Source organism: Osmia lignaria, chromosome 7 (genome assembly GCF_051020975.1).
Source record: "Osmia lignaria lignaria isolate PbOS001 chromosome 7, iyOsmLign1, whole genome shotgun sequence".
In the NCBI taxonomy this organism is placed as follows: domain Eukaryota; kingdom Metazoa; phylum Arthropoda; class Insecta; order Hymenoptera; family Megachilidae; genus Osmia; species Osmia lignaria.
In genome coordinates this window covers 11,343,521-11,605,277 of record NC_135038.1, presented here as the reverse complement: position 1 = coordinate 11,605,277, position 261,757 = coordinate 11,343,521, and the positions used below count along the sequence as shown (strand labels likewise).

The following is a 261,757-nucleotide window of genomic DNA, read 5'->3' as shown; positions in this document are numbered from 1 at the left end:
TAAATTGTAAGCAATTTCAAACATTTCTTTATGAAAATTACAATTTTTTTTACAGGATGGGTCGCGTTCAAACGCGATCAAGTCACAACTCAATGGATATGTAATTTATTCATTTATTCTGTCGACAAATCTCCTTCAATCCGCACGTAGGCTGCGGATGGATTGTCTCTCGGCTCTCTTCCTCTATCTTTTATCCAATATTCTTCTTCTCCTCGGTACGCGTTCATAAACGCAGACTCGTTATTTTCGCCAGAGATATATGTATGCACACCCAATGCATCGAGCGTTGTTTGCGATAAGAATTTTATTGTCGGTAATCATACGATGCGCATCGTTGCGTAATTATCGTTGAAAAGGTGGTCGCACAACATTGTTCAAAGGAAAACTAAAGACTTGCTGTAGAAGCCGATCGAAGCCGATCGAAACCGATCGAAACCGATCGAAGGAAAATTCGTCGTCGTCGAAAAGACACCGCGTAGGAAACCAGTTTTCAACTGAATATTGTTGGATAAACATGTACCGGTTTATACCGTGCAACTACCTCCCTATACACCATAAACACTGTTATTAATGTAACGCCGTCACACTCGACAACTAATTATAAAATAAACGCTCGATGCTTATATCTATCTAGCGATGCTTATAACCCACAGTTATCGAACTTTTCACCTCTTCATTTTCCTTCGTACAATTTATCTAACTTGTATATACTTAATTACCCCCCATTGATTCCATCAAAGAAGAAAAAAAGATTCTTCGTTCTTCGAGTATTCTATCGGAACGAGGTCATGTCAAACAAGGTTTTTGCAGCTTGGACTTTGCTCGACTCGGCCTTAACTCACTCAAGTAATCGGAATAGTTATTAATTATCCACAGAGAAAGAGAGAGAGAGGAAGAGTATGGTGTAATTAGCGTGTTGTACATACATATGTATATCAGTTTATCGAAATAATTTTAATTTTTCGTTTCTTGTCGAAAGAAAGAATAGAATGACAAATGACGACTTTTTTTCAGGTTCAGTTGATCGTGAAAACACAGGAGGTGTTGCTCGTTGAAATGAATTTGCTGACGATTTACTTTCCGTGCATGCACGCTTCAAGTATTTGCCTCACGCACCCTTCGAACGAGCGAAAGGAAGGAGGAGGGACAGAGCGAGCAAGGGGAAAGACCAAATAGTTCTGTGAATATTGCATCCTCCGTCAATCGTCGGCTGCATGTCAATGAACTAGCGTCGAACGGCAAACGGCAAACGGCGAACAGTGAATAGCGAAGGAAGAGAAATTGACGGTTTGGAATTGGTGTAGGTGCACGCATCGTGAGAAATCGAATTTCTCCAACATCTCAATTCTTTATTTCTTTACATTCTCTACATTTTATACATTTTATACATTTCTTTAGGTAACAACACGTTACTTAAATCTACCTACTTATATACATTCTACATTTATCTACGGGACAAACGAGACGCGTTGTCTTGCTAATAGAAAATCAAACTGCCTACAGTGACGATCATTGCAGCAAACATAGATTAGCCTTTATTAATTTTAACTGCGTTCTGTTGTTTGTCGCGTCGCGGTCGATCTTTTTCGTGTTTGCCGGCTTGTCATTATGGAAAAGTTCGCCGTAGAAGGACAATAGGAGTAGAATGAGTGCCTCGAAAAATCACACGTTACAGGCTTTCCTCGAAGTCACGGTTAATGAAAACCGTTTCGCTTCGAAAGGTCAACGTGTCGCGACTAGCCAACCTACTACTATTTGTAAAAAGCGCCAATAGCATTACTTATCCATTGACTATTAAAGCTAATTTCTCTCGAGGTACGTATCTAACGCGTAGAAGCTAGAAAAAGTAGAAATAATATTGAACTTTTGCTATGTCACTTGCATTGTCACTTTTGCTATGCCACTTAAAAAAACTTGTTTCATTCGAGATAATCTGAGATTCTATGTTAAGGAATAGAGGCGGGGGGGGCCAATAATATTATAATGGTTTATCGTATGCACGTTTACGTTTGATTGACTATACAATTTATGTTTCGTCTGTTGTAGGTAAACGTTGGACTCCCTGATTTCATTGAAGCGTTGATAACTGATTGAAAGATGAACCGAGACTGCCTTTCAAACTTTCTAACTTTCTCAAGTAACTATAAAGAAATCCTATAAAGAAACTTTACAAGAATTTGCTATTTGGATGCAACCTGCATCCTCCATACTCCATTCTCTTTCGATATATCCGGTCCAACAGAAGTGCTTGGATCAAGTTGATGTTTCATGATTTAAACGATTGCTAGATAGAAGCTTACCGACAGCGTACAAGCAAGGTTGCAAGGTTGCAGGGGTGGCGCCTACGGCAAGGTCCGGAACGAACGAACGAACGAACAGTGGAGGGTTGTGGAGGGTTGACGCGGTGGGGTGTTGGAACGAGAAACGCTTCTCGTGAAAGTGTCGAGGTGGATTGGCGCTATCATCATATGGAGGCAAACGGGGCGCCGTGTTAGGCATTCCAGCCTGCACGGACGCCTTGGTGCGCAACCCCAAGGAGTTGCGAAATTTATCAATTTTCGGTGAGTTTACAGCATGTTTCAAACACGAGTTGAAAGTGCACGCGTTCTCGAGACAATAAATGGGTCAACCCAATCCAACTATGTACCACCTAACATCTACTCGTTTCTTTTTCGAATCATTCGATTGGCCTACTTTCCTTGACTACGATATCGAAAGTGTACCGTTCGGAATCCCTTGCTCCTCGCTGTGCTATCGTCTCCATCGTCGCCATCCTCGTCGCCATCCTCGTCGCCATCCTCGTCGCGGTTTTTTCCATCAAAGCTTTCTTCCAATAGCAAAAGTATGAGATCCTCGGTGAAGACGAAAACGCGTCTATTAACATTCAAGGTGAAAGTGTTTGTTATTCTCGTTTCAGTTTACTAGTAATAATAGCTTACTAAAACATAACATCTCTGCATCTGGATCGGAACACGATGCGTTGTTAAAAGCGAGAGAGCTTAACGGATGGCCGCGGTACAATCGCGGACACTTGTACGCGACCCTGAATTCAATTATCGATTCACCGAGGAAAATACTCGACGGTGCATTTCCGACGTGCATCGTCACGAGTGTACTTCACCTAGGTCATCATTCCGATTTTTCTTTTTCTTTTTCTTTTACTTTTTCTCTTTTTCGTTATACATGTATACATACATACATACATACATACATATATTCGCCTGTGAATGCAAACACGTTACTCGAATGCTACTATAATTTCACTGATATTTGCATAAATCCTTACGCCTTCGAAAAACTCAATTCTTATTCGATCCAACTATTTAGTACATACCTACATATTTAGTAATTATTGTCAGTAATTCATAGGGGTGTGCAAACGTAATAACGTGTATTCATATTTCCTCATTATAGATCGGCAAGTGTTGATTATATGTAATAAAAATGGCGGCGAGCAAACCACCGGAAATGAATTACACGTGTGAAATTTGTGGCCTGGAGGGTTTCAACGACGAAGAGATGAGGTCTCATATGGTTTTCTATCATCTACAAGGGGCTGCTAATTGTCCGTTTTGCGATTTAGGAGAAATTTCGCCGACGGAAATGTTGGCTCACGTTAATAGTGCTCACCTTGATTACTTAACACCAAGGTATGTACATTCATTCAAATTATATATTCATTTTTATTTCTTTTTTTTTTCTTATATTATTTACAAGTTTATGTTTCGTAAGTGCAGCGCGAGCTATTTAGGTATTTAAATAATTCCGTTTACTTGGAAAATGGCGGTAAAGGCAAATCTTAGATGTCGCTGACATGTAGCGTGTAAAATTTCTGATTCTTGATTCTTCTTCAAGAAATCGTTATTAGTATTTTTCTTTGATAATGCACCTGTGTAGATTGATCAAATTCCGTTAAATGTGTAAAAATTAAAAGTGTATTAGGCGACTATTTCTTTCTTTCTTTCTTTCTTTGTTTCTTTCCTCCCTTACATACATACATACATACATACATACATACATACATACATACGTGCATACATACGTCTCGTGTTTGACAACAACGTTCTCAGTTTAAGTTACGTTTTATCTATAGCTTATGTTGTATCGATGTCACGTGTTCTTTTTCTTTTTTTTTACTCTTTGAATTAAATAACAAGTAAATTTTAAGCTTGAAAGGAACGTGCACAGTTTTGTAGTACTTTGATTGTTGTAGAATTTTAGAATTAGTTAAAATCAGTTATGTACTATATAAGATATGATAAACAGCCGAAAACGAAATGCTAGCTGTGAATTAAATCTTGACAATGAAAAGTATTAAACATATAGTTTTCAATTATTACCTTATAGAAAATAGGTCTCTTGTACATTCAGAGATTATACTATACAATATATAACATAATAACCTTTGTTCCTATCAATTATTGCAGTACTCCAGAGAATGATATGATGGCATTCATCGACGATGATTCCCTGGTGGATGATCGTAGACACGAAGAATGCCGTGGTCCTTGTCCTTCTCCAACCATGTCTCCGAGCCCGCCTCTTCTTCAGAATGGTTGGAGCAGTTCGCTTAATTCACGTATTAAACAGCAGCCAGAAATACCAAAGTCTGAACCACAGATTCCTAGTTCTAATGTGAATAACAACAACAATAACAATAACATTGGGAATGTTAATAATGGTAAGAGGAATTTGAATTGTTTGATAACTGTGTCGGCACACGGATGAAGAAAATTTCTGTTCCAGTGATAGAAGGCGCAGCTGGTCATGGTTCTCCGTTGCGTTCAGGCCTAAATCTGCAACTGCGTTCCCATGCTTCGCCAAAACTTCCGGTTCAAGAGTGCCCCATGTGCCCGTACAGTTCCGATAGTCCGCTGAGGCTAGAGGAGCATATTAATAGGCAACATTTTGATCTCACGTCGCCGTCCTTCCCACCTGAATCACCACCGTCTCGCGATAGCGTCTTTAACTGCCCTCTGTGCATCACATCTTTTCCAAATTCTTCTGATCTAGAATTACACGTCAACATAGAGCACAAAGATATTTTAAGGTATTATTGGGTTTACAACAGTGTATATCAAGAAATTAGTAAGGCCAATTAATTATATATATCGTCTTTTTTAGTCCTGCAAATGGTGCAGCTTCGCAGGCTGCTCAAGCAACTAATGGCGGCGATACTCCTGCATGTCCAGTTTGTTTCAGCACTTCGTTTAAAAACAATGACGATCTAACAGCACACATTGAAGAACATTTTAGTAAAAAGTGTACTCCATCTCCGATAACTCCAGACTTATCAACCGATAGGATGCTGGCAAAAGACATGGAAAGACTGGAGAAGGAACTTCGAAAGTTACGCGAGCAGCGCGAATTTGAAATGTTAAGGGCGCAATATGGGATGGACAATCAGGGCAATTTTCGAGAACAAAGTGTTACTAATATGCAGCGGGCTGTGTATTCTGGTGAAATGACAATTGCCGATTATTACGAAAGGCAAAGCGAACTCAGAGTAGCCGAAAGTAGCGGTATCGACGACAGCAGTTCTTGTACACGAGGTAATGATTCTTCTCTTTCGAAGAACATTCTCTACACCATTCTATTATAATATCGCGATTCTTACTCGTTAGATTCTTTTTCTTTTCGTTTCTGTTCTTCTCTTTTCTTTTCTTTTCTTTTCTCTTCTCTTCTCTTCTCCTTTTCTCTTCTCTTCTGTTCTTTTACTTTATTTTATTTTATTTTATTTTATTTTATTTTATTTTACTTTCTTTTCTTTTTTATAGGACTAGTGCCCAAGATACGAGCTGTTAGTCAAGCGTGTAGTAATGTATTGAGCACCTGGATGTGTTCTACCGTAGACCATTATGCCACTACCTACGGAGACAAAGGCTGGGGATGTGGTTATAGAAATTTGCAAATGTTAATTTCTTCGCTTTTACAACATACAGGGTATAACGAATTAGTTTATAAAGCGTGGAATTCTGGTTTGAGCGGTAGCAGTTCTGCTAAGCATCCGCTTCGAAGTTCGATACCATCGATCTCTAGACTTCAAAAAATGATCGAGTGGGCTTGGGCTCAAGGTTTCGATACTCAAGGAGCGGAACAGTTGGGAGGAAAGCTAGTGAATACTAGAAAATGGATTGGTCCGACAGAAGTAGTTATATTATTATCTAGTCTGAGAATTAAGTACGTTTTGCAATTTCCATCTTTTTTTTCTTATTACTGGAATCGTATTATACATATATCTATATATGTATATGTTTCTATCCTTTTATAGGTGTCAGTTGGTAGATTTTTATAGACCAACCAACTCCGACGGCGGACATCCTGAGATGTTTAACTGGGTTTTACAATACTTCCAACGGTGCGATGATTTCAAGCCCCCTCTTTATTTGCAACATCAAGGTAAATTCTTGCTAGAAAACGATTACTTCGAGATTCTTCAATTCTCTCGGTAATTACAGGTCATAGTAGAACAATAATAGGAGTAGAACAATTAAGAGATGGTTCAATAACTATGTTAGTACTCGATCCAAGCCATAGTCCAGCACAAATGGCACAATTTAACAGCACCAGTAGTGCACTCGGTGCGATGCGTTTAGTACGAAAATCGATTGCAGCAATGAAAGCAAGACAGTATCAAGTTGTTGCTGTTACCGGTATCATGGAGACTGATCTCGAGTATCACGTGAGCAACTTTTTTCCCACTTCTCTTCTTTCCCCCCTGCTCGTTTAGTTTATTCGCTTTTTATTTATAATCAGAAATAAAATATTTTTCATTTCAGGAAAGCAAAGTATTATGTTTGATTCGCGTACCTCAAGATAGGTGAGATTTGCTGACCCGAACAAGAGTGAAATCTTTTGGAAAGACGATAGACTGCCTCAAACCAATTTTTTCTGGCATCCTTAAAGTTACATGATCGCAGTGTTATAGGTTTTATCATTAGGAGATTTGCTCCACCATAGTAGTTGCAAAATAATATTATTTAACAATATATTCTTGCATTTTTTAGCCATTATAAATGGATTGGCTCCTCGAATGATATAGATACGTGTAAGTTTGTGTCGCGATTAAGAGATTCGAAGCTGAAATTGATTAAATCGCGAGAAAACAGGAAACAGAAAACAAATGTCTATATACATATATCGCGCGTAATGATTCCCATTTTAATCGATAATCGGTTCTGAAAATATTCTATTACATATGATGTGTGCTCGGGAAAGAAAGTTACAGTTAGAAACTATATAAATGATTTAAAAAAGAAAAAAAATCAATTTGATCGTCGTTTCCTGTTCACAATATTCTGCTCAATTTTCGTCGCACCGAACAGGCTGTGCTAATTTTTAGTCGACCAATCGTCCTATGCCGGTCGGTTGCATCAACGAAAAAGCCATGGCAGAGCTTGAAAAACGAGACTCTTTCGTAGCTGTGATGCTGTTATCGATTTAACGCTAATCAATCGTCTGATTACAAATATTTTTGAAGACACTCCATATGATCGAAATATTAAAAGAAAGGCATTGCCCGCGCTTATCTTCTTTCACCTGTACTTAACATTTCTAATAAACATTCTTGTCAAAATATTGTCAATTTTCAGTCAATAAAAAATACCATTAGAATTAATACATCGTAATACGTACCAGAATAAAATTTTATCTACCGTATTTTTCTTATTATCATTGCTTTTATATCGCTTTGGGGTGTCTACAAGAATAACAAACATATTTCCATATATTCTATATACATTTACCTGTATACTATACACATATTTGCACACTCTTCGTTATATTACACTTTACTCACTCATACATCAAGTACAACTACTTTTCATACTAATTATAAATATTCTATTTGATTGTTTCATTATTTTAAGGCTATCCATACTTAAACTTGTAAGTTGAATTCAATGCTGTGACTGAAAGAAAGCAAAACAAAACACTACAGTCCATTATATCTTGTTACATTATACGCTTAAGAAGAAGAAGAAGGAAGAAGAAGAAGAAGAAGAAGAAGAAGAAAAAAGAAGAAGTTAAGTGATTTACAAAATTATTATTATTACTATATCATTACAATCATCATTTATATCGAAATCATTATTATCACAGTTCTCACTCATCATCGTCATTATTATTATTATTGTTGTTGTTGTTGTTGCTGTTGTTATCGCAACACTTACTGTATCTGATAAATGATATTCACACATACACACACCTATTACTTACAGTTGACAAATATTGAAAATCATTAGAGAATTTAATGTTCATTACAATGAAAAAACATTATCGTTTTATGGCTTTAAAAATTTATCAAATGTACTAATCGAATGAAAATTCGTCTTTCTGCTCGGTAGGACCAGATGCAATAATAATGACTGACACCAAAGATACGATTATCATTTATATTGAATTGTAACAGAAAAATTAAGAATATGTTCAACATTTTGGAGTGTGGAGGCAAATTAAGCCATGGAATTGTTATGCAAGTGTAAAAAGAATTTCACATTAACCACATGTCGAACTAAAATATATGCTTTGTTAGAATTCCCAATTTACGTCTGATTGTTTTGTGTCATTTAGAACGAATATTCTTATTTATTGCATATACATATATTCCATGTTCCTTAACAGTAAAATACTTTTATCCTTTTGATATTCAAATCTATACATATTATGTAAAAAAAGGGAAAGCGCTAAAATAAATAACACATTTGATACAAATAAAACTATCTTGTTTGTAAAATAGAGAAATATTGAATGGATCTAGTGGAACTAGTTGGTAAACACAGTAAGAATATCATTGTAAATCATTACAGCCTTTATTGTTTTCTAAATTAATAATAGTTTACATTTATAGGTTGAAACCCATTGACTTCATACAGGCTTTATGCGCTTCTATTAAATTCCCACAGTGTTCCTCGCCTTTGGTGATAATGCTGAAATCATAGTAGCTTTACTAAAGAAATGAAAGATGAGGTTATGCATCCACGTACACAAAAGACAAATAATCAGATCTTGTACAACTTTGTCATAGAATTTGTTTACATGTAACGATTAAATCTCGCATAGCGGATTCTTAAAAGCAGCTTAAGAAAGAATGTTATTTATTTAATATTCAATTATTTGCGTACCAATCGTCCCTCGCTTTTTTCGTCTCAGGACATGCACAACAAGGTTTAAGAGGTTTATTAGGTTTTTCAGATTCCTTCGATTCTGCACTTACTAAAGTTGATTTAGCATTTATCATACCCATTGTGTTACTTTATTATATGCAAAACTAGATCCTATAATTCGTCTTGTCTAAATCTTCCACGAGTGCGTAATTTTATTAGTAAAGGTTGCATCGTCTTCAGCGCCTCTTCAAAATTGATTGATCGAGGCAGGTCTCAATTTTTCTATAGAAAGTCTATAGGTCGCACATTTCAGCTAAGGTTATCCTGACACCTACATGAATCTAGCTGGAAGGAATAATAAAATATAATCATTTTTAATATTTCTTAGTGTATTTCGTTCGTAAATCGTTTGTGATTAATTGTAGGTCTATGTTTAACGTTTGTGACAAATTAGTTCTTTTGTAATTAGCAATTTCATTTCAATCATGATGTGAGCCGAATCTTTTTAGTAATTATTTAAAATAAACAGATTTTGTGATAACTGATAACTGTTATTGATTGGAAATCGTTTGTGATTTATAAATATATCATATTCATTGTTTGCAAGTGAATAATTTCTTAATATTTTGTCGATGCGTAGAAAGTCACCGGGGTCCCTGACACCCCAGATGATATTTTATTCGGCCCCTAAAGAGAGTCACCGGGGTCCCTGACACCCCAAGATGTTATTTTGTTCGGTCCTTAAAAAGAGCCACCGGGGTCCCTGATACCCCAGATGATATTTTGTCGGTGCGCAGAGAGAGTCACTGGGGTCCTTGGCACCCCAAGATCATATTTTGTTCGGCCCCTAAAAAGTGTCACCGGGGTCCCTGACACCCCAAGATCATATTTTGTTTGGCCCCTAAAAAGAGCCACCGGGGTCCCTGACACCCCAGATGATATATTTGTCGGCGCGCAAAGAGTAACCGGGGTCCTTGACACCCCAAGATCATATTTCGTTCGGCCCCTAAAAAGAGTCACCGGGGTCCCTGATACCCCAGATGATATTTTGTCGGTGCGCAGAGAGAGTCACTGGGGTCCTTGACACCCCAATATCATATTTTGTTCGGCCTCTAAAAAGTGTCACCGGGGTCCCTGACACCCCAGATGATATTTTGTCGGTACGCAGAGAAAGTCACCGGGGTCCTTGACACCCCAGATGATATATTTGTCGGCGCGCAAAGAGTAACCGGGGTCCTTGACACCCCAAGATCATATTTCGTTCGGCCCCTAAAAAGAGTCACCGGGGTCCCTGATACCCCAGATGATATTTTGTCGGTGCGCAGAGAGAGTCACTGGGGTCCTTGACACCCCAATATCATATTTTGTTCGGCCTCTAAAAAGTGTCACCGGGGTCCCTGACACCCCAGATGATATTTTGTCGGTACGCAGAGAAAGTCACCGGGGTCCTTGACACCCCAATATCATATTTTGTTTGGCCCCTAAAAAGAGCCACCGGGGTCCCTGACACCCCAGATGATATATTTGTCGGCGCGCAAAGAGTAACCGGGGTCCTTGACACCCCAAGATCATATTTCGTTCGGCCCCTAAAAAGAGTCACCGGGGTCCCTGATACCCCAGATGATATTTTGTCGGTGCGCAGAGAGAGTCACTGGGGTCCTTGACACCCCAATATCATATTTTGTTCGGCCCCTAAAAAGTGTCAACGGGGTCCCTGACACCCCGATGATAAATTTGTCGGCGCGCAGAGTCGCCGGGGTCTTTGACACCCCAAGATTACATCTTGTCGGAGATGGTGTCATGGCATCTGAAGCGTACAGACGTGACATTGATGTTGTGTAAAGAAAAAAGTGTAATAATTAAAAGAAAATCGTGTGACGGGAAAGCAATATGGGAGGAGAGTTCGGCAGTCTTGTACTAAATAAATTTTTAAATAATAAACAGACGAACGAGAAAAACTGAATAATATATTTTTTTAACTTCCTTACAATACCTATCTTGTTTTTAAAACTTTAGTTACATATTTGTAATGAGCTATTTTATTCTATTTTATATAATGCTTTTCTTCTCTTTCACATCCACCTATTTGTAGTTAATCGGCGTGAAGTCGAAGAGCGTGATATTCGAAAATTGTCTAATCCTCAAAAATAGGCTTTTATCATTATATTATTTACGTATTTTATTGTTAACGGTAATACTTAAAGAATAGAGTAACAATAATAAAATAGCATTTGATATGTACACAATTAATAATCTTATTATTATTATTATTATTATTATTATAACAGACATTAACTTTGCATAATCTCCAGAATTATGTTATATTTACATACGTAATGTCTGTAGAATGTATGACTGAAATCCTTCGTGTCAGTTATATTTCTCATTTGACTAAATAGAACGTAGAACGGAAGAACAATTAAAGCGAAGTAAAGGATAAGTTTGATGCAAAGGCTTCAGATATTAAAGATATATCTGTCTATTTATAGGAATTATCTCTACGCTATTTTAGTTAATATTTTATTCTTCATTTCGGTATTTTTTTTTTTCATGTGGTATTGTGATTCGCGTCAACAAAAGGACAGACGCGATGATCTTAAGTTACACTGTATCTGCATAAAAATATATTATTAATTTCTTTTAATTGAATCCTACGGTAATAGAAACAATCAGCTATAACCTTTAGGCATCTGTGGATTAAATGAATTTACCTAGCCATAACAACCCTGACGGCGTTTTATCTATAAAAGATAAAATTCACAAAGTATGATTACCATTTTAAAGGTGGTATTTCCAGTTGAGTTGATTAAATATTGACAGAAAGGCACAATAATTGGTTCCTCCTAATTATGAATGTATAAATAGATTATATTGAAAGAGTATAGTAACATGCTTGGTTTTTTTTCATTATACTTTATACGACGAATTGTCAGAAAATATTTCTACTAAAATAGTTTATTTTTCTGATGTGTTTCTATTCCGATAAAATAATTAAAGTTTTCATAAAAGAAGACGAAAGGTATTCAAGTTAAAGTATTAATACCATTCGTTTCCTTGTATATCCATCTTTAACAATAAACGATCTCTGTATGAAAGAAAACTTAAGGTACTATCAATGAATATTTAGTAGGCATACGATAAATATAAGATTAGCATAATCGTAATAGTAATTGACTAATTTTGGTTTCATATAAATGTATATGTATAATTCCTAATTTGCCTATTCATTCTGTGGAGTTTTACGCTCGCTAGCAAACATACGATATCAAACAATCGATTGTTCCTTCTATTCCGGTAATAAAAAAAAGAAAAGAGAAACAAGTATACGATTCAATTCCTTAGAGGATCCAAGCTTTCCAAAGAAAAATCATCGGTGTCGATAGAAAGACCTCTGCTAAAACCATCCTGAAATTGAATGGTACGGTACGAGTAATTAATAATCGTTTTAGACATGGTATATAAAGAAATTTATCTTACTCCCATGCTACATATATGTACCTTCATTTCCAACAGCTTTTTATCTAAAAGACCGATAGCATTTTCTAACTCTTGCTGACTGGGATTCGAAATCGCCGTCGTTGCTCCAAATTCACCCATTTCAAATGGATCATTGAATTCAGCTTTTGTATTGATCGGTGGCGCAGGATTGAAGGGAACACTGCCAAATAAATCCTCCTTTAGCCCATTTTGACGCCTAGAATCCTTTGCTTTAGGCGGTGGAGCCACTGAATAAAACGATATAAGGAACTAAGTAGACGAAAGGTAAGTAGCTATTTGTTGCCAATTAACTTACATAACGGAGGAGGACTCGTACTGCCATTACTTTGAGAGAAGAAGTTGGAATTAGAGGAAAGTTGGCCATTTAGAATAGCATTGTGATTAGTTTGATGATTCGCAATCCCATTAACTGCACTTTCGTATGCTCTAGGATTAAAATCTTCTTCGAATTCGTCCATCAAAAGTCCTTCTAACTTGGTACCAACTGATGGCATGGGAGTAGGTTCATTTCTGTTTCAAAAAAGGAAGATCTAGTGACGTTATTTTGAAGAAAGCTAACAATCGAGTCTCTTATGGAAATGTTACGATATCTACAATAATCTACAATATAGTGTATAGTAATGAAGATTAGGTTACCCCATAAAATTATCGTCGAATGATTTTTCGAAGCTTCTTGGAGGAACTGGAGGTGGTTGAGATCCATTGGTGGTATTATTTCCATTACTGTCGCTATTCGTTCCGGGAGAAGACTTATTGGTCGATCCATTTACCTGCGTTATCTCGTTCGAAGCTCCTGCGACGTGCAATATATCCGGAAGATTGTGTTGCGACAAGTAAGCTGATACATCAGCCTTTAAAAGAAGATGATTTTCATGAAATCTTATTGTTAGTTACGTTGAAAGAAATGTTACGTTTGTCAAACTGACCGATCCTTTGATAGCAGCTATATCTTGTAGTCGTTGACGATACACATTGTTCTCGTGTTCTAATCGCTTGATCTTTTGTTGTAGTATCATACAACGTCTTTGAGTTTCCAAATCTTTGCCGGATGTTTCGAGAAATCGCCTATAAGCTAAATCGAACGCTTGACCGATCGTCAACGTGATCTCTTCGGCTAATTTGTCGCTAACGAACACGAAACACGTGTGTCTTTCAGCGTCTTCTTCTTTCGCGATGAAGCTGAAGAACTTCTTCTCGCCCTTGTCATCGGCGCAGTAAGATATTCTGTGCAGAGGATACTGATGCATAATCCGCTAAAAATTTGAGTTATAATTTAGTTTGAAAGGTCCGACACAGTTTTCAGAACATTTATTTAATATAGAATATAGAATATAGAATAATTATAGTTATAGTTGTAAAGTTACAGTACTTTTGGCGATGTCTTCGTCTTTGGCTCTTGAATCGCCACTCCATCGATGCTTATGGTGAGCTCTACCTTCGGCGTTTTCGTACCTTCGCTTTTTCTTAGTTGCTGATTGAATTTTAACTTGCAAATTGCTTCTTTCACAACTTCAATACCTTTCGGTTGATCCACTTCTGTGCTACCCAAGTACTGAAACACATTAATCGCATATTGTAATTGGAAGAATTTATTTTCTAAATAAAGAAGCGAAAGAAATCCTGATTCCAAGGATAAATTTGTTTTTCTCTTGAAATTTCTCTTTCAAATCTCTCTTGAAATACGTTGTTTGCAAGAATTATCATAAAGCATTGCTCTATAAGAATGATTTGCAAAAAAGCGACAATACGTGCTCTGACATCGAGATCAATGATCAAGGCTATACCTATTTATTATACGTGAACACTTTACAGTCTTATTATACTGAACAATGTACAGTGTACAGGGATAGCAGCAATGACTGATAAAGTATCATATGCATATTTGAATATTTCTTGCGAGAATATGTACTAAATATGTTATCATCTGAAATTACTTGACAGCATTAATTTTGCTCCGAACAAATCAACAGATCCAAGTTTACACGTCTACGTATTCTATTTTCAATGCTGTATTTCCTTAAAATATCACACTATGAAGTTGTTGATGCGTCGAGAAACATGGTGATCTTGACCTTTTCGAGAGATATTGATATTTCAAGAAATAATAATTATTATCAACTGGACAAAGTCGTGAGCGAAAATCGTTTGTTTTTATTTACCATATTTTTTCGTATTCAGTCTTTCGTATTCAGCCAGCGCATTTTGCAATAAGAATATGACCTTGCTTCGTCGTTACACTCGTTTTTGATTACTTTAGAAGCGATAAAGGCATTCTTTTAAAACTTTTATTTCTTTTAATTTGTATTATCAGATGTCGAAATTCCGTGTCGAAATGAAGTTTCAACAAGAGCAACGATTTATACCTTGACTAAGTAGGCGATGTGACCTTTTTGGAGCGCATCCGGTGGATGTATCCAACTTCTATTCGTTCCTGTAAAAAGAGAAGAAAAATATCGTATATCGTAGATCGTAGATCGTATACGAGTAGATAGAACGATGCAGATAGAATAGAAAGAGCCCTACCATTCTTGCTCGTTTGGTTTTTACTGTTTGCCGAGTTTTGCGCCCATTTCAGCAACGTTGAGTTTCTCATATTGTCGGTCTGCGACTGTCACCACCAACTTACCGATACCTAGAAAGAAGAAAAATAATCACAATCACGATCAGATTTGAAAGAAAAAGTTGTCTGAACGTCGAAATTCCTAGGGAATATTAATAATAATAATCCTTAGAAAGCTGGAAGAAAACTTATTAGACGCTTGAACGCGCGCGGAAAAAAAAAGAAAATCATTGGTTTTATTCGCGAAAAGGTTTACGCAATCACGGATGTAATGACTTTTCACTGTTCGCGGATCGTGAGAAATGCCTCACGATGCATTTTTATTCTTTAGTTTGTCTCGATTACACAACCGAGCGAACGTTGATGGATAAAATAATTGCAAACAATATACTGTTGTATATTATATCCGGAGAAGAGAGAGTATATCTATTGTCCGTTCAGAGAAACGCTTCCTGTCGATTAGAATAGCTTGTAATATGTATTACCAAGCTACTTATTTCTTGAAAAGTTGCAAGTTTTTCAGCTAAACGATTTTTCATCGACCCCCGTGATTTCATAGCGAACATGCGAATTGGCTATCGGCAGCTAATTGTAAGTACAACCGGCTAAACTGCAGACGATTGTTCGAGCGTTCGAGCAGTCAGCCTTGGACACGAAGGCTAAATCCTTTCGCGTTTCATCATCTCACACATGACACTATTCTCGACCACGGTATATTCAATTAGACTGGTGCGTGCATTGACGCGTTGCAGAAAAACACAAGTTAGTATTACGATTATCGCGCAACTCTGAACCTAACGATATTCCATATTCTACTCGAAATAATAAATTAGCAAAAGAGTCGAATACAACACGTTAGTGTAGAGTAAGTAGGTATATACATATGTATAATAGTTTCGAAACGAGTCGAGCAGATAGAGGGTAACCAATTGTAAGAAAGAAGGTGAATTCCTCCTTCTGCCGTGTGTTAAATGAAAAATGAGCGCAATCACGATCTCGCTTTTGTGCGCAGACCGTGCCGGTTCACGCCGCGGCCCGGTGCGGTGTGTGTATCCCTGTACGTTCTATTTGAGAAGCGTTTAAGCGTTGAAAGCTGCAGGTTCGGATTTAATGCACGACTTCCTATTCCTCCCACGTAACCACAAAGAGGTCGAAGCAACTGTCCTCTGTGTGTACGAACCCACGAACCCACGAACTATCGTACCACCTAATTTATACCCAACCATTTTCTTCCTTGCCGCGATCTTACTACTATATACGCACTTGAGATTTCAACGAGTTAGAAATTACGATAAAATTGGTACGCGACCAGTTCACCGGCAGGATGCATACAGCTGCATACAGTTGCAACACCTGTTGCATCCGAATCTACAGGGTGTTCTACTCGATAGGAGGAGAATGTCATCGTTCTTTCACTTATTAACAATGCTGTTTACACGAATATGTATATGTATATGTACGTATGAAAGAAATAACTCGTAAACAAATCTTTCTATAAAACGATGTATACTTGCGATTGATTTTTCCTGCCACACTTCGTCAAAGGGTAAAACCTCTTCGTTTTAACACCAGTTTCTTCAATTCCTACTCGATTGCGATATTGCAAATGTTTACGGAAACGATAAGAAGAGCACGAGGACAAGTTATAAATAGATACTAGCGAGAGAAGAAGGTACATTCTTAATGTTAAACAAGTGTGATGCATTTGATTTCTCCAGAATCTGTGAAATCGTCTACCAAGTGGTTGTGTACCTATCCAACTTTTCCTGCATTCCACACGAATAATACGTCGCGTCGCGTCGCATCGCGTCGCATCGCATCGCATCGAGAAACGTATGCTAATAATACCGCAGTTTCGCGACGCGAAAGTCAACCCGTTCCGCGTGCAGTTGTTAAGTATCGCGTTGCAAGTATCCAGTTTAACGATGGACACAGAATACACCTTTTCTAAGCCATTCTCTGCAACAGACACCCATCCGAGTCTAGCCTTCGTACTTGATAGAAATATCAAGCAACTTTAAACTCGTTCGAGGCTGACTCCTGTCTCCTTAGTCTCATCATGCTTTCTCATTGTTATTCTAGTTATTAGAACGAAAACGTTCCTTCTAAGACGCATACGGTGCGTCGTGAATTTTTTAACGGTGACAAACCATTAAAATGTATAATTACCAACAAGTTACCGTCATCAATAATGAATAATGAATAATGAATAATGAATAATGAATAATGAATAACGAATAACGTGTAACGTGTAAACGTAGCTAAAGTCGTAAGCGTAACTGCGCGCACCTCCTACCCTCAGGATAATGTCAACAACTTTCGCCACCAATTTTGTACGCGTTGCGAATAAATTCTTATCCGTGGACGGAAGTACGGTCAACTTTCGTCACCGGGCATCAATCGCGTGTACTCGGTTTTCTCTGTTGAACCCGTTAACTGACGACGATGAGCAAACTCCTCGTTCTATTGAAAGACACAACGAACTGAAAGCTATTTTTTCTCTTTCATTCGCAACAATATCAAACGTATTTAATAATAATAAAAACGATACATACACGCACACACATATTATATATATCGGAGTAGATATATGTAGATTAACTATTAACATTTAGCACGAGACGCGTAATTGCTCAATTAAATGACCGTTAGAACGTGCTCGTATAATGATCGAGAAAAAAGAAGTGTATCGAGAGAGCAGAAGAGGCTGCGCTTCGCCGTAGAAATGCTTCCACGGAATTTTCTAATTGCCCGAGACGAGACGAGACGAGACGAGACGAAACGAGACACTGGCACCGTTTTACGCCTGGTCCATTAAACGAATGGCAGAACGCAGTTTTTCTACCGACTAACCCTAACTATGAGTATGCTAATTGCAGCTTGCATAACACGTTCAAGGTGAGACGCCCCCACTGACACGCAGACCGTGTTTTACCATCCTATGACTACCACCATGCGTTCAATCAATCAATCAATTAGTTGCCGTTGTTAATTCAATCTCTACCATGCCCTGATCACCGACTCGGATTCAACTTTGCTCTACCCTCCATACTATCCATCATCCACTAGTAGTCATTGCGAAAGAATCTCCTAACTTTAAATCACCTTTCTGTCCTTAATTAAACTCAACCCTTCAAGATATGTAGCATAAGCCAGCTTTATGTAACACTTTCAGTTAACGTGTACCAACGAGGATTCGGACATGCTCGAAAAGAATTTTGCCACGCGAATCATTCCCAGCTAGAACATCTATTTAGAATTTAGAGGAAAATATCAATGAATTCTCATCGATAAGAAGAGTTCAGAAAAGAAGACGTTACCTAGAAGAGTATCTATCTATCTATCTATCTATCTACAGTCGAGGCGTTCTCAAGTCAAAATGCAAGTGTCAAGCTGATTGTGTCAGTTAAAACTACTACCTTGAAGCCAATTTGTAACATCGATAAAAAATCTATACGAATTTGCTACGGTGCAACGTCCTCTATTCTCTTGTTCTTGTTGCGCGTGTGATTCTGCTCTCTCATTACGGTAATTGCTACCCAAGTATTGTGTAACACCACATTCCTACATTTCTAACAAAATCATAAAAAAATAGATAATTATTCTGAATTCTGATCAGAGTCCAATACATTCTATGCAGGCATGTACGCTACTCTAGATTTTCTAGATGAACCTTGTCAGCAGCGGATGCGTTAAAGTCAGCAAAAGAAAAAGAAAAAGAAAATAAATTTCAGGCGCCAGTCGGACTGCTTATCATTTGATTAATTCCACGAATATTGCATCGCGTTCTTTCGAATCTTCACCTTTGACATCAGCTTTCGTATCGGACCTTTTGACATCGATGATTGTCTCTATACGGGCCTGCAAAGATCATCGGAATGTTTTTCTTGAAAAATACTCTTATCGACAATCGAAGCAATCAATGCTCTCTGGGTTACAAGTTTTCTTCGAAGCAAAGCGACGCGACGGTGTCCTGTCAGATATGCACGCGAAGAATACACGAGTGTTTTTCAATTTCCATGTAAGAAAGCAAACGGCAGCAGACCAGGCCAGGCCGATAGAAAGTAGAACGTTTAAGTAGAGGCAAAGATTTCACTTGCAAACAACGTAACGTAATTTTACTCGTAAACCTTTCAAACGTTCCTGGGGGGTTGGTCAATGAAAAGTGAAACTATAAACGAGATTCATTTTTTCCTTTTCTGTGTTTCTGAAAAATCACTGTTTCTTTCGATATCAATGCGCGATAGTCCTCGCATTCAGCTGGCATCAGCTCGCAAGGATATACATATACATTCTAGTTATGAACCAGCCACGCACAGCCACTACCGACACACGACTTTCGAATCGGTACAATGGAAACGCTCCTCTCACGATTGCACCGACCAACAAAGGCCAACTGCAATTGCAATTTCATAGGTAAAAACGAGTGAAAACGATGATTAAGAAAGGAGATACGATGGATACTATTTTAAAACGTCTCGGCTATCTTTACAACAAAGGCAGATTATTGTTGAAAATAATCGATGGAAGTAAGTAAGTTTAATAAAAACTTACCAAGCGTTCCGTTATATCCAACAGAGTCAACTTCAACGACACATACCCACAATCGAGCGATTCTCGAGCAAGCGGAACGGTAAGAAACGGTAATAATTAATAATAAATGAAACTGGCGAAAGAATGAAGAAGAAAAAAAGCTAGCTAGAAGATGATAAATTTAAAGAACGCGAGCCGCTCGACGGCTCATGGTGAACTGATCGGCGCGCACGTTGATTAACCGAACGAAACCGAACTCGAGCGATCTCGACCGACCTCGACCGACTCGACTGGCGGAACCAGTCGTGGGAGTCGAATCGGTCGGTGCTGCTAGATTATTCGGTAGAACGAGAAGACTTGATAAAGGTGATGGTACCAGCCACGGTCGAGACCATGCTCCTCATCAAACTACTTACTTACTTACTTACTTACTTACTTACTTTCCTTCGACTTTGCAACTGATTGCCACTAAACTAATTGTTTCCTATCCATCTTCTTTCATTCCTTTTTTCATCGAACCAGACGATGCTCCTCTACCTCTATCCTTTATCCTTTATCCTCGTCCAATTTCGTTCAGCTTAGATTCCCATGCATTCCTTCATACGACACTCACTCTGAAATATTAATACGAATCGTCAGTACTGTCAAAATTAATGTCACCTAGGTCACATTTATGTTATTATTCTACCTGACAGTTTCAAATTTCTGACGAATCTTGTGAAATCTCGTCAATGTTTCGTCTGCATATGACGCGTTAAAGAAAAATGCTTGACGTTAATTTCGAAAAGAAAACACGAGATAAAAGCAAGAATGCGATTAGTGATCGCAGATGATTCGAATCAGAATGAGAAGGGATAGGAGGATGGCGGTACCAGCCACGACCGAGACCAATGCCGTCTATCCTCTTCTCTCGTAGATCGTTGAGCGGTAACGACAGTATACAAGATCCATTTATGTATAGTATATCTTTTCAATCGGTGTCATTTTTTCCATAATCGATCACGATCGCGTGAAAATTTCATTTACCCTACGATCAAAATATGTATCGATACGTTTTATTCGGTATACTTTCCATTTCCATTTCCATTTCCATTTCCATTTCCATTTCCATTTCCACAGCATAAACACAAAGATTATCTACTTCCGAGATTTTGTGAAACTCAGAGAAATTTAGGACGAACCTTTGCAACAGGATGTACGCGCTATATTCGTGACACGCGTTACGCGACCTCGTCTTTCCTTCTTTGTGGATAAAAGTACAAGAACCTGGAACGCAATCGTCTATGCGTGAGAAAATAACGCGTTGAATTACAAAATCGTCGAGCGTATGAAAGTAGCGTCGAAGAGTTTGGCGCAACAGAATCGTGGACTTGTACAATCTCATGGATCACACAATAAGAAATAACTGATTGTTAATTTCCTCTGACCAGCTTCTTGTGCGTTCCATGCCTTCCGTAAGAAATAAACTAGTTGTACTCTGAAAGCATCAAACAGGGTACAAGTTAAAGAAAACAACCTGTGATCAATCTTACAAAATCTGTCTAAATAATTGCTTATTCGTTATAATTCACAGTAACGTCATTGTCACAGAACGTCAGAAGCAATCGTCAGATAAATAAAATACCATTAAAAGAAGATGCGTGTCCATATAACATATATCTGTTTAAAAACGAATCGTTGCGTTCTGTTCTGTGCCGTTTTTTCTTTTTTTTGTCGAACGCGTGTTGGACGAACGTCATTGAGGAACTGAATAATACGAATGTGAACGTGAAAGACACAAGTGGGCAGGTTTTAAGTATGATTCAACATCAGCAACTGAGAACCGGTTTTTTTCGCATACGGTTGCTCATTCATTATACGATCGAATGTAGCAAAGGGTTGACTGCACAATTTTTCTTTTGATCATCTTCCTTTAAGTACTTATCGTTGACAAAGCCCGTTTCTCTCTATGTACTCTCTACTCTCTACTCTATTTCTGCTATTTGGTGCGTGTATAGATGATCTTTTTGGAACTTTCTCGAGTTCCGGTTTCACTTACCGGCCACTTCGGACAATACATAGAGTAGATTGCTAGGGAACTCGTCTTGGACGGTGGATATGAGCGAAAGCAGGGAAAGTGTATCTCGATTCGCTATGCTTGACACACATATCACTGGCAATGCATAAACGATGCTTGCTTATCTATCACTGATATGGAATTGAAAAATGCGTTTGACTTTCTCGCATCGAATATTGCTTCGGTGAGAAATCGAGCGAAAAGTTTGTAAGAAGAAAAGACTTTAACAATTTTGTTCTTTCACAGAAAATGTTTGACATACATATCGATAACGATGCATAAACGATACCTACTTATTACTAGCATGAAACTCGAGAGTTTCGCTTTCTGACATCGCCAACGCTAATTTCATCAGAGAACAATCAAGAATTTTATAAAAGAAGGTAGTTGCAACCTTGTTTATTTCTTTTTTTAGAAAGGAACTTGGATCGTTCTACTTTCAACATCAAGAACAAATTGTTAATCATTTTTCCTCTTTCTACATATTTTCATATTTTGAATCGAATAAAAAGAAATCATTGAACAATGTACGCCCACCTGATAAACGTTGAATAGAAGACAATTATTGTACGTATTTCCAGGGTTTAGCACATACATAGGAAACACGAGCTTTCTGATAGTCACAGACGAAGATTACGCTTATCTGCACACCAGCAACATTCACACAAAGGCATTTATTCCTCCGTCAACTTCCATCCGTTTCGAATTGCATTTTCATTTTTCAAAAGCAGCTGCAATCGTGAAATTACAATGAACCACGCGATTCGATTGGTATACTCCATCTAGAAAAAAGTTATTGAAAAACAATAGTCGATGAATTATAATGAAAGAAAGAAAGAAAGAAAGAAAGAACGTAATGATTTTGACTGGAAACAGTCGAGTACCCATACACACTCGTAAATACATACACATCACCTGCTGCCTATTATTTAAATGCTCGCCTCGAGATTTTAGCTCTGCAATTTTCCATTAATTATCGCGGAAGAGAGACGAATGGAATTGATAGATTCATGACAAAAGACATACGACGTACGATTTCCGCGTCGACGATACGTAAACGAAGGTTATCATCGAGAGGATTCTCTGTTCGTGCACGAACACATATCTGTAAGTACATTTAACGTAATCACAGTGGAAACATTTTTCACGAAAACACTGATCAAATTAATTATGAATTTAACTTAAAATCCATTGCAAAGGAATCGTAAAGAGCAACGGGACGACGCGACACCCTGATTCTGGGTACTATAGGTATAGAGTACAACACGTTGTTCCTTCAAATCACCTTTTTCCTTTGCGTACTCTCTATTTACGAATTAATTATATGTTTCTTGCCGGTATACCATGCACGTAATCAGCTGGTTCCTCCGAGCGTGCTCTTGACCGCCCAAACGGCGCCAACCACCGTTCCGTCGCGTCCGCGTTTTTCGTTCGCCAACACCAAAGTAACATCACGGTGGCAACGGGTCAACGTTTCGTATACCGGATTATCTGTTCATGGTACAGGGTAACGTTACCAGTCAATTCAACACTTTCTCTTGCATCATTTTCAATGTAAGTACAAGCGTAGAATTTCGAATCGCTTCGATAGACTTGTTTGAGAAGAGAAACATTCTTCAAACTGTTGAAAAGTTTAAGAAACTTCAATGGGAAAAAAACTATACATACTCGGATTTAAAATTTAAATGAAGAATAAAAGAATAGCCTGACGTTGTAAAATTTCAAGGATCATCTTTTCTTGGAAACGGAGACGAGAGGTATCGAAATGTTGTGTGTTTTTTTTCTTGCCTGTTCTTTCCTAAATATCAGCGTATCCTATTCCTCGCCAATCTTACTGAAAGAAAAATAAATTGTTCCAATGAATCGACAGGTAAGTATGCTTTTTCAATTAGGAACTAAAACAGTCATAAAACGACAATAGTCGCTATCACGAATTCCTTACGTAAGTGTAAGCTAACGTTAATTACACCTTTTCAGATAGCTATTATTCATCAAGAATTATTCGATGCAATAATTTCGATTAAATTTACTTCTCTGATAACGCGTCTTAAACAAGAAAACTATCTGACTGATCGTGAAAGGGCAGCAGCCAAACATCGGGGGGTGACTCTTTAAAAGTCTGAAGAAAAAGATTGTCAGTCGAACGGATCTCATCGTTGAAACATCTGAGCGTGCCATATGATTGCTATTACACGTTTCTACGAGTCACGTAATAGACGAGCTTGCGAACGTTACATCAACGGTTTTATAAATTCCATGTGTTCACCTAAGAAATGATGTTAATGTTCAATACCGTTCACAAGTATCGAAACAGTTGCTATCATGGAAACGACAATACATAAATGTTATTACATATGTGTATATTGGAGAAAAATCAATTTCCTTTCTACAGAGTTATGTAGGCGTAATTATAAAAAAATTTGATAGGACCATGTTAAAAAGAAAATTTTACGAGAAAAATTATGTAAAAAGAAAGCGGGGAAACGAGCTGAAGAGCGGCGGCAATTCGAACGAGTCGTGGTCCGAGAGTGGGCGTTTGTGCGATATCAAAAGTTATCTGCACCCGCCGACGCGACGTGCCTGAATTTATTAAACGAAAAGTACGGTAAACGATCTCTCTCTCTCTCTCTCTCTCTTTCTCTGGATACAGGCAATGACTTACCACTTGATCGAATCAGTTACGATGAAAAGGGAGCTCTGAACGTATCGCATCGTGTGTTTGTCGTAACAACGGACTACATTTTCGCAGAATGAATACGAAATCAGTTAACTGTGATTCGGCTATGATACATAGTCGAACACGATACAACAGGCTTCCTGACGTTTATGTTTCATGGGACACCGTTCCTCTCGCGTCCTTGACTTGATTCGTTAAACCAACATACGAATTTTCATTTATCCGTTGAGATCCTCTCGAATGTTTACAATTCTGAACAATCCACTAAATTGTTCTTCACTGTAATTAGTTCTCATTTTAAAGTTAGGATAATAAAAATATTTCAATTTATAAACAACGAGGAACGCGGAGAAAATCCAAGTATGTAGGTGGTTAAGAAGCGCGAATCGAACGAATTTAAAATCTTAAATACATACATACATACATACATATAGCGAGTCACGTGAAAAACAGAAAGCGCGAAGAGGAGAATGTTTTCACTGAAAATATGCAGAATCTGTGTTAGCCTTTCTGTTGGTTGGAACGTTGGTTGCAGAATTTGCACAGTGTTGTCTAGATCACGGGCAGACCTTTACGTTTCCTTATTCTCTTCTACTACAATTCTCGTCTGTCCGTTGCCTTTCGCTGTTCCGCTGATCGTTATTCGCAGCGTTGCATAAAAATACCGAAATAGAAAGTGCTCTATCGTTCGATGAAAAAGTTCTCTTTTATCTTTTTGTTTCTCTTTCTTATTGTTGTGTTGTTGTTGTTGTTGTTGTTGTCGTTAAATAAGTACCGGTGCGACACAATGAGGCAATGGAAAAAAAATGTCCGATTCCTTTTGCGTTGAGAGATCGTCGAGTAATTTGATGTTTTCACTCACCGACACGATGAATTATTGTAGGATTCGGTGCGACTGACGTTTCTAACCCGTCGTCCGTCCGCTTTCCCTCAAAGTAATCCACCTGTTCCGACAGCACAGAACTCACCAATGCGAATGAGAAAAAATCTGTTTGAGAGTTCAGGCGGGCCTGAAGAGTAGACAGAGCCCCCTCTATCTGCAAAATAGACAGCTCGTCGCCGTCGCCATATCCGATCCATTGGTCGCCATATTTATGGCCGTATGGCGGTATATTTTGTATGGATAACTTACAAGCCGGTTAGACGAGATCACTGTATGTATGTAACAAATCTAAAAATAAAATACACGTAAATCTGCATCCTGTTTTAAAATGCAATGCAGATGCTGATCCCTGAGTATCAATTATTTCTATCTATACCTTTACCTTTGACACTTTGACAAGATGAGATATTTCAAATTCTGGTCTCTTTTATCTCTCCATCCATCTCATCGAGTAATGGATAATTGAACCTAAGAATGTTCAAAGAATATCGTAATTAGTTTCATTTGTCCTGATTATATGAGGAAGACTTTACAAGTGCCCTTGACCGTTTTAACGTGGACGGCGTCGGCACTGTGAGTCGTGAGTTGCTTTAACATTCAATATGGCCACCTGATATGTAGCAGACGATACAGGTGGTATGAAAAATTGTAAATAAAATTTATTTCTAGCTTTAATTATGAGTGGACGTGTGCAGAAAGAAAGTGCCGATGATTCTGATCGTATTGACGATGCAGTGGACCCTAGAGTGCAGGTAAATCGATGTGTTCTTTCAGGAATAATTTATAGGCATTCAGAAGTCAACTACTTACGATATTGACATTTCCACGTTGCTTTCAATCAAGCACCTGATCGCATTGCAATCTTCGTTGAAATGTGAAAAATAGTCGTCCGGTTTCTTGGACTTGTTATACATGTCGCAAACGTTTAACGTCTTTATGGATAATTCTTCTGTTTTCTCAGGTTGCGTTCAATGTACTACACATTTTACTTTGCTTTCCTTTATCCGTCTATTCGGTGGACGAACGGTCGTATATAATTCGATACGAATTCGATGGACTGCAAACTGCAAATAAATAAATGCTATTTAATAAAAGTCTGTTGCATCGAACAATTTTTCTTTCTTTTCAAACAATTCTACTTAATGTTTTTTAATAAATATCTATTACCAATTGTTTCGTTATTATCATTTCAGATTGAACTTGAAAGATTAAATACCGCTACCGATGACATCAATAAACTTGAAGTTGATTTGGATGTAAGTATAATCAACTTTGTTACGCTTTCTATTTGTTGCACAAATAATTTTTGATCGGGACCAATCGAAATTAAAATAAATATCTCTCCCTCGTCGAAAGAACCAAATTAGTAGCAAGTTTTGAAACTGGTTGCGATTACATTTCATTGAGGTGATTGCTATAAAGCGTTGGAGTAAATGGATAATGGCTTCAAACATCGTCTTGTAGTCATTTATAATATCATCTAAAGAAACGTTTCGTGACTTGAAACTTGGTGTCTATCCAATTTAGTAAAGCAAATTAAGATGTATGGAAACGCAATTTGTAAATAACGGATGGATATTGTTTTCAGGAAGCGAGAGCAACGTTCAGAGAACTACTCTGTGAATCTACCTTAAAAATTGATACTTTAGCTAAAAAACTTGGTTCTTGTATTGAAAAATCCAGACCGTATTACGATGCCAGGTTTAAAGCAAAAGAAGTAAGATACCTGTTAATCCTGTACAGTTTAGATTGCATTTCGTGAGAATGAATTCAACATAGTTTTCATTTCTTTGTTTCCAAGGCTTTACACGAAACACAGAAAGCTGCAGTCAGATTTGAAAGAGCCAATAGCCAGCATGCAGCAGCTAAAGAAATGGTTTACTTGGCTGAAGAAGGATTAAGGACCGAAGGAAGATGTTTCGATCATGCCTGGCAGGTACTAGAAACAAGAGAAAAAGGAAAAAAAAAGATTAGTTGGATTACATTAACAAATTGTATAGTTTTAATATTCTTTTAGGAAATGTTGAATCATGCAACTGCTAGAGTTAACGAATCGGAACATGAAAGGGCTTTATCGGAAGCCGAACATAGACATACCACTGCTTTATATCACAGAGCGGAACACGAAGTTCAAAGATTACAGCGTGAATTAAAACGTGCAATTGCTAAGTCTAGGTATGTTCTTGATACTTGCTCTGTTATCTTTTTGGCAACTGATATCGACTGATTTTCTAGTTTACTTAACGATGCATGGAATGTATTGCATTTAATTACATATTTAATATATGTACAGATCTCGATGTTAGAGTTTGACATTTTCATTATGATGCATATATTTAACATTTTACTTTTTTACCGTTTATTATGTTTCATTTTTTATGTTAATTTTGTATAGATATTAGAGTATTTATGTCTTTTGGTTATATTCATGTTGGCAGTATGGGTGCACGTCGCAGCTTGCTTCTGATAAACAGTATCGCCTACAGACACAACTTGCTCATGTTGTAAGTAGGATAGACGTTATTTTTTTATTTTTTTACACGACCCTCATTTTGTGCGTGTGCTACGAAAAGATCCCATTTAATAATTTATTCTTTCAACCGACGTGGCACCTCCTTTATACAGCACGAATCACATTTATATTAATAAAATCGTACAGTATTTTATATCCTTTACAAACAAACGTTTCTACATATTTATATACAAGTTGTGCTGCGTTTTTATTATATTTATTATGCTTCTTATTATACACTTTATTATATTATATTTAGATAACGAAGAATTAGATTTAATTACAGCTTCAAGTAATAGTAAGCTTCCTCCTTTTTTTTCTTTCTTTTTTTATATCGATCTATGATAAAGAGTACGTTTAAGTATGTTTCCCAATTAATAAGACGATTCGTTTTATATAGGCCATATTACGAAATGAAAGCACATTTTAATCAAATGTTGGAAGAACAAAAATTAAGAGTAAGCGCGTTAGAAAGATCAGTGGGTGAAGCTAAAATGACCTATGCCGAAGCATTGAGAAATCTCGAAAAAATCAGCGATGAAATTCATAGGGTAATAAAGTGTTTGAAACTTTGGTGAAATCATTCGTTTTAACTTGGAAACGATCTTCTATTCGGAAAGTTTGCTTGCAGACGAGAAAGTACGACGGAGCAGAAGATTTTAGTAAAAATTCAAGAGATGCAGCCGATCAGTCATCTGTACAACCTCGTACAGCAACTCCAACAGACTCGAGTGTTACTGGATCACCTGATAGTACAGACTATACTAGCGACGAATATTTACGGCTTCCTGATAAAATGAGTCCTAGTACACCGTGTCCTGTCCCTACAAGAGTACGAGTGTTTTTCTCCTTATTCCTTCCTATTCTACTATATGTATAATCTAATTGTAACTTTATTTATTTATTTATCTTTATCTAGTTCGACAGAGAACCTTCTTCCGAATATTTGGGCCTAAGCAATTTGAATCTCTCTTCTACGGAACCTCGAAAGTACATAAAGCGCGACCGTCCAAAAAGTATTGCAGCAACTGATACAAAACATATCATAACGTTAAATCAAACGAGTTCTTCGACCTCCCGACTCTCGGATTTGTCGAATATTCTTTCTCCCATAGAAAAGAAAGTGAAAATTCAGGCGCCAATCGATAGAAATAACGGTAATTCTAGCGTACAAAACGGAGAGGAATGGACAGAGATCAGCTTAAATAATTCTCCGGATGAGATGTACTACAATAACGAAGTATATTCCGACGAAGAAGATCAGATTCCTTACAAACCGTTACCGATGGATTTAAGTCCAGAAAGTAACAATCCGCCGGTGAACAGTGAAAATACTCGGTCGTTGAATGATGCGTCTGGTCGGAAAAAATTGATAACGCAAAAATCATTGCCTACCATGTTGAAGGGAAACGAGGTTTCTTTAAGTAGCGAAAAAAAAGCGGAAGTAACAAGGAGTCCATCGATGAAAAGTAAAAATAAAATCGATAGCAGTTTAGCTAATTGGATAACTCGAAGTTCAGCGGGCGGTGAAGCCAGTGGAGGTAGCTCAGGTAAGTACTTACATAGTGTTTAACTGTTTTAAAATCAAGTGTATAATTTTCAACCAACCAACCAAGTAAGTACATCGCTATTATCGTTATTAGCAAACTCGAGTAGAAGACAGTCGCTTGACATGTTATGGAGCGCGGGAACCGGCGAACGAGTCAAAGAATTGTTGAATCATGGGATGATGATGTTGAACATATCTAGCCTTACGGAGCGACGTTTCAACGAACCAAAGACAGTAGAGAGAGACAAAGAAAAGTCTGAAAAGTTTGAGAAAGTTGAAGGAAAAGGGAAAAAAGTTCCTAGCCCTTTGGAAAAAACAATGACCTATTTGAATGCAGACGAAGAAACATCTGATAGCGAAAGTTTAGCGAGGTACCATATATGAATATTTATTATTACCATATATGAATATTTCATTGCTTTATTCTAATTCCATCAATTGTAAAAAAAATTAGCGTGGAAATGTTAACGGAGGATCAGATTTCTTCACTTATGATGGAACCAGATATGAATCAAGTATGTCAAGAAATTCTGGGAACCCCTCTAGTTGAGGTGTGTCCATTGTTACAACAGCTACAGCAACAACAATAGCACTCCTTTGAACGGTATTGAGTGAATGAAATGAAACAAAGATACAACAATAGAAAGTGTTCAAAAACCATGATAAAAGGACGAACTAGTTTAGGTATAGTAATTATTTACGAATTTAATTTAGCTAAATTTAACTCATTAGTTCCTGCACTTTTATTATGCCTACGTGATAGGAAGAAGAGATTTACGTACTTTTGAATTTTTAACTTTAGAAAATCATTGCAACTGGAAACTGAGTTCAGAATGTTTTCATAGTACAGTTTGTACATATAGAAACGTTTGATTTTAACCATTGACGTGCTATTTAATATATCGCGAATATCTTAAAGCCTAACGAGATTTCTTATGCACAAGTGTAGTGCAAAGAAATGTTGAGATTGTTATTGAAACGTTACAAATGTCATTCCGTTAAATTAATTCGACACACGTAAGATTTAGTAGAACGTAGAAGACTTGATCGACAGCAGAAGCAATATGTATGTAGCAAATTTTAGATGAATCAGTTTTTCTTCGTTTCACTGATACATTTACGTTCAAACGTATGTATGGATGGATGTATGCGTGTATAATGAGAAATTGAATTTTTCCATTTATTATTACGAGATTTATCAATGAACAGATCCTTGGTCTTTCTGTGTTAAGAGTACAACTATATAAGCAATTCGTTTTTTATATTGCCAAATGTGCGAGAGCAGCGTCAGTCGAATATTAAATAGAATAGCAGTTATAATGTTGGTAATGGTAATGTCTTATCATCTTCTTCGAACGGCTAAGTAGTATTTCTTTAGATAGGACAAGATGATTCTAAATAGAAGATTGACAAGTGTGCGGCAAGTTCGACAAGTTCAACGACGAGCATGCTGTACCACGTACCAAGCTTTAATACACTTACTAATTGTACTAGCTAATTCATCAGCTAAGCTTAACAAAACATTTTTAGTGAATCTTTCCTAGACTCTGATCATGAGAGAGAGTTATGTAGATTATAATATAGCTATCAATTAAGTAAGTACCTTGTAGTTGTCAGAGTATGTATCTAAATCGTAATTAATATATTTGAATAATTATCATGTATGAACTTGGACAATTGAACCGATTCAAGCAATTATTCTGTAACAGTTGAATAATTATAGCTTGTACAGAATGCTCAAAAGATAAATTGAGACTTAATTCTTATCATTTTAATCACTGTGCAATATGATATAGATGCATACGATACGTATGTTAATAGTTTTAGGTAGAGTTGGATCGTCCAATTACGTTGAGAAAATAGTCCGAGGAAAGATTGCATGCAATATGCCATTTAAAAAGAGTAATATATAAAAATCTGTATATACATATACATATACATATACATATACATATACATATGCAGATATTATTTATTTTTATCGCATAATTTTATGTACACAATATTTATTAATATATTAAATAAGTCGTCAAGAAATTTTTCTATGATCAATTCGCAAATCGACTAAAGAAATGGCCTTTCCATTATAAAAGGAAAACTATACCAAAGATTACGAATAAAAATATTTAATAGCCATTCGAAGAAATTTGTTGTTTTGTTACTTTACAAGACATAAATAGTGCGATAGTAGATAGTTGTTAATTAAAATTAATATCTTCTTTATGAATTGTTACGCTTTGTTTCTTTCTTTGATTTTTTTTTTTTTTTTTTTTTACAAGATTTTATGATAAACTTTGATGTATACGTATGTATACATAGATTATATATACATATAGAATGTTAAAGAATTTGAATCTTTTGATGAAAAACATTTTTTTCAACGATTACTTTTACATTTCCTTAAATTTTTATTCTCAGCTCCATTGTGATATACTAGTCACAGTTATGTAATTTTATATACATATGTATATCAGAGAATTGAAGAAATCGAGTGAAATTAATCAACATCATGTTGTATATTAAAATTTCAAACTATTGCCATAAAAATTGAAAACATAATCATACTGTTACATTTGACGCGAGCCGTTAACGGTCATGCTCCTAAATTGTATTTTACTAAATACAATTTTTTTGGCTAAAGTGTGAGGAAAAACACAGTTACGTATAATGCGAATCGTATAATTATTAACAATGATTGTAAATAATAAAATATTGTATATGTGACTGTAACTATGTATATATTGTCATCTTCATTAAAATATGGTTGCAAAAGTATGCGTATAGTTAATACAAGTGCACCATATTGCTTGCTACCTCTTGCTCTTCCCACCTTCTCTCGTTTATTACTTAACCATCCCTTTTTTCTGTTTTGTTTTTAATAAATTGAACAATTGTAACGTATGATTATGAACGTATATAATATGTATGCATTAATTTCGAAAGCTTAAAATTATGATGTCGCGTCGTATAGAGTATAGAGTGTAAGTTAATAATTTGAAAAGCGTTATAAACGGATGTCAATTAAAGATAGGACGGATTAAACGAATTACAAATAGTCATACGTAAAAATCAATTGGATCGTTAAGTATAATTGATGAACGAATATAAGTAAGTACTTACGAGTATTTGAAACGGCGACGAAGAAAAAAAGGAGGAAAAAGAATTTTGAAATAATTTTAACGAATAAAATGATTGTTTAACGTGTCGTCCGCCTGAACTAAGTGGCGTTGTGGTCGTACAAGAGAAAGAGAAAGAGAGACAGATGATCGAGAAACGAAAATGGCGTCGTATGGAGGATAATTTTCGTTAGTGTTCGTTATTTTTCGTGCGTAATAGAAATAAAACGCAAACGGTGGTTGCTGTTTAATCGTTGGACGCTTGATAAACTGTTGCGTACGAAATCGTGAATATATTGTGGGGTTTGTTTGTAATCGATAGATGTAAATATCTTTGGCGATAGCGGTCGTGAAATAAGCAGGGAAATGTACTGTTTTGCGTATGGGTTTTAAACCGCACGGTTAGTATGTATCGGTTGGCCGATTAATCGTGTATTTAGTGAGAAACGTGAGTGGCATGTCGAAAGACGCGAGTTTGGTTTTCGTGCATCGTGAAAGGTTGACAAGCTATGTGCTTTGACGTGCACGAGTGAAATTTAGTTTCGTTCAGAGACTCCTCGCGAAGGTGTGGAGACGACGTGAGTTTAGCCACCATGGCGGTGAATCCGCGTGATATGGACGGTTTTATGCCGCTCCTGTCAACGATGGACATCAAGAAGAAATTAAATGTTGGTAATTTACTGTTAAATTATTTGGGCGACTCCACCAAGAGTATCGAGTGTCAAGACATTGGACAGTTTATTGATAACATCATACCATGGCTGAGCAACGGGAATCCCAAGGTAACGCTTCTCCAGCTAATTTGTTTTTCAAATTTTATAAATACCTACGTTAAATTTCTCGCGACAATAAAATAGAACCGTGTATAGTTTTCGACTTTCGCGTTCAGCCGGTTTATAAAAGAAAGTGTATCGTATTCTCTCGTACTCTTTCTCTACTTTTAATATGTACATACTAATAATAGTGTATCGTATGATACAGTCTCGTTTTCTTCTCTGTCAAACAGAAGTTGTTGCATTATCAAAAAATCATCGTCGCTTTCACTTACGCATCATGAATAGCTATTGTTTGTTGTGTAAACAAGATGTCATGCGAACAGATGTCTTTTTATTGATCATTTATCAGTAAGTACCTATAAAACAATATAGGAAATCGCGTATAGGAAATATGTGTGTAGGTGTATAGGTAGGTAGGTAGGTAGGTAGGTAAGCAGGTAGGTAGATAGATAGAAAATGTAAATATGTAACAAAACTGTTTAAAGTTGAAAGAATAAACGAAATAAGAGCGGGGTGTGCCGGGTGACAAGAAATCGGATTGCGGTGCGTACCGAGCAGAGGTGCTCATTTATCGTTATTCGTGTATGCGAGAAGCCTAATTGGCAAACAATGTGTATACGTCTGATCAAAATTGCTGTAAGAAGCGAGTATGCTTTTCCGGTTTTTAAAGGGCAACCGGTATCAGCCTTTTAAAGTCGGTCAATGTTACGTCGAGCTGTTTAAACTAAAACTATTCAACGATTAGGAATTACGAATAAGAAATACACGCGATGTTATGGTCCGATTTTCAGGGGAAGCAGGTCAAGCCAAGAGTCAGATAACAATAAGTATTTACACTTTTCTGTGTTTACAACCTATAAGCCGAATTAAAAGTACTAGAAACCGTACACGGGTATAGGCAATAGGAAATTTTATATTTTAAACTATTTCATAAAGTATAAAATAAAGTATAATTTTCGATGAATCTGTTTGTCGTCGTTAGGCGGAGGAGATACGACGAGAAAACTCTGGCACGATTTATACCTCGTGTAAGTATGTACGTATAAGGGAAAAATACTTTCACACCATGTAAGTACGTAACGCGTCCTTTGCTATAGCGTGTCACGCTGTGTACATATGTACATGTATGTCGGATGTAAGATTTGCGGTTGCTTCGAATCGTTTACAGAGGTGAACCGGGCCAATATCGGAAGGAAACTATTACAGAAAGTTTAGCGTTTATCGTGGTAAAACGCTGTATGTATTTTGCAAAATCTCCTAGAGTAATAGAGTCTTAGAAAGTAGATGAAAGAATTGAAATGTTTAAAAATGATTGTCTGCACTAGCTCGAGGTTAGAGAATTATTTCACGTTTGCAAGTTTCTCTCGTAGATCTCTGGTAAAGATGTTTTCTAACGACGAAGCAACGAAAAGAAACAGAGTTGTTTGTTGTCCACCTTGTCAAAAGTTTTATTTGCATTCTGTAAATGGAAATCGGTCAAGAATGACGTCAGGCTGACGTGAACGTCAATTAAAAAATTGACACTAGCCAAATTTCACCGGTCGATAAAGTCTTACGTCAGGTTTCTCGAGCCGTATTTCGTTGAAGACAACGAAAACTTGACCCTTCTGGTTGATGAACGAACAACACTCGATGACCAAGTGCAAGTTCGCGGTTGAAATTCAGTTTCTTCCATAATGCATAATGCATAATGCATAATGCATGAGTTTCGAATCTCTCTTGTACATACCCTCGGTTGGCTATACGACTCGCTGCTTCTACGAATTACCAATTACCAATTACTTGCTTGATCACTCTTATATTTAGAGTTGCTTTTCATAACTTGCTCGTATAGAAGATTTGAATGATTATCTATGTAGTGCCACTTGTTGCTCCGAGTTGGTTATTAGTCGAATAAAAATGTCCACAGCCGGTGAGAAGAGAAGAGTTTTATCAGTGAAAAGTGGGTTAAAGGAAGGATGCCTGCTGATTACAGTTGGTTTTCAATTTTTCTCAAGTTTGGTATTGTCATAGTTTTGGCAAGAAGCCTATGTATGTATGTACCTAGCTGCCACGCGATGAGACTGTCTATTTTGCCAGGACAACCGTATCGATTTTCAGCAAACTTTTCTTACACTGCGACATACCTATATGTTAGGTATACGTAATCCGGTTACTTTTCCTTTCGTAATATCCTGTATCCTGTATGTTTTTCAATGAAATTCATTGACACGACAGATTTATAGATAAAAGTCTAAGGCTGGTTCGAGTCTAGGCCATAGAAACGAGTGTAATAAAATTTCAAGTTAAGGGTTCCTGTTCATCACGCAATTGGATCACAATACGTCTCGTTATGGAAGATCTTAGCAAGATCTGCATCGGTGCATCGTAACGATGTCAAGGACATAGGACAATATAAACTACTCTACCTCGCTACCTCTATCTCACTCTACCTGCCGTTATTTTCTTCTTTTTTCTCTACCTCGAATGTGTTTCCTTTTTTGAATTTAAAGCATGACATCACCCTCGCCTCGCGCTGTTCTCGATGCTTTTTACACGTATCACGCTAGTAAAGTCGTACTTTGTTACTTGCATAACGCTGACGGTATGTAGCTAATCTAGCTGGAGCATTCGACAAGTACTAGACTTTACTTGTTATTTATTCAATCTTACAAGGTCTGTGCACTTGTTGCAACGGGTGTAAAATTTCATTGTACGATATTTGTAAAGACCTCGTGAAAAGATCATAAAAGATAGTAAAAGTACTCGGTAAAATTGAACGCGTTACAATTACCCTCTTTATGACGGTTGTTATTTCATAAATTATTAATAGCTTCCAAGTGACGATTACGCGTCTAACTGGAGCACCGTCGCGTCGCGTATCAGGGAAAATGAAACGCGTCTAAATGATTAAAATTAAAGAGTAATAAAAGTAATCTCATTTACTTAGACGATCCGATCGTCGAAAATAGAATTGAAAACAAATCGAAACTGTAGAGTGTAAAATGTAATTTATGCGATTAGCCCTATGCATATATATATATTTATTTATTTTAAATCGACACTCGATATCGGTTACATAATTGACGCATTGCGGTTTATCTAGGTTTTTTTTATTTTTTTTTATAATTGATATATATTAAATGAACGTTCGTTTAAATGGTTGAACGGTACATACCATGAAAACAATTAAGTGAATCAGAATCGATCGATGCTGACTTTTCGCGGATAAGCTGACCTAAAAACCGCATTCTCCGATTGATAGTTGCGCAAACAGCGTGCAGACAGTGCGTAAAAATAATTGGAGACAAATTATGATAGAGGAAATGTTATCCGTTTCTGTAAAGGCAAAAGCTTTCGTTTCGTTGGCTTATCTTCGATCTCGTATGGATTTATTTACATATGTGTACAGTTCTCTGCGAATGACGGTTCTGCAAGAAGGAGATGGCGAGCCTCCCACGTGGTTTCAACACTTTTAACTTTGGCAAGTAAGGTCAGACAACTCGCCTACGTCCTACTCTCGTCTTATTCGCGATCTGTCAAAGTGTGCGCAGTACTAATACGTTACAATTAGTACACCGTCGTCTATTGTTATCTCTTGTTCACGATCGAATGAGATTAGAAGAGGTCGGCTGGTCAGATTCCGGAGATAAAGTTCAAGGTGCGTTGCAGCTGGCTACCTACTCAACTTTTCATGATCAAACACTTTTCATAATGTTATCGAGAGAGCCTTTAGTTGGTGGTGTAAGAATTTTTTCTGATGGATATTATCGCCAGGAGGTTGTCGATTAGAACGCGTGCTAATTAGTATGTATATGGAAGTTAAGGCAGCTCGGTGCTGAGCAATGATGTCACAGCCAGACGACAGCCCTGAGAGAACGTTTACCCCGTCTGATCGCGTCTCATCGCGTCGCGTCGCGGTTGCATCTAAAATTGGTTTACGCATCTATGTATAGAACTTGTTGGTTAAATGTATTTAAACTGTCGCAGAGTAATGGACGATTTTGCAGCCAGTGACATTGGATTTAACCGTATCGCCAGCCAGGATAATCAACGTTATCGTTCAACAAAGAATAATTCTCATTTCATTTTTTCCCTCGTTATAGATCGCGGACAGCTCGATGAGGTTTACTTCGAGGGGTTGAGCCACGATAAATACACTTGCACTTTCTATATCGATCTGCTCGTTCTGCCGGAGGAACAGTGTTCTTCAGTTCGTTCACCCTCCCCAATCGTACACCTTCGTCTTCAGCCTTTAACATTCCCTAAATACTACAACTTTTAAACGATTAATATATTTATTTCCGTTAAAATGTGAAAGACTGATATACATACACGATAATACCTATAGATTAGAATTTGCTAACCCTTCGCGTAGGAATTTTCATTTCGTTAAAAACATGTAAGCACGAGACCGGAATACGCAAATGTAATTTGCAGAAACTTGGCGATTATGCTTTCATGAAAGCACAGAGAGGGAAAGAGAGGGAAAGAGAGGGAAAGAGAGGGAAAGAGAGGAAAAATTCATTGCGAGTGTGTAGAGAGGGTTGACGAAGCAAAGCATAATTATAGAAGCAAGAGGGAAAGTGCGAGGGGTCTAGGATTTTTTACCTTTCAACCAGGTGCTTGCCGAGTTAATCTTGCTCGGATCGATATGTCGCGTGGCGCGTGGACCCCGTCACTGAAATATAAACATCGTGCAAAAAGTTTCGCGACACCTTTGTTACAAAGAATTTTTATTTTTCAACATCCTGCTCTTCAAGCTCCATATCATTGTTCGATCTTATTCTGTAATTTCTTTGCTAGATTATTGCTTCTTAGGTTCTTCGTTATAGTATTCACAGTGAATTTGCTATTTTCCGTGTATAGCTAATTAACGATTCGATCGCAGCACCAGTAGACGCTACTAAGCGTCTTTCTATGTTCAGCAAATTAGCCGGCAAACCTGGATCTTGTTGATTGGTAGAGGTCGGAGCCGGAGCCGGGGCCGGGGTCGGGGCTAGAACGATTTCAGTGTGAACGAAAGAGGATAATTATTTTCCTATATTGGTATAATGATATACATATATGCTGTAAATCTAAACGATTCTTGCTTCTTGTTACAGGTTGTCCAGAATGGTTTGGAAGTTCTTACGTTCCTTGCGGATCGAATGGGTCACGACTTCAAGCCTTATATTTCCACTGTTATTCAACCAGCAATAGATAGATTAGGTAGGTGGTGTCTTTAACTCTCCTCGTTAAATCGCATTTGTTCGCTTACACACGAGCTTCAGATAAAATAAGCACGAAAGTTCAACTGCTTATTATAAGATGATATCGTGACGCATAGATAAATATACTCGAAACCGGTCTTTCGAGCGTTCCTCGTTTCCCACCGATCTCCTTTCTACGATATTATTAACAAGTATAGCGAAAGATGGTTGCTTCTTTTTCCCAGGTGACAGTAAAGATGCGACACGAGGCAAAGCGCAATTACTATTGCTGAAAATAATGGAGAAAGGATGCATGTCTCCCCAGCAACTTCTCGACAGACTGCGACCGGCTTTCAATCATAAGAATGCCAAATTGCGAGAAGAGGCATTGATTCTTTTAACGACCACGTTGAACGAGTAAGCATCTTGATAAATGAATAATTCGTCTGCAAACGAATGTATCGGAAAGTATCAAGAATACGACGACTGGCAGAAGCTTTCAAAAAATCCTTTTTTTTTTTCTTTTTTTTTTTTTCCCCTAGACATGGAGCCGACGAGATGATGTTGTCGGGTGTAATTCCAAGCATCGTGAAGCTGTTATCGGATCCATCCGAAAAAGTACGAGAAACGGCATTAAACACTTTGGCGGACATCTACAGACACGTTGGAGAAAGATTACGCGTCGATTTGCAGAGAAAGCACAACGTACCGCACGCAAAGTGAGTGAAAAAAGCGAAATCGTTTGTTGGCGAGTAGCTCTCGTTTATAAATTAAACGAGATAATAGCCTTTTTCAAATATGTTCAATGTGAAACGGTTGCGAAGAATAGCAAGGATACACTAATAACGTAGCAACTTTCTGGATAACTTTGTATTTATATGTTACCCTTCTCGCCTTACAGGTTGCTATTACTGATAGAGAAATTCGACCAATTAAAAGCAGCTGGTGATCTGTTGCCCCTGGCAATGTCCTCGGACGGTGAGTATGCGTGGAATTTTCATTCTCAAAGGGGGGTACATACATACATATTCGTTAACGTTCAAGCAAACAATCAAAGAAAAGATACGTAAAAAACAGTGTCACGCGTGTCACTTTTGTTGCGTTATTCAAGCTGCGAGTTGTATCGTGCTGCCATCCCGGAGCCACGAATGCTATCGCATAGCGAATACCTTTGTATTCGAAAAGAGCCAACCATATTTTCTCGTTCGCCTCTCTTTTTCTTTCTCTTTCTCTTGGTCCGGTCCGTTTGCGTTACTGGTAACATACGATGAATATTTAGCAAGTACCGCTTGTTCTCCAACGTGATAAGAATATTTACTCGCGGCAAGCAGCACGATAAAACACCGCCAATTTGAATTTAATTATATCGCGATGACACGTTTTCGGTTCAATTTCTGGCTCTGGCTCACGCTCTCGCTCTCGCTCTGCCTCGTATCAGATCGTAGATTTCTTTTTTCCAAGTAAAGGACTTTCTTTTAAGACCGCTCGTTTCTCCAGATTGATTTCTCTTACGAGTTGGGCTGTAATAATGGCAAGGAAAACACGAACAGTAACAATCGGGACAGGTAATTTACGAGCCCAACGATGGGCTGCTGTGTATGTAATTGGCAAAAGAAACGTTCCCTTTTCGGCCTTTGTGGACCGACCATGTAATATGTTACGCGTTATTAAGTTATAAAATAAAATAAGTTTTAGTAAGAGAAGGCAAATTCTCAGTCGAAGAAAGCCTCAGCCAGAAACGCCAAGTTGTACCTATCGCGCAAGGTGTCATTTCCTAGAGTAAGCAACACATTGAGTTCGCTAATTCGCGTTATCTATTCTCTGATATTACATAATACTACCATACACCGATAGCGACGGTGTACTATGCAATATCGGCGGTGTATTGTTTCAAAAGGCTGTCTCTGTAATTCATACCAGACTAAAGCCGTCCTGCTTCAAACGAACGGCCTTGTAACGTTGTAATACTACTGGCTAGGGTATTCAAATTTCGATTGCAAATATTACGTGTCGCTAGCAACCTAATACAATCGAATACTTAACGTATTACTTCCAAATCTAAAAGGAAAAAGAAAAAAGAAAAAATAGATGCAACTCTATCGGTATCTCTAAAAGAGTATCTCTAGCGGTGTCTCTAGGCGATGTTGATAGAACAAATCCAAGTAAACTGAGATTCCCAATGACTCATTCCTTTCTATAATCTTCCATTATCCGTACATTTTTTATTTCTAATCACGAAATTTTTAGCTATCGAGGGTGAAAATGAAAAATATGCTTTATCAAGTTTTATCGATGTTGGATTTATTGAATTTAGTGGATTCACCAGGAAAAAAAGTGTTGCCTATCTTGAAGTAAAAGTATCTGTGTATTTGCAACGATACTTAATGTCCTAGTATGCGAAAAATCCGGTAGTTGATGAAAAATGAAATACGGCTCGATGGCCGCAACCTTTTCTATTCCGCGTATCAAATTAGCAAGCGACGAGACGTCCACGTTAAAGACAAGAATATATTTCTTCTCTGGCTGTTCGTGATCACGATTAGGTCATACATGGGCTTGGCAGAAGAATTACGGTTCTTCGCTTGAATTCAGATATATTAATAGAACGCCAAATTACCACGAAGAATCCTTTTGTTCGTTGCACTTAAACAACAGAAAACGTTACTTTTTACCAAATTTATTCGCTAACAGTATACAACACGTTGGTAATAAATTTCATCAGAGAACTCGTACCATGCTTGAGGTTGTATTTAAATGGAAATATCTGTTGTGTTTTTTTTTCTCTCCGGCAAGTTAGCGCTGCGAGTTTCTTTGTACCGTGTGCTATGTGACACAGGAAAGGTTAAGCGAAACACTGCTCAGGAAAAATTTGCATAAGTCTCTTTCTCTTTCTCTTTCTCTCTATTTCCCTGTGACCTAGCATAGAGATTGTGTTAGAGGTTCACGTTGAATCGCAATTATACCAGCCAGAACGGCGATTTCTCTGCCGTTCAACCTTGTTGCGCACACTATACTAGGACAATAGCAATAAATTTCTTTGCATCTACGATGGAATAGGTATACTAGATCTTATCTTCTGGATCGATGAACGACCCCGCTACCTCCGAATGAGATAGATATTTCTTCAACATTGCTGTACCGCGACAAAAGATTATTATTCACTGTATCATTTGCTTGCTCGATCGAAATTAGCACCCAACTCGCCTGCCTTCTTACCCTGAGGACATAGAGACGCGTGTATAGAGGTGCAAGAGAAGTGAAAGGTAGGGTGGTAACGCAGATTTATCTTCACCGTCAACTGCCACGGCGTGTGTGCACGATCAGATATTAAACCGTGGAATAGTTCACGGATGTCCTTTTTACATATTCAGCCATCGCGCGTCGCGGTGCTTCTACTCCCGCTGACATTCTATCTTCCAAACGATATATGTACCTATACTTATATTGCCGTTGAAAGGGTAAGAAAATTGAAAGTAGATTCATCGATCAGAAGAAAGTCCATCCGTATGAATGTAAACGATCTCTCGTTTAATGTAGATCGTTCAATGGGAAAATCGACAAATTACCATAATGGAGTAATAATTCTTCTGTTGACCCGTGACATCAGTTATTGAAGCGATAAAACCGTGTACTGCTGGCGCTGGTGATAATGAGTACACAACTGTGTTAGAGGTTGCATTATACTACATATGTACGTTTTGTTGTGTAACACAAAGAGGATAGCATCGTCGTTATCATCGTGTTCAGTTTCACTAATGCGTGCTTGATTCGTAATCGGTGTGTAATACTTAACCCTTTCAACTGTTCAAGTTGCAAGCTCCCTCTTTTCCTTAATCGTTTCTTTTCTGAAATCAGTTTTCTTCGATTTCTTCCGGAAAATCGGAAGCGACCAAGTATCTCGTTGATCTTTAAGAACAATAAATAACGTTACTTTCACCGATCAACGACACTCGCTGCGTACGATATCTAAAGAAATCACCGTGACTGCATCTCGTTTTCTATCCATAATTTATACCGCGCTCGATCCGTACTGAATTTCTAAGAAGCTCTCCTCCGAGCTTCGTTCCGTTGATAAATTATGAAATTTTTTTTCTTTCTTATTGTTAGAAATATACATATACGTGTATATCATTGCTGTGGCCTGTGTTTAAAACGATATCAATCAATGTTAAAAGCTTGTCCTTTCCAAACGCAAAAAATGAATGCGTGTCGCGTATTCATGGTCCAGTTTTATTTCTTTATCGAAAACATCATCGTTATCTTGTCTGAAAAGGTCTTGACGTGTTACGGTTAAACATTGTAATTACAACGATTCACTTTGCTTCTCATCTTGCGGTTGATATCCAATTTAATTTATATTCTGATCGCGTTAATTACGTTTCATCTGCATCTTTCTCCTTGCAACAGGTGGCGATGACGATTAATCTAGCTTTTATGCAGAAATCTCGTTGTTTATTTACTTTTCTGATATCTGTGCCACAGGTGTGCCTTGTTCTTCTCTTTTCGACGCTGTCCACCCGCGTGGAAATGAGAAACGAAACGTTATTTTTATTTAGTGTAATAGGATTTTAATTTCGGTGAGAAATGTAAATAATTCTGTTTAGTTTGATCTGAATTGCCTAATATTTGACACGTAATCGAGATGCGTATTTTTTTGATGCGCGTGTGGGGGGTCCTGGTCACAACGAGGGGCACAGATCAGATCAGATAGGGGAAGGTGTCCGTCCCCCTCTTTCCCCCTATCTGACTTAACTCGGGAGTCACGCGGTAAGCAGCAGCGCTTACCGGGAGTTCGTAAACGAGTCGCCATTTAGCAACGTGAGAGACGCGTGTCTCTTTTAAGCCAGACGTTTCAATCGTACATTTGAACGTATCCAGAATCGTGACGCGTTGCTCGGTGATCTTGATCGTATTTCTTTTTTTTTTTCTCCCTCTTTTTCTGTGTCACGGGCCGAACACGATCGAGAGTGACGCGTTCTAAACGATACGTGTTGCTACTGCCGTTCACGGACAATGAGCAAGGACGATCGTTTCAGTTTCTCGCGACACGTTTGTTTACCTGATCAGCAGAGACAGAGAAACGCCGTGGTTGCATCGAAATATAACCAAGTTACGACGGTATCTCGCCTCCATGTATCCGCTTCGATGATTAGTTTGCTTCTAGAAGCTTTCTATCGTGTTAGTTGTGTCGTTCGAATGTCTGACGAACAACGACGCAAACTTTTCTGCGCCGGTTATCGCAAGTGTTGTTTTTGCAGTAACAGTTTCGATACCGAACGTTAACGATCTTGTGTTACAAGTGGAAAACAAAAGGAATTCCTTTATTCTGTTAGTTGCTTTAACAGACGTAAAGTATTTGAAAAGAAAGAAAGAAAGAAAGAAAGAAAAAAAAGAAGTAGGAAGCTATTATTAACGATTGTCTCGCAAAACGGTCATCGTGACTGACGTTTCTCGGGATCGAGGAAAGAACGCGAGGCGCGATTCGTTCCGGCTTTGAACGCATCCGCGTACATCCGTTGCATCGATTTCTTTTACCCAGTAACAGGGTACACAATTATCGGTAACGGGAAGAAAAGTAATAATTGAATCAAAGCGTTACGGGGAAACGAATACCACACGATTCGGTATTCAGCGTTTCGAGTTTTTAACTCGATGAAAACACGTTGAAACGATGATCGCTTCTTTGAATTATTAATGTACTTTCTCGACACACGCGCAAAGAACGAACAATTTCACTTTCGTTACGAATTCGACTAAGATTTTTCTTTGCCGATCACGTGAAAAGTAGATCTTTCCAGGAGATAAAACGAGGATCCTGAACTTTTAATATAAACGCCATGCTTGTACATATAATAGATGCGTTAATGCCTCAGACTCTGTTTCCTGACGTAATTTTTCTTTTTCTTTTTCTTTTTCATCGTAACTTGTCTGTATACGATATATGTAAGTATATTGGGGGTGAATCTTAACCAGCCGAACGTAAGAAGGATGCAACGCGTGCTATCTGTAACGTGAGAAAATCACTCTCTCGTGTCTCATTGCCGCGCACCGCCCCGTTATTACGGACAATATCACGAATGCAAATCTAGGTTTCTCATCTTAGCACGTTCAACTCCCGTTTCGTTCGTTAGGATTAGATTTATAATGGGAGACGAGTTAACGTGTTTCCTTAATTATCGTTTCCCTCGCTTTTGCAATCTTGCGTAACCGAGGATGATTAAGCGGTGAATGAAAAATCAGTAGTAATAATTATCAGGTACAATTCAAACGTCATTTACGTCTATTAGTATTGCTTAATTGCCGTATCGTCGTACTACTACGTGTTGCTTGTACATCGAACAAGCTCGATTTTCGTTTTTTCGCTTTCCTCTGTTTGGCGGGAAAGAAAAAGTGGATAGAAAAGAGTGAAACAGTTCTCGAGCTGTGTAGGAAAAAAATGAGGGTCGCGTTCGAACGCGTAGATAGAGAAAATTGTTCAGGAAACAGAATATTTCAATTTTCATTTTTTTTTTAATGAAATGCCAATCAGTTTATTCTTAAGGATGCAACAACAATAAAAACTTTCTATGATGTGCTAATGTTCCCTCGGATTGTGTTCGAGTATTGTAGATTGTACTTTATACTTGACAAAAGAACATTCAATAATCGTGTTATTCAGTGATCGTGTTAAAATAACACTTTTTCTTCGCGATGAATGATGCTGGTGTGCTGTTACCTAGCAGTCATCGCTGCTTACATAGAGGATTAAAAAAGTATCCTAGCATCGATCAGAAATTATGGGACTCTAGTAGTCGGTGGATTCTTCAATGGGATAATATTGTTAAGCACCCAGGTGCTAGGGCTAGAGGATGCCGTTGTGACATTCATAAACCGCCGTGGCTATATCCAGATTTAGGTACAGAGAGATTGAGAAAAGGAGAAATAAATTAATTGCAATCGAATGTACTAAATGAATGAATTTGTTATATGCTTGCATTAAACTCATTTTTTTCTCTTTCAGTTGGAAAAGGTACCGATGAACCGGACAGAGCGGTAAGTTTTGGATAAACGTACGCTTAATGTATACCTGTATAGGTACCTCTGAATCTGACTTATGAACGTTTCATCAATTGGATATTTTAGATTAAGTCTGCTCCTGTCAGAAGATCGTCTGCTCCTGCAAAAAGAGGACAATTTGGTCCTGCAAAAACTTCGTCTTCTGCTTTAGGTATGTATGGGTTTGGTATATACGTATACGGCACATGTAATTTTTCTATAAGTTAACAACACCCAAATATGCTATATATACAGGATTTTTTTCTTCATTTTAAGCATGATAGATTGCAATTAATGAAGCAGATGTACTCAGAAAGTTGTAGTTTTATAATGTTTCTAAAAATGTATAGTAAAATTATCGCTATATTTCTAAGTATAATAGTATTTTTCAAATTATTTGACAAATATATTTGTTTAGACGCTTGTAGAGAGAACAGAACTAAGATAGATGTTACATAAACGAATCTTAAGATTTTTCAACAATGTTTTCGCTTATTGTTTTTTAATCTATTTAATTACCTTATTTTAGTTAATAAGGTCTTAATAGTTTCATTATAATCAAGTGTTGTTTCATATTTAAAATAAGTGTTTTACTTAGTCCGCATAAGTGTTGCATATTTGGAGATTAACAGTATGGAAGCACATGTTCCTCCTGCAACCAATGCACAGGTGTGAAGCGTGCTAACACGAAACTCTTGCTTTCTCCTTGCTGTTGCTCACCATTTTATATAATATTAATCTTTTTCCAATTTATACCACTAAAATGTCGACAAACTGTCGACGTTTCAGTGAGGAGAATGCTAATTATTCGCTTGCATGACAGCTCAGCCTGGCAATACACCTTCTTCCACGGTTTCAAGGGCAGCAACCGTCAAAAGAAACGTGTCAGTAAAATCGACGCCAGGTATCTAAAACTCCATTGGCATTTACTATCTTTGTATATTATATCATGATGGTCTGTATACAAACGATAATCGATACATATTTTTTTTTCTTCTTCTTCTTCTTCTTTAATTTAGAATACTCTTACGCTTGGATTATTATTTTATTTGTTTTGCTTACTTTCTTTCTACAAAGATATCCATCATGGTATCGATACAAAAGAGAAGGAACTTGAAATTTTTTAAAAATTAATATTTATTCTATACCGATTCAAGACCCTTGCATAATTTTGCTTTCTCTGTGTTTATTTGCACTTAACATAACATCTGTAATCTTATTTCAGTTGCATAGTTGTTCTTGTTGTGCCATCTTCATTTTATATTGTATAATACTGCTAGGTAATTACAAAATGTTTTGCATCAAGAGGTATCGTATAATAAACTTAACGATTTTTATAATCCATTTCCCCGTTAGAGACCTCAAGGTGGTGTTGTTGTTAAAGTTCTGAAAACGATTACAAATGATTGCATAAATATTACAGATGAAGTTGTCCCATGATAAATAGAGTAATCAAAATATGTCTATTAATATTAATACGAGCATGTAACTAATATATTCTAATTAATATATTCAGGTCAAGCTGGTGCCGTCGACGAGGAAACTTTTTATACAGCGTTCGAAGATGTACCAGCGGTAAATTTGTTTTCGGCAAAAGATTTGGAAGAACAAATGAAGGCTATCAAAGATAATGTTGGCGACGACAAGAAGGATTGGAAGCAAAGAACAGAAAACGTATGTGAAACGTTGAAAACATGTTACGCGTGGATCAATTGAAATATTGGCGATACATACATTTAAGAAATTTCAATTATCTTACAGATGAAAAAATTAAGGGCTATCGTTAAAGCAGGTGGCACGAACTATGAGAACTTTTATGAACATTTGAAGAGCATGCAGAGAGCGTTTGAGGTTGCTTGCGCCGATCTGAGATCGCAAGTTGTTAGAGAAGCGTCCATCACCTTAGCGTTTCTTAGTCAAGAGTTAAAAAACAAATTTGCTAGTTTCGGTGAAGCTGTTTTACTCACATTGATGAACCTCATACAAAATAGTGCCAAGGTGAGCGTTTTGATCAATTTGGTGTTTTATTAATACAGGTAAAGAGGAAATGTAATAAGACGGAAAAATTGACATTGATAACGTTTAATGTTCAGGTGGTGGCAACAGCTGGTGCTGTAGCCGTGAGGTTTATACTTCAAAATACACACTGCAGTCGGTTTGTGCCAATTATCACATCGTGTTTAAGTAACAAAAGTAAAGATATACGGCGAGCCTCGTGCGAGTATCTGAATTTAATTTTACAAACTTGGCCTACTCAGATATTGCAAAAGCACGTAACGATATTACAGGACACAATTAAAAAGGGTATCGCGGATTCGGATTCAGAAGCAAGAGCCTTTGCTAGAAAGTACATATTCTTTGCTCCTATGATTTTACACAAAAGTCCTTCGAGCAGAAGGTAGTAATAACACGAAAACTCGTGTTTGAATTATTTTCAGGTCGTATTGGGCATTCAAAGATCATTTTCCAGAACAAGCTGAAGCATTACTCAACAGCCTTGATACTGCGTATAAACGCTCGTTGATGTCTCTTAGCAATAGCGGTAGTATTAGCAGTTTAAATGTAGTCACGAGATCGGCGAGCGTTAGCCCCAGAACATCCAGACCAGTAATGAGTCCCACAGGTATATATCTTATTTTCATGTAATTACGATAAGTGTAATAGATATTTCAGAATATACGTGTATATATATACACCGAACCAACCAGAGTCGGTGTAGATGTATTAGTAAATGCAGAGTAACAGAAAACAGCGCGGTATAAAATACTTTTCACTCTTTTTTCATGCTGCTTTGTGAATCTTCTTTACATTATACGTATGAAGGTAGTACGGAAAATTTGCATCAAACTTCGGGTCAACCACATGGCCCGCTCAGACGTACTCCGTCCTTGCCACGTTCTTATCGTCAGTCTGGTATTCCGGTTCTGCAAAGACCCACTGATAATCATTGTAATTCTTATATTCTTGTTTGATGATTTGCTTTATGAAAAATCATCGCGATTCAAATCGTGCACTAAGTCACTCACGATTCAGTCTATATGCACAATGGTGTGACATCTTTCACCTCTTTATAATAGCTTTTTAAAATTCTCCTCAGATCGTGGAAGCCCAGGTGTTAGATCTACTAGTGCGATAGATTTGCAAGCCGCGCAAAGAGCTAAAGCTAGAATGATGTACGCGAATATGAGCAGACAGAAGGCGTCTCTTCGTGAGTAACAATCAGTAAAATCTTAATCGTCATTCTTTCGTTTCCAACAAAAATGATGGTGTATATGTTATTTCTTCGTTCAGCACGACCAAGTAAATCACCAGATACCACAGCTGTTGCTAGTCCAGAAAGAACCGCAAGAACGAGAACCAGAGTGGCCGGAGTGTCGCAATCTCAGCGTAAGTGGTGAAACTAAAATAATGTGAAAGTTGTTAGGCTTTTTTATTAAATGAAACATTGGCATACTTACTTTAGGAAAGAAGAAAAAAAGAAAAAAAGAATTATTTCATTTTCTTTTCTTTCTATATTATGTACAACAGCTAGCAGTAGATCAGGTTCACCGTCGTCAAGGTTGAGTTATGCAACGTACAATCGCGAAGGAGAATCGTTAATCGCAAGACCTAGACGTTTATCTGGACACGGGATCAGAAGTACCGGTAACAGCCGTGAACCTAGCCCACAGAGATTTGGAATGGAGAGAAGTTTTGCAAGCAAGATACGGTATTTTTTTTTCACATTTACCTTCATTTTTCCTACATTTAGAACTTTTAGTTCTGGATAAAGGACTACTATTGTGACATACAGCGGCAGAGGTTTGCACATGTCGCCAACGGAGAGGCCACAGTCTAGACCAGTTATGGCGCAAAAGATGTTACAACAATCACGCGAAGCAGAATCAGCTTTAGCGGATGCGCTTACATTCGATAGTATCGATAACTATACAAGAACACCAAGAGGCAAAGGTGATCACAGCGATGACAGCGAAACCAGTAGTATATGTTCAGAGCGAAGCATGGACAGCTTTAGACGACCAAACGATGTAAGCAAACGGGATATCGGGAACTTTCAATAACAAACCAGAATAGTAATAGTTTTACGATGATATATGATGTCAGTAGAAGAGTAAAGTAATAAAAAATAATATATTTTTATAACACATTCATGATCCAGTATAATGCTCTTCGGTTTTTCAAACTTTACTAGTTTTCAATTTACATTTAATCTCTAATAAAAAGTACTTAAGGTGTGATCAATTATAAGCATAATCGAGCATAAAATTACGAAATTACAGAAGGACCATTTAGTTACGTGTACGTTAATAAACAAGTATCACTTATATGCATTAGCATTACGTATAGTTTCGTACACTTGCTGTATTGTTACGCTTTTTTTTATATGTTCATTTAATTTAGTAATGCTAATTTTTTTTTTTTTTTTTTTTTTTTTTTTTTAATTTATTTATTTATTTATTTACGTTTAATAAGAATGCCTGCAATAGTAGTAGTATTTATTTAAGGATTTCTATTGCTGTGCTATTTAAACATGCTTCAAAGGTCCATGTTAAACTCGTTGCGTTCATAAAAGTCATATTACATAGTAGTTGCGTGTAAGAATTCCACATCATTATAGATTAAACAAAACACAGAATAATATACTGTTGTCTCGTGAAACCTCGGAGCAGTATGTTTTTTTTCTTTTTTTCTTTTTTTCTTTTTTTCTTTTTTTCGTTCTTTTTTGTTAGATTCATTCATCTGTATTTATAAAACTGCTTCATTCTTTGAATTTGAAAAAGGAATAGATTTAAATGAAAAACTTGAAGAAAACAGAGCTTCGAGCATCTTAAAACAATGTAGATAACGCATGTCTGGTTTTATCTTTTGGTTTTGTTGCGGCGTATTTGTTTGGTTTGGACTAACGCGATGCGCCGTTCTGTTCTCCATATCTGTGTCCATCGTCCATCTACACCCGTTAGTCGTTCTCATGGAGTGGATCTCAACAAAGATTGTACCGTGATCCATGGGATCAATCTATCCCAAAGGTTTGTTAAATTTAATATGATTTTCATGTAACTTTATAAATACTATACTCTTCTGCCAAAGAACGGAATAAGAATGGAATACGATAGAAATTTATTTAAGACCCATGGATGAATATTTCCTTTAGACGTATTTACAAGATATTCTTTGCGTATTTGGTATCGATATTGTTATGAAAAATCACTTTCTACTTTACAGGATATTAAGGAAATAATAGAAAATTGTGCGCATAAGCATTGGGGAGATAGAAAAGAGGGTTTAGTGGGATTGCAACATTTTCTTTCAAACGGAAATACGCTTACAGCTACGGAATTGCGTAAAGTGACGGATATTTTTACAAAAATGTTTATGGATTCCCACACGAAGGTGTTTAGTTTATTTTTGGACACGTTGAACGAATTGGTTGCTACTCATAGCGAAGATCTTGGTGATTGGCTTTACGTGCTGTGCGCAAGACTTTTGAACAAATTAGGTACCGATTTACTCGGATCGATTCAAGCAAAAATTCACAAGACGCTTGATGTTGTCAGGTAGTATAAAAACGAATTACAATGCAGGTATAAATGTTACATCAAACAGTTGTGTAATCTGTTTCTTCTTGTAGAGAATGTTTTTCTGGAGAGCAACTTTTACCTGCTGTTATGAGGTTTCTGACGGATCCTACGCAAACACCAAATTCTCGTGTTAAAATAGCCACGCTTACGTTTATCACGCAGATCGCAGAAACGGCAGAACCATCTGCGCTGAATAATTCAGCAAGTACAGCGCTGGCAAGGTTACTTGATTGGTCTAACGACGTTAAAAGTCAAGATGTCAGAAGGCATGCACAAAATGCTGTCATATCATTGTATAATTTAAATCCTCCGAAAGTGACAATGATACTAGCTGAATTACCAAAGTTTTATCAAGTAAGACTGGATTTAACGATTGATCTCATTAATCTGAAAGTGAATTGATTTTACATTTAAATTATATATCAACTTGGACATTGTAGGAGGCGGCTTTGCCATTGGTACAAAATCATTTAAGAAAGTCATCTGGCTCCAGTAATCCAGCATCGCCTGGTACACCGCCTCCACGAGCACAGAGTTCACCTGCTCGTACGAAAACTAAAGGTGATATTGATAATGCGGACGAGAATTTGGAAGAAGTATACAAGTAAGTTGCCGATATATTTCGAACTCGAAGGAGGCTATAATTTTATCATTCTTAGTCATTTTAATTTTTAAGTACTTCCTACAACAGATCGTTAAGACGTACAACGGCAGAAATTCAGAATTATGGTTTTGAACGTTTAGAAAGAGCGACCACTAGTAAAGATAGCGGTATTAGTAATATGGCCGATGTAGAAGAGAAAATGGAAGGTTTAACGTTGTGTAATTCGGTAATTAAACGGATGATATGATTCTTGTTTTTTCCTACACAATGTTTACACACTATGTTAGAATGCGACGATAATACGTTGTACATTTTACCTTTATCAGGGTCGATCATCTTCGGTATCTTCACCCACCCAAAGAGGACGATCTGTTACAAATATTACAGTAAATGGTTCGAGCGATACGATCGCAGGTGATCTTATACTCCCTCAAGAAAATAATGGTTACAAAACGCATGGTAGGATTAACATAGTATTTAGTATAGTATTGTACAGAGCATCGAGTATGATAGGCTTCCACTGACCGAGAACTCGGCCGAGTTCTTTAGGGGGTTCCCGCTCCAACACTTCCCTGTAAATGTTTACGCGAGAAAATTTCAATTGATATTTATTGTATTACTCATATTTCTTGATTATATATTAAATTTTATATAATATTTAATATTATTAAAAGTAAATTCCTCTTTTCTCTTGTAACGCTAGATTTTTCCTAGGGAAGCCTTACTTTACTCGACGCCTATGTACGTACTATGTAAGTACGTGTATATCGCAGAAAACTGTCTTTCATGCAATGTCATTTAACTTATTCAGTATCGGTTACAGGATCGTCACCTGATTCGATAAAGAGACCAGAAATTTTAGATAATATGATTAAAACATTACAGTCAAAGATGACACAAACCGAAGAAAAAGTAGCAGCTCTGCAAGAGTTTCAATTATACGTTCGAGAAGGAGATGGCTTGTATATCAAACAGAATTTTAAGTAATTATTGCGTTATTTAAATAGTTTAAATACTTATAAGTGAGATACTTATAACATTTTTAATTGCATGTCTTTCTTTTTCTTTTTCTTTTTTTTTTTTTCATTTTTTTTCTTCATAGAAAACTGCTGAAAACATTGTTAGATAGTTTAACGAACGATAGCAAGAAAATGCAAGTAGAAGTACTTCAAACGTTGATCGATATGTTAAAGTGCCCAGAACTTGTAGACAGTTTTTCCGTTTATCCTGAGCTACTCGTTTTAAAAGTAATTAACGCGTACAAATTGGACGATCAAAAGCAGGATTCTTCTTCCGGTAGTAGTAACTCGAGATCTCCAGTAAGTGATGCAAATTAACAAATACATGTTGTTTATATAATCAAGGGATTGTATATTTTCGTGAACACAGGTGCTTTGGATGGCAGAAAAATGTGCTGCAACGATAGCGATGATTCTAAAGCCAGAACAAGTAATTCATTTGGTATCGACTATAATAACCACCGAACCATATCCCTTGAACATGGGAGCGATAAAAATGCTTCACAAAGTTGTAGAACATTGGGGTCGCGATGCTATAGAACCTCATTTGTCAAAAGTGATGCCCGGACTCATTAAGGTAAACGCAAAACACATTTTACAGCTGTTTTCTATGCTTCTACTTCTTACTGTACCACGTGGTATTAATAAATTTCTTTATCAGGCTTATGACGATAATGAAAGTGCAGTACGCAAAAGTGCCGTGTTCTGCATGGTAGCGATACATCTGGCAGTCGGCGAAGAGGTGTTGAAACCTCATCTCAGCTGTTTATATACCAGCAAATTGAAGCTTTTAAATATTTACATACAACGCGCGCAACAGGCAAACAGTCAGCCAGCGAGTCCACGTAGCAATAGCAAAAATTAACTAACATCAAATTCCGCGACACTTCGGATCGCGATACTTAAGAGATTTGCTCGTCTGGGTGCAAGGCATGAGCGAATGCTGGTTAGCTTCCTCAGTAAGTCTAATCCGTGACGATTATTGAGCAGTAAATTATACATACAAGTTAAACGTTTCAATACGAGATAGACTGATCTGTAACTGTGCGTTTATGAGAAGAAGAAGAATGAACTTGAGTCGCTCCTACCGACTCGTTCGATTTCTGAGCCTTCTTCTCATAAACGCAACGTACGATTTCACTACAAGTTGTGTGTGTGTGTGTGTGTGTGTGTGTGTACGTGTACGTGCGAAAGAAAAAGAGAGACATGAATTCGTGACAGTGATGTTGCACAGAAGCAGGTTGTATGTAAAATTACTTATACATTATGTTTTGTTTGACAAAAATTTATGCCTGTTGCAGAATAAGAGTTTCGCACGATTTTTTAGCGCTTATTAATCGAATTGCTTTAGACATAAGACTTTCTTTATTCGGGATACGTATATTTTTTTTATCGATACATTACAGCATGATATTGAGATGCAAGATTGTATTTTGTGGGGGAGGGAGGAGGAAGGTGGAAGGAAAAACTTGTTTCTTCCGTGTATCATAAAGCTCATGAAAACACCAGTATCGTGCTTCTCTTGTCCAGTTTGTGATTTTATATACTTTGAATTTTGTTTGCTACTCGTTAAGATATATATTGTACATATTTAGGTATTTCACTGTATTGTTACGAGTCTCTTAAAGCCGATCATAGATACTTCTCTAGAGGAATGTGATTCCCGATGAACAAATAATTTATTCAATTTGAGTGAAAGTTTGAGAAGACGGTGCGGCATCACTGTCCAGAGAATCATACTTTATAAGCATAATAATTAATTCATGCCGATCCTATATCGGTGTCAAACAGAGAAACATTGTATGAAATACGTTGTACGCTTGTTCGTCGACTCATAAATATTGATGATAGCGTTGCACATGGCGGTGGGTTGCTGCTGTGAACTTTACAGTGAACGCGTGAACAAGAAAGGAAGTTGAAATACAAAAAGTATTCGATGCGAGAACGAGCGGTATGTCTGGTATATCTGCTCTGTAGAACGGTCAGTAAGAACGGTAATAAATTTCACGAAGAAATATTTATCTTTTCGCATTTCAGCATTAACCGAGTGACTGGCGCGAGTATCGCGTATTTGTTTCCAGTGTGTTGTTACACCGTAAACGTGCTTTCACACGAGGACTTTGAAATATCGAAAATGAAACTGTTAATTTATTTGTTGAAAAATCCATGTGCTAGTCAGATTTCCAAGGACGCACAATACAGAATTGTAAGATGCAGACGAAATAGTCGGCACTTTTCAACGAACACAGAAGTTAATTAACTGAACAAAAGTGAAAAAAAGAAAGGGAGGGAGGGAGGGAGAGAGAGAGTATCTGGGAGAGGATGCGAGAGAGTGAATGACGAAAGATTAAATACGACAAAAATAAACAGAAGGTAGAGACTAGAAACGAGATTTACTTGGAACTAATGTTAATATTTAAACTATTCGTCAGGTTGCCAATAATTAAACGAATGCTAAATCAAAGCTAAGGTAACAAGTTTAGTAAATATATTCTGTGCCATTGTCGTTTTTCTTTTACTTATAATAGGGATACAATTATATATAAATACATAGATATCATCCTTCGTCTTTTCTTACTGGTAGATTGAGATAGCAAAATAATTTCAAGAGATGAGATTGAAAATGAATCGTCAAAGTGATACGAAAAGTTTACATCACAGTACCAATTTCTGAAGATGGACATTTTAAATTCCTTGAAATTGAACACGCAAACATCATCTTACCTGACTGGATACAATTATTAAGAAACGTTGGTAACGCGTTATAATTAGTGGCAAAACAGTGCCAAAATAATATTGGACGACTTACGAGGAGAAAAAGCAATTGGATGTGGAAGTTGAAGCGTCGAGGTGTTTCTTTTACTTGGTGCCTTTGGCGTCGTCAGGACGAGATTTGCGCGGAAATCGTCTTTCATCGTCTTGTAAAAAAGGAAAATAAAGGGGAAAGCTATTATTGAAGCGATCCGTAGTCTGCAAGTAGCTAGAGAAGCTCTATTCGCGCCGATGTTGCGTAAAGAAAACATTAAATGTTTTTTTCATTTATTGTTAGGTATTTTCTACCTACGATTAGGTACCCTCTACCTTGTTCGTGTTCATTTTGCTACTTTGTCGTAGAGCACGAGAGAACAAGCGTGTTTCTTCGTGGAACGATACGTGTTATGGTGTGTATCGTCGACATCGATTTTTAGAAACGTGTACGTACCATCTATTTTTTCATAATACGATTAACCACAAGACGAATCGTTTTCACCAATTGCTGTTTCATTACAGGCAGGAATGAGAATAGTTTCGTCGATATTTTACAATATTTCTTTAATGGATTTGTCGCGAGAAAGAAAGAAGGAAAGGTAAATGCATAGAGGTATGCGATATATTACCAGTTTGTGTCCGGTATATGATATTTCAATATTTTATGTTTATCGGTATGATACTATTCGTAATCCATTCGTCGTTGTCTCTTATTTATAAAAACAGTGTAGAGTTTGACCTGGTGTGTGCGGATCGTGTATATATATACACATACATACATAATATTATCGAATAATGTAGAACCTAATGTAATATTAATTACGGATTAGGTAGCTCACCGTCACTGCCTGCAGCGTTTTGGTCGTGCTGAGAAAATAAGAAAGAAAGAATATGCAGACCCTTGGCACTGCTGGGACCCTGCGTGGTGTTGCGACTGTCTCTAAGAAGAATGGAAATGCTTGTTTTGTTAAGTTTTTGAGCATTATCATCGATTAACAGGATTTATATTATTATACTTACTCTAACGCGTGTACGATAATAAAACAACGTAGGTAATGAAATATGTTGCAACCTATTATCGAGACACTTGCCACTTTTGCATTGCGACGCGATACTCCTCAGGCTACGTGATTTTAATCTAATACGTTAAATTGTTTCTTTATCGTTTGTTTGTAATTCGTAAAGGATTATACTGAGAATTTCTACATCAGTGTCCGTGCCACATTGTGTATTAACTTAATAATGTGTTAACGCTTTTTAGAGCTACTGAAAGTCTGTCAACACTTTGATATATTTAGATCTACTAGAAACGTTACATTAAATATTAATTCTGTTTGTAATTTATATAGTCTGGTATTTTGATAATACTTGACTTTTTCTATTAGCTGTTTAGTAAAATTGTCTATAATTGGCCAGAGTGGTAGCGGTCAAAGTGTTGATGAGGTTTTTTATATCAGTATTTATTAAATGAAAAGCTTATTAATCGACTTCTTCTTGTTAACGCTTTGTTCTTTCCTATACTTTGGTACTTTAAATTGAAATCATCTTGAAGTAATCTTGATTTTATTTCAATGTAGCCTCTATAATTTTCAACGAACCCCTTTCCCTTATTCTAGTATTAAAGTTTCAAAGCAGTTGGAAACTTCTGCCAGTAACTGTGGTTGGTCGTCCCACTATAGCGTCCTCTCATTTCGACCAATCACATTCATCGTTGTAAACGCGTGGTGCGCGGAGCGTGGTGCAGTGCATCAGTCCTCTTCGAAGCTTCGTTCGTTTTGCACGTGTCTGCAACAGGTAAGGTTAAATTATCTTTAGATATTAAATTAAATTGGCTTTCGAGTGTGGGAAGTGCAAAAAGGAGAAAGAAAAGTCGAAAGGTAGTGTCTATTTTGAAAATTTTTACTCATGCCGCGAATGCACAATGAGAGTAGTAATAAGACGTGTCGAGGGCGTCCTCTTGTACGGGTAGTTCACAGGTACGCGCAGTTTACCTATTCAAATATTTTGCATAAATTATAAAGCTCGATTATTTGTTAATTATCATTTTATTACTGTTGGTTAAATTTTCTTTACATAAATTTGTATTTCTTATTTGTTACAGATATTTCCTTGATCCTGAAAAGATGCATGTTTGAAACACAAGGTTTTAGGTAAAAATCATTTAGTATAGTTTGTGGTTTCCAAAAATACAATTTTATTAGAAACATTTTATGAAATTTGACAGTAGTACGTGTACGCATACAAGCGTAGGCGTATATTTCTGTATACATACAGATGTATGTTTACGGAATACAAGCAAGTTGTATAGCACGATACAAAGTATATATGTTTTATATAGACTCTACTCTGCTCGCATATTCACGCACACTCATTTTTGTAAAATATCATCAAGCAGTCGACAAAAACGAAAGGCACTTGCCGAACCAATAATCTCGATGCATATACATATAACGTACAATATCTTTTCAACGATCTCGAACGAAACGAAATGTAGTGCATAATATACGTACATACATATATATTCTCTCTTACTAATTGTACATAAGTAATTAATTTTAATCTTAAGCTCATTCCCTTTCGATTGCTATAATAACGATCATCGAGAGATTGGTTATGTTTCTATAAGTTAACGTTTTCCAACGCAACGATTTTACGGACAAGCTGACTTTCGATAAAAATCGAATGTCGGCCGAAAACTTAACGATACAGATGGACGTTTAGTCTGGTCCATTATCTGGTCAATAATCACATCTTATTAGAAGTATTTTTGATTAGTCAGCGGCAAAAGATCCGCGACCTGGTGGCGGTTAATGAACTGGTAAAAAGTATTTTGTGCGTTTGACCGGTAACTTGGCTATGTGTAAATAGTTTATAAAAGTGAGATATGAGAAGACGAATCGCGGTATGAAGTGATATTGCAAACTAAAAGAAAGGTATAGCTATAATTGATTCTTTTTGAACGTAATGAAATGATTGTGTATAAAAGATGGTGATTGCAACGTTTAAGTATCTGTTTTAAGTAGCGAGTCCGTAAATTAAACGAATCGATAGATACATGGCGTTCGAGTAGCATCGGGGTAGCGCCTGCGCTTTAATATCGTTTGTATATTCGTTTGAATCGTATGCTCAGCAAAGAAAACAGAATGAATAATTAACAAAGAAAATAATAATAATTATCCAAATATTCCCTTCAGATTTTTATTGTAAATATTAAAAATCTGAAGGGGCAGTTGGTAGTTGTTGTTGTTGTTGAAAATACATACTATTTGCTCTTTCGTCTCGTGCAATTTTGCTTTGAAAATATTTGTGTTTAAATCACAGTAAAGTTAAGTTGATTTCCAAAAGGAATGCTATGCCTGTTCGAAAACGGCAAATCTTAGAAACAGATACTGTTTCTAAAACGATCTACAACGTTTTGGGAAACACGTTAGCGCGTGGTAAAGAAAGATTTGTGTTCCCGAACGAAGAATCTTTATCGTCTTCCTCTACAGCCATCCGTAATTATTTTTACAGAAGGCGGTATCAGATCAACGTATAATACTGTTTTGTATCTAGTGTGTAGAATCGTTTGCTATAGTTTTTGGTAGAAACTTGCTTCCTTTTCTTTTCTTTTCTTTTCTTTTCTTTTCTTTATCTTCGCAACGTTACGTTAGTAATCGCATATTATGCGTACTATCGATTTTTTTTCTACACGCACACTTTCGCACTCACATTCGCACACGTGCAATTTCGTACGCGCAAATATTTTTCATTCAAGGCTGTTTTCTTTTTTTTTAACTCGAATTAAAAGTAAATTAGTTATGAAATATATAACAATAGGTAAACGGTGGACATCTCATTGTACATTATTCATCGAAATGTATCAAATAGACTTTTGTTGCAATTTTGATAAACTTTTTAAAGAGTAGTGTTGCGTTCATAGATATCTTTGTTGCTCTTCTTCTTTCTAATCGTAAGTGTTTATATTAAATCAGGCTTAATCTAATTTTCTGTTCAACTCCACGGGCACTTATCTATTTTGTTAAGGGCAACAGCCATGTGACGAGAATTCGATTTTAACATGGAAGAATGTTTTTACAAATTTTAACGAAGGAAAGAAAATAGGATTAAGTAGTAAGAAGGTTTGTTCTGCCCGTTACTGTTGCCCCCTTAACTATGTAGGCCTGCCTTACACGAATTCCCCTTATCGATCTCCCTTCTTATTACTTTGACTTTTTAAGAAACACTACACTGATCTTCTGCTCGCGAAAATTCACATATGGGTGAAGTTTGTATAGAAAATGATGGATCACTGTTTCGTAACACTGTTAGTTACGTTACTTACGTTACTTACGATAAACTTTCGATAGACTATCGACAACACTCACGATCAGATATTAAATAACTTTAAGGTATATACCGTTCGTATAAAAGAAATCTTTTCTTCGCGGTTTAATGGATAAGAAGATAGACTTGAACTAAATATATTATCTCGGTGCATCTGTCGTGCATCGAATGGAAGGTACGTAATACGTACAGTTGAATAACATTTTCGGAAGTTAGGAACTGTCTTTGTTCGTCGCGATTCCAGCCGTAGAGAATAGAAAAGAGGTTTTACACTTTCTGTACGATTCTTGGATTTAGTGGCTCCGTGGCGGACGATTTCTCGGTTCGTTGTCGCCGCCTTTGCGCCTGTCGTTTCCGGGTTTTCGATTCGGCTCCAACCGCTAAGAAATGATTCTGGAAGTATTCCTCGATCTCTGAAAGCTTTTTGCCGTGAGTTTCTGGAAGTAACAGCCAGACGAAAACAACAGCTCCTATCGAGACGGAGGCGAAGAACCATTGGACGGCGTACGATCCTAGAATGTACATATAATATACATATATACATAATAAAAAGGAGAAATGTGAGAAAGAAAGAAAGAAAGAAAGAAAGAAAGAAAATGTATTTACGTACCACCGAGGAAGCTTTGTAGACTTCTGTAACTTTGTAGAGCCGAGAACATCAACAAGTTGGCAATGGAGTAACTGATGGAATGAGCGATGCCCCGTATCTCGGTAGGGAACAATTCAGCGGTCATGGTCCAAGGAATGGTTAGCATACCGACCATAGATGTGCAAACGTAAAGCAGCAGACAAACAACTGGAACCTGATGAATAAATAAAGAATTGATATCAGTTTGTTGGAATTGTGATACGAATTGAAATTGCAATGCGCGTACCCAGTATCCGGAGCGATCGCCTGATTTAATTTGATAGGTGAAGTAACCGGAAACGGTCATACAAAGCGCCATACCCAACGAAGAGATTATACAGAGGGCTCTCCTTTTGTATCGTCTCAACAGCCATGTGTTTACCATCGAGCAGAGAAATCGAGTTACACCGACTAGAATCGAGGCTACGTATTCGTCTACACCCGAGCCCACTTCCTGTATCACGATAACAATCATCGGATAGCTTTGAAAAAATGTGATTAAAAATTGAAAATTATTCGTCTTCTTACTTGGAACCAAGTAACGGCGTAGAAGAGGGTTATGTAGATGCCCGAAAATTGTTGAAACGAAAAAAGTAAGAAGAGTATCGTGATAGGTTTCCATCCTGTAGGCTTCAAGAATCCTCTCAATTTTGTGGATACACCACCGTGTTTGCTTTTCCTTTGCTCGCTCAATTTGATCTCGTTCTCTTTCACGATAGTTATGTACTGTGCTTCGGCTGCGGATACTTTCCCCTGCTTAGATTCGCACTTGTACAGCCTGCAAACGATACGTTTCAACGTAGCACGCGGTCTTTGCTTTCCTTTCTCCACGCCACGACATATTTCTTACCAATCCAAGGCTTTCTTCGCTTCCTCCAGTCGTCCTTTTGAAACCAGCCAGACAGGCGACTCAGGAACGAACATTTGCACCAAAACGATCGGCACTACGGCATATACGATACTCAGCCAGGCTACCAGTCTCCAGTGAATGTACGCACCCTTCAAATACGAAAGAACCATGCCAAATGAGGCGAGAGTCGGGCCAAAAGATATCATGGATCCTCTTAGTTCCGGTCTTGCAACTTCGGTGATGTAGACGATCGCTGGCGAGGTAGCTAGTGCTGTTGCTAGACCAGCTAGCAGTCTACCAGTTAAGAGCATAGGGATATTCGTGGAAAGTGCTATAAGAATCCAGCCAGCGATAAAAGGGATAGAACCTAATTGAAGAGTTCTCAATCTTCCTACAGTCTCCATGAGAAAACCACCGAGTACAGCGCCCAGCGGAGGAGAAATTACCACCACGCTAGCTAGAAACATTCAATTTCAAACTTCTCAGCTACGATATGGAATTTATTAGACGTACGAAACTACTTACCGATCCAGGAAGTTTGTTCTTTAGTAGCGTGCAGTTCCGCATCCTCGGCTTCAAGGTGAGGAATCAGAATCGCTGAATACGCCATGGCCAATCCGACTGATATGTGGAATGACGCGACTATGATACACGATGAGATCTGACAATGAAAGATATTCATTTTACAAATTCTTGTATCGAAAATATTCCTCGAACAATATTGTACAAACCTCGGGTAAAGCATTTCTAATTTTCGTAGGTTCCACGAAACCTTTGTTGAGACTTCTACTCGACACGATCGCATCTTTGAAGCATTCTCTTTCATTTTCCTCAATATTCTTCGAAGCCTCGCGTTCAACGCTAAAAAATAAAATTCATTTGTTGTTTTTCGATCGAGCTATCAAGTGGTCAAATAGGCGAGAGAAAGGTGTTTTTACATCTTGACTCATAAATATTTATAAAGACGGACAAACTTGAACATTTCTGTTTCCTTGTCAATTTCAAGGCTAACAGAAAAGGCAACTCGTAGTAACATGTGAGACAATCCATGATAAAGCGTTTTTTCACTCTCTCTCTCTCTCTCTCTGTCTCTCAAAGTATGTAACACATTTGGTATCAGCGCGTCACGTATATATGTGACGTTTCGATTACTTGCCAGAAATTATCGCCACATGTGTGTTAACAATCGTGAGTTTTCGTTTCATAAGCTCTTTTAGTTTGAATAAATAAATTGAATAAAGCACTTATCTACATTTTATGGAGAAAAGGCTATGATAAATGGGTTGACAATAAACAATAATTACACAGAATAAATAAAAATTGTGATTTTGACGCGTTAATCAAGTCTGGCGAAGAGACTTGATTAGAATGATTTTGTCGAAGAGCCGTGTCAAAAGTATAATTTCACGACGATTATCTTTCGTAACGGTGACATCACGCGAATCAGAGCTTATCGAGCACGCGTGATGTTTATGTCTACATCGGTAATTGCGAATAGATTTATAGCAGCTGGCGATTTATTGCAACAACTCGATGTAAGTGAAATCGATCGATGACCAGGCAGCCGGGGGGAACAGTAGGCGACAGACGCGTTTTAATGAGAGATTGTGGGAATTAAAGCAATAATATATACAGTAACATTTCATTTCTACGCAAGGTTAACGACATCTCGTTTAACAAACACACTCGTGTTTGAACATTGTTTCTCTCTGCTGAGCTGTTAAGAGGTTTAATTTCACTTAACGAAGTGGCGAGGAATTAACTGAGTTAATTCGAGGATTTTCTCCTCGATCAATCGTCGATATTGTCTTTTCATCTGACTGATTATACAAACTTTTAATAAGTTACACGTCGAAATCTTAATTGGGGATTTATCTAAGTACTTACTTATTGTTAACATAATGACGAAGAGGTTAAACAACACACAATGTTACCTACTTGTATAGTTAGGCTTTTTTTTTCTTTTTTAATTATAACAGCGAAATTATTTTATTTTCACTATTTTCACTATTTTCGCTATTTCCGTGTTCTCTTCGTTTACCTCTGAAGCGTTATGAAACACTTTTAAAATATGAGCGATTACGTACTGCGTGTATATGCTGGCAGAGTCGTACATGTGCACAGTAAATATAAGATTAATTACGGTGTTTGATCTTACTCTATCAACTATCCTTTAACAAATAACAACCAACTCGTTATGATAATCGACACAATGAATTGAATTCTCGTACAATTGCATGAAACTGCGCGTAGTCACGCGCCTCGTGTCACATGAAAAAAAAAAACTATACCTACTCGTCTAATCGTATTAAACATTTTCTAAGAATAGAAGTACCAATTTAGATGTGTATATAGACGTACGTATATGTATATTTAGCGCTGGCATCTTTGGCCTTAGAATGTTGAGCGGCAAATACGACATTCGATGAGTTTTGGGGAAAACTGCTCTTTGAATTTCACCATTTTCGGCTCTTTATCGAACGTCGAGTGTTTTAAATCTTATTTCAATTTTTATACTTTTCTAAATATCGGATCATATTATCAGTGGTCAATGAGTTTACTTATTAGTAGCGAAAGAGGAGGAAAATTTGAAATCCCTGATCGACTACTAGTGAACGACGTTAGGTTAACCGATAAAGTAAATAGAAACGAAACGACGACACTTGTAAATTGTCTGTATATTTTGCAACACCTGACATCTTCTCTAATCTCTGTTTGTTTACACGTTAGAACAGAGTGTCTGGCGACATTATAGGTAATGAAATCAAGAATTTACCGGTTCTAAGAGGATCAAGAAATTGATGAAATTATTTGTACTTGATACGAATAAGTAGGTTTAAGCTTATCTGACAATCAGACGATGATAAAATAGTTTGCATTTTTCTCCTTTTTTCTACGATACCGTTAGATGTTAATTACAATTAGATACATACGATGTATTTGAATCATTTACACGAAAGTTTGCTTGTTTTGATAAAATTATTTACAGTTAGATAAGTCTAATTTCCCAACGGATAAATCATACGACATTGAAAGTGTTAACAAACGGTTGATCTCATTAACGCGATGCGACGAAAGGAAAAAGAGGAAGAAGAAGTTCGATTGATTAGCGAACCCATAGCAATTTCATCAACGTACAGTTAATCTGTTTGACTTTTAAATATTAACTCGCTCGCTTCGTGTTTACAAGTTTTCTCGATATTACGTCGCTTTCATCAAATTAGCTTTACAGTTGGAACAGGTTACAAAGGTTAATTTTCAAAATTGAACTTGCTATTCGTAAACACAACTACATATATGTAGCTTGGTCGCAATGTCAATTGAATTTCACTTTCTCGTTCGATGTCTCGTTAGTAAGAAACAATTGTATTAATAATGAAGTTAAAATGGAATTACAAGAGCCACTAAAGTGTTAAATAAAGGAAAGATGGTATCGCAATTAAAACGTTGATCCTAGTTTTGCGGTAAAAACAAAACCGGCAGATTATAAATTATACAGGCACGATTTAACTCTAGCAAAACTGGTTCCTCGGAGTCTTCCTGTTATTCTCTCGAACGAGCTTGTACGCTTTACCTTTTTATATGGCCCTCTTTTCACAAGAAAAGAAGAAGAAGGAATAGCACCTTGAAACATCCGAGATCAGCTTTGATCGCTCTATTTATTTCACAGTTAAACTCGTTAATAAAACATGGAATCGTGACGGTCGAAGGACGCTTTCAAAAATTTGCGTACATTAAAAATCGTCACCGCGTGTACGAATATCGAAAACAGATCCCGAGGACGGTCAACGAATTACAATAACTTTTAAGACATGTCGTCACCGTCTGAATTCTCTTCTTTCCTAAACGTATTATGAAATAGAAGAAAACCGATCGTTTTACGTTTACCTCGTTCTGTCGCTTTCAGTCGCATCGTAGCTTTGAGAACCACTTTTCGATAAACAATAGCACAACCGGTCGTGTAGCAATGACGCAAGCACGAACTGTAGCTCTCGATTAAAAAAAGAAACGAGCAGTAAACTAGTTACGCGCGTCAAACTATTACTTTTATCGTCGCGTCGTTCGATTACTATTCGTTTCACCTATCCAACCTTTAACATTGACAATTTCAAATTGACTATTTCATATTTCATATTTTAAATCGTTATTTAACGTCGAGCAAGAAATTTCATATCCTCCGAATGTTATAACAGCTCTTTTTTTTTCCTCTTTTCCAAAGCAGCAAATAACATAAAGCATTTTTACCCTTCGTAGATAGGTCACAATGGGAATCGAAGGCAAGATGGGAAGAAGAGAAAGCTGGATTTATTATATCAACGGGATCCTTCGATGTCCTGTGGAAATCATTCAGGAGCAAGGAAGCAGCAAAAAGCATCGGGACAAAGGGGAAAAACGGTTCGAAAACCTGTTCAGGAGTTTGATGGATGCTACCTATGATAGACGTTTACAGATAAGTTTCATATCTTTTGTTCATTTTTTTTTTCTTTTCACCTATTTTTCTTTTGATAATCTTCTGAATTCGAGTAGCATACACCTGTTATATTCTGAATTGACACTAACCTGAGTGAATATGGATCCATGATGGTTCTTTGTGTTTCTTAATGCAACAGCTACTGTGTGTGTGTGCGCGCGCTTGTGAATATGGTGAATATAGTTTAAGTTGTTTCTCTCCCTTTCTTCGCTTAACGCGTTAATCAATTCTAGACCTCTCCTAGAAAGAACCCTCGTCAACTCAGACTGAAACTGTCGCGCTTCGTCACCATCTTACAGTCTGAAAAATAAGAAAAAAAATTATTTTGTTGCCGCCTAATTGTAGAGTAAATTTGTATATTGCTCGTTGAAAACGAATACGAGAATAATATTTTTTCGAGAGAGAAAGAAACGATGGTGATAGAACACCGCGAGGAAGAGGAGGTTACTTAGCTTGCATAATTCGTCGTACACACACGTAGTAGCTATCTACCACATTCTGTCCCCGGAGTGTGCACACTGATCACGAGCATACGTTTCGAAGGAGACTGTGGAATACCATACTTAATGATATAGTAATTTTGCAATTGAAATAGCGTTCATGGTAGGACACTAACTTTCTATGTCGGACGTAAGACGGATTTTTCTCCTGCGGCTGATAGTTACCTTTCAAATAATTACCTTCGCGTAAATTGCAAACAGTCAAATATGATATTGTTTCGTCATGTACGTATACATATATGTTTTCCATCTTTGCGGGGATAAAATGTCTAACCGACACATTTTAACGAGTCCATTAATTTGAGCAAATATCGTACTAGCGAAAAAGGATTAAGATTTATCTGAAACCGAAGCAGACGGCTCTGTATTTAGAAATTGATGGTACTTTCTTGGTCGTTGTTGTACCCGCTGTCGTTTCGTAGAATCGGCCATTACGTCCGATACGATTATCGATAATGAATCACGATCGATAAGGGCTTTGCACGATAAATTGCGTCAACGATTCACATATTGAACTTAATCACGTGTCTGTCTGTCTCTCTCCTTACAACTAATCGTAAGGAGTATTCGTGATTTCATCAAAAGTTTCTTCAATTGTTTAATAGCGAAACTGTGTTTCGCGTTTCCACAGCTTGACTAATTATCATTGATTAACCACTGATATTTAATGAAAATGAGATATAATAAGCTGTTCAGACTCCTTATTTTTACGAGTGTTCGTTATCGTGCTCGATCTACGGTCGATTTAAAGTATCAAGATTACTGTGTAATAATACTCTCAAGTATATTCTAGGATTCTTCTTCTTCTTCTTTCGAATATTTCGAATATTTCGAATATTTCGAGTGATCGAAAATAGCGAGCAAGTGATATTCAGGCACAAGAAATCAGTTTCGATACGTTCGAATCCGGAAATCGCGATCTTTTGTTGAAATGCAAAACAGCGAAGCATTGTACGTGGTGAGGTTGGTCAGAGGTCGAATAACAAAATCAAGTTTGCGTTAGAGTAAAGTCGACTCTCAAGCAGAGCACAGGTGCGGCTTAGCTAAAATCACGTCATTTACACGATTAAATCATCATTAACATCATCCATTAACAACGAGATATCTGAACGAACAGTGTAACCGTCGCGGTGTCGAACGATGAAAATCGGCTCAATCCGTGATCTATAGGTTCGAGTAAAACTGACCAGTGAACTACACACACGCTGTTAATTCCATACTAATTACTTGAACGAAGCGTAGCACGATTATATCAGGGCCTGACGATGAAACTGACGATAATGCTCGACGACTACATGGCGATATTAGACCCTAATTCTAATTTAGCATGAATAACTCTGCTGTCCCGTAATGTTTACGAGTTAACTTATAATTTGTTATTCTGGACAGAGTGTCGAAATAGGCTCACCAGCGTCGAATATCTATTTCAGAAAGTCTGCGAAACATTCAAGAACGCGAACTTGCTTGAACCTTTTACGCGGATTGTTCTCGAACCGCGGCTCAATCGTTTCAAATCAAATCCAATTCAGCAAATTTGCTCTTATTCTTGTTCTTAAGAAAAGCAAAAATGGAAATTCCTTCTTTCTGCTGATGAAAAATGAAAGAATTTCTTAGTTATTACTTGCTTTTAAATGAATTGAAAGAAAACAAAGCCGGTAATAAATATTTGGTAAATAGAGTGGTGTATAGATTGAGTAAGGGCAAGAAATCCACTCACCTTGACGATTTGAAATTTTCGTTGTTCCACGCGTTGATATACGATGTATGTAGGTCTCTTTGGTTAGGCTTTCGGGGAAAACAGCCGAGAAATTGGATGAAAACGGGCGAGAACACGTACGAAAGTATTTGCTCTTCCTTTTCCTCTGTTCTCGTGACACCACAAGAGCAGCAGGAGCCTCCTCGTTCGTTCGACTACGAACGCCTCGCGACGTGTAATGCGCGATGGCCGGAACGCGACTAAAACCTAACGAGAGAACGCCAGGCCGCTTGCCGCTTCTCGATGTACTCGACGCGACGCGCGACGCCTCTTTTCCCTCCTGGTATGGCGACAACTATACCAATTTATCCCTTTTTCGTCCACCAACGAACTATACTCGCCAAAAACATTTTCATTAACTTCATACATACATACATATATTGCCTATCGCGATAGGTATAGTCTCTGCTCCATTATGTCATAAGATATCAATTTCAAAATGAAAGTTTCATAAAAAATCATTACATTTCATTGTCTTTATTAACGTACTTTGATTGCCAAACGATACTTGGTAAGAATATTTTAATTAGGGGGCTACAATATCCAGGAAATGTAGCTGAATGTAAAACAGAGTAGTTAAGAAGAACGATGACCTTTTTATTTGGACACGACACGATCAATTATCAAGCTCGTGGCTTCGTCGAAACGTACGAGGAAGTGTATTATCGCATTTCTCACATGGAAGAAGAATATTTTCAATACTCTAATTTGATTACGGGTCATATTTCTTTTCAGAGAATTCTTAATTGTTTCTTTATCGAATTGCGAACAAATTCTTTTAGACTAAAAGCTTCGACGAGATATTACGTGGATGGATATCGATTGGCATGAAACGAATGGGCTACTTTCGCTCGATGTATTTTAACCTCCGTATTTTTCTTTAATTCTGTAATATGTGATTGTTTTGTAAATCCATCGTTAGGCTTTCTCTTTGTACTATTATTTTGCTATAATCGTAACAAACATAATGCTGCGTGTAAAAAAATCTTCATTTTGCAGCTTATCAGATAGCATTTTTCTTCTGCCTATACTAAAGATAATTCCATTGCAAAGCTCCACTAAGTTTGTTTCCTAAGCAATAAAGTATGAATCATGCTGACAGTATAACATTTATAACATCAGTTTATGTGTCCATCCTTTATTTCATTTCATGTAGTAGGCGTGTTGTTGTTGTTGTTGTTACTGTTAAAAAAATATTACTTTTCTCGTCTTTTATTTAGGACAGTAAAGATCTTACGATAAACTTAAGAATGTTGTATTTAAGGTAGCTAAAGAGTATAGAGCAAGCAGATGAAAGCAAGAGGATTGTTAAAATCAAGCTCTGTCTCTGTCTTCTTTTTTGTCTAATCAATAGTGTGATGGTTGGTAAGGCTACGACGTTCAGCTCGATTCCAAGTGGGTGTTTCACGACAAACCACCGAAAGAAACGTTGTCTAAAACATATCCTATTTAGAATGATAACGACTAACCCAACATTAGTTGTTTTAATTATACCGCTAAAACTTACTGAATTACATAACTTAAAATTTAGACTGACGAGAATTCTTTCCAAAGTAAATTTGAAAGCTCGCGAAAATTTGGTGAAAAGTCAACGCTGTATTGTTCCTGAATCGTTCGACCGATTTGATAATCGATTTGATTTTGACAAAAATTAATAATACGACAAAGTATGATTTAAGAGATGATAACAAACGTACGAAGCACGTACGAGTTCACGTGGACGGCAGCGTGTATTACGAAAACGGCAATCGGGCTAGAGGCGTGTGAATCACGTGGACAACCGACAGTGGTTCACGGTTACATGGTGCACCATGTAATAAATTTTGCATCAAAGTTTTATCTTTGTAAAACCGCGAGTAGAAAAAGGGACGTAACAAACATAGAGACACAGGGGAGAGAATGGCTCCTCCACGATCTTTAACCCATTTCTTCAGGGTCGTCTCCGAATCGGTAGGTGTATCTATCCTTGCGCTCGTAATCAACCTCTTTATTCTTCATTTCTCTCTCTCTTTTTTTTTTTAAATTTCGTACCTAATCAACCAGAAAATACTTTTGTCTCTGTTGACATAATACCTAGTCTTATGAAAGATAAAAAATGCACAAGGGATTATTACATTGCAAAGTCTGTACCCACGTGCAGATGGTATAAAATAAGACTTTCAATGGAAACGTTAAACGACGTTGCCAACTGGTACTGATAACGAGACATTTATTATTATTATTATTATTATTATTATTATTATTATTATTATTATTATTATTATTATTATTATTATTATTATTATTATTATTATTATTATTATTATTATTATTATTATTATTATTATTATTATTATTATTATATTTTTGACGATCGCAAATCAGTTGATTCATGATGCGTTTCAACTAAACGTAAATGAGAACGTGAACGTGAACCTAAAGTGTACAATGGCGAAAATAGTTTGTAAAATGAACATTTACAATTTACAGCAACTCGATGCGAGTAAGTAGTTAGTTTCAATCGTTACGATCGATATGCTGATTGAATGGTACACAGTATCATATACACAGATTGAATGCTCGAGTATGACCACTGATCGGGATTGTTCGAGGCCTATGATTGTACTTTGCTCTGTACAATGTGTTCGCTAAAAGTTCCTTTATCAATGATATTACGAAATTGTCGTTCGGTGGAATATGATGTTTAATGATAATACTAGATCGGAAATTAAGTTCAAAATTGCCCGAGTTTAATAATATAAATGATAAAAAATCCTTTATTTTTATTAAAGCAGTCGACGTATTAACGAAATTAAAGATAAATAAATCAGACGAAATTTCGTTCTTTCCGTTTGTGAGAGAATTAATTGATACTGTGCGCTTAGTTTTAGTTTTTCTTTTTTCATGAACGCGATCACGAGGATTGACGAGTGTTTGTAATTTAGAATCGTTTCTCGAGTTCAATTACTCACTTGACCCAACATCGTCGACGTTAAACATACGTTTATACAATATTACATAGTTTCGCGAAAGCTCCGTACGAATTTCTTCTGTTCGTTATTTATAAACCGCGATTTCACGAATAAATCTTTCTTCTATTTTTTGCACTGTCTTATAGTATAAAAAGGCTCTTTCAAAATAAATTTGGAACATAGGGCGTATTTTGATGAATAAAAGAATACTCTGATAAATTAGAAATGTTGCTAATGTCGATGGAAATAGAAAGGCTGCAGGCACGTGTATTCGTTCAAATATTAATTAATTTTTTCAAATTTCGCGGTTCAATGAAATCAGCGCCGTCGATAAGTACGTACAGCATCTTATCTACATATGTACAAGCACGTACAAGTTGGTACAAGTGTGGACAGCGCTCAATGCACTTTTCCGTTCAATAAAATTCCCAAATAAAATGGCAGTGTTGAGTAGATTATTGTTTGGAAGTAATAATAAATTGTCACAAACCAATGGATTATTGAGAAAACTGCTGAATAAGAATAGTTCCATATTTGAAAAACAAACAGGTAGAAACAATTGTGCCAGTTTCATGGACAATAGAATTTCCTGAAAATCGACAGTGTTTTGTTACGCAACGTTCGAAAATAACGAATTTAAGTGATCTCTGATATATCCGTTTCGTCTGTTTCATTTTGCCTCGATGAAATGACAGGAAAAAAGTCTTATTTCATTGTCGTTTAATCAAGATTAACAATCATTTGTAATATCTTAAGACTTCGTTTACAAAATAAAGGTTATAATTTGAAGGATAGATGAACGTACTTGGAAAGTAGTGTCAGTATGGGTTTTAGAATAATTCAATGTAATAGCTGTAAGTTAATGTAATTTCTTCCTTCGTAGGAAGTATAAGATGTATGTCAGAACATCGAACAATGCCTATAGTTGCAAGTCGTTGGCAGTGGCATAAAACTAAGGATTGGATTCACTTTTATTTTTTGGTGGGTGCCATACCCGTCGCTCTGATTATTTTCTATGCAAACGTGTTCATAGGCCCGGCGACGTTAGAAGAAATACCGGAAGGTTATACTCCGCAACGATGGGAATATTATAGAGTAAGGATATACTTGGAGAACATTTCAGAACATAAGTTGGATAAAAAGTTAATTCTATGATGACGCATTTTGTTATAGTCACCCATTACAAGATTTCTTGCAAGATACGTATTTCCAAATCCACAGCAAGAATATGAAAAGTATCTTGCTTATTTAGACATTGCAGAGGCAAAAAAGAGGCTTCGATGGCTAGAAATCCAATTTGTAGAGAACATAAGGAATCATCAAGATTATCCAATTTACTCGTATCAGAGATCTATGAAATCTAAATACATAAAAGAGTATAGGAAAATATTGGACGAAGAAAGTGCATCGTAATTCGTTAAAGTATATTACAGTTGACTTGTATACATAGTGCAACCAAATGTTGTAGAAACTAAGTTATACAATTATTAGCTGTTGAATAGAAAGCTGAATAAAAACTGTTCGTATGTAGTTCAGATTCGGTGGAAGTCAACAACTGTCTTTTAGTATGAATTTTTACAATGCCGTTTGTAAGTACTACTTTAATGAGGTGTAGGTAAAAGGAGCACGCCTTTACCGATAATGAGAATCGTACCGATCTTCGAAACCTGTATTACCATCAGCCCACAACTGGTGATCCCAGTTCGAATCAAAGAGGAAGGTTTTATTGACGTAGGAATTTTTCAATAAAATGTTTACTCTTAAAGATTAGATTACTGATTAGAAACTCGGAGTAAACGCGTAATCTTATGCCATTGAGATTAATATCAAACTATTCCGATATATTTTATCACTCCTAATCGAACACAATCGAAGACGGTTAAAAATCAATTTCATTGAAAATTCACATAAAAAAAAAATCTACATAATCCTCGTACAGTTCTATGCAACTGTTATAGAATAATATAATCAGTTTAGTTATTTTTGACAAGCATATAAATATAGAATCGTATGTATGTACGAGGTGGAAAATTTCGTATCGTTCATATCGAGGTGATAAAAAATAGTACAAAGTAAAGGAAGGTGTTTTTTTTCGCGAAACTTTTTGCATGAGATGCTGGAAAGCTGCGTGGAAGATCATTCGATCGGCTGTCACGATCGAACCGTGTATGTACTTACAATTATTCTAGCGGCAAGTTAATGACACAACAGACCGATGTACGTTGGTGGTAACGCAACTACTCATAATGGTCATTGCCAAGGTTGACTCGAGTATCTTGCATAATGCTGTACAACATTTTCCTCGACGAACTTACGGAAGATTTACACGAGTACTTACATGCGATTTCTGCGCTTCCTCTTTATACATATGTATATACGCCTTTTGAATCACTTCCTCACGTAACAATCACTCTTCGATTTTTATTGTTGCTCTCTTTCATTTTTTTTTTCTTTTTTTTTTATCTCTTTTCACCGTGTCGATTACCTGTGTCTCACGTATTCTCGTCATTATGTATTCCTTTCCGCTCCCGACCTACACAATCTAGGCAACTTTGTAAAAAAGAGTTATAACACAACGGTAATCGCTTGCAAACGATCAGTAAGCATTACACTAACGTAAAATTCGTGAGTTATACCATAATAATATTCGAAAAAATTGTAGATAATTAATGATGCGTTAATTGACGATTTTTTTATTCCATCAAATCATTGCAAACAACGAAACGATTACGTATTGACAAGATTTCCTGTATGATGCAACGCGTTGCAATTTGAGGAGATTAAAATACGCAAATCTTTTAACCCTGTCGCTATCAACTACTTACGAAAATACGTACGTCCTCGGAAAGAATATACGTGACAGCGGAGTACTAATGATCTAAATCTAATGGTTAAATGATCCTAATGATTTTGTAAAACAGTATGACCATTCGGGGGAAAGTTTTATTCCATTCCATAGATTTAGAAAGTTTCTACTGACAATATGTTTGGCAGTTTCAATCGCGAGCGCGAAAGTAATCGATCGATGATAATTGATACAGTGGCTGTTAGTGAATGTAAATGAATCGCGATCGATTTCCATCTTAATTTCAGAGCAAAGTTAATCACAACGTAATATTCGTTACATATATTCAGGGCTCGATAGTGACGTAATAATTATGCAATTATAAAGATTGATTCTTATTTTTAATCATCGAGATTGTATTACGATTGACGCGTCGCGTCGTTGGCATTAAAAGCTTCATTGAATATTCGTCGTGGTTATTGTTTCATAAGAAATATAGTATTTCTCTTTTGGGGGAGGGAGAGGCACAAGTTTAATGGAGTTTCTTTATTGTTATATTCAAAAACTGTACTTTTATTGACCGATAGCTTGCAAATTCGAGCCCGTATTCGAGAACCGCGAAAATTATTATATACTATTTAAAATGAATGAAAAAGAAATGAAAAAAAAGCTAAAAAAACTATTACGTGCGATTATGTGGTGTATTGTAACGTTATCATAGTTACTTACGTATCGTATCGTATCGTATCGTATCGTATCGTATCGTTGATGCATCTCTGTGTTGTATAATACCATCAAATGAAATCTAATACCTTGTATGTTTTTCCAGAAATTTCTAGTGTTTTTCCATTATTTTTTTTATTTAATACCCCTTTGCAGCTTCGACACCAAGTCGATGCTTATCTGTTTAATCGTCGCGTTAAAAGTATCGCGTAACATTTCGTTTCGTCACGTGAGAATTAGTGAGGTTTTTTCTTTTTTTTTTTTTAAATTAAAACCTATTTCACGCTTCCTGTTTCATACACGAACCTTAATTTTCAATTCAATTTTGAAGAACAAGAGAAACTTGCTTATTCTCATCATACGATCATCCTTCGCGTACAGGTGAAAAATAAAGAAGCAGAATTTTTGTAATGTAAATATTTTTCATTCTCGAATTTGAAACTTCAATCGTTTATAAAATGCCGGTATTTCAAATCGTCGAGGAGAATTAACTCGCGAATTAAAGTTACATCCTCAGCAGCTCCGTCGCGAATTATCCCTCTTTCCCTTCGTCCCTGAAAACTTGTTGGATAAAAATTTACAGCAGACTGATTATCCGAGTGTTTTGTGTTTTATGCTTTGTGCGCAGAAATGAAAAGGTAATTGCACTACCCAACTGTCTTATTAACGCTTCTCTTGCGGTTTCTACCTGTATTTTCATCATTTTATACAGTTGATTTAACTCCTTTCAAAGTGAAAAGTTCTCCGCTTTGGAGATAAATTAATATCAGTACCAATTACCAATACCAATAATTATTAATAATTGTACATTATCGATGAACGTGTCATCGCATCGGTACGATTCCAGGCGAAAAAATCAAAGACACAGATTACCTAATTATCTCGATTTCACTCAACTTCTTATGGCAATTGCTTAGCAATCTATTGTTTGAATAGTTTCGTATTACATCAGTATTACGTGATATCGTTTACCACGCAAGAATGCCGTCGAACAATTTTCGCCTTCTGGATCTTATTCATTCGAGCCGTTTAATAATTAATTTTCTATTGAATGTTATCGTATACGTACGAGCGACGAATAGGTCATGATCATGGCGTTAAGAAAAAAGAGCGAAGCATAAAAAGATTATCTACCAGAAGATTCGCTAAAGCGGTCATTATGCAACGTGAGTCACAAGTGTTTAACATAATTGAAACGTATCGTATAGTTAGAGAAACGTAACAGGGTTATAAACGTGATTGAAATCGAATTAAATACTCTCTCTAAATGTTGAATTCAATATACATAGGTATTTTGCGTCTTTTATACATAGTAATCGTAATCGGAAACGAAAAGGGTAATTGTAATTTGCATAGAGATAGCGGTTTGTCGAGTCGAACAGGTCCTTGGACTTATTTCCTGGTCCAAGACAAGTCAGACTTTCGTTCATTCACATTGTGCTCGATCAATGGCAAGGTCACTAAGGGGAAGAGGAAAGACAGGTTTCCGAAGAAAAATGATCCTGTTGATAACATAAAATACGTGTATGTATGTATGTATGTATATCCAGTAGTTGAACTAATGAATACTCTCACCTACTAACCTGATGTAAGGTCATCTTTCATTTCCGTCATTTTGGTGAACGGAACTTTACTAGAATTATTAATTACACGATACTCCTTTGCTTGTCAATATCATTTTGATTTATTCGCGATCAAGCTAATTCTAACGTTTGTCGACGGTAATGTTACGTAAAGTATACATAATTGGGAACGATTGGGATACAGCTTGCTGATAACTTGGATTCGAATAGTTCCTCGTTAAAGTAATTTACATTTTTTCGCAAGATTGCTAATTATCAAGAAAAAGAACTGATTATTTTCTACACTACTATGGCGCATGCCGATCGCATACTTGTAGTATGTATTAAAATTCATACGTACATATATCGGAAAGTTCTAGTATCGATTGTCGTGTGTGTGTGTGTGTGTGTGTGAGACAAAAGAACGAGTACCAGCCAAATAACTGAATAATCGTTGTTGGTAAGAAAGGTATGTATGTTGCGCGAGCCATGGAAGAAAGAAAAATCGACAAAAAAGTAACGATTACTCGAGAGAAAGAAAGAAAAAATTGCATGATTAACGATTCAACAATGAACACGATTTATTGCAAGCGCGACGCGGCATGTTAGAAGGGTTAGCATTGACGATACCTTGAAAACATTCGTTGCAAAAATAACGCATACCACAAATAAGTTATCTTTATCTTTGTATCGCACTGTAACAATTTTCAAGAATTTAATCAAAGACTTTGTCACATTTTCATCTTGTTAGTTAAGTTCAATTTGGAAATTAAATGAACTCATACCACAAATAAATGTGATGCAATTTCTCATACTTTTATGAATTCCAAGAATGTTTCATTTCAAACAACTGTCAACGTAATTTGAAAATAAACGCTCGATTAATATCGATGAACAATAAAGAATGAAATTTATAGGAAAAACCAAGAAACAGAAAGAAGAAGATAATTATGACAAAAAGATTCGAAACAAAAGGATGTTAAGATTAGCGTGCACAATTCTGGTGAAGATAAATTAATCTGTAATGGTAAGATTAGATTACTCGAATGAAATCGAATCGAATCGAATCGAATCGAATCGAATCGAAAAGGGTATGCAATATGATAGTAACGATAGTGGATAAGTAATTGGTCTCAGGCTAAATCGAGAACACTTTTTCAATTGACATTGCATCCGTGATGTTAGCTGCGGGCTACGGGCTGTGGTAAACAATTAAACCATTCGATTAGCCAGCATGTCCATCTCCGTTTATCAAATTTGAAACTTTTCTGCTCTTTAAACCCCAGAAATTTTTGATTAATTTTGATTCATAATTGAAGAAATTTTGCTAAGCGCTTAGCTACATCGATCAGTTTCACCTACAAGTTCAGTCGACAGTGTTTTGATATCATATTTACGAATCGACTTGAAAAAAAAGATATGTACATACATGTCTACGTATGGTGCGTGGGTTGGCCGTGAAATAAGAATCGGAATTTTACCGATCCAAAAGAAAAAAAGAAAAATGGGTCTGGCTTGATTCGAGGTTACACAGTTTACAACGATGGGTTCCTATTTTACGATACGGAGATGCATCTCCAGGTTACATACACAGGATTTTTGGGTCAAGCAAAGAACGAAGGCCCTCGTGATCGTATAACACTCAATTCTGATTCAAAGAAATAACGATCAATCTATAAAGAAAAGTCGAGAATCGGTTTTATACTTTATAACAAAATGTAAAAAGAGTAATGAACGTCGGTTTATTATTTTAGGTACTTCTTTACTAATGGAACAATGATTATTATCAACAGATTAGAATACTGTAAGTTTTTCGATCATTTAATTTTCTGAAGATCACCTAACTTTTTTAATCTTGATTTAAAGGCGATCGATTTAATTGAAAGGTATTTCTGAATAAATCTCTCACCTTACGACATCGAGTAAACGTAAAACACAGTTAGGTGGGCTGCAGCTTACCTGTTGTTATTGGTAAAGTTGGCTCTTTACCGTTCAGCGTTTTACAATCACCATGCATGGAGGTCGTATCTTTTGTCGTGAATAGAAGATAATGTAATAGTACCTTTTACCACGTTTGAAAATAGATCGTAACTATGATCGAGGAGCAGTGATTCAGTTTTCGATCGCAGACTCCGACTCGCTCATCGGCAGGATTTCTCTTCGAAAATCTGGTAGATATATTTGTTTTCTTTATAAAATTTATTTCTTCTTTATACGAATCGCGGTGCCTTGAAAAAGCGTTAACCTCGACAAGGTGTGTAGTCATCGAGGTAGCAAGCTCGTCACTGGATGCAAAATGTTTCCTAGATAATTTTAGAAACGGACGTTCTTCTAACGCGATGATTATCTTCCTTAAAAACTTATAACAATATAGATTTCTTAGAAAGATGCGCGTTCGCGATAGGGCTTATTGTTAGTTGCAACTGTAAAAACGTGTCTATTGTATTGTCAGTGGTAACGTTATATTGCAATTACGAATTACGAATTACGAAGAAAAAGCAATGTTTCGTGAAATATTAAAATTTGAATCAGTTTTGTTTAAGGTTGCTTTCTCGAGGCTGGAACGGCAAGAAAGGCTGATTTAATTATTTAGGAAATTTTAGCGATCGATCGGTGATAGTCATAATCGCGAAACGATTCATTGAAGAACGTAATTATAGTTTCTAACGTAAGTATAGATCGGTGAGTACTACAAGTGTCGAGGGAAGTTTGAGGGAAACTGGGAGGCCTCGAAACGACCCTGGAAGGGCACTTTGACTTGCCGAAGCGTCGTCGTCGCGTCGTTTTGAGAGAGGCGCGTTCACGCGACTATAAATGCGAACGCGCGGGCGAAAATCATCTCAGTGTAGAGTGCGAAAAAAGCCAGATCGGAGCTGGTGCGTGTTCGCGAGCAATCGGTGTGACTGGGAAACACGTGTGCGTCTAACAATTTTAATGCGGAAGTACAAACTTCCTGGCGAGGACACGATCGCGTTCGAAATAACTTCACTCTACTTACGACGTTACTTGCGTATCATCGTCGATCCGATCCACGTTACTTCTCCTCCTGGATCGTTCCGCGGTAAAGTCCAGTCGTGGAACATTCTTCCAAGTAGACAGAACCGTGTATGCCTAAAAGTGACAATCGATGATACGAGCTAACTGTGAAAATATTATCTCGTTTCTCTTTTTCCTTTCTTCCTTTGTAATTCTTCGGAAGAAATGGGGCATCGAATACGTGATGAGGACTTTGTAGTTTAAAAAAGAAGAAGAAGAAGAAGAAGAAGAAGGAAATACTTTTGATAGAACTTTCGAAAGTAGAAAGGTAGGTGATATTTTGAAAAGCTAGCTAAAATCAGTTTGAATTCTAGTTTCCGTTTAAAACTTTGTAGTAACATTTTACCGCGAGGCCAAATGCTACGAACTGGTAAAAATAGCAACAGTTTGTAAACATGCTAGTCTCGAAAACAAAACCATTGCAGAGCAATGTATCTCGAATTAGAACAAACGGATCCCGTCTCAATCTATGTACGACTAATAAAATCATTTGTTTATCATTCAAACATTGTTCCGTAGCGACGCGTCTCGTCGCAAACGATGTTACACATATCTGTTACATATATCTGTCATCTGTATTTTAGAATCTCCATATTGTAGATATGGTAGTAAGTAAGTACGTTATCGTATGTCTGACTAGTCGTGGCTGCTTCTACTGTGGCGTCAACGTGTTAACCCTTCCATCGTGGATCGTATATATATGTATAACTGCTGACCGAACTTTCATTAATACTAAACTAAACTTTCCAGGGTAAAATGGTTAATATGAAAAATGATTAAGTTTTTTTAGATATCTCAAAGAAGATGAAAGAGTATATTATAACTAGTAATAATATCAGTCGCGTTACCATTACCATTCGAGCGATATTTAGAAAGAAAACAAAAGATCCACTGTACTCCGAGTGAAAATATATGCTCGGTGTATTTGATGAATAATCAAGAATGATATCATTTATTTAGACAGTGGTTCGATTGTCGTTCAATTATACGGTAAGCAAAAGGATAAAATATTGCAATATTTACGATTGGAAAAAAACAAAAGATGGTTTGTTCTTGAAGTATAACTTATTATCAGAGACACCTTTACCGAGAATCCATATAAAGGATGAGACCGTTCGCTCGCTTTTCATTTGAAATCGTGTAACGTTGCAAATAATTTCGACCGTTTGGTGAATATATCGCGCGAATCTGTGCAACAACCTTACGGCGCTATCCTTCCTCTAGCCTTTTCGAAACGTCAGCGATCTTTGTAATTGTAGTCTCTGCACGATACCGGTCATAAAGAGTGTTTTATGCAAGCGTTCTCTGGTTGTGTCACACTGCTTACGTTTCGTGTCTTATACAGATTATTGTAAAAACACTTGGGATTACTCGAAGAATCGAGTCAAGATCGAAAAAGGTTTCAAAGAGGTAAAACAAGGGGATCTTGTCACGTCGCGTCGCGTCGTGTCGGTGTATTTCATGCGAGCAAGATTGTATGTAGGTAATAATTTAGAGGAACTTGTTAACTTTTATAATTATTTCTCGACGAGAAGGATTAAAAAATGGATTAATCATAAAAAGTTACGTTTGAAATATAAAGATAATTGATACCTTGATTACCATGGGAAGATGCAACTGTTTGCACTTGAATTTTTCTGAGCAACTCGATCGTTAACTTTAATTTACTTCTATTTTATGCAATGTTCATTACGCAACTTAGATTTTCACGAAACGTAAGAAAAATAATAGCTAGAACTGTTATGACTTTTCGAAATATATTTCCTTCCCAACACCATCCATTTAACCTATGCATATTTAGAGGAAAGGAGTAATATAATGTAATATCTAATTAAAAAAAAGGAAAGAGACAAGATATTTGTGAGAGGAAAAAGATTTCTCTCACGCGTTGTGAATCAACCCCGTGACTTAATCGCGAAATTTAATGAAACAAATCTAAATTTGTTAATAGAGAAATTGCGACTCACGTGACTCAGGAGTGTGTTACTTACGTTAAACGGCACCCATTATTCAATTGTTCGAATTCGGCTGAATCATTTTATTTCTATTTATTCCTATTTTCAGTTACAAATACCTGTTAGCGTCGATCGCGCAGGATGATCGCTCAAGTAAACCTATGGTGGAAGCTGCTTTATTCCGGTCAGCAGAAAGGTGTAAGTCAACGTTAATTAATTGTTAATCGTCGAGAATTCTCCACGTGAACGCGTTTTACGTTTTCGTATCAAGTGACGTAAATGATAATACAATTTTCTGTGTTAATACAGCTGTGTATTCGTAACCTTCTGTCATTCTTTCGTCGTAACTCACATATTTGTTCGCATACTTTTGAATTTTATGAAAAATCCTGATATCACGTTCCCTCTATTTTTTATGAAATTCAATAATTATCTGATCTACGTATAGCACTAGACTAGACGAATAAAAAATAATCTATTAATTTGTTATACAAATAAATGATAATCTCGTGTGAACACATGTGTGAAATCATCACAGAAGGCTAAGAAAGACTGTTGTATAATTTGTTTTATCCAATTTCCTTATAATTACATATAGATGTAGGGTAGCGAACGCGTTAATAATCTAATCCCAGTTACTCGAACAAAGTGTAATGGCGGAAAGTTCTTCAACATCGGAAGTAACTCGTTGTCCTTTGAAAATTCTCTTATCGTCTGATATCGATGTGATAAACATTGATTTGTACAATATCGATCGAATCAATTGGAATGTTAGTCTTTAATTAACAGTGGTACGAAACGCGTGAATCGTTAACGATGGATTTTAAAGAAAAAGCGACCGAAAAATCAAACGACTCGATAATGTCGACGATGCAAAAACCACGGAACGCAAATGTTTCAAGAGGCATCCGTTGCAAAAGTGTATGTATGTACGTACGCGTAACAACAATACACATTTGAACGATTGCAATCTGTCCGGTAATTATTGCGATTTCCAGGCTTCTTTTGAAAACGAGGCCAGCGAAGGGAGAGTCGCCAGTCTCGTCCTTCCTTCCGTTCGTTCGTTCGTTCGTTCGTTCGTTCATTCGGTCGCGGTCGGTCAGTTGAACGGGCGATTTTCGAGATTCTTCAAAGACATCGACTTTCCGCACGATCCTGACGCTTTTTAGATCGACGTTTGCTTCGAGCTAACGCGAACCTTCGCTTCGACCTCCAAAGAAAAACTAGTTTCCTCTCCTGTTTGCACATTATGAGATCTTGAACGGTTTTGAAAGAAATTCCATATTTTTATTGCGAATCGAAATTACTACGGTGAAAGATTGGCTTTATCGTTTTATCTTAAAAACAAATGACGTAGATATCTAGCTGAATTCGTCAGCCAAAAAGTATCTCTTACGTTGGTGATTACGTGAACACGAGGCGACGCGACGCGACGCGCGATTTGGCTTTGATTATTTCAGCTCACGTTCGCGGAACTTACCACTGATTTCCGACCACGTACCACGACTGTACGACAGACGTAAATCTTAATTGGTTCATCGAGGAAGCGGGAATTGATATAGTGACTCGAAATCGTGAATATCGAAAACTGGTTCGTTTTGTTCGCAGATATTCGCAGGACTGGCGGCTCATTTCGGACAGATATCCGTGGGACTTGGTCAAGGTTTCAGCGCGATTCTAATACCGAAATTATTGGAGAGCAATTTCGCGGACGAATCGGAAACATCGTGGATCGCGTCTTTGGGAGTGATATCGAATCCCCTGGGATCGGTGATCGCTGGTCTATGCGCCGAATGGTTTGGAAGAAGATCGGCTATCGCGTTGGCCAGCTTACCGCATGCTGCCGGCTGGTTATTGATAGCTCTGTCGAAGAACGTGTCGATGTTATACGTAGGCAGATTCATCGGCGGAATTGGTATGGGCATGGCTAACGGGCTTTACCTTTACGTCAGCGAGGTAAACATATGTATATACCTTTTTATCCGTATATACGTACATATATACCGTTTGCTGCAGGCTGCAGCACCGAATCAACGAGCCTGGCTAGGAAGCTGCGGTCCCGTATTAGTTTCCCTCGGTGTCTTGATGATTTACACGCTAGGAGCGTTCACTACGTGGCAGAGAGCTGCCGCGATCAGCATCGGACCAGCGATTCTCTCGTTGGCGCTAACACGGTAATTATTACTGAAAACAACTTTTACTTTCAACATGGAAAACTTTTTTACTTTCCCCTCTGGTTAGCATGATCCCGGAAAGTCCAGGCTGGTTGGTAGCTCGAGGCCGAAAAGAGGAAGCGAAAGAGTCGCTGTTGTGGTTGCGAGGACCAGGATTGACCACTGACAAGGAGTACGAGGAATTGTGCGAAACCAACAACAAGAGGGAAGAGAAGAAGGAGAGTCTATTGAAAGCTGTTCACATGCCAAGCGTTTGGAAGCCGTTTTTTATTCTACTCGCTTTCTTCGCGTTTCAACAAATCTCCGGCATCTACATAATCCTTTTCTACGCCGTGAACGTCCTCAAGGATATCGGCATCGACTTGAACGAATACTCCGCGAGCGTTGGAGTCGGTGTGATCAGGTTGTTCGCATCGATCGCCGGTGCTGGTCTCGCGAACAGCTTCGGTAGAAAACTCCTGGCCTTCGTTAGCGGCCTAGGAATGACGATCTCTGCTGTAGGCGTTGCTCTGGCCTTCAGGTTAGACCTGTCCCCTTTCTTCGATTGACTTCGATTGAAACTGTATCATCATCAGAGATGATAATACCGTTCGAAACTCTTCTTTTCAGGTTCAAACTGCCATCCATCGTGTCTCTGGCCTGTATAGGAGGGCACGTAGGATCATCGATGATAGGATACCTCACTTTACCCTGGGTGATGACCTCGGAATTATATCCATTGAGATTCAGAGGGCCCCTAGGAGGCATTACCACTAGTATCGTACAACTGATAACGTTCGCCACCATCAAAATGTATCCTGATTTACGCGCGTTGGTCGGCATCGAATGGATAATGTGGATATTTAGCGGAGCTGCTCTCCTAGGAGCTCTATTCGCCTTGACTATTCTGCCTGAAACAAGAGGTCGAAGTCTCGACCAGATAGAGAGCGCATTCTGCAGTAAACCAAAGTCGGATACTTCTTCGGTTCCGGCAATCCTGCCAAGTATCTTCGTGCAACCAAAAAACATTACGTTACAAAAGTTTGTCCCGATCTCCGAAGAAAAGTATCCCAACATGGTAGCAAACGCGTACGCTTACGATAATTTTTCTTTACAATTATCTACTGATGATAAAGTGAAAGCAAAGAATGATGAATTACCTATAAATATTAATGAATCTGACAGGAATCGTGACGTTGCTCGTGTCATCTCTTTGGAACATGTATATTTTTAACGAAACAGGTTAATATACATTTATGTATTGCAAATTTCTATTATCAATTTCTCATCAGCTTTAAATGCTTACCAACTTTTCAATTGAGAGATCAATTGTCTGTTAGAGATAAACATGTTACATTGTGATAATTTAATATCGACAATCCGATATACATATGTAAGTAAGTATTTATCGTGAAATCGATCATTTTCGTTTATTAAACGATCTACCAGTATTACAAACATTCCTACATCCTGTTCAAATGTGTTCTTACGAACAATCAAATATCGTATAAACCTTCTGATCGTGAGAAATGTAAAAACCGATCATTTTTCTTGCTTAATAAGCGTCTATGTCTAGGAGATAGCGTATGCTAATTCATGATCGAGAAGCGACTGTAAATAAATTGCTGCAAATATTGTTTTTGAAAAATTATAAACATTCGCGATTAATCTAAAACTTCAGTTATAAAAAAACGGTAATAATAGGAGAGAATGTTGATAATAACATTTTGTATGCCAGTTAGTCAGACAAATTTATTACTACTATTTATGTATATATGTATTTATAAATATCTTCAATTATTCGTTATTGTTAAATTATACACTGCGTGATATTTGTTTTGTATATACGACATTTCTTTCTGTCAATTGTAAATAATTCCTATTTGATAAAGTTAAATATACGTATACATATACTATTTTTTCAGCAAAACTACTCTGTCTACTGCTCACTATTTTGATCAATATCATTCATTAAGTTAAGTTAAGACGATATTTAACAAAAAATAGATGTTATTATTGTAGATGATATTCGTTCAGAAGGGGGAAGTAAATAATAATAATCGGTGAAAGCACATTGATATAAAATCACTAAGTTCAAATTGAACTGAAAAATACTTCTTTTTAGTAGGAAAACATAACGCAAAAGGAGGTCGTTGGAAGTGGCAGAAATCCAAGAGAGTGCTCGAAATGTATCCAGAGTATCAGGAACACATGAAGTAATAGGAAGTTGCCTTAATTAAACATTTTCGCTAATCATTTATTTTTATTAACAAAATTTAAATAACTTTTCTGTACATTCATTCCTTCGATATTTATCAAACTGCGAAGACATGTTAACTTTTATAAATTCCAATTATAATTCCAATAAATAATTATAATTAATGCTTCAATCGTTTAAACTTTAATATGGATTGAGACTCCATAAGTGGAGCACCGGTGACGCTCTCTGGATACCGATCTGATACCATAATGGGGTATTAAGGACCCCGAAACGCGGGCGACTATCTTTGCATATCAATAATCTAGCATCTGGGGTGCCAGGGACCCCTTAGCACCAGTGACGATCTCTGCATACCGACATATCGTCTTGGGGTGTCAGGAACCCCGATACATCGGTGACCCTGTTTGCATACCGACATTTGGCATCCGGGGTATCAAGGACCCCGAAGCACCATTACACTAGGCTTACCGACACTACGGCACTCGGGGTATCTGAGACCCCGAGGTACCGGTTACGCTGCATATCGATATTACACCACTGGGGTGTCAGGGACCCCGTAGCAACTAGCGAAATATAAGACCTAAAAACGAACAAATCCTGAAACTCACTTGTTCGAGGTAGTGATGGGTATGACCGGATCTAGCGAAATATAAGACCTAAAAACGAACAAATCCTGAAACTCACTTGTTCGAGGTAGTGATGGGTACAACCTGCTTCGATCTTGGGGTGTCAGAGACCCCGTTGCCTTTTTGCCCGCCGACAAAATATCATCTTGGGGTGTCAGGGACCCCGGTGACTCTGTGCGCCGACAAAATATCGTCTGGGGTGTCAGGGACCCCGTGGACATTCTGCGCACCGACAAATTATCAGCTTGGGATGTCAGGGACCCCAGTGACTCTGCCCACCGACCTGTCATCTTGGGGTATCTGAGACCCCTTAGTTTAGAATAATCGAATTGTTTCTTTTTTAAAGTTATATTAATTAGCGAACTAAGAAAGAAAAGAAATAACTCAAGGGTACAAATATACTAATTTTTTATTAAGTCTTTCGCAATTATATCAAATTGACAAAATTAAATATTGAATTACTCGTTTGTTGCAATAATTATTGCATTTTTTGTCACGTCTTAAAAATGCGTTCTTATAACAATTTTCACGTACAATTTTTACAAATATATTGAATTATCTGTCGTGAAAATTATTTTATATAAAGAAGAAGCAATTTGTTTTGCTCGTTGTTGCCAGCTTCTTCTTCTTCTTCTTGTCATTTATTTATTTATATATTCCGGAAACATACTGATATTTCTTATTGCATTTATAGTTGACAAAATTTCACTTCTCTTTAGATTCCACCTCTTCTAATGTTGGTACTTTCTTCATAGTCCAGCCACATTAAATATTGCAAATGATTAACTGGATACATCGATAAGATCTAAATTTATATACCTTTCCGTCATTCAATTGCTTATTCTCGTAAATCTCCGTCATTGTGTAAACTTTCAATCACAATTATTTTTACCTGCGTACTCTCATAGTCCTAGTATATTCAAAATATTTAACTCTCATCATTGCAAGCTGGTCAATATTTAAGTTTTTACTATTTAATGATCTAAACGAAATTCCTAGTGTCAGTAAAACTCCGAATCTGAACTGTGTTGTGAATCACCACTTCTACCATTTAAATATACCTCTGATGTTTGCTGAATTGACAATGACTGTTGTGCAACTTCCCAATTTTGACCTGTGCCAATAATACATTTATTAATAACAATTTTTTTCTAAAAAATAACAATTAATTGCAATATTATATGTATATATATATATATATATATGTACCATGTGCAGCAAGAATAGTGGCTAAACATCGTGCAACAGCTGGATTTGGAGCACAAGCTAATGCAGGAGTAAGTCCCTCCTTATCAACAGCTACAACACTTGCTCCTAATTGCAATAAACGTCGTGTCACCTATAATAAAACTAAATTTCATCAAGTTTTCTGCAATTTACAAAAATCTGCGCTGCTTACCGTTACAAGCCCATTTCTTGCTGCTAAATGTAATGGAGTTCTTTGATGTTCATTGGTCATATTAATAACAGCTATACGTTGTTGTTGTTGTTGTTGTTGTTGTTGATGTTGCTGCTGTTGTTGTTGCGACTGTGAGGTATTTTCACCGTTCAGATTAAGCGAATCAATCCAATTTAGTAGCAGTAAAGCAGCGGCAGAGTGTTGTCTTTCACAAGCCAAGTGTAGCGCTGTGTTCTTGTTACAATCGACAGCACGCACATCAGCTTTCCATTCAAGCAATAATTCTATTATTACGAAATCGTTATTAATACACAAAAAATTAGTAAGTACAATCAAGAAGCTTTTTTCATCAAAATCAAAATTACCAATAGCACTACATTGACCCGTAATAGCAGCGCAGAGAAGAGGCGTTCGACCTGCATAATCCGGAGTCTCGAGTCCAGCTAATTCAGGCCCTACAGAACTTAAAATAAGTCTGGCACATTCTACAGATCCTGAACTAGCTGCAACGTGTAAAGGCAGACGACCACCAGGAACATCTCTTGGAGCAGCAACTGGTTTTCCTCCAAATTTGTTTATTAGCAATTCCAAACAATGCGTCGATCCCTGATATACAGCACAATGAACAGCTGAGAATGGATTACCTACGCATTAGTAGTAAAATAATATGAACATAAATCCGAAGATAAAGATTTAATTAAAATTATAATACTATATTTACCCTCCAACGAATCGATTACATTTTGTTCCAGCAAGTATTCTACACAATTTGAGTTTCCATTATAACAAGCCCAGTGAAGAACAGTACAACCCTGATCGTCTTTTAATGTAGCAGCTGCAGAATCAGCTTTAATAAGAGAAGCTAATGCTTTCACTCTACAAACAAAGTAAATGCAATTGAATAAAAATGTGGCCAAGTTTTTTTAATACGATTAAAAAAAAAAAAGAAAAAAAAGCACAAACCTTCCACAGGCAGCAGCTAAATGTAGCGGTGTTTTACCATTTGTATCTTGCACAGACACTTGTGCACCATGCAATAGTAATAACTCTACCAACTGATGATCACGTTCTTTAATCACTGCTCGAAATAATGGCGTATGCTTATTTATATCTGGCAAATTACAATCAGCCTTATATTTTAAAAGTAACGTGGCACACTCAGGGTTACTGTTTGCCACCGCCAACGTTAAAGGAGTGCGTTGCTTAGCGTCGTAACAATTAAGTACGCTCGAGTCTTCAGCATTTTCCAAAAGAAGTACTAAGCAATTAAAATGACCAGCTGCAGCTGCGCAATGTACTGGAGTACGCTTTGTGATAGAATCCTGCAGATACATGGATAATTATTATAGTCTATACGAGAATCATCTTAAAAATAACAAGTACCTTTTATAGTCGTACCTGAACCAATACGCAAGCTCTATACTTTAATAATAATTGAACGCATTGTTCATGGCCTTTATACGAGGCTAAATCTAATGGGGTTTTACCGGTATCCTCTTTAATATTGGTATTCGAAAATAATGGTAACAATAAGTTTAGTATTTCGCTATGTCCATGATATGCCTACAAACACGCATACACATATAATTACCATAATTGCGACAAGGGAACCTATGAGTGTTGAATTATTTATTATACCGCAAGATGTAAAGGTGTTAGCGCCGGTAAAGGGGGTTCTTGTTTGCCTGTACAACTGGACGACATTGCTAAATTTTCTGGCGGACAAGCGTCTAACAAAGCTTCTAAAGCTGCTTGATTTCCTCCTGCTACTGCATAGTGAATAGCAGTAAAACCACGTTTGTCACGTAAACGTGGATCTGCTCTGTGTTTCAACAAGTACTGTACAACACATCTATTCGTCAAAAATAGAAATTTAAGTTTAGAAATTATACGAATATCTGTATAAGTTGTGTATAATTGTGTATGACCAGAGACTTACTGAGCACCAGAATCTGATGGATTGGACGCTGCAGCTAAATGCAAAGGTGTCGCACCGTCTACATCTTGTGCGTTAGAATCACTTCCAAATCCGACCAAAGTAAAAACACAAAGATAATGACCCTGACTGGCTGCATGATGAAGTGCCAACCTGTTATCATTATCGGTTAATCGAAAATTAGCTCCACTAGATAATAATAAATCTAAACAATCCACAGATCCTTTGAACGCTGCTAAATGTAGCGGTGTTCTACCACCGATATCTCTTGAATCTATACGTCGACTATCGACTTGCAACAATTTCCTACAGACCTGTGAATTTTTATTCAGACATTAATATGTCGAGCTCAAAAGGAAAAAAATATAAATAAATATATATAAATATACACATTTTATTAGTTTATATATGTACACATATAAATGTTTTACCTCGATATGTCCTGCCAAGCAGCTAAGATGCAATGCTGTACGTTGTTCCGAATTACGCGCTGCTGGAGATGCACCATACTCTAACAAAGTAGTCGTTAAACATTCATGGCCAAACCTACGTAACATTTAATACATTTTAATAGATATTAAAAATTACTATCGAACTAGGTGAATGGTTTCAGTTTACCAAGCAGCTACGTGTAAAGCGGTATTTCCATTTTTGTCTTTAGTATCTGGCAGTGCTCCGGCATCCAGTAAACTTTTTGATCGAGTAAATCTACCATGAATTGCTGTCATATGTAAAGGCGTACGTCCATCTTCCGATTGAACGTTTATTCTTAAAGCTGCGCGTAAAAGTATTTCTAAACAGTGAACACCATGAGTACTAGCAGCGGCAACATGTAACGGTGTTTGTCCCCGATAATTTACAGCCTCTGTTACGAAAATCATCTCTCTTCTTATAAAAATCGAGCAAAAATTAATAATTTAAGAAATATTAAAATCATCTCACCAACGTTTGCAGCATTACTCATTAGTTCTTCAACTGCATCAGCATGACCATTCAAACACGCAATGTGCAAAGGAGTATTTCCATAAACATTTTTTGCTTCAATATCTGCTCCAAACTCGATTAATGTATGCATACATTCTACGTTACCAGAAGCTGCAGCCGCATGTAACGGAGTATATAAATCTCGATCCTTAACATAAAGATATATCTATTGTAACAGAAAGAAAATTAATATAAATTCTAAGAATAGTTTTATTACTCCAACATCCACATCTGCTCCTCTTGCTATGAGTGTTTTTAAAATTCCATCGTGTCCCATATATGCTGCAAAATGCAAAGGTCTACGATCTTGCTTATTAGAAGCATTTACCACGCTACCGATTTGAATCAAATATTCTGTTGCTTCCAGATGGCCATTGTAGGCTGCATGATGCAAACTTGTTCTGCCACCTCTGTAAAACTTGGTACTTTAGCAACTATTTCATCGATTATTAATTTACATTTAAATGAATGTTAATGCAAAAAATATGAAGGATAGAAACCTGTCTGCTACATTGATGTCTCTTAAATGTGGAACTATCAATTCTATGCATTGTACAGCATTATTCGCTGCTGCTACGTGTAAAGGAGTTTGTCCACTACGATCCCTGATATTGACATCAGCTTTGTGACGTAATAAAACTTCTACTACATTATGGTTCCCTGAGCAACAAGCTCTGTGTAATGGAGTCAACCATTCTTTGTCTTTCGCATTGACTGCAGCTCCATTTAATAAAAGTGTTTCTGTTATTAATGCATCTCCTCTGTATGCAGCTGCATGTAAAAGAGAACTTTGCTTTCTATCTTTCCAATTGACATCCTCTGTTCTTGACAATGCTCGAACTTCGTCTATATCTCCAAAAAATATAGCTTGTAATAAAGGTGACTGTAAAGAAATTAATGTTTCATTCTAAAAAAAAAAAAGAAAAAAAAACATTGAAATCATTGGTGTTCTATGTCAGGAATCCTTCTACAAAAAAAATTATTATTAAATGATATTGTAACGTTTCATAAAAAAATACTATGAAATTAACACTTTAACGTATTGATACGACGTTAGGTAATACGATACAATATATTTACGTTAACTCAATATTTTCAAAAGTGCTATTATATTACAACACATTAAAGTAAAATACTAACAAAATTCTTACATTACTAATTATAAGAATTAAAGGGAAATCAAATGAGTGACACATGAATCTAACCTCCGGCTTTATGATTTTTGCGATTTAATCAAAAATTATGTAGAGAAATGCATTCAATCGAAGACTTAAAACAACATACCCCACAATGTAATTTCTGCACATTCATGATTGCCCAGGTTTTTAATTTATACAAATGGGGAAGCACTTATAAAAACATAGTTTACAGAACCGTAAAAAACTGACATAGTAGCGTGAGTCATACTTGGTCATACTCCAACATGTATGCAGTACATTGTATATATATACATACATGTATCGTTGAGCGTATTACTTTCTTTTTTGCAGTCTACAATTTATTGCAAGTGCATCGCACAAATAATAGTTCCTTCAGCTAAATAATAACATCGTTTATGTAAAAACGATTACTGTATATTTATTGTATACATATATTACAATATGTACTCCTATTGTGAAATATATGCACGCACTCTTGCCATCGTGCATCCTCTTTTGTTTCTGTCAGTACATGTCAGAAATGATCAGAAGCTTGTAAACAGATGGAAATGACATAAATTACAATCTGAGATTATACGAAATAATATATACTATTTATATATTTTAATTTCACATGTTTCTTGTCATATTGCGCATGGATACAAGACTCTCCTTCTGACAGTATTGCCGCAAGGACGATTTTTTCAAACCGAAATGCAAGTTGTATGCAATGAAATTAGACATCGTGTAAATAAGTACGAAAAAAGGGATAAAAATTTTGAAAACAACACAAAGAAAATTTTTTTAAGCGTAGTACCGTCAAAATTAAAATTTACCTTTGATTCTGACAATTTTAAAGTTCAAGAAAAAATAATCGAAATCACAAACTACTTTTCTAAACCATGTCCGATTCTATTGATACCACTGGAAAGTCAATATTTTCGAATTGCAAATGTCTTTCAGGTGGATAAATGTTCTTATGCTTCTTAAAAATACATATTCATTACCTTTAAGTTTCAAATTGCGCGTAGGTTGAAAAAGTCTCTTTATTGTAGAGACAGTGGCTCAATCCTGGATCCGTTTTAAAAATAAATATTTTATTTATACCTGACGAAAACAGAGATTATAACGACGTATTAAAAATTCGCTATTTCAATAATCAATTAATGGAGATAAAAATTTTCGCCAAAATTGTGACGATATTTTCTTTTCCTAGCACTGTAAGTTTTGGAAATGTACCTCTTGATCAACCGTAAGTTTCTCGTTTAATTGTCTCACATGATTTACCTAGGAAATATAATCATTTTATATGTTATTTAAGGGTTTGTTACAAAATACCGATACATTCTCATTCGAAGAAAGAATTCTCGTTCGTGATTTTGCCATCTAAGGAAAACTCGTGTGTCGACATTTATCCTCGTTGGGGTATACATATTTATTTTCCGTATTTTTCTATTGCTTTCACCTTCTTTTAATTTTATTTCAGGTCGTGTAAAAGCAAATCAAGAACCTCTGATAATCATGATAATTTATAGACCACTTCGATACATAAGTATGCATTTTCAAATTCGAATATTTATATCCGATTTATGTAAAACTCCACATATTATAAATTTTTATGCGTATACTAGACCAGGCCTTTTACGGTGAGAATTCTTGTAGACATAAGTTTAGTTTGTTTGAAAATAAAACAACGATAAATGTCTGACATAATTAAATACGCATGAAATATTTAGCGAATCGATAGAAAATATTAAATCGGAAACGAAACGCAACGAAGAAGGAAAAAAAATTGGCGCGCTAGCTTGCAGAGAAGTAAAAGCAATTTTCCGAAAGAAAGACAAATTGAAACCACACGTAAAAGAATCTACTGCAAAGTATACAGACTTTGGGAAAAATTTATTACAAAAATGCGGTCATTTTCCCTTGTATTCTCTACATGCTATCAACTGTATTTTGAATTCAAAAACTCAAAGATCTTTCGATGAATACGAGTTGAATGGTTGGGCTTCTTGCATAAAAATTTCCGAAATGCATACAAAACCTGAATTTAAATACATTGTTTTACGTCGTTTTTTCATTATATAGGTCCATTAGGTGCACATCTCTTTGAAATTATGGAACAGAAAGCACAGAAACAATATGAATTCTTGATGAAGGTAGAAAGTTGTCGTTACGAAAATGAACACACGAAATTTCATCATAAAACAAAAGTAAATTACGGTACCAATGATACCAATGAAAATGAAATTATTGAAATTAAAATTCAACGAGAACAAGCGTGGGATCAATACAAACAATTAATATCAAATTCGCAAAAAGAATTACTTGAAAGACAAAAAGTAAAAAAATTAAAGCAAAGAATTTTGCGAGTTTCTTACCATGCATAAATTCTTTAGTTACATATTTGTACAGACTGTATATTAGGGCTTTATCAAAACTGTACATACAATTTGATGCATTTAAATAATTTTTGTTACTTTTAGTCTTTAAATTATCTTAAATCTATATTTCAAATATACAAGATAAATCGAAATTTAATGATCAATTATAATTAATTCATCGATTCCCCAATCTTCATAACTGTTATCAGGTAAATAGCGCCTAATTACAATTGGAATTTTTCTCTGTTTAAGTTCTTTCATTGCAATTTGCAATGGATCTGTTTCTCCTTCTAATTCTACCATCACAGGAGCGCACATAGCTATTTGTAATGCCCTAGTTCCTAACACTCTTGCTCTTTCATACCTACAAATATATTATTCATACAAAATACATTTGTTGCTTGTATTCAAGAAAATATCATGTAAAATTCAATGTTTATAGTTACTTACTTTGTCATATACCTTGTTGTAATTCTTTTTGATCTTTGTACTCCACCAGTGGCTTCTCCAGCTGCTATTAACTCTATATTCTCACCGTCTTCTTCTTGAGGTTCCAATTCGATATTATCGTCATCATCAACATCATCAAAATCATCAGCAACCCTTAAATAATATAATTTAATGATTTCGCTAAAGAATATTGACTAAATAAAAAACTAGTAAAGGTTAACACAGAATATGTAATTCGAAATCCAAGATTATTCAAATACCATCCTTACTCGTCTCCGTCGAAATCATCATCTGCCATGTTTTCTCGCTAAATAAATATCACTGATATAACATTAAATTCAAGTATGATTTAGATTTTACAGCGTTCTAAACAATCAATAAACAATGCAACAATAACGCAAAACGCAAGGAATCTACACGAATACACAAGTTAAATCGACTATGGCACTATCTATACAAAAATGGCTGAAACTACTCAACAAGTTACCGATCGCTTTTCCGTAACAGGGGTAACCAGCGCTCCCTATCGGAAACCAGTAGAAACTACTTATCGACTTACCGTAGTTTCCCCTGTTACCGACAATCGATCGGTAACTTGTTGAGTAGTTTCAGCTGTTTTTGTATAGATGGCGCTAGGATCAAATTTCAAAAAATTTATGGCGGTCTTTTTAAAGCACAAGTTTGTCAAACAATTATTTTAATAATTTTTCAGTCTTGTGCTGAATTGAAAAGAAAATAGAATCAAAGGGAGAGAAAATTGGGTCTTGTCAGATGTCAGTCTGTGGTGCGGTAAAAGCGGGACTAGGAGTGTCTCATTTGGGACCCCCTAAATCATAACCCCTTGAAAACAAAGACATGTCCAGTCTTTTGCCTCTGTAGTCACTGATAAGTCATGGTACAGATGGATCTTTGTTTAACTTTTAATTGCAATGGAAAGGTGAATTTTAATGATTGGGAATTAAGTAAAGATGGTTTATTCTCAAGTGGAGAAGTGGAAAATGTTTTATATCCACGAGATGAACGCCTTTTGTCAGATGTGGACATACAACTATTTGAATGCACTGTGTCTGCATCAACAGTTCTGTTAGATTTGAAACATTACATAAAATGCATGGAGTGAGAAATACTTATTTTATCCTATTACATATGGTTATAAAAGACTTTCTCTTAAGTTCTTTAAATATTTGTTCACAGTATGCAGCTGAAAATCCTCTGTAGACATGAGAGTTATAGTCAAGTTTTAAATTCTACGATAGACAATACTGACTTTTATTATATAAGATGTACAGTATCTGAATTTGTTTCATATATTCGAGCATATTTGAATAGGTAAGGTAGTTTTTCTTATTTATAATTATTATTGTTTAAACTGTTCATGTTTTAATAACATAACTTTTTTTTAGCATAAAATGGGACCTTCATTCCTTGCTTGTTATAAACGAGAACATTGAAGAAGAGTTTAATGCATTATTTGATACTATGAAAAGATTCCTTAATCGATTAAGAAGTATCCCAGATGCTACATTTCATTATGCACCCTCTAAGTTGGGTAATCAGGTATGTAAATACATATCTAAAAGGCTTACACTGAAAGGTATAATGTTGCCTATATATTTTTAATATAAATTATATGTTGCAGTGCACACAACCAGAATATCATATGTACCATATGCACATAGAATTACGATGGCTCTTTATTTCATTAATGTATACAAGAAACACATATTGCCAGTATTCAATGGAAAATCAATTAGATGAATTTGAAAACATTCAAAAAATGATTATTAATGATCTAATTTATATTTCATTAAAAGTGTTTGAAACGGTAAAAGACATACTTTATCCAAGAAAGTTATGATTAGACAGATTAAATCTTTTTTGTAACATATTTTAGGTGCCTTTGGTAAATTTACAACAAAAGACTCCATATAATTGTACTTGTATTCGAGAATTATGGCTTATGTTTCAAGTATTTACTGATAACTTATCTGAAAGAATGAAATCAAAGGTACTAGTATTAGAATTTTTTGTATTATTACATATTGAAACAATGTCATAAAATATTTACAAATTTTCCTTTATGTATAGACTTTTTGGGATTATGTAAACGACTGTATGGATGAATTATTAAATAGAAATATATCCGACAGTAAACAAGAATCTAGATACCAATCTTTAGTACCTTGTAAAAATTCTGAATTATTTTGTCTTTGGATAATATACAATCTTTCACTTTTATATGGATACAATAATGATGGTGTATATTTGGGATCGAAATGTTCAAGGGTGATTATACTTTATTTTATACATTCTATTTAATTGTATTAAATTTACATGGACTTTATATTTGTTAAAGATCAAGCCAAATTATGAGCAACTTGAAAAAATTTTGAAAACATACATCTCTAAAGGTGGAAAAGATGGTGAAAGAGATGCAATTGATGAAGAATTACGTATCATGATACCTTTATTAAATACTATTGTTATTAATTGGTGGCAGCCACGGGTATCAATAATTTCTCTTCTGTGGGATTGCTTTCATAAAAGATTAGATGAACCATTTTTATTACAAGCAACTGGTCCTTGGACTTTATCAGTTGAAAAGTATGTAAATAACTTATGTACATCTATGCGATGCAATTTACCACAATTTGTTAAAACAAAGTATTTTAATAGGAAAACAGCTACAGATATCCTTAAACAAGTAAAAGACAGAATTAATAATGTAGAATGTGTCAAAGAGTCAAGTTATGGAATGTTTCTACGTTTACTTGGTGAGTATTCTTTTTTAAGGCAACTTTAATAAAGACGGTAATTTTAAGTATATATTACAGGATCATTTTTACGAATAAATTATAGTAACAGTGACACAAAACATTGGAACCAAATCAAAAGTCGTATCTATTCAAAATTTTCTAAAAGCAAAGTTCAAGAATTTACTATAACTGGTTTATATAATTTCATTTCATTATTTTTAACATTAGCAATAACTGCAGACACTACAAATGTTGTAAGTATTTTACGTAAGTACCTTAAATTGTTTTTCTTTCAAATGTTTATTATTATTATTATAAATATATGACTTTTTGGTTACAGTGTTCGGTAATGCTTGACCTGTTACCAGCGATAAGAGAATACAATAGTGAGAATAGCAAAAAATATATCTTAATTTGGAAAGGAAAGTTGACTGTTCTTCTCTTGTACAGTGATCTTAAGCTCAATCTTACAAGTATAGCTTCTCTCTATATAGATACGGTATAGTACAAATTTTTATTGTAATTAATTTCATTAATCCCACATTTATTTCAGTTCTATTTGTAGGTAAATACTGTATGTTGCCGTAAAGATGATACTTCCCGTTCAATGATGAGTAATTTTGTCGATGTATTCGGTACAGTCTTATCATCGAGTAACATGGAATTAGGAGAACATTTGCTACTAAGTGGATGGATAGATCGGTATTTGTTAGAATGTCCAAATAAAATAGTTGGAACATTAACAAGAAAATTAATTAACGTTTTCGACAAATGTGTTTTTCTCATTAATACTAACTCCTCTAATACAGGTTCATTATTTTTTGATTAGCTAATATTATTTATTTAATTTCCATCTGTTTCTATAATTTAGTTATTTAATAGGTGTAGACGGCGTAGAAAAGATGTTGGTTGCTTTATGGTGTTACGTCGCGTGTAGAGTACGGCAGCTGGTTTTTGATCCCGCTCTTACCAGCGATCACTACAGAGATATCGCAAAACTTGCAGTTGCATTTACTTTAGAAGCACTGAGAAATCCAACAATAGCAAAAAAGCATAAACATTCAGCTATGTCTTTATTTCAACACTTTGCGTCCTCGATAATCGTTAAAGACATTAGGTAAAATAGGAATAATTATCAAGTACAATCATTATGAATATATCACGTTAAATTCATTTTAGAATCACAAGGTATTATCTTATGCTAATACTGGAGAGGAAACAAGCAATTCAAGACCTAAAAAAAGAAATAAAAAATTTCGATACAGTAATTGTTCAAGTCGGTAATTAAAGTTTTTCAATAAAAGGTTTTCAGTAATGAAGTTTTCAGTAATCCTACCCTTGAATTGTAGGCATGGATAAAATGTTCTATTATTGGTCATAATACAAATGGAGATGAAATAAAAATTCTACAGAATTATGTATCACAGTTAAGTGAAATACAACAAATGTTTGAAACATCTAATGATATTCAAGAATTTCAAACGAGTAAAGAATCTGTATTAATATTTATGATGCACGCTATGAAGAAACGAAACATTTTGAAGGTATACATTTAAAAAATTTAAAGGTATAAATCAGTCACAAAGTATTAATTATTTATATATTTCAGACTGAACAAGAACGAATTCAGTATGACATAAAATGGAAACAATATTTTAATCATATAGAAAAATGGATCCTTACACCAGTTACAGAAGAAACAAATGATTCTGAATTAGCTTTGTGGATATACAGATGCATTGGGACTTTAATTCTTTGTACCTCTACTATGCTATATTCTAAAGTAAGTATAAATATATATGTCTGTAAAATATAATTGATAAATAAGTAAATAAGATAAATTAACGTAAGTCTTTTCCGTAGAACCAACCAAACAATATGTTTAAAATATTATTGAATAAGACTATATTATCGGTAGAACAGCCGTTTTTAAAAAATTTGGGAAAAAAGACATTTTCTATGATACTTTTAGGCATAGAAACCCTTAATGTTAAAAGTGATATATCTCTTCAAGTACTAATACGAGATCTTTTCGATCAGTATATGACTCTTTTAATAACTCCAATTACTAATACAAACAATTTTAAAGTATCTGACTCATTACTAAAGTGTTTTAAAGATGCAAAAGCAGATTTTATCCACTTGATATTCGAAATATTGGTGACGAATTTTTTTACAATTACCAGTGACAACTTAATGCATAAGCATTCTTATCTGGTATGTATCATATACACCTTTTTCGAAAGAACATATCATAATCGGACATATTTTTCAATAAATTCTAGGTAATGATCATTCTACAAAATCTACTTAAGGGTGAGAAAAATTATCCATGTCATATAATAGAATACATCATATTGATTTGCTCACCCCCTATTTTCGGATGCTACATGAAAGTTCATGATCATCATCCACATAAACAACAAACTATTGATTTTATAAATAACGTTACTAGGAATTCATATTACAAAGAAAACCGTTCATTGCAGTTGGTATTTTTTTTTTTTTTTTTTGCAATTAATTTTACGTCGATTTTCGAACAGTAATTTATTAAACTAATAAATTTCAGGAATAAGTTAAACAATGTTATATCTAGTGTTGTTAAAAAATCCTTAATATCAAATCAACATAATACTTTTGAATTATTACGTTCAATTTTACCAGCAATGACTGAGATAGTACAATTTTTATCGCCACAAATTGAAAATACTTTAAGTGATTTGGAAAAAAATCGACGTCCAAATGCAGCATCATTTAGGTAAAAATGGTCGTGAAAACTATTTTTGAAATATGTACTTATGTACCTATGATTATTATGTGTTACTACTTTATTTCCAGATACTCATGGAATCAACTTGAAAATATTATGAAAAATATGAAGAAAAATCAATAGTAAGTTTAAAAAATTTATTAATAAATAGTCGGCAGTACCATTATGATACTTTGGTATTATGCTACAGAGTAATTATACATGTACATACATATACATATGTATGTAAATTACATAAACGAATAGCTTATGTTCGTATGTGTAACTGCATATAAGTAATTATATCGTATAAATTATAGTCACTTAAAAAATAACAGATGATTCTCAAACCATAAAACGAAAGAAGAAAGTTATTGTTACATATGGTACAGATATACTGTCATTGTCAACGTATGCAGCATATGTAACTTAAAAAAAAATATATATATATATTTTACAAAATATGTAAAAAAGAATATAATTACTTTTTTTTATTTTCGATGTGAATGCCTTGAACGATGATGTTTTATTGATGTAGTAGTTGTACTACCGGGGGGCGATCGTCATCCACTTAATTCGAGGCGAGATACGGCATTACGCACAGCATTTCGCAAAGACTGTTCGGCATTACCACTTAATAATGATTCGAGTCTTTCCACGTAACTATCAATATTTTGTAACGTTGCACCTTCATTTGTTCCTAGAAATAAACAATCGATATTTATAAACAGTATAAAACACAAATAATGATTGAAGAATAATTTTAAAAATTTAACCTGGGAGTGGTACTGTGGCAAAACAACCAGCTAATTGTGAACGAAGAGAGTCTAAGTGACGTTGTAAAGCCTGATTTGTCGTGCGTTGTTGATTTGTTTCAGATTCTAAACGATTTACCGCCGCATATAGACTATCTACATGTCGCTGAAGAACAGCATTTTGAGCCTCGTAATCTGAGGTGGCTTTTCTCAGTTGTCTTAATTCTGCTTCACATGCTATGAATACAACATGAAACATAAATGAAATTTCTAAATTAGTTTCATGAAAATATGAAAACTATTTTCATTTACCTTTGTTATGATCCAAAAATTCTTCTGTAAAAATAGGTATATCAAAGCCTGTAAAGTCATTGTCTTTATCTTGTTGGATATCCTAATGAAAAAATTAAATATTATTATTATTATTATTATTATTATTATTGTTGTTGTTATTATTATAATGAACAAAAAACTGAAGAAAATGAAAGTATCATACATTCTGCTCAGAGTTCAGATCTGTTCCATTCCTTTCTTGTTTTCTGTTTTCTTGTTGTTTCTCTGAAGATTGTTTTTCACTAAACAAACGATATGCTTCTGTTTGCTTATAATCACTAAACTCACGATTATAACGTTCTTTGTCTTGTTCTGCTGCATCTAAATATTGTTGCTTTTGATCAGCAGGTAAATTACTCCACTCAGAAGCAAGAAGTTTTGTGATTTCAGCAAATGACAATGTTGGATTTTCACTCCTTACTTTTTCTCTTCGATCATTTAAAAACCTGTATTGGATTTTCTTACTTAGTTAATAGTTTTTGTTTATTTTATATCTACTTATTTTGGATACGCAAAGTCATACCTAAAATAACCTGTTAATGGCTGCTTTGGGGCAGTTGCATCTCTAGGTGCTTTTTTCCTCTTTTTAGCTCTATTAGTTGTATTAGTAGCATTACTACCCACAACAGATGTGTTATTCTTTTTAATTCCATTATCGCATACAGAATCTGGTGTCTTATCCTCTCCACTTGCTGGTGATTTGTCTAAGGAATGAATTATTATATTAAACATGTGACCGATTAAATACTGTGTTAATATTAAATTGAAACAAAAATTTATCATACTGGTATGTTCTTCGGTTTCTCCATTGTAAATGGGCTGATCTGGCCCACCATTGCTTTCAGGCACATCATTAATTGGTGCAATTTCACTCATTTCTTATATATAAATCTATTTTGTTGTAATATTTGATATATTTCAAACGAAATACATAACTTAATTCTATTGAGTATAATGATAACTGTACTGCTGTCTAGAAGGTTATATAAAATGTAACATCATTTCACAAGATGTGTAAAATTAATAAATCCCAAAATTTGTACTTACTGCAATTAACACATTTTTAATCAATCGAATATAAGGATTTATTTAATGATATAAAGGTTTCTGAGGTTAAACGACGAGACTGCTTGCAACTCTGTTGTATTTGAGCACAACTAAAACTCTCCAAGTAAATTAGCACCGGTGTTATGCTGTCACGTGTATTTTATAAGCGGAAATCAATCTTTCATGACAAAAGTAATATACCGAAAAAAATACATAATCATAAAACTTGGTTAGCATAAACACTAAAGCCGACTTCTCATCGAAGAAATTTCACGACGCTAATTCAAAAGTTGATGATTTTACCGCTGAATTCTAACCGTAGAGGATCCCAGTCGCGGGAACTGTATTTCTTGTTTGTAATAAATAAGGTAGTTGATATTCTATAACAGGTTTTAAACAAGATTAATAATTGTATTGTTGTCTTCCTTTGTGTTATGACGATACAATTAATTTTATACATCTTCTATCGTGTACTGAAGCTTGAAGTGTAATATGGAAGTAAACGATAGCTCAATGATTCTTCAAAATAATAGCAGGTAAATTATTTCATACAGTTCCTTAACAGAATGTAATTTCATTTATAATGATTAACAATTGAAATAATATATATTACCATTCATTTTTACAGTAGTGTAACAGTAGCAGACTCAGTATGGAAGTTCATTAATAGCCCTGTGATTGCAATCTTTTCTGATTTAAAAAATGCAACAGCCAAGCAAATGCTTTCTTCTCTGTTGGAGTCAATACTTAAGGGATCTGCTACTTTGACTACAGTTTTAGTTCCACCTTTCAATAATGGGATACCGAATGAAACATTACAATGTCAATATGCTGGTAAAAAGAATTGCATAATAAATACAAATATTAATTATATTATTAGTATTTTGTAATGTTAAAGTCAAATTGTGTTGAATTTACAGCATTTGGCACCTGGCTATTTGGGATAATGTTTCATATAATTGGAGATCCTTTAAGTGATAATATTTTAAACAATAGTATAGAAATACAAGCTTGTATGCTTCGTATATTATCTAGACATCACATTACAATGTTTGAAACAATTAGTCTCGAATATATGAATATTCTCCAAGGTATGTAATGGTAATGTACAAGAGTAAGTTTGCAAATGTGACTAATTTTATCAATTTCAGAGATATCAGAATTTTATAAAACAAATTTAGATGAAAATGAAATTGTATTGGACAAGTTTAATGCGGAAAGGAACATTATAGAGAATCTAGATCTACAAGCATTTCCTATTACACTAAAGTGTTCTAATATACCATTGGTTCAGATATCTATATTGAAAGTAATATGTTTGAGTTTAAATTTTATTAACCTGTTTCATGTTATTATAATAAGGATTGTATTAATTTTTTCAGATCATAGAAAGAACAGGAATTTCAGGTTGGAATCAGAAAGTACTATCTCAAACAATATTGCAAGTTATTATGATATCTGTTCCAAATGTGAAATTTGTAGCATTAGATGTCTGCGTAAAATTGATGAAATTTTCGTTATTGGAGAGACAGGTAAGCCTAGTGTAAAGAAACGTTAAGAAATTTATGTTAATTATTAATTTTTTTATTTTAATTTGAAGGAATTTGAAAGCTTGATTCTTTATACTATTGAAGTTATTAAAGGAATTCCTACATGGTTGAACTTGAATGAACTATCAGAAAATCAGTTGAGACAATTTTTATGGACCCTAGTTCAATTTATTCAGTTTTTACCTACATTTGTAAATAGTATAGAAGTTTGTTTTCAAATCATTGATCTAACAGTTTATGAACTAATATGTAAGTTAATTACGTGTAAATATTTTTCGGGTTGTTTCTCTATAATAAAGTATGAATTAAAAATTGATATTTAGGGTTTGCTCCTAAACTCAATGCTGTGGAAGCACTTAAAGAAGCTGCGTGTAATAAAATTCGACTACATTTTATGAAGGAACCAAGAATCTGTACCTTTTCTGAAGTACAGAAACTTGTTTCGTATTTCGACCATTTTCCGGTTTGTAACAGTTTAACAATTTTATGGATCTTCGTATAACGTGTATATACTTTTGTGTGATGATTAGATAGTGTGAAATTGTTGCAGGATTTTATTGACATTTTTGTCCAAACCGTTCTCATTGATGTTAAATACACTGGTAGTAAAAGTAGTTCTGTCAGTGATATTTGTAAATCGTGGAATTTATTGAAGAAAGAATTAATAACTGCAACAGAAATGAGAAAATTTGACAAATCTCTTCATATTTTAAAAGCCTCGCGTATTTTACAGTCTTGGCTGAAAGATCTACAATTGCCTACAAATTTATATACAAACGAATTACAAGACATCTTGAATATACTCCTGCAGAATTTAAATTCGGAACATTGTGAGCAGAAAAAGATTATTTTTGAAAATTTAGCTCATCTTATGGCACATAATGAGTCAAATAAAGACTTAATTGAGAAAATATTAGCATTACCATTTACTCAACATATTGAAATTTCTGAGAATGTAGTGAGTAATCACATGAAAGAAACTGCCAGGTCTCTTGACAATGCTACAATGTTAAAATGTCTTGAAGTTTTGTGTGAATATGGTAATGTAACAGACCGGTTAAAAATATTGAATACCTGTATAATTAACTGCGATACGGAATTATCGATAGGAGCAGTGTTGTAAGTATTCTTTGTTCAAAAATTTATGTATAAGAAATATATATCTATGTATTAATATGTAAACAAATTTTTAGGAATAGTATTTTGCTTTTAAAAAATGGAGAAATAAAATTAGAAGATATTTCAAAATATGTTCTTCAACCTGCATTACATTCAAATGAACAAAAGGTTCACGAAATGCTTGTGATTGTATTAGGTAAAATGAGTTGTTATTTATCTGGACATGCAACTTTTATAAGGTAATTTTTGTAGGTACTTAATTTTTTCTGTAATTAGTGAAATGTTTGATAAAGGGATGTTTCATCAACAGGGATACAAATGTTACAAAATGGACAATACAATGCAAGCGTTGTAACAATTGCTCTGAAAGCAGCTCTGTAAATGCTAATATTTATCATGTCTCAGAAGAACATGATCGTCTGCTTAATCAATGTTTCAGTTTATTGTCTTCAAACTTTGCTTCAGTACGTTTGCGCATTTCTGAAAACATTCTCTGCTTTTCAAATCACATTTCATCATTTAATAACACTGAAGTAGCAAAACTGTGGTTTCCATACATGGAAGATGAAAATTCAGTAATTCGTTTTAATATCGCTGCAACAGTAAAAGGAGTATTGATGAATAAAATAAATACTGTAGATGTATCTACGACATCTGTTGAAGACGATGTACCTGGTTCTTTGGATAAATTTGTTGAATCACTTATTAATACCATAGCAAGTGCGCTTATGAAAGCTTTGCGAAATTCAAATCATGCTTTACACGATACATTACTTGTGACAGCAAAAAATTGTGCATGGTAAGTACCGAAATTTATTGATTTTATTCGAAAACATTTGAATTAAATTCTTTTTTTAATTTTAGTATTCCATTGCATATAATTGAGAGACGAATTTTGAACATATTTTTGATTTCTGTATTATATTCGACCTCGTCTTCGGCAGCAGTAGCATTTGCTACTACCGCATATCACGACATTGCTAAATTTTTAAACGTTTCTCCAAAAGTTTTGTACATTCGATATAAAAGGAATTTTCTTAAGGTACGTACGCGAGTCTCTTGAAAATAAAAAAAACATTTCTATAAATATAATATCCGGTGTTTAATTACAGTTAATAATGCAGTGTGCAGTTTATAATTTTATACAGTATTCCTATAATATGGCTACGTCGATACATCGAGTAGCAAAATGTATCGGTTACGATGGGTCACGTCAATTATTACGTAAAGATGGTCATCATGCAGTCTGTTTTTTGCTTTCCTTTATTGTTAATGTACCGAATGCAAAAGTTCTTTTACACGATATAGCCGAATTAATTAGTATGGATGAGAAACAAATGTTAAAGGAATATTTCCCTGTACGTTGGTAAAATTTTATTTACTTTTATCATTACTACTATTTTATTGCAATTTAAATGTTTTTAATTAGTATATTTGCAGTTATGCATTTTTAAACATGCCGCTTACGACTGCTTCAGAATGTTTGGAATTAGTGTCAAGAATCACGCAAACGAGTTTGTCACTTTTAACGAAAGAATCATTTATGGTAATAATAATGAAACTATAAATTATATTGTTTTGCAGCTAACGTGCAGTTTTAATGCTTATCACAAATGTAATTGTAGGGTATATTTGAAGAACTCATGTTAAATTTTCATGAATCGCCTGAAAAAATAGTTGGACTACTAAAAATTATATCGGATTACGATAACAGCTTGGAAAAAAATTTCATTATACATAAAGGAATTGTGAGTCTGCATTTTGATTTGCTTCGTTGCGTGTATTATTAAAAAAAGGACATTATATTTGTAACATTTATAGGAATCTTATTTGAATCTACGTTTACACGGTATATTAGTAAACTTTGATATGAAACTTGGGCCTAAATCAGATGAACATACACAGCAATCTGCACTTGCTTCATTAGCTGCACTGATGAGATATATGGGTACACAATATTTAACACCTTTAAGGTATAAAATTTTAGCAACACTGAGGACGTCGCTAGGATTTAAAAGACCCGGATTCGGTCCTCTTGTATGTGATGCGTGGAACGCGTTCATTCATAAGTATGTAAATGAAAAATTAAAGTACGTGAAAAATTTCAAATTATATAATTATGCATTTTTGAAAATTGTTTCAGTATAAATGTTAAAGAAATTGGACCATTATTACCAACTATATGCGTATCATTATTATCATTATTAAAAATGTATCCAGAAGCCGTAATTAATATATTTAAGTTTTTAGTTATACAATGCAACGAAGAAAATTCTGATTACGTTGCCGAGTTGTTTTTTGTCGATGATATGGAAGTTCCCGATGAAATTTCAACAATAATTAAAGCACGCATTTTGCAAGTTAGGTATACGAAAAAATATTTTTTGTTTATATGTATGTATATTCTTAATATAGATATGTTTTATCTACTAAGATATACGTAAACTTTAGGCCTGAAGGCTTTGAAGCAAATTTAAAGTTATGGCTTAAACGAATTACTCATGACACAGACGAAGTAAGAGCTAGAGCTTTGACATATTTACAAAAATTTCTAGCCGAACATCGAACTAAATTAAATGAAATGATTTTAAGCGGAACAAATATTCATCCACTGATTGTTGATGTACGTTTATTTCTTTATAATATGTAATTATGTCAATGATATGTAATGATGATAAATACCTTTTTAGTTATTGGATACATTATTAATTGGGTGTCAACATAAAGATGAATCTATTCGTTTATTATACGGTGAATGTTTAGGAGAATTGGGTGCTATTGAACCAAGCTTTCTTCCCCGCAAAATTATTTCGAGAGGTATGTTATTTAATAACTAATTTACTTGTGATTTATTATTTAGTTCTCTCTTTGTTTAAATATTTCAGACGACATTCAATTTATTTCTGATATGAATGAAGAATTTGCCTGTGCTATACTCTTTGAACATGTACGAGCGTTGCAAATGCAGAAAAGTAGTCAAAGCATGGATTGCTTTTCACTTGCTATTCAAGTATGTAATGCACTAACAATAAGTTGCGAGCTTTATTCTGAAAATTTATTTATACTTTTCCAAATATGTATAAAATTGTAGGAAATTTTAAAAACATACGATATTTCACCGAATGGACAAAATAGTCAACTATGGAACAGTCTCCCTGTAACTATGAGGCAAATTATTACTCCTTTCTTAACATCACATTACAAGATAGCAGCCATTAGTGACGATAATATGTTTCCTCATCCTATTTATAGGTAAATATTTGGAAAATACAAAACGTTTAGTTACCGTAATAAAGAAGAATTATGCTAAATTATTTTGCATCTTTTTTTACAGTTCGGAACTCGGTTCTTCCGTAGAAAATTGGGCGTATAATTGGCTTTATAGTATGGTCAGTAACATTCGTGATGAAACACTGAATAACGTATTACAAGCGTGTAAATTGGCGCTTAAACGGGATATAAAAATACTAACATTTTGTTTGCCTCATGTTGTATGTAAGTAATTTTGCTAATAATGTTTTAATAATATGAAAATTCAGTTACAGTAATGATTCGTTTATACGTGTACTACTTATATTTTCCATTAACTAGCATACATAATAACGAATGGCACAGAAGAAGAACACAGAAAAATACGGGAAGAAATATTGACGATAATCGATGTTAGAAAAAAACCAACGCTTGATTCGGAATTGTCGTGTCATCGACCTCTTAGACATGGACACAGTGTGAAAGCAGATAATACAAGAATTTCTGAAGAAACTAGACGAACACGTTGTGCTCAGGTATGTCAATCAGGAAAAATCAGTATTCTTATTAAATGATTAATGTTTTTTATAACTTTTGGATAGATTGTGTTTTCGGTACTAGATCATCTACAAAGATGGCTTTGGGAACAGCGATTAAAGCGTGATCATAAATACGAAGCACTTAAGGGTAATGCTTTCAATTACTAAATACAATTTATAATGAAATGTTTATGAAATTCAATGGTTTTGCGTTCACTTAGGATTTTGCGAGAAACTAAATACATTAGTAGTAGCTGAGGGTTGTTACCAATCTCGGGAATATCATAGAGCATTAATGTACTTAGAACAACATATGGCTTCCTCTAATAAACGGTTGTCAGAAGCATTGGAGGGTGGATTACTTGCTGTAAGTAAATTCTCATATAAAATTAAACTAGATAGCTGAATGGTTACAGTCTTTTCTTTGTAGAAAATATATGCACAATTAGACGAGCCGGATGGTATATCTGGTATATTAGCTACCCAAGATCATACACCTACAGTTCAGCAATTAGTTCTGGCTCATGAAGTTAATGGACAACTTCAGGTACAATAAAATTTGTTTTTAACGTTTAAACATTTATTATTGTTATACACATACATAGTTGATATATTTGTAATATGCGTAGGATGCAGCTACGTGTTATGAAAGATTAGCTCAGAAAAGAGCTTTGAAACATACATATTTGCAAGGCATGATTCAGTGTTATCTTGGTCTCGATCAACCCTTCACCGCGAAACATATTACTGAAGGAGTTTTGAGGAGTAGGTACGTTGTACAACATGGAGATGTTGAAGAACAGTGGTGCCGATTAATACATTAAAGAAAAATTTGTATTTTAGACCAGAGCTGGAACCATTAATGATCGAACATGAACCATTTTGGAGATTGGCTCATTTTACTAGACTCGATGACACTCCCCAAAAAAATATAAAGCATGTACTACTTGAAGATCTTAAGAAGGGTATTAAGCCAGATTTACTATCATTGAAAAAAAACTTAGTATCACTTTTGGAGGATGCTTCACGCCCAGGGGCTTATCAACAAAGTTATTCCTATATTATGAAGTAAGATTAATATTTAAAATGGCTTTAAAGAGTGACAAGAATGTACACATGAAATTTATTAAATTTTATCACAATAATTAGGTTACATATATTAAATGAATTTGACAAAGCAGTTTCTGCCATGTTAACTGACGTAGAACAATTACCAATGATATACGAAGAATGGGAGAAACGTGGTCAACTTGTTAGGGCTTCGCGTGGAGTAGAATTTGTTTTGAGTATGCGCAGAGCTACGTTAGATTTAGCGGTGCAATTACGACAAGAAATTGACAATAATGAAAGTGAGATACTTAAGCATGAAATTGGTAAAACCTGGCTCAAAAGTGCCAAAATTGCCCGGAAGTATGCACTTTTATTAATACATAAATATTAGTTATCTTTTTTCTTTTTACTTTATATCCCAACTATGTTTTTTGTAGAAGTGGATTACACCAACAAGCTTACATGTATATATTATCAGCTAGTGATTCATGTCCATCACAACAACTTTATATCGAACAAGCTCAATTGTATTGGCAGAAAGGTTGTCAAGAAGATGCTTTTACAACATTAAAACGATGTTTTTCTAGTTGTTTCAAACCAGCAACATATTACAAAACTTTACCCACGAGAGAATGCGTTGAAGAGAGGAAACAGTGCGCAAAGGTTTATTTTTAAACAAAATATATATATATACATATAATACCGAAGACTAATATTAATATTCATTTTCTTTTTTTTTTTCAGGCCAAACTTTTGTATGCAAGATACAACGATGAAACAGTTAATGTAGATACTGATGCTAATATTATAAATTATAAAGAAGCTATTGAAGTTTGGAGAGAATGGGAAAAAAGTTTACTCTACTGTGCACAGTATTATGAATCTGTTATAGATAGAATGACCGATGAAGAAAAAGATACAAGAGGACGGTAAATACGTCTAAAAACATATTTACAATGAAAATACTTTAATTAAAAATGTTATATTTCTAGAGACTTACAAGTACATACTATGAATTACTATGGAAAGTCACTTCAGTATGGGTGCAAATACATTCATCAATCTATGCCAAGAATGTTAACTATATGGTTGGATTTCGCTTCTCGTGCAACATCAAGACCTATCTCTTACGCGAACTCAGAACAGGATAAACTTCGAAAAGATGCATTATTAAAAATGACAAAAATTATGGGTAATTATTGAATAGTTGGAATAAAATTAACAAGTTTAAAAACTAAATGATGCATATATATATATTTTTTTTCATGATACAGAGGTATATCAAGAAAGGCTACCAATATTTATGTGGCTAACTGCATTCAGTCAACTCGTATCCAGAATTTGTCATCCCTCCACGGAAGTACAAAATACTCTCTGTACAATATTAGCAAAGTTAATTCATGCCTATCCTCAACACAGTTTATGGATGATGGCATCGGTTATCAATGTAAATTTTTTGATTACTAATCAATCAGCAACAAATTTACATTGGTCCTGATCTGAAATGTTTTTTCAGTCTTCCTACCCTGCACGCCAAAAACGGTGTCAAGAAATTCTCGGTCGCCCTAAACTAAAAACGGTTGAAATGACAAAACTTATCAAAGATTTTCATAAATTGTGGGAACGATTAATCGAGTTATCCAACAAAACAATACCGGATGTAAGTTAAGATATTTCAGTATTCTTGTCAATAAAATATTATACATTCATGATTTTACGGCAGGGTCTTTTAAACACTACCGTAACTCAACTGTCTCGAAATCTTCCACGCTTACTTACGAGTAAGGATTTTAGTTCAATTATGATACCAACAACCAAGTTCAGACAACTTCACTTGCCCTCTAAGGGTGCATCTTTAGAAAATTATAATCCATTTTCTTCGTACGTATAACATTCAAAATACCTGTTATTCGTATACATGAAGAATATAAATAATATTCTCTTTTCAATTTATAGAAAATGGGTTCATATAGTAGGGATAGAGGAGAATGTAGCTGTTATGCCATCGCTTCAAAGACCACGACGTATTACATTAAGAGGATCAGATGGTAAAGAATATCTTTTCATGTGTAAGCCTAAGGATGACCTACGAAGGGATTTTAGATTAATGGAATTTAATGATATTGTAAATAAATATCTTCAAAATGATCCAGAATCACGTCAAAGAAGATTATATATTCGAACATATGTAAGTATAATAAAAAGAAGAAAAATTGGTTTCTTTCAAATATTTATACTTATATTACAGAGTGTTGTACCTTTGAACGAAGAATGTGGATTGGTTGAATGGGTACCAAATTTAGTTGGTTTTAGGCCTATTATAATGAACTTGTATAAAGAAAGACGTATTGCTATTTCAAGTAGAGAACTTAGGAGCATGTTATGCAGTAAGTAGAAACAACATAGTGCCGAATTAAATATTAATTGAATAAGAAATGTTTACTTGTCTATTATATTTTAGCTCTGAAAGATCCGTTAGATAAAAAGAGGAAGGTATTCTTAGAGCAACTTTTACCGCGACATCCCTCAGTACTTGGAGATTGGTTTCGTCTTACATTCCCTGATCCATATGGATGGTAAGTTTCATCATTAATCAACTGTGAATCAAATAAATATTTGTTTTTCAATGAAAACGTATTGTGCGTGTATATAATAAAAATAGGTATGAGGCACGTACCGCTTACATTAGAACCACAGCAGTAATGTCCATGGTGGGATACATTCTCGGTCTTGGAGACCGCCATGGAGAGAATATATTATTCGATTCTAAATGTGGTGACTGCGTGCATGTGGACTTTAATTGTCTATTTAACAGGGTATGTAAAAAGTTACGTGTGTGAAGTTAAGTTAAACTGAAATTATTTAATTCCAATCGTATACATGTACGTAAGTTGAAAATAATAGGTTTCTTGTTATCATAAAACTGAACGCATTTTATTATCAGGGAGAATTGTTTGAATGGCCGGAACGTGTACCTTTTCGTTTAACGCATAATATGGTAGACGCTATGGGACCATTGAAAATTGAAGGACCGTTTAGACATGCTTGCGAAATAACTATGAGGGTTCTTCGACAACAGAGTAGTACATTATTAAGTGTGCTAACACCATTCGTATATGACCCACTTGTAAGCTGGAATAAGAATCAGGCCGGTGAAGGTGGTGAAAAAACAAATGAAAAAGTAAGCTATAATACACGTAATATTACATTAAATAATTAATGCAAGTATAATGTAAAATATAACATTAAAAATTTTAGGCTGTAGAGCATATAAAGAATATAGAACAACGGCTTAAAGGGTTGATTCGATCTCATGGAAAAAAATTAGAAAATATTGCTTTAAATCTTAGTGTTGAAGGACAAACTAATCATCTGATTCTAGAAGCAACAAATGTAGATAATCTTTGTCAAATGTATTTCGGATGGGGCGCATACATATAACGGACGTTGTAATTCATACAATTTATACATAATTTATACATAATACAGTAAACAAGTATAAACTTCAATTAGAGGTCAGTATATACATTTTAAACTTCTGAATTGAAGCTTCTAAGCATCATGAAGTACGAAAATGCAGTACTAAGTATCTGTAAATGATCATGATACAATTATTACTTCTTATAATTTTACATACAATAGTAAATAAGATCGTAATAGTAAAGATATTTGTTATTTTTATAAACAAAAGTATGGTAAACTTTACCGCAGAGAAATTGTCTAAATGCATCACATATAGTTTTCCAGCTGTAATACAACAAGGTTTTTGAGAACGTAATATGATCATGCAGACTTCATCTTTAATACAACGTGGCAATTTGTACCATTGAATGCTGTATACAGCTGTGCTTATATCAGTACTCTACCATCATAAAAATCAATTTACAACAATATATGTATTATATATTCAACAAAAATTGTATACGTTATATTATTTACCTGTCGCATTAAAATATCGCCGGGAAAACAGAAAAGTAATAATTGGAAAAGTGCCACGATTAAGTGAGAGAAGGATGTAATTAATTTAGAATGCTCTGTTAGTGCCTGTAATTAAGAACTTGTATGTACTTTATATTTTCCCGTAAATTAAGAAACAAAATACGTTAAAGTTATACTTACAGTAGAAACCTGAAATCCAACAAAACAAATTATGAGACTGCTAGTGATAGTTTGTAAAAAGAGCATTAGGTGAAAATTCTTTTCCATGTTATCACAAAACCTGAATTTCATTAGAATGAAAAAGAAAATAGTAGTAAAATGTGCACATAAACGTATAAAAATCATTTACCAAAGAATGATTTGATGATGTTGAATCACATGCATCAATTGAATTTTTATGTTATACATATTTGTATCTATGTTTTTCAAATTATTTTCTGAATTGGTTATCTATAAGGTACGAAGTTATTACTTAGATGATAATTCCATTAGTTTTACGGTAAAACTATATACGAATGATATGATACATACACAGTAAATATATGAATCAAGTTCCTTTAATTGTTGTTTAAGTACTGCAAAATGGCCACATGTATGGAGCAAAGCAGATGCTATTAAAGCATCAGTTGCAAGCATAATCAGAGCGCAGATATTTGTTGCTAACACTTGGTGTATATATATAATCTGTAGATACATAAATTGAACATTTCAATTGAATTGTATTTGTAGCAAAAGGAAAGTATATGCAACGTGTATAATACCTGATAGAAAGGAAATTTGACAAAAGCCACAGGGGCTGCTCCAGTAAATGGTAAGTTTTTCATAGTAAAATTATTATTTGAATCTTGATGTTTACTAATGAGTACTTCAATAATAGGTAAACTACTATAAAATAATAGTGTATTGAACATGGAAACAAGATAGCCCTTTGAAATGTATTTAGCATATCTAAAATAACATGTTTTTATTTATATTAAAACGTACTGTTAGTAGCATTACTATTAGTTTGGAGATTAATGATATTATTTACATTGCATATTCTTGTAAATGTATAAAAACATCAACTTTAACTATGTTCCAATAACTTGTTAACATGAAATTAACAAAGTACTCCAAATTTTTTCTGTTGAACACCCAAATTATTGACTTTAGTACAGCAAGTGCTATCGTTAACAAAGATGAACTGTAAACAATGAGAAGTTACTACTTCTATTAAACTTGAATTATTTAATTGTTAATTAATTCAAACCTTATGTCCAAAACAGTATCTAAGTCGTTCCAATTTTTATAAATTGTCACAATTTGTGTCACGATCATAAGTACAATGCAACTAACGCATGTAAGATATCTCGGCATGCTTATCGGATAAAAGCCGACAAATTTTAGAACTGCTTGAATTATAGAAGTATACTTTTTAATATCCATTGTATTTAATTAAACGATTAGTAACATTCAAGTAGACTATGTTTGAAAAACGTGGAGTTTTTCCATACTTGAAACTGTTTCATTTTCACTGAGCAACTACTTCTAAATAAATAGGTACTGTCAGTTTAATATATTTGATCATTAGCATTCATTATTAAAGGCATAATGATATGTTAGCTTTGTGCAATATTTGATGCTTTGATCTTGTGCTATGGCGATTAAAAGTAGTGTATAGCCACATTCGAATCACCAATATCAAAGTTTCCGTTTGAAGTTTGGTTTTCAAGTCGTGCATAATTTGTAAAGCATAATTTCTCTATAGAACATTACAGGCGATGATAAAGAAGAGATGCTTCAAAGAGAAAATAAATAAAAGAACGGTCTTTACACTTGAAATTTATTGGAAAAAAGAGATGAATGTGACAAAGGAACAGTAGTAGTTATAGAAGTTTGACAGACACAGCCTTTTACCGTAAGTTTATATAAAAATCTTAATAAAACTTTTTATACATAATTTCTTATAAAATTTTATTGCATTTATGCGGTGCATTAATAATAAATAAAATTTTCATTTTTTACTGAATACTTTACAAGTCCTTAATTAATGTCTCGTATAAGTAGAAGATACTTATTCGTGTCATAGATCAACATTTAAAACACAGATTAAATCAATATTAAAGAAAAATCCAATTTTTTGCTGTATATAAGAGTTAATTTTTCATAATGTAATGTTTCATAACCATTTACTTAATCAAAGTTATCTAAAAGGTATTTGTACAAGTATTAATAATATTACTATATAAAGACAAGTTAAAATAAATTATCATCTTAATTTAGGGGCATTTTCGTTCTACTTGACTTTTTCCGCTTTCTTCGTATTCTTGACTTGAAATCCACATTTGTTGAAAAGTACCGATAGATGCTAAAATAGATCCACCTATCCAAGCTCCAAAACGCCGTTCAGCACATCCATTAACGCTAATCAATTTCAGTCTCATGCTAGAAGGAATTCTCATAGAAAGATCTCTATTTAAACGTTCTGGAAAGCCCTATAAAACCCAGAGTATGTTGATAAAAATGTTTATATAAAATCTGAACTAATGTACAGATATGATACCTGAATAAACGAATTGCCACCAGTAACAACAACACTTCCATAAAGGGCTGGTCTTACGTCAACATCGCACATACCGACACTAGTGGTAACAATATGTCCTACTCCTAACATAGTATTGCCGACCATACCACCCCGCATTTGTACTATACTAGGATCAAACAGTGCTTCTGGTATGCGAAATCTTTCACTTCCAAAATCCTTACAACATCATTAACAATTATTAAACACAAAACAATTATAGGATAACTATATCACTAGAATCGTTACAATACCTGATGGTATCCAGTAGGAAACTCATATTGAACAGCTGGAATTGTGGAAACGATTTTCTCATCGTATGGAGTTTCTGATACTTGTAACACTGTAGCTTGGAAATCTTGAATAAGTTTCTTCACCATGTAATTGTGCCAGGATTTGGTAACTTCAGGTAACCCTTTCTTTTTTACCCACCTTGGCTTTTCATGATCTTTAACAACTTCTTTACTACCCACCATATAAGAAGGGGACAGATCAATGTCATTATCCTGTTATTATTTGTAAAATATAATTATTCAACTTGTATTTATTATAAGATGATATTTAGAATAATATTTATACCTGTAAATATTGTCTACATTGCATACTTATATAGTCTCCTCCAAGGGGGGATTTGACTATTGCTTGTGTTAACACAAAACCATCTTGCACTGGAACAGCAGAAGTATGCGTTGCCCCGCTATCAACAACAATACCAGTTGCTCTGCCATTTGCAAAAGCAGCAAGAACTGCATTTTTAACCAGAAAGTAAGCTGGTACATTATATTTCTCAAACATTAATTCAGTTAGTTTTTCTCTTTTACTGCGTACATTCCATGGTGATTCAGAAAATAATACAGGATGATATTCTGCATCCGATTGGATTACTTTGGAATAAGTATAATCTAAAACCTATTAAAGCACATGTAATTGTACTTAATGTATGTAATATTTTTAAATTTATAGCTTTAGTCAAAATACTTGATCTTTATGTTACCTTTTCAAAATGATCCCAATCTTCGATCATTCCATCTTTCATGTAACTAACAACTTCCATATTCTTTCTTGGAACATGAAGTATAGTAGTATCAATATAATATTTGGTCCCAGACTGTGTAATATTATTATCTGATTTTTTATCATCAATATCCATAGGTTCTGTTTTTGTTGCTGTACAATTGGCATCTTCTCCTACACCTACAACTGCTGGAATTTCAGCTTTTGGAGTGTCTTCTTGAGCATAACCAACTCTCAAAGAATGATGACCCAAGTCAAATACCAAAGCTCCAATTTCATCTCCCCCATAAAGCATACCACCTGACATTTTGTTGATTTGAAAATATCTATAAGAATAAATATGTTTTGAATGTGAAAGAAATCCTTGCACGATAATATTTAAGCCCGTATTAAAATAGAAACTTAATTTTGAATTCGTACCTTGTAAAAACAATATAAGCATTGAGTTTACATAAACCGGTAAGGTAATGTATTTTGAAAGAAATTAATACATTACATATATATTCCCATTTAAGCTGTACAACTTACCGTAATTTTGTTACAAAAATAATTCAATGAAATGACAAAAAGACATATATTTAACGGCTACATGAACATTTATTTATGTACTTTTTCAATCGTAACAGAAACATAACCTCAACTCGAAATGACGCTTTATGCCGCCACCATAAACATATTAATTTGTAGATAAGCCGGCTTTTTAGAATCTTATAATAAGAACCTTATTAACAAAATTGTATTATTTTTGTATTCCTATTTGATTACTCTTACATGAAAATTACAATAATTCTTATGTATATAAAAAAATATTGTGAGATGATTATAACAACATATTTGAAATTATTATCATATCAAATAATAGTAAACGATGCCTCAATAGCAAAAGAATTATATCTATAATTCGATAAACCTTTTTATTTAGATTTTTCGACGTTCAAAAATAACGCAATAGGTAATTGGTGCTAAAAATTATTTAAACCACTTGTTAATTCAATAGAATTCCGTAGATGGCGCTGCAGGGACCAAGCTACAAAATGGCGACGCAGGTCAGATCGTCGGTAGACTCGAGACAATGCGGAGGTGTGTAGCCGTCTTTTGGCCATGTTCTATCGTTGGTTCCGTGATAGTGTTGTGCTAAAATGAGGTTTGTGGAAGAAAGACTCAATCTGTCGTTTTACGTACGACGGTGAGTCAAAGAAATTGGCATGTGTTCGCTTAACAGAACATTGTATGCTCGTGCAGCAAACGCGTAAAGAAATTACAGTGGCTTTTTGTACGCGTCGGAGTCTGTGACACCCGCTAGCCTAATGGAGCCGCGTACTCTTGCTATCCCGTTGGCTTTGTTGACATTCGTCGTATTAGGTAAGTTTAATATGTTTTTATTCGAAAAATACGTCATTTGTGTTATTTCTATCGGAAACAGTACAATTAGTACAAATTCTCTCTCTCTCTATATATATATATATATATATACTATATATATTTTATTATTAGAAAATGATTTAAATCCCCGCTACTAGTGCAGATGAAAGCAAAAATGTAGCGTGTACAGGATGTCATTGTTACTTATGAACTGATCGTGAATTCTCACCGTGTGACCAAGTATTATAAATGCAAGTGTAATGTAAGTTCTTGCATCTCGTTTAACGTTTTATCGATGAACGTAAAAACGAGAAAATATCATTACGTATCGTTTTACGGCTGCTACTGTTTGCATCTCGCCTCATGGTAGTAGTAGGCAAATATTTACGACACCATTCTGCGATTTTCTGTTTGCTAATCTCTTAGTATTAGAGATTACGTTCCGTAAAACACTTCAAATATGTATCTGGAATTTTTTTATTGTTCCATTAATACAGGATTACAAAATTGTTAAATTTGACAGACAAGAATTTTGACTTTTTTTTCTCTCTAAACAAGATAATGTAATAAAATGAACACCGAAGCCGGTGAATAATATAAAATTTAATATGGTATAATTTGAAAAGATTCACTCGGTTGAGAAGCACTGTATTTCGTTTCGGGTGACTATTATTGATGCAGAGAAGGTTGTCCTATAAGGGGGCGATTGGGGGGTGTATTTCCGATTGCAACGATTTCGACAAAGACGCATCCCTTGGTAGTATTATCACAATAACGAGGGCAGTATAGGTCCCCTGATAAAAGTAACGATGATTCGGCGGAGGTCTAATTGTAAGCCAGAGTTAGAGACTATTGTTCGAACGTCTAATACAGTAGTACATGTGAGAATAAATCTCAATCTTCCATATTACAGATTCATTAAAGAGGTTGCACCGCTAGAAGCATTTGCATTAAACACTTGAGCAAAGTATTTCAACAATGCGGCAAGCCTCTCCTTGCGATTTTATCGCGATAGGAAATACATATGCGAAATGTTCAGCGTTGCTATGTCAATCTATCAATATAGCAACCCACACTAGGGATTAATCGTTATATCATTTTTACATATTTCATTATTTTGTTGTAATCATATCGTATAATACAGTATTAATATCGTTGCTCTTTTTATTAATCTTTTTATTTGCTTTTGATCATTATACATATATGTACGTTGGACTAGTTAGGTATAAAGATTCATTTCCGGTTTATCGTTCTGAAGAAGTATGAAAGGGGTCTTAAAAGGGTGCGTTCCTCAAATAAACCAGTTAGCTTTGTCTGACGATGAGATACGTATCTACCGAGGTGCAGCAAACTTTGGAATAATTATAGATTCGTGTAAACGCTAGACAAGTAGTATTTACTAATTCATTACAAACTTTTGTGTTTTTTCTTTGGAGATTCACTCTAACGCTGGTAGCCGAAATACTAAATACGGAATGATCGTGCAATATACGTACTTTTATTTATAATATGTAAGTACATACGTGCGTTCAAATGTGTTTCGTGCAAAGTGGTACATATTTACAAACGTGTGTACGCTGTGACTGATGTCGTAACAACACCTTAATGGTCAGCGCCCACGCGGTGTATGTGCGTGCATATTCATATACAGGGTGATTTATCTGAGACTACCTTTATTTGCCGTCATTTAACAAAGAAGTTTCGTCTAATTTTCTCAGAATACCACGTTCTTTTTATTTGTCAGAAAGTAATTTCATCCATTTAAATAGTAACTTTGTATCGCGACATCCTCTCATATGTACTTACGTGTTCTTATCCTTTCAAGATAATTGTCTTTCCCTCGGCTTCTATGTACTTTAAACGGAAGTAACAGTCACGCTACAAAGAATAGAAGAAAGAAAAGGAAAAGAAAAGAAGTAGGGAGGAATTAATTAGTTGAAAAAGTTCATTTGTCAATATCAATATTGATCTTAGGATTGATTAGTGGTGCTCTCCGTAACCTAAGCTTTAGGAAACGATTAATCGACAATATCTTTCATCATTGGTATTGGTAGTTTATTAATAATTATAGAACACCGCGTAGATTTGTTATACCGAGGTGTAGTACGTGTACCTTGCCTTCCTTCACGGTCTGTTCGTCACATGTCGAGTACTTTTACCGCGTTTTTCAACATTCTCCCTCCTTCCCTTCCCGACTTCCATGTGCATACGAACTTGCTCTGCAAATTAATCCACGCTGCAAAAAAATTCAACAGATTTATTGTCGCGAGCAAATTTGCGCACAGTGACGATAATAGGATCGTACCTAATTTTTATGGACAATTTAAAAAGGAAAAGGAAAAAGTAGCATTATTTTAAAAACATTTTTGTTGAATCGTAGCTTTCTACGAAAGCGCATCATGATGCGACATGATCGTTGTTGCGTCGATCGTGTAAATCTTATCTACAGGAAATCATCGAATACTTTTAACTTGTCTGAGATAGCGACTTTGACGTCTCTCCACTCTCTCCGAGTCCTGTCCTGATATTTTCCTTCTTTCTTTACCTTGTCTGTCTGATATGCTATTAAATAAGATGTATACATAAACATCTGATCAGGATTCGATAAAAATAAAGGTGCGGTGGTTGTTCCGGCGACAGATTTACCTCGGGTATGGTTCTCTTCTTGATCTATTTCGGTATGCCGTGCGGTAGGTTGTCGCCCGCGTTCATAAATCAAATACTTAGACGGCCGCGGCCGCGGCGAATGGTTTATTTTCCTTTAGAATGCAGCGTCGTGGCGCTATCGGGCGCCAAATTTTGCACCTCTTTCCTTTCCCTTTTTCCTTTTTTTTTTTCGTTCTATTTTTTTTTATATATTCAAATAGAGATCGTGTACGATTTGGCGGTAAAAATTCGAACGATGGCGTAATGTCGAGAAACGTGAACGTCCAGTTTCAACGAGGAATTAAATATCTTTTGCGGTGAGAATTATTTCTGTCGATGGTTGAAGACATATATTCGCTCGTTCGGAGAAGGTGACAGACCACCGTGAGCGTGAAACTGTAACCCAATAACCCTAAGCCCTTAACAGTGTTTCTCATTTTTCTGGAAGCGTCGATTAAATGCTTTTCTTATTGCCGCGACCCTGTATTTTATGTGTATGTATCAATAGTTTCAATAAATAATGAGATTTGTAGTATATTTCTTCCAAAGGATCGTTAGTCGGGGAAACTTATCATAATTATCCGCGTTTAATACGCATCTTTTGTACGAAGAGTCTGAAGAATTTAGCGAGCTCTGCGGTATTTCTTTGGACGAGCGAATCTTTCAAATCTGTTTTTATTATTCTTTATTATTCATCCTGCGAACAAAATATTTGATGATTCGATAGAAATCGCATTGCGTTTCATAATATTGTCTTGTCAAGGTTCTTTTATTTGTATATCCTTACAAAGGATTATTCAGAAAAGATGTTGAATCGTCCTGCATAGCGGTTACGTACCGTCGCGCGTCGTATCGGCCGATCGCAAGGTCTTAAAGAATAAAAGAAAGGAAAGAAAAGAGAATTTAGGCACTCGGCTCGGGTGTCTCGCTAAAGGACTAAAGGGTGCTTCTTGTAGGGTTGCCGACCCTTTATCCCTTCCCTTCTTTTTTTTCAATTACTACAACACCTATCTATCCTCCCTTCTATACATACGTATGAGTAAAAACCATGTAATAGTTAAGCCAAGTTATTTATTAAGATGTTAAGTATCAAATAGTTATTGTATATTTATTCTCGGCAGCTAGTGCAAGTGGATTGTATTTTACTATCGAGCCACAGGATGTGGTGGTTGAACAAGGAGGTCCTGCTAGATTGGATTGTGAAGCAAAAAGTGATTTTGGGAAACCAAGTATACAGTGGCGAACCGATGATGGCCAACCAATTAATTTTATCGGAGACAGTTACCGGTAAAAGTCTTGATATCGAGAAAGTGTGTAGAACACCTGAACTAGCGTTTATGCTTTCTTCTGTTCTTTTAGATCTCAGCTAGCAAATGGATCCTTGTATATAAATAGTGTTTACAGCAGCAACTTGGAATTGACTGGAAGCTATCAATGTTTAGCTTCCATAGATGATGTTGGGGCTATTGTTTCTAGAATAGCTACAATTAAACTTGCAAGTTAGTATTTAATACTGCAAGGTAGTTAGAAACTGAAATTTATACGGAGAATTTTACTTTAAAGGTTTACCAGGATTTGAAAGAGAACCCCAAGATACAATGGTTTATCCAGGACAAATTGCATATTTAAGTTGTACTCTTCCTTCAACTTCCAATTCACTGATGATACATTGGTTAAAAGATGAACATCCTCTGATACTTGATGATAGTAGAATGACAGTTTTACCATCAGGTATAATTTTTCTTCTTTACTTGAACAATGTTGTAAATTTAATTATTTTTCGAAGTATATCGCTAATCTTTGGTACGTTGAATTTAGGTGCATTAGAAATTGATGATGTTAATGTACAAGATATTGGATCGTACAGATGTAATGCCAGTAGCTACGGACAATATAGACTCAGTAATAAAGCGCAATTAGGATTATTAACAAGTGATATTGGTTAGTGTCAATCTTTAAACATATCGATGGGTAGTGAATGTTGTTTTTGCAAAGAAGAAAATCTTTATATATTATTTTATAAACTGTAGATCAAGAAAGTACACCACCAGTTTTCATTGCTAAGCCATTACAACAAGTGGCTATCGAAGGATCAACAGTCACTCTTGAATGTGCTGCTAATGGCTATCCAAAGCCAAGTATACTTTGGCTGAAAGATGGTGTCGCAATTGATTCAGCATCTCGTGATTTTAGGTCTGCAAAACAAATAAGTTTATATTAAAAAGAAAATATAAAATGTTTAAATCTTGTATTTTCATATCTAGATACGGTAGAATTGCTGCATCCAGTCTTATAATTAATAATGTGCAAGAAATTGATGACGGTTCTTATCAATGTCGTGCAGAAAATGAAGTTGAAACATTAGACGCAGCTGCTGATTTAATTGTAAAAGGTACAATTTATTTTTAACATTCTATCTACATTCCATCGTATATGCAATAACTGTGTACCTTTTGTTACTTATTTAGTGCCGCCGCGATTTATAAAAAGACCGGAAGATAAAATAGCTAGTGAGAATCAAGATTTAGAATTTGAATGTGAAATTTATGGTAAACCAGAGCCAAAAATTACGTGGCTTAAGAATGGAGAACGTATTACATTAAATGCATATTGGCAAATTGTTAATGGGTAAGTTTATACATATAACACATCCTATTACAGTAGATCGAAGCGATTAAACAACATGGGATAAGATTTTCCTATTTGATTACTTTCAGTTATAATCTTAGAATTAACGGCCTATTACCTATAGATGCTGGAATTTTTCAATGCATCGGAACAAATTCTGCCGGAAGTGTAAAGGCTGCAGCGCGGTTAACAATTAGTCAGCCTAGTGAGTGTTTGTCTTATAATTGATAATTCCCAACATTCCTGTCTAGTACATAGTAAAAGTCGTTCTTATATTTATTTATTTATTTATTTATTTATCAGTTTGTTAATTTATTATTTAAAACAATTTTCTTCCAAGTTTAATGTATCAGTTGAGAATATTTATTTCTATCAAAAATTTTAATTTAATCTTTATTTTTTCTTTCTCTTTATGTTTCCTCCTTTTTAACCGTGTTGCATGCTAACAAATGTCTTCAGAAAAAGTAACTTCCCATAAAACGACTACTCCAAAAACAGCTCCTAAAAAAAAATTATTATTGCATCGTCAATTGTACAATAAAACGTGGCAGCATCCGAGTACTCTTTTAGGACACACGTTATCCGCGTATACACCAAATCCACCGCTTTCCATCAGTCCCTCCGACGATCCCACAGATCTTCCTGGATTAGTTAAATTTCCCAATTCCCCTTACGATCCGAAATCCCATTTTGTAGATGACACAGAGAGCCTGGAATCAATAGAGGGTAGTGTCCCATCAGCACCAAGGAATTTGAGTCTCGTTATTGTCACTGCCAGATTTGTAACTCTACGGTGGCAAGAACCAGAAAATACAAATGGAGAAATTTTAAGTTATTATATTTACTATAAACAGGAAGGTGTTCAAAGGTGATGATTTATTTTTCGATCAATAACATTTATATACTCCATACTGCTTAGAATTCTGTTGCGTACGATATAATAGTTAAATTATTACAGAGAACGAGTTATTAATACGCAACAAAAACTAGAAGCGGTGATACGAGGATTGCAGCCAAGTATGACGTATCAGTTTCGTGTGGTTGCTTTGAACGAAAGAGGTCCTGGAACGTCTAGCGAAGTATTGCAAGTCACTACACTTACAGAGGTTCGTCTATAATGGAAATAATTTATAATAAATTTATTGAATTCTTCTATGATCTGTTACCGATTTATTACAACAGGCCAACGTTCCCGGACCTCCGCTTAATTTAGAAGGTCATGCTACGAGTAGCGTGAGCATTGAGTTGTCTTGGGAAAAGCCACAAATTGTTAATGGCAGAATTTCTAAATACATCATTACATTTGTAGAGGTATATGATTTCTTTAACACCGAAAAAGACGTTAAAAATTTTATCGTATAATTCAACGTTAAATACTTTAACTATTAAATTTAAAGGGTGACAATGAGGAAATAACACGTGAAACCACTAGTACTGTGCACGAATTGGTAGACCTCGTGCCTTATACAGAATACAATATTAAAGTTCAGGCTGTAAATGAAAATGGTCCAGGTGTATTTAGCAAAGATATAGTAGTACGAACTTACAGTGCACAACCTACTCAGCCACCGCACAATGTTACAGTAGAACCTGTTAGTCCTACAGTATGTACTATCTTTGAAATTTTATACTCTGCTTCAATAAAGATTTACAGTATTTGGAATAATACATATTGCCGTTGTAGAGTATTATAATTAGATGGGAACCGCCATTGGAAGGACAAAATGGAATTATCACGGGTTACAAAATTCGTTATCGTCGACATGATCGAGGTTCACAGCCGGTCACTATAACAACCGAAGGAAATCAACGCTCACGAGTGCTCACAGGACTTGAAAAGCATGTTGTTTATCAAGTTCGTATATGTGCCTTAAATGTGAATGGAACTGGACCTTGGACTGAATGGATACAAATAGAAACATACGAAACCGAGTCGGATGAGAAAAGAGTGCCAAATACGCCCAGCAATTTAAGAAGTTAGTCCCATTTTCAGTTTTTTGGCTATCGCAACCATGAATATACTATCAATGGAAGAAACATTGTTAGTAATGTAAAACATTAAATACATTTTGCATTTGTACGTTATAGCAAAGGTGATGTCAGATTATATACAAGTTTTTTGGAATCCACCAAAGGATCAAAGTATTAAAGTAAAGGGATATAAGCTTGGCTGGGGAAAAGGTGTCCCCGACGTTGAAGTACAACCTCTCGATGGAAAAGAACGTTCTTTTACTATCGATCGGTTAGGTAAACATTCAGATCATATTATTTATTATTACTTGGAATAAATTTTAAATGGATCAAGTATGTAGTCTTCTTCTCCTCTTATTAGAACCGATGACAGAGTATGTGATATCTTTAAGAGCAACGAACGATGCTGGTGATGGTCAACCAGCATATGCAAATGTAAGAACTACCGAACGTTCTGTGTCTGAATCTTCTGTGCCTTTAATACCGCCGGTTGGTCTTAAAGCTGCCGTTCTCTCTGACACTACAGTTGTACTATACTGGACCGATACAACTTTACCGAAAACTCAAGTATGCGAACAACATACGTAACAGTTTTACAAGTAATATAATGCAATTCAATTTTATTAAGTAATAAATAATAATAATAATTTTACAGTTTGTAACGGATAATCGATATTACGTTGTTCGTTATACATCTCATCATCATAGCAGTAATCCTCGCTATAAATATCATAATGCCACTGATCTTAATTGCATGATAAATGATTTAAAACCTAATACACTATACGAGTTCACGGTGAAACTTGTTAAGGTATTTACTATGTTTGGAAAATCGTAATATATGTATGCGTAGGGATATTTAACAGACATATGATACGGTAATTCTCTAGGGGAAACGAGAATCACCGTGGAGTATGGTCGTTTCAAATCAAACTCAAGAAGCTGCACCTAGTTCTCCACCAAGGGATTTGATAATTCAGAGTTTAGAAGACCGTCCAACTTCTGTGTTATTACGGTGGCAACCTCCGAAACAGCCCAATGGACCAATTACAGGTATTTATTTATCAGTATCAAATACTTAATAACAAAAATAGGACGTTTTTAGTAAAAACATTGTATAAATTTAATTTAGGGTATATCATCTTTTATTCGACGGACAACACAAAATGGGATCGCGATTGGTTAATCGAAGGTGTTATCGGTGATAAAACTGAATTTATCGTGAAAGATCTTCTGCCCAGTACGACTTACTATTTTAAGATTCAGGCACGCAATTCCAAAGGATACGGTCCTTTTTCTACAACTGTCCCGTTTAAAACACCTCAGAGTAAATATCTTATTTTCAGAAGTAAAAGTACATGCATGTTATTCAACGACTTGTTGGTTTGTTTAGTATTGCATAAAGTGGTATCTACACTAACTACCATCTATATTTAGTTTCTCGTCTTTTGTATGATATCGGTGTTTTAATTACTGTTTATTTCTTTATTTCTATGCTAGGCAATGGCATGGATGTCTATGATGAATTGCATGATCGAGGTAAGACATTGTTCTCTGTTAGTTTCTTATAGCATGCGTTTTAAAGTAACGAGTAAAGTAATATAAAATGCACATCTTAGATGTATCTGTATAATTCTTTCGTGATAACAGATTTACCTTTCGTCTTGCAGATGGACGTGGACTTTCAAATATATTAATTTATATTGTTGTGGGTTGTTCTATTGTCCTTATTACCGGTGTAGCAGTTGTAGTTGTGGTGATATGCTGTAAACGTAATCCAGATACTCCGGATCGAAAAAAGGGGTATGTATACAATATGCATTTACTTTTCATTATTGATTAAACCGTTTTTTTGATTTTTTTTTTTTTTTTTTTTTTTTTTTAAATGTAAAACTTAAAATAAAAATGTTTAGATACATGAAAGATACGAATCAAAAGACAAACATCAAACCACCAGATTTGTGGATTCATCATGATCAAATGGAACTTAAAGCTCTTGAAAAATCTTCTATAAATGGAGAGGCATCTACTAGTGGCGTGGCTAGTAATACATTACCCAGATCAAGTAATCAGGATTACAACCAAGATGCTGTACATGGAAATTCTAGTTCATTGGATAAACGTACTTACGTGCCAAGTTACATGGGTAAGTTTTTAAGATGAAATATTATATAAAAATGTATAGATATATGTATATCTCGATGTACACGACACAATGTACACAAAAATTTTGTTCGTATAATTTGTTTAATGATTATACAAATGAAGCTAATGTTATTTTTGTCTAACGTGACTAAGAAGTACTTACATACACCGTTTTAATTATTTTACTCGACTCTTTGTTAACATCATCTTAGTTTACTTCTATTTTAGGCGAAAAATTATATTTCGTTTATTATTTCTCCGATTTTCGTATTCGATTTTTGTTCATTTACTCAAAATTAGGTAACACTGATGAGAAGTGCTCGACCCTGAGCAGACAGCATAGTCGAGGAAGCCACAAACCTAAACTCATTACACTTCCTGTTGACAGTGCATCCTTACATCAACGTGAGTAGTAGTAAATTCATCAGTTAAGTGATGTGAGAAGGTCTGATGTCTTTTTTAATTTTTGTTGTAACGATATCGATTGGAATACGGTAACTTAGTGAAATAAAAATTTGTTAAGCTGTGAAACAAAGTACTTGACTTGTTACAGCTATAGCGACAGCTACACCGATTGTGAACACGAGCATGTCGCAGCCAACGATTCACACATCGTGTAGCGATACGCCATCCGTGAGACAGAACTATCCCCGAACAGTGGCACAATATAGTTTAAGTCGAGCGCACATTACGTTAGAACCAACGCCGGAATCGAGTCCAGATTCTTGTAATATTTCAAGTTCTTATGAACCAATGCAAGGCCAAGTAAGTTTTTCATATAGTTATTATGAAAGATTAGTGAGATAAATTGTTATATGTAAATAATTATTTATTCGAAGCCATTGTCATACGGCGCAAGTGGTCAGTCGTACAGTGGAAGTACTCAGTACTCTTCGGGTCATTATAGTAACAGTAATCAACCATCGAGTACCAGTGGTGGGACTGATGGTAGTAGCAGCAGTAAAAGGATGCAAGGTCATCCTTTGAAAAGTTTTAGCGTGCCAGCACCTCCTCCTCAGTCTGCACCCTCGACACCGGCACAGCAGAAACACGGTGGTTAGTTCCATGTTTTATCATGCTCGTAATGATATCAATTACCATCGTTAATACTGTCATTACATTCTTTTTTGTTTCATATAGTTTCTCAAGTAACTGTAAGACCTACAATGTCCGGTAGTCCTTACAAGAAGCCACAAAGTACTACCCAATTAGCAAAGAATCGATTAGCCTCAGTTTCAAACCCGGTGCATACTTCGGAAGAGGTTGAACGGTTAAAGGTAACGAACGCTTTAATTACTCTTACGCTTTGATCATGTTAATCGAAGAATAATGTTCCTGTTCGATCGCAAGGGAGTATAATATTATTTTAATTTTCATCAATTTTTTTATAGCCTTCTTACAGTACGGAAGAACTAAATCAAGAGATGGCTAATTTAGAAGGTCTTATGAAAGACTTGAATGCCATAACAGCATCTGAATTTGAGTGCTAGAAGAGGTTCCTAAACCTTGTGCCATCTCAATTCAATAGACTGCAATGATACATTCTCAATGTTAGTACCTGAGAGATAGGTGTAATGATCACGTTACACGTCGAAGCCCTTGACGAAAACACGTAATTGGAAAACGATATCAATGGCCGATGAACGGTCTGGGGATCGAATTTTTCGAATGATTGAAATGAAAATTATTATACCAGTGTTATTGGACTAGAATGAGTTTTTCCTAGTCAGTTTACTTTTTCCTCCGGTACTAACGTTGCTTTCTTACAGTAAAACGCAAAGTATACTTGCCAATGTATTTTAACACTGCCACATTCTTGTAGCGAACTTGTACTTTGCAAGAAGGTGAGTGGTACGGTTTAAAAGTGTCGACGAAAAAAAGAAATTGAACATTTTATTGCCAACATTTAATGCCTGTATTTTTCTGCATACAATGTGTGCAAATCAGTCGAGACAGGAGATCAGTGATAAGTTTAACTCTTATCGAAATAGAACCATCCGTGCGATTAGAATACGTTAAATTAGTAATCCAATGAATTTATAACAAAGAAAAACGGTTTTAACGTTTTTCAATTCTTATACGTAAATAAGATTGTGAGGTACTTTTACAATTACCGTTTATGTGCTTCGATAGAGGGGAAAAAAAGAAAGAAAAGAAAGAAAAGAAAAAACGACGATCTTGCCTAAAAAAACAATTCGTACTACATCCAAAAACTCACGCGCTCTTTGCCATGATTTTATACACCCAGTAATATCGACTGCCATACTTACGCTTAGGATGGCGAGATCACGTGAGTCCTTTGATCGAACAATTTTATGGTTCATTGCGTAAGATGAACGGTAAAAATATTTCTTCTATTTTTTTATCCGTCGGAATTTTTCGTAACGTTGCATCAATTTTGATACTAGGTTTTTTATATGGTACAGTACTTTCGAATTAGTTAATTTAGTATTAATCGATTAAAGAGCAACATGTTATTAAGGTGTTTCATCGAGAACAAGAACAAGAACAAGAACAAGAACAAGAACAAGAACAAGAACAAGAACAAGAACAGGACGTTTGTGAAGATTTTACTAAATGTTACCTGTGATTTTCTAATTTTTATTTAACTATCTGAGATTTTTACGTACTGTCAAAATCGTAATATTTTCGGACAAGTATGAAACGGCCTTAAAACATTCGTATTAAGTTGCCCTATACATACTCAGTGGCTTCGGCAGCTTATAATGTAAAGAACTTTCGTGTTTCATTTACAGAAGAATTATACGCGTATACTCTTAAAGCAACAACGTAGTATTACGATCTCATTGAAAAATTATTTTAGGATTACTAGCGAACATCGAGTATGATGGGTATTATTGATAGGCTGTATAAAAGTATGAAAAGTAACGGTTTAATTTTCGCGCGATTTCGCGGTAAATCGTGTAATCGATACACGAACGCGATAAAACGAGATGTAACGATAGTAATTTCCGTGTCGATGTGTTTACAATTTCGATAGTTGATTTATCTTAATTAAGCGTTACCTTTCTAACGTCCGTTAATTAAGGTATGTACGTCGGTCTAATTTATAGAATAAATTTAATTCAAGAGCCGTCGTTAGAAATATTTTTTAACAAATATTTATAAATTGTTGTTTGTAAGCTTTGTACGTTATTTCATTTGAAGACGTTAAAAAGAAACAGCTATCAGAAGATACGTACTTGTAAGGTACGTATATAAACGTATTTTACAAGTTTATTTGTATCACTCAATATTATATAAAGCGATTACATTTACAGTGAACGGATTTCAAGTAGAATATTAAGCGACAGACAGTTTTTCACCATATCCGTCGATATACATACACGCATACATACATAGGTATATTTCCTTCCAATGCTAGGAATTTGCTACATAAATTTTGTACACGTTTTATTACGATTGAACGTCTCCGTAGTATTAACATGGAAGAGAGACTCTGAGATGCAGGATAAAGTAACGACTAACGCGACATATTAAACGGGATGAAAAAAAAAAAATGCGATCAGGTAATTACGCATGTAGTATTTCATACTATACCATCTGTTTAAGCACTTTTGTATTTTCCTAATGTTAAATATATTGTACAAAATGTCCTCTACACGTGAAAGGACAATGCACCAAGGTTCCCGTTGTGGCAAAGTTTAATGTGGATATAGTACAAAGCAATATGTGATACTCTTCCTTTGCGACGCGATGCCAGTCGAAGATTTACGGGGGGAAAAAAAAGAACAAATTGTCGACTTGTACAGAGTATTACATATTACTCAAATATTTGCCGTTAGACGGGAAGTATCACACTTATTTTGGAGCAACGTGAAAGCGAACGCCAGTTCTTTTATCGTCGGCTTAGCTCGATTAAGAGTGTAACGAGAATTAGTATTAAGGTATTTGATCACCTACGATTTTAATTCATTCTTCCATATTACATTTTTCTTAAACATGCAAAAAGAAATTCACAAAGTGATTGTGTACTTAATGGTACACAGGAATAATTCTAAATACTTTCGAACGATTTTATATTCACTTTAGAATCGTAAATATTTTATACATTTTTACGAACAATACGACGAAACGGTTTGAGCTATACCGATAAAAAAAAAGAACAGCTTGTATATTATGTAAAATTAGTGTATATATCATATACACTAATATACCCATAAAATTTGTAATTATTGCGCTAATCAGAGGGCGATTAACCCTTTATAATTGAAATGAATGGGCCTACGCTAGAGCCTGTGGAAATATTTTACCACAAAAGTATAGTAGATATATATATATATATATAAAAAATATATATTTATCTATGTAATTATTATTTATTGATCTTTATTGTATGCTGGGAATATTGAGGATAAATGAATATTGGGAGATGCTAGAGGCTGGTTGCTTTTTAATCATTTCCATTCACATTATTGTGATCATTATCGTTATCGTTGTCACTTTTCATGTCATTTCCATTATCGTTCTTTTATCATTCTTCTCTCGAATCAGTGTCTCATTGATTTGTTAGAGTTAATGTCAGAGTTTGACGAGAATCGAAATTGAAAAGAAATTGCTACAGGCCACTGATGTATATAGATAGAATGCCACCACTTTATAAAGTAATTAAGTATTTATATTCATATATATATATATATATATATCCATTATAAAATATAATTATTATATTTGTACAATATATATAAGGCAGCCATCTCCAGTGAAACATTCATAACAAGTGTGTGATAATATTTGTAAAACTTGATATCCAATAAACAATCTTATGTTCTTTACAAATCACTGTTTTAGCTGCGTTCCCGCTGATAGAGGAAAAATGAAGCAACGCTAAGAAGAAGTAAACACAATAAATGCTCATTTCTACGACCAACAACGGTAACAGTGAAAGGCGAAAGGTAAATTTTACGAAATTTTCAAAGTATCCCGCCAATTTTGACGAAGAAATTTCAAACCATCGTATTGTAGTGCCATCTATAACGAATGTGCTGCCATTTGAACGACTTGTGTTAATACGAACCAGCGAGAATAGATAGCGTCATCGGCTATCTTGTGCACGTTTAAAAAAAGCAAAGGACAACAATACGCGATCGAATGCGGTGAAAAAATCGGTGAAATGGTGGTGTTGTGTCGCGAATATATTTAGAACGAGGTAAGCACTTTATTTATTAATTAACGCATCGTTTCATTTGTTGCATGCCAATCGATCAAACGTACTACGTCTAACAAAGATTGAACATTATTTTTCACGATCGCATTCGTACACCTTAGTCGGTGAAAAACATTTTATACATTCCACTAGGTGTCTCCGCTGAATTACACCATCAATTTCTATGCATTTAAGGATGAAAATGTAACAATCTGTCGTTTAATTGCTTGACAATTTTTTCGCGTTCTATTTTCGAGTACAATGTCTTTTGGTGGATCATAACCTCTTTAAATACGCCACGCATAGTATCTGTGAATCGTTTCGCGTGAAGTACATACATCATACGACAGGTACGCACATATGTACATGCGCGTATACACGACAATGTTGTATGTATTTTTTATCATCGGTAGCAACTTACGATTTACCTTTGCAAGTAATTGAAAAAAAAAAGAGAAGAGACTGTAGTGTAGTGAAATTATATCGCATCGACGCGACAGTCGCGCTTTACTCAATTTAATTAACAAAAATTGTATAACTCGATACTCGTTTGACAGAAAAATTGAATATGTTCAAATATAATTTTGAATTAGAGAAAAAATTTAACTAAATCTAAACCATAATTTGCTATCGAGAATACACAATTTGTTTATTAACGTTAGACTTGAATTATTATTTCCATATAGAACTACAGTAATATCGGGTGCAATGTTTAATATTATTTCATACACATTTTAAACTACAACCGATAGTCAGACGCGTTATTACATTAAAATGCACACGTATCAACGATAGCCGCTCATTTTCGCGGGAAGATAAGTAACACGTGGTTCGCTGTGCCTTATCTTTTTCAAGAAAAAAAAGAAAGAAAGAAAGTATTTTATCCATTTGCTCTTACGGAATTCGTGAAGGTTTTTTTTTTCCTTTTAAGAAAAATAAAATGACGAGTATTCTGAATGACATTTAACGCGAATGTTAATTTTAACGCGATTAGGAAAAATATGAAATGGGTTTGAACATAGTCGCGATTAAATGAAGTGATTGAGAATTGATTTTTCTGTTGAGAAGCTAGAGAGGAAAATCCGTTCTCCTGGGGAGCCAAAATTCGACGGTGGCTTAATGCCCCGATCCCCCACCATGATCCGGCCTCTATTGATTGCTCTACCGCACTACTGCCCTACTTTTATGACTTTACTCCACCTCCGTATTCCCCTCAATTTCACTCTATCTCTCTCATACTTAACGTTTTCCTCATAGACACATGGGAATCATAGAGCTAGTTCCGTTCACCTTAAGACAGCTTTTCGGCCACATAGTTGCACCGAAGAACGCGTAGGACGTAGCTGGATTTAGCTGGAATTGAAACTTGTGTATACGTATATTAAAATAGTGGGTCTTTATTTGAAATGACAGTAGGGATTTTAGGTGAATTTCAGTAATACAAGAGAGATTTGTAAATAGCATCTACAGAGTACATGACGTAACGGTAGAAATTCGCGAATCCGGTCATAAATCTACAAAGCTTCCCCTCGTCCATAAATCGACTTATAATATTATGCACTGCCGGTATGCAGCCTATGCAGGATAGTCGTATGTACGTACGTACATACTTACGTACACGTGCGTGTGTCCCGTTCTTATCCTCATGTGTCACATGTGTATGCGGCATTGCGTGCACAGGATCAAGGCTACACGTGGTGCAGGTTTATTTTTGAAAAGCCTCTAACACAGCACTTCCGAAGGAACAAGGTTCTTTTTCCATCGTCTTGCGTGCAGCCTCGGGATATTTATACAATTTTCCATTTTCCATTTTCCACCTTGTCTGAAATTAAAATGATCTCTCATGGTAACGCTCTGATAGATAAATATACGGACGTAATTTCATTATTGGATATCATCTTGTACATTGGTTTCATATCCTATCGTTATAGGATATTGTTACTTACCGTTGCGTTAATTTCGCAGTGACGTAGGTCAACGCGATTTCAGACGCTTTGTCACGTTTCAGTGACGAAGCTTGTGTATCGTGTAGTCCATCCATTGATCCTGGTTAAGTAGTGGCGTCAGAAACTGGTTATACAGAAAAGCGTATGTCGATTCTGTTACGGATCTGTAGGATTTTCTTCTTCAGATTCCATATAAATGAATTATCGATGAATTATCGTTTAGATTAATAGTAGATGATATTCAATTATTCGATACCTACTATCTTGTTCGGGTATTTCGATCCTGTATCGGGTCTTTTTTATGAAAGGCTGTTCGCGTGCAATCAAGAGCTGTAATGTCGATGAAAATCAGTGATTAGTACCAAAGTAGTCCTCGTGTCGCAATGCACGGTGTTTATCTAGCAAGGTCATCGAAAGAGGGTAGAAACGAGATGACTCACGCGGGATTCGTCGAACGATGGTTTCAATAGTGGGCGGTTGGAATCGATCGGTTGGTGGATTGGTAGGAAAGAGGAATTGCCATTGAAGAGGAGTTGGGTCGAGAAGAGCGATTTTCGGTTGGCTGACACGCGAATCGTCGTTTCTCCTTCGCTACCTTCGTCGCGAATAGAAGCCTAACCACCAGTCACGCTAACCCTGCACGAATCGTCCTTCTGATTACACTGACGTCATACACGTGCCTACGAAGAAGGTTCTGTTAACCTTCTTTCGGAGAATTCCCGGCCCCACCAGCATGGAGATTCGATCGAAGGTAGTCGGGTACGAGGTGAAGGTCAAGTTCACCAGTCGGACTCGGCCTATCTCGATGATTCGCCCGTATCGGTGCAACCTTCTTCAACCTTTTCCACTTCTCGTTAACATAATTGAAAACGATGGAGAAATAAAATTATTTCGGTAGATATACATCATGGACCATAAATCTACGTCATAAACGATTAAGGGTGGACCAAAGTGTAGGAGCCCACCCTTAATAAATAAAAGACGGTCATTGTTCACCGACAAAATCTCGATAGTAGATAAAACGACGTGTAGGAGGCTCCTTGAGGTCTGAAGATAAAAAGTGGCCACAGTGGCCCTCGATTTGACAAGGGTGTAGCGTGTTTCAATCTCATAAGAAACGGAATTGCTTCTTCAAGGAGGCAACAAAATCATGTCTTTAACAAGCTATTTGCCTCGTTGCTTTTTTCGCACCCTATGGTATTCTCATCAATATTCTTTAAATAACTGAAATATTTGAGTCGTTGGAAGTTTCGCATCTTTCCATTCGCTACACTTGATTTAAGTCCAAATCAAGTTGTTGTTTGTCTCCTATTTCTTACTAGTTACGGTGATAGAAGTCTTGAGAAACTTGACAAACTTGAGGAACATGCAAGTTTTATCGTTGCTTTGAATCACGTGCAGGGTTACACGTGCATCTATAGCCTTGCAAAAGCCGTTCCAGCTGTATCGTTCCTGATCGTTTCGAGGAACACATTGTTTCCTGGGTATGAATTCTTAGTCATCCTACGGGTAAACAGGGTCACGTTACATCATTAATTTCTCCCCTATAGAAAGTGACGTTTCGTTAGAATTGCTCTTTGTAGCATGATCGTTTTAACGAGGACAAAAATTAAGTTGATTTCTTCGTTTCTTTACTTTTCATCAGAAAGACAAATAATTGTGATCCGAAGCTGTATTCTGGTTTATTACAGAATTTTTCTAATTAGTCTATTCGCCGAAGCTACATACAAAGAGAAAGTAATGTTTGCCCGATTTCCTGGAATCATCTAATTGATCGATGTAATTAATCCCTTGTTTTAGGATTTCATTTTTCTTTTTTTACCAATTGCGTCTGTCAGATCTAACTGTTTTTATACTTTCCATTTGTTTTATACGAGAAATTTATTTTTTATTTCGTTTTGTATAGCTATAGAAGAAAGGGAAAAATGGAAAACAGTCTGATAAGAAGCGGAAATTTGCGGATACTACTTGCACGTTCCTCGGATCACGAGATACAACGACCCTATGCCGCACGTGTCTGCTGAATCTTTTATAGACAGTCGGTGCTGCCTTTGTAAATATCGTAAGAAGATTCTATAGCGTTTCAACTGGTCAATTTCCTGGATGATTAGCTGCCTATAGCTAAAGGTTCGTTCACAGCCGAATAAGTATAAAATTATATATAAAAACATATACGATTCTCTTATTTCCAGTTGCATAGTATAAATAATAATCATTTATTCAACAATTTTGGAGTATACTTGCATGTATGCAAACTTAGCTTGACTACTTTCGATTAGAATCAGATGTATGTATGATACATTGCTGTTCTTTCATGTGAAAGTGCAAATTTCCAGTCAATGTGAAATGCACTATTATGTGTGAATAATGTAATAGCCGGTAGTAGAACGTACACGCTTTCTTCCATCTTCTTCTCTATATAAATGTATCGTGCCAAGGAATTATTACTGTTAGTCGTTCGTGTCAACGATTGATGAGATCATTCTTCTTGCTCGAAGGTCTTCTTCTATTCATTGTAAGGACTCTTACCTTTATATTTACAAATGGTGTTTTCTGCTTCTCCTTTTATTTCTATACACGCTTAGTAATAAAGAATGAATGGTACGCAGATAGTAGGAGGAGGAGAAGGAGGTATTTTACATATAAGGGTAGTAGTTGTTTGACTATTTAGCCAAAGGACTATCTATCTGATTGTCTGTGTTGGTGAAAATCGGTCCACGCGCGACGCGAGGCACGCCGTTAAAACACTCGCGTTATTTTTGGTTCAGAGGCCTACAGAGAGATATAACCTGTCAACTGCTCGAGTTACTTGCCTTCTCTCTTCCTCTTTTACGTTCTTTTCATTGATGCTGGCGTCAGAGACTATCCTGACGTAGACCTGGACCCAGGCCAAAATTGACCATTCCTCGTCGGCTACGTACTTCTTCGTTAAATACAGTTCACGTTGTTGTCGAACGGAATCAACAGGGTGTCTTTGATCATTCTTCCTATAAGAGTAGATAATGTAATAGACAAAAATTGTTGTAATCCATTTTTGCCTTTCAATTTCATTTTCATTTTCATTTTCATTTTCATTTTCATTTTCATTGAATACATTCGGATGTAAAGGTTGGATGTTAAAAGGACACGAAATGCAACTGTCGACAGACCGAGGAACCGGATACGAACGAACAGTATTGATCCGGCATGAGCCGAAACCGCTTCTCTATAACTCCTTTCAATTTCAGAGTATGTATTCTTCCAGCTTGTCCATCCATGAATTGATGTCCTATAACGAGTGGAAGCACGTGTTGCTTCTCTGATTTATTCCTTGTCAGTTAATGTTGGAAAAATAAACAGCAATTCATTTTCTATTATTACCTACCTATCTACCTACTTTTCTTCACTCGAAACGGTTGAAGGTCTTCAACATCGACGACTTTTGCTCTTTCGTTGGTATTCATTCTTTAACCGTATTCAAAAAATTTTCAATATTTTTCCCAATAAAATCAGTTAATCTCGTTTAAAGCGATAAAATACTCGTGTTACTGAATATAACTAGCGTTTGTGGAAAATATCTTGCGACAGAATTAAACGTCACACCGTTAATTGCTTATCGACTATGTATACTGGCCACGAGAAAGGGAGGAAAAAAAGCGTGAAGAGATCGATGGACGTAGGTGCTAAATATGCGTTGAGATATATGTATGTACATATATCTGTCGATAGATAGGTGGGCAGTGCTTGGGCATCGTCGTCGTGAAAATATTTTCATTATAAATAGCGGGTCCGAGCGGTAGGGAAAAAGCACTGCTGGTTTCGCGAGGCTGAATCCTCGAGCGATTCTTTCGTAGCGAGCGCCTGCTGGTCTGCCGTGTTTTGTCGTGGAAAATCTTCGAATCTTCCGATCAGATTACTGTCCGGCATTTTCTTTATTTTCTAACTTCTATTAACTTAATTTAGCTTGTTTTCAGGCATCGCATGATTGTTTTATAATATATAAAAAGTATTAATATTGATCCATCTTTTAATCTTGTAAGGCCGATTAAGTTTTAGGAAAGAACTTGGCCAATTGTTAAGATAAAGAAAAGTTAGATGATAAACGAGCTCGATTTGTCTTGTTCGTGTATTTCTCTGACCTATTTATTGGAATATGGGTCACGGGGTTCAGCAACCCTCCTCACCCGGGGGTCGACCACTATACGAAGTTGACCTGAATAAAATTTATCCCATGATTTCTTCTAACTCTTTGCTACTCACTTTAACGTGAAAGGATTTTTGCAAAATATTCTCGTCGATAATGTGTAGATATTCACGATACGAAATGAAAGTTTAGCTTCCAGTAATGTTGTAATAGGTGATCGACAGTACACAGGAGAATATACAAGGAAAATAATACAGTTTGGAACAGTGCCGACAGAGTCTCTTCATTGGCTTTTTAGCTGGCAAATGGATGGTGTACGGATGGTGAGGTGTACGTAACATCGCGTTAGTCCTGCGGTTACTCACGCTACTTTTCATATACTTCGAGCATCAGACATGTAACAAATTCATACAAATTCATCGTTACACGAGTTTCCGATGTTTATACAAGAAAAATTCAATCCGAAAAGGTAAAACACAGAAAGTTGACGCGGTCCGATCGTTTCCAAGAAGCGTGAAACACCACCGGAAGCTCGAGAATCGATATTTATAGAAGAGAAGCACGCGTCGATCGAAGTTCCGCAGCAGATTGTAATTTAAAATCACGATGAAAAATCTCAGTTGCCAGTTGCTTTGATAAATTTTAACCAAGTCTCGTCCGGTGAATCATCAACTGTTATTATATCGCATAATAGTGTACACGTTTAGGGATAGGCGGTTTCCGGGATGTCTGAAGGATTAATTTCGAAGGAAGGATTGTCTCGTTCCAAGAATATCAGTCTGCGCGTATACCTACTGTGTAGGCTCTATAGAGATTCTTGTTTCAAAGAGACGAAGAAATTTTAATCTTCGCTTTGATAATTCAAATGTTATTTCATCCTTTCATCTTTTGACCGCTAGACTAACCATCTAAAGAACGTGTATATGTAAGTACATGGCGTATAAGGTTAAGCAGAAGACGACTTGTCATTTGATGTAGGAAAAAAAAAAATGGAAAGGGAATGAAAAAGGTGGAGGAGAGATTTGTAGGTAAAACGGGAAGTTCAAAGAGCATCCAGATATCCTTATTCGAATGTTTAACACGCGGAGGGTGGCCGATGCGTCTGTCCAGGGAGAGTAGGTCGTTTCCATGGCGACAAGGGGTGCATCGGACTGGCACGTATCGCTAAACTGAACGTACCCCCCTGACGGCCTCTAACCTCCCCCATATATCCCACCTCCTGCGGAATATCCTACCCGTACTTTAGTTACCTCCTCGTGGCTGGGTCATCCCTCCCGTAGGAATTAGGTTACTTCCTGGAATTGGGTTCTCCCAATCATCTCTCGTGTGTGCGACAAATTTCTCTTACTGATCACTAAATCAGGTCAGTGTGCGTCTATGGGGGGTAAACGGACTCCATTTACACGATTCTAATTTTTAGCCAATCGGTATAAGACACATCGACGGCTGGTTTATTGCTTGACCAAAATGAAAAGGACTAATTAACACATTGCTCGAGGTCGAACGACTTCGCTGGTACGGGTGTGATTAATTCCGTTTCATTGATAATAGCCGACCTACTTTTGTCGACTACCTTTTTTATCGTGTTAAATAACCGACCAACAGTGTTGGTAAATCTTTTCTAGATTGTAGACAGTAATTTTCATCGAGACACGCGTTTTTACAGTTGCGAAAAAGGTGTTTACCAAACCCGATGTCATGATATCGGTAAACTAAACGCACCCTTCGGCCTTTTTTTAGCCTATCCCTGCTGTCCTACCATAGCGTATCCTTTTATCGATGCCCTACATTCTAGATGATTCTAGATGATTCAGGATGCGTCAAGTGTCGCGTGTTTAGAACGATCAAAGTGCTTCAACATCTCGATTATCAAATACAAGTTTAAGAAAAAAGGCCATAGAATCTGTTTGTAAGGTCAGACCGATTGTATCGCACAATTGGGCCGTATCTAAAGGGTTTAACCTTCGTTCTACATAATTCAAAGAAGATATTGAATCTGTGTACTTTCTATTTTCTTTCTCGAGGTTGTCACTTTGGTTAATCGAGCGTCGCCTGATAGGTAGTTCTTTTTTAAAATAAGGACACCCTGTATTATTCCAGGGGACACAGAGGTGCACGACCTAGTTACGCTTGGGCGTGTTATATAGGTCATAGACACCATTCGTAGCCAGTCATACGTATACACGTGTGTCCCGTTCCCTCTTTCCACCTATGTATGTTTCTGAATATGGATAATTTCCACGTAGATATACCGTTTTCCAAATGTAGGCTAGTCAGAGCTCGTTATAGCTCATTATGAATAGCAATTGTAAATAGCAATCGGAGGAATTTACCTATAACGTTGGAATAGTTAATTAAACCGTGATGCTATTCTACAAAGGATTTTTTCGTTTTTTATAAAATATCAACTGTAAATTACAGGTTGGGTGAGCAAAGAGCCGACGGAAAGGGTGCTTTGTCTCGCTTCAGGGGGGTTGAATCGCTTCTGAAAGAATATGCAAACGGTGGTATTATGTATTATAGGAGGAAATTTGCTATCTAGATGGTATCAGTTGGTTTGCGTGTGCATTACTAAGCAATTTGTAACTTTCTGCTTCGCCACGGTCGTGTGTGCGATCGTTGCACACCCTCTTCACCCACCGCTGGATCGATCATTTTCATTGAAATTAACGCGTACGGTAATTATTACTTTGCGTCGTCGTGTCGAAGAAAAAGTTTCTCTTGATTTCACACGAAGGAAGAAACGTTTTTACAACCGAACCGAACAGACGATCTACGATTATCGTTTTGTTGGTATAACAGAATAATTTACTAATTTATACGAAGAACTAAACGTGTACGATCTATGGCTTGTTTGCACGCATTTATTATTTGTCTTCGTCTTCTTTATAGCCTCGCAGATGGTTTCAATTTGCGAGCAAATAGACAGGTGTTACCCGGTATTACTTAATTTGCCACGAATTAAAACTATTCTCTTGATATTCAGCTTCAATCGTTTTATCGTATATGCCATGTACATATATACGTCGTTGAAAATTGATAACTAATGGGAAATATCTATCAGGATATCCCGCAAGTTTTCAAACTGAGAAATTAAATAATCGTATCTTCGGTAAACGATATAACGATGATGTGCCGCGCTATATACGATCATTTTCACTGCGGCAGTTAACGTCTTAACGAAGGCCGCCACAGTAGAAATGTATATGTGTGGTCAGACACGTTTAAATTCTTAACTACATACATACATATTGGGGATACTGGTTAATGGTTCATTTTTACATTCTCTACCATCCCATTGAAAGATAAGCATTAGCACAGCATTCAACTGTTTCAACTGGAACTGTGGTAAGAGAAAGCATGGCACACGAGTCTCTAATTAGAAGTATCGTAGGAACAGTGATTCGTTCGACACCCGGTACACTTGAAACACGCGCACGCGTGCACTTGCTCGACATTCTCTCTTTCTCTCTCTATCCGTTTCATTTTCCAGAAGCATTTTTCCTCCATCTATTCCCTCCTGATCCTTTTATTTCTTCGTTCTTCTCACTCCCGAAAAATCAGCCGCTTCTCCCGTTTTTTTTTTTCCCCCTTTAAGCTTTTCTTCATCCCCTGTTTCGTGTTCTCTGTCGCGTGTCTACCACTCTGTTTCTCTATTTCTCTTTGTCGCTCTTATTACCTAGAACCTCTGTCTCTCGCGCTCTCGATATCGTTCTCCTCGTCGAGTTTGCGATCAGAGAGACCCGTGACGGGTTTCTCTCTCAGTCTCTCGCGAAAAGCGGTTTCGTGGCGACGTACCGTTGTACTCGATAGATCGTGGCTGGTCCAGGTCCTCTCTCCCTCTCTCTATCTCTTTTTCTCTCTTTTCTCCTTTTCTTTTTCTTTTTCTTTTTCTTTTTCTTTTTTTTCTCTGTCCCTTTTCTATTTTTCACGACGATCTCTGATCTCCGATTTTTTCATTTTCATTGAGACACGAGCGAAGACCTGACCTATCTAAATTTTCATCGTTCGGCGCGGCGCAGCGCGGCGCGGCCGGTCCAGTTGATCTCTGGTCTGTTAGTCCGATACGAGTTGCAAAGCCGAGTTACAAGATGATCGTGGTAGGTGCGTGGTTCATGGGAGATGATGAGTCGCGGTAGGAAGAAAACGTGGTGGCTGGTTGGCCGAGATAACGGCGAAGAAGGGATTACGGGACGGCTGAGAAACAGTGTATTGCTATTTTCGAGACGCCGTGGAGCCTGGCCAACGCGTGAGTCCGGTTTACGGTAGGAAAAAGGAAATTAAAATGAAAAAAATCCAGTGAAAATTGTGGATGGGAATGGAAAGAAGGTGGTCGGTGATCCACGAGGATCGAGGATCGAGGATCGAGGATCGAGAGACGCGAATCGTATCTCGTTAGGTGTGTTGTTTACGTAGCCGTGAAAAATATCTTCTTCAAGTGGTAGATTCGATTTAAAGACGAGGTGAAAGTTGATCTTTCTTTCGATCAATCGATCGATCCCCTCTATACATAAGAAACTAACTCTTCTTTTCATTTGCTGAAACGAACTGATTTCATCGTATTTCATCTTGTAAGGATTGCTTTTAGTTTAACGACTCTAATCCATCGAATGCTGACGTCAATCTACCCTTTTATCTGACATTGTTTCCTTTTTCACATGGGCTGCTTATGAATCGAACTACGATTTCAAGTATGATCCTAGTAACTCAGTGTCTCAAATCGAGCGGGAAAATTCATTTACAGTGTGTAATCGTGTTGGTGAGGGCTTTTGTGTTTCTATAACGCGTAACACTGCTTGCATGCACGAAGAATTTGTAAAATCTTTTGCCTCCTTTTCTTCCAATGCTAAAGTAAATGCTGAAATAAACTAAAAACATGATGTTTTTTTCTTGTTCACAAAAGTGACGATCCTCGTGTTATATCTGCTTACAGAGTGTACGATGTTGGAAGGTGGACGTGCAGTGATCTGGCTCCTTGTATCAGCCCTACAAGCTGCACGCCACCCGAAAGATTCACCTACTAACCCAGTTGCACCTGTTTGAACCCACCAGTTGCAGAGTCCTGCACCGTAACCCCATGACGCGTTTAACACATGGCCCGCCTGGAGAGTAAGTCTTATTCACGCTCACGATTTTTTTCTTATTTCCTCCTTTTATTTCGCTTATTCCTTGTCTTTTTTATTAACCAGCGAACAAGCATCGAAGACTTAGCCGACAAATTTTACAAGAGAAACGTTCACATTTTCTCACCCGTTATCCAATGGTTATTGCTAATTACTAGATTTACATGTGTCAGCTGTATGCAATGGAGTAAGGGTAAAAAAGGTATCGACACACCCTAGTTTCTTGTAATTACTTTATTTGAAGGAAAAGTGATCGATTAGTCATGCGAACATTCCGCATACGGCTAGGCATAGAATAACGCGGGCACTAACGCTTTAAATGATTATTAATTAGAGAAAGCAAAAGTCTGAATAAAGATTTACTTGTTGCAGTACCAAGTATAGTGGTGCATAAAGGCAGCAGGTCGCACAGTCGACCTGATAGTCCCACGGTGGTGGTGCGAGGAGGAATGCCATCAGTGTCATCCTCCAGGCAAGGCTTCGTCGTAGGTGAACGCTCGAACGCGTTGCATCGGAATAGTTCAGAGTCGGATATGATAGACGGGAATGTCAGTCCGAATGTCGCCACTTCTCCAACATCGAATTCGATCCAGCATCGTGTATCGCCCTCTTGTCCCCCCGATAAAACGGACACAGAGAACAAAAACTTTCGTAACAGGGTATGTAAATATACATAATGGAGGATCCCCTTTTTAATTATTTCGTCTGAAATCTTCTTTTTCTTCTTCATCATCTTCTTCTTCTTCTTCAGACGAATACGAAAGTGAAGCTGTTGGTTAGGAGCCATGCTATGAGAGAATCGACCTCTCCACCGAGAGAACCGCAGAACGGTTCCTCGTCTCCGCATAGTCCTCAATCGGTGGACGGTGAAAAGAAACTCTCCGCGGGTAACCTGTCATCGTCTAATTCCACTAACGCGAAGCTCAATAACAACGAGTCAATGTTCAACAGTAATCTTTATCCGAATCAATCCCCGAAGCAAATGCGTAACACGGCCACTTCGCCTACTTGTCGAGCTCCATCGCGAAACGGTAATGTTTCCTTCCTCAACATTTATAGCAGAACATTTATATACAACGCTCTTGGTTGTGATCTTCAACGTAAAATTCAATCTTATTTTTGCATTTCGTTCGGGTAGGTCAATCTAGTCCTTCTCAACTTCATTCACCAAAGAATCATACATCTCCAACGAACGGCAATAAGTCGGAGAATCATCGTTCCAAGATGACAGGCTCGAACGTGATCCAAAAATACAATAACTGCGTGAAAAACAATCAAAACGATCGACCAGGCCTGCTACAGACACCCGTATCCCCATCGAAGTCTGGTCAGGCGTTACAGCACTCGCCAAAGAGCACGAACCTGGCCCAAAATGCGCAAAACAATCAACAAAAATCGGAACAACGTAGGCCGAACACGTTGAACATTTGCAACAACCACTGTAACAACGCACAGTGTGGCAATACTCTGTCTGTGAGCAGACCAGGCTCGAGGCATAAATTGAGGCATCAAAATTCTTCCCAGGGTAGTTTCGACAGTGCTTCACCATGCCTATCGCGAGGTTTGCATTTTCTACTTTCCATTTAAATATTTTGAATATTTTTAAACTTTTCAAGAGGATATCCTTATTTTTCGCAGATAGCAGTACGGAATTGTACACGGACAGTACCGGGATAGATCTGGAGCATTTCATCGCGGAAACTATAAATCGTAATCAAAAGGATCGCACGGTGCTGTTGAAAATAGAGAAAGACTTGATAGAATTTGCGAGGGATAAACAGAAAGTCTGTCATAAATTTCCAAACATGTCCTCGTACAATAGAATGTTGGTACATCGCGTGGCCGCTTATTTCGGAATGGAACACAACGTTGATCAGTCAGGTTCCAGTGTCATAGTTACTAGGACAAAGAACATGCGAATTCCGAATACTCGTTTCAAGGAACACATTAGAGACGATTTAATTCTGTCGGAGGAACCTCGTCGAAGTATTTTGAAACGAGATTCCAGTTCGTTCGAAGACAGTTTCAATTTCAAGTCCCCTGACAGGATGTCCGGTGATTATTGCCGACAAAACAAGAGTTTCGAGGAACGAGAGGAGGAATACGAACGCGCTAGACGAAGGATATTCAAGGATAGCAGTGGAGAGAGTGGCGAAGTTACTTCCTGGCCATATTGGTCCTCTTCGGAAAGTTCTGATGCTTCTGCGAGATACCGTTTGTTGCATCCTTCGGACCACACCATCAGGTAAATGTTCTATCACCTTCACTTTTTCCCCACCATAATCAATCAAAAATTGATTATGTGTTTTTATCGATTATATGTAACAGACAAATGAAACTCACGAAAGGAGAATCTTTTGATGGAAGAGAATCTTGTCGAGGTTCTATATTGAGGCCATCGGTTTCCAAGTCGTTCAGTTTTGGTGGTTACACCAGGGGTATGCTTTCTAGAGGGGACAGTGTCACATCTACTCACAGCGCAGGAGCTCGACTTATGAAGCAAGGTTTGCCTTCCTCGTTACATCGCAATCAAATTCTTCGTTTTTTAAATAATTTTTATATTTTTGTAAGGTGAAAAATGAATTTGTTGCAGATTCAGGTGCTAGTATGTGTTCGCGACTGAGTCCTTCGAGTAGCGGTTACAAGTCACAAAGCCAGCGTAGCGACGCAACGATATCGCCTTCTCCTTCGCCATCTCCTGTGGCAAACATGACGTGCAGTCATACCCAAGTATCTAGTCAGGATCTCGCATCGCCAGAGTCTAATAACCAAACGGTAATGTGGGCAGTCACTAATATATCCAGTGTACCGCCTGGTAGCATTATCATAAACCCCCAAACCAATCAGCCATACACGAATCCGGATGGTTCGATTTATCGATTCGATCCGGAGAATCCACCAAAATTTTATACGGCTCCATCCTCGCAAGAGAACAATGGAAACAACGCGTCGCCTGTTAAAAGCGTAGAAACATCCGAGCCATGCAAAGTTACGAATAATATAAAGAATGAAAATAAGAAGAAATCACAATGCAGCAAACATGCTAGTAGCAATACAACTACAGTTACTCGTGTGACAAACTCTGCTACGTCACCGAGTTTGCCATTCACACCGCCGCCACCGCCACCACTACCACCGCAACAACAGCAAAATTTAGGACCATCGCCATTACAACAGCAACATCAGCAGCAACATCAGCAGCAACAACAGCAACAAACTCTAGTCAAATCGTCATCGACGATGCAAACTTGTAATCATAACCAAACAGCTCAACCATATTCGACTTACCCACCTACCTCAGATACATACAACCACGGTGTTTTTCAACCCCATGTGGGTCAGCAGACTGTGATGATGGCTCCTCATCCGAGTCAGGGTCAGGCGAACGTTCCGAATAATGGTCAAGGGGATGTATACAATCAGAATTCAATTTATACGAATTATACAGCAGTACCTGTACAGCAAGGACCAGTATCGCAAACAACAGTAAGATGCTTCTTTTATAGATTAAAAAATACAACTTCAATAAGTCGTATATATTTATTATTCCATTTAGGAAGTAACGGAATTATCGGGATATTTTATGGGTATGAGTATCTATGATCAACGTGTGGCAGGAGAAAATCACTCTACACCACCTCATTCTTATCCACAACCACAGCCATCTGCGAATCAGACAATGCAAAGTATGCAGACTATGCCACAAAATTATTGGCAACCACCACCCAATTCAATGCCAGTACGATTTATTTTATCTCCTTTTAACGTAATTTAACATAACTTGGTGTTATATTAAATCGACACACCCTTGTTTCAGCCGCAACAAACAATGTATTTTGTACCTCCACCTGGTGCAGCACTTACAGTTAGTCAGGGTCCAGCTGATAGGCAACAGTTGCATCAACAGCAAAGATTCACGTCAAATTATTCTTTTAATGCACAAACTATGACTCCTCCGAGCCAATCAAACTGTAAGACGCTTTTTTTTTCTTCATTTTTTTCATTTTTTTATTATCTTTCAATGAAGTCTTTAGACAATATTTGTTTATCAATTATCAAATTATATCATTCGAATTCTAGCTAATTATGTGGGCAGCTATCCAGTACCTTACAATTCGATGCCTACCGTGACACCAACACCAGGCGATTACACGTACCAAGCTCCGGTTCACATGGTCCCCACGTACTACCCACCAGGTCAAGCGACGATTCAGCCACCACCTGTCATGTATAGAGTACCTACTCCACCAAATACTCCAACTTCTAATCAGGCAATTAATACTATTTTATCTAATACTACCATAGAATCTGACAATCAAAGATGTTTTACTAAATTTGCAATTTATTTATAGATGTCTGGAATGCCATTGATGTACGTTAATTCTGGCAGCTATCCACCACCAACAATGGTATCAAATGGAACCTTCGGTCACCAAGTTGGGCATAATGGCACGTCACCGGCGCCTCCTGGAACGTACATAACTCCCGCGCTGGTTCCTAATCTGGTTTTCAGGCAAAATGTTCCTGTAAGACTTGAAACTGTTACGTTTTCGGGTCGGAGTTCATTTTAATATAGTAATAATATTCAACAATGGCCATAGGTTGTTGCCGGTGTTCGAGCTTCGACACCAGGCAATTCTCAGAGAACAAGCAGGTCGCCGACTCCAGCACACGAACTCTTCGGAAGTGGGAGCGGGGACAGAAACGCACAACCCCAACCACGCTACCCACTGCCAATGTATCAGGGTGTTCATATTGTGCAAGGTATGAAACGTACACGGCATACGTTCAAAGAAATAAGTAAGAATTCTTTTTACGGATTTTTTTATATAGATTTCGTTCTTTACAGGGGATATGAGATTGATGCATCCAGGAGTACCAGTTAACCCGCGGTTGCAATATGCACCAATACCATCACCACCAGTTGTTCAGGGCTGTCCACGACCTTACAGACCACCTTCGTACTCGTCGAACGCCTCAGGCGCTGGTACACCCACCTCGTTTGATGGGAGAAATCAGAAGATTCGTAAACAGAGGTGGTTTTACAAACTTTACGAGCAATTCAAAGTTCGATGTTGCATTATTCCATAATATAACTTATTTATTAGGTCCAAAGTAACACAATTACCATCAACCGGCGCGCGGTCCAATCTCTATCAAACACCTTCCATGCCATCGCTTTCGTCTAATGTACCGAAAGATATCAGAGAAGGTAAGAATCGGCATAATGTATCGTTCGATTAGATGTTCGCTCGGTACGTTGCTTGAAAGTTCTGTTACATTTTTACCTTTGTTCCGCTTATGAAGAATGTAATGGTGACACAAATTTTTTACACGTATCTTGTGTCTTCTTAAAAGCGAAACCTGTGGAAGACAATATGATATAAGGTACAGAACTTCAGTATAAAATACTACAAAAGAAAACACGGTATTTACATCGTAACATTAGGTGCTTCTTCACACGCGTTGATTTCGCTTCAATTGATATGTGTTGTTCGTGTGAAAACGTGCCTGGAAAATACTTCCTATTTTTATCATCTGCTTTTATCCGCTTTATTATTGAAAATTCGTAGAAAAGTAAAAAATAGGAAGCATAAGTTTTCAGTGCACTCGTGACTGTAGCACTGTACGCTTACACACTCACGCGCACAGGTTTCTCTAAGTCACTTTTTTTCTACGTTTATTTATTGCAAATGTATCGTGTTACGATGAATATGTTCACTGCACAACGATATAGGTTTCTTTTTTTTTTTTTTCTTCTTTTGTCGCTTGAATTAGCATGACCGTTTCAGTGCCATAAACGATTATAAGAAGAATGGATAAAGTCTAAGTACATTGGTACGATGGCACCTATTTCAACGCGGAACCACAGCATCCTGGCACTTAAATGGTTACATCAGTCTTATGCTTTGTGTCATACAACAATTAAAAATAGTTACAGCAATCGCGAGAAATTTTTAATTCAGATCTGGATACATCTTTTTCTATCATACACATTTACAATTCATCGCGTGGAGTCTACACGGAATTAAGCTTGAAATCAGCTGTTACCAATAGATTCATTTAATGCAATCCTGATTTGCACAACAATAATTCACTGGCATTGTATCGTGAGGAACACGCGAAACGAACCAGCCGTGCTCTCAGAAATAATATTTTACTTACAGGGACCGTGAAGGTGACAATCACCAGTCGAAATCAACTGGTACAGTATTAAGTACCTGGGCCAATATAGGAACGAAGCACCGGCTGAACGTGATGAAAAGACAATTGATTCGTTGCAAGCTGATACACAAGAAATTGGAATGGCAGCTCGTGGTTCATCAGTACACACACGCGCGCACGTGCGCATATTTACACAAAACACACAAAGTACACAATGATCCTTATTATTAATATTAACTATACTTTTAATTAAATATTTAAGAGAAGAGAATATATAAAAAAAAGCACACACTGATAGAGTATAAAATTCACGTGTTACAAAATTGAGAAGAAACGAACAAGAACGAAAACACCTCTATGATAACAAAGAAACGGTTATGCGCGTATCTTTTGATAAGAAAAAAAAACGGGGAGGAAGAATGAAAATATCAATATATGCCACGTTGATTTCGTTCACAGTATTTGGATAGAGAATAGTATGATAAAAAGATACATACAGATTGTTTTACAAAAGGATACATACCGTGAAAAGTGGAAATTCTTCGTAGCGAAGGAAATTGAAAAATTTTTTATCATTTTGACATTTCTGGGACTTCGTATTCAAAGTACAAGCAGTCAGAAATGAAGGCATTTAGCTTTTAATTTTTCAATTTTGTTTAACCATGGAGAATTTATGGGTTTCACAGTGTATTTCATTTTTTAAGGCAGTCTGTATTTATACGTATGGAAAGAGAAGGTTTAATGTGTGCATTGTTTTCGCTGTAGAGCACGCTTAGACACAGTGGGTGCACACCGATCAGAGTTACTTGAACAGAATTTTAACTATTACAATTATTATATATATATATATAATATTATATATATATATATATATTATATCTGGAGATATTTTAATCGCGGTTTTATAGATACTATATGAATGTGAGATTTACTTTTAAGGAAAAAAAGGTACTTTTAAAAGTGAACACAGATAAAAATACACAGGGATTTCTTGTACATACAAGATCCGTGTATAATAATGATAAAAACTAATGTACGCGCATTACAAAAGTACACGACATACTGAGTACGTTTACAGCATAGCTGCAATCCGTTCGGAATATCTGGATTTGACTCAACGTTCCTTTTTAAGGAGTGATCATTGCTCACCGATTCTTCCATATACTGCCACCAAACGGTTGCATTAATCTCTCAAAGGGAGTGACAGTGAAAAAAGAAACGAAAGGAAGAAATAAAAATTGCTGCCAGTTACGATTCATAGCCACACGATCAAATTATTTGCTACCTCAATTTTGTATCAAAAACTTTTTAGTCTGTATCGGCCTTTAATAGAGTAACAATTTTTCAGAAAATTTTTCATTCTCTTCTGTTATTTAGATAAAGGAGTATTGACGTATTCAGGCATGTTCATTGTTAATAAGATTCTTTCTTTTTTGTCCCGTTCAATCATTGATATTCAACGTCGCTTCTGATCTCTGTACGATTACTTTAGTCCAAGTTAATGTAACTCGAACGAACGTGTAAACGTATTCAGTACATGGTCTATCTAACTAGTTCGACACAGTAGTTAAGTAGCGCGAAACCATCACAGCTTTATATCACAAAAAGAGAATCTATCTCTTAAATATTTGAAATTTTGTTCTTTCTTTTTCTTTCTTTTTGTCTATATTAGGGAATTGATGAAAAATGTAATCGAACATAGGACGCATGTTCGTGATATTTTATTTCCAAAGATTAAAGTGAAACGCGAGAGCGTGTACAGTGTTAACTATGATTCGTCTTCCAAGCTTCACAGCACGCTTCTGTATCTCATAAATGTCTCAGCTATGTAAACAGGTATACATTTCATGCCCTTGTTCTGTAAGGAATCAATATGTCTATCAGTTTGACAGCGGTGATGGTAACGCGTGATCGTCGTAATTAATAATGTTTCCGTCTGTGAAAAAAAAAAAAAAAAAAAAAATGAATCTGCGGATCAACGTAGACGATTCTTGCGTCATTATTGTAAATTGTTGCGTTCTGTACTTCGTTAATAATCGTTCAACCCTTTCGTTATGGAATTCATATAATTTAAATGAAAACTTTCAATTTTGTAAACTCGTAAACAGTTTTTGTATTAAAATGTAGGTCATAGCGAAAGGGTTGACGTGAAAGATGTGTTTGTTCAATTTAAGTTCAATGTATGATGAATCGTTTCGTTCAGCGAGGGGTGTATGTTGTTCCGCAGGGGATAAACCAAGTGGAATCCATCCAGAAGCTTCGCTTACGGTGATTGTACTTCAGGACGTAGGTGAAGGGTGTGCCTATCTTTTTATGAGAAGTCAAGCGTCGAAGAACGCGCGCAATCGCTACCTTTTATCTACCCTACGACAACGAGCGAACTAAAAGGAGAGGGCACTATTACTTTCTTCTTAAGTGGAAGCGTGATAAATTAAATTAAAAAGTTGTAGGTTTAAAAATCGCTGGACAAAACATGAAAGAAAGGAAGAGAGAGAAAGAGAGTGTATGTATGTGTGTGTGTGTGTGTGTGTGTGTGCGAGTGTATGTGAGAGAGAGAGAGAGAGAGAGAGCTGAACGGAGATATCCAATGTTTCAATTATAAAGAGATGGGCGCACAACCGTAGTGTTTAACTGTACCTAAAATCGTCGTAGTGATTAATGAAGATAATTGTACCTATAAAAAAAAAAGAAGACAGTTTACGAATCTCTCTAAGACACAATTAAAAAAGAAAATGACACAGAATTATCGGCTATCCGAGAGAGAAACCGTCTGCAAATATTGTTGAGTGTTTCATTATATCATCAAGTTATCAAGAAAGGATAAATAGAAAAGGATTTACAGCGTGATATAAATTTTAAGTACGAACGGTAGTTTGCAGACAGTTACACTTACGTCTAGCAACCGAACGAAAGTCATCATTGCAATTGCACACTCACATTTATTTATTTTTCATTTTGCTCGTCGTACGCTTTTATAAGGTCGTTCGATGGATCTGCTGCGCTCCTAATTCATAATTAACCCTTTCATTGAAAGGGTTACTTATTTTTAATAGTGACTAAATTGCTTATTTGAAAGTTCAACAATAATTATAGTTTCGTTTTGTCTCCGTTTGTTGATACTTTTAATTAATACATGAAAAATGGAAAATTGAAGTATTAGATTTAAAAATTTGTAAAAAGTTGAAAGATGAGTCAACAGATTTATCGAGGGAATCAGAAGGGATTTCGTAACATCGCCTGGACTATTTCTAAAGAAAAAAACGCGAGCGGAGAAAAGAAGAAAGAGAATGTCGAGGAGATTGGCTCGAGGAGTATTGAATTAACGATACGAAAATACGATCGAGAAGAACGGGTGATAAAAGTCCGCAAGACTTCAACGTTCGTTTCCTACTATTTTTGTATGCATAACGTAAAAAGGAGATTGATGGTAGTGAGAATAAACAGTTCAAGTATGAGAGAGAGGGAGAGGATGATCGAAATGGTGAAAATACATAATTGAGGATGAAAATTGAAGTACGCGTGAAAGATTGATGCTTTTCGTTTATTTCCCAGGAGTTGCTATTTCCTGATCACCTTACGTTGATCGCGTCGCTCATGCCTTTTTCAGATCACGTGTTTTTCTTTCTCTTCTTTTTTTCTTGCATTTTCTGTACTCAGTTAGCTCTGATTCTTGATACTAACCCTTTGCTACTTCACGTATGTATACGTTTCAGGCACATATCTGTAATATTTTGATTCGAGTACATTTCTATTTTTCTTACGCTTTGTAATAAAATAATTATTTTTTACAACAAAGATCGCATAACATGAAAAGATCGAAGTGCAAAGGGTTAAAGAAGGAATAGGCATCGGTGCACAGCTGAAATTTTTCTTTTTTTTTTTTTTTTCAAACAAGCATAATTCTAATTAAAATTGTATCGTTCGTCTGTAGAAGTTGATGCTTCGCGAGAAGTGGCGACAATTTTATTTTAATCCTTTGGTTATGGCTAAGTTAGATTTTATGCATCACGTACTATTTTTAAAATTAAATCAACATCACAAGTTAATTTTAATTTTAACAAATATCATTAATATTCGTCGCTTCTTGCATAGCATCTACACAAGTAGCGTTAGTAGATCGGAGATCGGTAACTTAATCATAGTAATCTCGCATTCATTCTTTATTTTTTCTTGAAAACTCTGTGCGGGACGCAGAAAACAAACATCGATTCATTTGTTACCGATCTTCTTAATCGTCTAGCTGGCGTGAACTCGTTGTTTCGTTGACGAAAGTGTATGAAACGCGATGATTATGGTGAATATATTTGAAAGTTCGATCTCGATTGAATTGAACAAGGAGGACGAGTTCTGAGCAAGTTGCATCGCATATTTCCCTTCTTTATAAAATATACTTGATTAATTTATCGTTTCTTTAGTTGGACATATCACATGGGATAGGAACAAACGATGGCTGTGCCTTTATGCTTAAATATTATATGTTAGATGATTTTTTTTGTTTTAATCTTGATCCTTGTTCCTTGTCCTCCGTTAAGAATTTGAATGGTAAATCAACCAAAGGTATCTTATGTTTGTTAGAAAATAAAGGCAAAAGATCGTCAAATGTATTCACTGATTCTTTAGGAGGTGCATACCGGAATGAGATGTTAACTCTTTGAGACTCAAAAGGATTGAATCTTTTATTATTATATTATGTTGATGCAGAAAAATTTGTCATATCTCGTATGCGTATACAGAAGATTTTGTGTATTCGAGAAAAAAATCAATTTTGATTCTCAGAGAGTAGTAAAAAAGGTAATTGAGGAGACGCGTGTGTGCGAGTTGAAAAAGAAGGGAACACCATGGGAAAAATTAAGAAAAAATCGAAGAATTTGTTTATGTATAGATCGCGAAGGTGACCGAGAAGGTGAATTGCAATTAAATAGGAATCGTATGGTAGAAACAAAGAGCTACACTACCAACCCAAAGATGCACAACATCATAGAGAGTCGGACAATTTGATAGAATTCATGTCAGTCTAATTATATTTCTTGTTATATTATATACATATATATATATATATATATATATATACACATACATATATATATATATCATATTTTCCAAAAACGAATTATATATAATTCAATAAAAAAGAAGACACTCTCGTTTGATACTTTGCGAGATCTCTGAATTATTTCCATGATCTAACGTGTATTTTTTTTTGTTCTGAGTATGTACAGAAAAGTGCCGGGGCGAAATTGGGACGATAGTCGTCCCTGAGTTATTGCGTTCCTCGAGCGGCGGCGGTGTGAACTAAAATTTAAAAGTTACGTGCAATGGCGTTCGAGTGGGAACAGGAAATCGAAGTCCATAAAAAATGAGGTAAATAGATTGGTTTGCAGTCTATCGTTTGCTAAAGTTACTGAAAATCATGTATTTTTTTTCATTACATTCGTTGTTTAACATGATACGTAATAATTTGGTATATGACGATGCGAATCGTGTAACTTTGGACAATTCGATCTAAGTCACATGTTTGAAATCGATTTCATATTATTATTAACAATATCCAGGAAAATCGACATCAATGGTATTCACAAAAGTTAAATTTGACCAACAATCAGTTATAAAATTCTGTTTTCGAAATTAATAAGCCACGAAAAGTATTGTGTCCCGAAGTTAGCGTCGCATCGTCTTTGTCCTCTAACGTCGCGTCGTGTCAGTCTTACTCGGTTTCTCGTACGGTTAGCATCGGCCGGTAAACTTGTCTTATAATTTCGGGTTTTCTGTTTTTTAATTAATGCTTGTGTGTTAGTAATGTGTGCAAGGAGTGTATGAGTAAGGAGATGACAAGAGTAACTGATGACATCGAAAAAATCAAAGCAGCTTGCAGAGTTTAACAACCAACAACGCACGCTACAATTTGTGAGTCTATTTACTTTTTCTAATTCCAATATGGCGCTGGCGGTAAAAAGATGAAAGCATCTTTGAATTTCGTGAATCACTTTGAGCTTAAATGGTTATTCTGTAGTACTTACGTAGTTTGTTTTGGGTTATTGAGACGACGTTTTATTTATGGTTACAAGGTTTATTACGTTCTTCGTTATGTACATAAATTCGTTGTAAATCGCTTCGGACAAGGGTCCAGAGAAACATTGCGGGACGTGAAGAAGAATACGCGTATTATTATTTTAAAAAAAAAGTACTATAAGTATAAGCATTTTAGTCTCCAATGTCGCTATGAACCAGTGTCACAAGCACGACGAAATGACAACGCTCGTTGGTTATTTATTCGTCGGGCATTTTTGATCTGACACAAAAATTTTGTGAACTGTTGATCGTTTGAAATTATTGCATGTGATAAGAGACTACCAAAACATCGTGACGCAGAACCATCCTAAATTTGTTTATGAATTACATTTCCGTGAAATTCGTAATATAGATAAAGATAAAGATTTAAAAAGAAATATAGGTATGCGGGACGATGTTTGTAGTAGAGCTAGACTGGTCAACGAACGTTAGTTCACAGAAATTAACTGTTGTCAGGATCAAACATTTCTATAAACCGAAATCAACTTATACAATTCATTTTTTTTTCGTCTTCTAAATTGTTTTATAACAATTAACGTATTACGAGTGTTACGTTTGCCTGTCTATCTTCCTTTTTTTTCCGTTTCCTCTTTATGTGTAAATTTTACGACTGTACCCACCACCATGTTGGACCCAGTTACGCGAATGTCTTGGCAGCGTTTAAGACCCGATATAGAGGAACGACTCTTTGTCGCGCTATACTGTTACTCTTTTTTCCCAAAGAACAAAGAAAGAAAGAAAGATATACAATCGCAGCGATATCGCACGACGAAAAGTCGCTCGTCTGTATCGAGCCTTAGTCTGCCCCGTTTTTGTTCACGATTAAAAACTATAAACTCTCCACGCGGAATATCAGTACTCCCTCGTTTTCCGATTTTTTTTGCAATTTTCTGTTTCGAAGAAAAGCAAAAGTAATCGTAAAAAGAATACCGATATTGGAGCAGCACCTCAATTTAATTAAACTAGTTTACGTTTAAGCGTTATTATGAATTATACGCTCGCTTATTACCACACTCGTGTGAGGATCGCGTTGTCGCAGATACGAAATACCTTCCTAGTTAAGAATGAAATTAAAAATTATTATTGCTTTAAACATCATGTTTCCTTTTTTACAACAACGTAAATTTTATCCTTTGAATAATAGATAAATGATTGCCGATTAAGCATTTACTGTCGCTAAACTCTCGTTCATTTTCCTCGTTTCTGCGGCAACGGGATTTAATCTCACGCGACACGAAGCATTTTTGCCTCGTAGGAAACACGTAGTAACCAATACATCCCGTACAACTCTCTTGTTGCTCGTCAGAAGAATAATTATTCATTAGAACGTACAGGGACGCGTCTCTGACCGATTAACGGAAGTTGATCTTGTATCTGTAACTCGTTTCTGCTTGATTGAATAGTTAGAAGTAAATCCTGTACATGTAATGTATTTTCATTAATGATTCGACGGGAAGTTGTATTTTTTCTAATACTCTAAACCGGTCGAACGTGAATCTTGTCTTTGTTTTATCATTTATTTTAATATTCCTACGAGTTGAAATGAACTTTGTGTATCGGTCAGAGAACGATATGTTTTGAAAGGCGAAAGAACGTAGAAATATGAGAAAAGATAGAGCCAAGGGTTGCTTTATGACGTGCCAACACTTGCGAGGAAATTGAAGAAGAAAAAAAGAGGGCAATGCTTAAAGTTCACTGAGGCGTTTGATTCACTTAAACAGTCCTCTGCTTGCTAGTTGATTTTATACCTTAAACGCTAGACTGAGTTGTTCTGCACGGCTGATTTAAGTTAAATTACCAGGGATGATTGTCTACGGACAACAAGTATCCGTGTAGTTTACCTCTTTTTTTTTTTTTTTTTTAGTGCGGCTGCTAGGTTAGCTAGGACAGCGTATACCGGACTAGTATACAGTATGTATAGAATAATGATAATAATAATAATAATAATAATAATAACCATACGATAACATAATTGTATATATTAAAGTTAATCCTAAGGGATTTCGTGTCGATTCGTTTTTAAAATTGTCGAGTTTTAGACGCTAGGATATCTCTAAACTTGGATAATAGGTCATGACACGTGTTAAAGTGAACAATTTCACGATAGGGCAGTGTTAGAAATTTGTATACGTAGAAATAGAAACACAGATGATTTACCAGATGATTGGCAAGATATGAGAAATATATCTCAACGATATACAAGATGTTTGAAAGAAAAGAGCAGAGTAGATAGTAGATGTTAAATAAAAAAAAATATTGGCACACTTATATTTAAAGATTCATGTATTATAAAAAATATGATTCTTCCTCGAAATCAAATGATTCCGCAAGTAATCAGAGTGTGTCAATATTTTTTGAAGCGAATCGTGTTCGATCACGTGTCAGGACCCAGGGGTTCTGAGCTATTTCCTCGAAAAGACGATACGTAGCATCGGCAGTTGAGCAAAAGGGTAGTAGTATCTCCTCGTTTGTATTTTACCTAAATTATCTATGCCTCTATGTAACGAGGCTGACGTAGAACCGATACGTTTTTTTTTTTTTATTTTTACTTTTCGTTATCACGTGGCGACAGTTTGTCGTTGAAATTTCTCGTTGCAGTGATAATATATAAGCGAACTTATTAACTGCTGTGACTGTAGGCGGTATTGGTGTAGGGTCCACTGTAGATGGACGAACCTGTCGTCGACACGGTTTTGTGCCGTCTTTTAGCAAGTAAAACCAAAATTGCCGCGACCACCGCTAACATGAGGATCAAACCCGCGATTGCGATGCCAATGGCGAAGCTTCTTTGAGATATACAGATGCTGTTTGGATCGTCAATAGTCTAGAAATGCAAATAGGAAGGGTGAGACTGTTTAAAGAAATTCTTTTGAGCGTCGGTAACTCTGTTTCGTAGTCCGTAGTTTAGTTTATGCTAGATAAAAATAAGACTCACCCTTTCTTTGAAGACATCGTCGGTGAACTCTGACTTTGCACCTATATCAGAAGCTTCGTTCACGTAAAGCCCGCTATAAACTTCGATTGTTGCTGGTGTTCCTCCATCTAGACCCTCTACACCTTTTGCCACATTGTTGTTCGTAGTGTCCCTACGTCGTCTGCTTACCGAATTACAAGCTGGTGGCTGCAACAACAGAATATTGATAACTTGTTTTGAAAGTCTTATTCATATGGAGTTGAAACAGTTATGTAACGTTGTTGTCCACTCGTACCGGGGTTTACTTTATTATTTATTGTCGAATAATAATTACCGTGTTGGTGCATCCTCCTCCGTGTTTTATACACAGTCTAACGTTGCACTGATAATACACACTCGCTGTATAAGGGAATTTGTGTGCCTGAAAGTTCACCTTTGCTTCCGTTTTGTCTTCGTTGTACGTGAATTGTCCCATAATCTCTCCGTCGACCGGACAACTAGAGCAATAATTTGGTGTAATATACAGATCAGTCTATCGCTTCAATTTTAAATGCACATTTAAAGAAAAGGTTAGAAGAATCGTAGATAGCTATCAAAATGTTAAGATTAAACCTGAAATTTGACTATTTCGTAGAGTACTTAATAACGAACGAGTCGAGAGGGAAAGTGTGCGTGCAACCTGTTGGTCGGATCAGCTGATTTGCTTATGAAAAGAAGTCAGTGAACCGACCCGTTTTGTACCCTCAATTCAGGCCCCCTGAATTATTCATCGTACGTTCTGATGCGAGAGCAGTTTATTTGTACAGTCGAGTTTACAGAATTGTCTTTTTCTTTTCTCCTTTTTCGGTGCACTTTTCTTTGCATTATTAAAAGTTATTTTCGTGGATGAAATGACGCGGTTTATCGTTTCGTTTATGGATTTAAAAAAAACTTACCCCTCGTCATTGATAAGCCTTTGCTCTCCCCATCCTAGACCATCTCGCACCAGACAATCCGAGATCTTCAAACCGAACATTTCTTGTCTGTCGATGCTGATGACCAAGGTCAAAGGGTCTCCGATCTTCACATTTTCCGCCACTTGATGCCTCGTTGGATCTCCGCTAAAGATCTTCATCGTGCATCCTGGCATGGGTGCTGTTGCCTATCAATACACGTTCAATCTTTACCTACTTGTTATTCGCCTCTGAGAATATTCTTCCAGCTTTTTTAAGCCCAACATCCGGCCTGATGATTCAGCCTTTCAATTTCAAATAAAATTCATCCTTACCTGCAACGGTAGAGACTGCAACATGGCCACGTGGGTCTGATCGTTCGTTACCACTTTGTCTCGAGTCTGGTATCGACATCGCACGTGAAAACCCCTTCCCTGATTGGTCACCAGCTTCAGGTGTGGTTGCACCACTATGGTATTGAAGTATTCGATACCACCGTCGTCCTGCAAACGAAATTTTTCTTTAAATACCTCTTTATTAAGATCTTCGATCTTAAATTACATCATCGAAACATTTCCTCTAATCGTTTAACGCTTGAATTTACTTTCAAACACCTTCTTGTTTCTTTTCTAAGTATGTAGCGTAAACCAAGTTACATTGTGGATTGTAGGAAAGTGGTTCTTATTTGCTTTTTTCTTTCTACACAGGATTACTCTAATCCTTTCGTTGACTGTTTAAACGAGAGAATGTGTTGATGTATTTCGATGCTGGTTGTTGCAATTCTTATTTACGAGCGTTTCGAGCTGGCTACGACGACGATCACGTTTCCCTGGACTTTCAGTCCTTCAAGCAATCCGTCTGTGGCCTTGCACCCTGCTAACAAAAACCGGACCGTTCGCTCCTCGCCTTTTCTGTTCAACAATTCCTTCGTCTCGTTCGTTCGTGCCGCCGAGAGTGCTATAGATATCTCTCTTCAAGACCGTAGAGACCATTTTTCGGTAAATTCATACGTAGAATTTTTATAATTTTGATCGAATTCGCAATGGTGGTACGCCATTTTGACGGTATAAAGTCATATTAACACTTCAGACCAATTAGATAGCTACGTTTGTCTTATCAGTCGCACTCCGCCAATCACAGGGCGCGTTACTTCAGCCCTGGGGTAAATGGGCCAGATGTATCTGATAAAGCCGCTTGCTTTGCGCGGAGGCCAGTCAGTCTACTCTTGGGCTACGAAGGAGCAGGGCTGTTTTTTTTTTTTTCTCGAGATTCGTTTTGCAAACTTTAGAATGAGAGACATTATGAAGACATTAGCGATTGATTAATTTACTATGATATTAATAAGTATCTATAAAACTTCGGAAATGTTGAAAAGAGTTTTTCAATATCCGCGTCAATTTGACGTTTATCCATACAGATAAGTAGCTGTTTCAAATGCAAATAGCTACCGTACTATCGCTTATCGTCTTCTTTATCAACCACTTGCAACGGTAAATATTCAAGAGAGCGTATCAGCGATAGGCAAACGAGAGTTTAATTAAAATTATCGTGAAATAAGGTGTAGTCAGAATTAATTACAGCAAGTATTCATTGAGGAATACGCAGGATTTAATTGAGAATTTACTACAAGAATCTGTCGTGATTCGTTTGAAACGCGGGACAGCTATCCTGGCAAAAAATATCGAAGCTACGCATGCATCAGGAGTTGAACCCCTAAATGGAACTCGTTAAAGGTAACAGAAAATGTAAGATGGAGGTAAAATGATGAAGGCACACCGTGTATATCGAGCAGGCAACGACCTTCGACGAAGCCTGCCGTCCGACCTCAACAAGGATACTCGCAATCTCCAGTGCATCGGCCCGAGAGAGCTTCGTCAGATCGCTGACTTTACGTTTCACACCTATGTACCTAGCAACGAAGCACCGCTTTTATCGTGACGACACACTGTTCTCTCTATACTCTATAGTGTAGAATTTATTCATTTGCTGGGCATCGTGTTGTCACATGATCCTGGCATCGATCTAACTCTAAGCAAAAAACAACAGCTTCCTATCGTTTTTTGGTATTGTATTCCTGCTGCACTCATGCAGACCACCCTGGCGAACGTGATGCATTTTTATGATTTCACCTTCTTCTAAGAAGATTTTTCTGCGGTTTGGTTCGATCATGATTCTTCTCTCGAAGAAATTCTTGGAACGCGGTTTCAGAGGAAGTTGTGTATCTCTTTGTAGTATCCTTTCACGGGACAGCCTGTGTGTGTGTCCCGTATGTTTTATACTTTTCACGTTAGAAAATACTTGTACATCTACGTTCCAGGAAATTTTAACATTCGATCAATGTGGTTTCACTGTTTTATTCCATTTCTACTGAACGATCTTTTCATTTTGAATGTTTCAAACGATGCTTGAACTTTTGATAAATTTATTTTCAAAGTTTCATCGATAAACGAAGCACGTACACCTGAATTGATGTAACTAGAAATTGCGAGAATCATGACCGAAGGTCGATGTCTACGCAATAAACGTGCCTACAACGCAACGGTGTGGTTACAACCACATAGGTATTCATTGCTTGGATGAGGTCATACAGGTCCTCGATTAATCCAATCCACAAGATTATGTAACCCAATTCTCTGTACCATCGATCTTCCCCTCTTTGTCTTCCAATCGTATTAACAATTTCGATATCGTCATTTATTTGGGTGACGTTTACTCGACTGGTAGAAGATAAAAAATTCTCTTGGAATGTTGCTTTCCCACGAAAGGATGAGCAATTAAAAACGAAGGAAAAGAAGTCTGTTGAATAGATTCGACTTTCAGCCTCGCCACAATTCGTTTCAGACACTTGGTATATACATATACATCCTGGAGTTTTCGAGGTCGCCGATATGTGAGAATTCCACCTACACAAACGAGTCCAGCCAACAGCTTCAGGATTCGCGCGTCTTTCACGAACACAGCGTCAAGATTTTATATATGTGAGAGAGTAGACGCATACGTGTGCAGAAGAAGGTAGTAACAGGAGGGCTGCAGAAGAAAAAGAAGACGAAGAAAACGAAGAAGCCGAGAGGATCTTTAAAGTGGACGTTAGGCACTAACTGGCGATGCCTTTGCGCAAACAGCTATGATGGACGTCCCGTATACGAGAATCGATGCTAATATCTAAGATTAGAGATTATTTTGCGCGAATCATGCGTCATCGTTTCATTTATTTCGAAATTTCCAAGCCTACAATGTATCCGATACAAACTTTGGTCAATGACAAATTGAAGAGCAATTATTGTGTTACTCGTGAGAAGTGTCTGTATCCAGTATAAGTAGAACACAGGAAACGAAGGTATCTTCGAAAAAGGAATACATCCATTTTTCTACCATAAAACGCGTTCGTTGCTGGCTTTACCCACGAGAACGCAAGCAAGCTGTTGAAATTCGCAGCTCTATCGAACGAAAACGGGAATTTATTATTGATGTACCGTTGGACCGATCCATACATCTTTCTACACCTATCATAAACTAAAGGCATTGTTCCCGATAACGGTTCAAAAACTCTTGGAAACTATCATTCTGTCCGTATACCGTTCTACCATGGTTGTTTATCGCGCAAAGGGTTCGCTATACCAGCTTTCAAGCGATGACTAGACAACAAGAATGACTAGAGTTGAATTCCATCGATGGATGAGAAGTTATCAAACCGCAATCAAGGCATTCGTGGTATTCCCTTCTTGCCAAGTCGCGTACATCTTATAAAGGAAATTGCCATCATTTCCTTTCCGATCTTTTGTCCACCCACCTCTGCCAATTCACTCGATCTAAAGAAGTGGTTAGAATTTTCGAAAGAACGTCGTTTCATCGATGGAAGGCGATCAAATTGTTCCAGTTGAATTGGAGAATCATCGACCACCCGGTGAGACTCTAAAACTATTTCTCTTTCAAACTATTCTTAGCAACTCGAAGTATTTGATACTTAGAAGATACTTCCTGAAGTGTTATTCTTTGAGGAATCCTGAAACATCCGACCATTAAATTTCGATAAAATCTGGAAATATCCGACCTTCGTTCGCCTCCACATTCTTCGTTCCAGGCTATTCGTATGGATAGTTTTGGAAATTGCTAAAAATCCTGAGCCGCGTAAGAAGAATTTTACTTGTTCAATTTAACGATAGTGCTACCATGATACGAAACATAGCAAACGGTTGTTATTACAATCATCTTGATTTCTTCAAAATGATCCTGGCACGAGAATTTGTTCGCGATCCTGAGGCTAGAATGTGTACATTTTTCAGATCATAGCTAGGGATTTTATGCAAATGAACCATCGGCTTACTCATCGCTTTATTATTGTTATTATTATTTTCACTCGATAAACTCTCAGGCTATTCTCGTAATATTTATTCTCTTCTTCACCTGTAATTAGGATAATTTTAATAATATTCCACGCAATGTTCGTTGAAGCGAGAAATCTCGTACAATTTACGATTGAGAAGGTAAAACTTTTATTTGAAACGCGTACACGATTTACCTAGAGACGTATGCAAATGTAGAACCAGTGAATCTTGTTGAGATTGGCCTTGCCTCTAGGATACTTTGTCTATTTATTACGATATATCTAACAGGCTAGAGCATTTCTTGGGTTCGACGCCCGGTCAGTTCAGGCTGCGACTGTGACTGCAACTGCAGCTGCAACTGCACCACCTCGTACGCCACGCCGTGCACTACGAACTGTAGTCCATGTAAACACGATCTTCCTTGTTCTCCAGCTGACTCAGTTTCCTTCGCTATGTTTCTTGAACGTTCAAACGTTTCCAATTTCATTCGTTCTTCCACCTGGTTGCTCTACCTAATTTAGCATCTTACAACCTTTCGTAGCTATGTTTGCCAAAGGTAACACTGTTCGAAAGTTTTAACCTTCAAGTTAATTTAACTATTAAATTAAGAGAGAAATTTTCATCAGTGCACAAAGGTTAGTTTACGTAGCTATAAATAATGCTGACGCGATCTACGTATTCATTAGAGTCGACTTTACAACTACTAATATCATAATGTGTTTAGTGCTTACGCATCGCTAAACGATGAAACTAGCTATTTATGCCATGTGAAAAAATTCTCTTTTGTCGATATTTTGTCGAGTTGACAATAGTCACTCGTAATCATTTTAATGAGATATTAATTTTATTATCGTATATTTACGATGCACACTTGTTGGAGAAGTTAGGTAACGTTTGCACACAAGACTATTTGTAATGTTGAGTTAGTAAACGTTTCTAAAGGCGTACGCACTTTTTATTTTACATAGTTTGCATAATCCATACGTTTTCTACGCGCTGCACATATGTATGTTTACTTTTTTTGAAATTGAACAAACCGTATTGATATGTATATCTTGTGCTGCAGTTTTCCAAAGTGTGCCAATGAAATTCAATGAGTGTTCGTGGAATGCGTGACAACGAGGAACAATATAACGTATGTGACATCATCGATTACATATAAGCACGTTAGGAACACTGTTTCTGTTTTTTGATATTGCAACTAAAAATGAAATATAATCTGAAATATCGTTCGACTAATTGATCAAAGAAAACATCGAAGGTGTATTCGAAAGTGAATATTCGCGATTTCACATTTTACCAATTGAATGAAATTAGTTTGGAGTCAACGATTCGATGAATTTCTAACTAATTTGTTGCTCAACGTGGCATATGGTTTCCTTTCTAATCGTCACACGGAATTTTACTTACAGTTGACGAGATAAAAAAACAACGTCGTGATTATTTTTTTCTTTTATAAATCGATGGAGGTTGAGTCATTTGGTGAATAAGTGGGCGCAAGGATGTATTCGCGTCTACAAAATGAATTCTAATCGACAAGTGAAAGTCGAAATCCAACTTGTAATAGGTTGAGACAGGCCAAAACAGGTATTTTCGAGTGGGTGGAATTTATTTGAAAAGGTAATCGCGATTCTGACCTCCCTGTTGGCCTTGGGTCTCTTCTCTCTTCAAAGAAATCGAGCTGTTTCATTGCCGACACAAGTCTTTTCCTTGTTCAAATAACTTTTACATATAAAAAAAAAAGATCAAATTATTGTTGCATGAATAAATACTCGTTAATACGATTTCACTTGTTTATTCGAAAAGACCGGAACCGGATCTTTCTAATCATAAATTAAATTTTGCGGAAGAAAAATAATTCGTACGCAAGTTTTCCTCTCACCGCCTTGCACCGGGTGTTTGTTGTCTGGTAGCGGTCGAACTTCTCGTTCGAAACGAAAGTATCGTCCTGTAGAATGCGGAAGTTGATTGTAAACGAAGGGCAAATAGAAAATTGAAGTAGAGGGTAAGAAAACGGGTTAACGACGAAAAGGAAGAAGAAGAAGAAGAAGAAGAAGAAGGAAATGGAGGATGAAGAAGAGAGTGGAAGGCCGAGTTAATGACGCGAGAACGTTGAGAAGTGATTTCAGCGTTGTCGTTGAACTTGAATTCTTCTTTTCTTTCTTCAATGCGTCATTTCCCTTCGTCTGATTTTCTCCTTATCATGTTTCGTATAATTCGTTTCAGGACGATTAGAATCCTTCTCTTTGATAAATCATTCGTTCAGACAGATCTCGTAAATGTTTAACTTCATCGCCTTTGATTTATCAAATTATTTCGATGCTTTTCTTAGTATTTTCTCAACTATGTAAAGTAAGATTCACGAGTCTTTGGTGCACAGAATCGAACATAAATCTTTGCCAGGAAAGGTCCTAGACAAGGGTCGCTAAGGTATAACTTAATCAAAGCATCCTGTATCTGTCCTTTTCCCACAGTTTATTTCTCCTTTCTGTAATCCTTCTAAAGGATTTATAAACGTAGAGTTACACACTCATTTCTTGAATATCTGCTTTTTCCGACCAAATGCGAACTCTGTTTATACTTTGTTTTACAGCAGGATGAGTTTGTAATGAATAATATTACAAGTGTGGTGTTGGTGGTAGGGGAATTATAAATCTCTTCATAGTCGTACTTATTCAGGTTGGAATAATTTTTCAAAGGTATATCCACCTTTCTTCGCCTGATCTGTTTAATTTTTCTCGAAGAAAAATTGATCAGGGTTTGTGAGTTTATCTGGACGATCCTGGCTCGACGAGCTCAGGGTGTTAGGGGTCGTCGATAGTTAGGCGCCAGCATTGTCCAGCGGATCAGAGTGGCGCAGAGCGGTGTCTGGAAGAAGAGAAAGGACAGAGAACACGGTGTTATTCGTGTCGAATAAAGATGGCAAAAGAGGAGACTACGACGAGACCGGTCTGTGGGTGAAGTTGTACAGTGGATCCTTGCCAGTATTGCGAGCGTCCTCGGTCTGAAAAACTGGCCAACAGATATCTATGGTTGCTGCGCCCTCAGTCAGAGGTCAACGAGACTGGAGGACCATGTAGCTTGATCCAATACAATCGCGACTCTTCTCTCAGTTTTTCCAGGGGTTCTCACCAGCGCATCTTCTCAAATCTTATTATTCCAAAAACGTTCCAGTACATAGATAGATATTTCAGAAAGACTCGTGTTACAATAGCGGTAGTGGATACGTTAACAAGCCAAGTATGTAGCAGTTTAACTTTGAAAAGGGTTGAAATTGCGAACAATAGGCCATTTGACGAAGCGTTCCAAGCAACACGCGCTCTGATCCACTGTGCAGACAAGAAATATGCACCTTTTTCTTCTTCTTCTTCTTCTTCTTCTTCTTCTTCTTCGAGCCTAGAAGGCTTGCGATGGCCGCGTATACAACAGAGGTTCTCATCTTCTTCCTTCGAAAGGTTTATTTAACAATGGACAAATTGGTAGTCATCGTGTTTGATCGTTGCCGAAGCTATAAAGATTTCCTCGGTTAGCTGAGTCTTTCTGACGATGAACACAGGAAGTCGTTTATTCTTGACGAGGTATTTTTATCCGGTCGATTATTCGACATAAAATGAATTGATGTTTAGAGGAGAGAGGTGTATCGAGGGAAAATATAACGGGTGACGTAACGGTGTTACCTGTCTATTAGACAGGTAATACAGCGTGGCAGAGAAGCTCTGGCGAGCATTCAAATTGTTGGTGTTGGTTTTTGTTGAAGCGACCGTGTGTTGCCATTACACCACCACCACTTACGATTAGTTGCCTTCGCCATGGTGTTGGCGGACTAGTGACCTTGGAGTGATTGGAATCCACCTTGAAGTGGATTCGCCAGGAAAGTTGATTTTCAATGACTACTGTCATCACAGTTAACAACTTCGATTTCGATTTCGATTTCGATTTCGATGTCACTGCTCCGCGTAGTCTTTAGATCTTGAAGAAGCATTTTTCTGTAGCAACGTTTAGAAATCTTTGCTAGAAATAAGTTATTCTATCGAAATGAAGTTATACAAAAGTGGTTAGCTTGAAGAGGTTCATCCTGAACAGGACAGAAATCATCCTGAGTCATGATATAATACAGTTGGTATATACGTTTGAATGGCGAACGAAGAAGTGGCGAAGAGTTTGAGAGGAAAGGAAAGAGGTGAAAGTCGACCATTAATCATTGCGTAGCAAAGGTACCCAGCAAGTATGGATAATCGCATGATGACCACCTTGGACATCCTCGACTTGTTTCTTTCTCACGGTGATACCACACACGAGGAGATTGTAAAGTATCAGCTGGACCATGATCAACTCGAAAATTGACTGAAAAATATAATCTAGATAGCCCACCTCTAACCTTGGATTGAAATTATTTATTCTCATCAGTCATCGGCCATCGGCCATCGGCCATCGGTTGAAAATCGCGTGTGGTTTTACAAAGGCCGTGGGCTAAACCTATTTTACGATGTAATTGGACCAGAAAGAATCCTAACGTATCCTTCTTTTTATAACCATCGGTTACACCTCTCTACTAAGAAGATATTATCTGTTTCAAGCGTAGCATCCAACGGGTGGTAAGGATAACATTTGCTTTTACACGGAAATCTACGGCGTAACGTTTTCTCAACTGAATAATGTATCAATTTCCAATCGTTCACGGTCTTCAGAATATTCCAAATGTTTTCCTTTTCAGGAAAATGAAAAATTACTCTGTTGATGGAACGTCTGGGAAACATTGTTACCGGGCGAGATAGTTTTCTGATTTAGCAAAAAATGAAATTGTTCTCTTCTTTTGTTGCTTTTTTATAAAGAAGAAAAAACAGATGGAAGTTGGAAATATTTTAAGAACGAGACAAATTGATTATTCGCACCTATATTTTATGCGATCTTTTGTTCCTTTTCTTAACATCTTTTGCTGTCATAAGTTTCGCATTCTTTCTTGGGGAACGCTAAATCATTTCTCGAAAGTATTCACAGTAGACCTATTCTAAATTTATGCTGTATCCATTTAATCGAATGAAAAGTTATGCGAATTTCCATCGATTTTCTTGGAATTTTATACCAGCAAAATGAATTTATTCCGAGTTGTCGCGAGTTCGCGTTACCCTCGATTCAGCCTTTGTTTCCTCTCACTTTTGTTTTTAAACCTGCGGTTTTTATCATCCACTTTGAGAGCGTGAAGCATGTAATTGTACATTGCAGCGCTCGGTGAAATTTCATTCCCCACAATTTCCTTACATCGTGACATGGCGTAAAATTAGTTGGGTATCAACTGTTCCATCGATCGATCCCTCTTTATCCTTACCATCTAATAAGAAATTTCAATGTTTCTTCATGGGTAACAAAGTTCACGTTACAACTTTCATTAGCGGTATTATTATCTCTCGGTTTAACAGCTGTCATGTGTATCTTTGAAGGAAAAAAAAAATAATTCATGACGTCGCGAATTGGTTGCATAACATCTTCGAAAGTTTCCAACTGCCACTGGTTTTGGATGTGCAGGGAAAGTTATCGAAAGATTTCGAAAGACAACTGACCGACTTAAATTGTTTCTCTCGACGATTTTGAGATACACTCTTCATCGACGAATATGAACGAAACGTTTCATTCGACTGGATGATACCGTGTACGAATGTTTACATTTTATCAGAAGTTATTCGAGACTTTTCACCATATGGGGTCTTGTTAAAATGCACGAAGATACCAGGCAGGTATCTAAATATGTAGTAGAAATGCAAAGGTAAATACGCGGAATTGCATGGCAAAGAATCGTCTTGAAGACTTTTACTTTTACGATCAAAGCGTGGGCTCGCCTCGCTGCCCACAAGCTATCTTCCCACTCGCGTGATCGCGATACAATTTACATTCGACGTATTGCCGAAAAAAGAGCATATCCCTTACTTGCCTACGCAGAAAAAAAAAACATCATTTGCCATCCTTGAGTTCAGATCGAATTATGCATGAAAAAACTTTCGAATTGGTCTTTTGCGAAAGTTTAAAAATCTCATTTACATTCATCGCAAGATGATCTTTGATATTTTAGTAACCTGTAAAGTTTCAAACTTTCAAGAATAACTTACGTTCATTTAGAAAACTGCATAATTTCTTTAAATTTAAATTTTTAATTTTATCAAGTTGATGAGATTGTGAAACGTTGATTTCATTGTTGATTTTCTTGCGAAAGGATTTTGTTTTCCATCCTATACGCTAAAAATAGAGTAGAGCAAGGCAAACGAGTTATAATACTACTAGTTGATTTGCGAAATGCAAATGTTGAATCAGCTCTTAGGAGATCCTGGTCACTTTGTTTGAACGTTTCGAGTTAAAAGTGACGAGCTTTTTCTTCTTCGCAAGAAAAGGATGAGCGTATGTACATACTGGTACACAGGTATACGTGTACCTTCGTTGCGTAACGGATTTCTGGACCAGCATTCGAAGAAATCGGTTGTTGGAAAGGATTACGTAAGCAACGAAAACGTTGGCCCAGCTTGACCATGTTAGGTCTCCGTTTTGCCCAATGCCATTTTTGTGTTGCGTCCCGTTATCTTATTGCAACTTATTGCAAATGAAACTTAGCTACAATGGATATCTTAAACTAGATTAGATATCTTACGATCCATGGTAGCTCGCTGGAAGATCAGGCATCGTCCAGGATGTTGAGACTGCCCACAGTTCCTTTAACGCCCACAAGGATCAGAAAGAATCGGTGAAGCCGATCAGGTCAAAGACTTGCCAAGTTTAACCTTGTCTTACCAAGACAGGACGAATTCTTCCCTTCGGCATTTCAAGCCCTTAAATTATGCAGACTCTTGTACACCGATTTAAGTATCGTTATTAGCTGGGAGAATCGATTCTTGTCTTCCTCTTCGATCGAATGTTCCTCGATTGTCTCGTTCCATGCGTTTACCGAATAAAACACCATTCCATCATTGCGATGCATGAATATGATAAAAATTACAATGCATCATAACGTTCTTTAGCCTCGCGTTATGATGTCTCATCCTTCGATATACGAAGAATTAACCTCGTTTCCCATACATTCTTCGACGTCGAAGCTTATTATGAGACATCAAGATAGAAGGTTCCCTGAAGGTTCTTATTTCTTTGCCTTTTGCTAGTAACTTAACTTGACTTAACGTTACTAATCCAAATTAACAAGCATAGGTTTATCGATCGTCGGTTAAAAAATAGTATGAAATTGCGAGCAAACGGATGCATTAACCGTTCAGGTGGAAATCGTGATCCGGCAGTTGATTATCGGCAAATAGAAGGAACCAGCGCAGCGGTCCGTTAAGGACACGAGCACCACACGCGTTTGCATGCAGCTATGTATATCGCTGACATAAGGCGTAGCAACGTTAGGTTGTTGCTGTTGCTGTTGCTGTTGCTGGCATACTACATATCTCTTGTAACGTTTGTAAGAAGAAGGCCGTAAGTCCGGTCACATAACGGTCCAGTTATGGTATGGCGAGGAAGCGATCTCTCGCCTCGACACACGATTCCCTCGTTACACGAACCTGCCCTCCTCCACCATCCTTCGTATTTCCCTTTTGCTTCTTCTTCTTCTTCTTCTTCTTCTTCTTCTTCTTCTTCTTCTTCTTCTTCATCTATCCGCGTGTACTCACGCGTGCATTCACGCCTCCACGGGTTTTTTCAGCTGGTGCACGGTGTACACGTCGAATCGCATGAGCGATCGTGATCGGTGATCGAACTTCATTCTCGAATACCAAGCGTATACTTTACGTCCTTAAGCTAAAGTTGCCATTTAATTTCAAATTCACCTCAAGAATCGTTTAATCCAAATTGAACAGAACAGACGATAAACGTCCTATTATTAACCATCATCAAACTCTATATTAAACAGCAATTCATCGTTGTTAGTCTCGATCGAGGGTCCATTCTAAATCTCGCAACGGTTAATTATCGCCATTAAAGGGCGTTTAAATATTGAGCAATCAAGTGCGAAACTAATAGCCATAGACAAAGCAAGTTGAAACGATCTTTAAGCTACACCTACCACCACCAAAAACGCTTTATCCAGCTAGTAATTTCATCTGATCGATGAAAAGATGAATAATTTCACGATTTCACGAAATAGAAGGATGTTTTTTATTCGACTTACCAGCTCGGTAGGCATGGTGTTACACGACCTGAGGGGCAGGTTGTAAGTTATAGGGGCTGGTTGACTTCTGTATTCTTGTAGACAAGAACTGTTCTTCGATAAACCCCGTGGATAGACCAGACCATGAAACTCCGTGTTACGCTCGGTCGAAATATGGACGACTATCGACTCGCTCGCACACTCGATCTGCACCGTACTCGCTATCGCAACGGTTGCTGGAAATTTCACAAAAAATGAAAAAAGACGTCATTTTATTTTTTTTTTTTTTTAATTTTTTAATTTTATCTTTTAGACCTTGGAAAATATTCGCTTGTTGTATTTGAATGGCATAACGATGATTTTGTGGTCGATCAATTACAAATAGTTGGCACTCTTATTCTCTCTAGGTGTAACCACTTACCGTTCGATTAGGATCGATTCCAATCGATTCTTTCATTCTGCGAGCGTTGTAGCTTAACTTTTAAATGTTTTGTAATTCGGTCCACGTTTCGCTCGGTCAACGAGCCGCTAACTTCGAGTTTAATAACCTCCCTTCGGTTAGTTGGAATCTTTCAACTCGTATTTGGGTTAAGAATAACAGCTGTTGCGTTTTTTGTACGATTATTATGTGACAGATAAATTGGTCAGTGTTTGCTTTGTTACATTTAATCAAATGACTTTCTTAGAAGCAACTGAACGTAACGGATAGTTAACCGTTTCTTTTTTTCTATTGCGAAAAATCTTATTTATATTAGCTGATCTGTAATTAATTAGTTGCACAAGTTGTTTGATGCGCCGCATCGTATACAGTTATTTCTACTGCGTCGGCCAACGCGTTAACTCCCTCGACTTGAATACCTCTCAAGTCAGGTTTCAGCAAATATTTAATCTACTTCATAATGGAGTTCATTGAACTCGCGTAAAGTTAAAACCAAGGAGAAAATAAAAATATGTCAATGTAAGAGAAGAATTCATGAAAATCTCAATGTTTTCGAAGCAAATCATCGACTATTAGAATAAATAGAATTTCATTAGATGGTCGATCCTTAATAGGAAAATCGATTGCCTTATTAGGAATTCACCGACTCCGTTTCTACTGTAACGTGATCCTTTTCTTGCTTACAAATTGCCTATGCCAGATGGACATGAAGCCGTTTCTTGCTTGATGCAAGAGATGCAAGAGATATTGGGAATTGAACGACGTCAAAGGGTCTTCATTGGCCCATGCTACGAAAGACGAGAGGAAAAAGACGCGACTACATCAAGTTCACAACTATCTCATCATTGTCTTCTTATTTTTTTCACGATGATGACTGTCATTTCGCGTTTACTTGTTAGGTTGTCGTTAATTGTTTAAAAAGGCCAGCTTGTTAGGCAGGTATATCTATAAATTAATTGCACGCAACCGTGTAGCTAGAATGAGAGAATACATTTTTAACCATCAATTATCTTAACAATTAACGTCATGGGATTTCGTAATTAAGACACGGTGCTTCGAGGAGACATTGTTAAACGACAATGTAAAGATTTCTTTGCTTCTTTAATAAAAATTTCAAAGTTACATGATAAAAAATACAATTTGTATTAATTTCTGAAAGAACTGGGAATTTCTAATTTTAATTAGAACTTCCTAATTAACGGAACAAGGGGTGTGGTAACGAAGGGAAAAACGATTGAAACAATCGCAGAGACGTTTAAAGTTGACAACCCTTTCCCAGGCGCAATCTATGCTGTTGTTTCTTACTGAATGTTTCCCGCCAGTCAACAGAGCCAATTAGCTGCACGCGAAAATCCAACCAGCCTCTTACAATTTTACCTCGATCGATTCGCATAACTGATCGAAGGAAGTAGGTATCAAAGAAGAACTGAAAGAAAAAACCGCGTAACGCCAAGATCGACCAATCATTCTTTTTTTTTTCACGCTTTTACGCGATTTATATCGGTTTTTTAGCGCTTCCCCGTAACGAATCCAAGATAAAGCAAAGAACACGGAGAGAAGCAAGGATTCACAAGCACGCTTGGAACTTGAACTTTTTCCAAGTATAAATGTTTCCGGTAAAAGGGAAGGAAAACGTTTCTGCTGAACTCTTGGATTGTAATTTGTTCGCGTTTCTGGAAAATAACTGTTCTATTTCTTTTGACCCTTTGTGTTATTAAAATTTTCAATTTTCAATTTTTAATAATGAAAATATTGCGACGAATGCAAATGCAAGTAAGAAAAGAAAGATACGTAGAAATTCTCTTCGTTGAGAGAGAAAGAAGCAGTGGTATGTTAAAGCGGAGACACGTGCGGCAGTGTGCAAGTCACGCCGGAAGTGGAAGGTACTTGACCTTTAAGGTCCGCTTTCCTGAGCGTGTTCTATCCATTCGAGGTGAATCTCTCAGGATGAGCGAACATAGAAACTACTCGTCCGTGTGTCGTGCGTTCAATTTCCCTTTCTTTCTCTTTCTCTTTCTCTTTCTCTTTCTCTTATCTCTCGTTTGGTTTCTCTGGAATCGTCGTTTCCTCTTTGCCTCCTGAGTCACCCAGAGGTCTCATGGGGTGAAACAAAGGCGTGTATCGAAGCGCAATTTGCAAACGACACGCGAGCCTCTCTTACTTTCCGGTTACCAGCATTCTTTTCTTCTTTTTTCTCATTGAAACCCATTGAAACCCGTTGAAAAGGAAAGGCTACGCTCGCTTTTGTTATTTCTTCGTAGAAAATTTTCATTTTAAGAAGGTTCGAAGAACTTTTGAATTGGAGTAAAGGGTAAAAAATCGAAAAGACAAGAGTGGCGAGAGATCACGGAGTTATGCAATAGCATTGCGGCTTTCGTGCGTAAGATTTTAATGCACGATGATGAACACGAGTGGCATAAAATATCGACAGCGTAACCGAACGTCGCCTCGCGTCGCGTCGCATCACTTCCTGTCACTTGGATCAATTCTTTTTGTCGATGAAAAGAAATTCCAAGACGATAGCGGTTGGTAATAATCGTAGATTATATCGAAATTTAGTCGATAAAAAGCCTAAAGACCGAAGCCTTTTCTCGCGTTGTGCAATCTCTAATTCAGCAACGCTGAACGATCAGCACAATTGCCGACTATCTTTCCAGAGGAAACGGGTTAACGAGCCGAAATTCAGTATGGCAGGAATCTGCATAATCGTCGAACCGTCTCGTTGCGGACTTGTACCATTACGAAAGTTCCGTAGTATTTCGAACATCTGCGAGGAATTAAGAAAGGAAGCGCCCAGTAGGCGAGCATTTACATATCGCACATCGTAGCTCGCACCTAGTTCTTCAGAGATGTTGAAAAATTAGGAAGCAAGGAATTCCGTTAGATCCGTGAAAAGCCTTTCCATTGACTTGCTCTATGCATTATGTATAACTGTCATACTGCACGCGACTAACATCCGGATGCATCAATAACGTTACATCAACTCGCATCGATTGACAGACCACTTGGACCATTCGTACCTTTTGTATTGCAAAGTATTTGTATTAGTAAACTCCTATTGTCCTGCGCAATGCTTTTGAAATGGTCTGTATTTTTTTAAACAAAGAAAACGAGTAACTTATGCGTGTCGTTCCAGCTGAAGACATCAGAACCATGGTTTTATAATTCACCTTCGTGGCAATGGATATTGCGCTAAAATCGCAAGGATAGATATACTGTTTGTTTATTATATGTATATTCTGTCAATTTAATTGCTTGTTACTTTCAGTATTATTTATTCCAGTTAGTCTATTTTTGTAGAGTAAAAACGAATGTGCATTCAATTATTTACACTCTGTTGCTTATGAACACGATAAAGAAGATCATTTCATCCTTATTAACTCTCTGCATTCTCCTATACGATCTATGATAAAGAATAATTGCATCTATCAACGATTCATGACTAAAGTAACTATAGTTCATTTCCTTACGATTTATTTCCAAGAATAACAGTTATGATAATATAGAAAATTGAACCGGTAATTGGTTCGAACTCCTTTAAACTAGATTTTACAGTTTTCCGTTAAATAACAGCTGCTCTTTTTTCTCTTCCCTCTTTTATTGTTAGATGCTGCTGGAAAGATAATCGTGGCAATTATTCGTAAGATCGTCGCGTAATATCCTTCGTAGGATGATCGTAACAGCTGGAAAGGCAAGTTGGTGGAATAATCAAGCTCGGTTAATAAATCTGCCGCGATCGTTTTCCGCGCAATTAACCTTGCGAATGCTGTCTCGACGACGTCGCGTCTATTTCTAGCGGCATCTCTTGCTTTTCACAGATTTTTCATTAAACGATCGATTCAGCTTCCAATTAAGCCGGTTGCATTCTTTTTATAGATGTACCGTTCGTGTAGCTTTTACCATTAGTATTCTAGATTATGTAGTATCCAAAAATAAGACAGAGCAAGAGAATGCGATCAAGGTGGGTGTGTAACGAGTGCAGTATAGGTGTCCAGATCAGGATTACGATTCTATAATACTTGCATAAGCTGGACATGTGCCGGCTTCGGAACAAGAAGAACCAGTCTCCCAGGACATTCAGCTGTTTCAACTGTTTCAACTGTCTAAAGACTCCTGTACTTATCTCATACCGCTAACGAGATTTGAAAAACCTGCCACAATCTGGATCATCCGGTGTCTAGATTATTCGTAGAGCTTGATTCTTCCGATAAGATTGTTGAACTTCCAAGAAGTACTGGCGGGAGAATGGCACAGGAAGCAATCACTGAAACGTCTACTAACCACCTGATATTTATCATATAAATTAATCGAATCAATTTACCGGTATTCTCGTGCAATTAACTCGCTACTGAATGAAAAGAAAACAATTTAACGATACGTAAATAAATGATTTCTTATAATTCGTTGAATTCCACAACACTATTTGAAAGTTGATAATATTATCGAGAAGCAACAGAAGACAGCCCTTCAGTCGTGCTGGTCATGAAACAAGAGTAGTTAACCAAAGGGCTCGTTGCACAAAAGAGGATAATAGCGGAAACGATTTCTGCAGAAATTCCAGAGAAATTGGATAACACGTAGACTGGTCGATCCAGGTTCGCTTGTTGCCGATCTTCTTCGTGGAATCACCTCCATGATTCCAACGATCAGCAACCGTCCCACCAACGGAAACACGATTTCCCAGAAACAATTCCGTGTTGGCTGGCATGCTTGAGTAATCGGAGAGCTGCTCTTAAGGGTAAATTGTTAAATCGCTGTGTTATCCTCTACCAATATCGTCGTCGTCGTCGTCACTGAATAATTGACTTTGGACTAGTTAACAGAAAAGTAACTCGTTGCTAATTCAATCTATGGGAAATTTATCGTAGTTATGAACTTGTACAAAATTTACTTCTCGATTATGTTACGAGACTTGGTTCGAAGCGTACACGGCTCTTTACGATCGCAGGAAGAAACGATTCGTTGCACCAAGGTGCGGAATAGTAACGAAGATTACCGTAACTCTACCGTAAGAGGCTTCACCATCATGGTCATCGTGCCTCGAGCAGAACCGAAGCGAACCGTTATGAACCGTCATTATTTTTGCAAGCAACACTTGCCTCGAAAACCTGACTCTTTTACTACTCGTCAAATTCATACGTAATTGATCGGACGACCGATCCACGGAAATAGCTGAATATTTATATAATCCTCGTTCCTGGTTGAACGGTGCCGATGTGCACACCTCAACAGGTATCTGCAAAAGGTGAACCGTTAACATTTGCGGTGATTTTAATCACGATACCAGGTATATCCTCACTGGACACCTGATTGTTTTTGTGGAAGAGCCGGTCAACAGGATCTGAATATTCACTTAGTTCAGAATTATTTGACAAGCGTTCAATGATAATTGGAAGAAAAAAAAAAGGAACAAGATAAGCATCCCTTAATTAAGGATATTGTTGCCACAAGTTGTACGCAACAACTCGTCCAACAACAATGGCCAGCATAGCCAACTATCTGGCAATTGAAGATGAAAAACGTTCGACCCACTTTCGAGTTTTAGCCAACTTGCTGATTATCTGTTCAGGATCCTTTTCTACGGACAAAGACTCCGATTGCTCGCGTGCTTCTTCGCGAAACTGATGCTTATCCTTTTGGAATATCGATGCATCCTACGCGCCTACGTATACGTCCATGGTCAGACCATCGTTATCTTTTCTCTATGAAATCAAAGATTTAAAAAGTGCCCGTTGTTCGCTGATTCTTGCAACCTTGCCTTTGCCGTGCTTCGTTGCGTTCGCGATCGAAACCGTTGCGTCAACTTGTAATACGTATAGAAAATACGTAAAGATGAAAATGTAAGTAGGAAAAGAGGTAACACAATTCGCACATTACTCTTTCATCACCTTTGATCCCTTGCGGGGTTCTTCGCGCGTCAATCCTACTCGATTTCTTGGAAGATGATTGATCTTTTGGTTTTATTAAGATATTAGGAGGAAGAAAAAACACTTGTTTCGAAAATTGGCAGACTCATCGTTAAAAATTCTTCTTCCATTTCAGGGTAATACCCTTTAAGTGTTGGCAGGGTCGAAGGTCAGAGTTAACAAGAAGTTAAATCTTGTCCGCTTTCCTTGAAACGAGATATTCTCGTTTCTTCGCAACAAGCATAGAAGGAAGGTCGCGAGGTGCATCATTCGTCATCCACCTCTTCTTTTCGCACGACCTTCTAATTTCCTCCGGGTAAAAGACACGAGATAGCTCAGCTGCAGTCTACCTTTAACACTTCCCTTCTCTAATTAATGACATCATTACTATTTTTAATCGTCTCGTTGATGCGATTCAGTCATCTTCCGAATGAATCTCAAGGACCTCTCCGCTTTTCGCTTCGATGCTTTTTCGCGCGATGATAAATTCTTTTGTTTTAAGCGAGACTTGCGCGATTATCGAACATGTTTCAAGCCTACTCTATTATATGTATTTAATAGTCACCATTTTTACTCGTTCTTAATCTGTTCGACATGCGTTTCTAAAATGATTTTGCCTTCAGAATACTTGGGTCTCGTGCAAAGAATGTCGAGACGAAGAATACCGTTATCGGGTATTCGAATACGCGACGCAGGATAAGGAACGGTAATACTCGGTCTCCCTGGCCCTGGCCACGGGATATCCCTCTGTTTGCGGTTTTTCTGCTCGCCGAGCTCCGTTGTCTTCTTTGTTCCTCATTGTCAAGGATCTTTCTGACTCGCGTGATGACTGAACCAAGTGTAACAGTGCTTTGACCACTGGACGCGCGATTTTAATAACTTCCGTTGCTCTTCGTGCAAGATTCGAATAACGAGTTTTGCTTGAGATACGTTATACGGTACCGATCATACTCTAGATGCAACAATTGGTTCTGTCAATTTCGAGTCTGAAGTCAAGAGTCACGAGTAATCCGATAGAAAACAATGAATCACTTGTAGGATCGATCGCGTGATCGATCGGCTCGCTCGAAAAGATTCACGCGATCGTTACGATTCACCTTCTACGGAAGCTTGCATCCTTTGCAAACTATGCTAGCCTTCGTGCATTAACGTGTTTTTTCCCGTCAAACTCGACATCACTTATTTGCATGCATCGATTAAACGTGCTGTTGAGATAACGGTAAAATAAAAGTTTATAATTTATGACTCGTCTAGACGAATTCTGTTTGCGAGAAAAGATAAATTATAACGATCAATTTAATTATAAACGAGTGCAATTCAGTGATGAAGATAAGAAGGGAGTAGGATTTGCAAGTTTCACGAATAAAGCAAGTATGGAATAAATTCACGTGTAACGGGAACTCGAAGGAAGGAAGCGTCGTTGACCGCTTAATAATCCTGCAATCGTCATTAGCCAGCATCATTTATAACCCCTTCTTTTTTCCTATTTATGGTCCACTTGACCGTGGCTTGAGCTGGATAATTATGGATTCGCGAAACGTACAGTTACGGGCAACTCTTATTACCCGTATTAAACTAGGAATATACGGATATTTCGTGAACCCAAGAGTAACCTATCGGTGATAAAGGTCATCTAAAAAATAACGGTTTTCTAGCTGTCTATTATCTCATCGAAGCAACAGTTCTAACAAATTCTTCTATTAAAATTCAAACGAACAGGCACAAGCACTGATTGTGAGACAAATTGTTGTAACAATCTTTCAAAATGATTGAGTTATCGGAAGACGAAGAAATAAATAGATAGCTCCTAAGAGATCCCCTATCGAGAAACTGATCCGCAATTTATTCCCTTTAAAGATCAAAACAACCTACCTAATTGAAGTGCTCTATAAAACTTGCTAACATTATCCTAATTGCTGACTTAAATGCGAAATTAACATGGTTCACGGAGTTGAGTGGATGTTCGTGATAAGGTAGAGCAATCGTTTAACTTAATGATGGGGATACTGTTGCTCCAGATGAAATGGTTGTCGAAGGAAAGATAGATGTTGGAAGAGAATATTTCGAAAAATATTCTCACTCTAAAACGACTAAAACGTTGAAGAAGTTTAATATCCCTTCAAGATAATCGATACAGATGCAGCGTTGACGTGAGTTATAAATTACACGTTAAATTAATCGTCATGGATAACTGTTGACTAGAAGAAATTAATTAACTTTTTTATCTTTTAATATCAATGTGTCGTTACAATCACTCGAGTTGGCAATCTCTTGGAGAATCGAAGCGAAACAACTTTCATCCAGGATCATTCAACGAGTCGGAAAAGTGAATCTTGCAATGATTTCATACGAAAGCAAGTGCCATCCGTGTCATTGTTCTGATCTGGTTGGTCGTGATCGTTTGTTTGGCTTCTCAAAGAGAAACCGCGCCTCGAAAGAAAGTTACTTTTTTTTCATTTCTTTGGCCTTTGCATGCGAACGAGTTTCATCTCATCTTGCAAACGACCATCGTTTTACCAACTACATATGTATTACTCTCAGCGTGAAATGTGCATCGTGTGATAAATCAACGTTACGTTTATAGTTATCTTCATCTTGGATATCCAATTTATAAAATTGTAAAGGGTTAAGTAAGAACTTTTTATATCCTTTGAAGGTAGAAATGATCTCACTTTTCAATGAGTTTCTCCATAAAAGTCAAGGTATTCGAGAAATTTTTCAACAAGTTGCTTCTCTCTATCCTCGATGTTCCTCCACGCGGAAACCGCACTCTCGTTTTAGCTATTTTACTCTACCGAAAGTGTTCCGAATGACAAACGAATATTCGTTCATTTTTCAGGTAGAAACACGCCATACCGTCGCGATATCTCGTTAGAGCGAACGTTAAAAAGTAAGAGTCGAGAAGCGGGGACATCGAGTATCAGGATAAAAAGTGGTCGGTCTCATTAAACGTCTGTTCAGAGCAACGTAATCGACGGAAACGTTATATAAATTCATTATTCTGTAACGTTGGATTTTCCCTCGGTTTTTCTCCTCTGTTATTACATTCAGTTTCTTGAATTACTTTTTTCCTAAGAAATTTATACAAACGGGGTAGTTTATATGGTTATAGGAAATTTCATTTTATCGAAAGATATATTTAAATGATGTATAAACCTTTCTTCGAATTCACGTAACATGGATCATGGTGAAATTCCATTCGACGCGACGCGACGGTAGGTAAAAGGTAAAAGATTGAAAGTGTTTGGCTGCCGCCGCCGCCGGTTGTAGGGGACTTTCGATTCGCATCGATGTCGAAGAGACAGAAGAGAAGGAGGATGAAATAGTGTGTTAGTCTCAAGTTTATAATCGTCATCTCGTTTCGTCCTGTTTGCAACTTGTCTTTTATCCTCTTTCTTCTCTTCTCTACGTGTCTTTCTCTGATCGCCATACGAGAATCTAGGTCGCACGGCTGCGTTCACCTTCCAGCAAAGCAATGTCTTTCCAACGAAGGTCGTCGTTCGTCTGCAAAGACTCTCATCTTGACCATTTTTTCCCTTTCTTTCGATTATTCTTTCAATCGCCCAATCAACCCTAACCAACTGTTTTTATTTAAAAATCATTTATGTAGCAAGTCCCATTGTTCTTAACGTCTTAAAGGAGCATTATACTGCAAGTATAATAGCATTAGAACCAATGTTTGTTTGATTTTCTTTAATTATGAATTGAGATGTCTTTCTAATTGATCACCAGTTAATAGTGTGACAATTAGTTCGTAGTGTAAAATTAATTGAACGCGTTTCGATCAATCAACGGACCACTCCCTGGCGGCAGGTTAATTAGTCGCGTTCATAAACCGGTTATTGTTCCTGGAATCATTGTCATCGTGGCGGAGTGTTCATTGTATGCTTTAGAAAGCGCATCCCATGGAAAGCGTCCACTTTTTTTTATCTGATCATCACCGTTTGAGATCTGACAGGAAGCGTTTTCCATGAAAGAGAAAATTCAGTGGGTAAAATCCCTAGTCCGAACTATACCGAGAGAGAGATGGATGTGTTCTCGGTTAATTGACCCCGGCTAATTAGTTATCGCAGGCGTTGACAATTAGAAAGCTATTGTTATACTCACACGTAGACGATTGCTGGGGTATTTGGGCTGCATGTGTGGTGCTATGCCTTGCTATTGTCACCTGCAACAGATAAAAACAGAATGCTACTCGTTAGATTGGCTAGAACGTTCGTCTGTGTGTTCCTAAAGCCATGCTATGTAAAAAAAGAAGAGGAGGAGATTCTTGAACGTCAATATAATTGCTACTATTATACGTTACTATTAGCCAACGATACTGTTCGTGGAAGACACGTCGATTAATTGTAATTTTAATGATAATTCAAGTGGCTGTGTCGTGAATCGTGAGCTACACAATGCCACCTTTTTCTCACCAATTAAATTTGATTAGCTGGATCGAAGGCCTCGTGTGAAAGGGCATAATGTCGATAAATTTCAAGCTCGAAAATAATGAAACGCTATGAAAACGAAAATTAAGGATGGTAATTGCTTCGAGACTTGTTCGAATTGCATAGAATATTTGAGTAGTAGCAGTAGAGAAGTTTGTAAACGTTTGAGAATGTTTAGCGATTGTGGTAAAGGAGGCAAGGGCACGTTCGAGACACCTTTTACTCCCTCGACACACTTTTATTTTCCAATCCATACCGATTTAGGTATCGAGAGAAACGCGTAGAACTCGCACAACGACCGTATTGCAACTTACGTGAACGTATAATTGTTCAAGTTGATTTGTTACACCTTATCTCTGTCATCGTTACGTCTTCTCTCTTTTTCTTACAGTCAGTGTCGTTGAACCGATTTAATTTGACATTATTTTATTTTCATATTTTGCAAAATAAAAGGAAGAATTCGTGTATAAAATGTAACGATCAAGTAGTTGGATGTCGATGAAAAGTGAGAGTCTGCGATACGTTTCTCGCCAAGTCGACGAGAGCCGTAGAGGCACGAAAACGTACGTATTAGAGAAATTGTCTAATAAACACGAACGTTAGCGTTGTTAATACATTCATATGATGGTGTGCGTCGATGAAAGTGGTTTAACGAGTCAGCAGCCATTTCGCATGAATCTATTCGAGTAATATACCTACACAGCACTATTCGCTGGAAGATATGGAAACGTTAACCGCGAAAGGTATAAACTTAGAAAAACGAAACAATACATTTGGTGTCGGTGCACTTCGATGCACTTTGAGTGAAGCGAATGCGAGATAAAATCTTTTATAATGTATTCGTTAGAAAAACATGTAAAAATTGAAGGGAAAAAAGAAGCGTGTCACGGTATAGCGTTTGATCGATTACGCGTAATAGTGGATCTCTATCGGAGCCATATACGGGTAGAATCGCATGCAGAAGCCTCGTTTCGCGACGTCCTCGACGATCATTTTCCATTCTCGTTTGCTGCATTCGATCCAATTACACATAATTGCAAGGATGCGGCGCAAGGTGCAAATCTAGTTTTGAAAAAATCTTAGCTGCAACGAGGATCAGACCGATCGATGAACGTAGAAAACATTATAGAAAATACAAACGATTTTCGTTAAACCGTTGTTTCCGTTTCATAATTTTATCCTCGGTAGTTTTTCTGTTGAACAGACGGAGCATTATGCGAGTTATCAAGTGGATCAATGGGTAATCGGATCGATGTAGTGGCGGATCTAGCGTAGGTTGAGATCTCCTTGAAAAACGCCTCCTAACGCTGGATGGTGTTGCCTGTTGCTATAATGTTGGTTGCATTAGTCACTCACCTCTAAACGATTATTAGATCGCATGTGAGAGTCTACATGACGTCATTCCGTAAACCTAGCGTTAGGTAAAGAAAAATCTTTTCATGTATTAACATAAGATTATAGATTATTATTTTTCTCTTGAAAATCTACTTTGTTTCGTTGGTTAATATAATTTAGGACCGCGTTGTCAGTAAAGTCATTAAGTAGAAAAGTGTATTTACAGTTTGTCAAGGTGGAAAGTAGGGAGTAAGTTAACGTTTAAAAAGGGAACGTTTAGCGAGTTACTTCCGGTATATCGGTTCTCTTACCGAGTTCACAGAGAAATGTCTGTGAAAACGGGCTGCAGAGATCCTGAGCCGATATTTAAAAGAACACCAGGTAAAAGTAGGCGTGGCTGTTCCGAATGGATTGTCTTTCCTTCTCGTCTGCACATACATACAGAATGTTCCTGCAATGTTTGCAGATACGTATGTACACTTGGAAATTTCTATTTACTTAAGGACAACGACTTTTCGATTCTTTTCTTTTTCTATCCTATCTGCTTGAAACTTTCAATATTTTTCGAATTTCTATTTTCTAAATATTTGCAGACTTATTATATTGTAGGTAATATTCTATAAGTCCAGCTGAAAATTTGTATTTTTTGAGTAACGATCTCAGCGAAAAAATCTGCTCGAAACGCTTTCTGCTTTCTGCTTTCTGCTCTTGAACCAGCCAGTCGCTATTAAAGTGGACATTTTTGCGTTCTTTCCTTTCGTATGTTCCTTGAATATTTATTACAGGCTTACAAGCGGTATTTTATTTCCATTATTTAATTCAAGTTCACCGAAAAAGTTTTACACTTAACGCGATCGTTTGAAGAAATTCCATGCCGTCTTCCTAATCAGCGCAAATACCAGGATTTAACGTAATTGATGATTATTAAGTGTTACACAAACTGAAGATTGCAGCCACTTGAATAGGTTAACGACGTCAAATCCAACAATCTTTGTCAAGAGGACACTGTTTAGTCCTGAAACGTGATGTTTACGCCGTGATTATCGTGAGAGAAGAAACCAGTGTCTTCAGAAATTATAATGTCGAGTAACCTTCACTTTAAACAAGCATATATTAAAGAAAAGGAGAGAAAGAGAGATCGTAATGCATCTCGTGCACACGAAAGAAAAACTATCGTTGAGATCAATATGAAATTTTCATAATTTACAGAAGGACGAAGCGATGCGACAACGATTAGACCATTGTAAACAGCTGTGGCAAACCAGTTAACGTTCAGTTAACCTCAAGTTGAAAAATTACACAGCATAGAAAATATTGCAGCTACTCGACACAGTTTTCCTGGCAGACGGTTTTACGGGACGTTGTGCCAACAAAGGATTACATAATTCCTTACATTCCTGTCCAACACACTACGCTCCCTAGTTATGCTTGTTTTTCCTGTGACACGATACAAGGGAAAGTATTTAGAATTTCGTTTTCGTGTATACGTATAAAGATGTCTCTAGGTACCTGTTGTCATTGATAGAAATTGACGCAATTGATATATTTTCTTGTTAGTAGAAAAAAAAAAAAAGAACAAACTATTGAGAGTAGATTTGAACTTACCAATAGAAACGCGAATGCGACCCCCCGCCAGTCCATGGCTAAAATAAAAGAGAAAGTCTTGATTAATAACTGGGTCGAACTCCCATGAGTACGATCGACCGTACAAAACGTGTGTTCGCGTGAAAACACTTGCAACATGGAACACGAAAAAAATCGTTCGATTATCTTGTAGATAATCTCTCCTATCTTTCTTACTTCGATACATCCACTCGATTATTGTTCCTCCAGTTAAACGTTTCTAATCAAATCCTGATCATCAGTCTGAACAACACCGTTCTTAACATTGTTAAATACATAGTTCTTCCATTGATCGATGAGATGAAAAAAGCTATACGAAACGACAGTTGAAGTAACACGACACGATTGAAAGTTTCCATGAGTAGTCACGATCACACAAAAGTAAAAGCTCGATGTTTCGGCATTGCGACGCGATTACGAAGGAAAAAGGAGGTAGAAAAGGTGTTTTCGAACTATTTAACAGAATGTTATCGGACAGCTTGAGAAAGCGACGCGGACGCGGCCGCGGCGCGAGCGAAGGCGATACAACGTTCACTTTTTCGAGCAACAAACAGGAGAAGCCGGGGTGCACGAAACAGAAACGACCTCGAACATTCTTGACCGTAGTCCTTCCACACGGACGCCATTTTCACTGCACCTCGACCTCTTTTCCTTTTTCGTATGTTCACGATGTCGCGAGGACACGAACCGCGGGATTTTACCAGCCGGCTGGTCGATCGACATCCCGCGAGGTTCTGCTTCTGCATTCTCTTCTGCCACCTTTTCTCCCCGTGAACAGGAGAGTCAGGATCGTGCCGTGAACCGATATACACCAGGGCCCTCCAGGGACGTACGATACTACACCTTTCACCTCTCTTTTATACGTATATGTAACTTTCCTGCAAACTAAACTGTTTATCTAAAACTATCTAAATGAGGTCTGATATAACAAAACGTACTATTTTAGAAAAAGGAAAAAGGTAAAAACATTGCGTTACGTTGGAAAGTGCGAGTATGGAGTGGCTAAAGTCTAAAGCGATACCCACGCACGCGTCATAGCATACCGGGCGTTGAAGTCACCGGTAACTTCTGTCGCACAAGACAGATATAGTCATCATACGCGTTCGCGCTCTTACGAAATACCGAGACAGACATAATATTATCCGCGGTAAACTTGGAATAATTGACACCGTCTTATATTGTATAAAAAAAAAAATATTTAATCGCGTGAGCGTGAACGATCCTTGGCGCCTGCATATTTGGTTACCAGTGCCACCTACGAGGATGAACAAGCATCGTGAGCCTTGTACCCGTTTTCGCGTACTTCCGTTGCATAACTCGTCGTTTCATTAAACCAACTAGAAGTCCACGTTATACCCATTCAGCCGCTGCTCGATAGCCCCTCTGTTTTCCGTGCGTGTCTCCGCATGCTCGAGAAAGGAAACGGTTTGTTCCACGCTGCTCGCACAGCTGTCTCAGCCTCTATCGTACAAGCTTTTTGAAACGGCACGGCAACCCGCGGCCACGAAAATTTTTCATAAAACCGCAAGGTGAAAAACTATTCGACGAAACACGCGTGTTCGCTTTCGACGACCTTGAGAATGGAGAAGCATTTAAAAAAGTCAACGAGTCGACGCGTTATCGTTCTGACGACGAGAAATTTTTCATTCCATTGTTATTTTCCGATCGTTTTAACGGTATGTTCGCCAAGAACTCGTTTCAGGCGCCTTCTAGCGCCCTTGAACGTCCGCCAACGTGATCTTCGCTGTCTTTCCTTGCAACTCTAGATATTGCGCCATCTTGCTTGTCAACGCGATTAAAAACTCTAATTCAAAGAGACGTATAATCGATATAACGTTTCTTTTTTTTCATTTTTTACAAATCGAGCAAATGTATCGTTGCTGTTACCCTACGATCATTTTAATAATCCAACAAAGTGTCTCACCTGTTAGGTCACCGATTTGTCACTGAAAGTTAATCCAAACGCCGAAATAATCTTCCTCTGTTTGCAAATGAACAATTTTCTCAACGATGTTCTTACGAAAGAAAACACAGTCAAGAAAATGACGCGATCACTATATTTTTTCTTTTCCTTTTTCTTTTTCTTTTTCTAGATTGGTAAAGTCGAATTAACAGTTCGATTTACCTCGTGGATCCGGCCCGTTCATCATCAACATTTCCGGTAGCACACTAGACTTGTCGAATAGAATCGGAAACGCGTTCTCGACAGCCATAAGGTCCACCTCGCGCACGTCGACATCCCCAAATCTCGGACGATTCTTTCCGAATAAATCTTAATCATTTATTTTTCGAATGAATTCGATCATCCTTGCAAATAATATCTTTGCTTTTTCGACATGAAAAGTATTCAGATAGAAAACTTGATACCAAGGTTGTTTTTCACGATACTTTGTAAGTTTCTTCTTCGAATATGACTTTTGTATTGTGACCAAATTTCTTTATAGCCTCATTGTTGTTTACCATTGATTTTCGGTCCAAGTGTTTGGTCTCTTTTTTTCTCTTTTTCAAAACTGAATTAATCTATACAGAGGACCTCCGATATATCTTTCTCATGGACATTTTTAACGCGTTTCGGTATCATCACTACACCACACATTTAAAAAAAGTAGCAGTCGAGCATGAAAACAGTCGTGAAATAAAGAAACGCGTTGCGATCGACGCGAGGCTCGAGACTGCACTGTTCCTCGTTCCTTTCTTCGCGGCAGCGATACCAGTACCGCGGGACGTTCGACGTGGGACGTGGGACGTGGGACAAATTTTTACCCTTTCCACGACGTCCCACCGGTTCCCCTACTTCACAGTTGGAATTTAACACAAACATGTTTGTCCCACGTGTCCATGTGCGCTTCCTGTTCGGCTCTTCTGTCAATCTGCGTTATCGACTGGACGCTCAAGCTACAGGAGTAGATGGCAGCAACATCGACGAGCCGTGGGGTTTTAGTCAATAAGAATCTGACACTCCCGCAAGTGTCAGTGTGGGGTCTTATGTAACATTTCCCCACGTTCAAATAAAAAATCCTTTACATCTCTGCTTTCCTTACATTCCTGCATCCCTTACATCTCTGCATTCCTTACATCGCTTCATCCCTCACAATCCTACATTATTTTCATGCCTACATTCCTTATATCGCTCCATCCCTTACATCCCAACATTCCTTACATTCCTACAGTCTTTTCATTCCTACATTCCTTACATCGCTCCATCCCTCACATTCCTACTTTATTTTCATCCCTACATTCCTTACATCGCATCATCCCTTACATCCCTACATTCTTTTCATTCCTACATTCCTTATATCGCTTCATCCCTTACATCGCTTCATCCCTTAAATTCTTTCCATTCCTACATTCCTTATATCGCTTCACCCCTCACATTCCTACATTATTTTCATCCCTACATTCCTTACATCGCTTCATCCCTTACATCCCTACATTCTTTTAATCTCTACATTCCTTACATCGCTTCATCCCTTACATCCCTACATTCTTTTCATTCCTACATTCCTTACATCGCTTCATCCCTTACATCCCTACATTCCTTTCATCCCTACACTCCATACATCTCTTCATCGCTTAAACCACTACATTCTTTTCATCCCTATATTCCTTACATCTCTGCATACCTTATAATAAATACATTACAAAAACTGCTTGGAGTAAAGGTAAGTAAAGGTAAGTAAAGGTAAGTTTACTTTTACGCGAAATTTTTGAAAAAATAGCGCCCCCTGGCGGCAAAAATGCGAACTAAAATTTCGATGTCGAATCAGCGCCCTCTGGATTCGGAAAAAGGAACTATATCATGCTCAATTTCTGGCCCTCTGGCGGCCAAAATGTGAACTAAAATTTCGATGTCGAATCAGCGCCCTCTGGTTTCGGAAAAAGGAACTAAATCATGCTACGATTTTGGCCCTCTGGCGGCAAAAATGTGAACTAAAATTTCGACGTCGAATCAGCGCCCTCTGGTGGCAGAAAAAGAAACTAAATTTTGCAAAAATTTAAATTAAAAATTATGTTTCACAAGACTTTACTTACGTGAGGGTGGTCCCATAGAACGTGCGGGGCCGCAGGTGGCCAGGGCTGGGGCCCCGGTCACCATTGCACGCGGTCCGAAGGGTGCTGGCACCGGGTGTGGCCCCCGGTGTCGGCGAGGAAGGGACATTCGGGGAGGGTCGAAGGTTCGACCCTCTCCCGAGAAGGGGCGCCATGGCGCCAGGGGCGGAGGGTCCCGGGGCCCTCCTCTAATGGAGGCCACCGTGGAGGTTTTAGTGGGTAAGAATCCCACACTACCTCCGTCCCCCCCCCAGGGGGGCTGGAGGTGTCTTGTTGAAGATTTCCTCCACGTAAAAAAAAAAAAAAAAAAAAAAACAAATGGTATAAAAGAAGAGAGAGTTGGGCACATACATAGCCCGGTACCATCACCGGTGCATTCTGAGGGGGTGTTTACGACCCCTCATAGCAGTGAAGACAGTGTTTAATTAGGTGTACACGGGGTCCTAGACACCCCAGTAGGCAGTAAAGGTAATTTTAAATTCGATGCACTCGGGGTTCTAGGCACCCCTGTCGAACGGACTTGGGGTTTCTAGAACCCCAATATGCAGTAAAGGTGATCTTTATTTCGGTGTACGTGGGGTCCTAGACACCCCAGTCGAACGCACTAGGGGTTTCTAGAACCCCAAGTGGCAGTAAATGTAATCTTTATTTCGGTGTACGCGGGGTCCTAGGCACCCCAGTCGGTCGCCTTTGGGGTTTCTAGAACCCCAAGTGGCAGTAAATGTAATCTTTATTTCGGTGTACGCGGGGTCCTAGGCACCCCGGTCGATCGCACTTGGGGTTTCTGGAACCCCAAGTGACAGTAAATGTAATCTCTACTTCGGTGTCCGCGGGGTCCTAGACACCCCAGTCGAACGCACTAGGGGTTTCTAGAACCCCAAGTGGCAGTGAATGTTATCTTTAATTCGGTGTACGCGGGGTCCTAGGCACCCCTGTCGAACGCACTTGGGGTTTCTAGAACCCCAATATGCAGTAAAGGTAATCTTTATTTCGGTGTACGCGGGGTCCTAGGCACCCCAGTCGAACGCACTTGTGGTTTCTAGAACCCCAAGTGGCAGTAGATGTGATCTCCAATTCGGTGTACGCGGGGTCCTAGATACCCCGGTCGAACCTGCTTGGGGTTTCTAGAACCCCAAGTGGCAGTAAATATAATCTTTAATTCGGTATACGCGGGGTCCTAGACGCCCCGGTCGATCGCACTTGGGGTTTCTGGAACCCCAAGTGACAGTAAATGTAATCTCTACTTCGGTGTCCGCGGGGTCCTAGACACCCCGGTCGATCGCACTCGGGGTTTCTAAAACCCCAGTAGGCAAGAAATGTAATCTCTAATTCGGTGTACGCGGGGTCCTAGACACCCCGGTCGATCGCAGTTGGGGTTTTTAAAACCCCAGTAGGCAAGAAATGTAATCTCCAATTCGGTGTACGCGGGGTCCTAGACACCCCGGTCGATCGCGGTTGGGGTTTCTAAAACCCCAGTAGGCAAGAATGTAATCTCTAATACGGTGTACGCGGGGTCCTAGACACCCCGGTCGATTGCACTTGGGGTGCCTAGGACCCCTCGTGGGAGTAATATAATCTCGAATTCGGTCACTGTTGCAGCTATTTGAAATGCGCGAAAACTGATAGGCAATTTATCGACCGATGTTCTTAAATTAATGAATTACCTACTTTTCACTGGGTTGATCCCATATTTCAGTAAGGTAAATTATCGGCTAATATTAGGACCTTTTTTATAGATGCCGCTAAGGTCGAAGTTGGGACTACTTTTAGGAAAATAATTGAAATTTAATTGTTTTTAATCATTTTATTATATTCACTGTATAAAGTAGGTCAGTGTATGAAAGATTCAAAGAGGATAAAATTACCACTTTTCTGTTGTAGCACCTCCCCAACTTTGACCAGTTGTAGGCTGTGTGGTTGTGGACCATTCTTCTGAAGTCTGCATTATAAAAATAGAAAAATAAGTTTAAAGTACATTAGAATTTGCATATTAAAAGTCTTATTTTTTAAAACATTATCTTCATACCTGAGCAGCCCAGTCTCCACCAGTTTGGAATGCTGGTGCAGCAGCTGGAGGTGGTATAGCAGTAGCTGCCGCAGTTGGTGTTGCAACATCATCCGCCCAGTTTTCAGTAGTAACAGCACCTGCATCAACTTCATTGACCCAACCAGGTTCTGCTGCAGCTGGAACTTCAACTGGTCCTGTGAATTCTTTAGCTGGTGCTATCTCTTTAGCAGCCTGTTCTTCTTTCTCAGCCTGTAAAATAATTAATGCATCATGTTAGTATTTGAATAATTTACATGGAAATAAAATATACTGTGTAAGCAGATTCAGAAAAGATTAAGCCATATTTAAATTAATTCAACAAGTATTTTTCTGGTTACTAATTTCTCATCATCTATGAAAGACGAACATATATAAATGCGAATTCTAATACATTACAATCAGTACTGACCTCTTCTGGATCTCTGTAGAAGAACAAATCAACTACAACATCCCATTTACTTTCACGGGCGATGGAACCTCTTAGTCTGAGTACTTCTCTTGCCAATAACCACCACATAAGACCCACGCAATGAAGACTTTTCGTATTACAAGGAATAGCGATATCGACGAAACGAAGAGGCGAATCGGTATTGCAGAAGGCAATCACTGGAATGTTCACGTAACTTGCCTCAGTGATTGGTTGATGATCGGTAGATGGATCAGTTACAATCAGCAAACGAGGTTCACGGAAAGCAGACTGTAAATAATCATCGCAATTAGTATAAAGTAACCAAATAATTCATAAATGATTATTTAAGTTTCGAATAAAATCAGAAAAGATTAAGCCAAATAAACCAACATGTGTAAGTTATGGTAAAAAAAGATTCTCATCACGTGTACAAATAATAGTATATAACTGATATTTCTATAGTAACAAAATCAACCTGAATCTGATTGGTGAAAGCACCAGGAGTAAAACGACCAGCGATAGGTGTAGCTCCAGTGTGCTGGGCAAATTTTAAGACAGCCCTCTGACCAGTTTGGCGACAACTGATGACAAAAACTTCGCTCGGATGTTCAATAGCAACAATAGCACGTGCTGCTAATAGCAACTTTTCCCAAGTGTGACGTAAATTGATGATACTGACACCTATAATTAAGTATTATTTGAATTTTCACCTTCAACTTTTCATAAAAGTTATAAGATTTACTGCAGATAAAACTTACCATCATTTTTCTTTTTATAAACATACTGTTCCATTTGAAAGTTCACATTCTCTGCACCCAGGTGGGTAAATGCAGCTAACATCTTAGTAACATCATCCTCTTTGAGGGCTAACACATCTAAACCTCCTGACATCTTAACGTTATGGTTGAATTACGATTAACCTAAACAAAAAGGTTAATATATAATAGCAGATTTTAAATTTAAAAGAAAATCACATAACCTTAATTTATAACCTAAAAGAATTACTCAATTTCTTGATATATTTAACAGATTAAAAGATTATAATAATATATGAAACACAGGCAAGTTTTTATAAACTAACAATTTAAAACATTAGGATAATATTAATACAATTAAATACTTATTAAAACAGTACCACGTGTACTGGCTGCTCTGAAAATCATACTTCTTGCATTTACATATTATTTGGGTTAAATTTTTATATACAATTTCATCCTTAAGTACATTGTATTCTTTAAATAGGAATATTGTTATTATATACAACAATAAACGATATAAATAATGAAAAATATTATACGAACTTACGTTATCAACGCCACTAGGAGATTTCCAATCGGAAAGGAAGTTGTCGGTTCACATCTGTGCCGGCGTAAAGAAAAAGGGGGGAAAGGAATAATATTCATTTTATGGTACAGAGTTTCAATATTCTGTGAAATCTGTAAAAAATAATGATAAATGTCTAAATATTTAATCTATAATGTATGCAATTTTAATTTATAAACAAATATATAGTTTCAATTGAAAGGATATTATAGGAACGGAAACGTATTGAATTTTACCGGGGAATTTTAAATGTTATTAAGATGTACATACATATATATGTAAAATAAATAATTTTATAAATCACGTTTACTGAGGTATTAATCGAAACTTTTTGATGCTTACTGTTTAATTTGACGTATATATATTTTGTTAAAAATATAAAATTTTTTTTCTGAATACTTTGTGAAATATTTGTGTTTATAAAACAGATATTCACACAAATTGATATAAAGAAAAATTATAGATATCATAGTACAATTTGATGATACTTACACGATATTATATATATGATATTTAGGTAATAGAGAAAACGTGATACGAATATCTCAAAAAGAATTTTGTGCCTTAACCTACAATATCTGATTTAGCGAAGTATTGTTACACTGTTTTACAGATCTGTAGTTAACAAGTTGTAACGCATTGTATGCAAGAGTGATCTTTAAAAAAAAAAATATGTTCTAAAATAATGTATCCCGCAAACCATAAGACTATTTTTGTTCTGGACCATACGCCATATTTTGGTATATCTACCGAGGCTCCTCTAGAATTTGATTTTCTAAAAAGCCGCGGCCAAAATTTGATACCTTTGGCCCCTGTTTGTAAATCCTTGTGGACAACCAGTGTTGAAGCTTCTCTAGAATATTGCCGTATAGTGTGGGATCTCTTTCCAACTGGAAAATTGGTACATTATTTTAATGTATCGGTATTAAATAAAATGTATATGACTTTAGTTTAACATCTAATCCTTGTATTATTGAATTACAGATAAGATTTGTGGCAACTGATCGTGCAGCATATGTATTGAACTCATGGAGCCCATCGCAACAAAATTTAAATCATGCAAGTACTTGTTAATATTTTTCTATTAAGAGATCATATTATTAATTTAAACTGTTATTGTTGCAGATAATGAATGGTACAGCTATTTTAGGAGTACCAACAAAGACTCCACAACCTGGAGTAGATTACTCTGTGATACATGGCTTGAGAGTAGCTATTGAAACGCTTAATGAGTGTTCAGAAATTCAACATGAGAAGAGAACATCGTTAAACGAAAATGCCAGTAAACTTGTTAATAGAGGAAGAGTAATATGTATCACTAGTGCACGAGATAATAGCAATATGAAGAACTTGGAAAATATATTTTTGAATGAATTAGCTCAAGAAAATAAAACTGCTTTAGCTTCTGATCAGTTAGTATAATACTAATATTGTTCATTACTATACTTGGTGATGTTTTAACACACTTATGTTTTATGTTTCAGTCTAATACCTGTAGATTATTGTCACCTAGTTATACTGAATATTTTTCCTAACAATATTGAATCACAAGTTACTAGTCAAGGACCAAGAGAGGTATACCGCTAGCTCTAACAATTTCAATAAAAGAAATAATAGTAACATCGCGAAATATTTTGTTTCAGGTTTCACCAATGTTAACAGTAGAAGTGCATTCTATTAAGGCGCCCGCTTTACATTCAAAATTGTCTCATTTAATTCTGGCTCATTATGATTTGGCAAGCACAACGGTAACTGGTATACCAATGAAAGAAGAACAAAATGCTAGTTCCTCTGCGAATTACGACGTCGAAATATTTCATTCGTCAGCCGCACATTCCGCAATTTTAAAAGGTACATAATCTACACAAACTTTAAGAAGTTGAAGTATTTAAATAATTGTAGCTGAGACGGCTATACAAATATTTTTCATTAGGAAATCCACAAGACTCGGCTTTAATTAAAACGTTCAGAAGATTCGAAGAGGGATCAGAGTACGAAACAGTGACTCTAAAATGGTGTACACCACGAGGATGCAGCGCAGCTGAAATGCAAAATTGTACAGCTATGCACAGAATCACTCCAGTAGACGTAAATAGCAGACCGTCGTCTTGTCTGATTAATTTCTTGTTAAATGGAAGATCGGTGATGTTGGAAATGGCCAGAAAGAGCGGTGGTAAAACTATTTCCCATTTACTCGCTGCACACGGTGGAGAAATTTTTATACACACCTTATCTACCGCTAGAAGCGTCTTAGAGGATCCACCCTCTATCAGTGAAGGATGCGGTGGCCGCGTAACTGATTACAGAATAACTGTAAATATGCAATTCCCAGACAATTTTTCTTTATTAGAAATTCATGCAATCATCGATATCTTATCTACTGTAGGATTTTGGAAAACTAATGCGAAATAATGTATTGGTGCCTTTAAAACGAAGTGCAGCTTCTAACGGCGAAGGTCCAGCAGAGAAAATGAGATGCAGATTAGAAAGACATACAAAATATTGGCCAATTACCATTTCTAGTACCCTTATGTTTAATTTGAAACAGGTATGTACATCTCATGCATCGAATTAAATTTAAGTAATCAACTAATCAGAGAATTTTGCATTGAAGTTAATAGATCCGTTACCAGATTTAATGGTAAAGGAAGAGCTCACTGCAGAGGAGGTGGTACAATGCAAGCAAGTAATCTTTAGTTTGCTGCAATTAGAAGCAAAACACGAAGCTCTCCCTCTTCCGAGTATAGGTGGTGGTCGCGGTGGTAAAAGTGGTGTACGCAGAGAAGAACATTATAGACTCTTATGGGGAGAGCTAGAAACGTTTCTTAAGCACCATGCTAATAATTCTGCTGCGCATTCCGAGGTTTTAACTTGCCTCCTCGAAGTACGAAGCAAAGACGACAAAGACAAAGTTGAATTGGACCAGGCGTTGCGCGAATTGGACGGGTAAGTCATTTCTCTAACAAACGACCACTTCCATCAAGAAAAGATATTAATCTTCCATTTATTTCAACGAGGTAGATTTGGCAAAGAAGATGGAACTGCGAGGGCCAGTGTGATAAGAGCAACGACCGATTCACCGATGTCTCCACCCCCAAGTACATCCATGTCTATTGGGAAACAACTTCTCAAGGGAGGTATCTACGCTCCTAAAAGTTTGTTGGACATTTGGTTACAACGCAGCACGCCCAAAGAGAAGAAACCAGATTTCCATGGAAGACTAAACAGCGACGGTCCTAAAGCAAAGTTATATCCCAACTTGAAAGAAACTGGTCGAGAACCCCGTGAAACTATCATAGAAGGCTAACAGCTTCAACTATTACCTATCATTGTTTATCACTCTATGAACATAAGGTATAAATCAGGAACAATTTCTTATAATTCCAATGACAAGTGTCATTTTTTTACTATCAATCAACAATGTATCACGATGCGTTCGTGACAAACAGAAGAATATAATAATTTCTTAAACAGTGTTGATTAACGTCAGAATGAAATTTTCCAATTCCTTTAGATCCAACGTACACGCTACTTGCCTCTGTACACCCTACTCTAAGTATACAATCAGTAAGTTGATCTATGATGAAGAAGAGAAGAGAGCAAGTAAAGATGATGCGCGATAGAAAAGGATGAAGAAGAATGCCACCTGCGGCCGAAGATAGGTATACAAGAGGCAGCGCAAAAGTGTATCAGTGGTACGAAACGAAAGCGATTCACCGCCACCGTCTCTCCATCCCCGCGTCCTTCGTCCCACGGCGTTTTACAGCAGCCACAGACAGACGAAGAGACAGACGGACGAACGGACGGACGGACGGACGGACGAACAGACACGTCTGCCGGGTGTCTGAGCCACCGCGATACGTTGACCTCCATCGTCTCCCTCCACGGCCTGGAATTCCACCGCTAATCGATGAAAGGAAGGAGGAAGGTATGCTGCACATAATATAATGCGAGCACGAGGAGAGGAGGCCGGGGAAAAGAGAGACGGAGACAGAATCGACGGATGAGGAGAAGCATACAGGAGAGGAAAGGAGGAGAGGGGTCCGGAAGGGGATCAGAGAGTACAAGTGCGTGACGTAATAGTTCATTCATCCCGAGACAGACGATATCCCGGTCAATGGTGTACATATGCATACACGTATACGCATTTATTCGATACTACATACGCGTGTACACCTACGTGGAGACGTATATGTGTCACGTGAAGTGCACACGTGCACGCGATGGTTCGTCTCTTGCTTTGCTTTTGCTCCTTCCTCGTCTCGGCCAGTTACAACGTATCGATACTCTCCTCTGGTCCATACTACCGGATAAATCTCTCCTCCTCTCTTTGACAATGACAATGAATTTTTCTTATCGCAACGCCCCACTGCGATTACATACTATTCTTACATAATTGTTACGTTTTTCTTATCGCTGATAACAGGTGTACTATTTAGGAGAATGAAGATAATAATTGGAGTTATCAATGCAATTAATTGTAACAACATGTTTTTTTAAAGAAGTAGTAATTATAAGTAATAAATGCTTTGATCTTTGATAAGGATCAGTGAAACATGTAAATATTTTATCAGACTTTAGAGTTCATTGAAGCTCCAGAGTATATCTTGTTAAATGTATTTTTAACAGACTTTTTATGGGGTATTGAAAATGCTTATATTGTAATTATCGACTAGGAGGAAGCTTTAGAAGGAGTTGAATGCTTTTGTTGGAAAATTCATGCCACGAACGTAGCTGGAAAAGTAAATTAGATAGAATTATTGATCGTAGGCTACAGCTGTGTGCAGGTGGTGGCACGAAGAAGACTCCTCCGTTTATAATTTACCTCGCCTATCTACCCCAAATATCGATCCTGACAAAAGGTCACCGAACGAACGAGTGAAAAGAGAAACACAGTGCAGACCCCGGCTAATAATAACCGCTGATTAAATACAACCAGAGCGTTACAATCTTTCATCGAACTGTGACTTTTCATTGGAATTAATTAACCAAAATGATTCTCTTTGAACCCTTGGGCCTACATATGATTTATTACGTCGGAGCTCCTAAATGAATTTTGAAATTATTTTTCTCACCAAGGATTACGGATGAATCTGTTCTTGTCATTTAGAAAATGGGACAGGATGTTCCAGTGGAAGAGAAACGTTGATAATTCATGGCGTTATCGATTCCTGGTACACATCGTCAAGTCCAGAGTGGATATCGACCTGGTGCTAGAGTAGCGACGTGCTCCGTTTGCTGGCCCTCTATAATTCATCGTCGCCCCGCTTCCTGGTCTTTGTACTTCCCGGATGGACTTGGCGCCTCCTCGCATATCGAGTTTTCTCCTGAAAAACTGTTCGCCGATGTTAGAATTACATATTCTTTCAGGTAGCACGAGTCGTGTTCGGTAGACAGATTTCGATGGTATAGCGAATAGACGGAGAAGTTGGTTCACGAAACGCAGACAATTGGATGTTAGCTCGGGGGATGAGTCGTCAATCTGCTACCCTAAACCTCGTAAAGCCTGCAGCCGCCTGCAATTGTCAGCGGAGAGCAACTGATCGATTTCGAGGGAAACACTGCAGCCTCCGCGTGATTTCATCAACAAACTCGTAATCCTTGCGGACTAGTACGTAGTTTCCTAGTTTAGGCATTGAAGTATAACTAGAATTATTTGTGCAGCAAATTGGACAGGTCCCTTAGAGATTTTGATATTCTGAAATTTTAGAATGGTTTCTATCTAAAAAATTGTCGAGGTAAAAAGAAATTTTTCACCACGCATCAAGAATAATCCTAGTCGAATGGAAGTCGAAGAGGAATAAATTTTTTGTACAGTTGCGACCAGTTAAGGCCAGGTCAGAGAAGACAGGCGCAAGGGAGGGAAAAATAATCTCCCAGCGGGATTTTCGACCCTCGCCGCGTTTCGTATCAGGGATAGGAAGAGAGGCGGCGGTGATCGTTAGCACAGAGGGATCTTTGAAAAACGTGTTTCATGGTGAGACAGAGAAAGAGAGGCAGCTGGTGAGCTAGCGAGCAGTCAGGGAGAGCATTGAAAAGGGGGCGTTGACAAAGGGAGAAGCGTAACCCTCGGGGAGCACAGCGGGAAAGCGAGTCCTGCAGCGCTTTCCTCTTGCCTCAATGGAATACGTTAGGACACGGGTTGAAAAATTGAAACAGCGAAATCTCTTCAACTCTGCGACAGAATTTGAACGAACCTAAAACGTTATCATCAGGTTTATTGCATACAGGGAGTCTAATATATAATTTGATGAAAATAAGATTTACTCATAGAGCAACGGAGAAGATCATCACCCCTATGAAACAATCCTCGTCTCTCCAGCAGCCAGTTCATCGAACCAGCCAGAGAAACAGAGTCTGGTTAAACCAGATCCTCTCATTCTTCCTCTCACTGTGAGAGTAGATATACTTTCTCCTTCCGGGACCTAGTTGCCAAGTCTATGAAAAGTATGAAGAGGAGATGGAACGGTGTGGCAAGGGCAAGAGGAGGAAGCGAAGGGCCAGAGATTGGAGTACGAGAGAATGTGTTGCAAGGAAGTATTGCGGGTAGGGGAAATTGAAAGTAGGATGGAAGAACGTTGGAAGGCGCGGGTGTGATAGGGTGGAGGGTGTCCCTCAAATCGCCCCCGCCATTGGTAAACGTCGTCGTAGCACGTGCTTGCTACGTCACCGCGTGTTTACAGAGAGATACCTATAGCCGTTACTCGTGACCTTGTGTTTTGTATATATCATCCTCCCTCCTGATGCCCGTGGGATGTACCTCCCGTGGCCCCGCGGACTCGGGAATACCCCTATCCAGTATCGTCGTCTCTCCTCGAACTCCCCGTGAGGCAACCAGTTGTTCCGTCTGTGACGTAACAGGGTATCACACGACCTGTCGGTGCTTTGTTGCATCCTGTTCTAACTCTCCATCCGGCGTCTCTCTTCGACCTAGACAACCTTCTTTCCTTCTCTCGCTCCGTTCCTTCACCGGCCGTCTCTCTTCTTCTTCTATCTTCCAGATTCCAGTATCCCCGTCGACCGACCTCGCACACCTTATGCCGTCCTCCGCTCCTCTGGCTGCCCTTCGTGCCGCACACCGCTGATTCACTGTGTAAGTGGATACGCGCACCGCTGTTTTCTCGTCATTTAACCGAGCGAAAGTGAGAAGAGAGGATGCTTTAAATGGGTGAACGTGAACGCGAACGCGAACGCATCGACTCGAAGGTCGTCGTGCCAGAGCTTACCAGTAGGTCACTGGAACGACTCTGATGACCCCAAGTTCCATTCCTTTCGGTTACCGCTGCTCTAAATGGATTTGGGATCGATGCTATTTACTTTTCCTGTTGCATACTTTCAACGCACCACGTGGACCGTTTACTCTGCTAAATGTATTTTTTATGTTTATTCTAGTCCTGGATGTCTCTTCGAAAGGCTAATCTCAATTGGAAGTTGCAAGAGAATACCAGAGTTTCTTTCGGATCAACCGAAGCACTCCTGAGGAAGGAACTCTGAGAAGCTTGAAATGAGTTGTTGCTGGCAATCGACCATACGGCAAGGTTACGTCTGTCCTTAATTTTAGAAGCATCAAAAAGGAACGCTCGTCACGACCAAAATAATAACGTGTATATATGAGGCGTGAATAAGAATCGACTACTTCACTGTGGGAACTGCGACGAAGTTGTAAATTCTGTAACAATGTCACCATTGCGATAACTTTAATTGAACAGTGCAAGTGAAGTCATTCGTATAGAAGCAGCTGAAGAACAAGTACATACAAGGAGAAAGTCGGAGATTACAGGGTACACTTTCACTTTGTTCGACCGGCTTGAGTTTGCTCAGCTGAATCCGAAGATATTCTTTGTTTGAACGTGTAATTGTATTTTAAACGAAATTTCATATCTAAAGTAATTATTCGTTAATTTAGAACCGCGTTGGTGCTTGATAATACATTATTTCTGTTGATTAAATAAGTTTATTTACACTTTGTCGAGTTTCATACTTATTGACCCGATACTTGGAAAAATATAAAAATTGTAATAAGATTTAAAACACTTGACGCTCTTCGTTAAGTATAAATAGTAATAAACCGTTGTAGAGGTGGATTTTTTGCATGGAATATATGAAGTGGCGATTAATGAGCCCAGCGAACCTTGATGCAGGTAAAAAGTGAACAAAAGCTGGGATACAAAGGAGGATCAATCGTTTCCACTTTCCAGCTGGATTGAGGAAAAAAAAACCATCAACAACTTATCCCCCTTTCCTCTCTATAAAAATCCCTTGTCCGTGTTTTCTCTCGTCGTTCCGCGCTTGCATCGTAAAGGTGAACACGTTAGATATAAAAAGACTCGGAGGATTTGATGAATAAAATGAAAAACTAAAAGAGAAATGAATGTTTCACCATGCACGAGAACAGCAAGAACACACCAGAAGATCGTAACGTTTTCAAATAATTTATTTAACCTCGTACTTCGTAATGACATCACCTTACTTTACAATTAATCCAAGAATTACACGTTACTATTCAAAGGAAACGAAAAGTGTCTTCGTAGATCGCAGAAAGCGTTCTTCTATACAAAGTTGAGAGAAAATTGGCCGTCGAGGATTTCAGGATAGACCAAAGGGTATATTCTTGAAAAAAAAAAAAAAAAATGAATCGGTGCAATCGTTGGTGAAGATCGCGAACGTTAACGAATATTGGGATCGTTAAGAGCAGCGATGGGCATAACGAGTGCCCGTTGGGGAACTCAAGGGGACTGGCGTGCACGAGACGTGCAACGATGGAATACGGGATGTCGATGTGGGAAATTTGAGAATTTGGTAATTTAGAAATATAGAAATTACAAATTTTCAAACCGAGTGCACGCCACTTGCCCTCGAGGGCACGATTGGCCATCACTGATCGACTCCTAAGTGTTCATCGAAGGCAAGGCAAACGTGTGATTCTTCTTCATCGATTAACATCTTGTCATCGAGAGAAGAGCATGGCCCATCGTCGTATCGATCGGTTTTTAACACGATTGCTTATTTATATTTATTTTAAATGGCAGTTTTAAACGGTTCACCTTATCAACCCCTGCGAGCCGAAGAAAATTCTTGAAGGATCTCCTCCGAATTTTCGTAGACGATCTTATCCTAGGGCAGATCTGTTAAAAAAATGTTCACGCCGAATTTGATCACCGTCGGGAAATCTGTATTTTCTGAGAAGGAACATAGAGGAAAAAAGGCCACGATTATTGGAAGCAGGACGTTGATGAAACAAAATATTTCATGTTCCTTTTGGTAGAATAAAATCTGAAATTTTCAATACAGGAGAGATAGAGAGTGATACTCCCTTATCGATGAATCAAAGAAAAGTGGCGAAAGAAAATGGCATTGAACAGAACAAGAAGAATTATTGGTGGAATGTCTTGTAATTACGTGCGAGAATAATAATTTATCAGGCGAAAAGAAAGAAAAGAAGAAAAAAAAACAACTCCGCTACATTAAATCCGTTATACGTTTATAAAGACAATAAAAACTATGCTCGCCGTCGTTCGTAATAGTAGTTAATAGCAGCAGTAACGTAATAATAATAATAATAATAATAATAATAATAATCACCCTCGTGTCACTATCAATCTCATCATTGTCGTCGTCGTCGTCGTCGTAATTATTATAATTCATTCGCGTCATAAACTCACGCATATGTATATCAAATATTACTTCAGCAATTACTTAACATTATCCGCTAAATAATCGCAAGAACGTCGGTGAAAAAAAAAAAAAAAATTCTCCATTTCGAACATTTTTCGTCTTCTTGATCTATGGAACTTCACGATTCTCTTCGATCCACGCGTTTGTAATATATATATATATTGTTCCTTGCCAACGAAACGATCGATACGGAATAAATTAGGCGCTAAATAAATAGAACGGGCTTCACTACGATTTTATTAAGGTAGATTCATCCATACTCGCTGCAAACCTCTGCTTTGTTCTCTCCTCTGACAAGACGAACCTCAGACGTCCTCTTCCTCGATCTCGATCAATTTTCGAATTGATTATCGAAATCAGCGAAGATCGTTTCTGAGGTTCCTCTTTGGATTTCTTGCATTCCTTCTCAACAGAGAAATTAATTATTTTGAGTTTTCAAACTCTCTGTTCACAACGGTTCTTTGATACCAGACAGATATCCTATTATTTCTGTCTTTTCTCTTCACTTTTTCGCGTTGCTTAGGATGGTGTTTGTTCCCCCCCTGGCAAAGAGACACTAAAATACACCAGATATTGAAAACAAGCTAGTCCATTTATCTGGTTTCTTTTTAGCGTAACCACTGTCGGTTACCGTATGTATGGTTTATGTGTGAATTAATAATAAGGTCGGTACTATAGCTCAGCCTGGCCACGGTGTTCTAAATTACAAATATATATATATAATTATGTATATTTATAAAATTTGAATGAACGTTCTTGATCAAGCTATAGCGGTTTATTCATCTTCTGTAACTTTCTGGCAACCTTACATACCCTCTTTCACTCTGTCTTCTTATACACACATTCTCTCTTTCTCTCTATCATGATTCAACGTTATACTATCTCGTGTAGTCTTGTTTTTCATGTTTTTAATATATTTTTTCACATTTTTTTTTGTTGCAATTACTCAACGTTCGTTTGCAATCGATTAATCGTGGTTCGTCTCTTCGTTCGCATCTCATCCTCGACAATGATTAATTAATCATCAATAATGCAAAAATACTAGTTAAATCCCTGTACATGAGAATCTCGACGTGATGTGTGTGTGTGTGCGTGTGTGTGTATGTATGTATGTATGTATGTATGTATGTATGTATGTATGCGAGTACCTGTTAGGTGTCTACCGCCATTCGTTTTCACGTTTTCGTTTTTTCATGATGGACTCAAAAAAGCGTTACTTTTATTTGTTTCTAATTTTTTTTTTTTTTCATTTTTTCCATTTTTTTTTCTTTTTACTTACAATGTATTTGGTTTTGCTCCATGCATCACTCTGACATGCAGTTTTTTTTTCTTTTAGGTATATAAATTATGGTAATGATTCGGTATTATAATTATAATAATAATTATTATTATTAATATTAATATTATCATTGTGTTTCGGTGTACCGCCGATATTTTTCTTATATTTTTTTTTTCTTGCTGGTCACAGGATCAGTTACTCGATCTCTCTCTCTCTCTCATACCCAGATTTGTTATAATACATTCTCTCTTTATCACTCCCTCCCTCTCATTCTCGTTTCGCGCACAGTTCGCTTTAAAACGTTAAACATCGTGTATGTGTGTTTCAGTGGCCCTTGAACACGGTGTAGAAATCGCGGATAAAAAGGAATGATCTTTCTCTGGTAAATAAAGACTACGTTTGTTCCTTGGTAGCGTGTAAACCAACGGAAACGGGTCACTGATAAGGCAGTACCAAGATCGTCTCGATCAACGAACGAAAAGCTCCTACGCGAGGAAAGAAATATAGCGCTACATCAGAACAAGAGAGAAAGCTCCAGGACAAGTATAGAAACTCGAGGAGACTAAAATAGTTGGTATCACGACAACGCGTGAGAAACACAACGGGTCGAAGAGAACACGAGAAACCTTGTAATCAAAGGAGAAGAAAAAGAAAACAGTTGGTAATCTTCATTGGTCGAGCTTCGCCTCTTGTTTCTGTGTTCGAGCCCCGAATCAATCTAAAAACCAGCAAGCTGTTTTACGCAATGACTTCCACATCATCGACTACGATATTACGTTATTTCACACTCTCGAGGATGTCTACGGACAAGGACATAGAAAGGCGAGGTGCTGTGACCATGATGAAAGAATCGGTACCCAAGGAGACAAAGAAGAAGAAGAAGAAGAAGAAGAAGAAGAAGAAGAAGTAGAAGAAGCGAGTGTATGAAATATTTTGGATAAATAAATGAATCGAAAGAGAGGGAGCGAAGAAAAATAAATGTAAAACACGATCATGATGATGGTAGCCTGATGGTATATAAGAAGAAAGTCTACTATCCGCGACGCTGATCGGTGACCCTGGCGGTTTTTTAGAAGCGCCTCGCTGCGATCAGCGTTAAATTGGCGGCTGACATTAGGTTGGTGACGTTGTTGCTCGTATTCGTGGCTCCTTGGCTCGCGGTGGGTCACTTCTTACTCTTCTTCGTTGGCGGCTCCTGTACGACGTCCTGAGAGTCTTCTGTGTCCTCGCTGTCCGTTGGTCGTGGCGTGTTGTTGCTGTCGTCGTTCTCGTTCGTTGCGAGGGAATCGTTCGTATCTTCGCTGGCTACGCCCACTGTAATCGGTGTTGCGGGTTTATCCATCGAGTCTTCGGTGAAGGACGTGGTCATGCTGTTCTCGTCGATGGCCGCTGGATCAATACGGCCTGGTTCCTTACCGTTCACTGCCACTTCCTGATTGCTGTCGTCCGACGGTTCCGTCGCTTCGCCGTTGCTGGCTGGCGGATGAGAGTTGCCGTTCTCTGTTGAACCTGGAATGCCGTCTAAGAGTTCTGGTTTTAACTCGGACGCCACATAGTGGGTCCATAGGGCTAACTCCACCCTGTGAGGACTCCATGTTTTGCCATTTGACGCTGAAACGAGACAATCAAACGGGGGATGTTTAAATTTCATCGTTCCAATGTTAAACCCTTTACGATCCAATGTTATAGAGTGAGTCTTGGAGGATTTCTATTCTTGTGACTGAAGTGGATATGTTGGTAATGATTTCTGGAGTCTCGAGTAAAAGGTTTTGGAAGTCGTATTCTTGTGTCTGAGGTGATTGCGTTCGAGTTCTTGAGGAGTTTATGAGAGAAATCAAACTTGAAATATTAACTAATTGTATGTATTTTGTATCTAGGAATTGTTTAGTTGATGCGTGGATCATAAAGCGTTGCGATAACGATGCATCATTATGAATTAATCAATTTTCAAGGAAATAAATCAACGTCGAACGAAGGAGAGCAGACACTCACTTTGTTTGTTCAACCTCTCCACGGTATTTTGAATGTGTTGAACAAAGTTAAGGTACTCCTTGGTGGTGTAATCGATGCCCTCGATTTCCGGTATTGCCATCAGGCATTCATCGGCCATAAACGGTGCATTTTCTGGTGATGCCGCTGCTAACAAGGCCGATGCCATCGTGGTACCTACTCCTTTTAAATTCGACAGGGCTGTGATAGCTTGTTCAAGATTTGGAAGTTTCTTGAACGCCTTTTTCGTTTCTGCCATCACGGCACGCGGTGTGTTCACTTTTACTAAATAAGATAGTTGAGGGTAAAATTTCCCACGCTGTAAATCAGAAGAAACGTCGTACGTTAAGTTAGCAGAATTCTTAATCATCCTTAGGAGTAAAAGGTGGTCATTAGAAAACCATTATCGTATCGTTTACTGGAATCGTGTTGAAAATATTTGATGCGATGTGCAAGATACTTGAAATAAATTAAACTTGTTTCTGTAGTCACTGTGATTGATTTTTTTGCTTCTTGTCTTAATCGCTAATGCCGATTAATCGTTTCACCCTTTCTTCTAATGAATTTAAAATCTATGAAAGATTCTCAGATTCACTGATACCAAATAGAAATGTTAGAAAGAATAGAATGAAGATCATTCTGTGTATACGCAAAGGTTAGAAGTGTACCATCGAAATATAAAACTGATTTGCAGGATAAAATTTGTATAAGATACCAATACTCGTTAACTCAATTCAACGTTATAATCTAACAAAATGTTGAAAATGAACTAAGACGAAGATAAGAGAAAATAAAAAGGAACAAAGACTCACTATTTGCTTCCATTTCATCGTTTGCACCAACTCTTCATGATTGAGATGCGCGTCTTTGCCGCGTGATTTGATTTTTTTCGGAAGCTCATTTTGATACCTGCAAGCAGAAAAGGCGAATCATCAATGAACAGGATAATGGATGTTCAGGATATGCAAGATCACGATCACTCGTGCCAAGTAATTACATAAGCAAAAGGAGAAGAGAATACAGGAATCGAAGATGATTAAAAATGCAGCCGCAAGAAGCGGTTTTCCACCTACAGGACAAGCACGAGGATGGAACACGAGCAAATTAGGTACACCGTTGCGCATTGAATTTCCTCAAGATATTTGCTATCGCTGGTTTAAAATTTTCATTCTTAACGCTAGAATAAATCAACCTTTTGTATGTTTCGCATTAGATTTTCAAAGCCAAGTGGAACTTCCGTTTCTGTATGGTAAATCGTTTCAACTTCTAACCTTCCACCGCGGTATTTCATTTGATTAATTCGACAATCGGTTACGATACTCGTCGATACACACGTTGGTCGAGCGAAAACCGCGCAACCGCGTGCTAGCTAGCTTCCATAAATTTCAATGAATTTAAATAATAACATCGCGCAAGGAATCGCCTTGAAAAAAAGTTGCACGAAGAAATACTACTTCAGGATACCTTCTTAAACAAGAACATATACTTTTTTAACCACCAACCGTGGTAAGTTTAAATTTTTCAAAGAAGAAAATAGAAATTTATTTTTAAAAAATTAAACATTTATGAAATTGAATTAACTCTTCCTTGAATTCGGTTTCGTTTGGCGAAAAAGGTACATCTCGGTTCAGGTAGCGTTTCCTTCTTTTTTTTCTGCTCTCTTTGTTCCTATTATTCGGGTCATCGACATCGGGACAAGTTCTCTGTTCTACGGAGGAAAGGTTGTATCACGCAAGTTGGAGAGAGATAGAACGAGATGCACTCTCGCGTGCTTTTATTGCAGGTACTTTCGAAGGTCGGCCTTCGAGAGATCAGCTGTTTGGCTGAACAGCTAAACTTAGTTACGGACAGTTTGTATTTCATTCATATAATGCGGCACTTGGACACGCGTCTTTCTTTGAATCACCGTTTCCCGGTAAAACGATCTTAAAAGTATGCGCCATAGACTCTATACTACTTAAATCTATAAAAATTCTTCAAAAAAAAAAGAATAAAATGGAATTGACTTTCTTCGATAGGCTTCAGGTGAATACAAAGGCACGTCTGCCACGTGAAATTCGTTTACGTGAACAGAAACCCTAAAAATGTCACGTCGGTCGTTCGATTAGCATTGGCACAACAAAAGCTATTCAAGATTCAAAGAATTATGACAGTTATCAATTAAAACTCCGAGCAAGGAAAATGGCCCTTATTAAAAGAAATTGAAAATTTTTAATTCCGTAGGAATTGTCCGACGAAACGTCGAAGAAACAATCGTTCGAGTGTCGTAACGGTGTAGTTTCTTTTGAACAGTCTCGAAACCTTTTCAGGACAGAGGTTCGTGCAACCATTTTGAGAGGCACTCGCACCACGCAACGCGAACTCCTCGCAAAAACAACCTTGACACAATCGCCGTGCTTTAACGGCGAGGATTGTGCCTAACTAGAACTCTACGCGTCTGACATTTTCCTCTCTGCTTTACCTAACACCACCCCGCCCTTTTCATTTTTTTGCTTTTCTCTTTAACTTTGTAATTCGCAACTTTGTAGACATTTTTACGAAGCTGAATTAAAACCTGGTAAAGTGTCCTTGGCAAGTGGTAACTGTGTTTTGCAATATTGCAAATTTTTCTTCTTCAACCGCCTCCGAAGTTGACCTTCCATAATTTTAAACAGTATTTTTCGGACCATTTTTGGAGCCATATTTCGGACTACTTTAAGGTGAAAATTTTTTTGTCAAAATTCAATTATTCTCACTAAACTGTGAGAGAAGGAAGGGAACAAACGGAACGTAATCATAATGAAAGAAGAATAAACGAACGATGACCGCAAATGACGATAACCGATATATTCGATTGCTAGCCGTTTGACCCAAATGTTTTTCATCGCTTTAACGAACTCGTGATTCAGCGAAAATGTTTCCACGAATTGAAGCTGTGCACCATTTAACTAGGAAAATTATTAGACAGAGCAGAGAGAATTTATATTTCAAAGATCCTTCTCATTTCCTCTGCTCCGATTTCTATCCACTGCATACCGGAAGTCGATGAATCTGGCAAGACGAAAAGGTAAAATTGCATTCGAACAAAGTAGGCTACTTGGTATGTCAAGAAACAGAATAATTGATTGGTAAATCGATCATGGATTTCGATCGAACTTGGAAAGTACTAAAAAGCTTTAACGCGGAATTTAACGAGCCTCGAACCTGCCTTTAATTAATTAAACCAGACGTGACGCCAGTGGAATTGAAGCTCTCGCCTCGTGGAAACCTCGTTGTCGCAGGCATTCTCTCGATTTAATAAAACTCACCTATATAGTTATTTTTTTCCCTAGTTCTAAAATCTGTACGCGGTTCGGCGAACACGTTTATCCGACTCCTCATCTGTTGAATAACTCGAGGAGACAAAAATGGAGTGATTTGTAAAGGTCATGGTATATTTTACCAGACAAAAAAAGTCACTATTGACCCTTTACACTTGAAAGGTGATTTTTAAAATATAGTTGAGGCACAATCCAAATAAAGCACGGTGTTTGATCGATTATCATCGAGGATCAAGGATGCTTTCGCTTTCAATGCCAGCCAACGTGAAATCTGAAATTAGAAGACTCGTTTATGTTGCGCGAAAATCAACCATTAAATTGTCCCTTGTTTTTTATTTCCCAGAAGCTTTCGAGACACTTTTCCTTGGTCGGTCGGTCGGTCGTCTAACGTAGAAAAAGAAATTGCGAAAACAAAAGTGGAGAAAGGTTCGTTAAATCGTGTCCGAAGGAAGCAAGGTAGTTTGTGTGTGACGCCGTGAAAGCGACGCCGGCGAGTCGCCTCTTTCACTGGCATCGTTGCCAGCGCGACGCTCGCCCCGAAATCCGCTTAATATCGACGAAAAAGTCGGTAAACCTTGAAACGGAACCAAACTACCTAGCACTTTTATTAAAAACCTTTGGATTTCTTTTGTAATGATTCTGAAACGCAGCGTACAAAGGGAAGGGTAACAATGGCAGGTAATAGAGGATCGTAACGGCAACGCCGAGACTTCCTCGATGAGGTGGCAGAAAATTCCCACATGAAAAGTATACGGTCGATTGTGGCGGAAAAACAATAAAAAATGTCAGTGATTTTTAAGAGAAAATTAGGTAAAAAGTAATAAATAAATAAACAAATAATAATAAAAAAAAAAAAAAAGCAGCACGTGACGCGAAGGGCTCGTAGCGGGCCTAATGCGGTTAGTTTAGAAACGAAAGGCAGGGATGATTCGAAGTGACCGCCTCTTCGGGAATCGTCGTCGATCACTGCAATAGGAGAGAGTAAATATACTATCTAGAATTGTAACTGGTCCGATGAGGGGGCCAATACGGGTGTATAGAGATACAACATGCGGTATGCTGATGGCAACTGGCGCGCCACGGGTTCATTGTCCCGTGTGTGCCCGTGGTGGAAGCCCCTCGTTGGAAAAGGAGGGCCCCGTGTGTCTGTATCGGGCGTTAATATGTCGACGAAACAGAAGTATGATTAATTTTCGTAAACTTACCAGTTATCCAACTTGATCAGCTCCTCGGGTTTTTTCGTCTTTCGATCGGCTTTGAGTCTGAGGGCCTGCGGATAAAGCTTCAGTACGTGTTCGAACTGACTTGCTGTGCCCTCCGCGAAGAAAGTCGCTGTGTCTTTCACGGAAGCCATTGTGATAACTGAGCTTCGAGAAACGGCCGTTGGGGCGCAGCACGAGCGCCTCGGTTGCACTATACGCGTCCTCGTCTCTCCCCCTCAAGAGTCTCTATCTCTCTCTCCTTTCCCCCCTTTCCTCTATCGTCTTCGTTTAACGATGTCTCTCTCGATTTCTTTCCTTCTCCCTCTCTGGCGAAACCTCCGTTGCACCCCTCTCCGCGCGTGCTTCGGGAGAGGACCGACCACGCGAGAAATCCTATTTTACCCTCTGACTCGTTCGAATTCTCTTGGTTTCACCGGCGGCGGTGATACGCGACACACGCGTGGGACGTGTTTCACGAGGATCGGCGCACACACAGTTTGCTCCGGCGACGAGGGCACCGGAATTCTATCGACGACGATAGCACGCGTGTTAAACCAGACTTCACTATCTCTGTCTCCTTCTTCTCTCGCTGTTTTACGATTTCCTCCAAATATATTCAACACGATTTTTTACGTTTACGTATTAGAACGATTATTACCGGAATGGATTTTCAACTTATAAAGGTGTGATGTTTACGCGGAACGTTATACGGTGCAGAGCTACGAGGTCTCGTGCCTACACTCTTGTAAGGGAAAATCACCGTAGTTACACGCCGAGAACTCGCCTTCGGACCTCGTTCGACTGTCCCGGGTGGGGAGCGCGACTCGACGTCGCCAATAGGGAGCAGCACTGCTCGGCGTGTTTCTCGCTTCTTTCCTTTCCCCTCGATCCCTCCCTCTCTCTTTCTCGTCACGTCCTTCCACCGCTTTCCACCACCCTTATATTATTTGTACCGAAAATTTCAACGGTTGCGTTGCGTGCGGCTACTCACGCACGAGGATCAAAGTTACAGGACGAAAAGGAAACTTTATACCGATACCGATACCGATACCGATACCGATAGTAGAATGATGTGTTTTTGATAAAAGAGGCAACTTTGTGATCCGACTGGTAAAGTCGAGAGACGAAAAGGAGAACGTGCAATCGGAACGCAAAGAACCTCCTTTCTCCTCTCGAGAGTCTCTGTGTTCGAGCAGTCGAGGAGAGCAACGTGTTTTCCTCGGCGCCACACTGATCCTTCCTCCTTTTTCCCTCGCTCTCTCGGAGAGGCTTCGTACGAATGCGTGCGGTTTCCCCGCCGGATGTCCGCCAAGTATAGAGACTGCCTCCCCCCACTTCTTTTAGTCCTCGTACACGCACGTATGCACCGATCTACGAAGGAATACACACACGGTACACGCGTATGTACTTGGATCGTCCGCCGCGAGGGACTATACAGGCGCGTACCGCAGACAGACAGGGTACGTACCCCTTCTCTTCTTTGTCGCTCTATTTACTCACGATCGTCTTTGATCCCGCTGTTTGCCAGGACTCGTCGTCGTACCGACTCCTATATCTTCGTGTCGAGCCGAAATACTTTGCGCTCGAGCATCGACGAAATCCCGTTGACGATCTCATCGACGACGGTGACGATGGTTACACGGCTCGCCTTATCGTAGCCTTTTTTTCCCTCCCGAGAAACGGCCTCGCTTTATACGTCCGCCTCCGTACGAATCACCACGTTCGATGGCTGTATACGCGCGCCTGGCCTGTCTCTGCTGCACGACTCCTCGCTGCTGTCTCTGTCTCTGTCTCTGTGTGCCTCTATTTCGATGCACGCGTCTGAGTGCGCGCGCGCAACTCACGACCGAACCGAGCCAGCGAGCGAGCGAGCGAGCGAAAGAGCGGGTAGAAGGCTCTAAGCCTTCACTCGAAAAACGGGAACACGGAGTTAGTGCGCGCTTAGGCAAAAGCACCGCGTATAGCCAATAGCTCGCTCTCTCTGTAATATGCTGACAGTAGTGAAACAGGCGGCCGACTGAGGGCAGCGCCTTCGCTGCCTTCTGCTTGTCCCCTTTACCTCTCTGTGCCCCTCGGGGACACGACGCTACCACCAATACCGCCGACCCTACTATCGCCCCTCCTCGTAGCGGGGATATTTGCTCCTTCTTTATCTCTCTCCCACTCATCTGCTTTGCCCCTGATCTATCTTTCCTAATACGTAAAACGAACGAACGAAGGCGGTAGATTACATTTTATCGTATTATACCCGATGCCTGAAACGTTTGTCGTTTCGACGACAAACCGTATTATTTCTCGCGCGACCCCTCTTCGTGCGACTCCCACGAACAGCGGACACGCTCGATACCTCCTCGTGAAGGCGCGTACCGTTCGCTCGATCGCGCTGGCTCGTCCGACTGGAAATCGATGCTAAAGCCGGGGTAGAGGCGCGCCAGTGGTGCCGTACCATGGCTGGCACACACCGCGTGTTTCACCTACACAAATACACCTTTCGATCCATTGTATAGGTGTCTGTAGATGTGTAACACCGTTACTCTATACTCCGCAAGGTTAAATCGTGTGGGTAGAAGCGTTTGTGTGCAACGCGCGTCACGGTCTACCAATAGCTGTGTGTACGTCAGAAGTGGTTCGAATACGTACAAAAGGGCATATGTACAAGAGGCGACTCGCAACCCTTATGACGCGAGCATTTTGAAAAAGTTTGCGTGGCTTAAAAAACTCTCGGAACGGATAGCGATTGGATGGTTGCTAAAGTAGAGAGGGAAACGTGTTTTTATTTTACATGCTCGTAGAGGAAGATCGCGAGACGGTTGCCGGAGTCGTTGCGAAACGAACGATTTCACAATTTTGTAAACGCGACGACATGCGCTGTACTTCCGTGCTTACGAGCTTTAATGACGCTCGTTCCGCGAATTACTCTTTTTTCAAATTTTCTTTTTTTTTTTTATAACAGCTTTCCTTTCTCTACTTTCCACCACTACCATCATGAATTAAAATTAAATTTTTTGCAAATTGCATTCCCCTTCTTTGTTCTTGCAATCCGTTAGCTTAGCATTCCTTTGGTTTCTCGCAACTGGCCGTGACACTCGTGCAAAATTGCAAGAAACGGGGAAACTTATGAGCGTTTTCTTTGAAACTTTTGCCACATATCCGTATGTCGCACGAGGTATACGCATGTGCAGGAACGGATATCTATGTAGAATCCTAACATCCGTGTGGTAATGCTGGCGTATAATCATTGGTGAGTCAGTGTTAGTCAACGATACTGGTGTTCGTGCACATTGGTAGTATATCGTGGTGAGATCTCGCTTTGCCGACCAACCCATGAGTACCATGGCGAACGAACGCCTCACTACCAATGTCAGCATCACTACCACCGATGCACTTTATACATATAGCTAGCCAGTCGGCTGTACTCGTGGAAAGTGCCGAGCGAGCGCTTGCGCTTCGGGTAACTTTCCATTGTCGTTGCTTATGCTGAGTAAAAACGAAGAAACTTAACGAGAATCTTTACGAAACTTTCGACTCACGAATTTCTATCTTCACCCCGAAATATCAAAACTTAATAAAGCAAAAAAGTTTGAAACGGTACACGCAACCGACGTCCGTCATTGTGTTTTCAAGTTCGATCCGGGCGTCCAAGCACGAATTGTCTTTTCGCATCCCTTATTTCACGAAACAAAAGAAGAATTAAAAATGCTTTCAAAATGTTCTTGGATTTTCTGTTATTTATGGTATATAGTGTAGAGATAATAGCCGTTAAGGTTTATGGGTAGATTTTGAAAATCGAAGGGTCGCCAGTAAGGGAATTGAAAGTTTCACAATGGCGCAGGTAAACGGATATCCGAGTGGCCGGGGTTTTTATTGAAATAGTTTTGAAACCCTCTGCTCGTAAAATTTTCAGTCAATTTGAAATATTATCTTTTAATCTAGATGGTACGAATTCGGTGTTTACGTGATTTAAAATGTCTACTAGGAGGGGTGGTAATTAATACGCGGGGGAACGCGTATTCGGTGGTGAGAAACGAGCGATTACTGGGACTCAACCCCGTAGGTCCGCAGTAAGTGGTGGGTAATGTTACGGTTGGGAACGGACAGGCGAGGAAGACGAAGAGAAAGGCCGGTTTTCTTCTGAAAGCATTTTAGCAGGCAAGCAAAACCAGGCAAGCAGCCATAAGCCCCGCATCATGGCCGTCGACTCACCGTTATATGCCGAGCATCGGTGAAGCCCTCGTGCCCCTTATACAAAAGAGAGAGGCCCGACCCCCTCTGTCCCTCGGGCGCTTGAAATTCAACCCCGGCACTGTCGACCGCTACAGGGTTGCCAGATCGTCTAGTTGCCAGAATGCGAGGTTGCAACGTGCCGTTATCGATGCTCACCGCACACCCGGACAATCACCTAACCTCAAATTCAGCTGTAGAACCAGTGCAGCTGTTATCAGCGACGCTGAACTCGAATATAGCAGCCCTCTTTAAATTGAATGAACGCTTTTCAAAACCGGCAAAACTATCTTTTCAGCGATCGTTACTCTTTCATTTTCCTTTAATAAGATTTACAAAATTAGTAAATAAAATTGGAGTAATCTTGTTTCCTGATACGGTTGACGAATATGCATTTAAAAGCCACGCTATTGTTTGCAAAATCCCGGATACACGGCACTGCATACATCACCGTACATACGCCCTACAGATTACATGCCTTTCCGTGTTGCTTGTTTCCAAAGAGCTCCCTATACAACCCGCTAATTATTTGTCCTCAGCAACAGGTCACACTCTCTTTCGTGACAACTCTTTACCCGGAAGTTGCTCCGTGGTTCGTAGAATAATAATAACATCACGTACCGTGGTATCCCGGTTTATTTTTCTTTCTTTTTCATTTCACATTGCGATAGAATTATTACCATATGCGAAAGAGAACCCCTTAGGCATTATATCGAGGGGCTGTTAAAATATCGGTAGCTGTATTTTAACGGCTGAAATTTCGAATTTGATCGAACCATCGATTCGAAAGGGAAGGAATGACTGGCGGGTTTGAAATACGCTTCGCATGCCAACTATTGCCGCGTTCTATACCGAACACGTGTTCTTGATGCGGCATAGTATACGACATTGTCGCGATCTGACATGTGGGCCACGGTGGGATAGAATGTGTGTGCGGACGAAGCATAAGGCCAAGCGGCCGGAGGGACGAGCACAGAGCTCTCCGTTTTATCGTGAGCCAATCCGAGAGCTGTGACCTTGAGTAACTCTAGAGAGAGATATATTTAGATGTGAGCGGTTCGAGCTGCTGGTACTGCTGCTACCTAGCTCTCCCTCTAAAGTCCCTCTTTAGAGTTGAGGCTTGCAGAGACAGATATGTATGTATAATAACGAGGGAAGTCTCCTCAAGGTATACTCTGAAAAGAGTAATCGTTTAACATATATTTTTCTATAACCGTAACAGATCATTTTTAAATTTTGTAAATTCGGTATTTACAATTACTTGCAATTATAACGAGTAGCAGTGTTAGTTGATACTTGTAATTGGATGTGTCTCCTCAAGCTGATACTTGATCATAGAATTGCCAAAGTGTTGGTCAATTTTCAAACAGTTTCGAATAATTATATCCAGTTTTTATTTTGTAATATCCTGTGGTGAGCACTAAACGATGAGCTTGAAACCAGTTCTCCTTGGGTGCTTCAAAAGAGTCGAGCTTCAGAGGAGGGTATTCAGGGTTAGTCGCCCCAATTTCCGTGAATCTCTCGAGCGTTACGGGACAATTGGGCATTCCCAAATTACAGTTGCTACTTCCGACAACTATCCCTTCGCAGGTTAATATACGAAACCCTCCCGTTGTATCGGATCTTCTTTCTGTACTAAATTATACGATGTTATCAAATGTACACACCGAGAGGGTTTAAAAATTTAAAAAGTAAGTTTCTCTTTGCGTCAATTACTCGAGGAATGTTCTTTCTTCGCTCATCATGAGACTTCAAAATAAACGTGGCTGGTTCAAAAATTGACGTAACAAGATAAGAATGATATCTTATTTCATCAGCATGCGATATGGCTGGGAAGAGAAGTGGATTTTGAGAACAATGATGTACTGTTATTTAATATCTTCAAACTTCAGTAGATCTTCCGTTGGAGTTCATTATTTGCATAACACACGAACGAGAATTTTTTCCAACTTTTATTCTCCTCTTCTCATTTTTCTCTTCGCTGAAATAGCAACAACTGTAGCAGCAGAGTTAACTTCAGTATTCCATTGAAAAACACACCGTGCACTTGGTTCATCATTTACTCAACATTCATCGTTTCTTCAGGCAATCTTTTCGATTCTAAACAAATCGCACGTTAGTAAAAGCACGTCACAGGTGTCTTTTGATTGCAATTCGATCGGTACAGTCAGATATTGGTAAAATCCGATGCGCGAAGCAACAAGTATCGGTCGATCGATCGGTTCGAATCGATCACAGCCGATTGCCGGCGACAGAACTCGGAATTTCCACCGGATCTGTTTACAGGAGACCAAATAGTTCGATGCAACAGGCTAACTGTGAGATTTCACTCTCTTACAAGAGAGTAGACGGGATCAGGGTGCGGAAGGGAAAGAGGGATGACATTAGAGCGAGAGAAAGATAGATCGTACGGGGGTTAAAAAAAGAAACAGGAGCGAAACGAGAGTGATAGTAGAGAAAAGAGAAGGAGAGAGAGGTGGACTTTCGCTAGCATCAAAGCGAGACGGGAAAGAGGAGAAAGAGAAATAACAGGGATGAGAGAGAAAAGCGACAAGTCTGTGTGGTATTCCTTTCCGTGTGATTGTCATTCATGCATTGTGAATCAGGGACTTTATTTTTAGAAGCGACTGAATGAAAGTGGAGTACCCCGTAGTAGTAGTATAATGTCGATGGTAGGAGGAACGAGAGGTGGAGGAGGAGAAACGAGGAGAGGTGAAGAAGGAGGAGTACGAGAAAGAGAAGTATATGCAAGATAGGTAGAAGGGGTGGTAAAGAGAAAGAAAGACGGATATGGAGTGCCGAAAGAGGGTGAGGGAGGGAACGAGGAAGACGTTCCACCGATCTGCGAGTAAATCGTCCTCACACGTGCTTGCTCCCTACCCGTCACCCTTTTCCCCCCTTTTCACCACCACCAACACCCTCGACCGACGACACAAACTGCGAGCACACGCGAACGCAAAAGGCGCACGCACGTGCTTCGGTTGGACGCGAATGTCGTTTACCTATATCCCTACGAATCGTGATACGGTACACAGGAGTAGACTGAACGAGGAGTAAAATAAGTCCATTACCGAAGACGAGTTCAAAACACTTCCCTCTTCCAATACAGCGTCCTAGACCTACGTTACAAGTGACCCAGTTCCGTCAGTTGGAGGCGTCGAGTCAGCTGATCGCTCCGAAACAAATCTATCTTGTATATGTATACAATAAAGAAGATCCCTCGTGCTTCTGTGTCATTCGCCGCCGGTGACGGTCGGTTTGAATGAAAGATAGCGAAAATCGAGTAGAGAAGGATGTCCGTGACAGATAAAGACAGATAGAAACGAAATAAAGCCACGTGGTGATCGTGGTCTGACAAAAAGCTAGACGAGGATAGGACGAGAGAGAGAGAGAAAGAGATAGGTACAGAGAGACAGGCGCGGGACAGAGTGTCTCGTGTAAGCAACGATCCAATAAATAGTAGGATCATTGACACCGTACCGTCCGCGTGTGTTTCAACGTCGCTTCTTCCTACTACGATGTTTACAGTTTAATTCGAGATACTCTTGAAATGTCACGTGCTCACGTTAGACGTACTACTATTCATGATAAACCGTCGCGTGGTGTGCCTTTTTAGCGAGGAGAGGGAATCACCAGAAGGGGGGCGAGACACGGATGATTTGACAAATTACTCCGTGAAATGAGTCATCGTTGTTGCAAGTACATACTCAAGGTCCAGGAACTATGTTACCGTTATCTGTATTGGATTATGAAACGGTACAACCTTGACCCAGGACAAAGCCTTATCGCAATTATAAAGAAATGAACTACGTACGATTCGCGTCAGAACGTGCAACCTGTTTCTTATTTTAATTACTGCAATCGGCGTGGAATTGGTGCTGTTCGTACCGGAATTGTTCATTCATGGCATAACTAAAATGTCAATTTCAAAGTACTTCTTCTGAGTTTTCGGAGAATTCAAGTATAACTTGAATGATTTTGAAGAATCCTAAAAATGAAATGAATTGCAATCATTTATTTTATAAAAGTTTTTTCACCACTTGAGAAATACGAGCGTAATTAATGGTAAACAGTAAGCGCCACGATAGCGGTATCGAGACCTCAACATTTTCCGTCTTTCAACAAGAAAACATTTCTATTACTACGTATGAAAATGGTAATCCAAGCGGAGTATGAGAAATGTCTAGGTCACCAACTGAAGGACTTGTTTAACGAGATCATAAGAAGCAGCGTTCGATCGGGCCACTGAAATCGAGATGTGCAGAAGATCGAGTTCCATGTCTCGTATTTCGGATTCTGATTTCTCTGCAAGTGAGATCTCTAATAGAATCATATTGGCTATCAGTCTGTATTAGATTATAATATAGACTACAGACTAGTTCATATTTGCTAAGTATACTAGAGCAAGTAATTTACACGAGTATCCTACTACCCTATTTCTGCTCGAATAGTATAAAGTACAGCTTGTTCTAAATTAGCATGCATTTAAACATAGAAGTCGGGCTGTTCGCTAATGATAAGATAACTCTGTTCGTATATCTTAAAATCTTAAACGATAGTCGTCTTCAAAATTCATATTTGCATATTATACTTATTGTTAGTATATATTGAAAACAATCTCTGTAGTGTGTACTTTGGATCAACTTAAAAGCAACTTCTTATACATCATAAAAACTACTAGTTATGATGCTAAAATAAATAATGTTATGTCGTCAGATTGAATAATGTTGTAACCTAAATCGCACTTTACCCTTGAATACATACTCGACAATTACAGTAGCAGTGATTAAATAAATTATTCTATTAAAGCAATAAGATCAAAGGTAGTTTTATGAAAAAAAAAGAGCTCGTTACTCGACACGGGTTAGAAGAGTAGAAACCGAGCGCTACCCGCAGGCGCGCGGCGATGAATTGATTTTTAAAATCGGTTCTCACTCGACATCCGACCGTTTCGAACGAGATATTGCGTCTACGCTAATCACGAGCCGCCAATAACACGCTCGTCAGCGATAAATCGACGTTGTGCAACATAACGCGACGTTCGTTGCATCGTGAAAACAAATCGCTGACGTTTGACACTGAACCTCTTTCGATGGCACACGCGTTAGTTGAAACGTTCTTTGTCCTTCGTTTATCCCGTACGAAATAAAAATTAACCCCTCGAGGAATGCGAAAGAGTCCGCTCGAAACGGGGACAACGGGAACAAAGGAAAAAATAGGAATTTTGCAAGCACGGTTCTTCCGCGATTATTTAAATATTTTTGTTTTGCGGTATTCAATTGTTCCATCGAAAGGCAGTGATTTTAATAGTTTAAATGATTAACTCACCATAGGAGACAGTCTTAATTGTGTGAATCTTAGAGGATGATCTCGGTTACGGTCTTTTCCGGTCTCTTCAGATAATTGTTACGCACCAATTGACGTCATTTTACGCAACGCTGGATGCGAACCACTATCGATTCATGCTCGCAATATACACACAGTATCGTGTTAACTTGTACTCTTGTATTCCCTACAATAGAAAATTATTAAAAATCTGATACTACAGAAACATCTACTTCCCGCCATATTTGATTTACGCAAAGAATCGCATCATATTTTCTTGAGAAACATTACCTGTACTCGATCTTGTCTTTCGTTAAATTTCAACTTTCAATTTATTATAATTGAAATATCCTCCTGAAAATATATAATTTTATGTACTCGAATCGGAATAAAAATAGAAGACCGAATCGAGCGCGTTGTTGACGCATCGATTAATGAATTTAAAAATAGGTTATGTCGGTGACGTAAAAAATATCGTACCACGAGTAATTGTAGCATCGTTGATTAATTATATCTTGGTGTGTAAGATCCATCTTATTATCGGTGAATTCCCAATCAAATGAATTAGGTCATTTCTCTTTGCGTACTAATTGCAAACTTTATCGTATCCGAGTGATCTACGGTTTCGTAGATCGGCCGAATACTACCTTGAATACTACTGCTCTAGTCTCAGTCGGTAATTATGAAAGTCAATTTTGCGGGTTCACTCTTCTCTTATCTACCCGACCTCTCCGAGTAGAAGTCAACTATATTATCTCTCCTTATTGCTGCGTTTCTCTGCAGCATGGAAACCGACCAGAGTCTACATTTCGCGTCGATAATTCAACGGAAAATACGTCTGAAAAATAAAGCGCCTATAATAACGTCAAACACGTGAACATCAAACCTTTAAAAAAAAAAAAAAGAAAGAACTGCAAGTAAGCGTGACTCAGAAAAATACACGTTACTCGTTGAAGAAACAAAAACACCAATCGTTGAAAGAAATATTCACCGTAAAATGTTCGATATAATCCCCTTTGATTAAGTATTTATAACAATAAACGTACAGTTGTATTACTTTATTGAAATTCCGGGTACACGCGTCTCGTAACAAAGAGAAATCCTACTGCGCATGCGCGCCAAATCGAAATGAATTTTTCACAGGAAGTTACTTTGTCTGAACAGTATTGAATCGTATTTACATTTACTTTTAAATTTCTTTAATTGTATGGCTTTGAAATGATTAAAAATATTTGTAAAATAAGTCTGATGAATTTTCATGATCGTAAATGTTCATCGTTTCGTGTGTTGTTTGTTGTCAAGTATCGCAACTACGTGCCAACGGAGCGCACGTTTTAAAGGTACGTACTGTGGATCAGTTAGGATCAGACTATGGATTATAACCTCGCTCTCTCTGCAAGGATGCCATGCTCCGCGGTTTGCGCTAATGAACCAGCAAGCCTTTATGGTGTTTTTATTTTCTTACGTCACCAAATTCATCGGCACGGCCTCGGTTCGCACGTAACGCCAGACCTCTGGCGGTTTGTTCTGGAAACAGGCCAGCTAGGCCGCGCCAAGCTAACGAGTTTTTTTCCGGCGATAAAGGTTAACGCAAAAGTTACCCAGGAAATAACAGGAAAATCGTATCACACTCTACACCGCAGAGAATGACTTTAAATAATGCGAATACCACGCTTACTCATCAAACTTTGTTATTTGTTTTCTTTGAAAATACAATTATGAATAATACTGACACATTTCTTATTCACTGAATATTAATTTAATTAAACCGCAACAGTTTATTATGCATCAGAATAACTTACCTGTATTTCATCGAAGTTAACATAAAATTCTTCGAGGTTCCTCGTATCCTTCTTGCACCTGCCGGATCCGTTCTGGGTCTGCAGGTGCTTAGGAAAGTACAGGACGTGATCACTCACACTCTTGCACTTGCAAAGGCTATTTCTTCTTACGGTTGAACATTATCATCGTATTACTTCTACGAAGCACAGCTGTCTCCTTTTGCTTCGACGTTTCTGAAAACCAGTAATTTTACACCCTCGCTAAACTGTTATCTTTGAAAAATCTACTTTTTAGTATGTCTTTACGATTGACCCTACTTAAATACAAACTGATCATCGCGATTTGTAAAAGATAACCTATATTCAAGTACTATAACCGGAAATGTTGTTTGAAAAAATGTACAGTTTGACTTCATTAAAAGTTACTGGAGGTTTCGTATTTCAAACAGTAATTACATGAACGGATTAAATGTAATTGAATCATTCTAAAAAAAAGAAAAGATAGAACAATCTTTGATAGTATTATTATCAAAAGATGAAAAATTGAAAGTTTAAATTTGAAACATCCCTTACTATGCAAATCCATTTTCAGTGCTGCAATTCGTTGAATGCAATTTTGGTAGCGGACGACCAGCGTCTGAAATCCAAGATAAAAATCTCTGATGCACAAAAGTCCGAACTCCCCTCCAGAGAAACAAAAACACCTGTTACAGAGTTCGTAAACACGAGATGTTCTGTTTATTTTCATGTGGTACCGGGTCATCGTTCACCGTCACGCGTAGAACTCTACCTTACCAGCAACGTCCAGTACCGCGTAGGTGGCAGCACGTCTTGAAGCTGTAATAGCATATTTTCAAATTCGTTTTAAATACCTCTCACATTAATGAAACATTTTTAAATATACTTCTTCATTAAACAATATAAAACACGAATGTTTAAAATATCTACATTTACTTTTCACTTTTATTATAACTGTGTATAATATAATCATGTTCATCTAATAATTATGAAAATGAATAAATACAGGCTTTTAGAGTCTGATATGTTGATAATCAAACGATCATAACTAGTAGAAAATCTAATACAAACTGTTCGTTAGACAATGCAGACTATGAGGTCAGATGATGGTGCGTCAGAGGATGACGTCAGCCATGATCTTGACGCGGATTTACGGTAGCATGTCTATCGGCTGAATTCGACTGTATTTCTCTCCCTATGACGTGTAAGAGCCAGTAAGTATATACACGTGTTTTAAATCGATCAATCAATTTAAAACGTGTACGCTTCGATACCTGTTAATACGCAATCTTATCGAAACTGCGTTCAATTATTATTTTATAGCAATGTACTTATCATTTTCTGAATATATTAGGCATGGAAAATGTAAAATGTGATTAAGTATATTATATTAAAGAGCAGAGATTATAACAGACATAGGTAAAAAAAGAAAAAAAAATTACACGTTCAGAGTTAGCCGACCTTCTCGGCATTCTGGATCCTTGATTTAAAAATGTACCTAAGAGAGGACGAGACCTTTGCTATCAAAATCACGATGAACATACAAATGCCTTATTATGTCTGGTTCGCGCCTATACTTGAACCATCGAATACGCGACTGGATTTCGTAAGACTGTTAATTGCTTTCCGAGAAATATACAAGCAATCGACCTCAGGTAAATTGTTCGATTTGAAGAAGTGTAGATATTTTTAGCCTTTTGCAACCGCATTCCTGTCTGAAACAAAATACAATTTTTATCATTTCATTTATAAGCAGTGATATTGGGGATCTTTATGAATGGATAAAAACGAATTTAATCCATCCATGAAGATTGAAATATTTTTTTATAAATTACTTATTTTTGTATTCATGTATAATATAGAATATAGATGCCCTGTGCATTATCGGTTGCGCCACATAAGACACATACGGTGCGTCGTACGAATAGTGCACGATGAATACCTAGTCTAACAACGCAATTTCGAAAGTTTTTTCTCAAGATAAAAAACGGGATGTAAAACGAAACACGTGCATTACCGATGTCTCTCTCAGTCGCACTCGTGGCAGTCGATCAAGAACGCTGAATCATTGGCAACGTGCACGAGGAGCTCGTAGAAAATTCATCGGGCACCTTGTTCCGGTTCTCGTTGCCGAAGAAGGCTCCTTCAATGAGATGTCGCTGGCCAGAGCGTTCACCTCGCGAACGAGGATGCAAACTGAACCGATACAAATTTAGAACCGCCTTCTTTCTTCGTTTCGTAATCGTTTAAAAGAGACGATGCGTTTCTCCCTGAATAATTCATAGTTTTTTTTTCTAGTTCCTCGCCCCTTCCTAGCGCAGTAGATTCTCGAACTGGTTCACTGCCACAGTAGAAATAACTATTGTTAGATTATGATATAATATGGATATTAATTTTTACCTTATTTCTATCCATTGTATATTGGAAAAAAAAAAAAAAAAACGACAAGAGTCACTGATCTTATGAAATAGAAACCACACCCTCATGATAGTTGTATCAAAGCGTGCCATACAAATTCCTGTTCATTTAAGAATCTAGCATAAGATCTGAAAAAAAGAAATGAAAATCGTATGACGGGCCGGTTGAAATCACGGGACTGAACCTCTGGAGGCCTGAACATCCAGGCTGAAAACCTTGGAGCTCAGGGCCATTGTGGGGTGGGGTCTTTACCTCTACTTCCCTTTCCCTTTGATAGCCACGGGAGCCTTTCATCTCCTGGAACATGTCGGAGAGAAGAACTTCTGTGTGCACGAGAGGCTGTGTCTTCAACAATCTTGAAGGGGGTACGGAGCCACGGTAGCGACGTCGTCTCCAGACAAGAACCGAAATTGCATTTTCACCGAGGGTCGTCCACGCTCAGACACCAAGTAGACTTACCGTTCCTCTCTTCCGCCTGTTTTTCATTTGTTTTCACGTTTCTTCTTAGCGCATCTTCACTTTCTTTACTCTCCTACATTCGTTTGTCTTCTCGCGCATCGTTTCAAAACTACAATGTTACTTGTTTCTTATACAGCATAATTTTCTCCTGTAATAATGTTAAACGGTGATGAAACGGAACTTTGAATTTTAAATTAAATTTCATTAAATTACCACCTACGAGATAAGATGTTAATTAACACCTGACGAGGCTTCCACGCGTACATGCCAATTATTTAATAGTGAAAACAATTAGGGTCTTTGCTTTGAACAACTATGCGATAACAAGGCCATCATTATTCGTGATAACCTTCTGCGCATAGTTGATTTAATTGTTCTCTGTTAATGACCGTCTCGCGTGTGCACAGTGTCAGTCTCGGTACGATTACAAGTATGTAACGGTTATGATAATAAAAAAAGAGCGCCGCTGACGAGGTGTCCGATATCGCGGGAAACCTTAACGATAGTTGAATTTCATTTAAATTCGATTAACCGTATTTTCATGCGTGTCGTTTATACTTATCACGGATTGAAACCCTTTCTGAACGTAACTCTGCACTTTGACCTTTGCGTTTCATTAATCATTGCCGATTGATGTTATAAAAATTAAGAATTTCTAGATCTAACGAGATAAATAATTAACAAAGAACGTTTTACATCTGTTTTAACAACTGCTAATACACTGTTCCAGTTTCATCCCGCATGCTTCAGACGGTATCATCAAAGAGAGAAACAGCTTAATAATCGCGTTTGTTATTGAGAATGAAGAGCAGGGTTAGCTTGATTAAATAGCGTGCGAATGTCTTGGAGACTTTCATTGAACGTAGGCGGAAGCGCGCATCTGTGATGCCCGTAAATCTTGAACAGGAAGCACGTATTCATGAATTCGCCGCTGCCTTTCCATAAAAATTCTGATCACAATGCTACAGTGCTAGTTTCGTCCAACATTCGACTGAATAAACATAAAAAACAACTATAGCGGTTGTTTTTCTTTTCATTTTCGATTACCGCTCCTCTTCCTTTCCGTTCACACTTCTAACGCGGGTTTGAATTGCAAAAAGCTTCGGGAAATGGTATAATGGGACACTTTAAATCTCCATTGCAATGGTTCATTAGCCTGCAAAAGTCAATGCTTCCTATGAAACTTGCCAACTTTATATTGACCTGCTTGGAATGAAATTAAAAGACAATCTAAATTTTCAAAATTATTATTTTCTCAGGAATATTCTAGTTCTAATTATGAATGAAGAATAAACAAAATAAAACAACAAAAATATTTACCTTGAATACTATTTCTAAATTATCAACAGGTGACTGTATTATTGACTAGAATAGTTGAAGTACATCTTTCAAGCCAACAAATTACAAAAACAAAAACTTCATTGATAAGCCATGACATTTAGAAAAAAACCAACAGAAACTTCACTGCTAAGGTCTTTTGTTGCGTTAAATTGCAGTTCGTAGCTACATTTAATTGAAAGCCTGTTTGCAAGATGGTACAATTTGGCCTCGCTTTTATCGTCACACTGGCACAAAGGTAATTCAATTTCCGCGCTAACGCGCCCAACTGCGCATCTTTACTGCGCATCTCTTGGGTTGCTTTCCTAAAAACATCAGCCCCTACAACAGCAACCAAGCAATAACCCAAATAAACAATGTATTCGCATAAAGAGCCTTACATAAGAGGTTGGCGATGTTGTTCACGTGACGAACTGCTCTTAGGCTGGATCTACGAGAATTTTTTTACCTGGTTACGGTCTCCCGATTTCGACCAAAAATGAAAAACCGTCTACCGTACTTGGCCGCTTTTCGCTTACAAAAGCAATTGTTGAATATGAAAAATGAACCTGAAAACGGACCTCTCTGCATCATACTCCTTCGTAATACTTCTTTTTTATGATGTCAATAACGTGTTCTTCATTAATTCGCTTATTTATAAAGAACCATCGATTGGGCTTACAATTGAAACGAATTTTTTTTCTTCGTATTAATCACTTCTACTCTAATAAACAATTGAGTCGATCGAATATCTTCGCGTGTATGTTTTTTCTCTGCTTTTAAAACAAACGCAAACGTTTGTACATACAGGTAACAATAGTTGGACACATTGATCCATTGCTTGAAACGGTTAATTGTAGGTAGAGCAAGAAGAAGATAGATTACTCTCTGTAAATTGAAAGATAATTTTCAATAGATAATAATGCATTATTTAATCTTTTGTATTTGTAAAATCTGATTCATCGAAATTAATAGGATACGGTGAATACGGTAATTGCGCAAAGAATATAGACTGTAGTCAGCACTTACATACAGCGTGTTCAATTTCGATTACTCAATCACAATTCATTCTATACAGCAGGAAATTACGGAAAATGGGAAACACATGGTAGCTCGCTACATCCGTTTGTATCTAATCTTCTGATAGGATTCCTGGTAATTTGTATTATTCCTAAGAAACGTGTTCTGAAGTTTAAACGATCAGTTAAATACATATGTATATAAGTATATGTACATGTCAAATCGATTTATCAAACTATAATTTTGGACGTTTGTTTTCGCGTAAATGATAAAATAAAGATAATAAGATATGCCTGACTTACAAACGATTGAACATCTTAGAAGGATATATATTTGGTGAAAATGTAATAGCTAACGAATGCAAATACCTTTACAAGTAACAACACGGGCATGCATTCTGTCGATCTCATAATGTATAAAATGGTGGTGGAGCAGTCGACGTCGACGCAGCATGTCTGAAAACACGCATGCGCACGCCTGCGCCACGGAAAAGTAGTACGCGCTTGGGCTTTTCGTCTCGTTGAATCGGTATCTCCTTTTCCATGGCATACGAAACTCCGCGACAAACGTGGACAGGTCGTTTAACTCGAATCTCATAACTATTCAAACGGTGTTCGATACGGTGAACATATTTCTATAGTTTGTCGGAAAAGAAATTCAGACATCAGGCTGCGCAGTTACTAGTGCGCATTGTTGGACCGAACACAGTGAGAGGATCCAGTGGGAGAGTCGAGAGTGTAATGTCTGATAAGACGAGCGATGGACAGCCGTGAGAGTGCGTGATCGTATTTTCAGTTTTGACAGTTCAACGGAAAACTGACTGGAAAGTATAGGAATATTTGTGAAAAGTGTTACGATCACGCCTAACATGTATGCTTGAACGTATCAACGAATAAACTTGATGAAAGACTAATTCAGAAAATCACACAAACAGAAAAAAAGCACAAGTGGTTGGTGTGTGTGCGCGCGTTGTATTGTGACCACTACGTGTCTCACGTCGAAAAGATAGAAATCATAACGCAAAATATTGTGTTCGTATAAAAACGGACGAAGGCTTATATTTGCCTGAATTTTTTCAACTGGCAAACAAAGGTGGCTGATTTTGCTGCTGCCTTTGAGGACTAGATACACTACTGCCTCTCTTTTTCCCTCTCTTTCGTTCTTGCTCTCGAGGGACGAGGAAGAAGAATGGAGGCGATAGCAAAGCACGATTTTACGGCGACAGCCGAAGATGAGCTTAGTTTTCGTAGAAGTCAGATCTTAAAGGTTCGTACGTCACTTGTCATCGTCTGAAGAACATTCTTAAACCATGAGAAAATCATTAGTTTCTTCTGTATTCCTGATTTTCATCGATAGAACTTACCAATCCCGAACTTTCTGAGTTGCTTTCATGCAAGCGGATATCGCGTGTCGTTTAAGGATATTTACGACTGTACGCAGCGTTCTACAAACTGATGATTACCACTACTTTAGCCTTTCGGTTTTTTTTAATGTTAAAATAAACTATTAAAATATGAGATCCTTTTCATTATTTGTTTAATTTTCTTCTAGATCTATGGTTTATTTCTCATTATTTAGCTTCCTGCAAAATATATATTTTAATATTTCTTATGTATATTAAGACTGCTTATCCTTACAGATTTTAAATATGGAAGATGACATGAATTGGTATAGAGCCGAATTAGATTCTAGAGAAGGACTCATTCCAAGTAATTACATAGAAATGAAAAATCATGAGTAAGCACCACCATAAGTTGCATTTATGAATTGGTTAAACATACCATGCAGTTGTAACGTTATTGTTTGTTTTTCGTATAGCTGGTACTATGGAAGGATAACCAGAGCAGATGCCGAAAGATTACTAATGAACAAACACGAAGGCGCCTTTCTTATTAGAATTAGTGAAAGTTCTCCTGGTGATTTCTCTTTGTCTGTCAAGTTAGTAAATGAATCCTCAGAGACACAGTTTACGTATAAACGAATTGATTCGATCAGTGTTTAATGATTCTTCCAGATGTTCGGATGGTGTCCAACACTTTAAGGTACTGAGAGACGCTCAGGGCAAATTCTTTCTATGGGTGGTTAAATTTAACAGTCTTAATGAATTAGTAGAATATCATCGTACAGCATCTGTATCTCGCTCGCAAGACGTTAAATTAAGGGATATGGTTCCAGAAGAAGTAATTACGTCTCATACGATCATCACTGAAATCAAATGAATATCAACTGAAAATAATTATGCGGTATTTTGTGTTACAGTGTTTAGTACAAGCACTGTACGATTTCCAACCCCAGGAACCTGGTGAACTGGAATTCAAACGGGGCGATGTAATTACTGTTACTGATCGCACGGATCAACACTGGTGGCACGGTGAAATTGGTAATAGGCGGGGTCTCTTTCCATCTACATATGTTACTCCATATCACTCCTAGGTTAGCAATGCTTTCAATAACATCTTGATTATTAATTTCTCCATTTCAAATGTCTTCCAATCAAATAAGGATTTATTTCAGGCCTCATGTTGCGCGCACAGAGGCCAGAGGCATCGGCCGCTTTATCCCACCACTATCACATACAGGATCAGACTTACTGCAGAATTAATCAACAATATTTTACAAACTCCACCTATTGAATGGGCTACCAGGATGTATTGGTGGTCTAGACGTAGAGTTGTTTAATCGAGCTCGATATATCTTTGATGCTGTTTATTGGTCTCACTGAAAAAGCTTTTCCATGTTCGGTAATTTCACGTAAGCGAGCGTAGAGTTCCTTGATACAGCATACAACAGGGTAGAATGCGTTTGTTTTGTTATCATTGAAACTGTAAAGAGAAATTTTTCAATGGGACTGATATCGGTACCATTCAAAGTTATTAATAGACTCTGTATGTGTACGGTAGACACATCTAACAATCTCATTTCATTTTCGTGAATACTTGAGTAGAACGTAATGATACATTTATAGTATTTACACGGGATGAACGAAACTTGGTGTTTCCTATACCTTGGTAGTCCATTAATGGAGTACATGTACGAAGACGTACATCATCAGCTGTATACATCAATAATGAGAAGTATTGGTTGTATTAAAAACCGATAAATGCTTATTGTTTCGAAAGACAGGTTTATAAGCGGGCTGACATAAACAATTGTATTTTTCAATACAAATTTGCTGTTCGAAGAACGGGGGACCTTGGTGATAAAGAGCCTAGTAAACTACCCATACGCAAGATACAAGAACTTTATATAGATGTAGTATTAAAAACGCGTCGCCTTTTGGCATAAAATGCACACCATTCTGCCTCTATGTTGTGAATATTTTTACAAATATTTGCGGAAGAAAGGATTCTTCCAATGGTTAAGATACATCTGATATCAATACATCAGATATATTTGCTGTGTATTATATAATATAGACTTGTACTTTTCAGACTGTACGTTGAATAACAATTCTGACATCTTTTGAGGTAAATCCTTTTTAAGTATTAGCAAAGGAAGTAAGAAACGTCTTAAGCAAGGTGTTTTCGCGTTCTTGTTTTCGCCAATAATGCTGAAAGATCTTATTTTTACTACTATCAAATATGCTACGACATAAATTTGTTCGTTCGAGATGTGGTGTTTATTTTCCAGAGATTTTTATGATGGAAAAGGAGTTAAATGTAATACAAGTTTTTTACACGAACGTGGTACATACATATTCACATTGAAACTCAAACACAACGAGCGACTGATTTATTCATTGTAATTTAAGAAACATTAACGAATGGAAAAACTTAGAAAATTAGAATAAATATATTGTCTTTTATGTGAAACGTTAATTTCAGTTCACGGTGTTCACGGAGTTTTTATAATGATTTTATTCCCTGTAATGCATTTTTCTGACATGCCAAAAAGCGATACATACGGTATAAGAAATCGGCCATGCGAAATAGACTTGACTTTTGAACGAATGGTATGTATAACGTTTCTGTCTTAAAACGGATTAGTTGAGAAAAATAATCTAAAAATCGTGTATATTTTTAAATACTTCTTTTTATCTGATTATTTCGGTAATTCTCACTTTCTTATTTCCGTGTAAACATTTGAAATACGTAGTTTTATTGTGTAATTATTATTATTATTATTATTATTATTATTATTATACTAATTATTATTCGTTATGTTACATTTTATTGATAACAATATATTATATTAATTATATTTATATGCTTTATTTACTTATGCCCATATCCACAGCTATTTTATTAGAACCAAAAAACTGTTCATATTGAAAGTGAAATATCTTAGCTGTTTTGTCAAATCATTATAGATAAGTATCTATGCATGCACTATATTTAAAATAGATAAACAAAAGAAAGCAAATAATCTAAAACGATAGTTTCTGATATACAAAGACTGCAATAATTACGCGATGACGCGATTGCCAAGAATATGATCTTTTATTTCAATATCATATAAAAACTGTGGTTATGAACATTTAAGATTAAAATGCAATTGTTTCTCCCCTTAGTGCCAGTATTTTTGAGATTATTTACTCTATGTAGTTCCTGATAATGTAAGTATTACGCTAATGAGATTGAAAGGTGAATAATATCATCACGATAGTGTTTGAAACTGCTAGAACACAGATTTATCACTTTTATTCTAGTTTTATGGTTGATGTTATCATAAATATGAATGTGGTATAGTGAAACTTTATCACAACTTATGAGAAATTAGTAGCATAGATTTTTCAAAGTATATACTAAACAAATTTAATTGTTTTATACGTTTTAAAATGGTTTTAGTCTTTAATCATAGTTATACAATTTTATGATTTGTTACTAGCGTGTGTTTATGAATGTATTATTTTTGTTTTCCAAGTACTTAATATTAAATGTTAAAGTAAAATTAATAAAGCAATATACGCATACAATTATTATAAAGAATTTTGTGGAATTATATGTGTACAATTGCTTGAGTGAATTTGGAATTGAGTTGTCTTATGACAATATACCATGATATATCTGGACCAAGAAGTGTATAATAATGAAGTATAATAAAATATATATATTTGAACAAATTTCATTTTGTTGACTCTGATTTTATGGATTGATTGTAAACTGTATAAAACTGTATTGTCTTTTTAAGTTAATGGCAAGCCAATGAAAAGTTATTAACTGCCTCCTGTATAGTTGATATTAAACTATTTATTATGTAATTATTAAACATAATTATGATAGTATAATAAAAGACTATGTAAAAATATGATTGTCTATTCTATTTTTTATAACTGATAAAATAGATTTATCAATTTTGTTTTTATATGATAATTATAAAAATTATGTAGTTTGTAATTTACACTTAACAATCCATTCTTAACCATAAATTCTTTGTTATAAAAGTATTTATTTAACATACAAGTCTATAAGAAATATATCTTCCAGCAGTTTCAGAAGGCCTAATGATTTTTACAACCTGTCCACGTTTTAAACCAAAATAACGTGCCACTGGATCACCAACTTGTATACGCATTAATTGATTTTCTTTTAATTTATACCTGCTAAGCAATTCTTCCTTCTCATCTGGAGTAAGCACTATGTGTTCAGGTACCAATTCGTGTTCTGTGATATTGATAAGTAATTCAGACTCTAGGAACTGTTCTAATATATATTTTGGTGCCATGTCAACCAATGATTGTTTAGCAGATGGTGTCATCCCTTGCTGTACAACAATGATAGCCCTATCATAAAACAAAGTATCGGTCTTATGTCAACAGACTTTCAACATTGAGGTTTGTTTTAATAACAAGATTATTAAGCGATTATGATTCAGAAGCATTACCTATGAATTTTTTCTTCTTGCATACGTTGACAATAAGTTTTAATGGTTTTAATTCCAATCTTTGGTTCATCTGGGAAAAATACAAAAAGCTGATCAGTCGGATCGTCATTGTGCGCTACCAAGACAATAAGATCGCTACGGGCTGGCCTTTTTTCACTCGGTTTATCACCGAACTGTTCTTTAAACTGTTCTAAAGTTTGATCCAATTCATCCTGCGTAACGAGATAACCTCGATCATGACACAATTGCATCACTGTTTTCCTTATTCGCCATAATTTATATGTTTCAGCTTCGTCATCCATTTCTTAAGTATATAACAATCAGCTTTATACAATAATCTTCTAAACTACTATTACACTTTTCTTTATTTTCTGGGTTTTACTACACGTTCCTTCTGTACACAAAATGTGTTGCTTTTGATATACATAACCTCGCTTTGTAAACAGCGTACAAAGTGCGCATGCGTATTCATGTAATTAAATTTCAATTTGAATTACATCACAAGTGGGTATTGTAAGTTTTGTGTAATTCTATGTAAAATATAAGAGCACGCATACGAAAAATTAAATAATATTAACTTTTCATAATTTAATAGAAATTCACAGATGACCACAGTGTGAAACTATGAAACTATGTACGTCATTTTGTATGTTCTTTTTTGAAATTCGAATGGCAGTCGATAATAATTACCGACGCAGTGCATTTGACGGTTGATCTAATCGTAAAACCTAAACGTTTGAAATATCGAACTCCTGGTGTATCTTGGATTAATAATTCATTAATCTGGTCGGAATAGCAGAAAAGAAGTGTCACACAAATTAGCGGATACGTTATTACTAAGCTTGAACTTTGCCAAGGTAATCAAAATTCAGAAAAAATTAAATTCGCACAAATCATTGTCGAACGTTAATTGATGGCGTAACAACGTTGAGAATCAGAATAAAGGTAAATGAGAATGTAAGTACATCTTTATGGTAAATACAGTTGAAAAATTACTGATTTATTTTAACAACCGAAACGGCTTTAGATGTTTCCTAACACTTTGCACACCTGTTTTTGGCCCTCGAACGCGGCACGTGTTTTCTAATTCGACGTCTAATAAAATGGGTCTTTGTTGTCAGGAATCAAGAGCAAGAAAACTGCCTCGACCAGTTCTTCGGGGAAGCCTTGACCGTTCACTCTACCTGTCATCCGGTTAGAAAACGCTTCAATTCGCACTACGTAACGCAGATGGAATCCACGACTCGCAATGCGTGAAGACATCAGTCAGGAACATCGTTGTCCTGTCCCGTTCCAGCAGGAATTATATAGGCGGATGCACGGATGCTGGAAACGACGGAAGAAGAACATAATTCTAAACAAAGACAACAGCAAAATGATCTGTTGCCATCAAACATGTTATATAAAATTGAAGTAGATTCATGGTAAAGGCTAAATTAAAATTGCTATTATTTTACTTTCAATTGAAAAGTGGTAGTTTAGACTTCCTGTCTAAATATTCGCGTTGATGCAATTTAGATTACCATTGTACATTAGAATTGTTGTAGAACAGATGAAACTCTGATCATTTTTTTGTCTGTTGATTTATATATCGGATATATCGTTCGTTGAGCTAGAAAAATGTAATTTGACCGCTATAAGAGATACGATCTTTCAGTTTAATTTATTTCTCTGTTAATAATTTATAAAACATTAATTGAATAACCATTTGTTCAGTAGCGATGCAAAAATAATGTTATCACAAGTCGGTTTCGATCACGATTATCCAGTTAACGTCAGATTTAACTGGATCGCTTTTTACTTTCACTTGTATAGATCCCCTTGTCCCTTAACTACTGCCGAAGGACGTTTGCTAAGGTAATGGTCTTCGAATTGGCGACTACATTTGCTGGGACAAGAAAAAAAAAATTAGGATCTCCCGTTTCGAGACCTCTCAAGCTTGCGTAAATGGAATTCCCCTGACTTAATCGAAATGCAAATCGTTCTTAACATTTTAACTACTAACAGTACGTTATATAAATAAGGATAAAATCATTCAGGTATATTTAATATTTTAATTAATTTCATTTCATTTTATGTTTAAACTGAACATTTACATTGTTTAATTTAATGTTACAGTAAACGAAGATGGAGGCAGAAGACGCTTAAATTTAAAGAAGAGTTTGTTGAGTTTCAAATGCATTTATCTCGATTTCCTGTTTCTTTTCTCGTTCTTCCAGCATCCCAGTGTCGCTGCAATTTACATTCATCCTTGATGCAAGGAGGTCGAATAATTAGCAAGGTTCGTTAAGCTCAGCCCGTGCAAAAGACCAGAGGTTTCTTCAAATAATTTTATTCCTTTGATCTGAACAATTAATATTCTCTGGCAATTACTATTATATGAATTCTTAAAAATTCATAATGTAACTTTCATTCAGGTAAAAAGAATCAATGACTATAGAAGATGTTGAAACCGGAAGCCCTCAGGGTGTTGATTTTTTTTTTTTATGACCATAATTGTACTGAAAAGGAAGGAAGAAAGAGTAGTAATAAAACAAGAAGCCATATGATGATGGAAGGAGAAATGACAACAGAGAGCAGGTAGAAAACGGGAATCGCATTTCCCCCTTCTTGATTCAGTCAAGCTTTTGCGATCCCTACTTCGATTACTTTCATGACAAGCGCACCGTAGCTGGTCCCAGGTCAGTTGTTGTTTGGTCCTCGTGAAGGTGATAGGATACACTTGTCGCGACCGGTGCTATAGATGTCACAAAGCTGTAAGTTCGAGACCTTCTGCGCGTTTTACGACACTCAACCTCCTGATCGGATATCCCTCGTCCTTGCTGTCATTCCAATTAGCCGCTGAATTGAGAACATGCACAAGGTATGATTTATCATTGAATCTTTATGCTAATAACCGGCTACCTGTTTCTACATTAACGTTCAACAATTTACTGACCCTTGTTCTATTATAGGTATTGTAAAAAATTAAGATTATTTCATGATTTATATTACATCATGGTAATCTTTTTTTTATATGTACATGTTTCTTGAAAAGATTCGTTATTTTAAGCTTGAAGGACTGATAAACATAGATTCCTTCTTTCCAACAATTGTAATTGTCATTATATAAGAACAGTTTGTAAGGAGTGTTCTGAAATAAACAGTTGCTCGATGCTGGGTTTCAGTAGGCAACCACGTGGTGAGAAACGACACGTGTTGCCATAATCAAAACAAAGGGAACGAAGAGTCATGTGAATACGTTTCGTAAGGTCGCGTGAGAGTGCTGCTGGTATTTGGATTTCAATGCAACGTGCATTTACAATGCATAGTACGTGACTCAACGACGATCATCGCTTTCGCTGTTCAGCCCCGAAAAATTGTCAAGCAATCGAACAATAACACCTTGACCTTTTCATTACTTTTTCTGGATTTCAATTTATTCGAATTCTTCACTTGGAAAATGTCATTGCATACATTTATTAAATGTTAATGCACGCAAGTTATTAATCTGACTCGTTGCAAAGCTGGAAAATAAAAAATATAAAGTAAAAATTTATAAATGAATACATTAGTTTCAAGATATCTGACACGAATCGTGCGTTTGCAGCGAAAGTAATTAACACTTGAATTATTATTCCGTCAAAGAGATAATAAGGAGGACGCGAAGCGACTATGTACATGAAAGTAAAGAGACAATCGCTTTCGTTGTGATGTAACGTTGTTCACGAAAAATCAGCTAAATGGATCGTGAAAGTATCTTTGTTGCTTTCTTCCGTCCTTTCAACTTTACGACCTAAATTTTTATATACTTTTTCTCTCGACAAAAAAAAACGAATATCCCTCTTTTTTTTTTTTTTTTTTTTTTTTTAGAGCACAATGAAAGCTAAGGTGTCCACTAGACTAGCGACTGTAATAACAGGCCAAAGTATCACGTTTGACATTACAAAATGATTGCAAAGCTGTTGAACCGGCTTCGTTTACGCAACGGGGCACACTAATTATTCTAGAAGTGAACAACAGAAACATGTAAAGTGTAACAAAACGAAAGCGGAGGGGCGAAAATAGTTGCATCTTCTACGTGGGTCATTTGATAAGTACACAAACAAGCAATGAATGTAATAATTATGACTCTCCCAAGAAAATATTTTGAATACTATAAAGATTCATAAAATTCATTTAAGTACGTACCGACCTTCGCTTTTAATAATTAATTTCTTACAACATACTTCTTATACCTTTCATCCAGAAGTCTGAAGTAACGTTTGGAAATCGGATAGCCAGGATTACTTGTGACTAGTTGGGAATCGGGATTTTTTAAATAATTCGATAGTGCGTTGCATCAGACACTTCTACAAGAGTGGTCTGCTGTTTGCGCGAATGTCAATGAACGTTTTGAAATACCGTTTCGAGACTCAACGATGAACTAAAATGTTTGGAACGTTGTGTGTAACAACATTGGAGGAATGCGGTTCTGAAACAGCGATACACCATGCAATCGTGCTTATCAACGTCTTGCATTTCTGTAGAAGATGCACGATCACTGTTATCCGGCTTTTATTCATTAGTAATAATTAATTCATCGACGGACGGTGTTATGTTTGTGTTGTTCGCAATAAGTAGATAGCCTTTTTTTTTCTATAAATTCTTGTAGAGAAGTAGGTAGTCGATATTTTAAAATGCGTTCGCGTGCGAGCATTGAAGTCACCAGGCCGATTTACGTACTCCGAACATCCAGAGATGTAATTTACCAAGCGCATCGCGTGTAGACTTTGGAAAGTGTCCTTGGATGTTAAACAAGAATGATGTTAGTTGTTTCATGTGACGGTTCTTTCAATCTACACGACAGAAAAAGACAGAAGAACGCAGCGAGTGCAACGAACGCGAACGTAGATCCATAGAATACAGTTTTTACTCTCGATTTTTGTTCGTTCAAAGATGTAACTGTTATTTTCCTTTGAAAAATATTACTCTGATCTAACGCTTTTGTTGCAGCAAGGAAGACAAAATGCTGCTTTTGTTGGGGACGACGAACACAAAACCACTGACTTTCAGGGATCCAACGTAGACGGTGATAAGAAGGTAACTATTTAAATGTAGGATGTAGAATATGAAGCTTTAACTCAAGGTAGATCGATTAAAGTTGTAAGTGATTTTAGTTTCAAGCAAATGATTCCTTCAACTTTAATTATGGGGTCCAGGACGATCGCAAATTACCACTTTCCTTATCACTTCCAGAGGAAATGGTATGCTTATAAAAATCAGAAAATTCTACTTTCCATTCTGTACATAAAGACAATGTTCGTGTAAAAATATTCTTCTTAAAAACAGTCGATTGTGGAGAATGAAACAGAAAGAGCAACCTGGGGCAATGAAATGGAATTTCTGATGTCCTGTATTGCCATGTCCATTGGTCTTGGCAATGTTTGGAGATTCCCATTCACCGCTTATGAAAATGGTGGTGGAGTGTTCCTGATACCATACATCATCGTCCTCTTCTTGGTCGGCAAACCGTTTTACTATCTAGAGATGATAATGGGGCAATTTTGCAGCAGATCTTCGGTGAAAATGTGGTCAGCAGGTATGAATAATTTGAATTTTATAAACTTTTGAAGATTATATTTCGCAAGTTCTTAAAAATTTAATTTGGACTTAATTGTTCATAGCACCAGGATTTCGGGGCGTAGGCTGGGCACAGATGTTCTCCATGCTCGCTGTGGGAACCTACTATTGTTCTCTTATGTCTGTGACACTTTATTATCTAATTGGAAGCTTTCAATCACAACTTCCTTGGTCCACGTGTCTCGAAGAATGGGGAGATTCTTGCGTCGACTCAGGAGGATCCTATAACGTCACCGAACGAAATGGAACAGCTATGATTACTTCTGCTGAACTGTATTTTAGGTGAATTTCGCGACGAAAACATGTTTTTATAGTAATCTCTATTATCTCAAGGTGTTCCAGATTGCGTAGCTCTATTATTGTCATCCATGAATCATGCGGTTTAAGGTCATAGTCTACATATAGAAACATTTTTAATTATAGAAGAGTGGTGTTGAAAGAAAAGACAAACATCGACGATGGTATTGGAGCTCCAGATTGGAAGCTGACAATTTGTCTACTGGTCGCTTGGAGTTGTATATTCGCTGTCCTTGCACGGGGAGTGAAGAGTTCTGGAAAGGCAGCCTATTTCCTCGCTATTTTCCCTTACATCATCATGATCAGCTTGCTGATCAGAGCGGTAACGCTGGACGGTGCCGTGAACGGGATTATTTTCTTCATCAAGCCGGATTGGGGGAAGCTGTTCGATGCGAACGTTTGGTACGCTGCTGTAACACAGTGCTTCTTTTCACTGTCGGTGTGCTTCGGTGGTGTCGTCATGTACTCGTCCTACAACGATTTTAGACACAATATATACAGGTTACTCTTTCAACATAAAATAATGATTAAATGGAAGAGCGATTTCACGCGTTGGAATTTATATTTGCTATTCGACCTTATCAATGTTATGTAATGTAAGAGCCTGAATATTCAATTCAAGAGAATGTGTCCATTTTCAATTCTGAATTTTATTTCATCCTAGAGACGTTATCGTGGTGACGACTCTGGATACATTCACCAGTTTAATGGCAGGTTTCACTATTTTTGGGATCCTGGGGAACTTGGCGCATGAACTGGGTGTCGAAGACATCCGTAACGTGGTCCGAGGTGGAACCGGTCTTGCGTTTGTCTCTTATCCTGATGCTATAGCAAAATTCACCGTCCTTCCACAGGTGAAGAATTTAACGAGCATTCAATTTACCGTTCACACTAATTCTCTATCTAATTATCATTATCCTTTGCAGCTGTTTTCAGTCTTGTTCTTTCTGATGTTATACGTCCTTGGTATAGGAAGTGCCATTGCATTGGCAGGTGCAATTATCACCATTGTCAGCGATCAGTTTCCAAGTTTCAAGTATATCTATGTTGTACTCGGTACAGTTATATTCGGATTTTGCGTTGGCATGATTTATTGTACACCTGTAAGTAATCTTTTCAAGCTCCCAATTGAAAATTATTTAATGAATTTTTATTTATTCACAGGGTGGTCAGTTCATGTTAGAATTGGTCGATTATTACGCCGGCTCTTTCATCGTCTTCATCTTAGCTACCCTAGAGATAACCGGTATTTTCTGGGTGTACGGTTTGGAGAATTTCTTGGACGACGTGGAGTACATGCTGAAGAGAAGACCGTCCGTTTATTGGAGAGTCTGTTGGAGCGTTATTACCCCTCTTCTACTAGCTGTGATTTTAATTTATACTTTAGCTACCTTACAACCACTTACTTACAGCGGTATTTCCTATCCAGACAGTGCACATGGTTGGTTTTAATACCATATAAACGTATATTTTAATGTATAATTAAATTATTTATCATGATAACATTACAGCTGCTGGATGGACCATTTGTGCCTTTGGCATACTACAAATTCCATTCTGGATGATGTACACTATAATTTCCAAAAAGAATTTACAAGTCTCTGAGGTAAAAATCATGTGGAAATATATCAAAGTAATAAGATGTTAAGTGTTCACTTGTATTTGCAGATGATCAAATCTGCCTTTAGACCCTCCCCGAATTGGGGACCCAAAAATACCAGAGAACTGGCTTCCTGGAGCGAATTCAAAGAGATCAGAAGGAAAATAAAAGAAAAACGGCAATGCTCGAGAATTAAGCAATTCGTTTACGTATTGCTGTGTTGGGAGGACAAACTCGTGTAATAGTAAATAAGAAACATGTTCTTCATTCTACATAATTCTACGGTATCGTTTCAGTCATGCAATTTTTTTAAATGAATTCTCTTAGTCACTTTTATAGTTTCAGTATTCTTTGCTTTAATTTTTTTTTTTGTAGATGTAGTTTAATATCTGAAGCTTATGTACAGGGTGTATTTTGAAATCCCGTATAAGTAGAATTTTAAGTAGACTCGTTCTGTAGTTTCTTTCCTTTTGAAATTTTTCAGCTCGCCGTTCTACGAATCATTTGTACCTGTGTGTTAGTTTTCATTAAAAATCCATTTGCTTTTCGTAAAATTATTGTAAAATTTTTTAGATTGAAAGGTAGTTGATTTGATAAAAATTGATTTGTAACCAATTCAGACTAATCAGCTCAGTTGGATAAAATTGACTTCCAAGAATAATCTTGAGGTCAAATGTTTATTATTTTCAAAGAAAAGCTGATTTGTAGCAACATAAGACACAGTATTATTATACATATACTGGAATAGCAGCCAAACGTATATGGGATGATTGTGATGAGGTAATTGCAACTGCCGTTGAGAGTATTTTAATATACACATTTTTTATTTATTAAACACATCTTTCTACAATAAATTAGTCATCAAATCATTGATTAATCAGACACAAAATCACGTTACTTATATTTTTCTTTTTCCTCGTCCCTTTTCTTTTTAACATAGAATGAAATGTTAATAAATATTGTTAAATATTTATTGTCAAATTATCAATTTCAACTTACGTTCAAGCATGTAATCCGTTAGATCTCTCGTTATCAGATCGGGTGTAGAGAATTGCAATATAATCTAAATGTTGGGATCATGATCGCTTTATCATCAAGGATTTTTGATTGTTCGGTGTAGTCTGGTATCAACGTACCAGCTTTGTGATATAAGAGCAGATGCTCGATGTCGATCGCCCACGTGTAATGTTCTATTCATAATACTTCTTTAAATCGGTTGTTTCAGTGCAGAATGAAGGAGAAAACGGTGAGTAAAGACAGACCTTTTTCCCCCTTTTAGTTGATTACCTTCTAGTTCAACATCCTCGTCATCAACGCTGTCATCACTCTCATCAGAAGCATCAATGTAACTTGGAAGAACTATCATCTAATGTTATAAATTATTGAGAAGATCTGAAGAAGCAATAATCAAATATCGTCACAAACATCACACCAACTATAAAAATTCAAAGAAATCTCACCAGTTCTCATCAGCATCACAATGAAAACTTCAATGATCCTACGTTACAAAGTTATAAAAAGCAAGAGCAACTTTCGACGATTTCGTCATAAGGCCAAACAATAAAAGACACTAATTTTATTCACTTTTTTTTTTTCCTTTTTCATTGCTAAAACAGCACAGTGATATCAAGATAAGGTGTAACCTGTTGCGCATAAAGGGCTTAAAGTTAATTCCCCGCTATCTGAAAGGTATAAGGCGACGAAAAATTGTATAACGAGCTTTCGTAATTTGTGCAATATGTGGCAGAACGACGACCCAGAACAGGGACAGTGGAACAAGGCATTCGTTTTGGACGAAAGAGAAAAAAGAAAGACGTCTTCTGAAAAACCAAGGGAGTCTCAGCTCTCCAGGTGTTCAGAGATCACGAAGGAACCGATAGATAAATATACATGGAACAACAGCATCGAGTTTTTGATGTCCTGCATCGCTATGTCCATTGGTTTTGGAAATATTTGGAGATTTCCATTCATCGCCTACGAAAACGGTGGTGGAGCGTTCCTCATCCCCTATATCATTGTTCTTTTCCTTGTTGGAAAACCTTTTTATTATTTAGAAATGGTACTCGGTCAGTTTTCTTCATCTTCATCGATCAGAGTTTGGAAACTGTCTCCTGCTTTCGTTGGTAATTTCATTTCATTTAACACCTTATCAACTGATAGTCTGTTTATAGGCATTTTAATGTAATTTTATTATTCCAGGTGTTGGCTGGTCTCAGTTTTATTCCAATATCGCAGTGATGACATATTATAGCTCATTGTTGGCTCTGTCACTGATCTACCTCGTCAACTCCTTTTCTGCTGAACTACCTTGGGCCAAATGCAGAGAAGAATGGGGTGATTCTTGCGTTGATTCCGGTAGAAAGATCAGTGATAAAAATGACACCATGTTTACAAATTTTAGGAATGACGATCATCAACGCAGAAGTTCAGCAGAATTGTTTTTCTTGTAATTTTTTTTACATGATATTCTTTGATAAAATTTATTAATTGTAAAACATGAAATTTCTTATAAACCTGCATCAGCCTGAAATTATTTTTATAATTTCAGGAAAGTGATACTTCAAGAGAAAGACAATATCGACGATGGAATCGGATTGCCCGATTGGAAATTGACCCTGTGTCTTATTTTCAGCTGGTTATCTGTTGTTCTCATCACGTTCAAGGGTGTGAAAAGTTCAGGAAAAGCTTCTTATTTCCTCGCTATTTTCCCATATATCATTTTGATCAGTCTTTTAATCAGAGCAGTCACCCTTGAAGGGGCACTGAATGGAATTCTGTTTTTCATTACTCCAAAATGGTCCATGCTTTTGAAGCCAACTGTGTGGTACGCGGCTGTAACGCAATGTTTCTTCTCCCTTTCTGTTTGTTTTGGTGCTATTATCACTTACTCCAGTCACAATGACTTCAAACACAATGTTTATAGGTGAGGATGGTCGTTGGTACCTCGAGTGATAAAGAAACAACAGCCTCATCGATTATTTCTTCGTTATGTATAATTTCAAGAAACACAATTCTGATGGAGATTTTATATTTCAGAGACGCTATGATTGTGACCAGTCTTGATACACTGACCAGTTTAATAGCAGGGTGCACGATCTTTGGAATCCTCGGTAATCTAGCTCATGAAATGGACGTTGAAGACATTGGTACAGTAGTGAAATCTGGAGCTGCTCTAGCATTTATTTCATATCCGGATGCGATAGCCAAATTTGGATGGCTGCCACAGGTAAACAAGTTGTTCTCGAAATGATAGAGATCATGATATATTATAAAGATGTTTTAATCAAACTGTTTACAAGATTACCTGATTATATGCTTTTGATGTATTTCTTACATATCTAAATCAATGAATTCATTTCAGGATGATCGTTAAGAAAAAATGTATTTTACAGTTATTTTCAGTGCTGTTTTTCGTAATGATGTTTGTACTGGGAGTGGGAAGCATCGTTGGAATGGTTTCTGCAATAGTTGTTGCTCTGAAAGAAAAGTTACCGAATGAAAAATTATGGAAAGTTGTCGTTTCAGTTTGTTCAATTGGATTTCTTATTAGTACAGTATTCGTAACTCCGGTATGTAAAATAAATAGTTCTATCAATTTCAAACAATTTTATCATCATTGATTAAAATCAGGAATGCTGCTTTTATAAATCACTGTTTAAATTCACACTTGAAAGATATCTGTTATCAGTAGGTACACACAAAAAATGACATTGATTTAATTAATATATTGATTCTATTCTTTGTGTTCAGGGTGGACAATTCTTGTTAACATTGGTTGATTACTATGACACATCATTTGTTGTGTTTGTCTTGGCATCCTTTGAAATGACTGCTGTCACTTGGGTATATGGTTTGTAGCTTTTTCAATATCATTTTAAACACGACTAGAATCTCCTGTATTATTCTATATTTTTTCTGTGAATAGGTATAGAAAATTTACTGGACGATATAGAATTTATGTTGGACAGAAAAATGAGCTGTTACTGGAGGATCTGTTGGTTTATTGTGACACCATTAATTTTGATATGTATTTTCTTCTATACCGTCGCTACCTTGTCTCCCTTGACGTATGGTGACAAACCGCTTCCGGTTTGGGCTCATGCAACTGGAATAGCTATACTCTGCTTCAGTGTCTCACAAATACCTTTCTGGATGATTGTACGGATGTACAAAAATAGAGATCTATCAATTTTACTGGTATCGTTTGTATTTATTTATATTTCTTGCATTATGTTTTCTTTTATGTTCATTTCTTAAGTAATTATCTTTACGTTCTTACTGTAGAATTTGGAGAAGTCTTTGCGTCCATCTCCGAAATGGGGTCCCAGAGAAATTAAGTACAAGAACGATTGGCTTCGTTTCAAAGAAGAAAAAGCAAAGGAGAGGAGTCTCCGAACTGGTCCCAAGTGGCTCCAATTAGTCCACATCTTGATCGGTAAAAACAAGGGAAAAGGAAGATAATCAGAGACTGAATATAACGAATCTCTTTTTAGAGAAGTACTGTCGATACTTCAAACTAGATTTTAATACCTGTCGATTCTTATCATTAAAATAAAATAACAATTTAATATTTATTCAACAGGAAAAAATGTGTACAAAAGTAGATGAAATATTTTATTGATAACAATTGAAGATACATTTATTTCATCAATCTTACTGCTACTATTTAATTATCTCCGATTAACATAGCAATGATTCTTGATCTTTTCTTGTTCGAGTTCGTCCTTGCTATCCTCTTTGAATCCTTAAAGTCCTTCCATTCTTTGTGTTTTATTGGATCTTTTGGACCCCAGTCAGGATTTGGTTTTAACATCTAAAACACGGAGAAGTAAAATTTTATTAAATATATTAATAAATGTGTGTATATACTTTAGCAATAACTTACATTTAAACAAGATTCACTTTTTTCCTGTTTCAATCTGCCAACAATGATCCAAATAGGAAGTTGTATCACTCCCAGTATCAAAATCAACCAACCAGCGACTAGAAAATTCAGAAAACTCTTATTTAAACAGAAATACACTGCAAAGTGTTTATAGAAAAAATATTTGAATATACCATAAGCGGAAGTTGGATAATATTCATCCTTGTAGGTGATAGGTCTCAACTCTGATAGAAAATAGATTAGAATGGAGAAGAGAGAGAGAGGAGTTAAGAAACCCCAGCATAATCTCCAATAAAATGATGGTCTGGAACCGACCATGAATTCAGTGTCATCCAAAAAATTATCAACACCTGCAAAAATGTAAACAATTGCTAAAAATCTATCCAAATAAGAAATGAATGTTGAAGGTGAATGTTGAATGATTTACCGTACACCCAAGAAATAGCAATCACTTCAAAAGAAGCTAAGAAAACGATGATGAACGTTCCACCAAAATAATCCACCAGATTTAATATGTACTGTCCTCCCTGTACAGCAATTTATAAATTTTCTAAATTACACTATATTACTTAGCTGTACCGTGGAAATATGAAATTATACTCACTCTAGTACAGTAAACGATTCCAACCAGGAAGCCAGCACAAGAAACACCGCCAGCGACCTTCCAATCAGGAAGTTGAGGAAATTTGTCTTTGATGATGCTACTAATGACTCCAGCAAAGGCAACAGTGGTACCGATTCCTAATATGAACATCATCAAGAAGAAGAGTACAGCAAATAATTGTGGTACCACCGTGAACTTTGCAAGTGCTTCCGGATAAGAAATGAAAGCGAGTCCTGTTCCTGCGCGCACCACGGTGCTGATGTCTTCTTTTCCTGATTCGTGAGCAAGATTACCCAGGATACCAAAGATGGTAGTTCCGGCTATGAGACTGGTACACAGGTCCAGAGTAGTTACCAATGTACAGTCTCTGGAAGGTTTGTCTTTTATAATATTACTGGGTTAAATATTTAACTGCATCTTATTGTTAAATATTTTTAAATTACCTTAACACATTATGGTTGAAGTTATTGTAAGAGGAATACATGATAACAGCTCCAAAGCATACACCAAGAGAGAAGAACGACTGAGTGACAGCAGCATACCAGACTGAAGGATCAAAAATCTTTTCCCAGGTTGGTTTGAACAAGAATATTATACCATCCGCGGCTCCTTCTAACGTCACTGCTCTTATTAACAGGCTTATCATGATCACGTATGGAAACAGGGCCAGAAAGTAAGCAGCTTTACCACTGCTTTTCACTCCGTTTCTCAGCACTATGAATACAAAGAACCAACTAGCCAGGAGAGATGAGACTAGCTTCCAAGATGGATCTCCTAATCCTTCTAGTATTCCAACTTCATTGAGAACCACTTTGCTGAAATAGAAGAGAGACTTTATTCCTTAAAGAAATTTATATCGTATCCAGGTGTAATTTTGTTTCATACCTACCGAAAATACAGATCAGCTGAACTACTTTTACTGACATTTACTATTTCTGTATTAGAGGAGGTACTGTCGAAGCAAGCATCACCCCATTCTTTCCAACAAAAAGCCCATGGCAGAACTGATTGAAAGCTTGCTATTAGATAGTACATTGTCAATGCCATGAGTGAACAATAGTAAGTTACCACCAAAAACACGGCTACAGTAACACCATAACCAATCCCTGAAACAATGAAAGTAATCAATGGAAGAAATACTGTGTATTGTAGAAGTAGCATCGTACCTTTGAAGGCAGGAGACACAGACCAAACTTCAATGCAAGATCTACTGCTAAACTGCCCCAAGATCATTTCCATATAGTAAATAGGTTTACCAATTATAAAGAGAACAATGATATAAGGTATTAGGAATGCACCACCTCCATTTTGGTAGGCAGTATATGGGAACCTCCAAACGTTACCAAGGCCAACAGAGAATGCTACACAGGACATCAAAAACTCCAAGTTGCTACCCCATTGAGCCCTCTCGTTTCCTTCTTCAATTTTAGCAGCCAGCGACTGAAGAATGGAAAGAGTGAGTAAATTTGATGCTAAATGAATTATCCATTTATATTAAAGCTTACTCCATTTTCAAGTGGTTTCTCGTTGCCTGATGAAATAGACAGTCTGTACGTTCCTTGAACACCTTCGTTGTTCATAAAATCATTCTATAGACAAAAACATGTGTGTAGACTACAACGGTGCATGCACCTTATTATCCCATCATTTACACGTGACGACTAAAGTACTAAGCGAGTGGAATTACTGCACCGTTTACGTAAAGGGAAATTATGATATATCAAAGAATGTTGCATTCGACGTCGTGTGAACCACAATTATGTATAATTGCTGTGAGATCGTATTTTGCTGCCACAAAGGAAGAATCTGAGTTTCCATCGGTCTTTAAATGGAAATAACAGCCAAGATAAGGAAGAAAAAATGAAGATATTTTTTTAATCCTTTTTCATTGTTTATTTTGTTATTACTATAGAATTATTAATTAGTTTAATATAAATTACTGAAGAAATTGATGTGATCAAGAAGTCTGAAAATTGGACAACGTTCTTACTATAATAAGATAAAGAAATGAGATCTTAATGCAATTTTACAGCTGCAATTTAGATTAGATGCATGACATTTAAAGTGACAAGCTTATGAATTTATAATGGACATCCTTATTTATTGTTAAGAAATGTTAAATAGAAATTATTATTTCTTTTAAATTATAGATAAGTACGAACCTTCGTTTGGCCCATGATGGATGGTGCACAGGATTAATGGGATTTGAATTCTTTCCTTGATCTTTGCGAGGCAACAGCTTTTGGAAGACTGATCAACGACTTTGTTCATTCGCAGCTGGCTAGATCAGTAGTGAATGCTGTGAGAAATCTTGTCACCATTATATTACCATCTTCCCAGTAACATTGTTTACTTTATCTATCTTCTTTTTTATATCATCAATATCTTGACATCTTCATTCTTTCAGAAGAAAAAATGAATGGAGATAAAAATAAGAATTCTAATGAAAAAATACTCTTCAATCATAAATGTAAAATATGCAAAATTACTTTGTAAATTGATCCACTATTGGAAACACGAAAACGATTACGCTCGGTCTTGGATTTTAAAAGAAACGGTACTATTCGTGTGTTGAATAATCGATACAAAAATCTGCTTCAGTTTTGTATTCACTTTCTATTTACGACCGTATTGCGTTCAGAAAGAATCCATTTAATCGTTCTCCTTTCAATGCGATTTGTTAATTCTAATTAGAGTAGCGCTTTCAAGCGTGACCGATGCAAGAGGGTAACAGGTTTACCTTTGTCGATCGAAGGTCGTTTCTTTCGAAAAATTGCGCTTTTCTCTTTATCTTCAAGGACGTTCGAAAGTAATTGAATTATGTTCTTTACGAAATTCAAGATTTTATTTGATTCAAGACTTTCGAGATATAGGAAGAAATGTGGGAGGATTTTATTAAACCACACCATTGTATACAGACAGGAATTGTTTTTTATTTGAAAAAAGTCTGGACAAAGCCACCTCGATGTTGGAAATTCTTCTCGGCTATGAACTCCTTCCATTTCAGCCGAATTTTAGGATCACTGGGTCCCCATTTATTCTCATCGGGCCTAAATGCTGCTTTAATAGTCTATGAAATAAAAAGTAAATTAACATTAGAATCATGAATTTAATAGAAAATACTCACTTCTATCAAGGATGATGATCGTTTCTCTATTAGTTTCTGCAAAATGCAACCAAGGATTGCTAAAACTCCCAGGGACAGTAAGAACCAGCCAATACCTATGAATATTTGTTAATCAAATGATTAATCTTTGATTTTTCAGATAACAATTGTATCACTTACCATAAGCATATGTGGGAAACATGAATCCATCATAAGTAGGTGGTTCATAAGTGGCGATCGTGTAAATTAAAATAACAATCATCAATACAGGCGTGATGAAGGCCCAACAGAGTCTCCAATAGAAGGAGGGTCTCGATCGCAGCATGAACTCTATATCATTGAGAAAATTCGACAGACCATAGATCCAGAAAATAGTTACCATCTCTAATACACCCACTATTATCGCCACAAACGTGCCGCCATAATAATCTACCAGTGTTATGAACCACTGACCGCCCTGGAACAATTGTAATTAATTTAACACTTCCGTATGTTTCCATTTACATTGTGTTTCATTTTACAGGACTCACAGGAGTGACGTAGACGAGGCTAACGAAGAACCCGAAAACCGACACCATCAGCACCAACTTCCAGTGATTCACTTTTGGAAAATGATCACAGAGGATGCTGAAGACGGCACCGCAAAGAGCCACTGCGCTTCCAACGCCAAGGACGAACATCATCACGAAGAAAAGAACAGCAAACAGTTGGGGAACCAATTTGAATCTAGACAATGCTTCTGGATAAGAAATGAATGCTAGTCCGGTACCTCCACGGACCACTGTTGATATGTCTTCGGTGCCTATCTCGTGGGCTAAATTTCCTAGAATACCGAAAATCGTGCAACCTGCTATCAGACTTGTAAACGTGTCCAAAGTGGTCACTATCATGACATCCCTAAAATTAATCAACATCTGTAAGAATACCAGGTTTGAAAAATTCTACACATAATGCACTGAAGAGTCTTACCTGGTAACGTTGTGCCCAAAATTACTGTAGGATGAGTAAGTAAGGATGGGACCAAAGCAAACTGACAAGGAGAAGAAACATTGGGTAATTGCTGCATACCACACAGTGGGTTGCCACAATTTGTCCCATTTCGGAGTGACTAGGAATAGAATCCCATCGACAGCACCATCCAAAGTCACTGCTCTAAGTAACAGAGCAATCATAACGATATAAGGAAATATTGCTAGGAAATATACTGCTTTTCCTGTGCTTTTTATTCCTCTGCAAAGCACGATGAATATCGTCATCCAGCTTAAGAAAAGACAGATGGTGAGTTGCCAGGAAGGAGTACCAATTCCATCCTCGATGGAGTCATACTCGTTCAGAACGATCTTCCTGTAAGACGATAGAAATATTGAGGATTGAAGCAGAAGAAGAAGAATTTCGAACAAAGTGAAAGGCTGCAAACCTAAAGTATAATTCTGCGGAGCTACGAAGGGTACCGTTATCGTTATCAAGCAACTTCGCGCTCTTGCTTATGTTGTTGTCCTTCGAAACAGCGTCTACGCATTGACCCTGCCATTCTTCTCGACAATAGGACCAAGGTAGTTCAGATTGGAAACTTGCTACTAGATAGTATAACGTCAAACCCATTAGAGCGCAATAATAAGACACTACGCAGGTTGCTGCAAATGCTTGTCCATATCCTAGACCTAGGATAATAATAATAATTGGAGTATAGCACTTGGTGCATGAAATAGTACTGAACAATCTGCAACAAAAATTACCTTTCATTGCAGGTACCATGTTCCATGTTTTTGCGCATGATTTGTTGGTGAATTGACCGAGAAGGCCTTCCAAAAAATAGAAAGGTTTGCCGACGAATAATAAAATTATGATGTAAGGTATCAGAAAAGCACCACCTCCATTCTCATAGGCAGTGAATGGAAATCTCCATACGTTTCCAAGACCCACAGAAGTGGCAATGCATGCCATTAAAAATTGTAGTCCTCCACCCCATTCTGCTCTCTATAGAAGAAGAAATTTAAGAAATGAAAAATTACGAAATATGATTCAAGGTAATTTGCGTATATTCTTCAAAGAAAAAGTTGACATACTGCTGTATTGTTTTCTGAAGGTGGTTTCTGCTGAGCATTGGACTTCTCCAATGATTTCTCAACATCGGGAAAATTATTTTCCTTTTGTTCAAGATGAATATCTTCCATCTGGAAAGCGTTGTTTGTGAAGGCATTTTGCGTCTGGAAATTTTAATTGATAAATCGAAAGCTCTAATTGATTCTTCATTTTCATTACATTCTTTTAAATATCTTACATAAATTCCATTCTCTAACTTCTCCATCTCTGTTTAACAATTTCAGAATACTGCTGCAAAAGATTTCACTTCATTTAAAGTTTCTTCTGTGAATGTTCTCCAAAGAAGTGCACTTTCACATTAATATCCCTTGTATCAAGAAACACTCGTGTATGGACGTGTAAAAAACCATCACAAAACTTCTTCCTGTTGTTCAAATAACGGTGCTTCCAAAAGACTACGTTCAGCTTCGTGCATCATTCTAAAGGTATCAGTATCTTATATTTAATTTTCACCACATTCTATATACAAACTTAATCTCACATTTTATAGTAAATATTACACCAGTATAATATAAAACACAAATGAAGAAAAGAAGTTATAATTTAAACAGGAAAAGGTATACTATGCCGCAAAAATTGATGGATTCTTCAACAATGATTCTAAAAGCTACTACCATGGATTGTTCATTTTTTTTTTTACTAAGCTTATTTTTAGTTGATGGAAGTAGGAGACCGACTACCTGTTCCAGAGACGTACCTCTGCAAAATACAGCTCGGTTTAAACGCGTACTCCGATTAGATACGACTCACCTACACGTTGCCCCCCTAATTCATCTCGGTTCTGTTAAGCTGTATTAGATCGTACGATACAACACGTGTCGTTAATTTCGAAAGTTTTTTTTTTACTAAGCTTATTGTTAGTTGATGGAAGTAGGATACCGACTACCTGTTCCAGAGACGTACCTTCTGCAAAATACAGCTCGGTTTAAACGCGTACTCCGATTAGATACGACTCACCTAGACGTTGTCCCCCTAATTCATATCGGTTCTATTAAGCTGTATTAGATTGTACGATACAACACGTGTCGTTAATTTCGGAAGTTTTTTTTTTACTAAGCTTATTGTTAGTTGATGGAAGTAGGATACCGACTACCTGTTCCAGAGACGTAACTTCTGCAAAATACAGCTCGGTTTAAACGCGTACTTTGATTAGATACGACTCACCTAGACGTTGTCCTCCTAATTCTGTTAAGCTGTATTATATCATACGATACAACACGTGTCGTTAATTTCGATAGGTATTCTCTTGGACAAGCAGGATCATTTTAACAATTTTCTTCTCCTACTTGAAATTCATGATAATCACTATACTTCTTCCTCGAAGATAGTCAAGATAGTCATTGTCAGATAGATACTCGAATAACTTATGTAATTGTTTCTGTATAAATTTGCATTTATACCTGTAATTTATAGTTGGGTAAGTTTACAGGATTTATTAATTAAATTTTCTTTAATACATTATTACAAAGGAAATATAAAACGGATCCAAGTTGAACAGTGTTGTTTGTTATTTAATAAACTTTATTGACAATAAATTCAGGACAATAAATACGTGTAATTCAACGTCAATCGCAAGGAAAGCTTGTGTCTTTGATAAAACAATCGCGTAATCAAGCCGTTCCTTTATCAGCGTGGATCAAAAAGAATAGGTCAAGATTGTAAAACCATAAAAGTACGTGGATTAAAGTAAATTATCGTTAATATCGTTAAAAATATTTTTCTGTTACAGACAGTTAAAAAAGAAGCGCAAGTCTTAAGGTCTCTGAAGAAAACCATTCGCTTTGGATTTCATAATATAAAAACAATGAATTGTTAGTAAGAGAAAAGAAAAAGTATGGAAACGACACGGTGTATCTCTGTTATAATCTGGTTTATGAAACACGTGGAGAGGATACATGATATACAGCTGTCTGCTTTCTGATATACCATAAACCTGAATTGACATTAAGGATTAGCGTGGAACGATGAGATATTTTCTGATTAACATGAAATTTCTACATCGTCCAAGGTGTCGGTATTGCAATGTTGGATGAGTAAAATTGTGAGAAACGGGAAAATGGATTTCTCTTTGCGTCACACGGCAAACACGCGGTACCAGATTAAAGGATTAGCGTTTAAACCGCCTGCACCAGTTAAACGACTCGTGCGAGGAATATTGAAGCAACTTTGTAGAAAAATTATAATGATTATTCCAAATTTCTACAGCTCGTCATCAAGATATGTACTGACAATGAGAGTTATTGTATTTTTTCCTTCTAGATCCCCATAAATACATACATATTTACATATAATGATAACAAATGAAGACGAATGGTTGATCGCGAAGCGTTTGTCAAATTCTGGGCAATCGACAGAACAACGTGAGATTTTTCGGCAAAAGATGGATTAACAAATTTCCACCATACGCGTTTGTAAGTTGGATCGAGAGGATCGTGATGATCAGTCAATGGCGATCGATAATGGACAACCTGAGCGACATTTATTATCTCGTGCAGTTGATTGTCCGTCAAGTTTTCATCTACTTACGAGTATGACTACATGATTAACCTTCTCGTTATCTAATTACCATTGAATTACGTTATCTTGGTATTTCAGATTCTTTTGTATTCTTTCCAGGACTTGATTCTACAGAAATTCTTCTGGATCGCCGCAATCAACGATGACTTCGACGCTTCGGACACGAGATTTCGTGGTTTAACGTTTAGGAATTTAACAGCTGATATTTTGGCATTTTCCCTCCTCTGTAGCGTGCTCTTCATCCTTGTAATGTTTGCATCCAAATGCGAAAAGGACTGTCGACAAATTTATACTTCTGCCGGTATAGAAACGTTAGTTTTACTCTTCTTCACCTGCAAAATAAATATCCAGTTGTTCTGTATAAAAATTGATACAAGTATTTATTAGAAATTTCTTGTTAGCAGAGTGACTGCAGGTCTGTCAGAAGATCCTTACTGTGTTTCGAGCACGAGTTCAACAAACTGCTTCCACGCTTGCGGCGACTCGATCTGCACACGTGGACGAATTCCAAAAAGGAACTTCTCCGACGAGGACGTAATCAGAGTTCGATCAGCCAAGAAGAGAACTACGAGCATCCCGAAAAGATCAATCTTTGGTTTAAATAGCATTCAACCGCAAAATTCTCAGAGCACCCAAACGATGGAGAGAATATATCAGAAGAGCAGTCAAAAATGGCTTATCAGAAAAACCAGGAGCGGTCAAATTTATGGAAAATATCCTGTATAGGAATTATACATTGAGACAAAACTAATATCTATTAGTCTAAACATTCTTCAAGAAGAGATATTGCTGTAACACGTCTCGGTTGTTTCAACGTTACAGATAAATAATTAACGACAGTTTAAACGTTATCAGACATAAGTTTTTAGAAACGTGAGCGAGCATAAGTGTCTCAATTTTTCCAAAATTATTTAATTTGATTGTCTTGTTGTTTAACAACCTTGTTGATAGATGACTCGTCTACTTTTACACACATTCGTTTCGTATCGTTTATTTTTATTGTAGGAAAATTTTGAAATTGATGAAATTTATTTACACGATTTTTATGAATCGTTTTGTTTCGATGAAATTTTGTTTTCACTTTTGTGACTGTATTGATCATTTTATTTAGTACTATGGTCTTCGGTATTTAAGCTCAGTATTGATTAATATTTTTCTACGAATAAAGTTGATTAATTTACAATCGGAAGTTGACTCGTTTTGAAGATATTAAAGATATTATAGAAATATAAATTATTTTCAGCATATATACAGGCCGAGCCTGCGCTCATCGACCCTCCGAGAAACCATAGAAACAGTAAAGCTATGAAAATCAAAACAATCATCCATTGCAGTCAACTGTTTTAAGAATTCTAGGAATGATCAACTATGGACACCAAAGATAGCAGCGACGAAGAGGAGGCACATATTTCAGCGTTTACAAAATTTGATGAAAGCATAGAGGTGCGTAATGCCGAAGAGATACAAAGTCCTGTGAGTCACAGACCTTCAAGTTCCAAGAGACCTAGACCGACCCGTAGGACTGAAAGTCGCGATGCTATGGGGATCAATTCACCACGTGAAAAATTGGACTTCAGAAGGTACTATATACCTAATTCAAGTGCAATATTGTTCAACTATTATCATTTTTCAAAGGTACTCTGACAATGAGAATAGCTTTGGAAAGTCAATGGGAATCAACAGTGATCCGTCTGATAGTGAAGAAAGCGACGATGATGATATAGAGGGGACCATTAATGCACAGCCTGTTGAAATTTATAATCCAAAAGATTTTGAGGATTTGGAGGTATCCATAGAAGTGAAGGAACTGTTTCAGAACATAATGAGGTACCTTCTGTGGCCAATTAGTATACCTCTTCAAAATCAACAAAATAGTTAATAACTTTATCTCTTGTAGGTACACGCCACAAAAGATAGAGCTGAATTACAAACTCATCCCCTTTATTCCCGACTATATTCCAGCAGTGGGTGATATCGACGCCTTCCTGAAGATTCCACGACCCGATGGAACGGAGGATAAAATAGGTTTAACCGTCTTGGACGAACCCTGCACCAATCAATCGGACCCAGCCGTGCTGCACCTGCAGCTACGTAGCTACATGAAGAGCGCAGGTGCAGCAAGGCAGACAGTGATCAAAAGGATCGAAGATGCAGAGAAAAATGGTAAATCAATCGACAAGTGGATCGAGGATATGAATCAGCTTTATAGAAGTAAGCATCCACCGGCTGTTCACATAACAAAACCAATGCCTGACATTGATTCTTTGCTTCAACAATGGCCAACCGAAGTAGAGGAGAAGCTGAACGAAGCTGAATTGGATTTCACGCAGCTCGATTGTGAATTACCCGAGTTGATCGATGTCATTTGTAATTTACTTGATATTCCTTCTGATGAAGAAACGAGACTGGAAGCCCTTCATACACTCTTCACTCTTTATTTGGAAGTTAGAAATGCTAAAGCCCAGAAATATTAAAAGACGTTTCTTTCAGAAACATCTGAAAAGTTTTCCTCATACTGTCACGTTTTCCCGGAAGGTTACGAGACATTAGATAGGTAAATCATCTATCTGCAGAATAAAGTATGTAGTTTAGTGAACAATGTAGCGAATACGTAACAGTATTTATGTAACGACCTAAGTGTCATAAAAAGCCACTGATATTATTGACTAGGAAATGTTTATACATTCATAATATTCCTAGATAATATAATCAGAGGCTACTGACAGTTTAAGGACGGGTTTAGTGATTAACACGACATCATGTAAAAAAAATATTTTATTGTAACACTATCATCAATTATATAATTGTATGAGTTTCACAATAGGTAGGGATCAAGAAGGAAATATTTATAATCTTGTGTATTGTCGTGCATAAAGTAATTATGTGATTTCTTGTTGATTGATTTAATTTAATTCAATCATTTTTTTATTTTATATTAAAAATCACATCCTATTGTACCAACTGCGATTGGTATTTTATCGCAGCGTTTTTACTGGTTTTACCATTCACTGTCAGATGGCACTAAATGTATCATTTTCCAAGCGCGCATTAATATAAAGGTAAATAACATAAAAATAACTCGGGCACAATATTTTCAGTTTTAAAAATTTATTAATATGATATCTTATATTTCAGGACATGACATGAAATTCCCAAATCATGCGACACTGAATGCACTGTGTGAGTGGTCTATCCTATATCGTTCCCGGTTATCATAGTATACATATATTACTCACGAGGTTGCGAATGAGTGTTTCTTTTCCTCGTATTCAGTATGTAGTATGTGGTAACAGCGATCTATAGCAAAGTTAGATTAAATAATGATTTGATTGTTTTCAATCGTTAAAATGTGATTTGAGTGACAGTAAATTATAAAAATGATAACTTCGCCAAGGCAAGTAAACGTGTTAATTAACAGTAGCATCGATGACAGTGTCGATAGCTGCGTTGACAACGAAGACGACAAAGAAAGGCTGTTGAAACCGAGAAATAATTTTGCGTCATATTCGAACGAGGATATCAATGTTAGATTTCGGGTAAGAAGAATGTTATTATTTGATAATTAATTTCGTTGGTGTCTTTGTTTGATCAAGTGTCCTAACCCATTTAACACCTGTCATCTCTCGTACACCTTTTGTTATTCCACTCTTAAAATAACAATTAACAGAAATTGAACTATACTAATTTTTGTGTTTAATACTTTGTCTTTGCATTTTTGACAGAATGTTTCCTATAATCGTAGCGGTACATCCTCACAAAGTATTACAGAGGCAGTTTCTAATAACCCAAGGAGACTTAATACGGAAGAGATAACTCCTGGAGCTACTAATTTTTTATCTACAAACTATGAGGTAACTTATTCTTCCCATGCGTAAATGTATGGCTTTAATTTCTTGGAGCATTAATTTCTTATTGTTTATAGATTATATTTATCTTCATTTCGGTGGAATTACATTAGTCATCATGAATGTTATTTTATCTTATCTTAAAAGTAATTAGGTTTTCATACATGTATGATACATGATATTTATCTTCATTTTTGGTTTTTCTTTTGTTAAGAGTTTAGATTATGATCCCTGTGAGAATCACCTTCTTCAAGATGAAGAACGAAAAAAAGGATATAAATTTGTAGTTAGAAAAAATTTTGCCAGATGGTTTATTTTCTTATTGATAGGTATTTGCACAGCGCTTATAGCGGGCTTTATTGATATATCTATAGAAGAATTAACAGGCTTGAAATATGGTTTTCTCAAAATATGTATCCTTTGACAACAGATATATGAATGTAGAAATCTATATACGCGCGTAGTTATTGTTCCTTATTAAAAACAACAGATGTAGATCGGTGTGTGGAAAACAACTGTTTATGGCTACCATATCTGATATGGTTAGCCCTAAATTTTGCACCCGTTTTAATAGGTGCTATTTTAGTTGCTTACGTGGAACCTGTTGCTGCTGGCAGTGGTATTCCACAAGTGAAATGTTATTTAAATGGAATTAAAGTACCTAGAGTTGTCCGTATTAAAACATTGGCAGTAAAAGCAATTGGAGTAATTTGTACTGTAGTGGGGGGTCTAGCTGGTGGAAAAGTAAATATTATTTATTATTCTTTTCGTTATCGTACATTAGTAATGGCAAAAAATATTTTAGTAAAGAATGAAATACATTTATAGGAAGGGCCCATGATACATGCTGGAGCTGTTGTAGCAGCAGGAATATCACAGGGGAAAAGCACTACCTTTAGGAAAGACTTTAAAATATTTAAATATTTTAGAGAGGATCATGAAAAACGAGACTTCGTATCGGGAGGTGCCGCATCTGGTGTATCTGCTGCATTTGGAGCGCCAATTGGTGAGAAAATACTAATCGTTAATTGATAATTAGTATCGGTACTACTAATTAGCGTATTCAAAATGTTTCAGGAGGAGTATTATTTAGCATTGAAGAGGGAACTAGTTTCTTTAATCAGAGTCTTACATGGAGAACATTTTTTGCCAGCATGATTACAACATTTACGTTGAATATTGTCCTCAGCACGTATCATGGACGACCCGGTGACCTTTCTTATCCGGGCTTGCTAAATCTTGGAAAATTTGATACAATACCGTATCAGATTTATGAAATTCCTCTGTTTATGATAATGGGAATGATAGGTGGAGTTTTAGGCTCTGCTTGGAATCATCTGAATTATAAGATTTCTTGTTTTCGCTTGAAATACATGAAAAAGAAATGGTTGAAAGTCGTGGAAGCTCTTTCCGTAGCCGCATTAAGCGCGACAATGGGATTCATTATGATTTATTTCATAAATGATTGTAAACCATTAGGAAAAGATCCCACTAAATTTCCCATTAAGATGTATTGTAACGAAGGTGAATACAACGCGGTTGCAGCTTTGTGGTTTCAAACACCAGAAAGTAGCGTACGATCTTTGTTTCACGATCCGAAAGGTATGTTATTCGTGTGTACAAAAAGAAAGTAATCTACATATATTTCATCGATGTTCCTTTTATAGGTTCTCATAATGATTTAACTTTAGCAATTTTTGTGGTCTTATATTTCTTTCTGGCTGTTGCTACATTTGGTCTATCTATGTCCAGTGGACTTTTTATACCATCTCTTCTGATTGGTTCAGCTTGGGGAAGATTAATTGGATCAGGCCTTACAAGAGTTTTCCCGAATTGCGTAAGAACGTAATTATAAAGTAAAACATGACGTATAAAAAATATAATGTCAAATATTGTACATTATTACAGGTTGTTTTGGATCCGGGAAAATATGCTTTATTAGGTGCAGCTGCTCAATTGGGAGGAGTAGTTAGAATGACAATAAGTTTAACTGCTATACTAATAGAAGCCACCCAAGGCATATCTTTCGGTTTACCAGTTATAATAGTTCTTATTATGGCTAAATGGGTTGGAGACTTTTTCAATGAGGCATGTCATGTCTTTGCCTTCAAATTTTAGAATGTCTACATATTATATCAATAGCATTTCTTTTTCAGGGAATTTATGAGATTCATACACAGATGGCCGGGATTCCGATATTAGCATGGGAAGCACCACCATTATCAAACAACATATATGCCAGTGAAATAATGAGTCATCCAGTAGTGACTCTGAAAACAGTAGAAAATGTGGGGCATATACTGGAACTTCTTAAATGTGTAACATTTAATGGATTTCCTGTAGTTGATCCCCCTAGTAGCGATCAGGTAACAACTATCGCAACTATTCTGAAAATTGTACACTTTTATTTTGTTGTAACAATGTTTTTTATTGTAGGCTGAAATCGACTCTTATGGACGATTTCGTGGTCTGATCTTGCGTTCTCAACTGATAGTGTTATTGCAAAATAAAATTTTTAACGAGTACGCAGAATATTGGGAAAGAAATTTGAGTATTAAAATGTTTAGGAAAGAATACCCTAGGTATCCGACAATTGAACAAGTGACCGTGCTCGAAGAAGAAAAAACTTACATGATTAATTTAAGACCTTTCATGAATCCTTCTCCTTATACATTACAACATGTTTGTAACATATTATTATTCTATTCATTAATTAAAAATTTTCATCAATTATATAAATTATTTATACTTTCAGTCTGCAACACTGCCACGAACGTTTAGACTTTTTAGAGCTTTAGGCCTTCGTCATTTAACGGTGGTAAATGATACAAATGAGGTATTCCTGATTGAAGTATTTTACAGCATACTGCAATACACAACGATATTTACATGTATACTTATTTTTAGGTGATTGGAATTATTACTCGAAAAGATGTAGCCAGATTTAGAATATGGAAACATACAGGAAGGATGGGATTAGATGAACTTTTAATTACTAATAAAATTTAATTTTTACTTTTTTATATATAAATATTCAACGATAATTCATTTAACATATTGATGAGATATTACATATGTACATATATTATAGCTGCATACAAACATATGCAGTCTTGATATTACTAAAATTTAAGAGATTAAAGTATTAGAAAGAATACAAAGTGAAATTAACCAAAGAAGTGGAATGTACGTAGTATTAATTAATTATTTACAAACAATTGCCAGCCTAACCATGACCATAATTTAAAAAATAGA

General features: G+C 37.0%; 31 protein-coding genes and 2 long non-coding RNA genes across 101 annotated transcripts; 17 read left to right on the top strand and 16 right to left on the bottom strand.

The window, feature by feature from the left end:
• Positions 1-2,420: 2,420 nt before the first annotated feature.
• LOC117609504 (zinc finger-containing ubiquitin peptidase 1) lies at positions 2,421-9,357 on the top strand. 6 transcript variants are annotated; one of them, XR_013062398.1, is made up of 11 exons: positions 2,421-2,561; positions 3,415-3,650; positions 4,428-4,681; positions 4,747-5,050; positions 5,125-5,552; positions 5,778-6,180; positions 6,272-6,399; positions 6,459-6,682; positions 6,780-6,928; positions 7,008-7,048; positions 7,869-9,357. XR_013062398.1 is itself a non-coding variant. In XM_034335934.2 (9 exons), exons 2-9 carry the CDS (start codon positions 3,445-3,447, stop codon positions 6,822-6,824), a joined length of 1,992 nt encoding a protein of 663 aa, XP_034191825.1. In that variant the 5' UTR covers positions 2,421-2,561; positions 3,415-3,444; the 3' UTR covers positions 6,825-9,357. The 6 variants fall into 6 exon arrangements, 3 of the variants coding, with proteins under 3 accessions (XP_034191825.1, XP_034191826.1, XP_034191827.1); XR_013062397.1 differs by having other exon boundaries at positions 7,008-9,357; XR_013062396.1 differs by having other exon boundaries at positions 6,780-7,048.
• On the bottom strand, positions 8,792-9,266 carry Cox17 (Cytochrome c oxidase copper chaperone COX17). The gene is made up of 2 exons (XM_034335957.2): positions 9,123-9,266; positions 8,792-8,927 (listed from the first exon to the last, which is right to left on the bottom strand). Exons 1-2 carry the CDS (start codon positions 9,242-9,244, stop codon positions 8,843-8,845), a joined length of 207 nt encoding a protein of 68 aa, XP_034191848.1. The 5' UTR covers positions 9,245-9,266; the 3' UTR covers positions 8,792-8,842.
• Positions 9,358-11,634: 2,277 nt separating the features above from the next.
• On the bottom strand, positions 11,635-25,433 carry LOC117609438 (PTB domain-containing engulfment adapter protein 1). 9 transcript variants are annotated; one of them, XM_076689211.1, is made up of 11 exons: positions 25,291-25,433; positions 20,877-21,172; positions 20,136-20,309; positions 15,126-15,234; positions 14,966-15,033; positions 13,972-14,154; positions 13,529-13,855; positions 13,239-13,453; positions 12,898-13,112; positions 12,603-12,829; positions 11,635-12,509 (listed from the first exon to the last, which is right to left on the bottom strand). In XM_076689211.1, the coding sequence occupies exons 4-11, from the start codon at positions 15,193-15,195 to the stop codon at positions 12,435-12,437; spliced, it is 1,380 nt and encodes a 459-aa protein (XP_076545326.1). In that variant the 5' UTR covers positions 15,196-15,234; positions 20,136-20,309; positions 20,877-21,172; positions 25,291-25,433; the 3' UTR covers positions 11,635-12,434. The 9 variants fall into 9 exon arrangements, with proteins under 9 accessions (XP_076545326.1, XP_076545324.1, XP_076545325.1 ...); XM_076689209.1 differs by lacking the exon at positions 20,877-21,172 and having other exon boundaries at positions 20,128-20,309; positions 25,291-25,432; XM_076689210.1 differs by lacking the exon at positions 20,877-21,172 and having other exon boundaries at positions 20,132-20,309; positions 25,291-25,432.
• A 150-nt stretch (positions 25,434-25,583) lies between these two features.
• LOC117609434 (uncharacterized) lies at positions 25,584-31,612 on the top strand. 6 transcript variants are annotated; one of them, XM_034335761.2, is made up of 12 exons: positions 25,584-25,884; positions 25,981-26,063; positions 26,505-26,567; positions 26,900-27,028; positions 27,113-27,247; positions 27,329-27,486; positions 27,750-27,815; positions 28,224-28,374; positions 28,455-28,655; positions 28,743-29,373; positions 29,467-29,743; positions 29,827-31,612. In XM_034335761.2, the coding sequence occupies exons 2-12, from the start codon at positions 25,989-25,991 to the stop codon at positions 29,960-29,962; spliced, it is 2,022 nt and encodes a 673-aa protein (XP_034191652.1). In that variant the 5' UTR covers positions 25,584-25,884; positions 25,981-25,988; the 3' UTR covers positions 29,963-31,612. The 6 variants fall into 6 exon arrangements, with proteins under 6 accessions (XP_034191652.1, XP_034191651.1, XP_034191650.1 ...); XM_034335760.2 differs by having other exon boundaries at positions 25,584-25,891; XM_034335762.2 differs by lacking the exon at positions 25,584-25,884 and adding an exon at positions 26,273-26,405 and having other exon boundaries at positions 25,922-26,063.
• Positions 31,613-32,625: 1,013 nt separating this feature from the next.
• On the top strand, positions 32,626-53,852 carry chb (CLIP-associating protein). 9 transcript variants are annotated; one of them, XM_034335753.2, is made up of 26 exons: positions 32,626-33,270; positions 38,349-38,454; positions 38,681-38,852; positions 38,978-39,154; positions 39,337-39,413; positions 45,436-45,467; positions 45,558-45,642; positions 46,294-46,374; positions 46,987-47,144; positions 47,232-47,468; positions 47,564-47,817; positions 47,909-48,093; positions 48,568-48,678; positions 48,762-48,857; positions 48,999-49,179; positions 49,264-49,498; positions 50,432-50,497; positions 50,694-51,025; positions 51,100-51,403; positions 51,490-51,653; positions 51,741-51,879; positions 51,980-52,112; positions 52,477-52,636; positions 52,756-52,972; positions 53,043-53,249; positions 53,334-53,852. In XM_034335753.2, exons 1-26 carry the CDS (start codon positions 33,082-33,084, stop codon positions 53,535-53,537), a joined length of 4,302 nt encoding a protein of 1,433 aa, XP_034191644.1. In that variant the 5' UTR covers positions 32,626-33,081; the 3' UTR covers positions 53,538-53,852. The 9 variants fall into 9 exon arrangements, with proteins under 9 accessions (XP_034191644.1, XP_034191643.1, XP_034191642.1 ...); XM_034335752.2 differs by having other exon boundaries at positions 52,465-52,636; XM_034335751.2 differs by having other exon boundaries at positions 51,726-51,879.
• Positions 53,853-58,477: 4,625 nt separating this feature from the next.
• LOC117609435 (facilitated trehalose transporter Tret1) lies at positions 58,478-68,352 on the bottom strand. 3 transcript variants are annotated; one of them, XM_076689207.1, is made up of 9 exons: positions 67,913-68,352; positions 65,785-65,995; positions 61,956-62,085; positions 61,750-61,885; positions 61,225-61,681; positions 60,903-61,152; positions 60,622-60,828; positions 60,357-60,549; positions 58,478-60,258 (listed from the first exon to the last, which is right to left on the bottom strand). In XM_076689207.1, exons 2-9 carry the CDS (start codon positions 65,802-65,804, stop codon positions 60,014-60,016), a joined length of 1,638 nt encoding a protein of 545 aa, XP_076545322.1. In that variant the 5' UTR covers positions 65,805-65,995; positions 67,913-68,352; the 3' UTR covers positions 58,478-60,013. The 3 variants fall into 3 exon arrangements, with proteins under 3 accessions (XP_076545322.1, XP_076545323.1, XP_034191657.1); XM_076689208.1 differs by lacking the exons at positions 65,785-65,995; positions 67,913-68,352 and adding an exon at positions 63,383-63,401; XM_034335766.2 differs by lacking the exons at positions 61,956-62,085; positions 65,785-65,995; positions 67,913-68,352 and having other exon boundaries at positions 61,225-61,702; positions 61,750-61,880.
• A 1,897-nt stretch (positions 68,353-70,249) lies between these two features.
• Positions 70,250-73,357, top strand: ND-SGDH (NADH dehydrogenase (ubiquinone) SGDH subunit). The gene is made up of 3 exons (XM_034335785.2): positions 70,250-71,451; positions 71,786-71,997; positions 72,076-73,357. Exons 1-3 carry the CDS (start codon positions 71,340-71,342, stop codon positions 72,313-72,315), a joined length of 564 nt encoding a protein of 187 aa, XP_034191676.1. The 5' UTR covers positions 70,250-71,339; the 3' UTR covers positions 72,316-73,357.
• Positions 73,358-73,500: 143 nt separating this feature from the next.
• Positions 73,501-84,991, top strand: LOC117609436 (facilitated trehalose transporter Tret1). 6 transcript variants are annotated; one of them, XM_034335773.2, is made up of 6 exons: positions 73,501-79,276; positions 81,073-81,161; positions 82,572-82,919; positions 82,980-83,137; positions 83,205-83,657; positions 83,747-84,991. In XM_034335773.2, exons 2-6 carry the CDS (start codon positions 81,105-81,107, stop codon positions 84,348-84,350), a joined length of 1,620 nt encoding a protein of 539 aa, XP_034191664.1. In that variant the 5' UTR covers positions 73,501-79,276; positions 81,073-81,104; the 3' UTR covers positions 84,351-84,991. The 6 variants fall into 6 exon arrangements, with proteins under 6 accessions (XP_034191664.1, XP_034191666.1, XP_034191665.1 ...); XM_034335775.2 differs by lacking the exon at positions 73,501-79,276 and adding an exon at positions 79,293-79,998; XM_034335774.2 differs by lacking the exon at positions 73,501-79,276 and adding an exon at positions 80,005-80,418.
• Positions 84,992-86,469: 1,478 nt separating this feature from the next.
• Positions 86,470-91,824, bottom strand: LOC117609616 (uncharacterized). Of its 5 annotated transcripts, XR_004582630.2 has the most exons (17): positions 91,567-91,705; positions 90,783-91,189; positions 90,500-90,692; positions 90,241-90,430; positions 89,917-90,163; positions 89,730-89,844; positions 89,302-89,612; positions 89,001-89,214; positions 88,761-88,925; positions 88,326-88,684; positions 88,084-88,238; positions 87,728-88,006; positions 87,363-87,646; positions 87,173-87,302; positions 87,025-87,077; positions 86,856-86,945; positions 86,470-86,768 (listed from the first exon to the last, which is right to left on the bottom strand). XR_004582630.2 is itself a non-coding variant. In XM_034336191.2 (16 exons), the coding sequence occupies exons 1-16, from the start codon at positions 91,591-91,593 to the stop codon at positions 86,934-86,936; spliced, it is 3,141 nt and encodes a 1,046-aa protein (XP_034192082.2). In that variant the 5' UTR covers positions 91,594-91,705; the 3' UTR covers positions 86,470-86,933. The 5 variants fall into 5 exon arrangements, 3 of the variants coding, with proteins under 3 accessions (XP_034192082.2, XP_034192081.2, XP_034192080.2); XR_004582629.2 differs by having other exon boundaries at positions 86,856-87,077; XM_034336191.2 differs by having other exon boundaries at positions 86,470-86,945.
• Positions 91,825-92,135: 311 nt separating this feature from the next.
• Positions 92,136-93,071, top strand: LOC117609620 (cilia- and flagella-associated protein 221-like). The gene is made up of 4 exons (XM_034336195.2): positions 92,136-92,384; positions 92,477-92,673; positions 92,743-92,846; positions 92,908-93,071. Exons 1-4 carry the CDS (start codon positions 92,136-92,138, stop codon positions 93,069-93,071), a joined length of 714 nt encoding a protein of 237 aa, XP_034192086.1.
• Positions 93,072-93,727: 656 nt separating this feature from the next.
• RpII18 (RNA polymerase II subunit RpII18) lies at positions 93,728-94,692 on the bottom strand. Its single transcript, XM_034336196.2, has 3 exons — positions 94,525-94,692; positions 94,256-94,408; positions 93,728-94,169 (listed from the first exon to the last, which is right to left on the bottom strand). Exons 1-3 carry the CDS (start codon positions 94,551-94,553, stop codon positions 93,959-93,961), a joined length of 393 nt encoding a protein of 130 aa, XP_034192087.1. The 5' UTR covers positions 94,554-94,692; the 3' UTR covers positions 93,728-93,958.
• Positions 94,693-95,081: 389 nt separating this feature from the next.
• Positions 95,082-101,296, top strand: LOC117609615 (protein MMS22-like). 4 transcript variants are annotated; one of them, XM_034336187.2, is made up of 20 exons: positions 95,082-95,371; positions 95,450-95,584; positions 95,659-95,812; positions 95,895-96,080; positions 96,150-96,263; positions 96,344-96,541; positions 96,612-96,859; positions 96,932-97,029; positions 97,240-97,265; positions 97,352-97,510; positions 97,577-97,820; positions 97,894-98,128; positions 98,191-98,287; positions 98,361-98,555; positions 98,621-98,794; positions 98,875-99,228; positions 99,297-99,499; positions 99,581-99,769; positions 99,850-99,903; positions 100,639-101,296. In XM_034336187.2, coding segments are annotated over exons 1-20 (3,288 nt in total). In that variant the 5' UTR covers positions 95,082-95,147; the 3' UTR covers positions 100,640-101,296. The 4 variants fall into 4 exon arrangements, with proteins under 4 accessions (XP_034192078.2, XP_034192077.2, XP_034192079.2 ...); XM_034336186.2 differs by having other exon boundaries at positions 95,083-95,371; positions 97,078-97,265; XM_076688933.1 differs by having other exon boundaries at positions 95,084-95,371; positions 97,090-97,265.
• Positions 99,766-102,038, bottom strand: Hmg-2 (High mobility group protein 2). The gene is made up of 7 exons (XM_034336194.2): positions 101,896-102,038; positions 101,634-101,821; positions 101,372-101,552; positions 101,012-101,294; positions 100,828-100,909; positions 100,537-100,752; positions 99,766-100,460 (listed from the first exon to the last, which is right to left on the bottom strand). Exons 2-7 carry the CDS (start codon positions 101,722-101,724, stop codon positions 100,324-100,326), a joined length of 990 nt encoding a protein of 329 aa, XP_034192085.1. The 5' UTR covers positions 101,725-101,821; positions 101,896-102,038; the 3' UTR covers positions 99,766-100,323.
• Positions 102,039-102,223: 185 nt separating this feature from the next.
• Positions 102,224-114,035, top strand: LOC117609614 (serine/threonine-protein kinase ATR). 3 transcript variants are annotated; one of them, XR_013062331.1, is made up of 41 exons: positions 102,224-102,431; positions 102,524-102,729; positions 102,816-102,986; positions 103,047-103,204; positions 103,278-103,427; positions 103,496-103,694; positions 103,769-103,908; positions 103,996-104,564; positions 104,639-104,803; positions 104,875-105,363; positions 105,429-105,606; positions 105,677-105,922; positions 105,994-106,110; positions 106,190-106,312; positions 106,386-106,633; positions 106,708-106,929; positions 107,016-107,187; positions 107,255-107,381; positions 107,450-107,574; positions 107,656-107,816; positions 107,899-108,059; positions 108,156-108,349; positions 108,416-108,500; positions 108,574-108,719; positions 108,783-108,899; positions 108,982-109,121; positions 109,196-109,420; positions 109,502-109,762; positions 109,840-110,065; positions 110,147-110,331; positions 110,395-110,594; positions 110,677-110,849; positions 110,919-111,062; positions 111,126-111,283; positions 111,359-111,590; positions 111,651-111,789; positions 111,864-111,978; positions 112,065-112,218; positions 112,347-112,583; positions 112,661-112,917; positions 113,915-114,035. XR_013062331.1 is itself a non-coding variant. In XM_034336182.2 (40 exons), exons 1-40 carry the CDS (start codon positions 102,388-102,390, stop codon positions 112,841-112,843), a joined length of 7,485 nt encoding a protein of 2,494 aa, XP_034192073.2. In that variant the 5' UTR covers positions 102,224-102,387; the 3' UTR covers positions 112,844-113,874. The 3 variants fall into 3 exon arrangements, 1 of the variants encoding a protein (XP_034192073.2); XR_013062330.1 differs by lacking the exon at positions 113,915-114,035 and adding an exon at positions 113,142-113,874; XM_034336182.2 differs by lacking the exon at positions 113,915-114,035 and having other exon boundaries at positions 112,661-113,874.
• Positions 113,489-114,766, bottom strand: LOC117609441 (uncharacterized). Its single transcript, XM_076688934.1, has 6 exons — positions 114,591-114,766; positions 114,372-114,524; positions 114,103-114,289; positions 113,873-114,025; positions 113,691-113,791; positions 113,489-113,621 (listed from the first exon to the last, which is right to left on the bottom strand). Exons 1-6 carry the CDS (start codon positions 114,764-114,766, stop codon positions 113,489-113,491), a joined length of 903 nt encoding a protein of 300 aa, XP_076545049.1.
• Positions 114,767-115,585: 819 nt separating this feature from the next.
• On the bottom strand, positions 115,586-117,641 carry Bap55 (Brahma associated protein 55kD). Of its 2 annotated transcripts, none has more exons than XM_034336193.2 (6): positions 117,336-117,641; positions 116,896-117,241; positions 116,481-116,810; positions 116,156-116,407; positions 115,884-116,081; positions 115,586-115,815 (listed from the first exon to the last, which is right to left on the bottom strand). In XM_034336193.2, exons 2-6 carry the CDS (start codon positions 117,220-117,222, stop codon positions 115,600-115,602), a joined length of 1,323 nt encoding a protein of 440 aa, XP_034192084.1. In that variant the 5' UTR covers positions 117,223-117,241; positions 117,336-117,641; the 3' UTR covers positions 115,586-115,599. The 2 variants fall into 2 exon arrangements, with proteins under 2 accessions (XP_034192084.1, XP_034192083.1); XM_034336192.2 differs by having other exon boundaries at positions 117,444-117,639.
• Positions 117,642-117,949: 308 nt separating this feature from the next.
• fra (neogenin protein frazzled) lies at positions 117,950-131,188 on the top strand. 4 transcript variants are annotated; one of them, XM_034336001.2, is made up of 27 exons: positions 117,950-118,277; positions 122,045-122,210; positions 122,283-122,422; positions 122,487-122,654; positions 122,742-122,864; positions 122,954-123,116; positions 123,188-123,315; positions 123,392-123,551; positions 123,641-123,756; positions 124,248-124,419; positions 124,510-124,657; positions 124,734-124,862; positions 124,949-125,155; positions 125,236-125,527; positions 125,640-125,798; positions 125,884-126,089; positions 126,178-126,333; positions 126,413-126,575; positions 126,655-126,849; positions 127,023-127,061; positions 127,193-127,325; positions 127,436-127,668; positions 127,968-128,072; positions 128,221-128,432; positions 128,507-128,723; positions 128,808-128,944; positions 129,059-131,188. In XM_034336001.2, exons 1-27 carry the CDS (start codon positions 118,223-118,225, stop codon positions 129,155-129,157), a joined length of 4,221 nt encoding a protein of 1,406 aa, XP_034191892.2. In that variant the 5' UTR covers positions 117,950-118,222; the 3' UTR covers positions 129,158-131,188. The 4 variants fall into 4 exon arrangements, with proteins under 4 accessions (XP_034191892.2, XP_034191890.2, XP_034191888.2 ...); XM_034335999.2 differs by having other exon boundaries at positions 124,011-124,419; positions 128,227-128,432; XM_034335997.2 differs by having other exon boundaries at positions 124,011-124,419.
• Positions 131,189-131,327: 139 nt separating this feature from the next.
• LOC117609537 (uncharacterized) lies at positions 131,328-158,216 on the top strand. 10 transcript variants are annotated; one of them, XR_013062412.1, is made up of 21 exons: positions 131,328-132,583; positions 132,654-132,837; positions 136,687-136,907; positions 143,837-144,012; positions 144,093-144,228; positions 144,399-144,685; positions 144,778-145,057; positions 145,165-145,587; positions 145,665-146,271; positions 146,355-146,530; positions 146,620-147,512; positions 147,583-147,765; positions 147,844-147,997; positions 148,107-148,297; positions 148,379-148,552; positions 148,628-148,790; positions 148,876-149,062; positions 149,135-149,238; positions 150,194-150,398; positions 155,411-155,552; positions 155,986-158,216. XR_013062412.1 is itself a non-coding variant. In XM_034336005.2 (20 exons), the coding sequence occupies exons 5-19, from the start codon at positions 144,204-144,206 to the stop codon at positions 149,411-149,413; spliced, it is 3,876 nt and encodes a 1,291-aa protein (XP_034191896.2). In that variant the 5' UTR covers positions 131,328-132,583; positions 132,654-132,837; positions 136,687-136,907; positions 143,837-144,012; positions 144,093-144,203; the 3' UTR covers position 149,414; positions 150,194-150,331. The 10 variants fall into 10 exon arrangements, 7 of the variants coding, with proteins under 7 accessions (XP_034191896.2, XP_034191893.2, XP_034191895.2 ...); XR_013062411.1 differs by having other exon boundaries at positions 155,402-155,552; XR_013062413.1 differs by lacking the exons at positions 155,411-155,552; positions 155,986-158,216 and adding an exon at positions 152,419-154,085.
• On the bottom strand, positions 134,266-135,706 carry LOC117609540 (uncharacterized). Of its 3 annotated transcripts, XR_004582617.2 has the most exons (4): positions 135,221-135,706; positions 135,041-135,110; positions 134,781-134,959; positions 134,266-134,656 (listed from the first exon to the last, which is right to left on the bottom strand). It is a non-coding gene; the product is annotated as an uncharacterized LOC117609540 (long non-coding RNA). The 3 variants fall into 3 exon arrangements; XR_004582615.2 differs by having other exon boundaries at positions 135,041-135,706; XR_004582616.2 differs by having other exon boundaries at positions 134,781-135,110.
• Positions 158,217-158,716: 500 nt separating the features above from the next.
• On the bottom strand, positions 158,717-189,008 carry pio (zona pellucida domain-containing protein piopio). The gene is made up of 9 exons (XM_034336010.2): positions 188,415-189,008; positions 186,272-186,309; positions 183,006-183,066; positions 172,575-172,789; positions 160,442-160,609; positions 160,110-160,315; positions 159,509-159,671; positions 159,196-159,381; positions 158,717-159,084 (listed from the first exon to the last, which is right to left on the bottom strand). Exons 1-9 carry the CDS (start codon positions 188,500-188,502, stop codon positions 158,881-158,883), a joined length of 1,329 nt encoding a protein of 442 aa, XP_034191901.1. The 5' UTR covers positions 188,503-189,008; the 3' UTR covers positions 158,717-158,880.
• Positions 189,009-192,123: 3,115 nt separating this feature from the next.
• Positions 192,124-194,231, bottom strand: sta (stubarista 40S ribosomal protein SA). The gene is made up of 6 exons (XM_034335662.2): positions 194,101-194,231; positions 193,554-193,715; positions 193,271-193,476; positions 192,796-193,083; positions 192,366-192,596; positions 192,124-192,278 (listed from the first exon to the last, which is right to left on the bottom strand). The coding sequence occupies exons 2-6, from the start codon at positions 193,684-193,686 to the stop codon at positions 192,201-192,203; spliced, it is 936 nt and encodes a 311-aa protein (XP_034191553.1). The 5' UTR covers positions 193,687-193,715; positions 194,101-194,231; the 3' UTR covers positions 192,124-192,200.
• Positions 194,232-194,415: 184 nt separating this feature from the next.
• asun (integrator complex subunit 13 asun) lies at positions 194,416-203,572 on the top strand. Of its 3 annotated transcripts, none has more exons than XM_076689355.1 (10): positions 194,416-194,432; positions 194,732-195,019; positions 195,103-195,177; positions 195,244-195,530; positions 195,603-195,693; positions 195,762-195,969; positions 196,052-196,431; positions 196,505-196,666; positions 196,733-197,064; positions 197,140-197,608. In XM_076689355.1, the coding sequence occupies exons 2-10, from the start codon at positions 194,804-194,806 to the stop codon at positions 197,423-197,425; spliced, it is 2,037 nt and encodes a 678-aa protein (XP_076545470.1). In that variant the 5' UTR covers positions 194,416-194,432; positions 194,732-194,803; the 3' UTR covers positions 197,426-197,608. The 3 variants fall into 3 exon arrangements, with proteins under 3 accessions (XP_076545470.1, XP_076545469.1, XP_076545471.1); XM_076689354.1 differs by lacking the exon at positions 194,416-194,432 and adding an exon at positions 194,552-194,635; XM_076689356.1 differs by lacking the exon at positions 194,416-194,432 and adding an exon at positions 197,633-203,572 and having other exon boundaries at positions 194,600-195,019; positions 197,140-197,472.
• On the bottom strand, positions 202,727-218,644 carry Amun (protein amun). 2 transcript variants are annotated; one of them, XM_034335659.2, is made up of 5 exons: positions 213,063-218,644; positions 211,566-212,933; positions 207,874-207,970; positions 207,065-207,380; positions 202,727-206,683 (listed from the first exon to the last, which is right to left on the bottom strand). In XM_034335659.2, exons 2-5 carry the CDS (start codon positions 211,712-211,714, stop codon positions 206,238-206,240), a joined length of 1,008 nt encoding a protein of 335 aa, XP_034191550.1. In that variant the 5' UTR covers positions 211,715-212,933; positions 213,063-218,644; the 3' UTR covers positions 202,727-206,237. The 2 variants fall into 2 exon arrangements, with proteins under 2 accessions (XP_034191550.1, XP_034191551.1); XM_034335660.2 differs by having other exon boundaries at positions 211,566-218,644.
• A 6,689-nt stretch (positions 218,645-225,333) lies between these two features.
• On the bottom strand, positions 225,334-234,246 carry Rpb5 (DNA-directed RNA polymerases I, II, and III subunit Rpb5). 3 transcript variants are annotated; one of them, XR_013062455.1, is made up of 8 exons: positions 233,945-234,246; positions 233,661-233,843; positions 229,903-230,943; positions 228,131-229,703; positions 227,503-227,989; positions 227,105-227,443; positions 225,578-226,940; positions 225,334-225,453 (listed from the first exon to the last, which is right to left on the bottom strand). XR_013062455.1 is itself a non-coding variant. In XM_034335666.2 (2 exons), exons 1-2 carry the CDS (start codon positions 234,244-234,246, stop codon positions 233,513-233,515), a joined length of 633 nt encoding a protein of 210 aa, XP_034191557.1. In that variant the 3' UTR covers positions 232,467-233,512. The 3 variants fall into 3 exon arrangements, 1 of the variants encoding a protein (XP_034191557.1); XR_013062456.1 differs by lacking the exon at positions 229,903-230,943; XM_034335666.2 differs by lacking the exons at positions 225,334-225,453; positions 225,578-226,940; positions 227,105-227,443; ... (1 more) ...; positions 228,131-229,703; positions 229,903-230,943 and having other exon boundaries at positions 232,467-233,843.
• Positions 229,253-232,321, top strand: drk (growth factor receptor-bound protein 2 drk). The gene is made up of 6 exons (XM_034335667.2): positions 229,253-229,387; positions 229,761-229,858; positions 229,940-230,059; positions 230,136-230,301; positions 230,381-230,554; positions 230,636-232,321. The coding sequence occupies exons 1-5, from the start codon at positions 229,310-229,312 to the stop codon at positions 230,552-230,554; spliced, it is 636 nt and encodes a 211-aa protein (XP_034191558.1). The 5' UTR covers positions 229,253-229,309; the 3' UTR covers positions 230,636-232,321.
• An 80-nt stretch (positions 234,247-234,326) lies between the features above and the next one.
• Positions 234,327-242,154, top strand: LOC117609378 (sodium-dependent nutrient amino acid transporter 1). Of its 2 annotated transcripts, XM_076689357.1 has the most exons (17): positions 234,327-234,457; positions 234,540-234,901; positions 235,066-235,368; positions 235,760-235,983; positions 236,063-236,225; positions 236,362-236,807; positions 238,919-239,005; positions 239,083-239,169; positions 239,255-239,504; positions 239,590-239,827; positions 239,969-240,343; positions 240,507-240,696; positions 240,769-240,945; positions 241,007-241,283; positions 241,354-241,448; positions 241,511-241,686; positions 242,016-242,154. In XM_076689357.1, the coding sequence occupies exons 6-16, from the start codon at positions 236,799-236,801 to the stop codon at positions 241,682-241,684; spliced, it is 1,959 nt and encodes a 652-aa protein (XP_076545472.1). In that variant the 5' UTR covers positions 234,327-234,457; positions 234,540-234,901; positions 235,066-235,368; positions 235,760-235,983; positions 236,063-236,225; positions 236,362-236,798; the 3' UTR covers positions 241,685-241,686; positions 242,016-242,154. The 2 variants fall into 2 exon arrangements, with proteins under 2 accessions (XP_076545472.1, XP_034191541.1); XM_034335650.2 differs by lacking the exon at positions 242,016-242,154 and having other exon boundaries at positions 241,511-242,005.
• Positions 242,155-242,474: 320 nt separating this feature from the next.
• LOC143305484 (uncharacterized) lies at positions 242,475-243,072 on the bottom strand. 3 transcript variants are annotated; one of them, XR_013062459.1, is made up of 3 exons: positions 242,903-243,071; positions 242,730-242,834; positions 242,475-242,632 (listed from the first exon to the last, which is right to left on the bottom strand). It is a non-coding gene; the product is annotated as an uncharacterized LOC143305484 (long non-coding RNA). The 3 variants fall into 3 exon arrangements; XR_013062461.1 differs by having other exon boundaries at positions 242,496-242,632; positions 242,705-242,834; positions 242,903-243,072; XR_013062460.1 differs by having other exon boundaries at positions 242,496-242,632; positions 242,705-243,072.
• Positions 242,548-245,940, top strand: LOC117609379 (sodium-dependent nutrient amino acid transporter 1). Its single transcript, XM_034335651.2, has 9 exons — positions 242,548-242,688; positions 243,190-243,565; positions 243,642-243,888; positions 243,991-244,365; positions 244,479-244,668; positions 244,835-245,011; positions 245,193-245,292; positions 245,368-245,639; positions 245,727-245,940. The coding sequence occupies exons 1-9, from the start codon at positions 242,674-242,676 to the stop codon at positions 245,901-245,903; spliced, it is 1,929 nt and encodes a 642-aa protein (XP_034191542.2). The 5' UTR covers positions 242,548-242,673; the 3' UTR covers positions 245,904-245,940.
• Positions 245,941-246,108: 168 nt separating this feature from the next.
• On the bottom strand, positions 246,109-249,216 carry LOC117609381 (sodium-dependent nutrient amino acid transporter 1). Its single transcript, XM_034335654.2, has 10 exons — positions 249,094-249,216; positions 248,437-248,520; positions 248,098-248,371; positions 247,821-248,037; positions 247,375-247,746; positions 246,932-247,298; positions 246,755-246,854; positions 246,501-246,677; positions 246,328-246,425; positions 246,109-246,255 (listed from the first exon to the last, which is right to left on the bottom strand). Exons 1-10 carry the CDS (start codon positions 249,106-249,108, stop codon positions 246,109-246,111), a joined length of 1,851 nt encoding a protein of 616 aa, XP_034191545.2. The 5' UTR covers positions 249,109-249,216.
• Positions 249,217-249,863: 647 nt separating this feature from the next.
• On the bottom strand, positions 249,864-252,459 carry LOC117609380 (sodium-dependent nutrient amino acid transporter 1). The gene is made up of 9 exons (XM_034335653.2): positions 252,319-252,459; positions 252,104-252,244; positions 251,774-252,014; positions 251,455-251,698; positions 251,007-251,381; positions 250,568-250,934; positions 250,218-250,494; positions 250,059-250,153; positions 249,864-250,001 (listed from the first exon to the last, which is right to left on the bottom strand). The coding sequence occupies exons 1-9, from the start codon at positions 252,343-252,345 to the stop codon at positions 249,864-249,866; spliced, it is 1,905 nt and encodes a 634-aa protein (XP_034191544.1). The 5' UTR covers positions 252,346-252,459.
• On the top strand, positions 252,429-255,859 carry LOC117609389 (uncharacterized). Of its 4 annotated transcripts, none has more exons than XM_034335663.2 (4): positions 252,429-252,565; positions 253,870-254,668; positions 254,736-254,968; positions 255,059-255,859. In XM_034335663.2, the coding sequence occupies exons 2-4, from the start codon at positions 254,576-254,578 to the stop codon at positions 255,381-255,383; spliced, it is 651 nt and encodes a 216-aa protein (XP_034191554.1). In that variant the 5' UTR covers positions 252,429-252,565; positions 253,870-254,575; the 3' UTR covers positions 255,384-255,859. The 4 variants fall into 4 exon arrangements, with proteins under 4 accessions (XP_034191554.1, XP_076545475.1, XP_076545476.1 ...); XM_076689360.1 differs by having other exon boundaries at positions 255,062-255,856; XM_076689361.1 differs by having other exon boundaries at positions 254,757-254,968; positions 255,059-255,855.
• Positions 255,389-257,625, top strand: IFT46 (intraflagellar transport 46). The gene is made up of 4 exons (XM_076689359.1): positions 255,389-255,530; positions 255,901-256,237; positions 256,293-256,488; positions 256,559-257,625. Exons 2-4 carry the CDS (start codon positions 256,026-256,028, stop codon positions 257,129-257,131), a joined length of 981 nt encoding a protein of 326 aa, XP_076545474.1. The 5' UTR covers positions 255,389-255,530; positions 255,901-256,025; the 3' UTR covers positions 257,132-257,625.
• A 405-nt stretch (positions 257,626-258,030) lies between these two features.
• On the top strand, positions 258,031-261,549 carry ClC-b (chloride channel protein 7). The gene is made up of 12 exons (XM_034335644.2): positions 258,031-258,193; positions 258,380-258,508; positions 258,717-258,915; positions 258,993-259,246; positions 259,331-259,508; positions 259,580-260,104; positions 260,170-260,339; positions 260,411-260,590; positions 260,659-260,868; positions 260,939-261,184; positions 261,258-261,338; positions 261,410-261,549. Exons 1-12 carry the CDS (start codon positions 258,035-258,037, stop codon positions 261,509-261,511), a joined length of 2,433 nt encoding a protein of 810 aa, XP_034191535.1. The 5' UTR covers positions 258,031-258,034; the 3' UTR covers positions 261,512-261,549.
• The last annotated feature ends 208 nt before the right edge of the window (positions 261,550-261,757 follow it).

Coding starts and splice junctions, on each gene's coding strand:
- Bap55 (XM_034336193.2), bottom strand. CDS start 117,222: ATGTCAGGTGGTATGCTTTATGGGGGAGATGAAATTGGAGCTTTGGTA. Junction 116,408..116,480: donor AATGTAGACAATATTTACAG/GTATAAATATTA, acceptor AAATAATAACAG/GATAATGACATTGATCTGTC. Junction 116,082..116,155: donor TTCCTACTGGATACCATCAG/GTATTGTAACGA, acceptor TGATGTTGTAAG/GATTTTGGAAGTGAAAGATT.
- drk (XM_034335667.2), top strand. CDS start 229,310: ATGGAGGCGATAGCAAAGCACGATTTTACGGCGACAGCCGAAGATGAG. Junction 229,388..229,760: donor GTAGAAGTCAGATCTTAAAG/GTTCGTACGTCA, acceptor TTATCCTTACAG/ATTTTAAATATGGAAGATGA. Junction 229,859..229,939: donor ATAGAAATGAAAAATCATGA/GTAAGCACCACC, acceptor TTTTTCGTATAG/CTGGTACTATGGAAGGATAA.
- LOC117609434 (XM_034335761.2), top strand. CDS start 25,989: ATGAGTGGACGTGTGCAGAAAGAAAGTGCCGATGATTCTGATCGTATT. Junction 27,816..28,223: donor AGACACAACTTGCTCATGTT/GTAAGTAGGATA, acceptor CGTTTTATATAG/GCCATATTACGAAATGAAAG. Junction 28,656..28,742: donor CGTGTCCTGTCCCTACAAGA/GTACGAGTGTTT, acceptor ATCTTTATCTAG/TTCGACAGAGAACCTTCTTC.
- LOC117609537 (XM_034336002.2), top strand. CDS start 144,204: ATGCAATGGAGTAAGGGTAAAAAAG. Junction 147,513..147,582: donor GACCAGTATCGCAAACAACA/GTAAGATGCTTC, acceptor TATTCCATTTAG/GAAGTAACGGAATTATCGGG. Junction 149,063..149,134: donor CAGAAGATTCGTAAACAGAG/GTGGTTTTACAA, acceptor CTTATTTATTAG/GTCCAAAGTAACACAATTAC.
- IFT46 (XM_076689359.1), top strand. CDS start 256,026: ATGGACACCAAAGATAGCAGCGACGAAGAGGAGGCACATATTTCAGCG. Junction 256,238..256,292: donor GAAAAATTGGACTTCAGAAG/GTACTATATACC, acceptor CATTTTTCAAAG/GTACTCTGACAATGAGAATA. Junction 256,489..256,558: donor TTCAGAACATAATGAGGTAC/CTTCTGTGGCCA, acceptor TCTTGTAGGTAC/ACGCCACAAAAGATAGAGCT.
- asun (XM_076689356.1), top strand. CDS start 194,804: ATGTATCCCGCAAACCATAAGACTATTTTTGTTCTGGACCATACGCCA. Junction 195,020..195,102: donor TCTTTCCAACTGGAAAATTG/GTACATTATTTT, acceptor ATTGAATTACAG/ATAAGATTTGTGGCAACTGA. Junction 195,970..196,051: donor ACATTCCGCAATTTTAAAAG/GTACATAATCTA, acceptor ATTTTTCATTAG/GAAATCCACAAGACTCGGCT.
- LOC117609379 (XM_034335651.2), top strand. Junction 245,012..245,192: donor GTACAGTATTCGTAACTCCG/GTATGTAAAATA, acceptor CTTTGTGTTCAG/GGTGGACAATTCTTGTTAAC. Junction 245,640..245,726: donor GAGATCTATCAATTTTACTG/GTATCGTTTGTA, acceptor TTCTTACTGTAG/AATTTGGAGAAGTCTTTGCG.
- sta (XM_034335662.2), bottom strand. CDS start 193,686: ATGTCAGGAGGTTTAGATGTGTTAGCCCTCAAAGAGGATGATGTTACT. Junction 193,084..193,270: donor CTTTCACCAATCAGATTCAG/GTTGATTTTGTT, acceptor GATTATTTACAG/TCTGCTTTCCGTGAACCTCG. Junction 192,597..192,795: donor TCTACAGAGATCCAGAAGAG/GTCAGTACTGAT, acceptor ATTATTTTACAG/GCTGAGAAAGAAGAACAGGC.
- ND-SGDH (XM_034335785.2), top strand. CDS start 71,340: ATGGCAGTGTTGAGTAGATTATTGTTTGGAAGTAATAATAAATTGTCA. Junction 71,452..71,785: donor CATATTTGAAAAACAAACAG/GTAGAAACAATT, acceptor CTTCCTTCGTAG/GAAGTATAAGATGTATGTCA. Junction 71,998..72,075: donor AACGATGGGAATATTATAGA/GTAAGGATATAC, acceptor ATTTTGTTATAG/TCACCCATTACAAGATTTCT.
- fra (XM_034335997.2), top strand. CDS start 118,223: ATGGAGCCGCGTACTCTTGCTATCCCGTTGGCTTTGTTGACATTCGTC. Junction 126,850..127,022: donor CCCGTTTAAAACACCTCAGA/GTAAATATCTTA, acceptor TTTCTATGCTAG/GCAATGGCATGGATGTCTAT. Junction 128,945..129,058: donor AAGAGGTTGAACGGTTAAAG/GTAACGAACGCT, acceptor ATTTTTTTATAG/CCTTCTTACAGTACGGAAGA.
- LOC117609381 (XM_034335654.2), bottom strand. Junction 246,855..246,931: donor GAATCGTTTACTGTACTAGA/GTGAGTATAATT, acceptor ATTGCTGTACAG/GGAGGACAGTACATATTAAA. Junction 246,426..246,500: donor TTATCCAACTTCCGCTTATG/GTATATTCAAAT, acceptor TGAATTTTCTAG/TCGCTGGTTGGTTGATTTTG.
- LOC117609435 (XM_076689207.1), bottom strand. CDS start 65,804: ATGGATCCATATTCACTCAG. Junction 62,086..65,784: donor ATGGATCCATATTCACTCAG/GTTAGTGTCAAT, acceptor TTTATTTTTTAG/CGTTGAACGCGAGGCTTCGA. Junction 61,153..61,224: donor GCGAAGAAAGCCTTGGATTG/GTAAGAAATATG, acceptor TATCGTTTGCAG/GCTGTACAAGTGCGAATCTA.
- Amun (XM_034335660.2), bottom strand. CDS start 211,714: ATGGCTTCCGTGAAAGACACAGCGACTTTCTTCGCGGAGGGCACAGCA. Junction 207,971..211,565: donor CTGATCAAGTTGGATAACTG/GTAAGTTTACGA, acceptor TTCTGCTTGCAG/GTATCAAAATGAGCTTCCGA. Junction 207,381..207,873: donor CGATGAAATGGAAGCAAATA/GTGAGTCTTTGT, acceptor TCTGATTTACAG/CGTGGGAAATTTTACCCTCA.
- LOC117609620 (XM_034336195.2), top strand. CDS start 92,136: ATGCAAGTTGTATGCAATGAAATTAGACATCGTGTAAATAAGTACGAA. Junction 92,674..92,742: donor AATGTACCTCTTGATCAACC/GTAAGTTTCTCG, acceptor ATGTTATTTAAG/GGTTTGTTACAAAATACCGA. Junction 92,847..92,907: donor CGACATTTATCCTCGTTGGG/GTATACATATTT, acceptor ATTTTATTTCAG/GTCGTGTAAAAGCAAATCAA.
- Hmg-2 (XM_034336194.2), bottom strand. CDS start 101,724: ATGAGTGAAATTGCACCAATTAATGATGTGCCTGAAAGCAATGGTGGG. Junction 100,753..100,827: donor ATTTTTGGATCATAACAAAG/GTAAATGAAAAT, acceptor TTGTATTCATAG/CATGTGAAGCAGAATTAAGA. Junction 100,461..100,536: donor TGCCACAGTACCACTCCCAG/GTTAAATTTTTA, acceptor GTTTATTTCTAG/GAACAAATGAAGGTGCAACG.
- LOC117609504 (XM_034335934.2), top strand. CDS start 3,445: ATGGCGGCGAGCAAACCACCGGAAATGAATTACACGTGTGAAATTTGT. Junction 3,651..4,427: donor CTTGATTACTTAACACCAAG/GTATGTACATTC, acceptor CAATTATTGCAG/TACTCCAGAGAATGATATGA. Junction 5,553..5,777: donor CAGCAGTTCTTGTACACGAG/GTAATGATTCTT, acceptor TCTTTTTTATAG/GACTAGTGCCCAAGATACGA.
- LOC117609436 (XM_034335773.2), top strand. CDS start 81,105: ATGATCGCTCAAGTAAACCTATGGTGGAAGCTGCTTTATTCCGGTCAG. Junction 82,920..82,979: donor TTTACCTTTACGTCAGCGAG/GTAAACATATGT, acceptor CGTTTGCTGCAG/GCTGCAGCACCGAATCAACG. Junction 83,138..83,204: donor CTCTCGTTGGCGCTAACACG/GTAATTATTACT, acceptor CCCTCTGGTTAG/CATGATCCCGGAAAGTCCAG.
- LOC117609389 (XM_034335663.2), top strand. CDS start 254,576: ATGATCAGTCAATGGCGATCGATAATGGACAACCTGAGCGACATTTAT. Junction 254,669..254,735: donor AAGTTTTCATCTACTTACGA/GTATGACTACAT, acceptor TTGGTATTTCAG/ATTCTTTTGTATTCTTTCCA. Junction 254,969..255,058: donor ACTTCTGCCGGTATAGAAAC/GTTAGTTTTACT, acceptor ATTTCTTGTTAG/CAGAGTGACTGCAGGTCTGT.
- pio (XM_034336010.2), bottom strand. CDS start 188,502: ATGGCTGTCGAGAACGCGTTTCCGATTCTATTCGACAAGTCTAGTGTG. Junction 159,672..160,109: donor AGGCTTATCAATGACGAGGG/GTAAGTTTTTTT, acceptor TTATTGCTCTAG/TTGTCCGGTCGACGGAGAGA. Junction 159,382..159,508: donor GAGGAGGATGCACCAACACG/GTAATTATTATT, acceptor CTGTTGTTGCAG/CCACCAGCTTGTAATTCGGT.
- ClC-b (XM_034335644.2), top strand. CDS start 258,035: ATGATAACTTCGCCAAGGCAAGTAAACGTGTTAATTAACAGTAGCATC. Junction 259,247..259,330: donor GGGGTCTAGCTGGTGGAAAA/GTAAATATTATT, acceptor ATACATTTATAG/GAAGGGCCCATGATACATGC. Junction 260,340..260,410: donor CAAGAGTTTTCCCGAATTGC/GTAAGAACGTAA, acceptor ACATTATTACAG/GTTGTTTTGGATCCGGGAAA.
- RpII18 (XM_034336196.2), bottom strand. CDS start 94,553: ATGGCAGATGATGATTTCGACGGAGACGA. Junction 94,409..94,524: donor GATGATTTCGACGGAGACGA/GTAAGGATGGTA, acceptor ATATTATTTAAG/GGTTGCTGATGATTTTGATG. Junction 94,170..94,255: donor ACAACAAGGTATATGACAAA/GTAAGTAACTAT, acceptor ATATATTTGTAG/GTATGAAAGAGCAAGAGTGT.
- LOC117609380 (XM_034335653.2), bottom strand. CDS start 252,345: ATGGAGAAGTTAGAGAATGGAATTTAT. Junction 250,495..250,567: donor GCCTCGTCTACGTCACTCCT/GTGAGTCCTGTA, acceptor CAATTGTTCCAG/GGCGGTCAGTGGTTCATAAC. Junction 250,154..250,217: donor GTTTCCCACATATGCTTATG/GTAAGTGATACA, acceptor AAATATTCATAG/GTATTGGCTGGTTCTTACTG.
- Rpb5 (XM_034335666.2), bottom strand. CDS start 234,246: ATGGATGACGAAGCTGAAACATATAAATTATGGCGAATAAGGAAAACA. Junction 233,844..233,944: donor CAAGAAGAAAAAATTCATAG/GTAATGCTTCTG, acceptor GTTTTATGATAG/GGCTATCATTGTTGTACAGC.
- LOC117609438 (XM_076689211.1), bottom strand. CDS start 15,195: ATGAGAAACTCAACGTTGCTGAAATGGGCGCAAAACTCGGCAAACAGT. Junction 15,034..15,125: donor AAACCAAACGAGCAAGAATG/GTAGGGCTCTTT, acceptor CTCTTTTTACAG/GAACGAATAGAAGTTGGATA. Junction 12,830..12,897: donor TACGAGTCCTCCTCCGTTAT/GTAAGTTAATTG, acceptor CGTTTTATTCAG/TGGCTCCACCGCCTAAAGCA.
- LOC117609615 (XM_034336186.2), top strand. CDS start 95,148: ATGGTACAGATGGATCTTTGTTTAACTTTTAATTGCAATGGAAAGGTG. Junction 95,585..95,658: donor ATTCGAGCATATTTGAATAG/GTAAGGTAGTTT, acceptor ACTTTTTTTTAG/CATAAAATGGGACCTTCATT. Junction 97,030..97,077: donor AATGTTTCTACGTTTACTTG/GTGAGTATTCTT, acceptor GGTAATTTTAAG/TATATATTACAGGATCATTT.
- LOC117609614 (XM_034336182.2), top strand. CDS start 102,388: ATGGAAGTAAACGATAGCTCAATGATTCTTCAAAATAATAGCAG. Junction 110,850..110,918: donor TGATGGCATCGGTTATCAAT/GTAAATTTTTTG, acceptor ATGTTTTTTCAG/TCTTCCTACCCTGCACGCCA. Junction 111,063..111,125: donor CCAACAAAACAATACCGGAT/GTAAGTTAAGAT, acceptor ATTTTACGGCAG/GGTCTTTTAAACACTACCGT.
- LOC117609616 (XM_034336189.2), bottom strand. CDS start 91,593: ATGAATGTGCAGAAATTACATTGTGGG. Junction 90,431..90,499: donor GAGCAGATGTGGATGTTGGA/GTAATAAAACTA, acceptor CTTTATGTTAAG/GATCGAGATTTATATACTCC. Junction 89,215..89,301: donor CCATCAGATTCTGGTGCTCA/GTAAGTCTCTGG, acceptor TTTGACGAATAG/ATGTGTTGTACAGTACTTGT.
- LOC117609378 (XM_076689357.1), top strand. Junction 240,344..240,506: donor TTTAGACACAATATATACAG/GTTACTCTTTCA, acceptor ATTTCATCCTAG/AGACGTTATCGTGGTGACGA. Junction 241,449..241,510: donor AGAATTTACAAGTCTCTGAG/GTAAAAATCATG, acceptor TTGTATTTGCAG/ATGATCAAATCTGCCTTTAG.
- chb (XM_034335750.2), top strand. CDS start 33,082: ATGGCGGTGAATCCGCGTGATATGGACGGTTTTATGCCGCTCCTGTCA. Junction 45,468..45,557: donor CCGATGAACCGGACAGAGCG/GTAAGTTTTGGA, acceptor TGGATATTTTAG/ATTAAGTCTGCTCCTGTCAG. Junction 52,973..53,042: donor GTAGTAACTCGAGATCTCCA/GTAAGTGATGCA, acceptor TCGTGAACACAG/GTGCTTTGGATGGCAGAAAA.
- LOC117609441 (XM_076688934.1), bottom strand. CDS start 114,766: ATGGATATTAAAAAGTATACTTCTATAATTCAAGCAGTTCTAAAATTT. Junction 114,525..114,590: donor GATACTGTTTTGGACATAAG/GTTTGAATTAAT, acceptor CATTGTTTACAG/TTCATCTTTGTTAACGATAG. Junction 113,792..113,872: donor TTGATTCATATATTTACTGT/GTATGTATCATA, acceptor CGTACCTTATAG/ATAACCAATTCAGAAAATAA.
- Cox17 (XM_034335957.2), bottom strand. CDS start 9,244: ATGGGTATGATAAATGCTAAATCAACTTTAGTAAGTGCAGAATCGAAG. Junction 8,928..9,122: donor AAAAAAGCGAGGGACGATTG/GTACGCAAATAA, acceptor CTATGATTTCAG/CATTATCACCAAAGGCGAGG.